The 274,355-nt window shown below is 43.7% G+C and overlaps 7 protein-coding genes, 1 long non-coding RNA gene and 1 other non-coding gene across 14 annotated transcripts; 5 read left to right on the top strand and 4 right to left on the bottom strand.

Moving 5' to 3' along the window:
* Nucleotides 1-50,613: 50,613 nt before the first annotated feature.
* Nucleotides 50,614-71,418, bottom strand: THOC3 (THO complex 3). Its single transcript, XM_004737561.3, has 6 exons — nt 71,068-71,418; nt 70,157-70,313; nt 68,457-68,661; nt 63,780-63,941; nt 63,560-63,660; nt 50,614-51,212 (listed from the first exon to the last, which is right to left on the bottom strand). Exons 1-6 carry the CDS (start codon nt 71,332-71,334, stop codon nt 51,049-51,051), a joined length of 1,056 nt encoding a protein of 351 aa, XP_004737618.1. The 5' UTR covers nt 71,335-71,418; the 3' UTR covers nt 50,614-51,048.
* A 62,812-nt stretch (nt 71,419-134,230) lies between these two features.
* SIMC1 (SUMO interacting motifs containing 1) lies at nt 134,231-203,933 on the top strand. Of its 2 annotated transcripts, XM_045075589.1 has the most exons (11): nt 134,231-134,522; nt 157,066-158,514; nt 161,902-162,134; nt 162,876-162,945; nt 174,159-174,313; nt 182,843-182,995; nt 184,361-184,459; nt 184,854-184,982; nt 195,448-195,604; nt 195,709-195,793; nt 202,638-203,933. In XM_045075589.1, exons 1-11 carry the CDS (start codon nt 134,394-134,396, stop codon nt 202,898-202,900), a joined length of 2,922 nt encoding a protein of 973 aa, XP_044931524.1. In that variant the 5' UTR covers nt 134,231-134,393; the 3' UTR covers nt 202,901-203,933. The 2 variants fall into 2 exon arrangements, with proteins under 2 accessions (XP_044931524.1, XP_044931525.1); XM_045075590.1 differs by lacking the exon at nt 184,361-184,459.
* Nucleotides 203,593-217,826, bottom strand: KIAA1191 (KIAA1191 ortholog). Of its 2 annotated transcripts, XM_004737559.3 has the most exons (9): nt 217,607-217,826; nt 216,451-216,567; nt 216,107-216,193; nt 213,465-213,643; nt 209,869-209,995; nt 207,424-207,548; nt 205,457-205,563; nt 205,123-205,265; nt 203,593-205,016 (listed from the first exon to the last, which is right to left on the bottom strand). In XM_004737559.3, the coding sequence occupies exons 3-9, from the start codon at nt 216,132-216,134 to the stop codon at nt 204,808-204,810; spliced, it is 918 nt and encodes a 305-aa protein (XP_004737616.1). In that variant the 5' UTR covers nt 216,135-216,193; nt 216,451-216,567; nt 217,607-217,826; the 3' UTR covers nt 203,593-204,807. The 2 variants fall into 2 exon arrangements, with proteins under 2 accessions (XP_004737616.1, XP_004737617.1); XM_004737560.3 differs by lacking the exon at nt 216,107-216,193.
* Nucleotides 217,827-220,819: 2,993 nt separating this feature from the next.
* On the top strand, nt 220,820-220,925 carry LOC123390884. The gene has a single exon (XR_006605472.1). It is a non-coding gene; the product is annotated as a U6 spliceosomal RNA (small nuclear RNA).
* Nucleotides 220,926-227,943: 7,018 nt separating this feature from the next.
* On the top strand, nt 227,944-237,060 carry ARL10 (ADP ribosylation factor like GTPase 10). The gene is made up of 4 exons (XM_004737558.3): nt 227,944-228,241; nt 228,912-229,113; nt 232,029-232,204; nt 233,554-237,060. The coding sequence occupies exons 1-4, from the start codon at nt 228,059-228,061 to the stop codon at nt 233,725-233,727; spliced, it is 735 nt and encodes a 244-aa protein (XP_004737615.1). The 5' UTR covers nt 227,944-228,058; the 3' UTR covers nt 233,728-237,060.
* Nucleotides 237,061-238,792: 1,732 nt separating this feature from the next.
* Nucleotides 238,793-243,485, bottom strand: NOP16 (NOP16 nucleolar protein). Of its 2 annotated transcripts, none has more exons than XM_013059567.2 (5): nt 243,233-243,485; nt 243,034-243,142; nt 241,648-241,733; nt 239,787-239,893; nt 238,793-239,225 (listed from the first exon to the last, which is right to left on the bottom strand). In XM_013059567.2, the coding sequence occupies exons 1-5, from the start codon at nt 243,264-243,266 to the stop codon at nt 239,082-239,084; spliced, it is 480 nt and encodes a 159-aa protein (XP_012915021.1). In that variant the 5' UTR covers nt 243,267-243,485; the 3' UTR covers nt 238,793-239,081. The 2 variants fall into 2 exon arrangements, with proteins under 2 accessions (XP_012915021.1, XP_004737613.1); XM_004737556.3 differs by having other exon boundaries at nt 241,648-241,717; nt 243,233-243,475.
* A 63-nt stretch (nt 243,486-243,548) lies between these two features.
* Nucleotides 243,549-244,561, top strand: HIGD2A (HIG1 hypoxia inducible domain family member 2A). The gene is made up of 2 exons (XM_004737557.1): nt 243,549-243,787; nt 244,148-244,561. The coding sequence occupies exons 1-2, from the start codon at nt 243,634-243,636 to the stop codon at nt 244,312-244,314; spliced, it is 321 nt and encodes a 106-aa protein (XP_004737614.1). The 5' UTR covers nt 243,549-243,633; the 3' UTR covers nt 244,315-244,561.
* A 2,171-nt stretch (nt 244,562-246,732) lies between these two features.
* On the bottom strand, nt 246,733-266,550 carry CLTB (clathrin light chain B). Of its 2 annotated transcripts, XM_004737554.3 has the most exons (6): nt 266,140-266,550; nt 260,438-260,484; nt 252,108-252,225; nt 251,750-251,861; nt 250,074-250,127; nt 246,733-247,185 (listed from the first exon to the last, which is right to left on the bottom strand). In XM_004737554.3, exons 1-6 carry the CDS (start codon nt 266,324-266,326, stop codon nt 247,014-247,016), a joined length of 690 nt encoding a protein of 229 aa, XP_004737611.1. In that variant the 5' UTR covers nt 266,327-266,550; the 3' UTR covers nt 246,733-247,013. The 2 variants fall into 2 exon arrangements, with proteins under 2 accessions (XP_004737611.1, XP_004737612.1); XM_004737555.3 differs by lacking the exon at nt 250,074-250,127 and having other exon boundaries at nt 266,140-266,548.
* A 29-nt stretch (nt 266,551-266,579) lies between these two features.
* On the top strand, nt 266,580-272,348 carry LOC106006462. 2 transcript variants are annotated; one of them, XR_001180522.2, is made up of 4 exons: nt 266,580-266,824; nt 267,134-267,588; nt 270,333-270,400; nt 271,327-272,348. It is a non-coding gene; the product is annotated as an uncharacterized LOC106006462 (long non-coding RNA). The 2 variants fall into 2 exon arrangements; XR_001180515.2 differs by having other exon boundaries at nt 266,580-267,588.
* Nucleotides 272,349-274,355: the final 2,007 nt, after the last annotated feature.

Raw genomic sequence — 274,355 nt, 5'->3', positions numbered from 1 at the left:
ATGGGCAAAGGTCTGTCACTGTTCATCTCACCAACACTGAGGGAGTTCCTCATGTCTGCCAGGCCATGCGTGGGAGCTGGGGACATACAGTATTGCTCCTGGACACAGACACATCTCAGGCCTTGTTGAGTCAGCACAAGACCAGAACCCCTTTTCAGCCTTGGCTGTCTCCACCATTGTCTTGCCTTAAGGTGGACTCATTTTTTCTCTACTTGGCTAGGCACCTCCCATTCCTCACACACGGGTCTCCCAGCTTCCACATCTTCCCTCTGTCCATCCTCTCCCCACCACCCAACTCCACCTGGAAGACTCATCAAAACACAAACTTAACCATGTCATGCTCTTAGACAACACCCTTCAGTGGTCTGTAGGGAAGCACCCACCTATAGGATAACATCAAAATCATCAAAATGGCCCTGTATGACATGACCCCAACCTGCTAGATCAGACCTAACCAACTCGGAGCCAAGCCCCCCTACCCTCACACATACCCTGCCATTCCGTGTTTATAGATTCTATCCCCTCTGCCTGAAATGAACAGTACCCTCCTCCCCACCCAGTATACTTGAACTTCTCAAGATCCAGCTAAGATGTCATCTCCTGAGTGAGGCCCACCCTGACACAGCCCCCAGGCCCCCAGGCCCCTTCCCCCAGCAGTTGGTTGCTGTGCTCACAACACAGAGCATCACAGCTCTGTGCCCAGACAGCACTGGGTTTGCTGGTGGGTTCTGTCATCCAGCAGAGTGATCTGGAACAAGCCACTTAACCCCCCTGAGTGTTTGCTCGCAAGTAAAATGGGATAATAATTGTTCTGACCTCCACAGTTGTGAGGAGTAAATGGGGTCACAAACTCACACTCTCAGCACTGTGTGCCAAGCATTCAATGAATGGCACCTTGCAAATTCTACTGTAATTTATGTTGCTGCAGTGTCTCCCTCTGACTTTGGAGCTCTGTAGGTGCTGTCCTGACTGGTGTCCCGATGCCTCCCAGCACCCACTGCAGAGTCTAGCCTGCAGTGGGTCCTCAGGAGCCCCAATGCTGACTCAGGGTCCAAGTGACCAATCTCCATCTCTTCTTGGTGGCCACAGTCACTTCTTTTGCTCTCTGCACCCACTGGACGGTAGGGGGAGGGGAGGCAGCACCTGACTCTCTGCTATGCCCTAACATCACGCATCCTGCCTTTCTCCCAGATCTGCCCATCACTCTGGGCTAGACCCCCAGGGTAGTCTCCTAGACTCTTAGAGTCAGGGGAGCTCTGTGCGCAACAGGACACTGCATTAGTTATCCACCACTGCTTAACAAATTACACCAACTTGGTGCCTTAAAGCAACACATGTTTATTATCTCAGTTTCTCACGGGAGGCCAGGCACGACTGGGCTGGCCCCTCTGCTTCAGAGCCTCTCACCAAGCTGCAGTCAAGGTGCAGGCCAGGGCTGGGGTCTCAACAGACGGTAAGGACCACTTCCAAGGTTATATGATTGTTGCCAAGATTTAAGTCCTGTTGAATTGAGGGCCTCAATCCCTGGCTGGCTATTGGCCAGGGGCTGCCCTTTGTTTGTCACTATATGGGGCCCTCCATTAGAGCAGCCCGCAACAGGGGAGCTTTCTCCATCAAAGCATGCAAGCCAAGTAGGCAGAGAGCTGGTAAGATGGAAACCTCAGTGTTATATAACCTGACTGAGGACGTGACGTTCTACCACCTCTGCCATATTCCATTGGTTAGAAGTCATAGGCCCTGCCAAGCCTATAGGAAGAGGGTTACACAAGGTTGAATAACAGGGCAGGAATCACTGGGGGACATCTTAGAGTCAGCCCTCTCAGAGGCTGAAGCAACTCCCCCCCTTCCCTACAAAGAAGCAGGAGTTGAGCAGGGCTTCCAAAGAGCCAGAACCAAATCTCATCTACCATAGGGTCCCAAGTGATGGAGGAATAGTGTTGGAGCAGAGTAAGGGCCAACAGTGGGCTTCCCCCCCAGGTTTCTGTGAGATTGAGACCATTCTCAGAGCCAGGGGCTGGGCTCTGAGGGCCTTCCACGGCTGGAGATTGGAGAGAAATGGAACATGAGGGATTTGGGCCTCCCTGGAAGTCCATGTATGTTCTTTCAGCACGCCAGGCACTGCCTTCCCAAGACCCAGGTCCCTGGTAAATAATCCAGCCCCAGACACTCAGATCCTTCTCCTCTGTCTGCCTTGCCCCTCCTTTCCACTCAGTGGCACCCCACAGTGCCCTGTTGCCTACTTGGGAAATGCTAGCATCTTCTTACTTTCAGTCCTGAAGGTCTTCTCCTCACAGTCCTAATCCCCTCTTAAATAGCACTTACTGGGTTCCCACAACTTGCTAGGCACTGTACTAGGCACCAAGAACACCAATCACACAGCCCCTTCCACCAGGAACCTGCTAATGGAAGAAACAGGCCAATCAGCCACTATAACACGGGCAGTGATGCAGGTAAACTGGGGTGCTTGGGGAAGGCTCCCTGGAGAAGGCAACGTCTGAAATGAGTCTTAAATGAGAAGTCAACTTGGTGGGAAAGGAGGGCACTCTGAGCAGAGGGCCTGGCACAAGCAAAGGATAAAGGAGACAAAAGTAGTCCAGCACGGTGGTGGGTGTCAGGGAGGGAGAAACAGGGGACGTCTGCAGGAGCGTATTACATTCTTGGTAAAAAGCTGAAAGCCTGAAACATCAACCAGGGTGCCAGAAGATGGAGCTTGTGCTCTCCCTGCATGCCATAGGGAGCCATGGGAGGATCCTAAGCAGAGGTTATGATCAGATGTGTTGATTGAGGAAGATCATTAGGGCTGTGAGGAGGAGGAACTAGTCTCCAGGAAGGAGCTAGTACAATGCCAAGGTTGGAGATGGTGAGGACTGGATTTAAGCAATGGCAAAGGGCCTGGAAGAAGCAGCCAAATGGGTGGGGCAGGGTGGGGTGGGGAAGCTCCACAGAAGGCCAAATTGGCAGGACTTGAGGATTGGATATGTGAGGCACGGAGGAGGAAGGAGTTGAGGCCAAAGTCTGTCTCTACATTGGGAGGCTCCATTCTCCAGGATCTAGAAAGCTGGTGGAGACCAGTTTGGGCGAAGATAATGAGTTTGCTTTGGGGCTTCTGGATTTGAGGCACCTGGAGGTGAGGCAAAGTCTAGTGGCCAGTCTCTGTCTACACCAGAGAAAGAGGAAAACCACAAACTGTACTTTGCATGCCCCCAATGGAGCAATGTCTTGACCATTTTCTTTCTTTACCACAAGCTCAAAAGCAGAGGAAGTCAAGAATCCATCCTGCTATGCAACCCAAGAGTCCCTCTAGTGCCATCTTTGGTAGAGGACACTCTCTGTTTGCATTCCCCACAGTGTGGGAGAGCTCATTACAGTCAGACATGGGCCTTCTTTCTCCTAAACCAAAAGTTGCCAGGAGCCAGGGCTTAATGAAGCTTCCTCCAGCATCCCTTTAATTGACTGCAAAACTCTGCTTCCAGGTCACTCACTTAGCACTCGTAATTAATTGGGGCTTCTTGCCTGATCTAAGAGATATTTCAATACCCCTCACCACCCCCAGACAATGTTTTCTCAGCTGGGATCCTCCAGCTGGAGCCATCTCTACATGACAGCCTCTTCACAGGCTCTGACCCAGGTTTGAATGCAGGTTGCAGCCCCTCCTTCATCTCTGTGTGAGCTGGGTGATCACTTCTCTGCCCCAGGCACAGGGTTAGCACAAGGGAGCCTCAGTGGGTAGGCCCAGACCTGCTGGTGCTACCATTTCTTTGGACTCCAAGTTCTGGCATCCACCCCATTCTGGGGCAGGCCCACTGATCTCCTCAACTCCCTGCTTCTCTCACAATGACCATGATCCTGTCTATATGAGGGTTAAGGTAGCCCATCTTAATATACGTAAGGGGGGAGGGAAGAAAAGGGAAGAAGAGAGAGGAAGCCTCCATTCACTAAGCCCCCGCGCCATGCCATAACAGGGTTGGTGCTCTAAAGGCACCGCCTCTGCTCATCCTGACCAGAATCCGTGAGGTCAGGATTATGCCCATTTTACAGAAGACAACACTGGGGCTCAGAAGTAGAGGCATATGATGGGCATGAGTATAGGCTTTGGTTTTCAGACAACCCTGGTTAGGAATCTTGATTCCTTCTGTCTGGTCTTGACTGTATGAGTCTCTGGATCTTGGTTTCCTTATCTATTTAAAACAAATGAGTATATACTATATGTTATATAGACTGGAATAAAAATAAAAATAAAAGACTATAATAATACCTAATTCCCCCATCATCACCCCTGGGGGCATTAAGGGAACTAAATAAAATAAGTCTGTAGGTATCCTAGCACAGCGCCTGGCACATAACAGTTACTTAAACAATGATAGCCATTGCAACAAAATACTACTATTACTATGGCAAGACTGAAGAAGACAAACAAGAAGAGGATAATAGGAAAGGAAAGAGAAGGACCAAAAAGGATAAGGAGAAGAGTTAATTTCAATAAAAATTGACAATCATCCAGGGGCAGCAGGGTGGCTCAGTCAGTTGAGCATCCAACTCCTGATTTCAGCTCAGGTCATGAGATCAAGCCCCCTGTTGAGCTCCATGCTCAGTAAGGAGTTCACTTGAGATTCTCTCTCTCCCTCTCCTTCTGCCCCACCCCTGCTCTCTCTCTCTCTCTCTCTCTCTCAAATAAGCCTTTTAAGAGATGCAATCTGAGGACTTTGGAGGGGAGGGGGTTGGGGGTTGGGTGAGCCTGGTGGTGGGTATTAAGGAGGGCACATATTGCATGGAGTACTGGATGTGGTGCATTAATAATGAATCTTGTAACACTGAAAAAATAAAATAAAGTTTAAATTTTAAAAAATCTTCAAGTCATTCAAATAGTAAACTGATAACCTGGATTTAAAACAAACTCCCACGTCATTTCACATAATACATAGAAAAGAAGCTGAGAGACAGGAGTCACAGGTGAGAAGCTGGGACAGGAGGGAACAACTGCCTCTTCCAGGAAGCCCTCATCAGCTCAAAAGAGACTTAGCAATGTGTATTAGTTATCTGTTGCTGCATAACAAATTACCCCAAAACTTAGTGGCTCAGAACAATAAACATTTATGTTTCTCTCACAGTTTCTGAGGGTCAAAAATTCTGAGTGGCTTCACTGGGTAGTTTCAGATTGGGGTCTCCCACGAAGTTGCAATTAAGATGTCAGCTAGAGCTGTGGTCTCATCTGAAGGTATTACTGGGGCTGGAAGATCCACCTCCAAGATGGTCCAGTCACACTGTTGGCAAACTGGTGCCAGCTGTGTGGCAGAAGGCTCCCTCTCCAAAGGGTTTCTTAAGTGTCCTCACAAAAAGGCAGCTGGTCTTCTCCCAGAGTGAGTAGTCCAAGAGAGCAAAGAGGAAGATGCACTGTCTTTTATGACCTAGCCTCAAAAGCCACACCACCACTTTTGCAGTATTCTGTTGGTCACACAGACCAGCTCTGATTCCATGCAGGGGTATACCTCACAAGGCATGGACAGTAGGAGGGAAGGTCACTGGAGGCTGGGGGCCATCCAGGAGGCTGCCTGACTTGCAGTGCATACCTCAGCCCACCTTCAGCCCCTAGTCAGCAAATACTCCTTGATTCATCCATCCACTCAGCAAACCTGACCTCATTCCTTTCTGCCTTCAGCAAACTCCTCCCAGGGGACATCCCCATGGCTAAACACTGGGCTAGGTGCTGCCTTGTAAACCTGAACCTGATATGGTCATGGGAGCTCGGAGTCCAGACACACACACTGACATACAACAGAGCATCGTGAGAAAACACTGGTTTTTTTCCAAACAGACCTGGCTACAAGTCTGACTGGTTATGTTGAAGCTATTTCATCTTGGGCACATTATTTTACCCCTCAGGGCCTCCATACAAAGGGATTATAATACTTGCACTGCCCAGCTTTGCACAAATGCATTAAAGCGCCCAGCACATAGCAAATTCTCAGTAAACAATGACTAACACTATTACATTAATATTGCTGCCCCAATAAATGGAGATTGCACTTCCAAACTGGACAGCAGCCCCAACCAGTTTTCCCAGACCCCCCAAGAGAAGGCTGGGCTCTTGGACCCCACGGCTGGCCCCCAGCTCCTGCCTTCCACGTCCTCTCAAAGGCCTGGCTGAGTCCTGCTGTGGCTCTGACAGCCAGAGGGCTCCCTGGCTGCCAGCCCTAATCAGCAGCTCCAGCCGAGACCTCAAATTGATCTGCCATCGTTTAGCTAGGAAGCGAAAGCTCTTCTTGACTCGCGGCCAAAATCCATTTTGAGAGCAAAGTAATCACCTCCGTGGCGGGTGTCTGGAGAATGTGATAGAGATCTAGGACAAAAAGTCTCCATCCTACCACCCAGAACCACTGTGTGTGTCCTCACGAGGCAGCAGGCCCCCCACACCCCATGCTTCACGCGGTCTAATACAGTGAGTGCCTCTCAAACTTCGCAGCAAGTGGGACGTTCTGGGGATTTTTTAGGAATGCCAATGCCTGGCTTGGGCCCCCAGACATTCTGACTCAATCGGTAAGGGCTGTACCCTGGGGATTGGGGTTCTTACAAGCTCTCCAGGGGGACTGGATGGGCGTCAAGATGGATGAACTGGTAATCCAATGCACATAGCATTGGCCTCACCTGCATGCACCTATCTCTGCATCAATCAGATGATTGTTTATTGAGCACCTACGATGTCCCGAGCACTGTTCTAGGAGCTCAAGGTAACAAAGAGAAAGTGGCTGTCCTCATGGAATTGACATCCTAGTCCAAGGAAGCAGACAAGAAACAAAAGAATATGTGAACTACATAATATGTTAGACGAAAATAATTGAGAAGTCACGTGTGGCCAGTCCCCCATTCACCAGCTGATGGCATCTGCCCCGTCTATTGCTGACAGCTTCTGATCCCCAGCCTGGACCACAGCCAGCTCACACAATCACCCCAACCATGGACACACGCTAAGCCCAATACAAGCAGAGTGATGTTTGACCCCGGTGACAGACAAGCCTTAAATCTCAATAGTCCCTGGCCATTTTCTCAGGCCCCCAATTCTCCCATGAAGCCAGCACTTCACGTGCTCTTGCCCACCTCCCTGGCCCTGCCTCAAATCCCAAACTTGGCTTTACTCTGCACAATTTCCCCTACAGAAAAACCACCGGTTTTCTAAGGATCTTTACTACTAGTATGGAGACGCCCAAGAAAACAGATGGGCTAAACAGATGGGAAAGGCCTCTGAGTGCTAAGGACCTTTGGAGGGCATCCCACTTCACCCCCTCATTCTACAGCCAGGCCCAGAGAGGTTAATAAGTAACTCGCCTCCAAGTCACATAGCAGCAAGTTAGCAGTGGAACTAGAATTGGGACCCAGGTCTCTTCTTAATTCAGTGCTCTCTCTGCTACCCCATCCCTCCTCCCTCAGAGAACATAGGGAGCATCACCCAGCTGGGAAAACAGCCCCCAGAATTTCCTCTAGGAACCCACTCTTCCTCTGTTCTTTACGCAGGATTTGGGTGAAATCCGATCCCCTGGCCCCACAATTGGTTGGAGGCTAGACACAAGACCCAGGCAAGACAAGGAGGGGCAGGGAGGCCTACTGAGATGTGACAGGAGCTCTGGTTAACTTACACCTGGAGGGCCAGGAGTGGCCATGGCTGCTGTCATGTTGTCATCTCCTGTGGGCTGAAGATGCCAGGATGGAGGGAAACCTTGAAAGGTAGAGGATAATGGAGGTGTGACACATCCTCTGACCCTCAACCCAGCCATACCTGGAGGAATTCTCACCTGTGACATTTTAGTCTCATGGGTCTAAATCACGTTTTGCTCAAAGCCAGTTTTGTTGGGTTTCTGTCACTTGCAGGACTGACCGTTAAGAGACAGGAATCCCTTTCTGGCTCTCCCTAAAACTCTCTTACCTGCATCAAATCATCCTCTGACCCTGACTGTCTTTTTGCCCTTGGTCCTAATCCATTCTTAGACTCTTACAAATGGGTACCTCTCCTCATGTGGCACTGGCTTCTCCAGCTCCTTCCTTAGTGTGATGGGCAGGACGGTGGCCACCCAAAGATGTCCATATCCTACCCTGGAACCCATGAATGTGTTGTTATCTAAAACAGCAGAGAGGAATTAAGACTGCAATGAAATTAAGGTTGCTAACTTAGCTGACCTTAAAATAGGGAGATCATTCTGGATTTTCCAGGTGGGCTCAATGTAATCACCAGGGTCCTTAAAAGGGCAAGAGGGAGGCAGAAGAGAGAACCCCAGAGATGGTAGCATGAGAAGGACTCAGCCCAACACTGCTGGCTTCAAAGAGGGAGAAAGAGCCCAGAAACCAAAGAAAATAGAAAAGGCCCCAGGAACTGGAAAAGGCAACAAAATAGATTCTCCCCTAGAGCCTTCAGAACGAATGCAGACCCACCCACAGTTTGATGATGGCACAGTGACATTGAGCCCCATCAGATTTCTGATCTTTAGAATTGTAGGAAGCTAAATTTCCATTGTTACTGAGTTTGTAGCAATTTGTTACAGCACCAATAGGAAACTAATACACACATCAAAAAACCCTGAAGTTGGCTTGAGAGTATGGCTGACATTTCATTTCTTCTGAAGCCCTGCTTAAGCATTTACCATATGCCTCACTCTGGGCTGGATGTTAGAAAGAGCAAGACCAATAAGACACCCATCCCTGGCCCTCCAGGCTCCCACAGTTAGCTGAGGCCAGGAACCAGATCTGCAGTCAACTCTGATGAAGAGTGCTAAGTGTGTGGGATGCTATGAGAGCCCACAGTAGAGATACACAGACCTGCTGAAGGTGGGCCGGTATTCAGGGAGCATCTCCTGAAGGAGTCAAAAGCTGAGCTAACAACCAAAAGTGGGGCGAGGCATTCCTGGGAGAGGGAACAGCATGAGCAAAGGCTCAGAGTGGGAGGGAACATGACACATTGTGAGAACTGGAGCATGCAAAGGGTTGGAGGGGGGTGTGGAAGCAGAAGCTGCAGTAGGGGCCAGGCCACATGGAGCCTAGAATGCCAAGACAAGGAATACAGATTTCATGCACGGGTGCTGGGGAGCTGCTGAGAATTTTAAGCTGAAAGAGATATGGACAGGCAACATGAGGGTCAACCAAGGGCTCAGAGGAAAAGAGGAGACTCCAGAAAAAAAGGAAAGCTGTGTGAGCCAGAGCACAGACATGAGAAGGGAGTGGAAGGAAACCATGGAAGGCTAGGGAAGGTTTGGCTTGCCTGTGCCAAGTCAGGGAGGAATGGGGCTGGGAATGATTCTGTGCTCTGGTCTGCACCAGCAGGCAGGTAGCAGAGCCCTTCTCTGGGGTGCCACAGTGGCAGAGCAGGGTAGGGAGATGAGAAAAGGAAGAGTCTGTGGAGCCTGGGTGTCATCCCCATCCTGCCCTGCTCCAGGAGATGTCCAGGAGGCAGCTGCACAGCAGGGAGTCTGAGACGGAGGGAGGGCTTGGGTCCTCCCTGCTGACCTTTAAGGCTCTAAAAGCTGATGACCCAAGGGGCTGATGGGAAAGAAGAAGAAAAGTCTGGGGGGAACTTAACACATTACTCTCTGCATGAGAAAAGGGAAAATGATATGGGAGATGGGTTTATAGTATGGGAACAACAGTATGCATCCTCAAGACTACAAGTCTGAGGATGAACTGGTGGCCTTCTAAGAAACAGGACGGGGGTGAGGATCCAATAGACACCACAGCCCCAGCCCAGCCACCATAGTAGCCAAGAAGCTACTTGAAGAAAGTTGGGGGCTTGGAGGGGCCCTAGGGTAATCCAGCTCCCAGTCTACACCCAAAGGTGCCCATGACACTATCCTTGCTGCCAAAGAGGGGCTTATACCCTGCTGACAGGCTTAGGCCCTGGAGAACCCCCAACCTCAGCCCTCCTCTCATATGATGAAAGGAAGGGATCTTCTGGTCCAGAAGAGGCAGAACCAACCCCAGCCTACCCCCCACGACTCCCACAGTTGTTTTCTTCCCTTGCCCGCCAAGCTCACCATCTTAGGGAGCGCCTAATAACTGGCTGCCAAGTCCCCTGGGGACAGACTAATAAAGCTACCTCCCTGCCTCCCGCCTCCTCTGAGGCCTTGGCTCTGAGTCCCACCCCTCCCCACCTACTCCCACCCCTCGTGTCCTTCTCTGAAGCCTCCCATCCTCCCCACTGAAGCGCTCAGACCTAAGGGTCTCCATCTGGGCCACAAATGGCCAGGCTTTAGATGAGAAAGGGAGCTCTGGGCTCTGGGAGAGGCTGCAAGGGAACTATCTAGGGCAGGAGACCCTGGGGCCAGAAGAAGCCCCTTTCTCTGCCTAATTTTTGAGTATCCTCTGAACATCTGCTGCACGGCTGTGGGAGACAAGCAGCTCAGCCCACCCGCCATGTTTCTGGGGGTGTCGGGCTGCAACTGGGTCTCTGGCCCCCAGCATCAAAGGAGCCCCAGCTCAGAAGAACCAGGATTTGGACGCCAAATGGGCATCATTCCCTCCCTAGTATGTGACCTTGGGACAAGTTTCCTAACTTCCTGGTGCCTTGGTTCCTTTGTAAAATGGGAACAATGATACTGCCTCTCACAGGGAAGAAGAAATTAAATCATATATGTAAAGCCCTTGACACAGGGCCCGGGGCACACAATGTTTGCAGAATGTTTCAAATTGCCCTCCTTGGCAAGGTGAGGTGTCCAATCAGGATGTAGTGTCTGCCCCAGGAAGCTGAGGTTTCTCTGTACAAAGGGTTAGTGGCCATCGTGGGAACTGGATTCCCCTCTCTGGGTTTCCCTGGACTGGTTCTGTCCCTCCAGGTGTTGGTTGGTACTAATTTGTAAAACTCATTTCCTCCTCTTGCTTAACCCTGAGAATCCCTGGAGGGCCCCATCAGGTGGAGTTGATGGCTACCCCATGAAGCATGGAGGCTCAGATGCTTCCATCACAACTCCTTACTCCAAAGAGCAATCAGCACAGTGTGAGGAGGGCACAGAACACTGCCCACCCCACCGAAGGAGTTGACCGTGACCAAACCAGTTCAGTGGCATAGCTCCTCCACTGTCAGAGACTATAGTACTGTCATGCGTGCTGCTGCCTGGGGCCAGATGCCTTTCCCTGACACCTCCAGAAAGGCTTTCCTGACCCTCAGCTCAGGTGCCCCAGGCTTCCCTCAACCCCAATTCATAAGAGACCAAGGGGCGGGTCTGTCTCCACACCCCAGGTTGTGGGGATCCTCTCAGGCTCTGTGAGGAACACCCACGGAGTCTGCTAGCCAGCCATCCCCCCTTTTTCTGGGTACAGGACCCCAATATCACTTTGAGGGATCACCCTTCCTCCACTCTAGGCCCCTGTAGCTCAGCTCCCCTGGCTGCAGGTGTAGTCTTATGAGACGCCCTATCAGTGAGAGGACCACATTCCCCTAGCCACTGGATTGTTAGTGGATGGTCCCAGGTATGACCAAGGAGAGGGCCACATCCTCCTAGACACTGGGTTGGTTCAGGGAAAGTCACATGACCCAGGTGTGACCAAAAAGAGGGTCACATCCTCTTAGCTACTTGACTGGTTCAGGGATGGTCACATAACCTAGGTGTGATGATTGAGAGGACCACATTCTCCTAACCATTGTCTGGCCTGGTGATGGTCTCGTGACCCAAGCCTGACCAGTGAGAACCCTCCCGAGGACTTTAGCTGGAACCACTGGGAAAGAGATACTCTCTCTCTCCTTTGCAATGGCTCTCCGGGCCCTGTGAGGACATGGAACTGCTAGGAGTTATCTTGCCACGTCATGGGGAAAACCCACCTGGGAGGGGAGCTCACAGAGGAAGAGAGCTGAGTGATGGTACCCTGGTTTGTGCCCCTGGACACCAGGCAGTTTTTCTTCCTTCAGATGCCAATGCTGCCCCACAAGCCACAGCAACCCAGCTCATCAGCCCTGAGCTGCAATACAAATGGGTCTGGAGTGTTCTAGCACTCACATTCTGAGGTGAGCGTTAACCACTGGGCTCAAAGTCAGACAGAACTGGTTATGGAGCTCTGTATTCCTGCATGCTTGGTTTTGGGCAGGCCACATCTTCTGTATGAGATTTGGTTACATTCTCTTTGAAATGGAGTGCACACCTGAAGGCAAGCTGGGAGACCCACACTATTTCCTGTGTTAAAATGTGCTACTCCCACTTTCTATCCTGGGAACTCCTACTTAGTCTTCAAAGCCCCACTCATAGTCGCCTCCAAGCAACCTTATTCCTTCCACTGTGCCTCCACAGAGATAACACATATTGGGTGTTTACTATATGCTAGGCATCGTGCTGTTGCATTTAACCTGCATAACAGTCCTAAAAGACAGAAACTAAAATAGCCCCGTTTTTGCATATGAGATATCAGAAACCCGAAGAGATTAATTAATCTGCCCAAAAACAAAGATCATACCCTCCACTCTGGTTTTAGAATTATCCATTTGCTTCATTTTGCTCTCTTGCTGCCTCCAACAAGACTCTGAAGTCTTGAACCTTGTTCATCCCTGCATCCCTATCTACTCACCTGAGAGCTTTTAAGCCAGACCAAAGCATCCATGCACATGCTGGAAACCAAGCCCACAAGTACTACCTCCTCTTCATCTCGCCCCCTTTTACTCCCAACCTGCTTGCCCCCCATCTTACGCCTTGGCATTTGCTGAGTGTCTTCAGGATAGACAAGGAAGACTGAAGTCTAATGCCTCCAGGGGCCCACTGTGCATGCAAGGAAGAAAGCAGGTATAGGGAGACTTCAGTTCATGGGGAACTTGTCCCCTCTGGAGCACCAGCATCTCTCTGGAGATTTGGAAATATCTGCTAGACACATCATTAAGTGATCAAAACAAAGGCAGAACCTATTATAAATGAAAGAGAGTTGAGGGTATACCTATTCATATTTGTTTGTATCTGTATTTTTTTTTAAATGCAAGGATACAGGAGAATCTAATGCAGGGCTTTATCTGTGGTGAGGGGCTAAGAAAAGAGTGGATGACAATAGGTATGGGAGTCAGACTTTTCATTCTATACTGTCTCGTATTGTTTGATTTTGAAATCTAAGAATGTATTATTATCTATTTAAAACAGATAAAAAATTAAATCACAAAAAGGGTAAGTCCCACTCATCTCTAGCTGACTGTTACCATGCAAAGGTGCAGGCCCTGGGTTTCAGGAATTTGTAATTATTCAGAAGTAACCAGACTACAGAAGTCTAATGTGAAACAGTCCCATTTTTAAATGTTGGCAATTACCATATTTCATCATTACTCAGCAGCACATTTTTTCGTATGTTAACAACATTAAGGTTTTGGGGGTTCATCTTACAATCACTGGCATATCAGAGTTTGTCAATGTTTTCCCCTTAATGGTACCTAAAATGGAGGCATACTTTGCAATAAGTCTCAGAAATGATGAGACAATACAGTAATGGTAACATAAATAAATGTTTTTAAACATTTTTCAGCTGAAGAGAACATAGTTGAGAACCTGATAGGTTTCGGGGCTACTGGGCCTGGCCCCCCTTGGCCATCTAGCTTTCTGCTACAGTGTCCCATAGCACACAATGTGGCCAGGTCCTCAGCCATCCTGGGACCTCACTCAGGAGAGGCTGTCAAACATTACCCCAGTGCTGGGGACAGCAAAGTAGATGCTAATAATAGTGTATTGAATGGATGCAAGAGTGGCACATGGAATGATCTAGAAGACAAATTGGAGTTAGAGTTTGCCTCTCAATCCACCTGGACTCAGTCTCAGTCCCTGGACCCAGCAGATGCACCTGAAAATCATGGCTAGTGGGCCATACAGCGTTTCCATGCAGCCACATGTAGACATGTGAGACATATTCTTGAGCTTAGCAACTGCCCCCACAGGGGCTAAGGGATGATGCCCTTCCATCCTCTAGATGGAATAAAAGAGGTCTTCCAAGGTGGACAGGGTGTGGATATCTCTTTTTTTTTGCGGGGGCAGGGGCAGTATCTACTGCTTTGTCTTTTGCTCACAGCATCTCAGTTTTCCTTTGAGACACCTCCTATCCCCAACTTCCCATCAAGAGGAGCAGACCTCATCCTCCCAGTTCTCAAGATGGCCACACAATCCAGGCCTGGTCAGTAAGTGTCAGCCCTGGGATTTACCCTAACTAGTCATCACTGTGGGAGGAGGGGGGAGCAGTGAGGGTGGCCCCCTCTTTCTGCCTGTGTTCCTGAGCGGGCAGGATGTGGGCCTGGAGCTGTTGGGGATGATCTTTAGGGAGTCTGCCTCAGAATGCCTGAAAAGGAAGCCAACACAGAGGAATTCAGGACTTAGAGATGGAAAGACAGGGGTGTGTGTGTGTGTGTGTGTGTGGTGTGTGGGTGTGAAAAGAAACTGAGACCCATCCTGATGAAATTCTTTGAGTCCCTGCAACCAGCCACTCCTGAAGTCAAGTGCATGTTGCCAATTATGTGAACATGTAAATTCCTGTCATTACTTGAATTATCTTGAGTCAAAGTTTTACCACTTATAAATATCCTCAAATAACTACCTGTAAAGTATGCAAGAGCTACCATTTATGGAGTCCTTATTAATCAGCCAGGTAGTAGCTAGGACTTTTTTTTAATCCCTGTCTTCCAGACAAGCGGACTCACAGGTTTTGGGATAGACACTGTGATAGGAATAAAGGCCCTATCACTGCCATGGCAGAAAGCACAGCAGTAGCCAGCCAGCCCTCAGCCATCAGTACCTTCAGCGACTGCCTCAGCAGCAGAAGACCACCTCACCCGAGATGACACCCTGTCTCCAGGGCTTCCAAGGCCTTCTGCCCCAACCCAGAACAACTCTAAAAGATCATACTCACCTTCAGGACTCACTGTAGGGTAGAAGCTGAGGCCTCAATCAGCGGATGTGGCAACCTGACTTCTCTCTCTGCTCAATCCTGTTTCTGTCTCTTCCCCTCCACAAGTGTTGATTCTAAGAATAATTCTTAATAAATACCCCCACGTGCTGAGTTCTGTCACAGTGTCTGCTTTCTGAGAACCCAACCTGTTATATACAGTTGGTACCAAAAGTAGCTCAGGAAAGCAGACACCAGGATGGGAGTTTAGAGCTGAATCACCTGCCAACCAGCTGGCTGAGTGATGAACTAGGAGGGAAGACTAGTGACAGGGGATCCATTAACAGGTGTGATATATTTAAGAAACATGGAGGAATCGGTAACTATGAGGACAATCGAACTGCGTAGCTATCGCTAAACCTCATTGAACCAGAAAAATATAACCAAGAGCCAAGTAAGATTAATCAGTAATTTAAAGTTTAATGGGAAAGCCCTTCTGCTGGAGTTTAGAGAGGCTGTCATCTCCTGCCACGGAAGGGCAGAAAAACATGAAAACTCATCCTAGGCTCAACTCCAGCCAAGACAGTTCTGCCCTGCCAAGGGAGACTGCACTCCCTCCTCACCTGGGACTGCACAGGCCTCTCCATACAGAAGATATGTCCTACACTATGTAAGGCCAGAGCTCCCTCCAGAGGCCTGTGTTGCACATAGGGGCCCAGAGGACATACTGCTTACCAGGATGTCAGGGGGGCAACTGGTGAATGGTCCCAGCATCACTTGGGGGTTCAAGGATGGCTCTTCTCTCTAGGCTGGGGCTGGCAGTAGAAGATGCCATCACACACCAGCTCACTCATTGCGGTGGGGAGGAGAGGGCCTTGAAAACATGGGAGCCACCTGAAGGCAGGAAGATCTAACTTCATGATGAGCAATCAGATGGAGGAACAGTCAGGAGAGCCTGACCTATGGAGGGTCATGGAGTTCGACCATGGCATCCCTAGGAGCAACACAGATGAGCAACCTGTTGAAAACAGGTTGTAGCATGCTCCTGGCTCTGGCTGAGACAGAGTGCCCAATCGGGAGACACCAGGGGATCATGTGCCAGAACTGCCCATGAGTGGGGTCTGGCAGACCCACGAAGTCAGAAAGTGGGTACATCCTGAGTTGAACAGGAGCAGGACTTGGGTTCACCAACAAGCTGTACAGCAGGGAGAAAGACCCATGTCATCCACCATTACTGACCTGGCCTCCCCAGCTCACACAAATGGCCCCACCAGGGAGCCTGGGCCATTAGCTGCAGAGGGGGACAAAACCTTAAATTGGTTTGGGCCATTATGTGGCAGCCTTCCACCCTGAAAATGCCAGGAATAGAGACATGTTCCAGACAGAGCTTGCCCTTCCATGCCCACAGCTTCCAACTCGAGGGCATACGAAAACTTGGATCCACAGGCACTTGATTCCATATAACATCACGTCAGGCCAAACCACCCAACTTATGGCAATAGCCCAGGAGGTAGGAGAGTGGGCTGCCATCGTGCACCCCATTACCCAGAAGCTGCCGGCTGGATGGAGCAGTGTAACAGCCTGCTGAGACAAGCTGAAAAGCCACCTCAGAAACAATACATCATGAGGTTTGGGTATCATCCTCCAAGATGTAGTATCACTTTAAATCAAATACGTTCTATGTCATCGTGTCCCCAGTGGGTGGGAAACACAGGCCTAAGAAACAAGGGGAGGAAGCCGAAGGGGCCTACCTTACCGTTATTCCCAGTGACCTATGTAGTCTCTCCATCCCTCAATTCTGAGTTCTGTGGGCGCCCTGTTCCCAAAGGGAGGTTACTTTTGCCAGTGGACATAGGAAAAGTCCCTTAAACTCTAGGGTACAGGTGCCTCCTTGGCACTTCGGGCTCCTTGTGTCAGGGAACTGGCAAACAAGGAGAGTCGCCATCTTGGTCCGAGCAATTGAACCTGATGATCATCAGAAGGAAGTCACACTTGGGTTGGACAGGGAAGAATATGGTGACATGTAGGTGATCCCCTTGCATGCCTCTTGGTGCTGCCTTGCTCATTTTGATGATAAATTGACAAATGCAGCCACTGGGCCTGAAATGGGCATGGTGACCAGGGACTCAGTCCCCACAGAGATGTCACCTGAGAGTGGCAGGGATCTCTCATGGCTAATGGAGGAGGAAGCTGAAGGACGTTGGTCGCCACCCTGATACCGTAAAAGCTGCAGTGGGGAAGGGTGCTGTAGTTCATTCACTAGCCTTCCTTCTCAAGTTCCCTCCAAGAGCAGCCTCTCCCAGGAGAAGCCCAAGGAGTAGCCTGTGAGGCTCCACCCAGAAGCCCAAGGAGTAGCTGTAAGGATCCACCCACGTGCCCCTGCAGGCACAAAGGACTTACTCCCACTGCTGCTGGGTGTGCTGCTGGCAGATGGTCACCAGCCCCTCATGCTCCATTCCTGGAGTGGCCTATATACAATGACAGATCAACAGAAGGTTCAGAGGTCCAGCCATTTTGCCTCAACTCAGAACAGGCCCAAAGGGCCATCCTATCCTCAGAACTCCGTGCAGGGCCAGCCGAGCTTCTGTGAAGACAGCATCAGAGGTCAGCTATCTCCTCTGCCCAATCCTGTATCTGTCCCCAGTATCAAAGATATTCATCTCAAGATCATTTCCTAGTAACCCCCTACATACTGTGTCGCAGAGACCAGCCAGACCATACATTGCCCTCGAGTGGCAAAGACAAGCTGAGAACCCACTGCTGTCCTCATCCAAAGGTCAGCCATGCTCCTTCCTCTACAGCTTCACTGGCCCCTTTACCGAGAGGTCCCGAAAGTCAGCCCCAGAAGGGGAGACACAGAGCAAGCCTTCTGATGGAATTCCCTGCTCTGGTCCTATTACCTAAGCTGCTCCAGAGGGACTGGTGGCATTGCCCAGTCCCCACTCCTGGGATGGTGATGTCCAGCCTCAGTTTCCCCAACTCTGAAATGGGACCAATAAGGATGCACCTATGCCAGTACACCAGTGCTGGATGACAGGGGTCTGTCTACCTGCCACGAGCTTCACAGCGTGCACCTCTGCAAGGCTCCTGGTGCGCAGACACCTCTGCGGGAACACGACCATTAGTATTCAGGAGCGGCTGAGCTAATTAGCCTCGCTGCTGATGCAACAGGAATTCACAGCCAGCAACTGGCCTGTGAGGGGAGGATGAGGCTGGAACATCTCATTTTGACAAATGGCTTTTGTTTATCCACGACTGGCAAACAAACGCTTCACGACGTGTGGCTAATCACCTAAAAATAACAGCACATATGTTCCCTCTAAGGAGTGTTCCTTGCTAACAAGCGCAGTGGTGGTGGGGTGCTGGGGTGTGGGGGGCACAAGATCTGCTCTCCTTTCCCTGCCCCCACAGCCCCATGAGAGGCCGAAGGCTCTGGACAAGCATCTTTTGACTCCCCATATCCAGCCTGGCACCCAGTCCCATCAGTCCCCCGCTCTTCTGGGGCCCCGGCTCCAGCCCGCAACTGCTGTCCTGGGGTCAGGACTACTTCTTGGCAAGACTGGCACCCCCGTGTCCTCACTGCCCTCCCAGCTCCACGCTGCTCCAGATTTAACTCACAGACCTGGCACAGAACTCCCCTGCTTAGAACCCTCCCTGGCCTCTGGTCCTCAAGGCTGGGCCAACCTCATTTTCCACACCAATTTGGCCTTGCCATTGGCACTCAACCGTCCTGGCACCCTGAGCACACCCCAAAATCTCAAGCCTCAGGCCTTTGCAGGTGGCTGGATTAGGGCTGCTCCCACTACACTTCACCTTGGCACTCTCAGCCAGGCATACCCCTTTCCATGACATCAATATTGGCGACAAACAAGGGTCTTCTCCCAGAAGCCCAGGACCACGTGTCCAACCACATACTGGATGACCCCTCCTGGTTTCAGAGTTGGTATCTTAACATGTCCAGACATAAACGTGCACACTCACACACATGCACATATCTCCTGCCATGATCTCAGTATTTCCAGTTGCTCAGGTCAAAAGCCAGTGAGTCTTCTTTGACTCCTCTCTTTCTCTGCCACCCTGCAGCCAACTTACTAGCAAATGGGATCCCCTCCATCTTCCAAACATGTCTGGCGCCCCCTCAGCACTTCCATACCGGCCCCCATCTCTCACTTCCCATGAGCCCCCCAGCTTCTGACCCTGCCTACTGCATCACAGCGCAGCACCCAAAGGATCCCTTTAAAACTGGTCACATCCTGTCCCTGCTCTGCTCCAAATCCTCCAGCGCCTTCTATCTCAAAGTCAAGCCAAAGTCTTATAGAGAGAGCCCAACACTAGGGTGGCTAAATTTAGCAAATGAAAATACAGGACACCCAGTTAAACATGAATTTCAGAGAAATGCAGTTTTGCATGGTTCCTATTTCTACCAAAAACATTATTTGTTGATGTGAAATTCAAATTTAACTGGGCGTTCTGTATTTGTCCAGCAGCCAAATGCACAGGCCCGCCCCTGCTCCCCCCTACCTGCACGCCCACCACCCTCCCTGTAGTTCTGGTCTCCTGGCTTCTCGCAGGGCCCGGCAAGGTTCTTCCACCTCAGGGACTGTGCGCCGTGTTCCCTCTGCCTACAGTTTCCCCCAAACCTCCATCTGCTCACTCCCTTGCCTCCTCCAGGCTTCTACTCAAGTGACACCCATCACCAATCCCTAGCCTGAGCACTGGATACCAAACAGCAAGAACTGTCCCTGCTCTGCTTTGCCTTTCCCCCCAGCACTGTCACCCCCCACCAGAAAGTCATTCCCTTGAAAGCAGAGGTGTGTCTGTTTTGTTCACAACTGTATCCCCACACTTAGAACACTGCCTTGCATGTAGTAGGTGTCAATAAAATGTTTTTCATTAATGATGTCCCCCCGGTCCCACCCCCAGGCTACGTGGCAACATCTCTAACTGCAGGGACAGCTCCACATCCCCTCCTCTGAAAGGCCCTCCTTGACACACATGTGCCCCCAGGCAGAGGACGTCGCCCCTCACCAGACTCCCAGGGGTTGGGCTGCCCATGGCCACAGTATAACCTAGCCCATCCCAGCTGATATCACCCCCACAGCACCAGAGAACTGTAGGTGTGTGGCCACATTTCCTAAATAAAAAGAAAAAAAAAACGTTTTTAATACAAAAACAACAAGGGCGCCTGGGTTGCTCAGTGGGTTAAAGCCTCTGCCTTCAGCTCAGGTTGTGGTCTCAGGGTCCTGGGATCGAGCCCCGCATCGGGCTCTCTGCTCAGCGGGGAGCTTCCACCTCCTGCTTCCTCCTCTCTCTCTGCCCGCTGCTCTGCCTACCTGTGATCTCTGTCTGTCATATAAATAAATAAAATCTTAAAAACAACAACAATACCACAGTGATGGAGATTAGCAATGTGTTAAGGAGGACCATAAGACAGGAGGTTTGAAATCAGAATGTCTGGACAAAATCCAAGCGGCAGGATCCCTGAAATCAACAGCCCTCCTTACCCAAATTCATGGCCATGGTCTCTCCCTTTACTGGCACCCCCACTCAACTGGGGGACCCGCCAAGGTGGGAATCATGTCCCATTCACCATTTTATTCCCAGCACCAAGTCAACGGCAGCCCAGGAGAAACACTGGGTAAATGTATGAGTGAATGAATGAATGGAGTGAATATTTGAGTGAAGAAATGAACAACTTAGAAAACAGTTCTATTTCTCAGGCTCCCAGTGGAGGCTGGTTTGACTCCCATTGTCCCCAAAGTCACAAGGCATTGCTGTTTAGCATCGCTAATAAACAATCTTGAAAGAGAAGCAAAAAAGGAGATGAGGAATATGGCATCCCTTCCCTCTGGTTCACAGTCGACAAAGCACATCCACGAGCCTCTCACCAGCCCTGAAGGATTGCTGTTACTACCTCCTGGTTCAGAAGAGGAGACAGGCCCAAAGAGATGGAGCAATTTACAGAAGGCCACACCATGAGAGGTGCAACAGGAATTCACAGCCAGCAACTGGCCTGGGGCCCGGCCACCACACAGCGCTGCCTCTCCAACTGGACTGTGGTTACAATGGCCCATCGGGGAAGAGGTAGTATAGCCCCACTGAATTCTTTGTTGGACAGTCCAGGGCAAGAGGAGTCGGACAGCACAGGAGGGCAGACCCTGCCCAAGTTAGAGTCGATTTGCTCCTCCCTTCCCACAAGGGATCTTGGGGACCTGGCCTAGCTCTCCTCCCCCCACATTGGCACTGTTCCCTCTCTTCCTCTTAGCACGGTTCCCTTGCCCACAGCAACTTCTAAGCCATCCCTACACAGGCGCCTGCCCTGAATCATTGCATTTGCCTCAAAACTTTTTGGATATTAATGTCATTCTGCACTAATGAGTCCAGCCCACTTGGTCCCAGCTGGAGCCTCGGATGTCTGCTGATTAATTGGTACAGAGCTCTTGACAGAGAGAGAGAGCACAAGCCACAAGCAGGGGAACTGGAAGGCAGAGGGAGAAGCAGGCTCCCTGCTGAGCAAGCTGCCCAATGCAGGACCCAATCCCAGGACCCGGTGATCATGACCTGAGCCGAAGGCAGACGCTTAACAACTGAGCCATCCAGGGGTCCTGAGAGTAAACACACTTCTACCTGAGTAGCAGTAAGGACTGAATGAGCTAATGAAGATGGGCTGCTTGGCCTGGCAGGACCCAACAGGACCAAACCCTCAATAATGGTAGATACTATCACCACGTCCAGCAACAGTCAACTGGTCAAGCCTGCGGGGCACCACACAGCCTCCGAAAAGGATGCATACATGGCCCAGGGTATGCCTGTGTCAAAATGCCTCTGCACCATACCTCCTTGATGGATTCTTATCTCCAATTTGCAGAAGGGGTGGCCAAGCCTCAGAGAAGGGGCTGGCTTTGTCCTAGGTCACAGAGGAAGTAAACAACCATGCTTGGAATTGAAGGCAAGGAAGACCTGCCTCAGAATGCAGACACTTTCCTCTTTGCTACAATTCCAGCACATCGAATTTAAAAAATTAATTTATTAAAGTCTTGAGCCTGCAGGCATTTCACTGATTTCTGTCCATATGATCATGATGTTCTACTGCCGCAGATAATCACTTTTAAGGCAGATATTAATGCCTGTCCTATGCTTCCCACATGGCTGATGGGCAGATCAAAGGAACTAATGGCTACGTGAAGGCTTTGGGAACAGGAAAGTGCTGGCGTATGTGCGCATTCTGGGACGTGCGTGGCTTGGCTTAACATTAAATAGTCATTCAAATGCTCTGGTTTCTCTTCAGATTGTATAAATATTTCGCCTTTTACATTAAATAGTCATTCATTCATTCATTCATTCATTCAGCATTCCTAAAGCCTAAAGATACAAATTCCAGGCTTAGAAGACAAAGCGGTAAACGGAAGAGGTAATACCCTGCCTTTCTGCAGCTGACATCACCGTGGAGGAGACAGACAGTAGGCAAGCAGAAACAAGCATTACAGAAGAAAATAAAGCAGGATAAGGACACTGGGGAATGAGGCTCTTTTGCCTACAGTATCATGGAAGGTCTCTCTGGTGAGATTTAAACAAAGTAAGGAGGTAAATCATGATTCCAAGGGGAAACTTTCCAGACAAAGGAAACAGCAAGTGCAGTGGCCCTGGGGCTGGAGCAGTCCTTTGGTGTTCGAGAAACAGTAAGGCCAGTGTGGCTGGAGTGAGAGGAAGGTGACAAAGGAAAGGGGTACAGTTGAGACAGCAAATGATGGGGGCCTTGCAGGCCATCATAAGAACTTCAGAATTTATACCTTTCAACTAGAAGAATCTAGCATATCACTTTCTCACTTGTATTATTTGCATGCCCTCTACCTTCCAACAATGTCCCGTTTCTGACTAGATAAAACCAAACTCCTTGGCATGGCATTCAAGGCCTTCCAGAGTCCCAGCCCCTGTATAACTTTCCAGACTCCAATCTCTTTGCTCCCTGCCCCACCCCTCAACCCTCCATCCTTGAACCTCTGTGCCTTTGCCCATGGAGTTCCCCCACCACCCGGCTTCACTCAGGCCAACACTTAAATACTCGGTGAGTACCCACTAGGTGCCGGGCACTATGGAGGTGCTGGGCAAACTATTGGGAACAAAACTGTCTGTCTCTGCTCTTCCGGCATCTAGCAGAGAAGACAAACACTAACGGGAAAATGTGGGGACATGAGTAGGTGATTTCCATGAGCTCTGGAGCCATAGCTACAGCTAATAGGGCAGTTAGCAAGCTCCTCTAGGTTCTACCCAGCATAGAGGTGGTGGTGGCCAGGGAGACCCAATAATGACTAGGAGTCAGCCCAGCAGAGGTGTGAAAAAGAATGACCCACCTCCCAGCACCCCCAGGGAGCCGCACATGGGACGTCTGCAAGAGGAGAGAGGAAAAGGCAGGCCTCACACTACCCTAGGGGCCCACTCAGGACTTTATACTGAGGCCTGTACAGGGTTCAGCTGCCAAGGACACACTCCCTACTTCCCACCTACCATATCCTCTGCTGCCCCAGCTTCCTCGGGGCACCTGAGCCGGCCGGGAATAGAGCTTGGCAAACAGGCAGTGCCTGCCTGGCTCAGTGCTGGGTAAACAGGACTCTGCCCAGCACCTGCGGCCTCCACTCAGCCCGCAGCTGCACAGGGATAAATATTTGCCAACAGCCCCATCTCGCCTAATGAGTGTTTGGGCATCTGCCAGGCAGCCTGGCCCAAGGGAGCCTGGCAAGGAGGGGGCCAGCCCTGCAGGACCCCAGCACCTCACTCCCTCGGGCCCTGCAGTTCAGGACCCAGACCCAGAAGGCTCACAGCCAAGGTATCCCTGAAGGTCTTCACCAGCTTGTCAGTGGGATTTCCAGGGGGCCTGAGGCCTGGAAGCCAAAGAAAGTGAATGACCCTGAGAAGGGCATCCCAAGACCTGGCCACAGAGTAGCAGCCAAGGCCCTCCACCCTTCTTACTCATTCTCTTCCCCCTCCTCTGTCCAAATATAATAAATACATGCTAAGAATATATTACTTCTCTATCAGGTAGCTGGAGAGAGTAACTGTACACTTCCCTTGGTGCCTTTTGGATATTTTTGCCTCACGCATATTAATGGTAGTCAAATTAAAGGCAGTCAAATAAGGAAACAAAATTGTAAAGTAATGCATGTTCAGAATTTTAAAAAATCTAATTGTAAAGAAGAGTTACTACATTGACAGTAAATGTCCCTTGATTCTTTATTCCTACTTTCCAACTGAACTTCACTTTAATTTTGGTAAGATTTCATTTTTGTTTCAACACAAACAGCATCGTGCCACACATCCTGTTCTCCCCTACCAATATGGTATACCCCAGACACCTTTCCACACCCACATGTCCAGGGCCGCCTCATTCTTCTTAGCAGCAGCTGAAATTTATTCCATAGTTTGGGTGTACTGTGATTCATTTAGACAGTACCCCTTTTTTAAAGAGTATTTATTTATGTAGAGATCAAGTGTGTGCTAGTGGGGGAGGGGCAGAAGGAGAGGGAGAGAATCTTAAGCACACTCTGTGCTTAGCACAGACCCTGATGTGGATCTCAATCCCACAACACTGAGATGGAAACCAAGAGTCAGACACTTAATTGAGCCACCCAGGCGCCCATGACAGTTCCCTTTTCTATGGGCATTTGTTTTCAGTTTTTGCTGTTACAATACTGCACTGAGCAAGTCTCTTACTTGCATCTTTGCATATTTGTTGGTGTCTACCTGTAGAATAAATTCCAAATAGAATAAATTTGTTGGTGTTTACCTGTCAACAGACATTGTCAACTTACCCTCCAAAGAGACATGTGCCAGCTCATGAAAGTGTCTGTTTCCCCATCCCCAGGGGTTAGGCAACATTTAGCTCTTTGACAAACTCATGAGAGAGAAATAGATCTCGTTTTTATTTGTGTTTCTTAATAACTAGTGAGGTTGGGCGTCTTTCAGGTGTGCATTTGTTGTATTTCCTGTGAACTGCCTCTTCATATACTTTATACACTTTTTTGTGGGGGTGTTCTGTCTTTGCTTCATTTCAATAATGTTTGAGCACCTACTCTGTAGTGGATATTGTGTTCAATAACCTCTCATGAAACTTAGAATAAATTCTGTCCATACTTGAGTGGGCACTAGAGGCAATGAAGAGTTCCCCTACAGGGTACACCCAAGAGAAAAGACAGTCACCAAGCCTTGAATCTTCCTTACCAGTAAAATAGAAAAATATAGTAATTCTTCTCTGCTAATGAAAAAAAGCACAAAATAGTTTGTATAAGATAGAGTAATTTCAGGTGTGACTGAAAGAAAATCAATCGAAAGTGGCCTAAACAGAAAAAAGGAAATGTATTGGCTCATGTGACTAAAAGCTCAGGTTTCAGGCATGGTTGGATCCCGGTGCTCAAACAATATTGTCAAATATCATCTGTATCTCTATATCTTTCAACTCTGTTTTCCGTGTTAATTCTCAAGCTAGATGTATTAAGATGGCCTTGGAAACCTGAGACATACCCTAGTGGTTCAACAACCCATGAAGAGAGACTATTTTCCAGTAGTTCCAGCAAAAATCCAGGGATTAGTTTTGATTGATCCTGACTGGGTCATATTTCCATCATCAAGCTAATCAATGATGCCTGAGTAGATTACATGGATTAGCCCTGATGAGAGATGAGGATGAATCCCACATGAAGCATATGGCCTGAGTATGATGGGGAAATTCAACAGCCATTACTAACAAGGCAGGCTAAAATTACAGATATCCCTACACCAGATTCTAGCCCTACTTCATCTATGTGCTGTTGGACAAGTCACTGCTCCTCTCTGACTCATCTGTAGGATTCAGAGATCAAACTCAATCACCAACTTTTATATCTGTTATAGTAGCAGCAATTTTTACTTTTCAACTAATAATATATGGACCCCAAAATAGGAGAGATAAGAGCTATGTTTTCTTAGAAACTTTATTTAATCCTATATTAGGGTAGGCCAGGATTTGTTGTAATATCAACCCCCAACACCTCACTGGCTTAACACACAAAGTCTTGCTTCTTATTCATGTAACCATTCCACGAAGTTCAGGAAGCTCTTCGTGGCAGATCCCTAGCTCCCCCAGTCAGTGACCCACTATCCCACTATCTTGGGATTCTGCAGTAATAAAGTCCTCACACCCCTATAGAAGGAAAAAAGAGGATACACCACTTCTGCCCACATCCTGGTGGCCCTCAGCACCCAGTCACATGCCTCCATTCAAATGCAAGGGACTCACGGAAATATAATCTTCCTCTAGCAGTAAAAGACATGAGTTTTGGTATTGCTTGCCACAAACTCTATACCATTGACTTATTATAAGGTCAGTCACTGAGAACAATAAGATTTTTTTTTAGTGGATCAAAAAGAAAAGGAAGTTTTTTTAAAAAAGAGTAGGAAATTAGGTATTACGATGACAGATGCAATCATGTTTCAACCTCAGCAATGACTTTTTAAAGCCCTACTCTCTCTTTTTTTTTTAAAGATTATATTTATTTATTTGAGAGAGAATGAGTGAGAGAGAGCATGAGAGAGGAGAAGGTCAGAGGGAGAAGCAGACTCCCCAAAGAGCTGGGAGCCTGATGCGGGACTTGATCCTGGAAGTCTGGGATCATGACCTGAGCCCAAGGCAGTTGCTCAACCAACTGAGCCACCCAGGCGCCCCCCCCCCACTCTTTTTTAAGTGGTAACTATGAAGATAATCCCTGGTTACAATGAAAAGGAGTTGGACATCGCAGTGGTATTTAAAAATTTGCTTTGTAATTTCAGTATTCTTTTCAATTACAAACAGAAATAAAAGGAGAAACTTTAGGGTCAAGCCTATACATACCTCAGTTAACAGATAACTTAAGAAACTATACTGGTCATCTCCAAGATGTTAATATTAAGCATGCCTCATATCTGAGGCTCTTGCTGCATTTATTACAATGTTTAAACAGTTAAACATATTTAAAATGTGAAGTTCAAGTGTGTTTGCAGAGGCCTCTGCTTTGGAGAGCACAGTGATGGGTGACTTCTGAGGGTTACAATCAGTCTGCTCGGGTGGTGCCCTACTGGGTGTCCTCAGGCAAGACATTTTACTTCACTAGTTGTTGGTTTTTTCATCTGTTGGAGGGATGGCTTAGCAAACTCAATGGACCTGACCAGAGAAATAGAAATTTTAAAAAAACAAAGTACGGGGCGTCCAGGTTGCTCAGTCGGTTAAGTGTCTGCTTTCGGCTCAGGTCGCGAGCCGGGGATCCTGGAATCAAGTCCCACATTGGGCTCCCTGTTCAGCAGGAAGTCTGCTTCCCCCTCTCCCTCTGCCTCTGTCCGTAGCTTGTGCTCTCTCTCTCACTCACTCTCTCTCTCAAATAAGTAAATAAAATCTTAGAAAGGAAGGAAGGAAGGGAGGTAGGAAGGGAGGGAGGAGGGACAAGGTATAGCACTGTAACACACGGACATCTGGGACTCGGTCGGTTGCCTATAATTTAGCAATGCACAAAGAGCATTCAGTTGAAGCATAGGAAATTCCTGTTGTTATTGTTTTTTTAAAGATTTATTTATTTATTTGACAGAGATCACAACTAGGCAGAGAGGCAGGCAGAGAGAGAGGAGGACCAGGCTCTCCGCTAAGCAGAGCCTTCAGCTCAGGTCATGATCCCAGGGTCCTGGGATTGAGCCCCACATCGCATTGGGCTCTCTGCTCAGCAGGGAGCCTGTTCCCCGTCCCCCCACCCTGCCCGGCTCTGCTGGACTCTCTGCCTGCTTGTGATCTCTGTCAAATAAATAAAATAAAATCTTTAAAAAACACACACACACACAAACTGAGATTTTTCACATGAAAAACATATTTCTGGTCTCTCTTTAGAAAAAAATGTCTTGCTGAGCAAACATAGGAGAAAATCTTTATGATCATGGGCTAGGCAAAGATTTCTTAGCTATAACACTAAAACAATGACTCGAATAAAGTTGGTAAATTGGACATCATGAAAAGAATTTCTGCTCTTCAAAAGACACTTAAGAGAATATAAAGACCACATGCTTGGGAGAGTTTGTTTGCAAATCTCGTAACTGCCTTAGAACAATCTCTATCCAGACCATAGAGAGAACCCTCAAGTCTTTAAGGCCACATATTATATGATTCCATTTATATGAAATGTCCGGAAGAGGTGAGTCCATAGAGACAGAAAGTAAATTTGTGGTTGCTTAGGCCAGGGGGAAGGGGGATATTGTGGGTAGCTGTGGGGTGATAACTAAAAGGTATATATAGTTTGAGGTGATGAAAATGTTTTTAAAATTGACTATGAAGATGGTTGCATATTCTTTGGATATACTAAAAATCGCTGAATTGTATACTTTAAATGAGTGAATTTATGGCATACCTTTCTTCCCCCTTTTCCTGGAATGCTCTCCCTCCTGATGGCCATGCGATGGTCCCCTTCATTCAGGTCTTGACCTGAATGACCTTCTCCTCATTCATACTCTCTCTCACTGTCTCTCTCTCTCTCAAATAAATAAATAAAATGTTTTTAAAAAATATTTGTTGAGTAAATGAATCCCAATTTTACAAATAAGGAAATGAAGTCCCACAAAGAGTCAGTGGCAGAGCCAGGATATAGTCCCAAAGCTCATCACTTTGACTTTAAAGGATGTTCTTTTCACCTTTCATTTAGGATCAAATGGAGGAGGCCTCAGAGCACATGCTTTGGAATCAGAAAGACCTCAGGTTAAGTTAGTGCTTCTTTATCATTTTGGATCAGTGATCTTTGAGGATCTGTTGAAAGTTTTAGGCCCTTCACTCTGAAGAAGGGACAGAAGTGCAAATGTAACCACTTTGCAGATGACTGCAAGAAGCTCTTGGATCCTCTGCAGTAGCCTTCCTGAGCTTCCTAGCTTGTGTCTCTGGACAAGTCCCCTCAGCCCTCTGAGCCCCAGTCACCGTACTGAGGTGGGGATGGTGAGGCTGACCTCACGGGGTTGACGGCGGATCCGAGGACATCAGCACGATCATCTGCTGATCAAGTACTGTCCCTGTGCAATGACGCTAACCTACCCAAGCCGCTGTGTGACAAGCAGGGAAGACGGACTGGACTCAAGAGACCTTGTCCCAGCCTGTGAAACTCTGAGGTCCTTATTTTCTATGAGCCTTGGCTGTGCCCACCAGGAAAATGAGATTATTGCTCATTTAACAGACTGGATCAAATGAAATAGTGAAAGCCCTCAGGAAACGCTAAAGTCCTGGAAACATTTCCCAAGATATACCCAGTGAGTGCCACAAATTGTTTTACTGTTTCAATTTCAGCTACAGAAAGCATTCTACAGACCCAGGCCTAAGGAGTTCGAGGATAATTCGGGCAAATCCCATTATGCCAAATCCTCTCACAGTGCCACTTTCCCGTGTAGAAAGCTCCCCTCACCGAGGGATTACAGCCAAGTGGACTCACCTCTGCCTCCCACTGGCCTAGCACTGGCACACTGCAGGCACTCCTTACCAAAAACTTCCATCCACAATCCCAAGAAAAAGGTTTGGAGGAAGGAGGTGTCCACAAGGGAGGTCTTGAGCTGGTTATCAGCCTGCATGTGCGGAGGGGTGGCCGTATATCAGATACCCGAAGACTGCTGTGTGTGGACCGGGATGCCCCAAAAGTGTTAGCCGCTGTAATGTGCTCGTCCAAAGAACCGCGCAGAGCACACGGTGACAATGAGGGGAAACAGGGCCACTGCAGTGCGCTGGCCCCTGATGCCCAACTAGAGGCTGAAGCCCCAGTTAGAAAGTAGGAAGAAGAGCTGGATTCGGGAAAGGCACGCAGTGTCCACTACTCTGCGAACTGCAGAGCTGGCAGACAAGACAGAGGCGCGGAGGTACTTGGTGCCTTTAATCCCAGAGCCTTGCTGGAGATGTATGGTGCTAACTGGCCAGCTTCTGGGTTTCCCCCCACAGATGGCCTACCTTTCTGTTCTTCTGGTCTGCTAACACAGTCATCATCCAGCCCATAGTTTTGATGCTGTCATATCCTCTCCCATTCTCTAGTCATTGTGAGTGAATAGCCCTTAAAGCTTTCTTTGTCACTGCAGAGGCCTATGGTGAGGGAGCTTCATTCTTTCAAGTCAGTGTCTCCACGGGGTAAAGAATGTGTCTGTCAAATGATAGCTGTGCTGTGTTATACTATCCTAAGGGGGTAAACAACATGGTTGTCAGCTCCACTTAAAAAAATAAAAATCCGGGCGCCTGGGTGGCTCAGTGGGTTGGGCTGCTGCCTTCGGCTCAGGTCATGATCTCAGGGTCCTGGGATCGAGTCCCGCATCGGGCTCTCTGCTCGGCGGGGAGCCTGCTTCCTCCTCTCTCTCTCTCTGCCTACTTGTGATCTCTCTCTGTCAAATAAATAAATAAAATCTTAAAAAAAAAAAAAAATCCTTGGGGCGCCTGGGTGGCTCAGTGGGTTAAGCCGCTGCCTTCGGCTCGGGTCATGATCTCAGGGTCCTGGGATCGAGTCCCGCATCGGGCTCTCTGCTTGGCGGGGAGCCTGCTTCCCTTCCTCTCTCTCTCTGCCTGCCTCTCTGTCTACTTGTGATCTCTCTCTGTCAAATAAATAAATAAAAATCTTTAAAAAAATAAAAAAAAATAAAAATCCTATGAAAGGATGTGATTGGCCTGGTTTAGGTCACATGCTCCCCTATGACCCCATCACTGTGGCCAAGGAGAGGGCACAACTGCCTGCCAGACATGGACCCCACCTTGGACAGCAGCAGGTGCTGGGGTGTGTAGACAAAATAACAGGAAACCTCCATCATATCTATAAGGCAGAGTTGTTGCAAGAAAATACCTAAAGTTTCCTTTTTTCCTTTGGCATCCAATTTGTCTTCAGTTCCTTTTTTTTCCCCCCAAGCCATTCCCACCCTCACCCAGCCCTCCAGCTCCAAATCTGCCAAGCTGAAGAGCAGGTCCTAGGAAAACAAAACAAAACAAAACAAAAAACCCACAGGTGAGTTCTAAGCAGGCTCTGGCTCCCCTGTGCATATCTCTCTTGTTTGAAAAAAGTAAATCAAAGCAGAAGGCGCTTGAGTGAGCCACCATGTCCCTGAGACTTGGATTCATCAGTTATCAGGTAGAGTCAGTAACCACCCCTAACTCAGAAAGTCCTTGTGATATGAACTGAACTGACACATGTGAAATGGGCTCAGAACGTACAGTAGCTACTTAGTAAGTGTCCATCTATAGTTTTAAAAGCCCAGTCAAAAGGCAATCTCACTAAAAATAATTGTCCAAGAACATGTAAAACCTCCCCAAGAGCCAAGAAAAGACCACATCACCCTCTTTCCAGGGAGCACCTGTCCCTTGGTATCACCCTCTAGTACCCTCACCTGCAATTCTGCACACCCAGGCTGAGTCCCCTCCACCCCAGTTTCTGAGAGTTCAGATCTGCACATTCCCCTCCCAAACCACCCTCCCCACCCTCCAGTCATCTGTGCTGCCCAGCCCGGCAAGCTGTCTGTCTCTCTAACACCTCACCTTCCTTATTATTTTATTTCCCCACTTTCCTCACTCAGAGAAGGGTGGGAGCAGGAAGAATCACACAAGGCAGGAGACCCTGAGACCAGATGGACGCAGCCCCTGCCCCCTGGTGCCATGCCCCTACCCACAGCTCCCACTAGCTCACCTCTGGCCTTCCAGTGTCCCCTTTGCTCCCCATGTCCTCCCATCACTCCCACACTGAGCAGCCGGTGCTTTCCAGTCCCCACTACTTTCCCCTCCCCCTCTGCCCAAGAAGGCTCACAAAGCCAGGCCAATTTCTAGACCTGCAGGTCCACAGCTCTGGCAAAAAGCCCAATTCTCCTGCCTGGCAGGAGTCGTTAGCTAGAAGATACTCTGAAGTGGGTTGACGGGCAGTGTAGTAGGAAGACCACTCACTGAGATTCCTGACCCTCTGCAAGTTTCAGGCTCACTAGCTCTGTGACCTTGAAATTATGCTCTCTGAGCCCACCTATTTAGCTTCTCCCAATACATACTTCTTTTTTTTTTTTTTTAAGATTTTATTTATTTATTTGACAGAGAGAGATCACAAGTAGGCAGAGAGGCAGGCAGAGAGAGAGGAGGAAGCAGGCTCCCCGCTGAGCAGAGAGCCCGATGTGGGACTTGATCCCAGGACCCTGAGATCATGACCTGAGCCGAAGGCAGCGGCTTAACCCACCGAGCCACCCAGGCGCCCTCCCAATACATACTTCTAAAAATACAATAACACCAACCCTTACTTCATGTGACTCTGTTTCCCCTCCTGGGAACTATGAGGGCAGCACAGTGAGTGGGGATGAGACTTAACCCTTCTTAGACTGTGTGATGTTGGACAAGTCCCTTTGCCTTTCTGTGGCTAGGTGCCTTCATCTGTCAAATGGAATGATCTGACACCCGCCTCACAGGCTTGCTCTGAGAAGCAAGACAATCACAGGAAAATAGGAACGTACTTTGTCAAGCTGTTGGTTGTCACAGAGGAAGGTTTCTTCGAAGATGGATTTTGAAAACAAAATAATGGAATAAAAAGGTAATGAACATTTCTGCTTCCAGCAAGTTGGAATAATGGAACAGATTTAACCTCCCATCTGACAGCAACAACAACAAAACAGTGAAAATATGAAACAACCATTTTCAAGACAGTGGATATAAAGCAACAAAGGATAATGACCCTTGTGGGAGCAAATGAATGAAGTGAGCCCTCCAGTTGCCTTACCTCACTGCCTGGAGGGCGAGTCTAGGCTGTGACTCAGGGAGCAGGGAGACACCGGTTGGCAGATAATTGCACTGAGGAGACAAAGCTGAGAGCTGGGAGACACTTGGGGTCCACAGGATGAAGCACAGATGCCAGAGAGGAGTGAGCCCATGAGGAAAACTCTGGAAGCCCCTGGAGCCTGTGGCAGAGCACTGAGCCATGCATGTGAGTGTGTGAGGAGACCTGCTGAGGCCGGAAAGCACTGGCTCTCTGACAGCGCTAGAGGGACAGCTGTGGGTCCTTGCACAGGCTGGGAACAGTGCCTGCTCCTACCATCCGGTCTGTAAAGCCTCAAGCTTCAGAGTCTGGGTAGAACACTCTCAGTCCTACCTTCATAACGAGGAACGATTAGCCCTTCACTAACATGCACTCTGGTCCTGTGTAGTAATCTTGAAAGATACAAACAATAAACTGTTTTCAAGTAATTAAACTGCTTTCCAAAGTAAAGCTCGAGACTTTTGGTAAAAATATTAAAATAGCCAGCAACCAACAAAGTAAAATTCACAATGTTTGACATCCAATAAAAGATTTATAGGCATGGAAAGAAGCAGGAAAATATGACCCACAATGAGAAAAATCAATCAAAATCAATCTAGAACTGACACAATGTTAGAATAAGCAAATAAGGACATTTAAAAAATTACTATATTTTAATATATATTATATATATTACATTAGTACTTTATAATAGTCAGTATTATGTTAAAATATATATATTTATACTTATGTATTTATATGTAATATAATAAACACAAAATATAACATAATGTATTTGATATAGTATATTTATTTTCTTAATATTCCATATTTTTACAAAGTTAACTAGGGACATGGAAAACATATTTTTTAAATATATTTTTAAAAGGCCCTAATTTTTAAAAATGGAAACTATAATATCTAATGAAAAATACACTGTATGAGATTAAGAGAAAATCAGTCATTACAGAAGCAAATATTAGTGAACTTAAGGATACAGAAATAGAAACTATCCAAAAATAAAACATACAAAGAAAAAATAATATTTTGAAAGATTTTGATTTTAAGTAATCTCTACACCCAACATGAGGCTTGAACTCACAACATCAAGATCTGGAGTCACATGCTTCTCTGATTGAGCCAGCCAGGTACCCCAAAAAACTAATTTTAAATAATGAAATAGTGTCAGTGAACTATGGAACAATTTTAAATTATGATATATACACACGTATATGCATATGTACATATTTATATGTGCAACTGGAATTCCTAAAGAAGACAGGGATGGACAGAAAGCTATTTGAAGAAACAACAACCAAAATATTCTAAATTTGAAGAAAACACACAGATTCAAGAAGCTCAACAAACTCCCAAGAACAAGAAACATCAAGAAAACTATACCAGGACACATCATAATAAAACTGCTCAAAATCAGTAAGTGAGAAAATCTGAATACAGAGAAAAAAAGCACATAACCTATAGGAAACCAAAGATAAGAACAGACTTCTCATCAGAAACAATGCAATCAAGAAGACAGACAATGGACAACATATTTAAAGTACTAAAGGAAAAACTGTAAACCTAGGGATATATCACCGTGTTACTGGGTTGGACTACTCAATATTATTAACGGTCAATTCTCCCCAAATGGATGCATATAGTCAACACAGTCCAAATCAAAATATCAGGAAGATTTTATATAAATTGACAAACTAATTCCAAAATTCATACAGAATTGCAAAGGAGCTAGAATTCTCACACACACATGCACGTACACACACAACTCTGAAAAAGAAAGTTGAAGGGCTAAGACCACCTGATTTCAAAAATTATTGCATTATTCAAGACAGCATGGTATTGGCATCAAAGTAGCCACAAAGATGAGTAGAACAGAAAAGAGTCAAGAAATACACCCACACATACACGGGTTTTTGACAAAGGTGCAAAGGGAATACAATAAAGATAGCCTTCTTGACAAATGATCCTGGAACAACCGGATATTCATATGCAAAAAAAAATTGTCGATCCATACTTGTTATCATCTACAAAAATAACTCATAAATGGATTACACAGAGAAAAACAAATACTATATGATCTTCCTTGTATGTGCAATCTAAAAAAACAAAAACAAAAACAAAAAAACTGAGCCTGGGGGACTCAGTCAGTTGAGCATCTGCCTTCAGCTCAGGTCATGATCCCGAAGTCCTGGGATCGAGCCCCACATCAGGCTCCTTGCTCAGCGGGCAGTCTGTTTCTCCTTCTCCCTCTACCCCTCCCCCGAGTGTGCATGCTCTCTCTCTCCCTCATAATTAAAATCTAAAAAAAATTTAAAATACACAGACACACAAGCTCATAGATACAGAGAAAAGATTGGTAGCGGCCAGAGACAGGGTAGGGTGGACTAAGAGGGCAAATGGAGTCAAAAGATACAAACTTCCAGTTATACGATACCTACGTCATTGGAATGTAACATACAGCATGGTGACCAGAGTTAATAATTTTATATTGCATATGTGAAAGTTGCTAAGAGAGTAAATCTTAAAAGTTTTCAACACACACACAAAAATGTTGTTGTAACTATGGTGAGGGATGTTAACCAGACTTACTGTAGTGAACATGTCATAACACATACGGATATCAAGTCATTATGTTGCACACATGGGGCCAATGTAATCTTGTATGTCAGTTATATCTCAGTTTTTATTTATTTTTTTTTTAAGATTTTATTTATTTATTTGACAGAGAGATCACAAGTAGGAAGAGAGGCAGGCAGAGAGAGAGAGGAGGAAGCAGGCTCCCCGCTGAGCAGAGACCCCCAACGCGGGACTCAATCCCAGAACCCTGAGATCATGAGCCGAAGGCAGCGGCTTAACCCACTGAGCCACCAGGCACCCTATATCTCAGTTTTTTTTTTTAATATTTTATTTATTTATTTGACAGAGAGAGATCACAAGTAGGCAGAGAGGCAGGCAGAGTGAGAGGGAGGAAGCAGGCTCCCCGCCAAGCAGAGAGCCCCATGTGGGACTCGATCCCAGGACCCTGAGACCTTGACCTGAGCTGAAGGCAGAGGCTTAACCCACTGAGCCACCCAGGTGCCCCCCTATATCTCAGTTTTTAAAAAATGGGTCATAGATCTAAAGGTAAAACCCAAAACTACACAGCATCTAGAAGAAAACATAGGAAAAAGTCTTCATGGCCCTGGGTAGCACAGCATATCAAAGAGTTCTTAGATCTAACACCAGAAGCGTGACCATGAAGATCAAATACATAAATTGGACTCCATCAAAATTAAGCACTTCTGTTCTTTGAAAGACTCTTTTAAGAAAATAAAACAAGCTACACACCGGGAGAAAATACTTGTGAAGCATATGTCTGTTATCCAGAATAAATAAAGAACGCTCAAAACTCAGCAGTAAGAAAACAAACAACCCAATCTTTAAAAATATGAGCAAAACATTTGAACAGACCCTTAACGAAAGAAGATATACAGATGGCAAATAAGTACTTGAAGAGATGCTCTACATCATTAGTCATTACAGAAATGCTAATTATAATCACAGTGAGATATTATTACATGTCCATTAGAATGGCTTAAATTAAAAAGACTGACCACAGCAAGTGTTGGTGGAGAGGTGGAAGAACCAGAACTCTCATGCTGGTGAAATTAAACATAAACTGATCATATGATCCAGTCATTCCATTCTTAAGTGTTTACCCAAGAGAAAAGGAAATAAATATCCATACAAAGAGTTATGCACATATATTCATAGCAGCTTTGCTTGTAATAGCCAAAAACTGGAAACAAAGCAAATGACCATCAATAAGTGAATGGATAAACAAAGTGTGCTACATCTATCCAACGGACTACTATTTAGCAACAAAAAGGAATGTTGTTTATACAAAGATCACCATGGCTCAATCTCAAAATACGTATGCTGTTTGAATGAAGCAAAACAAGAGCTACATAATGCTATTTACCTACAACTTTAGAAAATTCAAACTGTTGGGCACCTGGGTGGCTCAGTCAGTTCAATGTCTGACTTCAGCTCGGGTCATGATCCCAGGGTCCTGGGATAGAGTGCAGTATCAGGCTCCCTGGGAGTCTGCTCCTCACTCTTCTGCCCCTCCTCACTGCTGGTGTGCTCATTCTCTTTCTCTCTCTCTGTTTCTCTCTCTCAAATAAATAAAAATCTTAAAAAAAAAAAAAAAAGGGAAGGAAGGAAAGAAAGAGAAGAAAAGTGGGACGCCTGGGTGGCTCAGTCGATTAAGCATCTGCCTTCGGCTAAGGTCATGATCCCACGGTCCTGGGATCAAGCCCCAAATCAAGCTCCCTGCTCAGTGGGAAGCCTGCTCTCCCTTTCCCACTCCCCCTGCTTGTGTTCCCTCTCTCACTGTTTCTCTCTCTGTCAAATAAATAAAATCTTTAAAAAAGAAAAGAAAAGAAAAGGCAAACTAATCTGTAATGCCACAAAGTTGATCAGTGGTTATGTGGTAGAAAGTTGGAGAATAGAGATAAAGAGACATGAGGAACTGTTTGTAGGTGAGGAGTATGTTCACTACTTTAATTGTGGTGATGGGTTTCATGAGAGAATGCATATGCCAAAACTTAGCAAACTATACACTTCAAATATGTGTAGCTTATTGTATGGCAATATGTACATCAAAAAGCTGTAAGAAAAAAAAAGATAATGCATATATAAAGGATTACTGCTACATCCAGTACAATTCACTTCAGGTCTTTTTTAATTTTTATTTTTAAATAATTTTACACTTCCAGAAGAGTTGCAAAGATGATACAGATCGTTTCCAAATATCATTCACCCAGCCCCCTGATGTTAACAACTTACATAAGCATGGTACAGTTATCAAAATGCACACAATTTCACCACTCTGTCTTCCTCTCTGGGGAGCCTGCTGCAGTCCAACAGACCAGTCCTCCCAGTTAGAAGGTCTAGGCCTTGGCCTCCAGCTTTATGCTGCTCTGTAGGCAATCAACACTCCACACATTCCGGACAGCTCACCATGTCCTCCCCCAGCCCCATCTCTCATTAGCTCCAGATCCTACAGCTAACTGTATCCACCATGTCTCCCCAGCTATCTCACAGATGCCTCAAAAGCAGCATGACTAAAAATGAATGCATAATTGTCCCTGCACCCCCTAAAAATCTTGTTCCTACGGTCTTGAACTTAGCAAAGGTATGGTCAAAACCCATCACACATCAGACATCTCAGAGTCTTCTTGGACTCCTCTCTCTCTTAAGGTCCACCAAAGTAAGAGACTAATCAAATTCTGCTAACTCTTTTCCTCCTGTCATACAAACCCCACCCCTTGGGCCCCATCTCAACTGCCACATTTTCACTCAGGCCCTGATGTCAATTCTCTTAGGGCTGTCAGAACAGGCCTTAAACATTCCTGTACTTCGAGTCTCTCCTCCTGACCCTATTGCCTAAGATGATCTTTCTAAACTGCCCAGTGCCCTAAGTTACTTCCTTCTTCCTAAAAACTACAGTGATTCCCAAATACCCACAGGGTAACACCGTGGCTTCAGGTAGGATATTCAAGGTCCTTTTGAAGCAGGCTTCAACATCCTGGCTCAGCCAGTTCACTCCTCGAAGAAGCCGTAATGTTAAATGGAAGTCCTCCCCAACCGAAGCCCACCAGGTATCCCTCACGCTTTTGCCCTGTTGTTCCCTCAGCCTAGAAGGTTTTTTCCTATCTTCCCCACTAGGAAACTCCTACCCAAGGTGCAGCTCTATTTTCACCCTCAGAATGAGCCTTCTCTGAAGTTACAGGAAGAACTGCAAGTCCCCTTTCGTATATAACCAGAACCCATCACACATACTTCAGAGGCAGCTTCCTGTGTCCTCCTCCACAATATGTGAAACCCCACAGAATTTTATTTATCTGATTTCTACTTATCTTGATCCCTAGCACCAGCACAGGACTGGGGACCATACAGACACACTGATGGCCACACAACTGGATAAAGAGATAAGCAGATGTATTATTCATGGATAGGTGGACAGAAAAGGAGACTGACAGAAAGATGAACAGATAACGTATGGCTGGACAGATGGACAGATGAGATCATAAGCACTTCAAGGGCAGAGATTGCTTCTTTTGTGTGTGTGTGTGTGTGTGTGTGTGTTAATTTAATTTTTTTTATAAACATATAATGTATTTTTATCCCCAGGGGTACAGGTCTGTGAATTCCCAGGTTTACACACTTCACAACACTCACCATAGCACATACCCTCCCCACTGTCCATAACCCCACCCCGCTCTCCCGACCCCCCTCCCCCCAGCAACCCTCAGTTTGTTTTGTGAGATTAAGAGTCACTTATGGTTTATCTCCCTCCCAATCCCATCTTGTTTCATTTATTCTTTTCTTACCCCCCAAACCCCCCATGTTGCACAGAGATTGCTTCTTACTCAACTCATCTGCAGTGCCTAGAATAGGGCCAGATGTTCAACTTATGTTGCTGAAGGACGGAGTGAATGATTGAAGCACTAGGTTATTGTGGTAAAGTTTTGGACTAAGAGTCAGAAGATCTGATATCTGTCTGTAGTCTCTAGTTGTCTATGTAAACACAAGCAACTTAACTAAACACCTTCAATCTACTCTTCTGTAAAATGGGTAGACTGGGTTAAATAATTTCCAGGGTCTTTTCCAAACACTCTGTGTTCCCTGACTTGAAGCTGCCCAAATCAAAACCAGGCTATGGGATAGGAGGAGGAGCTTCAGTTAAGCAAACGTGTTTATTTACAACTTGTCCTGATGCAGAGCCGTTCCAGATCCCTGCCAACAATGAAGGAGAAAAGTTAACACACTCCAGATTAGATTCTGTGCAAACTGTCTGGCTCAGAGCCTTGTGGGGGAAACGAAAGACAGGCTGAGTGTAGAGCCTGAGGGGTAATTAACAGGGAAACGTGAACCTCTCTGGGGAGGGGTGTACCCTCCCCGTTGAAAGGAAGGACTGAAGGGCCAGGCCTCACCACGCCTCCCAAGGCCCCCGCTGATGGCCAAATGCACTCTACACAGAAGGATGGTTGTTTGTTCCCACAGCACGTGGCCTGTCCTGCCCGAGTTCACACCTGGACTCCGAACTGTGCCCAGAGCACGGCCATCATTAGTTACAGACAGGCATGTGCCGGGCGCTGTCTACGTGTCCCCTCGTCACTTCTCCCAACAACCCAGGGGGCAAGAGCGATGGTCCTCACTTCGGGGAGAAGGACAACGTGGCCAGTGAGTGGCAGATGGAGAACCTGAACCCGGAGGCCGATGGCTGCCTGTCCGCAGACAGCCGCCCCAGAACTGGCTGGGCAGCCATGCAGAGACTGCAGATTTTGTGCAGCAGCCGATTGGAGTTAACACCTGCTGGAGCTCGACTGACCCTCTACGGGGTGCTTTCACACCGATCCCAGCCTACAGTGTGATCCATTGCTCCCATTGGGGGACACTGAGACTCAGACCGACCAGTGAGTGAGCCAGTCACACAACTTGTAAAAGCTGAACCTGGGATTCCCTCTCTGGGAACCAGAGCCACAGACCAGGGCTCCTAACTGGTGAATTAATCTATTCCCATGTAGTAGCTGTAATGGACATCTGTGAATTTGCCTAAACATCCATTCTACCTGCCTCTGGTAACTACATGTAGATTTCCTTGGGGATTTACACCCACACCCCACCAGCTACCAACTCAGTCCATGTGATGTGGGCAGAACTATATGCCCTATACTTCCCAACCCCATTGGTCCCAATGAATGCATGGGACCAAAGACATCCAATGAGACTAAGTCCCATGACATGAGAGCAAACCATTGAGAAAGTGGCACACTCTTTCTGCTAGGGTTTCTGAACTGGTAAAAGGGAAGCCAGAAGCTGCCAAGAGCCACCTGAGATATCGCAAAGAGACAGCCCACCAGAGGGTAAAGACAACCAGAGAAAAACAGACAAGAGGATGGGGAGACACAATTTTCTAAGGACCTATTCTGAAACCTAGATCCAGCCACACCTTAATATATTCAAGGTACATAAGCCAATGAATCACCTTTCTACTTGAACCAGTTGGAGTCAAGTGTCTCTCACATGCACCTAAGAGGCCCTGAGTCAATACAGCCCTTCATCACACTGAACTATCACTTGGATCCTTGGCTGTTGACCAGTTAGACCCAGGTCACTTGAGGGCAAAAGTTGTCAAGGCCACCACTGGGTCTCAGTGCCTGACTCCAAGCATGCCTGATGAGTATCTGTAGAATGAATAAAAACCCAGCTTGACTTAATGATCCTTTGTGAAGCTGGAAGCACTCGGGCCCAAGAAGACTGACTCCACTGGCCTGGCCCAATCTTCCATCCTCCTCTACCCACCCATCTTTTTAAAGTCAATTCAAAGGCTGTCTCCAATGAAACTGGCCCACAGCCCTTTCCAACTACGAAAGTGCTCTTACCTGCATCAGGTCTTCCATGGAATGTTTCTACCTTATGCAGTAATGAGTGCCCATGACTGACCTCTCCACTCGACTGAGGAGTACTAAGTACAGAGTCTAAAATGGAATCATTTGGGGCACCTGGGTAGCTCAGTGGGTTAAGCCCCTGCCTTCAGCTCAGGTCATGATCCCAGGGTCCTGGGATCGAGCCCCACATCAGGCTCTCTGCTCGGTGGCGAGCCTGCTTTCCTCTCTCTCTCTCTGCCTGCCTCTCTGCTTACTTGTGATCGCTGTCAAAAAAAAATAAATAAAATCTTTTTTTAAAAAATGGAATTATTTATACATCAAGCTGGAACTTGGTACCCTCCAGAGCTCAGAAAATACTTCCCAAATCCAGGGGCTCATCTCATTCCATAAGCATACACCAACCTCTAGTACATGCCAAGCACTGAGAATAGAGGTGAGTACAGCATGAAGGTAAAAATAAAGTCAATAGTAAGAGCTAACATTTACTGAGTTATTTATTACCTTGTGCCAGGCACTAATCTAAGCATTTTGCATGTACTAATTCATTTAACCCTCAGAACACACTAGTGAGTTAGTTACTATTACTATCCCCCATTTTACAAGTGAGGAAAGTAAGGCTCAGATGTCAAAGAATTTGTCCAAGGTCACGAGACAGTAAGTGGCAGAGCCAGGATTTGAACCCAGGTTATTTGATTCCAAATCCCTACTTTTGCTATGCTGTGGGATCATGAGTATTTAGTAGGCTGTTTTGTTGTACGCCTGGCCTTTGCCTTCCTAATGCCTTTATACTTCACTTCTGGAGAGAGCTAAAAGTAGAACTGACCATAACCAATGCTGCTGACAGAAAGACTGGGATTCTGGAGTGAGACACACTGGTCTGAATTTTTAATAGTACCATTCGTTGGCCCAGTGTATCCTGGTGTAAAGTCTCTAAGGCTCATCTTCTTCAGGATTAATAATACTTCATGGGCAGTCTGAGGGTTAAAAGAGCAAATATGTGAATATCACTAAGCACAATCACTAAAAGCAGATTGCTGTCACTGGTATCTTTTATTATTCTTAGAGAATAAAGCAACTCATCAATATACAGGGCTTGGCACAAGGTATATCATCAAATACTACAAATGTGCTTCTAGTTTTGTTTTGTTTTTTTTTTCCCCTCCCTCACCACACTCTATGACCTTGAAAGAGCACCCACACTTCTCTGAAATGATTCAACCAGTGCTGTTCACCAGGCCCCTAGAAAGCCCTGCTTCCAGCCAGCCTTCAAAATGGATTAAGAATTTGGAATTCCCTTTATTTCTCCACCCACAGGATCAAAGGGTGCAGGCAAGGGCTGGGGAGCGGGGGAGGAATGCAAGATGGAAAAGCCAAGTTTTGAGCTGGCAGAAGAACAACTGTGGTTCATGCTAGGCTCTCCTGAGCTGCAGGGCCCAGGCCCCCATGTTCTGCTCTGCCCGTGCCCTTGAGAAATAAACACAGCTGCCAGAAAACAGGACGCTTCAGCTAGGACTAATCCTCAGCCACAAGACAAGCAGGAACTCAGAGGGGCCCTGCGATGAGAACCAAGTGTTTTCCAAAAACATCAGCAAATACACAGAGCAGGAGGGAGAGGAGAGCTCAATGCAAACACATGATTAGGCTTCAGAGCACCAATAAAGGCTGAACACACAGACCAGCGCCAACCTTCTGGACGCCCACCTCCCTCCCTGCGGCCTTGCCTCCACTGCCCTCTAGTGGCCAGACAGGGACACGCCCGCAAATTTAAACCCAGTTCCCAGGGCTGGAAGGATGTAAAGTGGGATCCCAGGGCTTGGAGCCTCTCAGAGAAACCAGATCCCCTCCTCTCCATCCCTCAGCCACTGGTCTCGTTCAGCCTCTCCCTCACCTCTCCCTAGCACCTCTGCGACACCCTGCTCGCTGGTTTTAATAAAAAATAATAAACAGCCTTGTGAATGCTGACTGCAGGCACTGTGCTGAGCCCTTACACACCATTATCTCACTGAATTCTTACAACACCCTTTGGAAGTGGGCAGTGTCCCACCTAGAGATGAGGAAACACACAGAGGCTCACACGAGTTTGAGGTCTTGGCCCAGGCCTTTTGGCTAACTACAAGGGGGAGATCCAGGCCTCAAACCCAGTAGCACCCTGGGCTGGAATCAGGGTAATCAAGTAACATACAGCTTCACCAGCAGTAGCAGCAGGCCCGGGGAATGTTAGAGCTTCAAGTTCTCAGGCTCCCAACCCCCCTGCAGGGAACTAAAACTCTGGAGGTGGGATCTAGCAACATTTGCTTTAACAGGCCCTGCCAGGATGGGGACACGTCTGCATTCCACCATGCTGCTTCAAGGTACTCTCCCTGAATCAAGTCGCCATGCCACCCCAGGAGGTCTCCCTAAAATACAACTCTCAGCTGCCTAAAGCCCTTAAAACCACAATGGCAGGCCTTGAGTCTCTCTTTAGTAGTTATGCCCCTTCACAGTTGACCCCAGTCTGCCTCTCTAGCTCCATTCTTGACACACTTTCCTTAAATACAGAGAAGGAGAGCAGGGTGGACAGCTAACTCTGATCAAGCACCCTCTGCTATGTGCAAGCTCTCCCCTAGCACTGAGCCTGCAGGACGATGCTCACTCCTCACCAGCATTAAAATCGAAGTGCCCAAAACTGGGAACCTAAAGCTCAGAGCAGTGTCAAGAATGCCTTTGTTCATGTAGCCAGCAAGTGACAAGGCCCAGATAAGAGCCTGGACTATCTGACACCATAGACCCAGCACTTCCAAGCCCGACGGAACCAAAATGGTTAGGAAGCTGGGCTGCGGCCCCATGCTGGAGGCTCTGATGTCTCAATGGGTAGAGACTTCCCAAACAGGTTCTGGACTTTATTTAATGGAGCTACCAGGCCAAGGTCCACCTCATTCTACCCAAAAAGCCCTTCATGAGCAAATCCCAGTCTTAACCACCTTCTCTGTGACTCTAGTAATAGGAAGACAGGAGCTTGGAGTGGCCAAAACCCTGATAAGACCCTCCCATGACCAGACCCAGAGCTGATGAGTTAGATCATGACAGACAAAGCACAATAGTCCAAAGGTTAGGTGAACCGTTTCTCCTCGGCACAAGGACTATTAAAGGAAAGCCTATCCCACCATGGTTCCCCACTGCTGCCCAGGCTCCTTGTCAGCCACACGAGGCCAGAATGGTCCACGCCTCCATGCCTTTGCCAATACAGCCCTGCTGCCTCAAACCCTGTCCAATGCTACCCACTCCTCTAGGACCAAACTTGTATACCTTTTACAGGAAGCCTTCCTCCTCCACACTTCCAGGCACTCCTGGGCCACTCCTGTGCCACCATCCACCTTTCTGTAGTCTGAAGAAACCACAGGGCCTAGGGTAGCAGGACCTAGGGCAGCAGTTCTCAACCACGCAGGCTATTAGAGTTCCCTGGGGAGTCTGGTTCGGGGTGTGGCCTGACCATCAAGGGCTTCTAGTGTATAGCCAGGGACCAGAAAAACTGACCTACTGGGCAGGACCTGAGCTTCTGAGTCTCACACAGAGGTTTTGATCCTGCTCCTCCACCAGAGAGCTGTACCATTTGAGCAAGAGAACCAACCCTCCCAAACCTGTTTCATCTGCTGTGAATTGGGGGTTATACCACCCACCCACCTCTCCAGGTCACTGTGAGGGTTCAATGAGGACTTAACCTTCTTAGGCCCCCATGACCCCCCTCCCTTCCCTCCTCTGCTCTCCCCACAGGCCCCACCCTTCACAAAGGCAAGTATTAACAGCCTGGTTGGCATTCTGCCCAAACCACTTTCCCATCAGTCATTTATTTAATAAAAATGTACTGAGCACCTGCTTGATAGTACTTGGCACCATGCTACCGAGGATACAGCAATGAATGTGTCAGAAAAGGTCCCAAGACACTGACAGGTTAGCTGAGGAGACAGTCACAAAGCAAGCAAATGAGTGACTTCTGATGATAAGAAGTACTCTCAATTTAACAAGTGAGAAGAGATTGGGCAATGGGACAAAGCTACCTTAAAGAGGAGGTAAGTTAAGACCTAGACACAGAAGGGAACACAGACTGAAATGACTGGATCTGGGTAAAGTTCAAATGGAAGTTGCTGCAGTGCTTTCAGCAAGGGAGAGGCACGATCTGACTAACTCTTCTACAAAACCACTGTCACACTGAATTATCACCATCTCCACACCAGGCTGTGGGTTCCCAGGGGCAGAGATTGGCTGATCTTCATATCTGCACCTTCAGCACTCAGCCCAGGCCTGCCACAGGGTAGGCGCTAAGTGGCTGGCTGAATGAACCTCCTTGCCCCTCGTGTGTTACTTCCCTTGGTTTAGCAAGCCAAACCTTTCGTCTAGTTTCTACCTATCAGCATCATGGCAGCTTTGCCACAAAGAACCAAAATGTTGATGATGGACAATCTTCGAAGACTCCCAAGGCTTTCTATCTGTGTGGTTGGCAAGCAACATCTAGATTGGACTGAATTTAAACAGCTGGAATTCTGGATCCATGTGCAGGGCTTCAAACAAATGTACTGACCAGGGGACCCCGGGTGAGTTCCCCAACCCTGAGCCTCAACTATCATCTGTAAAGTGGGTCCAAGGTAAGCTAGTCTGACTTTCCCCTTTCTCATACAATACCCAACACTCACAGGAAGCTCAGACATGTAGTCAATCCAACAAAAGACTGCTTTCTATAAACAGGGTAAGAGGGCAGGAACTCTACCATGCGTTGAACAAAGCACTTCGCCACCATCATGGAGATGCAGTCCATCATAAATGTTCAATGTTCAATGTTCAAATGTTCAATAATAAGCACAGGCCTGATCATCTTCAACCTGACCTCCATGGTGCCTATCTCATTTAGGAGAGAAACTTTTCTCCAAGTTAACTTTAATCCCCATTCTGGGTATAGTTGAAGAGCAGGTACAAACGGGCTTGTGCCTAGCCCAGATCTCCTTTGGTCCTCAAGAACATCCTAAGATGTTCTGTCAGATTCCTTGTCCTACCTGCACCATTGCCTGACCTGTATCCTAACAGCCTCAAGAAGGTAAAAGGAAGCAAATCCATGGTGGCCCCAGTAGTCCCCAATGGCATTGCAGCCATGGCAAGTTACACCCAGTGTGCTATGACACTGCTGGTTGGACAGGCATGTTAGCATATTCTGCCTGCTCTGCCAAAGGGAGATCCTGGATGCCTTGAAGTTCATCACCTCGTGGATCCATGTAGCAACAATTTCAAACACGTAAACTCTAGTAAATTTGCAGCTATTGGCTTAATAGTTCTCAGTTTAATATTCCTAACTACCACCAGTCCTTAGCTCTACAAATGAGTATTTAAAAATAACTGATTAACAGGGTGCCTGGGTGGCTCAGTGGGTTAAAGCCTCTGCCTTCGGCTCAGGTCATGATCCCAGGGTCCTGGGATTGAGCCCCGCATCGGGCTCTTTGTTCAGCAGGGAGCCTGCTTCCTCCTCTCTCTCTGCCTGTTTCTCTGCCTACTTGTGATCTCTGCCTGTCAAATAAATAAATAAATAATCTTTTAAAAATAAATAAATAAAAATGACTGTTAAGGGGTGTCTGGGTGGCTCAGTTGGTTAAGCATCCAACTCTTAATCTCAGCTCAGGATTTGATCTCAGGGTTGTGAGTTCAAGATCCACACTGCACTCCACACTGGGTGTGGAGCCTGCTTAAAAAAGGTAACAATAAAAAATAACTGTTAAATGTTCATCTTCTCTAAACCCTACCCCATCCTACTCCCCACCTTTTAATGCACAGAATGTGATGCGCTTGGGAGACAGTGAAGCTTCATAAGGTAAGGAGGTTTATATTGCACACAGATTTGGCATTAACACCTACATAATAGTTACTTCTTCAACATCCATGATGCACCAGGCATTTGACATGTGGCAAGTCATTTAACCCTAACAAGGTTTTCATTACTATAGACATTATAATCAAACTGCAGCTCATGGAAGGGAAGTAACTGGGCCCAAGTCTCCCCGTTAGTGACAACAGAAAAAGGATTTGAATCCAGCTCTATCCAAGTCTGCCCTACTCAGCAGGCCGCACTACTAACCAGCACAGACAGAGATCACTGGAGCCCAAGACCCTCTCTCCTTTTCTCTTCAACCCCACCTCACATTCCACCTGACCACCTTCTCCACAGCCCAGAACTCAGCCGCCCCCTCCACTTTCCCCCAAGCTGCAGTACCTTCTCACATGTCCTCCCCGCCCCTTGGTCACACCCGTCCCCCCATTCAAGACTGGCACTAAGTCCTCCTCCTCTGCCTCCAATCCTTGCCCCGCCTTCTCCCCTCCTTTAGGGGAGCTTTACCCTCCTCCTCTTCTCACTTGTCCCCCTCAAGTGCACAGCTCTGAGGCTCTGCTTATCCACATGCACACAGCTCCATCATGGCCCCGAACAGACTGCAACACAAAGCAGATGCCGTGTTTCTCCTCTGAACCCCCCGCCCCGCCCAAGTGGGACAGGGTGAGCCTCCTCTTCGCTCTCATCATTGCAGAGTCGATGATGGACGGGCCTTGCTCAGCTCTGGCGTTGAGAGCCAAGAAAGCCGACAGAGTGCCGACATGTCTCTGCAGCCAGCCTCTGTTCTCCTGAAAAGCAGCTCCTTCTTAAAAAGAAGGGATGTGCTAAGCATCTCCTGCACGCCAGGTACTGTGCTGGACCCTTTACAGACACAGCACGTCCTTTGAGTCTCCAAAGGACCCAAGGACAGGAGGCTGTATCACCCGCACTTTATGGGAGAGGAAAGTGGGCTCAGGTCCGTCACTGCCGGAGCCAAGACTCAAAGCCCCATTCCGTTTGCCTAGGAAACCAGCCTTCATTTCACTGTACGGCAGGGTCACAGGGAGCGGAGAAGGCAGCACTTACCCACACACAGGTGTTTCTGAGCGTGCAAGGCTCTTCAAGGTGTACAATCTCTACTCCCCTTCTGAAAGACAGGACTTACCTTTTAACCCTGTTCATGGGCTTTTTCCCTTCCAAAGAAGGAAGCCGTTTCGTGGTCCCTTTTATGATTAAAACCCTTAGGGAGTAATATATATCTTTGAAACAGGAATAGGAGGAAGGGTTTATCTACCCCATTCCTGACCATTCTAAAATAAAAGGCCACTGACACATCACACCCCAAGCAGCTCATAATACACACACACACACACACACACACACACACACAGAGTCTTTGTTCTGGACCTCATAGAATTGGCCTCTTCCTGATTCCTTTTTTACATCTAATTGCCTCTCATCAAAACTCCCTGCACTAGCCTCCCAGCCCCCTGTATCAGGATGCTATCCCCACCACAGCTTAGGGCAGGGGGATAATCCTCAAGGTACACACATACACCTTACACAAGCTTTAACATTTTGCAGGTTTCATTCTTCCCTGTATCTCATGCCACAGAGAAACCAGAATCCTAGCACAAAACATACTAAAGCCTTCACTATCTGTTTCTTAGCCTGACTTGTAACTCAAGTCTACACAGCAATGGGTCATTGGTACAGCAAATCCCAAACCTTCTTTACCAACTACAGCCTAGCTCAGAGCAGAAGTCACCACCTTCTTTTGACTTGCTAGTGTCTGGACCAGTAACTGTATAACATGGCTAGACTGATTGAATCCATCAATTGCTGGGTGACTATGAATGGCTCCCTTCTTGCTCTGAATAAGACAACTCACTCAAGCCATAAGGGCATCAGGTCTGGGACAAATTATACATTTCTCCAAGATGGACCCAACTTCTAAGCCTCCCTAGGACTCTGAAATCAGGGCACAGAAATGTTGTCAGCAAGGCCCTGACAGTAAGCAAAAGCTGCCACAAGCTCGAGCTCTTTCCAATAAGGGTTTTTCTGTCACTAAAAGTGAAAGCCAGCTGAAAGCAACAAATCTCCTAGTGAAAAGTTGAGCGGATCATTACCTTACACAACCGCAGAGGGAAAAAATCCACATGGATCAAAGAGGAGGGAACTGATCAAATACTAAGAGCTAGACTAAAACTTGGTGTCTGATTCCAATGCTAAGGAGGATATATAGAAAAAGAGAGCAGCAACTCCAGGGATGACAGATAACCATAAAAACAAAAACAGTGTGCCACGTTTACTCCCAGTGACATGAGCAACACTGAACTTCCGACATAATGAGGTGGCATGCTGGTTTGCAACTAAAAAGACCACCTTCAGGGAAGGATGCAGGCAGAGGCTATTCTGGAGGCTGAAGGAAACACTACTGAGCCTGAAGACTGGACTCAACCAATCACTAATTAACTTGGGCCAAAAGTCAACTTCTCAGAGTCAAGTTTTACTCCTTGGCAAAATGGGAATGGCAAGTGGAGACAGAATGGCCACTGCAAATAGAAGGCATATGGACCTCTAAGCACATCTAGATCTGAATACTGTCAGTTAATGAATAACACTGAGTTGAACTCCCTGAGTAGTAAAATGATGATAACATCCAACTGCAGAAGGCTATTGCAAAAACTGAGTGAAGTGCTCATTATAGTACCAAGCCTAAGGAAGGTCTAATTACTAAAAATTTCTATTAAGACTTTCTGAGTGTTTTTAATACTGCCTAACATGGTATTGAGCACTTTACATGCTTTATGTTGTCACACTTGATTTGTCTACTCTGCAAGATTTGTATAAACATGTTTCTAACATAAATACAACATAGGAAAACTCTTAAAAGGATGCACACAAAAATGCTAATAGTGACTATCTCCTGGGAGGAGAAATAAGGATTTTTTTTTCTTTTCACTTACTTGCTTTTTCCAGAATTTTCAACAAACATCATTATTTCTGTATTTTTAATGTCAAAATACATTAAAATACAATGAAAATCAAGACATTGTTCACAGGTAATCTCCTACCTGAGCAACTTCTTTTGGAAGTAAGAGCTAACAAAGTTCTGCTTTCCCTGAGGAACTGGCATGTGCTCTGCTTTTCATTAAGAATTAACTGACTTCTGGGAACCCTGGATGGCTCAGTGGGTTAAGCCTCTGCCTTCTGCTCAGGTCATGATCTCAGGGTCCTGGGATCGAGCCCCACATCGGGCTCTCTGCTCGGTGGGGAGCCTGCTTCCCCCTCTCTCTCTGCTTGCCTCTCTGCCTACTTGTGATCTCTCTGTCAAATAAATAAATAAAATCTTAAAAAAAAAAAAAAAAAAGAATTAATTGACTTCTCCCTTCTTCACTTTGCCACCAGGGGGCACAGCCAAAATTTTAGTTCAATCAGGTCCTCATTCTTTGCATATTTGTTTTAATTTCCCCAATTTCAACTTTCTATTCTTATCTGTATGTCTTCTCCTGATTTTGGATTTGTTTATATTTTACAATGTTTACCATAAATTTATTGTCCTCAAATCTTTTGTAGATTAAGACAGGGTACACTCAAGCTGAAGAATTTAAGGCTTGCTATTGCACTTCATGCTGGGTCCCTGCATTTCACAGAATTCTTGGTTAGGACATTAAATGATAGAATGTCAACCTTTAATCCAACCTGAAATTTTTTTTAAATGCAAAACTGCAACATTTCCCAATATCTGCAACAATAATAACAAACATACCATAACTTTTAAAGTCGCAGAAGTCCCTTAAAGTCAGCTTTATTAAATGCTCAAATCTCAAAATTATATACATTTCTTTTTACTGTAAAAAATCTCCAACCCCATCACAGCTTCTTCACTTACCCCACCCCCCAAGGTAGGTACTGTCCAAGCAGAAGCAAACCCAAAAAAGTCTACCACACACGCCAAGGGCAGGGAAGACAGGAAGTACCCAGACAGGAAGATATTCTGGTGTTATCGTGCAGAAACCTCCTGTGGAGGGGAAAGAATGGGAAGAGTTCACATAACAAGAACGGAACTGGAACAGGCAGACTGACAAGACTTGTATAATTTATACCAATTTACAAACACTTCATGTGCCCATCAACTCCAAGAGAAGAGACCAAACTAATACACAAAGGAAGGCCTCTGCCAGCGTCTCCTCTCCCTGAAGGCCTCCTATCAGGAGTCATTAGGAAGCCCAAACAGCTTCACAGTTCCTGCTTCCCGACTGCTGTCATATTTGCCATCTTTGTCATCACAGGCAAACGCCAGCAGAGGCCTTTTGGGGTGCCAAGCCACGGTGAAAGTCGGGGACTCACACTGCACTTCCCATAGCTTGTCTCCTATAAAAATCAATATAGAAAAACGAATCAATACGTTAATAAGAAACCACATTCATTATGTGCTTGCCTACATTAGCTCATTTAATCCACTTTTTTTAGGATATTTTATTTATTTGAGAGAGAACGCACAGGAGCGAGGGGTTGGGGGATGGGGATGCGAGGGAAGAGAATAAACATAAAGAGGGAGAGTGAAGCAGACTTTCTGCTGAGCAGGGAGCCCAACATGCAGCTCAATCCCAGGACCCTGACCATGACCTGAGCTGAAAGCAGACACTTAACTGACTGAGCCACACAGGCACCCCTCATTTAATCCACCTACTAACCCTACAGGACAGGTACAATCATTGCCCCAATTTATATAGAACATTGAGGCAGAGAGAGAGCACAAGCCAGTAGGTGGCAGAGCAAGATCTGAATGCAGAGCATATGAGCTAAACCTATTCCATACTCCCTAGGAAAACAGTACCAGCAGTTAGTTATTTGTTGAGTACCCCTTAGGAATCAGATGCATTATACTTTAGAAATAAAGTATAATCACAATGCAGCAAGGCAAGTAATGATTTTAAACCCCATTTTATAAAGGAACAGGTGAACAGTTAAGTCATACTCATAGGAGTCAGCATATGAAGTGAGTCTGTTTCCAAAGCCACAGGTCCTTCTTCTAAATCCCAATGCTTTGCAAACAGATTTTTTTCCTCCAAAAATGTCACTCTTCTTACTTGAAATTAAACATGATTTTTCTGAAGCCATTATTCCTTTAGTCCCACTTTACTTTTATGTTAAGATTCATGTAAAGAATCTTAAGATTAATGTAATAAAACATTAACAATGCAGTGTTATTTTGAAGTTGCAGGATACATTAAATTATATACTTCAAACTGGTCAACTATACAGTAAATTATATTTTAATAAAGCTGTTTAAAATATATGTATAACATGCACACATATGTGTGTGGAGAGAGCGAGAGAAAGAGAGACCCTCTTTGTTAAGTAATCCTACTTCAGGGACAGTTAAACATTTCTCATGATGCTAGTATCTGGCAGTCTAGCTATATGTCTGAGCAAATTTCTATATTACACAAACATAAAGAATACTTTCACAGGCTGCTACCCTCCTTTTACTTCTCTTCTGGCCTTTATGCCATCATTTGTCCGTCACGTGGGATTGGTAAAAATAAAATTTATACAGTTCAAGAAACTCAGAACTGACATGAAGAGGCCTCCTAAAATGTTTCCTAAATAACAATGTGGCTTCATAAAATTCAACATCTTGACAGTTTTATTGGAAAGTTTAATCTCTGAATGATAAATAAGGTGCTATCGGGGGCTGACATGACTACTCCAGATCACTGAAGTTCTAAAAGACTCGGTGCAATATGTATGGTGTGTCTAAAAAGCCAAAATTAAGTGGACTGTTAAAATACATGTTATCAGGGGCGCCTGGGTGGCTCAGTGGGTTAAAGCCTCTACCTTCAGCTCAGGTCATGATCCCAGGGTCCTGGGATCGATCCCCACATCGGGCTCTCTGCTCAGTGGTGATCCTGCTTCCTCCTCTCTCTGCCTGCCTCTCTGCCTACTTGTGATCTCTGTCTGTCAAATAAATAAAATTTAAAAAAAAAAAATGTTATCAGAAATAAAATTAATTCTTACTTTTACATTTAACAGTTAAAAATATGTAAAACACAAAACCTCACTTAACATATGACTTCACCTATACATAGTATAGTGTATGTATACACATACAGATGAATCAATGTCTATATATAAAATATCTATACAGATATATAAATATCTACATATGAAAAAAAGATTGGAAGGAAATATACTAGTATGTTAGGAATTAGCTATCTCCAAATTATGGACCTATGTGTGATTAATTTCTCCTTTTAATGGCCAGCATTTTCCAAGTATTCTATACTGAGCATATATACTATTTTACAAACCAACATACAAAAACATGCTTACTGCATAAAATTCAAACAGCACTAGGGTACAGAGCAGCACTGGGAAACAGCACTATGATGGAAACATTCTACATCTGTGCTATCCAATACAGAAACCATCAGCCACATGTGGCTACTTAAGTCCTTAAAATGCACCTAGGGTAACTTAAAAAACGGTATTTTTCATTGTATCTACTTAATTTCAGTAATAATACTTAAGATTATAATTTTTTTTAAAAGACTTTATTTATTTATTTGACAGAGAGAGATCACAAGTAGGCAGAGAGAGAGAGGAGGAAGTAGGCTCCCTGCTGAGCAGACAGCCCGATGCGGGACTTGATCCCAGGACCCTGAGATCATGACCTGAGCCAAAGGCAGCGGCCCAACCCACTGAGCCACCCAGGCGCCCCTTAAGATTATAATTTAAAGTAAAATTTATCTTCTCCCAATCTTCTAAGTCTGAAATAAATTCTTTCAAAAGTCTTTCTACTAATTTAGCCTTAGTTTCTTTACCTAAGTGGGAACACATCAAGTGCATTGATTGGCTACTTGCTCTGCTCATTCAGTAAAATGCCTTGCCAGTCTTGCATTTCAGCGCATATGGAACTATGTTTTTCTCCTGGCACAATGTAATATGGATGTATCACAACTTATTTAATCAGTCCTTCATAATGAAATTGAGATTATTTCCCTTTTATGTATGAAATAATGCTATAACTATAATTGTGCTTCCCTTTGATAGTCATCTGACTTTTAATTTTTAGCCTAGGTCATAGAAAAGATTAAAAAAATGTTAAAAGTATATGTCTGAACTACTTAGAAAAATTAATACAGCCATATTTGATATATTCCTGAAAGAGTATATGTGAACTAAATCATATTTTAGGGGTACCTGGGTGGCTCCGAGGGTTAAGCAGCCAGCTCTGGATTTCAGCTCAGGTCATGATCTTAGGATCCTGGGATCAAGCCCTGTGGTAGGCTCTGTGCTCAGCTGGTTGTCTGCTTGAGGATTCTCTCTCCTGTCCCTCTGCCCCTGCCCCCATCTGTGCTCTCTCTCTAAAGTAAATAAACAAATCTTAAAAAATAAAAAATAAGGGGTGTCTGGCTAGTTCAGTGGGTTAAGCATCTGCCTTCAGCTCAGGTCATGATCCTGGGGTGCTGGAATCAAGCCCCGCGTCAGGCTCCTTCCTCAGCAGTAAGTCTGCTTCTCCCACTCCCTCTGCTACTCTCCGCCCACCCTCACCCCAGCCCACTTGTGCTCTCTCTCGCTCACACTCTCTAATAAATAAATAAATAAATAAAATCTTTTTTAAAAATAAAAATAAAATAAATCACATTTTATATGTATTAGGTGAGGCAGACAAACTTGTGCCAGGACAACATGGGAAAAACATGCACGTGCATGCGTTGTTAAGAACAAACACTGGAATAACTTTTCTGTACATGGTTTGGTCCTTCACAAAATGTCAGTACCTTGGACTCAGGGAGCAATCCCACTTCACTGGTTTCCCCAAAAGGATGACCCAAAGTGAAGACCATAAGGAATATTTCTCACAGCTTTACTTATAATGGTGCGAAGATGAAAAGCCACCAAAGAGCAGAGCAACTGAAGCACTCACAGGCATAAATAAGTAAAGACCGGCAGTTTGAGAACATCCTGACATATTCAATGGGATTCAGGACTGCATTACAAGCAGCAGCAGAGCTGACATTACGAAGCTGTAACATGCTCAGGTGGAACAGGCACAGCCTAGAGCAGGAGAGGATCCACACATCACACAAACAAAGCAGACGCAAAGGAGCTGCATATCTGAATGGCTGGACAACACTTAGCACAATGTCATCAACAGTGGCATTTTTAAATGGTGGAATTTCAACTTTTTTACTTTGCTCTTTGAAGTCTTCTATATATATAGTTTAAATGCTTTTACTAAAGCATCATGTATTTCCAAAAACAATAAAGCTACAATACAAAACAAATCTGAGGGTAATGACAAGATGGCAGAGTAGGAGGATCCTGAGCTCACCTCCTCCACAGACACACTGAGGCAACAAGTGTATCTACTGCAATTAACTCTGAAAATGATCTGAAGACCAGCAGAAGAGATCTTCCACAGCTGACCATAGAGACATGGCCACACTGAAAGGGTAGAAGGGGTGGAGACATGGCCAGGAACCAAACCCCTGTACAAATAACCACCAACGGGAGAGCCATCACAAACATGGAGGAGTGAAGGGATCAGATCCCACACGGGGCAATCGTGGCTGTAAGGACCTATGCTGGGAAGACAAGTTCCTATCATGTCTGGCTTTGAAAATCAGCAGGGCTTAACTCCAGGAGCTTTAGAATCAGTGCTGCTTAACTCCAGTTGAACTGAAAGGCAAAAGAGCCAGCAGCACACTACTAAGTATCTCAGCCAGAGATGGCACTGAAGCTGCAGCTTAAAAAGCGCCTAGAGTATACATGAAGGAGATTTAATAAGTAATTTTAGGGTGTGTGTGGGAATGGCAAACATGTGCAGATTTCTCCAGGAATAAAAAAGTGTTGATGGGTGCCATTTTTCTTGCCCACCGTGAGCCTTGATAGCTAGATGCTTGCAGAAGCCAATTCTAACACTCTCCTTGTTAGCAACACATGCACCACACCAGCATTCCCCTACCACCCACCCTACCCAGTCCACTGGCCTCCACAGGCACCCCTCCAAGGCAGCTCTTCCCCTGCCATATCCAGCAGGCAGGCCCACATGGGACCAGGACCCCACTAAAGTGACTCCTCACCCAGGGGACAGGGGAGATAACCCTATGCACCAGCTTGCCTATAGTTCCTACAGCTGGCACCCCAAAGAACAAGGCCTGCCCTTGCATGTACCTGCAGCTGTCACACAGGCTAATTACACACAGCAGACTGAGTGCCAGCCCCACCCACCACTAAGCCCATGGCAGCTGCAGCCAGGCCTCTCCACAGTACGGGAAGCAAACCCTGCCCAGTGCGCCTGCAGCAGGCAAAGCAGGTCAGCGCAGCCAACTGGGCTGAAAGCCAGCCCCCATCCCCCACCGTCAGCATGCCCATAGCAATCACAGCTCAACCACAGCAGGAGGGTGCACACAGCTCATAGAGGGGACAGCCCTGGTTCCGGTGACCAGGGCAGATAGCATACAGGGCACCACGGGACCTCTTCTATGTATAGTCACTACTTTCAAGGTCAGATGTAGCTGACCTACCTAACATGCAGAAACAAACACACAGTTAGACAAAATGAGGAGACTGAGGGATATGTCCCAAATGAACAAACAAGACAAAAATCACAGAGAAAGGACTAAACAAAATGGAGGTATGTGATATGACTGATGGGAAGTTCAAAGTAATGCTCCTAAAGATACTCAACTGGACTTGCAACAGTGGATGAACTCCTTGAGAACTTCAACAAAGAGACAGAAAATGTAATACAGTAACTGAAATGAAAAATAACACCAAAGGAAATCAACAGCAGATTGGGTGGTGCAGAAGAACGGATCAGAGATCTTGAGAACAGGGTAATAGAAAATAACTAAGATGAACAGCAAAAAGACAAAAGAATAATAAAAGTGAGAACAGGTGAAGGAACCTCTACAACACCATCAAGCATGATAACATTTGCTTCATAGGAGTCCACGAAGGAGGAGAAAAGAAAGGGGGCAGGAAATGTATTTGAAAAGGTAACAATTGAAAGCTTCCTGAATCTGAGGAAGGAAACACACATCAGATCCAGGAAACAAAAGAAAGCTCCAAACAAGATGAACCCAAAAAGGTTCACACCAAGACACATAATAATTAAAATGGCAAAAATTAAAGATAAAGAGAGAATCTTCAAAGCAGCAAGAGAAAAGTTGTCACATACAAGAGAAAACCCATAAGGCTATAGGCTGATCTCTGCAAAAACTCTGCAGGCCAGAAGGGAGTGGCCATGATACATTCAAAGAGCTGGAAGGAAAGAACCTACAACCAAGAATACTCTCTACCTGGCAAGGCTATTACTCAGAATTGAAGGAGATAAAGAGTTTCTCAAACAAAAGGAAGTTCATCACCACTAACCCAGCCTTACAAGAAATATTTAAGAGAATTCTTTAAGTGAAAAGAAAAGGCCATGATTAGAAGAAAATTATGAGGGACGCCTGGGTGGCTCAGTTGGTTAAGCAGCTGCCTTCGGCTCAGGTCATGATCCCAGCGTCCTGGGATCGAGTCCCACATCGGGCTCCTTGCTCAGCGGGGAGCCTGCTTCTCCCTCTGCCTCTGCCTGCCATTCTGTCTGCCTGTGCTCGCTCTCTCCCCCCCTCTCTCTCTGATAAATAAATAAAATCTTTAAAAAAAAAAAAAAAAAAGAAGAAAATTATGAAAGAAAAAATTTCACTAGTAAAAGCAAACATATGATTAAAGCTAGTGGACTAATCACTTATAAAGCCATTATGAAGGTTAAAACACAAAGCAGCAAAATCAATTACATCTACAAAAATTACTCAAGGGATACACAAAATTAAAAGATATATAATATGATATACACATAAAATGTTGAGGGGTACAAATTCAGTGCTTTTTGGAATGTGTCCAAGCTTAAGCAACTAACAATAAAGAGTGCTACACAAATAGGATGTTATTTATGACTCCATGGTAACCACAAATCAAAAACCTCTAAAAGGTATTTAAAAAATAAAGAGAAAGTAATCCAAACATAACATTAAAGAGAGTCATCAACCACAAGGAAAGAGAGAGCAAGAGAAGAAAGGAACAAAGAAGAACCATAAAACAACAGAAAACAATGAACAAAATGGCAATAAATACATACCTATGAATAATTACTCAAATGTAAATTGACTAAATGGTCCAATCAAGATACAGGGTGACTGGATAACTGAAAAAACAAGACTCAACTATATGCTGCCTACAAGACTCACTTCAGGGGTGCCTGGGTGGCTCAGTGGGTTAAAGCCTCTGCCTTCAGCTCAGGTCATGATCCCAGGGTCCTGGGATCTAGGCCCGCATCGGGCTTTCTGCTCAAAAGGGAGCCTGCTTCCTCCTCCCTCTCTCTCTGCTGCCGTTCTGCCTACTTGTGATCTCTGTCAAGTAAATAAATAAAATCTTTAAAAAAAAAAAAAAAGACTCACTTCAAATCTAAAGACACATGTGGACTGAAAGTGACAGGGCAGTAAAAAATATTCCATGTAGACAGAAGTGAAAAAAAAACTGGGATAGTGATATTTTTATCAGACAAAGGCAGCCCTCTCAGGTCCCCTTCCTCCTCAGGACCTTTGTACTATCACTTTGCTATTGCCCAATAAACTTTGCCTTGCTGCCCACCAAAAAAAAAAAAACAAAAAAAACTATCAGACAAGATACACTTTGCAACAAAGACTATAGCAAGAGACAAAAAGAGGAATTAAATAATGATAAAGGAATCAATCCAATGAAAGGATATAACAATTGTAAGTATCTATGTACCTAACATAGGAGATAGGAGCACCTAAAAACATAGAGTGAATATTAACAAACATAAAAGGAGCAACTGACAGTAATACAATAGTAGGGGACTTTAACACCATGCTCACATCAATGGACAGATCATCCTGACAAAATCAACAAAAAGCACATTAGACCAGATGGACTTTACAGATATATACAGAACATTCCATTCAAAAATAACAGAATATACATAATTTTCAAGCACACATGGAATATGCTCCAGTATGGATCATATACAGTAGGCCATAGAACAAGTTGCAATGAATTTAAGAGGGCTGAAATTTTATCAAGCCATCTTTTTTTTTTTTTTTTTTTTGATAGAAAGAGACAGCAAGAGACAAAATACAAGCAGGGGAAGTCGGAAAGGAAGAAGCAGGATTCCCGCTGAGCAGGGAGCCCAATGTGGGGCTAGATCCCAGGACCCTGGGACCCTGGGACCACGAACTGGGCCAACGGCAGATGCCCATAGACTGAACAACCCAGGAACCCCTATCAAGCATCTTTTCTGACCCACAATGGTATGAAACTAGGAATCAATTACAAGAAAAAAAAAAAATACTGGAAAAAAACACAAACATACAGAAGCTAAACAATATAAACAACCAAAGTGTCAATGAATAAATCAAAGAGGAAATTTTTTAAAAAATGAAGACAAATAGAAATGGAAACACAACAATCCAAAATCTCTGGGATCCAGCAAAAGCAGTTCTAACAGGAAAGTTTATGCCAATACAGGCCTACCTTACAAAACAAGAAAAATCCCAAATAAACAAATTAACCTTACATCTAAAGGAGCTACAAAAAGAACAAAGCCCCAAGTTAGTAGAAGGAAGGAAACAAAAAAGATTAGAGCAGAAATAAATTAAATAGACACTAAAAAAAATTGGAAAAGATCCATGAAACTAAGAGCTGGTTCTCTGAAATCATAAACAAGTTTGATAAACCTTTACTAGACGCATCAAGAAGAGAGAGAACTCAAATAAATGAATTCAGAAATGAAAGAAGAAATAACTGACACCACAAAAATACAAAGGGTTATATGAGAATACTATGAAAAATTATATGCCAACAAATTGGACAACCCAAAGGACTGGATAAATTCCTATAAACATACAATATTCCAAAACTGAATCAAGAAGAAAGAGAAAATTTGAACAGACCAATTACTAGTAATGAAACTAAACTGGTAATCAAAAAACTCCAAAAAAAACAAAACTCCAGGACCAGATGAATTCACAGGTGCATTCTATTAAACACTTAAGGAACAGTTAATACCTATTCTTCTCAAACTATTCCAAAAAATCGGCGAGGAAGAAAAACTTCCAAATTCATTCTATGAGGCCAGCATTACCCTGATACCACAACCAGGTAAAGACACTACCAAAAAAAAAGCAAAAATAAAAACAAAAAGCAAAAAACTGCAGGCCAACATCTCTGATGAATATAGATGCAACAATCCTCAACAAAATATATTAGCAAACCACATTCAACAATACATTAAAAAGATCATACACCATGATCAAGTGGTATTTATTCCAGGATGGTTCAATATTTGCAAATAAATCAATATGATACATCACATCAATAAGAGGAAGGATAAAAACTATATGATCATTTCAATAGACACAGAAAAACCATCTGACAAAAATAAACACCCATTGTTGATAAAAGCTCTCAACAAAATGGATTTAGAGGAAACACACTTCAACATATAAAGACCATATATGAAAAACCCAGATAACAACACACTCAATGGTGAAAAACTGAAAGCTTTTCCCCTAAGATCAGGAACAAGACAAAGATGTCTACTCTCAGGACGCCTGGGTGGCTCAGTTGGTTAAGCAGCTGCCTTCGGCTCAGGTCATGATCCCAGCGTCCTGGGATCGAGTCCCACATCGGGCTCCTTGCTCAGCAGGGAGCCTGCTTCTCCCTCTGCCTCTGCCTGCCACTCTGTCTGCCTGTGCTTGCTCTCGCTTCTCTCTCTATGACAAATAAATAAATAAAATCTTTAAAAAAAAAAAAAAAAAAAGATGTCTACTCTCACCATTTTATTCAACACAGTCTTGGAAGTCCTGGCCACAGCAACCAGACAAGAGAAAAAAAGAAAAGGAACCCAAATTGGTAAGAAAGAAGTAAAACTGTTAGTATTTGCACATGACATGATACTATATATAGAAAACGGTAAGGACTCCACAAAAAGTATTAGAAAAAATGAATTCAATAAAGTTGCAGGCAACAAAATTAATATACAGAAATCCATTGCATTCTATACACTAATAATGATGTAGTAGGAAGAAAATTTAAAAAACAATCCCATTTACAATTGCACCTAAAAGAATAAATACCTGGGAATACATTTAACCACAGAGGGGAAAGACCTATACTCTAAAAACTATCAGACACTGAAGAAAGAAATTGAAGGTAACACAAATAGAAAAATAAACCATGTCCAGGACTGGAAGAATTAATATTGTTATAATGTCCGTATCACCCAACGCAATCCACAGATTCAATGCAGTCCCTATCAAAATACCAGTATTTTTCACAAAACTAGAACAAATAATCCCAAAATTTGTATGGAACCACAAAAGACTCTGAGCAACCAAAGCAATCTTAAGAAAGAACAAAGCTAGAAGTATCACAATCCCAGACTTCAAGATATACTACAAAGCTATAGTATTCAAAACAATGTGGCACTGGCACAAAACCAGATATGCTAGATCAATGGAACAGGATAGAGAGCCCAGAAATAAACCCACACTTAATATGATCATTAATCTACAACAAAGGAGGCAAGAATATGCAATGGAAAAAACAGTCTCTTCAACAAATGGTGCTGAGAAAACAGGACAACTACATTCAAACAAATGAAATTGGACCACTTTCTTACACCATACACAAAAATAAGCTCAAAATGGACTAAAGACTTAAATGTGAGATATGAAACAATAAAAGTCCTAAAAGAAAACACAGGCAGCAATCTCTTGAACATCAGCTTTAGCAATGTATTTATGGATATGTCTCCTCAAGCAAAGAGAAACAAAAGCAAAAATAAGATACTGGGACTACACCAAAATAAAAAGCTTCTGCATAGCAAAGGAAACCATCAACAAAACAAAAAGGCAACCTATTGAATGGGAGAAGATACTTCCAAATAATAAATCCATTAAGAGGTTAATATCCAAAATATATAAACAATTCTATGTTCAACACTAAAAAACAAACAAACAAACAAACAAACAAAATAGGCTGATTAAAAAACGGGGTGCCTGGGTGGCTTAGTCAGTTGAGCATCCAACTCTTAAGATTTCGGCTCAGGTCATGATCACAGGGTCCTGAGATTGAGCCCCATGTCAGGATCCACACTCAGCAGGGAATCTGCTTGAGATTCTTTCCCTCTGCCCCTTCCCCCAGGCCCACTCATGTTCTCTTTCTCCCAAATGGGTGAATCTTAAAAAAAAAAAAAAGTGTGGGGGGAGGGGGACAAAAAACCTAGACAGACATTTTTCCAAAGGAGACACACAGATGACCAACAAACATGAAAAGGTGCTCGCATCAATGATCATCAGGGAAATGCACATACAATGAAATATCACCTCATACCTACCAAAATAGCTAGTATCAAACAGATAATAAAAAACAAACAGTGAGGATGTAAAGAAGAAGGAATCCTCATACACTGCTGGTGGGTATATAAATTGGTGCAGCTACTGCAGAAAACAGTATGGAGCTTTCTCGAGAAATTAAAAATAGAAATGTATGATCCAATAATTCCACTACTGGGTAATTACCCAAAGAAAACAAAATACTAATTCAAAAAGATATGTAAACCCCTATGTTTATTGCAGCATTATTTACAATAGCCACAATATGGGAGCAACCTAAGTATCCATGGATAGACAAATGAATAAAGATCTGAGATATATATACACAATGGAATATTAATCAGTCATAAAAAAAGAATGAGATCTTGCCATTTATGAGAACATGGGGTGGACCTAAGGGTTATTAAGCTAAGTTAAATAAATCAGGAAAGACAAATACAATATGATTTCACTTGTACATGAAATCTAAAAAACAAAACAAGTAAATAAATAAACAGAAACAGATTCATAATTAAAGAAAACTGTTGGGTGCCAGAGGAGAGAAAGCTGGGGTAATGAGTGAAATATTAAGAGGTACAAACTTCCAATTCTAAAATAAATACATCCTGAAGATATAAAGTATAGCAACAGGAATATAGTCAATAATATTATAATGATGTTATATGGTGACAGATGATGACTACCTTTATTGTGATCAATGACTAATGTGTATGTCTGTCAAATCACTGTCATACATGAAACTAATATAATATCATGTCCGTCATACTTTGATAATAAAAAATTATTAATTAAAAATAAGTAAAGCTAAGGAAATTCTTTCATAAAATGAATACTCTCCTCTCATTTTTCTATTTTCAAATTCTACTGGTTGTTTTTAAAGCAAATCACATGTATTTTATTAATTCCTAAGATTATTTTAAGTTAAAATACAGGCAAAATACAGGAAAAAAGTATACCACAACACTAAAAGAGATTGTGTTTAGAGGTGGAACCAAAAGTATCACTTTTTTCTTCCTCCTATTTTCCACATTTTAAAAATTTCATAACAGAAGAATTGACAGTTAATGAAATGCAAAATATTTTCCTAAATTCCTTTTTTTCAGACCTGCTCCTTTCTAAACTCTTTGCTCCCTTATGACCTGACTATAATAGTCCTAATAAACAAAGCTGTCTTAAGAGGAAAATTCATTTATGCTAATGCAAGTGAAGTAGTAATGTGAAGATAAACACACATGACAGGAAAAGTCTTAATGGCCAACAGATGACAGATAGAAGACTCACTATGGTAGTGAGGGTATCAGTTACCTGTCTCTACTTCAGCAATGTCAATAAAATGATCTTCCGAGGCTGACGCCAGCATTTTTCCATCGTGACTAAAACTAAGGGTCCTCACAGGCCAATCCAGCCTGTAACAGAGTGGAGACAGGACATGTTAGAATAACCCAGTAAGTGTAGGGCACAATTTCATCCAAAATAAAGTCAAATTAATTTATCCAACAAGGAAAGTGCCGGCAGAGCTGCTTACCTAGAAAAGCACCGAACACAAACCAACTCATCCACATCCCAGAGGCTGACCAAAGCATCCGCACTTCCTGTGGCAAAGTACTTCCCCATGGGGTCAAACTTGATACAGATGCAGTTGGAAGGATGGGCATTGATAGACTGCACAGGCTTTAGCTCTGGATAGCTAAGAAACAAGACAGACAGCAATTAAACTATGGGAAGAGGACTGTGGTACTAAGACGACAACGGGAGATACTAAAGAAGAAAATCAAAGACAACCAAGTATCAGACTGTAATTCAAACAAACTTTCCTGGACTTTAAAAAAAAAAAAAAATTATGGGGCACCTGGGTGGCTCAGGGCGTTAAGCCTCTGCCTTCGGCTCAGGTCATGGTCTCAGGGTCCTGGGATCGGGCCCCACAATAGGCTCTCTGCTTGGCAGAGAGCCTGCTTCCCCCTCTCTCTCTGCCTGCCTCTCTGCCTACTTGTGATCTCTCTGTCAAGTAAATAAATAAAATCTTTAAAAAAAAATAGATTATTATCAGACCTTTCTGACTGTAAGACTTTATGCCAAAAGAAAATGGGATAATATATTTAAGATATACAAGCAAGAAAATAGGAATCAAGGATTTTTATATCTAGCAAAACTATCAATTACAAAGAGCTCAAATGGTAAACACAATTAAATATCTGTAAGTTTTATAGGTATATAAGTTGTAAGCATGAACTTAAAGAATATTGTCCCGTGAACCTTTCCTGAGGAATCTAAAGAATGAACTTTGACAATCAAAATGACTAGAGACTTATCAGCATGGGACTGGTGATGAGCATTACATATACAGCTTCTTGTAGAAATTATAGATGTAAAAGAAAGGCATAGTACCTAGTAGCTAGTATACTCTGATAATGTAATATTTTTTTTAATTTTTTATTTTTTATAAACATATATTTTTATCCCCAGGGGTACAGGTCTGTGAATCACCAGGTTTACACACTTCACAGCACTCACCAAAGCACATACCCTCCCCAATGTCCATAATCCCACCCCCTTCTCCCAAACCCCCTCCCCCCAGCAACCCTTAGTTTGTTTTGTGAGATTAAGAGTCACTTATGGTTTGTCTCCCTCCCAATCCCATCTTGTTTCATTTATTCTTCTCCTACCCACTTAAGCCCCCATGTTGCATCACCACTTCCTCATATCAGGGTCTGATAATATAATATTAACTGTTTTTTTTAATCGAAGAAAAATTAGGAAAACAATGCAAAAAGCAAAATTTACTATTTTAAGTAATCACAGTGGTGGTGGTAGTGGGAATACTGTTATTCTGAGATACCTCTATGTGTAATATGGAGAAAGGTATTAAGTAACCATGGGATATTCTAATTCTATAATCCCAGTGTCCTTGAGAATCAGAATACTCAAATATTCAGTTTGGAAGGAAAGAGTTATTTGTAATATAGAAAATGTTTTGTAGGATTCTTTTTTTTTTTTAATTTTATTTATTTATTTGACAGAGAGAGAGACCACAAGTAGGCAGAGAGGCAGATTGGGGGCGGGGGTGGGGGAAGCAGGCTCCCTGCTGAGCAGAGAGCCCGACACGGGGCTCGATCCCAAGACCCTGAGACCATGACCTGAGCCGAAGGCAGAGGCTTTAGCCCACTGAGCCATCCAGGTGCCCGCAGTAGGATTCCACTAGTCCTGAATTTTAGTTCAATGTTATCAACATAAACTCACTATTCACATATTTTAATCTTTAAAAATAAACACTTACATGTCCTTGCTCTGTCCACAGGAAAGGTCTAGAAATAATGACCAAACCAGCAATATGGACATCTGTAGTTCCAGTACCTTTTCTCAGAAAAAGAATCCAAGGATTCTTAGAGAATTTTCTGATTAAAGGTCTGAGCCAGGAAACATACAAGATGAACCTGGCATATCCTGTCTTATCAGAGAGCAACAAACTGAAGACTACCTGCATTGTTAAAAAAAAAAAAAAAAAAAAAAAAAAAAGACTCAGGAACAACTTGAAGAGGCTCCCATTAGCTGAAGAAGGGATACTTTGAGTTTCCATACAGATAATTACTCCAATGGACTGAAACACATCTCCCATGCTTAAGTACAAGAGTTTACAGTAAGCCTTTTTTTTTTTTTAATTTTATTTATTTATTTATTTGAGACAGAGAGAGATCACAAGCAGGCAGAGAGAGAGGGGGAAGCAGGCTCCCTGCCCGGCAGAGAGCCCGATGTGGGGCTCGATCCCAGGACCCTGAGATCAAGACCTGAACCGAAGGCAAAGGCTTAACCCACTGAGCCACCCAGGCGCCCCTACAGTAAGTCTTTTTTTTTTTTTTTTAAGATTTTATTTATTTATTTGAGAGAGAGACAGTGAGAAAGAGCATGAGCGAGGGGAAGGTCAGAGGGAGAAGCAGACTCCCCATGGCGCTGGGAGCCTGATGCAGAACTCGATCCCGGGACTCTGGGATCATGACCTGAGCCAAAGGCAGTCGTCCAATCAACTGAGCCACCCAGGCGTCCCTAGTAAGTCTTAAAAATAAAACCTAGCTAATCGTCTTTGGAGGTGATGGAGAACTAATTCATTATCTGATGACAAAGGGAAAGAACCATTTATCCTGCCTTTCCTAAGTGAACTATATTATTAAATAACAAAACAGTAAATGAGAGGAAGTATGTTATATTCCAACAAATAAATAAGCATACAGAATCAGCAAAATCCAGACTAGGAGAATCTCTGCAGGTTAACAGTCTATATTATAAGTAGAAGAGGATGAAGAGCAACTTCATAGTTTAACACATTTAAAAGACATCAAATTTTTTTAAATAGACAAATCTAGAATGTCTAGGAATGCATACTTAGTAGCTAAAACTATGAAGAAATACTATAAAAATCAAAATAGTGTTTCCTTTTGAGGACTAGAACAAAGGACATGGAGGGACTTCCGGGATGCAGCAAATATTTCTTGACCTGGGTGGGGTTACACAGATAATAGTTCATTAAGCTGTATGTTGTTTTAAAGACAGTTTTTTGTTTTGTTTTGTTTATTTATTTATTTATTTATTTATTTGAGAGAGAGAGAGAGAGAGAGGCAGTGAGAGAGAGAATGAGAGGGGAGAAAGTCAGAGGGAGAAGCGGACTCCCCACGGAGCTGGGAGCCTGATGTGGGACTTGATCCCAGGGCTCTGGCATCATGACCTGAGTCGAAGGCAGTTGCTCAACCACCCGAGCCACCCAGGTGTCCCAAGCTGTATGTTGTTTTAAGTGGTTTTCTGTGTATGTGTTTTATTTCCTAACTGAAAGGCTTAAAAAAAAATAATAAGCTATAGAACACCAACTTGAATAAAATTCAAGTTGCTAAGCACAGGTTTCCAGCCTTTTATATAATCTGGTCCCAGATTATATTTCAACTTTATCTTCCCATTTTCAGGCTATCTCTTCAGATACCTTATCTGATACCATTCTCAGCAACTGTGATCTACCAACTACTGTCTATACAGGCCATGTTCATTCACACCTTTGCCCATTGTATGGTTCCCTTCTGCTGATTCTTAAAATTCTACTCAGTTTTCAAGGTCAAGATCAGAAGCTGCCTCTTTCAATCCCCAACTCCCATAGTCAATTTAAGTTTCTATCCCTGGGATTCCAAAGCAAACTCCATGCCTCTCGAAAAGTACCTATTTCACATTGCCTTGCATTGCCCACCCAGACAGCAGAAAGAACAGAGTCAACAGACCTGAATTTCAATTCCAACACTTCATTCATTTACAGAATAAATATTTATGGAGATCCTAACTCTGTGTAGCAAGTATTAAGGTAGGAACAAGGGATTCAACAGGAAACAAGTTACACATGGTCCCTACCTTCATGTCATTTATAGTCTAATGGCAGATATAGATTAATTAAACATTTATTATAGGGGTGCCTGGGTGGCTCAGTCAGTTAAGCATCTGCCTTCGGCTCAGGTCATGATCCTGGGTCCTAGGATCAAGCCCCGCACTTGGCTCCCTGTTTAGTGGAGAGCCTGCTTTTCCCTCTCCCTCTGCTGCTCCCCCTGCTTGTATACTCTGTCAACTAAACAAATAAAATCTTTAAAACAAACAAACATTTAATTATAATACAGAATGAGAAATGCTGCCAACAGGAAGTACATAAAATAAGCTTTTAAGCTAGGGAGGTAGGAAAGTACTGAAGATGGCTGCCCTGGAGAGAAATTTTAAAATATTTAAAGATATTTTTAAATATCTTTTAAAAATTTAAAATATTAAATATTAATTAATTAAAATATTAAATATTTAAAATACTAAATTTTTAATTTTTTATCTATTAATTAATTAATTAATTTTAAAGAAATTTTAAGAAATTTAAGCAGAGACTTTATGGGTATAAATTAACCATAATTCAAGGTGTACCTAGTTCTAGTGCTCACCTGTTGACTAATAATTTAAACTCTCTTGAATCCCAGATCCTCATCTGTCAAATAAGACTCAAATAACAACCCCAGAGAATTTCTGAGGACTCAGTAAATATAAGGTGCCTGGCTCAAAGGTGCTCAACAGAGGTTAGGATTTTTTATTACCATTTGTCTTTTAAGCTCCTTCAGGCCAGGCTTGCATCTAATTCATTCTGTATCCATGCAGCACCCAGCACAAAGACATGACAGTCCCTAAGCTAGAACCCTCTCACCTGAGGATGTTGATACAACCATTGCCATTTGTCAGGAAGAACATGTTGTTGTCATTATTCCAGGAGATTTCATTGACTTCAAACTTGAACTGCTCCTCCGCTTTGGAACGGTGTGTCTTGGCATCAATAAAGGTCACCACATCATCCTTGTTGCCTACAGCAATGGTCTGCCCATCAGGACTCCAGCAGATATTAATGTTCTCCCCTGGAAACCCAGATATAATCAGCAAGATACTGTTTGCCTATAATCCTGCAGTTAACTTTTTTTTAATACTACAAAGACCAGAGTTATCTCCAAACCTCATTCACCAAGGTCCCAGTCAACAGAAGGGAATGACTACTTACTCACCAATTATGAGTCCAACACTTTCGTCTACAAATTGCCCCTTATGCACTCTCATAACTCTCTAAGGAATACTTTATTATCCCCATATTACATATGAAGATATGAAAGATATGAGAGATGAGCCAAAGTGTCAAAGCCATGAAGTAACACACCCAAGTTCGAAACCAGATTTGACTCCAAAGCCCCCTAGTCTTATACCACCATTTCCCAAACTCCAGTCATTCACATGCCACTTTTCCAATTTTTGTCCTATCCATGTTGGCTATATCTTTAAGTATATATATAAATATATATAGCTATATATAAAAATAACAGCTATATTTCTTTATTCAAGACTTTTCTTAAAATTGACTCAAAAATTTTCAGTTAAATAAATTCAGTTTCCATTTATCAATAAATTCTATGGGCTAGATCTTTCTTTCTGGTAGGCATTAAAATACATACACAGCCGGTTTTTAATGTTCATCCACGTGCTATCTAACTCATTTAAGAATCACCAGTTGTCTACTTGGAGAAAGCACTACAAGATTCCACCTCCAGGGACAAGTCTTGTCAACAAAGTCCAGTGGCCCACAGTGAACATGTCAATTAAAAATCTCACCAACTTTATCAATTCTATGATGCATATATTTTCACATTTTATTTTCTACAACATATCTTAAAATGCATTAGGAGGCATCTCGAAATTTTTGGTATATGATGCTTATCTAGAAACTTTATTTTCCTTCCTAACAACGCATAAAATATTGGTGCATGTTATAATCAATGACACGTTAGTCAGTAAAACATAGTAAGTGATCTCAAGGTTTATAGGACAATACCTGGTGAAGAACAGATTCTACAAATGTACTATACAACTTCAGGTCGTCTTCTCCCAGACCACCAAGACTATTCATTCCCAAGATCAGTCATTCTGGCCTATCAGCAGTTTCCTAAATTCTCCATCTATCTACACATGAAGCTCCCTCCTAGAGCTGCACCCCACCCCTCACCCATGCACTGTACCCTGACCACTAAATCCCTATTACCTATTCTAAGAATTTGCTCAAATTCCGCTCAAATGTCCTCACAGGCAAGAGTCAGACTTAAGCATTTCCATTCTAGGTATCCATCTTGTAGACTCTTCAGTGTAAGATGAACCATATCATATCACGTTAGGTTTTTTCGTTAACACATATGTCTCTCTCCCTGCACTAAACCTAGTACAGGTCCTGGGAGCTGGAAATTGTCTTATTCAGCCCAGGATGTCCCACACCTAACACGAGGCCACACACAAAGAAGATACTTGGGAAATGCTTGTTGAATGACTATAAGCTGCTCATCTTCCTACTCTGCCCTCTCTCTCAAGAGTCACCTTTAGTGTTCACAGTGGCAATGCATTTTGTAGTCCTCACATCCCAGATGCGAATGGTTTTGTCTCCAGATGCTGTGACAAAGAGGTCAGGATTACTCGGATGCCAACAAAGCTGGTCCACACTATCCCCATGTCCCCGATAATTGTTTTCTTTAACCTGAAAGAACAGAATCCAAATGCTACTTCACACATAAGTACCTGCCTCCACATGTGACTTCTAAACCTTATTCAAACCAAGGTACCTTGTGGCAAAGAAAAAGCCAGAAAATTTAAAAGAATTTTTAAATCTTTAAACCCCTTCCCCAAAACTCTTCCCAATACCCTCCTCCCTTCCTCTCCAATCACTCTGAATTGTTCTAAGATTTGGATTCCACAGCAATGCTCTAACTCTTTTGCCCTCCCTGGCCTTCCTCCTTCTTTCTGGTTCTCCACATTTACTCCACCAAGGTTCCCAATCTTCTTGCTCACTCTCACAGGAAGCCTCCTTACCACCATAGGGACCCCACCATCACCACAGCCTCTAGCCACTCCTCACCACCACACAACTCCTTCCTACCACTCCCATACACCCCCACCTCACTCGAATCCCATCTACCCTCCTCACCACCAGTCCTCATCCTCTCCTCGCCTCCACTCCCAGCTCATCTTTACACCTCCTTACTGCTATACTCCCTCACATCCCCACCTCCCTCTTACCATCACCATCTTCCTCTCTACCACATTCCTTCCAGATCCCTAATCATTACCCTTGTCACTCCCGCACTCCTCCAGCGTGCTCTACACAACCCTCTTTTCCCCACACCCCTCCCTTCTCCTCGCCTCCATCCCGCATTCTCTCCAACACCTGGCTCTCCACACCTGGCTTTACCACAGACCCTCTCTCTGGCCTGGGCCGGTCCCTGACAGCTTACCAACCGGTCCTTCTCCAGCAGGAATACGCTGGCCGTCTTGTCGAAAGACCCCGAGGCCAAGCGACGCCCATCGCAGCTCCAGGCCACCGAGTGCACCTTGGCGCTATGTGCAGGGAACTCGCGAGTCTTGCTGTGGCCGCGGAACAGCTCCTGCATTCCCAGCACGTAGCGTGTTGGGCCGCTGGTCACTGAACACCATGGAGCCATTGAACCAGGACCGCTCTGACCAAGCGCCGAGGGCCCCATAGCCGCCGCAGCTACCGCCATGGCTAGCTCCCAGGAGGCCGCGTTCCTACCGCCACCTTAGCGCAGTCAGTCCTGCCGCCGCCGCCGCACGCATGCGCCTGGACGAGAGGCTCTTCCTGCACAGCCGCAATGAGGGCCATCCGAGCAGGGACTACAAATCCCGGCATGCAGCGCGCGCGCTTCCTTTTCAAACAGGAATGATTACTATTAAGCGTCCTTCAGTTAGTGATTATGGAGGTTTAAGGGCCTATTTGTACCGTGCTTAATTTTAAAAAGGAAAGCCAACAATATCCTCCCAAACCTCAAATCCCCATTAACAAAAGACCTTTTATTCAAGGGTTGATCCCCACCACTCAGTCTCCTACCTTAGAACAGAAGGTCCTCGACTCTCCGGCTGGAGAAGGACCGGCTGGTGAACTAGAGGTTTGCGGGGGTCTAGAGTGGGGAGGAGAGGGATTGAGAAGGAGTCTTTTTTTTTTTTTTAAGATTTTATTTATTTATCAGAGAGAGGGAGAGAGCGAGCATAGGCAGACAGAATGGCAGACAGAGGCAGAGGGAGAAGCAGGCTCCCTGCTGATCAAGGAGCCCGATGTGGGACTCGATCCCAGGACGCTGGGATCATGACCTGAGCCGAAGGCAGCTGCTCAACCAACTGAGCCACCCAGGTGTCCCGGGAAGGAGTCTTGACATAGCTTTAAATAAACAAATTCTACGGTCTTGAAAGGTATTATTGATGAGGGACAGAAGCAGAAAAAAAATGTTCACCTTTAGGGGCGCCCGGGTGGCTCAGTGGGTTAAGCTGCTGCCTTCGGCTCAGGTCATGATCCCAGGGTCCTGGGATCGAGCCCCACATCGGGCTCTCTGCTCAGCAGGGAGCCTGCTTCCTCCTCTCTCTCTGCCTGACTCTCTGCCTGCTTGTGATCTCTCTCTGTCAAATAAATAAATAAAATCTTAAAAAAAAAAAAAAATGTTCACCTTTAGTCCGGAAGCCTGATGTATAGCCTGCATAGTTCCAGTATGGATGGAATGCATAATGGCTGCTACATTCCCTCCATTCTCTCTCTCTTTTTAAAGGTTTTTACTTATTTGACAGAGAGATAGAGCATAAATAGGCAGGGCAGCAGGCAGGTGGAGAGGGAGAAGCAGGTTCTTCGCTGAGCAGGGAGCCTCAGGTGCAGCTCAATCTCAGGACCCTGGGATTGTGACCTGACCAGAAGGCAGACGCTTAATTGACTGAGCCACTCAGGCACCCCTGGTTACATTCCTAAAAGGTCTCATGACTGCCTGTGTATCTCGCCAATAGTTAATATCAAGCTGAATGATAAGCACCAGAGAAATCTTTCGAAAATAGTTTCATGAGTAGAAATTTTTTCTTTTTTAAATATTTTATTTATGACAGAGAGATCACAAGTAGGCAGAGAGGCAGGCAGAGAGAGAGAAAGGAGGAGGAGGCAGGCTCCCCGCTGAGCAGAGAGCCCGATGTGGGGCTCGATCCCAGGACCCTGAGATCATGACCTGAGCCGAAGGCAGAGGCTCAACCCACTGAGCCACCCAGGTGCCCCCATGAGTAGAAATTTAAAGAAAACATTTCTGATCTAATACTGCCTGCACATCCTGACCCCCTTGAGCAGTAAGCATGCAACCACCAGCTTCATACAGCAAAAGAGCAAATCTTTCTGCTCACAGGACCTACCACCCATGCCACTTAAGTAAATTTACTAACTTGCACCGCAAAACACCTCAGGAATTCTTTCTTTACCATCATGTTCTGTGATCCCACAACACTACATGCACATGATTAGATATGCAAAAACGTAAAAGATACAGAACAAAAAGTAAATGTCCATTTGTGTCTCACACACACACACACACATACACACACACACAGATTATTCCCAACCTTCTCACTCCTACCTTAAACCACAAGTCCTGTGGTTTCTTGCTGAAGAAACCACCGATGAGCTGCCTGCACCAACCAAGGCCCTGGAGAAGGACTGTGGGCTGGGGAAGGGTTTTGGTGGTAAGCAGATAGCTAGAGAAACAAATTTTGGGGGGATGGTCTGGGTGACTCAGTCAATTAAGCATCCAGATCTTGATCTCAGCTCAGGTCTTGATCTTAGGGTCTTGAGTTCAAGCCCCTCACTGGGCTCCACACTGGGTGTGAAGCCGACTTTAAAAAAAAAAATTAAAGGTAATATGAGCACTTGGGTTACAAATGTTAACAATACAAAAGGAAGGGGTAGCTGGGTGGCTCAGTCAGTTAATCAACTGCGTTCAGCTCAGGTCATGATCCCAGGGTCCTGGGATCTCTGCTCAGCAGAGAGCCAGCTTCTGCCTCTCCCTCCGCCTGTCTTTCTCTCTCTCTCTGTCAAATAAATAAATAAAATCTTAAAAAAAAAAAAAGTTTCTGAGCTGAAAGCAGCCAGAGTCTTACCAAAAAAAAAAAAAAAAAAAAGAATAGAGTGAAAGTAAGTTTACCTCCTGTGCCCCAAAATTTACCTTCTGAAAAATATTAACTTTTTTGTGTGGTCTTCCAGAGATAGTTTAAATGTAAATCAGCACCTCTGGGGAGGTGTATATCCTTATAGTTCTGTGTATATCCTTCTTACACCACGAGAAAAAAATGGTAGCCTTCCTTATGTAACTTGTTTTCTAAGGTAAACACACATGACTAATTTATCAGTATATGCAAATGTTTCACTCTTCTTAATGAATGTAGTCTTTTATGATATGCATGTATAATAATTTATTCAACTGATCCCCTTAATGGATATTGAATGAATGAGGATATTTAGTGTCCATGAATTTGCTTTTAGAACAATACTGCAGTAAATATGCCTATACAAACTTCATTGTGCACATACGCACTTTTTATTCAAACAGATATTGCCCAAATATCTATGAAAGCATTCTAACAATCTCCATTCCATCAGCAACATAGGAGAATGTCTTAATATCCTAAATACTAAATGAGGCCACATGTAAAGCATATGTGCTTTAGTAAATGAGGCCTTCTATTTCCCCATTTCCCTTCTCTACCCCACTGCAACCACGAATTGTTATAGACTTCAAAGCTTTTTAGACTCCACGGAATATCAATGAAGCTCACTAAAATCTTAGGGTAGGAGACTATTTGGTGTCTAGTTGTCCCTCCTTAAACTTTTATTTTCAAGTATTGTCTTCATATGCTAGCATTTTTTCCCCCTACAAACACAAAGGATTTCCATCTCTGGGTTCCAGATAAGGAAACTAAAGAACAAAGAGGCAAAATGTCCTGCTCCAGATCACATGGTTGCTATTGGACAGAGCAAATATTTGGTCAGCTGTTAATGACCAAATCTACACTCTGATTCTCAGTACCTGAAATCCCCATGTTATAAACATAATTCTTAGTATTTCTATATAAATTTTGTATTTTTTTTTAAAGATTTTATTCACCCATTTGACAGACAGAAATCACAAGCAGGCAAAGAGGCAGGCAGAGAGAGAAGAGGAAGCAGGCTCCCTGCGGAGCAGAGAGCTCGATCCCAGGACCCTGAGACCATGACCTGAGTCGAGGGCAGAGGCTCAACCCACCAAGCTACCCAGGCGCCCCGAATTTTGTATCTTTGTACATTATGTGTGTTCTCTATTTCACTTTCCCTTGTGTTCTTTTCTGTGTTCTGTAAACACAAATGTTGGAACCTCATTTGTGATAAGTATAACCTGCTGCTCTTCTCTGAGACAGGAGCTAATACAACTGTTTTGAAGTTAGAATAGCATATGTGTGGGGGCTCTTTGATTGAAGCCAGAGAATCTCAAAGGAGAGATAAAATTCAAGGGAACAGGGGCATGGGCCATTTTCTTAAACTTGTATTCAGAAAAAAAATCAAATTTACAGAAAAGATGCAAAGATAATAAGAATGCTGCTAGTCCTACAGCCCGGATTCACCTAATTTTAGCATTTTGTTCCACTCGCTCTCTATAGAGAGAGCATATACATATACATATCTTTGGCCTAAATGTTTGGAAGTAAATGGCATATGTTATTATAGTCTACCCTGAAATTTTCCAGTGAATATTACCTAAGAACAAGGATATTCTGTTTCCTATCCCCAATATGGTTATCAACCTTGGTAACTTGAACAGCAACATACCTTAATCTACTGTCTGTATCTCAATGATTTGGCCAGTAATATCCTTTACAGCATTTCTCCAGTTCAGGATTTAGTCTAGGATCTGATATTGTATTAAGTTAACCTGTCTTCTTAGTCTCTTTGAATCTATAAAAATCCCCCAGGATTTCTGTACTTATGATATTCACATTTTTTTGAAGAATATAGCTGATGGACTATCATTATAGTCCCTTTGCCACCAAAAATTCTCTTTCAGGAACTGATCTTTGCTCAAACTCCAAAGAATATTTTTACATATGTCTTTAGATTTTTGTAGTCACTCAGGGCAGAATCAGGACATAAACAATAAAACTAGAGATGACAGGATATTTAGAGGAACTATTCAGAGGGTGAGGGAGACATACTACAGTGCAGGAAGAGTAGAAAAGAAAGAGGGGGGCTGGAAGTAGAAGTCCTTTGATAGTAGGGGACCTTGGAAAGCTGTTGTCACAAAAGGAAGGATCCTGTCATTCTAAGCAAAGCCTCAGCATGTAGGTATGTATCAGTCAGGGTTCAACCACAGAAGCAAACTAGTGGAAGATACATATTAAGAGACTTATTGCAGGAACTGGCTAACAAGACCATGGGTAAAAAACAAACAGAAAAATAGCAGAAGTAATCTCTCCTTATAAGTAATTACTTTTTTTTTTTTTTAAAGTAGGCTCCACACTGGGAGTTCAACACCAGTCTTGAACTCACAATTCTGAGTTCAAGACCTAAGAGCTGAGATCAAGAGTCAGGGCACTTAACCAACTGAGCCACCCAGGTGTTCCTTCCTCCTTATAAGTAATTACTTTAAGTGAAAGTAGATTAACCTCTCCAATCAAAAGGCAGAGATTGGCAGAATGGATAAAAATATATGAATCGGGGTACCTGGGTGGCTCAGTGGGTAAAGCCTCTGCCTTTGGCTTGGGTCAAGATCCCAGGACCTGAGATTGAGCCCCGAATTGGGCTCTCTGCTCAGCAGGAACCCTGCTTCCTCCTCTCTCTCTCTGCCTGCCTCTCTGTCTACTTGTGATCTCTGTCAAATAAATAAAATCTTTAAAAATATATATATATGAATCAACTATATGCTGTCTATAAGAACTTATTTTAGATATAAAAACATAAATATATTGAAAGGATGGAGAAAGATATTCCATGAAAATAACCACCAAAAGGAAGGAAGTTGGCTTTATTAATATCAAACAAAATGGACTTTAAATAAAAAAAGTTTATGTATTAATAAAAGTTTCAATATAGCTAAAAGACATATCATAAACATTTATGCACCTAATGAGAGACCACCAAAAACATGCAGCCAAAACTGAAATCAATTTTATTAATATCTGTGAAAAATAAAGATATAAATCGAGTAAGAGATCCCTAGACCTAAGCTCCAGAACACACTGACTCGTTTTATCTGTTCTTCCTTTACTAAAACCTTTAGTAAAACTTTACTAAACCATTTGCAAAGATAACTGAGATGGGAATTCTTCCAAAATATTAAAACATCATCCTTCTAGGGGAACAGCACAGACCAGCAGAGGTTAGAGTGGCAACTAGGGCTTCTATTCAAAGCTCACAGTAAATCTAGGGGCTCCACGGGAACATCCTCTGGTTTCTGAGGTCCTGGATTAGGTAAATAAGAAGTTTGGAATTTGTCCATTTCTTCCAGATTGTCCAGTTTGTTAGCATATAATTTTTCATAGTATTCTCTTATAATGGTTTGTCAACAAATGGTGTTGGGAAAACAGGACAGCCACATGCGGAAGAATGAAACTGGACCACTTTCTTACACTATACACAAAAATAAATTCAAAATGGATGAAAGACCTAAATGTGAGACAGGAATTCATCAAAATCCTGGAGAAGAACACAGGCAGCGACCCCTTTGACCTTGGCCATAGCAACTTCTTACCAGACAAGTTACTGGAAGCAAGGGAAAAGAAAGCAAAAATGAACCATAGGAATTTCATCAAGATAAAAAGGTTCTGCCCAGCAAAGGAAAAAATCAACAAAACTAAAAGGCAGCCTATAAAATGGATGAAGATAAACGCAAATGACGTATCTGAAAAAGGATCAGTATCCAAAATCTATAAAGACTTTATCAAACTCAACACCTAAAAAACAAATAACCCAGTTAACAAATGGGTGAAAATATAAACAGATACTTTTCTAAAGAAGACATCCAGATGGCTAACAGACACATGAAAAGCAGCTCAACATCACTCATCATCAAGAAAATACAAATCAAAATCACAATGAGATACAACCTCACACCTGTCAGAATGACGAAAAAGAACAACACAAGAAATGACAGGTGTTGGTAAAGATGCAGAGAAAGGACAACCCTCTTTGCACTGCTGGTGGGAATGCAAACTGGAGCAGAATTCTCTCCGGAGAACAATATGGAGGTTCCTCCAAAAACTAAAAATAGAGCTACCCTACAACCCAGCAATTGCACCACCAGATATTTACCCAAAGTTTACAAAAATAGATTCCAAGAGGTACATGCACCCCAATGTTGATAGTAACATTACCAACAATAACCAAACTATGGAGAGAGCCCAAATGTCCATCGACTGATGAATGGATAAAGAAGATGTGGTATATGGGGTGCCTGGGTGGTTCAGAGGGTTAAGCCTCTACCTTCAGCTCAGGTCATGGTCCTGGGATCAAGCCCCACATTGGGCGCTCTGCTCAGCAGGGGGCCTGCTTCCCCCTCTCTCTCTGCCTGCCTCTCTGCCTGCTTGTGCTCTCTCTCTCTGTGTCAGATAAATAAAATCTTTTTTAAAAAGAAGATGTGGTGTATATATACACAATGGAAAACTATTCAGTGACCAAAAAAAAAAAAAAAAAAAAAAAATCTTTGCCGTTTGCACTGACATGAATGGAGCAAGAATGTAGTTGCTAAATGAGATAAGTCAATCAGAAAAACAAATACCATATGATCTCACTCTGTGGAATTTAAGAAACAAAACAGAGGGTGCCTATGTAGCTCAGTGGGTTAAAGCCTCTGCCTTCAGCTCAGGTCATGATCCAGGGTCCTGGGATGGAGCCCCGCATCTGGCTCTCTGCTCAGGAAGGAGCCTGCTTCCCCCTCTCTCTCTGCCTGCTTCTCTGCCTACTTGTGATTTCTGTCTGTCAAATAAATAAATAAAACCTTAAAAAAAAAAGAAAATAGATGAACATATGGTGGGGGGAAAGAGAAAGAAAACAAACCATAAGAGACTCTTAACAACAAAGAACAGAGAGTTGATGGAGAGATGTGGGTGGGAGATGGACTGGATGGGGGATGAGTATTAAGGAGGCCACTTGTTGTGATGAGCACTGGGTGTTGTGTTTAAGTGATGAACCACTGAATTCTCCTGAAATTATTGTACAGTATATTAACTAACTCAAATTTTAAAAAAATCTCAAAGACAAAACAAGAAATTTGGAATACTCACAGCAGGACAGAGTCCTCAAAAACTTATTTTTCAGTTCCCTTCCCATACAGAATCTTGGTCTCTCAGCCAAGTCTAAAATGCAAAGCAATGATGATCTTCTAACAGCCTCCGAGGAGATGCCAAAAACTTGGCTCTAGCCTCCAGGACCAGAATCCTACCTAACAGCAAACTGCACCTCTACATCTAAGAATCTGTACCCTTCTTAAAGAGACGATAACTGACTGAAATGTCATTGAGAATCACATATTGAAAGCAGTTTTTTCACTTGAATATTTCAAAGAAGGATCAATAGAAAATATTTTTACACATTTAAAAAATGAATAACAGGGAAAGAACACAGAGATCCATGAACTCAATGCAGAAGACTACTGACATATTGCTCATGAATAATAAACAGCCCTCTTGTCTACAGAGAGGATAGTGTGATTCCCAGCTGCTCATTCTCTTAGTGTAAACACGGAGTAAAGAAAAGGGTGGCCTCATATGACCTCACACTCTTTGTGATGTCAATCTCTATAAGAACACGCAAGAGTGGGGACTTCCCACACCAGTGGAAAGAGCCACCCTGCTCTGGACAGCTGATTTGCAGAGACCTTTGAAGTAAGACACCCCAGATCCTGCAACAGAAGGGGCAGGCTCTTCACAAAAGTTAAGTTCAAAGAAGGAGGCATTTGCTTCAGTGGCTTCAGTTCAAGACAAAAGGCGAATGCCAACAAAGTCCTCTGAAAAAAAAACCACATTGATGTTAGTCTTTGTACAGAGCTCAGGCCCTTTTCAAACCAGAACTGGTTTTATGGGTAATGAGGATACTGTCAAGGGCCTGATTCCAGAAGCGAGACTGTGGCTTAGGCATGTGTCTCATGGGCAGAAGGAGAGTCAGAACAGGAACCCCAGGCCCAGACAGAGAACATAGCTGGACATTCCTATGATTACGGAACCTCCTACCTTGATCAAAGCAATTAAGTGTCGCAGCCTCTGAAGTTTTGAAATCTCTAAGCAGAAGCGAGCCAGTCATAGAAAAAGACAGAAAATCTGAGAAAATTATGGAATTTAAAGAGCAGCAACTCCTTCCATGTTCCGGGGAGTCAAAGGTGCCGGGTTCCACATGCTGCGCCAGTCACTGCACTAGGCTCCGTCTCAGGGAATGTGCGTCTGCTACACTTAATCTTAGCCAAAAGGCCAAAAAGTGATTGAATGCATGTCTGCTTAGCCAAAAAGTCCCCCTCCAACCCCTCCTAGGGAGAAAATCTCCCTCAGAAATCGTTCACTCCCTGTAGTGCAATTGTCAAGGAAGCTGCTGGGGACTGATTCATCTCTCTGTCCCAAATGAAAAGGGTTCACAGGTTCCCTCCTACCCACCTCAACCCCAGAGAGAGCACAAACAGCTCATTGTGAGAGCATGAGAGGGAACATGCATATAATGACCTTGGCTACTGAGGCCTGAGCACTATGGATCTCTGGGGTGGGGTGGTAAAGCAGTTTTCCTTATTCTTCGACCCTACTCCCACAAATGATGACAAAGGGGAGGAAGGGAAGGTCTTATCAAGGCTTGGAAGGGAAGAAAAATGTGCTGTATACAAGCTTGCAAGTCTCTTGTGTAGTCTTCAAGTCTTCAGCGGGCTCTCCCAGACTGCAATGGAATTGGATTCAAAGCTGGAGGCACGAGTACTCACTCCAGTCTTGAGTCACTTCTCCCCACTTCCCAAACTCAAAACAGCGATTTTTTGCATTTTTGAAAAATTATTGAATGTCACACAGAGCCGAGGGGGTACATGTTTAGAGTGTTGTTAGAGTAAGATCTGAGATGGTGAGAACAAGACACAGTGAAAGGGTACTTGCTACTTAAGGATCTTTAATGTCTGCAGTGTTAATACATTTTAGAGCAAATGTTCAACTCATAAGGAGACCTCTTTGTTTTATACATACTTTCTGTAAAATATTCCACGTAAGGACAACAGGATGACCTAGATGCCAATGGTGGCCAGTATGAGGGAGAACAGTAGCACAGTGAGTGGGAAACAAGGAAAATGACTGAAGGGAAATCAGAATGAACCAGAAGTGGGAAGAATGAGAATATTCATCATTTCTATCATACCCACCCCACCAGACACAAACACACTCATGCACAACCAGATCAATCCCACCTCTCTGTGGCAACTGACAGCCCTGGAGTCATCCCCACAAGAAATGTGTTTCGGGTTTATCTTTGGGCACAAAGTCAGTGTCTCCATGAATGTTGTCATATCTACGCTCTGAGGAAGGTGATCTTGGGGGGGCCTCAAGCTGTGTTCCATGACAATATCTAGGAATCTTGTATTAGCTTTCTGCCCTAACAAATTACCACAAATTTTGTGGTTTAAAACAACAAAATTATTCCTCACCCTTCTATTCAGATCAAGATGTCAGCAATACTAAAAATAGAAAACCCTAAAGATTCCACCAAAAAATTACTAGACCTGGTAAATGAATTCAGTAATCAAGATGCAGCAGGCTTTGTGTGTGTGTGCGCAAAACCTGACAGACTGATTCTAAAGTTCATGTGAAATGGAAAAATCCTAGAATGGTTAAAACAACTTTGAAAAAAAAAAACAAAATTGGAAAGCTCATATTAACTGATTTCAAGACTTATTACAAAGTTTTGGTAACCCAAACAGTGCGGTGTTGGCATAAAAACAGCAAATAGATCAATGAAGCTGAATATATATGTGTATATACAGTCACACAAACAATGGATTTTTAAAATATAGACTTCATGGGGCGCCTGGGTGGCTCAGTGGGTTAAAGCCTCTGCCTTCAGCTCAGGTCATGATCCCAGGGTCCTGGGATAGAGCCCGGCATTGGGCTCTCTGCTCAGCAGGGAACCTGCTTCCCTTCCTCTCTCTGCCTGCCTTTCTGCCTACTTGTGATCTCTGTCTTTCAAATAAATAAATAAAATCTTTTTTAAAAATAAAATAAAATATAGACTTCATTTATAAGAATGGTTTTAAATTTACAGAAAAATTGAGAAGATAGCACAACGTTCCTATATGCCTCTCAACAATTTCCTCCATTACCAACATCCTATATTAATATGTTATAATTAATGAACCAACATCGACACACCATCATTAACTAAAGTCCATCACTTATTCAAATTCTCTTAGTTTTAACCAGTATCTTTTTCTGTTCTAGGATTCTACCCAGATTACATCTCGTTGTTATGTCTCTCTAGGCTCCTCTTAGCTATGACAGTTTCTCAGATTTCCCTAAATTTTTGATGACCTTGACAGGTTTGGGGATTACTGGACAAGTATTTTGTAGAATGTCCCTCAACTGGGATTTGTCTGATGTTTTCATTAGGCTAGAGTACGTACTTTGAGGAGGAATACTTTAAACATAAAGTGCTTATGTTCTATCAATGTTATATACTGGCAACATGATGTATCTGATGATTAACCCTCCACACCTGGCTGAAATAGGGTCTGTCACTTTTCTCCACTATAAAAGTACTCTTCCCCTCCCCAATTCCCTATACTATACTCTTCAGAAGGAAGTCACTACACACAGCCCACAGCTGGGGAATGGAAAGTTATACTCCACTTACTTAAGTGTGGAATATCTACATAAATTACCTGAAATTCTCTTGCAAGACAGATTTTTCTCTTCTCCCTCATTACTTATCCAATAATTTTATCAGTATAAACTCATGGATATTTATTTTATACATTAGGTTATAATCCAATACTACTTTATTTATATATTGCTCATATTGTTCAAATTGGCTGTTGGGATCTCCTTCAGTTGGCTGCTGTGTTTTTTTGACAGAATCCCATCAATATAGGATTTTCTTTTTTCAGCACTTCCTTCATTTCTGGGGCTTCAAAATGCTCTGGGTCCATTTTATATTATTTCCTGCCCCAGCCTTAAAATCATCCACTTCTCCAAGGATCCCTGGATCTTTTTATCAACAAATGGTATTTAAAAAAAAAACAAGATTTGGGCATTAGGTGTGCATTCATTGCTAATGGAGTGAATATTTGATTTTAAAAAAGATGCAAAAACTGCCCATTCAGTAGAGAAAGCAGCCTTTTCAACAAATGATGCTTAAACAATTTTCTGTATGTGAAGGAGGGAGGGAAGGAAGGAAGGAGCAGAGGGTGGGAGGAAGGAAAGAAAGAGAAAGAGAAGAAAAAAGGAAGGAAGGAATAAAGGAAGGGAGGGGGAGGGAAGGAAGGGAAGGAAAGAGGAAAGAAAAAGGAAGGGAGGAAGGGAGGGAGGGATTGGGTCTATACCTTGTTCCAGGCACAAATTTATTCAAAAGAAAGATCCATAACAGAACAGATTACTGAGTTTGACATCAAAATTCATGCACTGTTCTTTGGAAAACACTATTTAAAGAATGACGAGACAAGCCACATACGGAGGAAAAAATATTTACCTGATAAAGCGTTTATTTGAGTAAAAAAAAAAAAAAAAAAAAAACTTTAATCCAGAATTCATATTTAACTCTAAGAACTCAATTTCTTTTTTTTTAAGATTTTATTTATTTATTTGTCAGACAAAGATCACAAGTAGGCAGAGAGGCAGGCAGAGAGGGAGAGAGGAGGAAGCAGGCTCGCCATCAAGCAGAGAGCCTGATGCAGGGCTCGATCCCAGGACCCTGAGATCATGACCTGAGCTGAAGGCAGAGGCTTTAAACCACTGAGCCACCCAGGTGGCCCAGAACTCAATATCTTAAATGAACAAAAGATTTGCACACACCTTCCCAGAAGGATATATGGATAACAAATGAGCACACAGAAGATGCTTGCCAACATTTGTCATAGGGGAATAACAAATTAAAACTAGACCTATTAGAATGGATAAAATTAAAAAGACTGATAATGCAAAAAATCTGAAAGACTATGGAGAAACTGGTAGAAATATAAGAGGGTAAAAACTCATTGGAAGACATTTTAGCAGTTTCCTAAAACGTTAAGCGAATACAGACCATATGATCCAGCCATTCTACTCCAAAGGTGTTCAATAAAAAGACAAGTATGTGTTCATACAAAGACTTCAGTACAAATGCTTCTTATCTCAGTCCTGAGTACCAGTCAAAAATCTGGAGCCATATAGACACTCGAGAAATTCTAGATAGATAAAGATATCTATCTATATATCGATAGATCTAGATCTAGATAGATAGATAAATTCTAGATAGATAAAGAGACCAGAGGATGGACCAGAAGAGAAGTAGACTGGGGGTGCCTGGGTGGCACAATCAGTTTAGTGTCTGGCTCTTGGTTTCAGCTCAGGTCATGATCTCAGGGTTGTAGAATCAAGCCCTCCATCAGCCTGTACTCTTGGAGGGGAGTCTGCTTGACGATTCTCTCTCTCTCTCTGCCTTTGCCCCTCCCCGACTCACATGTGCTCACACTCTCTCTCGGTCTCTAAAATAAATCTTTTAAAAGAGAGAGAGAGAGTAGTAGTCTGGATGGATACAGGAACAGATGATGGGCAGGAAAATAGAAAGATGAATCAATTTGTAGATAAACAATGGTGAGATAAATGGAGAAATGAATGGACAGAACAAATGTACAAAAGAATGAAGATCAATGGATGGACATGAAGATGGACAGGAAAGGTAGAAACATGGGCAGATGGATGGATGATGAAGAGACATATGCATTAGATGGATGGATGGCCCAATGGACAAAGGGTTCATAAGCACTCCAAGGGAAGACTGTACCTTATTTATCTGTTTTTCCAGTGCACACAAAAGGACAACACATAAGTAGTTAGATAACCAGTACAAATTTTATGAATGAATGAATGAGGTACTGGGTTGTTATGGAAAGAGTTTTGGACTAATATCTGATTTCTATCTCTGTCTGTAGCCTCTAATAGTCTATGTAAACACAAGGAACTTAACTAAACATCTTCAATTTACTCTTCTGTAAAATGGGTAGACTGGGTTAAATAATTTCCAGGGTCTTTTCCAAACACTCTATGTTCCCTGACTTGAAGCTGCCCAAATCAAAACCAGGCTATGGGATAGGAGGAGGAGCTTCAGTTAAGCAAACGTGTTTATTTACAACTTGTCCTGATGCAGAGCTGTTCCAGATCCCTGCCAACGATGAGGGAGAAAAGTTAACACACTCCAGACTAGATTCTGTGCAAACTGTCTGGCTCAGAGCCTTGTGGGGGAAACGAAAGACAGGCTGAGTGTAGAGCCTGAGGGGTAATTAACAGGGAAATGCGAACCTCTCTGGGGAGGGGTATACCCTCCCCCAGTTGAAGGAAGGACTGAAGGGCCAGGCCTCACCACGCCTCCCAAGGCCCCTGCTGATGGCCAAATGCACTCTATGCAGAAAGATGGTTGTTGTTCCCACAGCACGTGGCCTGTCCTGCCGGAGTTCATACCTGGACTCCAAACGTGCTCTGGAGAACTAACTGTGCTCAGAGCACGGCCATCATTAGTTACAGACAGGCATGTGCCGGGCACTGTCTACGTGTCCCCTCGTCACTTCTCCCAACAACCCAGGGGGCAAGAGCGATGGTCCTCACTTCGGGGAGGAGGACAACGTGGCCAGTGAGTGGCAGATGGAGAACCTGAACCCGGAGGCCAATGGTTGCCTGTCCACGGACAGCCGCCCCAGAACTGGCTGGGCAGCCATGCAGAGACTGCAGACTTCGTGCAGCAGCCGATTGGAGTTGACACCAGCTGGAGCTTGCCTGACCCTCTGCGGGGTGCTTTCACACCGATCCCAGCCTACAGTGTGATCCATTGCTCCCATTGTGGAGGTGGGGACACTGAGACTCAGACCAACCAGTGAGTGAGCCAGCCACAGTCACACAACTTGTAAAGGCTGAACTTGGGATTCCTTCTCTGGGAACCAGAGCCACAGGCCAGGGCTCCTAACTGGTGAATTAATCTATTCCCATGTGGTAGCTGGAATGGACATCTGTGAATTTGACTAAACATCCATTCTACCTGCATCTGGGTTATTTCTGAGGAATCACATCCAGCATACTACACCACCTGTCACTTCAGTCCATGTGATTTGGGTGGTAGTGACATGGCCTGGGGCATGGGGGAGGAATGCAAGATGGAACAGGCCAAGTTTTGAGCTGGCAAAAGAACAACTGTGGCCCATGCTAGGCTCTCCTGAGCTGCAGGGCCCAGGCCCCCATGTTCTGCTCTGCCCCTGCCCTTGAGAAATAAACACAGCTGCCAGAAAACAGGATGCTTCAGCTAGGGCTAATCCTCAGCCACAGGACAAGCAGGAACTCGGAGGGGCCCTGCAATGAGAACCAAGTTTTTTCCAAAAACATCAGCAAATACACAGAGCAGGAGGGAGGGGAGAGCACAATGCAAACACAGAGCAGGAATAAAGGCTGAACACACAAACCAGCGCCAACCTTCTGGACGCCCACCTCCTTCCCTGCGGCCTTGCCTCCACTGCCCTCTAGTGGCCAGACAGGGACACGCCCGCGAGTTTAAACCCAGTTCCCAGGACTGGAAGGAGGTTAGCTGGGCTCCAGTAAGGGAGGATCGCCGGGCTTGGAGCCTCCCTCTCAAAGAAACCAGATCCCCTCCTCTCCATTCCTCAGCCCCTCCATCCCTCAGCCACTGGCTTCGTTCAGCCTCTCCCTCACCTCTCCCTAGCACCTCAGTGGCAACCTGCTCGCTTGTTTTAATAAAAATAGTAAACAGCCTCCTGAATGCTCTCACTGCCTTTGGAAGTGGGCAGTGTCTCACCTAGAGAGGAGGAAACACCCAGAGGCTCACATGAGTTAGGAAACTTATCAAATCCCACATGGCTACCTACAGGTGGAAAAGAGAATCAGGGACCACTGATGGGTTGAATTTTTTGAGGAGAAGAGAGAACCTATCTCCTTGCCTTTTCCAGCTTACTGAGGCTGCCTGTACTCCTTGGCAAGTGGCCTCTTCCTGTGTCTTCTGTGTCACTTCAACCCCACCTCACATTCCACCTGACCACCTTCTCCACAGCCCAGAACTCAGCCGCCCCCTCCGCTTTCCCCCAAGCTGCAGCACCTTCTCACATGTCCCCCCCCCAACTTGGTCACACCCCTCCCCCCATTCAAGACTGGCACTAAGTCCTCCTCCTCTGCCTCCAATCCTTGCCCCGCCTTCTCCCCTCCTTTAGAGGAGCTTTACCCTCCTCCTCTTCTCACTTGTCCCGCTCAAGTGCACAGCTCTGAGGCGCTGCTTATCCACATGCACACAGCTCCATCACGGCCCCGAACAGACCGCAACACAAAGCAGATGCCGTGTTTCTCCTCTGAACCCCCCGCCCCGCCCAAGTGGGACAGGGTGAGCCTCCTCTTCGCTCTCATCATTGCAGAGTCGATGATGGACGGGCCTCGCTCAGCTCTGGCGTTGAGAGCCAAGAAAGCCGACAGAGTGCCGACATGTCTCTGCAGCCAGCCTCTGTTCTCCTGAAAAGCAGCTCCTTCTTAAAAAGAAGGGATGTGCTAAGCATCTCCTGCACGCCAGGTACTGTGCTGGACCCTTTACAGACACAGCACATCCTTCTGAGTCTCCAAACGACCCAAGGACAAGGGGCTGTATCACCCGCACTTTATAGGCGAGGAAAGTGGACTCAGGTCCGTCACTGCCGGAGCCAGGACTCAAAGCCCATTCCGTTTGCCTAGGAAACCAGCCTTCATTTCACTGTACGGCAGGGTCACAGGGAGCGGAGAAGGCAGCACTTACCCACACACAGGTGTTTCTGAGCGTGCAAGGCTCTTCAAGGTGTACAATCTCTACTCCCCTTCTGAAAGAGAGGACTTACCTTTTAACCCTGTTCATGGGCTTTTTCCCTTCCAAAGAAGGAAGTCGTTTTGTGGTCCCTTTTGTGATTAAAACCCTTAGGGAGTAATACACATCTTTGAAACAGGAATGGGAGAAGGGTTTATCTACCCCATTCCTGACCATTCTAAAATAAAAGGTCACTGACACATCACACCCCAAGCAGCTCATAATACACACACACACTCCTCTGGTCCCTCCCAAACTGGTGTCTCCTCCTTCTGCTGGTATTCCACGCGGCACTCTGCCGCTGAGGAAAGCTGAGGAAAGCTTACCCATAGAACTTACTGCTTCCTGCTCACTGAATGTAACTGCCTCTCGCCAGGACTCTACCCTTCTGCTCTGGTCTCCCAGTTGCCCTCACCAGGCCCTCCGCCAGGTGTCTCAGCTTCACCCCCACGCAGGTTAGCATGAAGGAAATAATCCACAACGCACAGGCATGTATCTCATACCTCATATTTGTCAGGATGAATGATTCATCCTTTACTGGATCTTAGACTACAGAGATACTTGGGTCTCAGCAGAAGACTAGGAATAACAACAAAAAACAAAACAAAATGAAACAAAACAAAACGCCATCCTTCCTAGCTTACTAGCTAAAGGTTTAGAGAGGAAATGATGGGGTATGCTTAGACTTACCAGCAATAAATAGCCAGATGTGGAGTGCCTGGGTGGCTAAGCTTCTGACTCTTGATTTCAGCTCGGGTTGTGATCTCAGGGTCATGAGACTGAGCCCTTCGCAGACTCCCTACTCTGCAGGAGCATGCTTATGATTCTCTCATTCTCTCTGTCTGTCTCCTCTCCCACGAGCTTTCCCTCTGCCCCTCCCTCTTCCACGCCCCCTAGCCCCCACTCTCTCTCTCTAAGAAGAAAATTAAATAAATAAGTAAATAAATAGCCAGATGTGACTGTGAAGAAATTGGACAACTGACCAAACTGTAGAATTCTGAGTCTGAGTTGCTGTAAATAATTTCTCTGGCAGAGTCTCAAGCTCCAAACTCTTTGTTGGCTGCTCTCTAGGGCTGCATATCAAGCCATCTAGGATTGTGTAGCCAAAAAAAGAGGGTGCTGGACCCTGACCCTGACAGCCACAAGTGCAGGTTTTCTTCACTGATGTGTGTATTAATAATTTTCCTATTGGTATATTTGCTCCTTTAGCAAAAGGTGATGGCTCTCTTCTTGTTTAAGTGAGAAGGGACAAGGTTTGCTACTTTTGCTTATCACACAGCCAGAAAAAGAAAATGAAAGAATCCATATTGATGGGAATTTGCTGTTAATAGATCAAATGATACCCAGACCAAACCCTTGAAACCACCAACAGAATTAAGTCTGCAGAAAGCCACATAGCCCATAGTTAAAGATTATTGGGGGAAAAAACACAGGATGCGTTACTTGAGAGAACAACAATGTAGCTCAAGAAAATAAAAAATTAAATAGACTGCACAGTCTTCAACAGTCACAAGGTGAACAACCTCTGCTTTTGCTGACAAAAACAGCACCACTGCCATCTCACGTTGTTGAGATGTTTTGCCCACCCAGACCGGGAAAAGGAACCCCTCACCACCTGACCACAATCTTGATGAAACCAAATGGACCAGCTCCGGAAAGATGACTCAATCAATCTTGAAGTTTATTCAATCTCTGACCCTTAGAAAAACCCGTGACACCAAGTCTCTTACCCTTGATTTTTGCCCTTAAAAATCCTCACTGGCTAGCTATTGGGGAGTATGGGACTGTTCTGGGTGGGGCCACACGGATACATCAGCCTATCCTTCTGCACTACAAAAGCTCAGGTCCGTTTGTTTTTGTTGTTGTTGTTTAAATTGGCTTCCTGCTCTTCAGCAAGACAAACTCTCCTTTGGTTTGGTTACACCCTTTGCATTTCCCAAAACCAAAGGGATATTTACAGGAATGGAACAATAGCAGCCATCATAATGGTGGATAACTGCAAAAGCAAGACAAACACCTAACAGTTTCATTTCATTGACCTTTCAGGGAAACAGAAGAGTAAGTGCTCCACCTGCATCGGAACAGCAATATCCTGCCAATATAAAATGGTCGGGGGCTAGTTTACAACATTCTTCGGGAGAGGTAGGAAGGAGCTATTCTGCAAAGTCGGTACTCACAGACCAGAAACATGGCTCCAGAGTTCGTTAGCCTAGGCCAACAGTCAACTTCTCAGAGCCGTGGTTTACTCATCTGTAAAATGAGAATGGTCATACTTGCAGAGACAGGTTAACCCACTTCAATAGAAGAATACAGACTTTTGGGGGCACCTGGGTGATTCAGTTGGTTAAGTGTCCAACTCTTGATTCAGCTAAGGTCATGATCTCAGGGTCATGAGATCAAACCCCATGTCGAGCCCCATGTTGAGCCCTGTGTCAGGCTCAGAGTCAAGTTTTATGCTCAGCATGGAGTCTGCTTGAGACTCTTTCCCTCCACCTCAACCCCTCCCCCACCAAAAAACAAATAAATCATTTTTAAAAAGGATGAAGAATATACACTTTTAGACAAACCTGATTCTGAATACTGTCACTTACAATGTAACCTTTAGTTACTTAATTTCCCTAAAGTCATAAAATGGTGGTAACAATTGAGTTTGAGAGAGATAGATCTGTAGGGACAACTGGATGGCAGTTTATATAAAATGCTTATTATGATGAGGGAGCAGGAGGCTGGCTGAAGACAAAGCAAAAGCTGGCACTTTGCATCCCCTCTCCACTTGCTCCCCTCGGTAATGTGTGTGACATTCCTCACGCACCCCTGACTGCCATAGTTAACTTGCAAGGATCACATCCTGCAAGACAGAGACTCCCTTGGTTTACAAATGTCCTAGAGATCTACAAACAAGTTACCTTATCAATAGCACAATTTCCAGAGGCAAATAACTCAGTTCCTTAAGTGCTAAATAAAGTTAAATTTCTTCCCCAAATCTCACTAACAAAGATGCTTGATAGCAGAAATGTGAATGGCTTGCCGAAAGACAACATTAATCAAGCCGCAAGGCCTCCAGTATCCCAGCACCCGGTACCTGGTAGGCCCTCTTTAGCATATGAAAGCTCCGTTAAAACCTCCCTTCCCCTCACCTTCCCCCAACGGCAAGGTACAAAACCTGCCATCTCTTAAAATGCGGGGCCTCAGCTCTTCCTGCCCACAGGTCCTGTTCCCGTGCTTTAATAAACCACCATTTTGCACCAAAGATGTCTCAAGAATTCTTTCTTGGTCATCGGCTCCGGACCTCAGTCCACCGAACCTCACCTAGGTTCTAGAACTTCATCAATTATAGTCCAAGCACATAGGACATGCCCAATAAATGAAAATGGTCTACTAACAGTTACTAGATTTTTGCTTATATTTTGGCTACAGATTGCTTACAATTGTATTGAATACTTCCCACGATTTACCTTGTCATACTTGATTTGTCTACCCCTCAAAAGACAAAAAAAACTAAAACTAATATTTTTTTATATGCAAATATGAGCACAGGAAAAATCCTCAAAGTATATACACCAAGAGGTACTGTTTCTTTCCTTTGGTTTTGGGGTTTTTTTTTTTTTGAGATTTTATTAAATGTTAGAGAGCGCACAAGCAGGCAGAGTGGCAGGCAGAAGCAGAGAGAGAAGCAGGCTCCCCGCTAAACAAGGAGCGGGATGCCAGACTTTATCCCAGGACTCTGGGATCACGACCTGAGGCAGCAGCTTAACTGACTGAGCCACTCAGGCGTCCCCAAGATGTAGTGCTTACCTTAGAGAGTTGTATTTACGGATGATTTTTGTCTTATTTTTGCTTACCTTTCTTTTCAAACTTTTCTACAAACTTCACTTATGCATACCTTGGTTTCTTTTTTATGCCAAAATGCTAAAAAGCAAACGAACCTGCATGAGCCATTTCTTTTGGAAGTAAGAGTTAATAAAAGCTTTGCTTTCTTTTAGGAGCTAGTATGTGTTTTTCTTTTTATTTATTTATTTTAAAGATTTTATTTTTAAGTAATCTCTACACCCAACATGGGGCTCAAACTCACAACCCCAAGATCAAGAGTTGCATGCTCCATCAACCCAGCCAGCCAGGTGCCCTGTATTTTTCTTTTTAATAGTAAGAGTTAGCTAACTGACTTACACACTTTTCACTTTGCCAGGGGAACCCAAAGCCCAATTTTTATTTACCTATTTTTTTCAGAGCCAAATTTTTAGTTCAATCATTCAGTTAGGTCCTCAATGCTTTATTCTTCTCTCCTATTTCTCTGCTTGCCCAAGTCGTGACTTTCTACTCTAACTTACATTTATGTTATCTAGGTTTCATATTTCTAATTTACATTTTACTATGTTCCTCAGTGTTTGTCATAAGCCACCACAAACCCCTTAGAGAAAGAGGCCTGGTATACATACACACACACAGACAACTGACAACTCTCAAGCATCAAATGAAATGTACTTCATTTCACATTTCTTGGGTTCCACAGAGTTCTTGGTTACAACATTAATAACAGAAATATATAGTCATCTTTAAACTCTATTTCCAATATTAAAAAAAAATAATAATGTAGGGCACCTGCATGGCTTAGTTTGTGAAGTGTCTGACTTTGGCCCTAGTCATGATTTTAGGGTCGTGAGATTGAGCCCCGCATGAAGCCCAGTTAAGATTCATTCATTCACAGGGCACCTGGGTGGCTCCGTGGGTTGGGCCGCTGCCTTTGGCTCAGGTCACGATCTCGGGGTCCTGGGATCGAGTCCCACGTCAGGCTCTCTGCTCAGCGGGAAGCCTGCTTCCTCCTCTCTCTCTCTGCCTGCCTCTCTGCCTACTTGTGATCTCTCTCTGTCAAATAAATAAATAAAATCTTTAAAAAAAAAAAAAAGATTCATTCATTCTCTCTCTCTCTCTCTCCCTCTCTCTCAACAGGGTGGGCGGTCGTGTGGGGTAGGGAGGGGAAAAAAAATGAAACAAGATGGGATCGGGAGGGAGACAAACCATAAGAGATTCTTAATCTCACGAAACAAACTGAGGGCTGCTGGGGGGTGGGGAGTAGGGCGAGGGTGGTGGGGTTATGGACATTGAGGAGGGTATGTGCGATGGTGAGTGCTGTGAAATGTGTAAGCTTGATGATTCACAGACCTGTACCCATGGGGCAAATAATACATTATATGTTAATTTTTTTTTTAAAGATTTTATTTATTCCTTTGACAGAGACAGATCAGAAGTAGGCAGAGAGGAAGGCAGAGAGAGGAGGAAGCAGGCTCCCTGCCAAGCAGAGAGCCTGATGCGGGACTCGATCCCAGGACCCTGAGCCACCCAGGCACCCTATATGTTAATTTTTTTAAAAAAAGATTCTCTCTCTCTGCCTCTGCCCTTTCCCTTCCCCTCTCTCTCTCAGTAAATAAATAAATAAATACGAAAAATTTTTTTAAACGCAAAACCACAAAATCTCCTTGTAATGACAAAATTTTAAAAGCCTAAGAATTAGGTCAATTTGGGTGGCTCAGTGGGTTAAGCCTCTGCCTTCAGCTCAGGTCATGATCTCAGGGTCCTGGGATCGAGCCCCGCATCGGGCTCTCTGCTCAGTGGGGAGCCTGCTTCTTCCTCTCTCTCTCTGCTTGCCTCTCTGCCTACTTGTGATTTCTCTCTGTCTAAAAAATAAATAAAATCTTAAAAAAAAAAAAAAAGAATTAGGTCAATATGTGGCATCTGGGTGCCTTAGTCATTAAGCGTCTGCCTCCAGCCCAGGTCATGATCTCAGGGTCCTGGAAAAATCCTCCAAGGATTCCACATCAGGCTCCCTGTTCAGCGGGAAACCTGCTTCTCCCTGTCCCACTCACTTTGCTTGTGTTCCTTCTCTCGCTGTCTCTCTCTCTCTGTCAAATTAAGAAAAAAAAAATCGTTAAAAAAAGGTCAATTTTATTAATGCTTAATTCTCAAAGTTATACATATTATATAGTTTATATTTATATATAACATATTTTATAACATATAAAATTTTGAGAATATCTTTCTTAATTTTAAAAAGACCACACTTAATTCCTTCCCTTCCCTACCCACTCCACTAAATGTTCATACATGCAAGTAGTAACAAGCCCAGCAAATTCACTCCTGAGGAAAGAACTCGGAGGCACTAATAAAACCACTCTCTCAAAACCCTGGAATAGAATTTCGAGAGGTCCTCAGTCAGAACCTAATGCTGCAGCCAAGCAATCATCACGCAGTAACATTATGCCACCATTCTCAAATGAGGGGCCTCTGTCAGTCTGGGGAAACAGGAAGTTGCAATTTCCGACTCCTGGAACAGATATTCAGGCAGCCAATTTTTAAATACTTAAGATCTCTACCAACTCTAAGAGAACGGATCAAATACACAAAGGAAGGCCTCTGCCAGTGCCTCCCCTCCCTACATAAGGGCCTCCTATCAGGAGTCTATTAGGAAGCCCGAATAGCTTCACACTTCCTGTTTCCCAACTGCTGTCATATTTACCATCTTTGTCATCACAGGCAAACGCCAGCAGAGGCCTTTTGGGGTGCCAATACACGCCAAGGTCAGAGACCCAACACTACATTCCTCTATTCCACTACATTTCCTATAGAAATCAATATAGAAAAACCAATAAATAATGTTAATAATAAAAGTGTACAGTGTACATCATTAAGTATTTGCCTACACTAACTGATTTAACTTGCTTAGTAACCCTGTAAGATAGAGACAACATTATTTCATTTTACAGAGAACACTGAGGCACCGAGAGAGCACAAGCCAGTAGGTGACAGAGCAAGACCTGAATGTAGGCCAGTTAAGAGCCCATGCTCTGAACCCCTATTCTCTACTCCCCAGGAAAACGGTAACCACAGCAGCTTATGTCTATGGAGCGCCCTTTATGAATCAGACGAATCCTATTTCATTGAACACCAATGATGACCCAGCAAAACAGCTTTTTTTTTACATTTTTAATTGCAAACAGTAAAATTAGCTTTTTTTCGTGAACAGTTCTATGAGATATTAAACATGCATGCATTTTTATAACCATTGTTAGAGATAGGATGTAGAATAATTCCAACCAAGGAAAATACTCCCTTGTAGGTGACCCTTCATATTCAAACTCCCGACCCTAATTCCTGGTAACCACTGATCTGGTCTCTGCACCTATATTTTTCCCTTGTCCAGAATGTTATACACATAAAATATTATGTAGCCTTTTGAAACAAGGTTTTTTCACTTAACTAACACATCTAAGAGTCATTCATGTGGTTGTGTGCCTCAGTACATGCTGTGTTTCTCTTCATTGTTAATTCCATGGTGTGAATATACTGGTTTGTTTATCCATCCACTGACAGACATTTGGGTGGTTTCCAGTTTTTGATGATTATAAGTTACTCTGCTATAAACACACACACACACACAGATGTTTGTGTAAGCATTTCATTTTTCTAGGATAAATCCCTAGAAGTAAAATTTCTAGGTCACATGATAAATATATGTTTCACTTGTTGAAACAATTGCCAAGCTCTTTTCCAAAATGGCAGCACCGTCTGCATCCTTACAAGAAATGTGAGTGTCCTAGCTACTCAGCATCAGCACTTCATGTTGTATTTTTTAATTTAGCCATTCTAATGAGTATGTAATATTTCGTTGTAGTTTTAATCATTACTAATGATGTTGCACCTTTTCAGTTGCTTATTTGCCACCTTCTTATCCTCTATGGTGAAAAGTCTGTTCAAAGCTTTTGCCCACTTTTTAAATTGGTTTGGTTAAGTTTTATTGGGTTTTGAGAGTTCTTTATGTACTTTAGACGCAAATAATTTTTCTTTTTTTTTTTAATTTTATTTATTTATCAGAGAGAGAGAGGGGGAGAGAGCGAGCACAGGCAGACAGAATGGCAGGCAGAGGCAGAGGGAGAAGCAGGCTCCCCGCTGAGCTAGGAGCCCGATGTGGGACTCGATCCCAGGATGCTGGGATCATGACCTGAGCCAAAGGCAGCTGCTTAACCAACTGAGCCACCCAGGCGTCCCGCAAATAATTTTTCTTATGTGTGTTTGCAAATATTTTTTCCCAATATGGGGCTGGTTTTCTAATCTCTTAAGAGTAATATTTGCAGGGGCGCCTGGGTGGCTAAGTAGGTTAAAGCCTCTGCCTTCAGCTCAGGTCATGATCCCAGGGTCCTGGGATGGAGCCCAGCATCAGGCTCTCTGCTCAGCAGGGAGCCTGCTTCCCCCCACCCCCCGCCACTCTCTGCCTGCCTCTCTGCCTACTTGTGATCTCTGTCTGTCAAATAAATAAATAAAATCATTTTTTTTTAAAGAGTAATATTTGCAAAGCAAAAGTTTTTCATTTTCGGGGCACCTGGGTGGCTCAGTGGGTTGGGCTGCTGCCTTCGGCTCGGGTCATGATCTCAGGGTCCTGGGATCGAGTCTCTCATTGGGCTCTCTGCTCGGCGGGGAGCCTGCTTCCCTCTCTCTCTCTCTCTCTGCCTGCCTCTCCGACTACTTGTGATTTCTCTCTGTCAAATGAATGAATGAAATCTTTAAAAAAAAAAAAAAAAAAAGGTTTTCATTTTCGCTAGGTCCAATATATCAACTCTTACTTTATGGATCAAGCTTGTGTTACCCTATCCAGGAAAAAGATTTTCTGCTATGCTTCTTTCTAAGAGCTTCACAGTTTTATGTCTTGCATTTAGGCTTATCATCCCTTTCGAGTTAATTTTTGTAGGTGACATAGATGTAGGTCAAGACTCACTTTTTCGCATGTGGATAGTCCAGCACCATCGGCTAAAGACTGTCTTTTGTCCATTGGACTGCCATTGCACTTTTGTCAAATATCAGTTGACTGCTTGATTTTATATCATATATATAGTTCATTTGTCTGTATGACTTTCCTTTCATCAATATCATGCTGTGCTGACAACTGTTGCTTTACATGTATCTTAAAACAGGTAGTGAAATCCTCCAATTCTGTTCTTTTTTCAAAACTGTTTTGGCTTTCTAGTTTCTTTCCATATAAATTTTAGAATTAGCTATATCTACAAAGAAGCTATCTTAGTCGTTTCAGGCTGCTTTGACAGAGTATCATAGCCTGGGAGACTTACTAACAACAGAAATATATTCTTCTCAGTTCTGGAGACTAGGAAGTCCAATATCAAGAACCTGTAGATTCACTGTCTGTTGAGAGCTGCTTTCCGTTTCATAGATGGCTGTCTCCTTGCTATGTCCTCACACAGCACAGGGCAGAAGAGGCAAAGGAGCTATCTGGAGTGTCTTTTGTAAGGGCACTAATCCCATTCATGGGGGCTCCACACTAAACAACCTAATCCCTTCCCAAAAGCCCCATTTCCAGATACCATCACACTGAAGATTAAGTTTCAACATATGAATTGTGGGAGAGTTGAGAACATAAATATTTTTCTATAGAAGAAGTTTCTGGGACTTTGGTTGGGATTGCTTTAAATCTTAGGTCAGTTTAGGAAGAACTAACAATATTGAGTGAGTCTTCCAGTCCATGAACATGACGTGTTTCCATATTTATCCAGGCTTCCTTTAATTAGTGTTTGGTAAGGCATTAATTTCAACCTCACTATATAAATAAATAGGTGATTTAACTAAGGTCATACTTTGCAGTGGAGCCAGCATTCTGAAATAAGTCCCATCTGCCTCCAAGGACATAATTCTTTCTACTAATCCGCACTGCCTTGCAAATTGATTGATTTTTACCAATATTTTATTTCTTTGGTTCATTGAAATAATATATGATTTGACCTTCCTTCAGTTGTTTTTTTTATCAGTATCAGGATTATCATTAAAATTAAAGTAGAAAAATGCTCACAGTATGCTATTATGTTAAAAAATGCAGGATATAAAATTATATCTACTATATGATTCCAACTACATCAAAAATACATACACAGGGGCGCCTGGGTGGCTCAGTGGGTTAAGCCGCTGCCTTTGGCTCAGGTCATGATCTCAGGGTCCTGGGATCAAGTCCCGCATCGGGCTCTCTGCTCAGCAGGAGCCTGCTTCCTCCTCTCTCTCTCTCTGCCTGCCTCTCTGCCTACTTGTGATCTCTCTCTGTCAAATAAATAAATAAAATCTTTAAAAAAAAATACATACACAGGAAAAATACATTAAAATATATTAAAATGTTTAATGCTTCTGACACAGGTAGGCCAGGTCCAGGTCCCACAGGACTACCCAGGAAGATACTTGGTTTCACCTAGGATAGACCAAATGCAAGCCAGGAGGAAGTGAAAGCAGAGTTTATTGAATAACATTTGTAAGAGAATATAGCAGACAAAGTGGCTGGGAGCCTAAGAAAGGTGGAAGTGAGTCTCCCTGTCACGTGAGGTTAGGGGTTTATATTCGAAAAGGGTCCAAGGTATGTGTTCCTTCAGGAATCCAGGGTAGGGTCCAATCCAAGGTAATTGTCAGGGGAACATAAATTGCCCAAACTGAAAACAACCCAAGTGTTCTTTATTTTTTTTTTTTAAAGATTTTATTTATTTATTTGACAGAGAGAGATCACAAGTAGGCAGAGAGGCAGGCAGAGAGAGAGAGAGAGGAGGAAGCAGGCTCCCTGCTGAGCAGAGAGCCCGATGCGGGACTCGATCCCAGGACCCTGAGATCATGACCTGAGCCGAAGGCAGCAGCTTAACCCACTGAGCCACCCAGGCGCCCCCAAGTGTTCTTTAATTAGGTGAATGAATAAACTGGTACATTCATCCAATGGACTATTACTCAGCATGTATCAATAGTGTCTAGATAAATCTCAGAAGGTATACTATTTGAAAGCTCATCTCAAAAGGTTATAAACAATATGATTCTATTTATATGATGCATGTGCTAAGACAAACTACTGAAGGATATCAGTTCAGTGGTTGCCAAGTCGGTCCCAGGGGAGGCTATCTCTTTTAAAGAGGTCCATAATGGAGTGTTTCAAGGTATGTGTTAGTTTCCTAGAGCTGACATAAATAACAAAGTGCCACAAAATTGGTTGTCTTAAAGCAACCAAAATTATTCTCTCACAATTCTAGAGGTTAAAAGTCTGAAATCAAGGTATTAGACTGAAGATAGGTATTATCTTCCTTCTGAAACCACTAGAAGAGGACTTCACTTATCTCTTCCAGCTTCTCCTAGCCGCATCCTTACATTCCTTGGGTTGTGAGAGCATAGCTCAAATCCTGTCTTTACATGGCCTTTACCCATGTGTGCTTCTAACTTCGAATGGTATTTTCCTCATTTTTTAAAGGACCTTTTTTAAAGGACTAGTGGTTAGAATGGCTAAAATTAATAGGACAGGGAACAATAAATGTCAACAAGGATATGGAGAAAGGGGAACCCTCTTGCCCTGTTGATGGCAATGCAAGCTTGTACAGCCTCTCTGGAAAAGAGTATGGATGTTCCTCAACAAGTTAAAAATACTGGGGATAAAAATACATTATATGTTTATAAAAAATAAAAAAAATAAAATAAAATAAAATATACAAATAAAAGCAAAAAAAAAAAAAAAAGAAGTTAAAAACACAGCTACTTGGGGCACCTAGGTGGCTTAGTCAGTGAAGGGGCTGCCTTTGGCTCAGGTCATGATCCCAAGGTTCTGGGATTGAGCCCTGCGTTAGGCTCACTACTCAGTGGAGACTCTGCTTCCCTCTCTCCCTCTGCCTGCTTGTGCTCTCTCTCTAGCTCTCTTTCAAATAAATAAATAAAATCTTAAAAAAAAAATACAGCTACTCTATGACCCAGCAACTGCACTAGTGGTTTCTACCCCAGATACAGATGTAGTGAAAAGAAGGGGCACGTGCACCCCAATGTTCATAGCAGCAAGGTCCACAATAGCCAAACTGTGGAAGGAGCTGAGATACCCTTCAGCAGATGAATGGATAAAGATGATGTGGTTCATATAAACAAAATATTACTCAGCCATCAGAAGGTATGAATATCTACCATTTCCACTGATATGGATGGAACTGGAGGATATTATGCTAAGTGAAATAAGTCAATCAGAGAAAGACAATTATCATATGGCTTCACTGATATGTAGAATATAAGGAATAGCACAGAGGAACATAGAGGAAGGGAGAGAAAACTGAACGGGAAGAAATCAGACAGAGAGACAAACCATGAGAGACTCTTGACTCCAGGAAACAAACTGAGGGTTATGGAAGGGAGGAGAGTGAGCAGATGGGGTAACTGGGTGATGGGCATTAAGGAGGGCATGCAGTCTGATGAGCACCATGTGTTATACACAACTAATGATTCATTCAACAGTACCGCAAAAACTAATGATGTCCTATATGCTGGCTAATTGAATTTAAATTATAAAGAAAGAAAGAAAGAAAGAAAGAAAGAAAAAAGAAAGAAAAGACGCTGCAATGCCTTGTTGGTTCAGTTAGTTGGGTGACTGACTCTTGATTTCAGCTCAAGTCACGGTCTCGGTGTTCTGGGATCTAGCCCTGCATCAGGTTCCATGCTCAGTGGGGAGTCTTCTTGAGATTCTCTCTCTCCCTCTGTCCCTCCCTGCCCCTCTCCCCCACACTGTGTGTGTGCTCACACATGCATGTGCTCCCTCACTCTCTCTAAAATAAATAAATCTTAAAAAAAAAAAAAAAGACACTGGGATGCCTGGGTGGCACCGTCAATTGAGCACCCAACTCTTGATTTCAGCTCAGGTTATGATCCCAGAGTCATGGTATCAAGCCTGGTGCTGGGGTCTGCTGGGGTCTGCACTCAGCATGGAGTCTGCTTGTGCTTCTCCCTCTGCTCCCTGCCCTGCACCACCACCCCCCTCAAATAAATAGATAAAATCTTTAAAAGACACCAGTTATATTGGATTAGAGCCAACCCTAATGGCCTCAATTTCACTTGATTACATCTCCAAAGATTCTTCAAATACAGTTACATTCACAAGTACTGGAGGTTAGGACTTCAACATATTAGTGGGGAGTTGGAGGGGAAGGAAGGATTTAATTCAACCCATAAAAAAGTGATAGAACTGGTCTGATTCTGATTACAATGGTGGTTTCAGGAATCTTTTCGTATATTAAAACTTATAGAATTGTACATTATAAAAAGCTACTATAAATTTAAACACAAAACAAAAAAAGGTAAAGTACAGTTAGAGGGATGTCAACTTTCATTTTGCCAAGTAAAAGATATCTGAAATATATATACTGCCATCATTTACTATTCTCATCATTTTGTTGAAGAAAGGATTGATGAATACCAAAAAGCAAAAACAACATAACCTCAAACTAGCATCAATCTGTTCATTACAATAAATTTAGAGTGAAGATCAGTTCATTGCAAACAAGAGAGCATTATTGCTCAAATACATAATATAAAAACTGAAAGAAATGAAGGTAGAAATAGACAGGTGGACTTGTCTAGTTGGAGACTTTGATACTCCACTTTGAATAATAGAACAAATAGATGGGAAGTCAACAGAGAAAGAGAAGACTTGAACGACACTGTAAGATAATATATCTAACAGATTCCGTAGAGAACACTTCATCCAAACCAGAGTACAAAATCTTCTCAAGCGCACATGGTACATTATCCAGGATAAAACATACGTTAGGTCATAAAACAAGTCTCAACAAATTTACAAGGACTGAAATCATACAAAGTATGTTCTCTGACTATAACGGAATAAAATTAGAAGTAACAGGAAAAAACTGGGATTCATAAACATGTGAAAATTAAACGAACTCCTAAGAAAAGAAAATCAATGGGTCAAAGAAGAAGTCACAAGGAAAATTAGAAAATACCTGAGCTGAAGGCAGAGGCTTTAACCCACTGAGCCACCCAGGTGCCCCCCTCTTAAGGTTTTTATTGTCTTCCACATTTGGGGACCACCCTTCACAACTCTGTAATCAGAATTATTACCTAACAAAGTATTTAAAGGACACTGTTATGGAACACGGAGAGGATATTACATTACAATAACAAATGAATGTAAAGTGAAAATTTAACTTGGGAAAATTTTCGGAAGCACATAAAAGCTATAGTCTTTCTTTTTGCCTGCTGAAGGATGCCAAATTTGGCAACTACGTAAGCACAGTATACAATTCATCCGGCCTGCTAGTTTTGAGATTATGTGATTCTTGGCAGATGTTTTAAATTGGGCTGAGGATTGGATTACTTCTATTTTCTGCATACAGTGAGACTTCATTAATATTTTAACTATGGTACTATTTCAGGGTATATCATTTTTTTAAAAGATTTTATTTATTTATTTGACAGAGAAAAATCACAAGTAGAGAGGCAGGCAGAGAGAGAGAGGGAAGCAGGCTCCCTGCTGAGCAGAGAGCCCAATGCGGGACTCTATCCCAGGACCCTGAGATCATGATCTGAGCCGAAGGCAACGGCTTAACCCACTGAGCCACCCAGGCACCCTCAGTTTGGATTAAAATCCAAAAGTTTTAATTCAAACATAAACTAACTGCCTTCTTTATGAAATGAGAATAGGAACAAATCGCTTAGAGAACAGCATGGAGACACTGACCAACTTTCCATCTTCAGCCAAGTCTGTGAATACTGAACACATTTAGAAATCGTTCCTACAAAAAAAAAAAGAAAGAAAGAAAGAAAGAAAGAGGGCGCCTGGGTGGCTCAGTGGGTTGGGCCGCTGCCTTCGGCTCAGGTTATGATCTCAGGGTCCTGGGATCGAGTCCCGCATTGGACTCTCTGCTCAGCGGGGAGCCTGCTTCCTCCTCTCTCTCTCTCTGCCTGCCTCTCTGCCTACTTGTGATCTCTCTCTGTCAAATAAATAAATAAAATCTTTAAAAAAAAAAGAAAGAAAGAAAGAAAGAAAGAAAGAAAGAAAAGAAATGATTCCTACAAGTGAATGGGTAGTGAAATGTGTACATTTGCAGGACCAAGAGATTTTTCTGGATGGGACAGTCTCAAATCATATAAAGATAACTTGTAGGAATAGCTTAAAAGAGTATTGGAGGGCAGAAAAATAGGGCTGGGGTGCCTGGGTGGCTCATTTGGTTAAGCGTCAGCTCAGGTCATGATTTCAGGAGCCCCCCATCTGGCTCCCTGCTCAGCGGGGAGCCGGCTTCTACTCCGACTGTCTGCTGCTCCCCTGGCTTGTGCTCTCTGTCAAATAAATAAATACAATCTTAAAAAAAAAAAAAAAAGAAAAGAAAAATAGGACAATTTCATGATGTTAGAGAAAAGGAATCCAAACTCTACTTACAAGACGTTGAATTTCTGATATCTGTTATGAGAGTTTGTTGAATGAAAGAGGTATTTATAGTGTATTCCTGTTTTTTGGTACGACGCATCCATTAAAATCAGGAAGTAGATCTATGTGTGGTGAAATGAAACAACTTCCAGGATTTATTATATTGTGAAAACAGTGAGGTACAGTATGCCACCCTCTATGTGTGTGTGTGTGTGTGTGTGTAAGTGTGCACATGCATGCACCACACATATGTGACCGTCGAGTAGAAGAATTTCTTGGGAAGTTTGCCAGAAGATTGGTAGCAATGTGGTCTCTGGGAAAAACTGATGAACTGGGTAGCAGGAGAGGAAGGGAGACTACTTTTATGCAATATGTTTCTGTTTTACTTTAATCTAATTTGCCTACTTGAAAAAGCAGACAATTTTGTATCTTTTTTGCTTCGTTAGTACTTGGATGGGAGACTTTGTAGATAATCTAAGGCAAGCCAGTCAGAGTCAATGAAACATTTGCTGGATTTGTTAAACAAGCATGCTTTAATTAATTAATTAATTTTTTACTGGAGTTGCTGAGAGGATAGAATATAAGCCTGAACTTGGTGACAACCATTTTTTCACCGTGGCAAAACTGCTTGATAATGAGATGACTGAGGAGGAAATCAGAGAACAGAGAGATAAAGAGAGCAAGGCTAATTCCTTGAGGGAGAAGCAGACTCCCCGTGGAGCTGGGAGCCCGATGTGGGACTCAATCCCAGGACTCCAGGATCATGACCTGAGCCGAAGGCAGTTGCTTAACCAACTGAGCCACCCAGGCGCCCCTGTCCATGTGACTTTTATATAAGTTCAGAATATTGCTTAAACCTTTCCGAATGTCCTAGACCTTTTTCATTAAATAATACTTTTGTATTTTGAAAAACTTTTAAAGTTTTAAGAATGGTGTCATAATTTGCAAGAATGGGGCAAAGAGCTCTCACCTAGACTCACCAATCAATATTTTGCAAACTATTAACTGCCTCATTGACTCATTACATTTTATTATTATTTTTGTTGAAAAATTTGAGAATGTTACAAATATTATGAACTTTTACCTCTATATATTTCAGTGTGTTTCTCCTAAAAAGAAGAAAATTCTCTTCTATAACTACATTGTAATGATCAAACTCAGGAGAATTAATATTGAACAATATTGTCATCTGGTATAAAATTCATATTCAAACATTGTCTGTTGTTTTAACATCCTTCTTGAAAGTTGGAATATAATTCAAAGACTATAAAATCCTCCCTTTTAAAGTGTATATTCAGAATTTTTACACTATTTACTCTACTTACTATACTGTCTCCCAGAATTTTTTCATCATTCCTAAAAGAAACTCTGTACCTATTAGTAGTCACACCCCATTTCCCTCTCCCTTACCAGCCACTAATCTATTTTCTGTTTCTATGGATTGGTCTATTGTGGACATTTTATCTGAGTGGAATTACATAATATGTGACCTTTCATGTCTGGCTTTTTTCAGTTATGTTTTCAGGGGTCATCCACATTGTAGCATGTGTCAGTACTTTACTCCTTTTTATGACTAAATAATATTCTATTATATTGATATACCACATTTTGTTTATCCATTCCTCAATGACAGACATTGGGTTGATCCCATTCTATTGCTTCTTGAGTCACTTTTGGTAGTTTTTGTCTTTCTAGGAATTTGTCCATCTCCTTTCATCTAGCTCGTCTAATTTGTTGACATAAATAGTATTTTCTTATCATTGACTTTGTTTCTGTAGGGACAGTAGTAATGTCCCCTCTTACATACATGATTTTAGTAATTTGGATTGTCTTTCTCTTTTTTCTTGCACAACCTAGCTTTACTTATCAATTTTGATGGTCTTTGCAAAGAACCAACTTTTAGTTTCCTTGATTTGCTCTATTGCTTCTTATTCTCTGTTTCATTGATCTTTTGCTCTAATTGTTATTTATTTCCTTCTGCTTTCCTTAGGCTTAATTTGCTCTTCTTTTTGTAGTATTTTAAGGTAGAAGGTCGTTGATTTGAGATTTTTCTTATTTTTAAATATACACATTTATAGCCATGTAAATCTTGTAAGCAGGGCCTTAACCGCATCTCATAGATTTTGGTATGTTGTGTTTTTGTTTTCATTTTACATTTACAGAGATCAATTAGGGGGGCGCCTGGGTGGCTCAGTGGGTTAAGCTTCTGCCTTCGGCTCAGGTCATGATCTCAGGGTCCTGGGATCGAGCCCTGCATCGGGCTCTCTGCTCAACAGGGAGCCTGCTTCCCTCTCTCTCTGCCTGCCTCTCTGTCTACTTGTGATCTCCCTCTGTCAAATAAATAAATAAAATCTTTAAAAAAAATGATATACCCTGAGATAGTACCATAGTTAAAATATTAATAAAGTCTCACTGTGTGCAGAAAATAAAAGTAATCCAATCCCCACCGCAATTTAAAACATCTGCCAAGAATCACATAATCTCAAAACTAGCAGGCTGGGTGAATTGTATACTGTGCTTACATAGTTGCCAAATTTGGCATCCTTCAGCAGGCAAAAAGAAAGACTATAGCTTTTATGTGCTTCCGAAAATTTTCCCAAGTTAAATTTTCACTTGTTCACTTTACATTCATTTGTTATTGTAATGTAATATCCTCTCCGTGTTCCATAACAGTGTCCTTTAAATACTTTGTTAGGTAATAATTCTGATTACAGAGTTGTGAAGGGTGGTCCCCAAATGTGGAAGACAATAAAAACCTTAAGAGGGGGGCACCTGGGTGGCTCAGTGGGTTAAAGCCTCTGCCTTCAGCTCAGGTCATGATTCCAGGGTCCTGGGATTGAGCCCCACATCGGGCTCTCTGCTCAGTGGGGAGCCTGCTTCTTCCTCTCTCTCTGCCTCTCTGCCTACTTGTGATCTCTGTCAGGTAAATAAATAAAATCTTTACAAAAACAAACAAACAAACAGGGGCACCTGGGTGGCTCAGTGGGTTAAAGCCTCTGCCTTCAGCTCAGGTCATGATCTCAGGGTCCTGGAATCGAACCCTGCATCAGGCTCTCTGCTCAGCAGGGAGCCTGCTTCCCTTCCTCTCTCTCCCTGCCTCTCTGCCTACTTGTGATCTCTCTCTCTCTGTCAAATAAATAAGTAAAATATTAAAAAAAAAAAAAAAACCTTAAGAGGAAGACCAGTCATCATGATATACCATGCTGACAATTTAGAAGAGTACACTCTGCTGAAGAATATAAATCATGCTAAGAAATTTTTAGAAATCAGCATTAAAACAAAAACAAGTGACTTCAGTTATTAATTTAGAAATGGACATGTTTTGAATTATATGAAAGTTATAGATCTATGTCCCCCTCATAAAAAAGAACTGGCTTTGAAATTCCTTCAAAATTTTCATCTCTGGTCTGGGTCTTAATAGCTGTGAAACACCTGGCAAGCAACTTAACCTCCCAGAGACTCAGTTTTCTCATTGGGAAATGGGGATGACATGGAGCTCTCCTGACGATTAAATGAGAGAATTCACATAAAGTGCTTTCTGAAGTGATTGTTACAGAATAAATAATCAAGAAAGGCTCACAGTAACAGTAGTGTAGTAGTTTTCTTGTGGCTTATTTCAAAATATTAGCTGGATTATTATCACTCCCTGGGACCTGATATAGCTGCCTTATCTAGGAGCTATAACCACCAATTTCAATAATAATAATCAGAATAGCGGTTGCCTATTGAGAGAAGAGGGTTGAGGACTGATTATAATAAAGCATGAAGGAACTTCCTGGGGCAACAGAAATCTATATCTTTATTGGGGTATTGGTTGTCAAATTTCATTGAATTATACCCTTAAGATTAACACATTTCACTGCATGTAAATTTTCAATTTAGTTTTTAAAAATTAGCATCTTAAGCTAATGACTGCCCTATTGGAACAAAAAGGTACCACTTCTTAGTGTTTAGTGGGTAAGAGACAGAAATTTTTGAGGCCATGCAAACAGGGAAAACTGGCTTTTCTACCTGGCCTAAGACTACCAAGTCCCACAGATGGGAGAGTGTAGAAAACAAATAAAGAAAATTAGAAGCAATGTAGTAGCTTCACACTTCACGCTCCACACCATCTTCCCTATATCTAAGTTTATGGCAGAGGGAGAAGGCAATGAAGTGCCAATTGAAATCTGAGGGACCCAAGAATAAGACAGGTACCACCTCCTGTCTGGCATTTGAGAGTAGTACTCACAGATGTCCACAGATGTACCAGTGGACAGGGGCATACAGTAAAAAGGACAGGATGCTACATCTGGGCAAGGAGTCAGGGAGACTGCTTCAGTCTCTAGAGGCTCCCAGACTGGTCAAGGCAGAGATGACAACAACAACAGTAACAGTACACTTGAAGGCTTCTATGTTCCAACTACCTTCCTAAGTGCTTTATATGTATTATCTCAGTTAATCCTCTCAAAAATCCGGTGTAAGTAGACACTATTATTATTACCTCTTTACTGATCAAGAAAGCAAGGTCAGGATGGCAAAGAAGTTTGATCAAGGATTTATAGCTAATAAGTGGTGGAAATTGGCTACCTGGATGCAGATCCCTCTATCTTCCAACTTTTCTTTTCAAAAATTATTTTTGCTATTCTAAATCATTTAGAATCAGGTTATCATTCTATAAAAAAAGACTGCCAGGATTAGGGTTGCATTGATTCTATAAATCTATTTGGAGAGAATTGGCATCGTAATAGTATTGAATTTTTGAATTCATGAATATAGTGTATTTCTCCATTTATTTTTATCTTCTTTAATATCTCTGTGATTTTACACTGTTCAAAATTTTCAGTGTACAGTTCTAGCATATATTTTGTTAAAATTTATCCCTTAGTATTTCATATCTATTGATGTTACTATACATGATTTTTTTACTTTTTCAATTTCAATCATTTATTGCCTCTATATAAAAATACAATTAAATGTTCTTTATATTGAGATATAATTCACATCCCATAAAATTTTTTATATTGAGATATAATTCACATACCATAAAATTTGTCCTTTTAAAGAATATAGCTCAATGGTTTTAGTATATTCACTAGGTTGTACAATCATCACCACTATCGAATTCCAAAACATCTTCATCACCCCAAAGAGAAACTCCACCCATTAGCAGTTGCTCCCCATTTCTCTCTCTCCCAGACCCTGGCAACCACTAATCTGTTTCTATTTCTATGGATTTATCTGTAGAATTAATTTTTATGTATTGACCTTATATCATTTATTTTTATAAAATAGATTTTTTACATACCTGTTCACATTGTCTGAGGGACTGACTATACAGACAGTAGCCAGACCATATGTGACAACAGAACTGTGACCCACCACCCTAGGCAGCAACCGCTCTAGGAAGCCAAATTGCAACCTCTGAAGCAATCAACCCAGTATGGTCAGAACTTGATCAGTGACTTCTAGGGTCCCTATTTTTTGACACAGCTTCCAACTCAAGATCAAGCAAAAAAGCACAAACATGCTCCCCAAACCATCACATAAGACACCACTTCTAGTTAACCCGTGTCTAGCCTCCCTATGATAATAGCCTCTAATCAGTGCAGACCTGAAGCTTTTCATTTTATCTACAGGCTCTCCCTCCCTCCTACCTGATCTGAGTCTCTGTCACAGGCAAGTGTTAGCGACTATCTGCAATATAACAAACTCTGAATAAACAGCCTATGTTCACTTGGGTGGTCTTCATTTGTGAATAAAGACAATTTACTTCTTTCTTTCCAAACTGTGGCCCTTTTATTTCCTTGCCTCATCTTACTACTCTGGATAGGAACTCAAGTATAATGCTTAACAAAAGTGGTGAAAGCAAACACCCCTAGCTTGTTCCTCATCTTAAAATATTACAACATTTTTAACAAAATTAAACTGCTATAGTGTTTAGACTTCTTTGGATATATTTAAAAGTATGGGATAATAGTTTTGTTTTTAAAAATCAATACATGCATTATGTTAATAAATCTTTTTTAACTATTTAAACTTATGATGAAAAAGTTTAAATGTCAACTAAAAATTGGGCAAGGAGTTACTTAGATGTTTGAGATTTTTTATAGGGCAATGAGCAAAGTTTGAAGCAGGATCCAGTAAAGGCTATCACTGAATCTGGGGAAGAGATACTGTCCAAGTTGGTCAGCAGAGACTGACCAAGAGGATTGAGGTAAACTGGGACCAGCAAGTAGCTATCTGCCATTTTACAGAATGAGGATGCAGAGTCAGAAATTAAAGAGGTATTAAAAATAAATAAAATTACACTTTATGCACACCTGAGATTGTGACTGAAATTTAAATTCACATTATGATTATAATAATTATTATGACAATTAGAGAGCATGGAGCCTTCTAAGACAGATGCTGTGTTTTGAGAACCTCCTGCTGCTGGCAAAAATTACAAAATAAGAAAAAAATCGTTCCTTATTTGGCACAATTCCTACTCTCCCTGGGCATTACCTTACTAACAAGAACTGAAAAATCCTATTTACAATGCTAATACCTGGCCTTGGGGAAGGCCCACAGTTACCCATCTGGCCTATTTACAATTTCAACTTCCCAAACAAAAAGCTGCCCAAGTGTCAGCTGCAGTTCCCAGTAACCAAAATGCAAGGGTCCCCCAAAGAGAAGAGCAACCCCTGCAGGCTGGCATCAACTTAGATGGGAGTCATGTCTGCTGAGAAGTCGCAGAGGTGCAGCTGGAGAAACAGGGACAAGGCAGGAAAAGTGCCCAGTCTTCATCTTTCCCCAGGAAAACATATGTTACCAAAACAAGCCACATTCTGCACACTTGGAGTACCAGGTAGAGTTCCTCAGTTCCCAGGGAGCTGGAGTAGAGTTTTGGAACAAAATCCAAGAACCTTCAGATTCCCCCAGGGGATCCAGATCCTGGGACTGCTCAAGTATGGAACTGGGTCAGAGAGGTTGCTGTTCAGTTTTAACCACTGACTCTTTCAGCATCTTAGTCCTTTCCCTGGTAGGAGGCATCCCAGACTGCATTTCCAACCCTGATGAAAAGGAGGATTAAAAGTAGGGAGATGGTTAGCTATACTCCCCCTAATGAACTTTGCATTGGCTCCTGATCAGGCTGAGTGGTCTGCAAACAACTGGGGGTTCCTTATTGACAACAGAAAAGGCACTAGAATTTGTCAGGACAAGAGCAGATGGGCATTTAGTGAACTAGTAATACAAGCACTAACAAGAAAACTCAGTTAAATAAACAAATAGTGTGGTACAGACAATTTCAGCAAGATCAAAGACTATAACATCAATATGTAAGAATCAATGCTTTTTCTACTTAGTAACAATGAACGATCTGAAAATGAAACAAAGAAAATAATTCCAGGGACACCTGGGTAGCCTAGTCCATTAAGCATCTGCCTTCAGCTTGGGTCATGATCCCAGGGTCCTGGTATCAAGTCCCACATCAGGCTCCTTGCTCAGCAGGGAGCCTGATTCTCTCTCTGCCTGCCATTCCCCCTGCTTGTGTTCTCTCTCGCTCGCTCTGTCTCTCTGACAAATATATAAAAATAAATTAAATCTTTAAAAACTAAAAAAAAAAAAATAATTTCATTTACAATAGTATAAGAAGATAAAACACTTAGGGAATAAATTTAGCAAAAGAAAATAAGACTTATACACTAAAATCTACAAAATATTGCTAAGAGAAATTAAAGAAGATTTAAATAAATGGAGAGACATTCCATGTTCATGGATTGGAAGACCCAATCTTCCTAAAATGGCAATTCTCCCTCAAATTGATCTATAGATTTGATATAATCCTATCAGAATCTCAGCTGCCATTATTGCAGAAGCTGACGAGATGATCCTAAAATTCATATAAAAATTCAAAAAACCTGGCAGAGTCAAAACAATTTTGCAAAAGAACATAGTTGAAGGGTTTACAATTCCCAATTTCAAAATGAATTATAAATCTATGGAAATTGAGACAGTGTACTGTCATAAAGATAAACATATAGATAAGTGGAACAGAGTTGAGAGTCCAAAAATAAACTCTTCTATTTATGCTCAGTTGAGCATTTTCAACAAAGCTGCCAGAACAATTCAACAGGGGAAAACCTTTATTTTCAACAAATAAGGCTGGGATACTTGAATATTCACATGCAAAAAGATGAATTTATGTCCTTTTGTCACACCATTCACAAAAAATAACTCAAAATGAAGTATAGTTCTAAATGTAAGAGCTGAAACTACAAGATTTATAGAAGAAAACACAGGAGAAAACCCCTATGACCTTGGACCAACAATAAGCATGACCCATAAAAGAAAAATTTGATAGATTCCACCAACATTACAACTTTTTTTTTTTTTTTTTTTGCTTAAGAAGATACTACTTAAAACAGAAAATAACGAATGTTGGTGAGGGTGTAGAGAAATTAGAATCCTTGTACACTGTTGGTGGGAATGTAAAATGATACAGCCACTATGAAAAACAATGCAGGGTTTCCTTGAAAAATTAAAAATAGTATTATTATATGATCTAGCAATTCCACTTCTTTTTTTTTTTTTTTTTTTTTTTTTTTTTTTTTTTTTTTTTTTTTTTTTTTTTTTTTTTTTTTTTTTTTTTTTTTTTTTTTTTTTTTTAAAGATTTTATTTATTTATTTGACAGAGAGAAATCACAAGTAGATGGAGAGGCAGGCAGAGAGAGAGAGAGAGGGAAGCAGGCTCCCTGCTGAGCAGAGAGCCCGATGCGGGACTCGATCCCAGGACCCTGAGATCATGACCTGAGCTGAAGGCAGCAGCTTAACCCACTGAGCCACCCAGGCGCCCTGCAATTCCACTTCTGACTATAGACAAAAGAATTAAAGCAGGTCTCAAAGAGATATTTATATACCCATGTTCACAGCACTGTTATTCACATCAGCTAAGTCATAGAAGCAACCCAGTATCCATCAGTGGGTGAATGAAGAAGCAAAATGTGATATATATATATATATATATATATATATATATATATATACACATACACACACACATACATACACACACCCAATGGAATATTATTCAACCTTTAAGAGGAAGAAAATTCTGACACATGCTATAACATAGATGAATCCTAAGGACATTTGCTAAGTGGAAAAAGGCAGTCATGAGAAGACAAATACTGTATGGTTTCACTTAAATGAGATACTTAGTCAAAATCATAGAAATGGAAAGTAGAATGGCGGTTGTTGAGAGCTAGGGGAAAAGGGCAATGGAGCATTATTGTTTAATTGGTTATAGAATTGCAGTTTTAGGGGTGCCTGGGTGGCTCAGTGGGTTAAAGCCTCTGCCTTCAGCTCAGGTCATGGGATCGAGCCCCGCATCGGGCTCTCTGCTCAGCAGGGAGCCTGCTTCCTCCTCTCTCTCTGCCTGCCTCTCTGCCTACTTGTAATCTCTGTCTGTCAAATAAATAAATAAAATCTTTTTTTTTTAATAAATAAATAAAATCTTTTTTTTTTATAAATAAATAAAATCTTAAAAAAAAAAGAATTGCAGTTTTATGGGATAAAAAGAGTTCTGGAGATGGATGGTGGCAATGGTTGCATAACATTATGAACATATTTAATATCACTGAACTTTTCATTTATACTTTAAAATGGTTAAGGTAAATTTTATGTTATGCATGTTTTACCACAATAAAAAAAAAAAGAAAAGAAAAAAGGCACTAGACTAGAGAATTATATCTGCAATCCTTCCAAATTTTCAAGGAACAGTTAGTCCACACTTGTTTATCAAAAGGCCAACATGTGTTGGGCCCTGTGCCAGGCACCGTACTAGTTTCAGTGCTCTCATGGCACTTATAATCAAAAGGAGTGAGGCCAATATTAATCAAAGGGTATTGTTTCAGGGCGCCTGGGTGGCTTAGTGGGTTAAAGCCTCTGCCTTCGGCTCAGGTCATGATCGCAGGGTCCTAGGATCCAGCCTCGAATCCAGCTCTCTGCTCAGCAGGGAGCCTGCTTCCTCCTCTCTGCCTGCCTCTCCGCCTACTTGTAATCTCTGTCTGTCAAATAAATAAATAAAATCTTTTTTAAAAAAGGAGGGTATTGTCTCTAGACTCAATTATTAATTAGGCAATGCTCGAGAGAAAAGGGCCCCAATTCTCCAGGAGAATATGAAAAAGAACTTGATGTAGCCTGGAAGTATGGGAAGGAGGAGTCCTTCCCTGACCCAGGGATACTTGTGCTGAGATCCACCATCAAGGAAAGCATTTCAGAAAGACCCCTACAAAAGCTATGACACATCAGAAAGGCTGAAAGTTCAGTATGGCTGAATTTCAACAAGTAGGAAATGGGCATAATTAGGCTAAAGATATATATTGTGATAAAAGGATGCAGAGACAGGCAGGTCATACTAAGAACTTGAGGCTTCGTTAAGTATCCATCGATTGATGAATGGATAAAGAAGATATGGAATTACATACACACACACACACACAGTAGAATATTATTTGCTCATAAAAAAGAATGAAGTCTTGCCATTTGCAACCAAATGGATGGAGCTACAGAGTATTATGCTAAGCAAAATAAGTCAGAGAAAGACAAATACCATATGATTTCACTCATATGTGGAATTTAAGAAACAAAACAAATGAATAAAGGAGAAAAAGAGAGAGGCAAGCTGAGAAACAGACTCTAAAGTCTAGAGAACAAACTGATGGTTACCAGACAGGAGGGGTGGGGGATGGGTAAAATAGGTGTCAGGATTAAGGAGTGCACTTGCTGTAATGAACACCAGGAGATGTACAGAAGTGCTGAATCACTGTATCATACACCCAAAACTAATATAACACTATATGTTAAATAACTGGAATTTATTTATTTATTTTTTAAAGATTTTATTTATTTATTTGACAGAGAGAGAGATCACAAGTAGGCAGAGAAGCAGGCAGAGAGAGAGGAGGAAGCAGGCTCCCCACTGAGCAGAGAGCCAGATGTGGGGCTTGATCCAAGGACCCTGGGATCATGACCCAAGCCAAAGGCAGAGGCTTTAACCTACTGAGCCACCCAGGCACCCCAAATAACTGGAATTTAAATACAAAGTTAAAGGGGCACCTGGGTGGCTCAGTCGGTTAAGCGACTGCCTTCGGATCAGGTCATGATCCCAGAGTCCCAGGATCGAGTCCCGCATTAGGCTCCCTGCTCAGAAGGGAAGCTTCTTCTCCCTCTGATCATCTCCCCTCTCCTGCTCTCTCTCTCACTCTCTCTCTCAAATAAACAAAATCTTTAAAATAAATAAATAAATACTTGAATAAAAAATAATTTGAGGGCTTCGTTCAAAGATGGATAGGAGAACATTAAAAGACTTTTAAGCAGAAAGGAAACATGACCAGATCTGTGTCATAATTTTAAAAATACTGAAAATCTCTCAGACAATAATGTGGAAAACAGACGATAGAGACCGCCTTACCATACATGTAAAGAAATGGGTTTGGAAGCTACTGCAATGGTCCTAGCAAGAAAGAATGACTTGGATGGCAGAGATTTACAAGACATTCAGAAGCTAAAAATCAACAGTCTTGGTAATTTATTAGGTAAGTATGAATAGGAAGAGGGAAGTACCTAGATGGTCAAAAGCAACTGGACAGATGGTTATGGTGCTCTTCACTGAAATAGAAAACACAAAAAGAAAACCCAGTTTTGAGAGGAAAAATAGTTGGTTCTTAGAGTACAGAGATTTGCTTTGGGGATAATCAAAAACAATGACAAGCAAACAGTTAGATATATAGGTGAACAGTCCTGGGGAGAGGTCTGGGCTGGATGAAGAAATTGGGGGTCAACTGCATATTTACTGAGAGGCTGAGTGAAACCCTTGGGGAAAGAGAAGATTAAAAAGAGAAGACAGCCTAGGACTGGATTTTAAGGAGCACAATGTTTCACATTAGCTAGCAGAAGAGGAAAAGCCTGCAAATGATTCTAGGAAGGTAGGTAGGAGACTTTGGAAATCAAAGGGAAGAGTGCTCCAGAGAGGGAGAGATCAACAGCGTCCAATGCCGCTGAGAAGTCAGAGTTTTTTAGACTTAACAAATGAAGGTTATATGAGTTATCTATTGCTGTGTAACAATACTGTAAACTTCAGCAGCTTACAACAACAAATGTTTATTAACTCACACTATTCCTGAAAGCCAGGAAGCCAGGAGCTGCTCAGCTGGATGGTTTTGGCTCAGAGTTTCTCACAAGGCTGCGTCAACATGTCAGGCAGGATTGCAGTCATCTGAGGGGTTAATTGTGCTATAGGATCCTCTCCCAGGACAGAGCTGGCTTCCCCAGAGCAAACAATCCAAGGGAGAGAGGTTGAAGCTACAATGTGACTCAGCCTTGGAAGTCGCACACCATCACTTCCAGAATATTTAATGCCCTGGAAGCAAGTACAATCCACACTTAAGGATTAGACTCTACCTTGTAAAGGAGGAATATTAAAGAATTTGTGGCCATATTTTAAAACGACCACAGATGACGGGTCATCTAAGTGAGCACTTTATCTGCAGAGTATTGAGGGACAGACTGGAGTGGGTTGAGAAGTCAATGTGAGGCTGGGAAATGGAGGCTGCTAATGTAAATGACTTTCTCTGAAAACTTATGAAGGAGAAAAGAAATGGGATGGGAGCTAGAGGAGAGAGTGAGTGGAATGAAAAGAAAGTTCAGGTTGTGGTTGTTTTCATAAGTTTTTTTTTAAAGGTTTTTATTTATTTATTTGACAGAGATCACAAGCAGTGAGAGAGGCAGGCAGAGAAAGAGGGAGAGGGAAGCAGGCTCCCCGCTGAGCAGAGAGCCCAATGTGGGACTGATCTGAGCCGAAGGCAGCGGCTTAACCCACTGAGCCACCCAGGCACCCCAGGTTGTGGTTGTTTTTAAGGTGGGACAGACTTATTCATGAGCATGGGAAGGACAGAGATGGGAAGGAGTAGCGGAATACATGGGTAAGGGAAAAATCATGTGAGATTGTAAGCTTTAGGGACAATGGGAGGGAACTGCGAGTAGAGCACCCCTGTAGAGCCCAGCCTTAGATGCGATGAGAAACAGCACATCTAGTGCCACAAGAGGGCAGAAGAAGAGGATGGATGTGGTTGTGGGCACTACTGGAGTGTGGCTTGAGGAGGATGAGGGAGTTCCCATCTAATGGTTTTACTTTTCTTCATGTGAAAAATAGCAAGGTTTCTGACAGTATGAAGGAAGCTGGAATAGTCAGAAGTTTAAGGCAAGTAGTAAATGTGACATAAATAATTGCAGAGAGTAGAAAATCAAACCAATTAGATGCAGAATCATGCAGAGGGTTGAGGGCTGATATGATGATGATAATCATATTAGTCTGCGGAAATTATAAGGAAATCTCTCAAAAGGGAAAGCAAATGGTATCAGATTAAAAGAAAAAAATGATGGGGCATTTGTCTGGCTCAGTCCGGAAAGCATACAACTCTTGATCTCAGCATCATGAGTTCAAACTCCATGTTGGGCATGGAGCCTACTATTAAAAAAAATAATAAATAAATAACAAATAAACAGACAAATAAATAAATAGATAAAATTTGTTTAAAAGGAAAAAAAATCGCGGCACCTGGGTGGCTCAGTGGGTTAAAGCCTCTGCCTTTGGTTCGGGTCATGATCCCAGGATCCTGGGATCGAGCCCTGCTTTGGGCTCTCTGCTCAGCAGGGGACCTGCTTCCTCCTCTCTCTCTCTCTGCCTGCCTCTCTGCCTGCTTGTGATCTCTGTCTGTCAAATAAATAAAATCTTTAAAAAAAAAAAAAAGGAAAAAAAATCATAACCTCAAATTTCCAGAGGAAGAAAAACTGAAACAAAAATTGATCAAAAGGTTGAGGACAACTTGGGAGTTTCTCAGACTCAGAGGCAGGGGATATGTGGAAATAGGAATGAGACATGGGCAGCTGAGGAGGATTACCTTCTTACCTTTGTCAAGCAACTGGCAGTATGAGAAGTGAGTGTCCCTATAAGCAGCTCAGCCAAAGAGTCAAGGCATTGCCATGGCCATGGCAATAAGGTGGTTGTCCCCAGTTCCAGTTCTAGATATTAAAGAATATTCCCCCACAGAGCAGCAAGTCCAAATTCTTCCCTGTAATTAATGGCAACAAGATGTGATAAATGGATGCAGCACTCACGTGTAGGCTAATAGGGAACTTCAAAAATTAAGATGAGCACCCAACCAAGAATGACAAAACATTTGAGGAATATTTTAATATCAAAAATGAGAAGCACCACACCCCACAAAAGAAAGAAGTAACACCTTAGGAAATAGAATAGGCCAAACAGAACATGACTCTCCTATGAGCCAGCGGGGAAGAAACTGGCTCAGGGTGTCTTATACCTGAACTCCAGCTTCAAAATCCACAAGTCAAGAATTTGCCTCTTTTGTATTCTGGTTCTATTAAGACAATCTCCCTTAAGGCAAAGGATGACTCAGAGTCTAGTCATCTGAATAGAGAGTTACATACTGGATAAAAACACATGGGTTTAAATATCAAAATATTTTCCCAGCACACCAAACAAAAGATTATGTTATGTGTGTTACAATGTTAATGTAACAAACAGTGGAATCTGAGATGGAAAGCACTAAAAGGAACAAACAGTGATATTTCATATCAGTAAAAGAACAATTAACAAAGAAGTACTGAATTTTTTACATATCTCACATCAGAGCTTTTAAGTAAATAGACCAAAATCTAATATAAATGCCAGACTTCTGAGTTAAGAGGATGAATTTTCTCCCTTAATACCTAATGAAATGAGCAATAAATGGTACACACACACATGTTGTCAACATTAGCCAAACTGGACTGGTGGTCAAGAAAATAACCAGAAGGATCTGGAGCAAATGGAGAGGTCCAACTTTACTTAGCTCCCGGTAGCATTACTGGTGAATTAATAAGATCTTGAAAATTCTTGCTAATAGTGAACCTGGAGTGATCCAACTCAGATAAGAAGAGTTATCTTTTGGGGGTGCCTTGGTGGCTCAGTGGGTTAAAGCCTCTGCCTTCGGCCCAGGTCATGATCCCGGGGTCCTGGGATCAAGCCCCACATCAGGCTCTCTGCTCAGCAGGGAGACTGTTTCCTACCCTCTCTCTCTCTCTCTGCCTGCCTCTCTGCCTACTTGTGATCTCTATCTGTCAAATAAATAAATAAATAATCTTTAAAAAAAAAAAAAGAATCATTATCTTTTACCTCTTCTTTAAAAAAAAAAAATTATTTATTTATTTATTTATTTGAGAGCTAAAGCATGCTCACGTGAGCAGAGGGAGGGGCAGAGGGAAAGGGAGAAGCAGGCTTCCTGCCCAGGGAGTCCAATGTAGGGCTCTATCTGAGGAGTGTGGGATCATAACCTGAGCAGGTGCCTAACCAACTGAGCCACCTAAGTGCCCCTCTTTTACCTCTTCTAAGAAAGTAGAGCCTATGGCTCCTAGAGAAGAATGGGGGAGGTAAACAGAGGTACTGACTCTCAAAAGGGAAAATTTCAGAAAACCCACTGAATTGGGAGAATATCCCAAAGAAGAAATAGACAATAAACATTCAAAAAGCCCAGTAGGGCTTTTTTCCTCTAGGAACATATCTATATTAAAAAATTAGATTTACTTTCCTACACAACAAGAGAGAAAGTACTCCAGAGGAACTGTAGATGCCTCAGCAAGAGGACCTTGGAAGTGGCATCTCACAGTATTGGGACTTGTGCTGGATTATTCCCAGAAAAGAAAAAAGTAGGGACCAGTTATGGATTGAAGGTTGTCAAAAAGTTGGGGCAATTTAGTAACTGGATAAATGAATAATTTTTTTTAAGGTTTTGTTTATTCATTTGACAGAGATCACAAGTAGACAGACAGAGGCAGGCAGAGAGAGAGGGGGAAGCAGGCTCCCCGCCAAGCAGGGAGCCTGATGTGGGACTCAATCCCAGTATCCTGAGATCATGACCTGAGCCAAAGGCAGAGGCTTTAACCCACTGAGCCACCCAGGTGTCCCTAAATGAATAATTTTTATCTAGGAATTAGGAGGATTAAAACAAGGCTAAAGTTGTCACTAGTAAAGGAGCTGCTGTGACTTAGTTTAGTCGGAAGTGGGGGATGTTCTATTGTTTTTATGGTTGCAAAGCGGTCATTTTCTGTCTTGTTCTAGAAACAGTCACTGAGTGGTCTTGTGTACAGTTTATTTATAGCCTAAGAAGTATTTTTTTTAATAGATTTTATTTATTTGACAGAGAGAGATCACAAGTAGGCAGAGAGAAAGGGGGAAGCAGGCTCCCTGCTTAGGAAAGAGCCCGATGCAGGGCTCGATCCCAGGATCTGGGATCATGACCTGAGCTGAAGGCAGAGGCTTTAACCCACTGAGCCACCCAGGTGCCCCATGGTTGTTTTTTTTTTTTTTTTTTTAAGATTTTATTTATTTATTTGAGAGAGAGAGAGAGAGCATGTGAGAGACAGAGCATGAATGGGGACAGGGTGAAACAGAGGGAGAGGGAGAAGAAAACCCCCCACTGAGCAGGGAACCTGGAACAGGGCTCCATCCCAGGACCCCAGGATCATGATCTGAACCAAAGGCAGACGCTTAACCAACTAAGCCACCCAGGGTCCCTTAGTATTGTTTATGTTAATTTAGGAACACCATGGCCTGGCCGCTAGCTGCTTTACACTTTTGCAAGATAATCAACCTCCTTAATAGTAAGGTAAATACAAACTAGCAACAAATATCTTTTGTCATACATCAGTTTGACAAAAATAAAAAAGTATTAACACCCAGTGCTATGGGAAATGTAAGGAAATACGTTTTCTCATACATTATATAGCATGAACTGTTACAGCTTTCATTATCATTATTATTATTACGAAGAATTTCAAACATATGTAAAAGAAGACGACGGTATAATGAATTCCATTATATCAGCTTCAATCCACTTCTCTCCCTCCAGTACTTTTCTGAACCAATTTACTTCATCCATAAATATTTCAGTATGTATCTCTACCAATATCACATTTAAAAAAAAAACCCACCATTCCTTAATTTAATGAAGTAACTAGTCAGTGCCCAAATTTCTAATTGTCTTATAAATACACCTCTTAATTTTATAGTTTACCTGAAGCAAGGTCTAGACAAGATCCACGTGCAGCTTTTAAAAGTAATATGGCATTATACATTAAAAAACAAGAAATACAGGGGTTCCTGGGTGGCTCAGGCAGTTAAGTGTCCGACTCTAGATTTCAGCTCAGGACATAATCTCTGTGTCAGGAGATCAAGCCCCTTAGGGTCGGGAGATCAAGCCCCTCAGGGTCGGGAGATCAAGCCCCATGTTGGGCTCCAGTACTGGGTGTGGGGCTTGCTTAAGATTCTCTCTCTCCTTTTCCTCTGCCCTTCCTCCCACCCCATTCCTTCTTTAAATAAATAAATAAATAAATAAATAAATAAAATGTATATATGTATATACACATCCCCCCCCATCTAGTGATCCCACTACTAACAATCTAAGAACAAGTCTATGAGAATATTTATTGTGGCATTGTTTATAATAACACAAAAACTTGAGAACAACTTAAAAGTCTGTCAGCAGAGGGATTCTCTATTGATAAATAATGTGTATGTCTACAATATGGGTAACTAGGTTGCTGTTAAAAAATCGACTTGGATCTGTGGCAACTGACCCAGCAGTCTGCCCTGACGAATTAAAGATGAAAAGATATAAGTTAAAAATACATACAGTTTATGATCTCGCTTTTGTAAAAGCGAATGACAACTCACAACTTTTTATATGTATTTTATATATTTATTTATATGTGTACACATGTATCTGTATATCTTTTCTACTAGGCTTACATGGTTATGGAGAAAAATGAGTGAGCTCACATACCTGCACAAACACTGGGCACACGATGGTGGACAAGGGGAAGTGCACGAAAGCAAAGAGAAACAAGAATAAAAAGAGATTTGTAAAACGGGAAAACATTTATGGTATATGTTAAAAGAAATGCCATGTTAACATAACATAACATCGTTGCAAATACGTAAAACTGAATATGCTGGTAGAAGTAACAAAGATAAAAGAAAACTTAATTTTGGTAGGGTTTTTTAAAAAAGCTTTTATTTATTTATTTGGCAGAGAAAGACACAACGAGAGAGGGAATACAAGCAGGGGGAGTGGGAGAAGGAGAAGCAGACTTCCTGGAGAGCTGGGAGCCCTATCTGGGGCTTGATCCCAGGACCCTGGGATCATGACCCCAGCCAAAGGCAGCTGCTTAACAACTGAGCCACCCGGGTGCCCCTAAATGGTAGATTTTTATCTAGGATTTTTTTTTCAAAAGAAAAAATATTAACATTACATGTATGTGCATATTTATATTCATAATAATTACATAAATGCATATTAGAACAAAAAATGAGAGCAAACCAATTTTCGTCTATTTATTGTCTGTCAAAATACTAATGCAGAAAATGTCTGTTTGGATAATTATGTTGTACAAAGTGGTATTGATGTAATTTTGGAATGTTGGTGAGGTCCAGAGCTGATGGCCAAGAAAGAATCCTTGAGACGTCCTTGGTGAAGAAAAAGGGGGGGGGGTTGATTTCAATTAAAGCACCAGGACAGAACCCGTGGGCAGAAAGAGCTGTTCCATGGTGGTTGTGGGGGAATGGCTGATTATATATTTGGGAGCTGTGGGAGGTAAGGAAAAAAGGGAGGTGTTCAAAAGAACTTTCAAATGCTAAAGAAGATTTACAGGATGCTGGAGGCCTTGCTATTGTCAAACTAAGGTTGTTTTTCCTTTCAGTAAGGCACTAACATTAGGATATGTGGGGAGCTTTCTGGAGGAATGCTATACTCTTCCAATTACAAGTCCTTGTTAATAGGTTGCAGGTCATAAAGAAACTTTTGTTTACTTTCTCTTCTGCCTCTGTTTCCAACAACACTCCTAGAAGGGACGGTGATGTTAGGGCTCCAGGAAATTGAGTTATGGGTCTCTGGAAGCTAGGCTATTGATCAGAATGCTTTTTCCTGGTAAATCACGAAGACACTGGTAAACAGATGGAGGCTCATGTCTTGCAGGACAGTGATCTCTATCAGTTACCTATTTGTTTTTTCCTTCCCTTAGTTTTAGGGCAGCGAGGAGTACCTGAGGGGTGTCCTACAGATTCCACCTGGGAGTGGAGGGGGTGGGGAGGCCGCACGGTGTCAGCCTGTGCTTTGCCCTCAGCTCGCCTTCCACTCCCTCATCAGTGTGACTCACTTTGTTTCTTTAACTTTGCAGATACGGAGACAGACCTCATACTTGGTCAAAGTTGCCCAAGCAATCCTGGGATGCCTAGTGTAATGCAGTGTCACCTAATAAACCTAGTAAAACTAAGGCTGGCTTCGTGGTCATTAATGCAATTTGGACTGAATGGGTGTCCTAATCCAATTATCACTCCAATCAGAAAGGTAAATTTCTTCACTCTCTTTTCTAGGACACTAACTACTAATGAACAAGTTGTTAGGTACAAAGACAACATTTATGCAATTCATCCTTCCCCAAATCATTTCCTATGTTATTCTAATTTAATGGATTGCTTTGTTGCACAGGTTCTTTGTGAATTCAGCTCAGCAGGAGGCCACCAGTCTTGTAGGTAGGCTGACTCAAGTCTCCCACTACTTCCTTCCATTCAATTTAAATTCATGAATTATCAGAATGCCAAATGTTCTTTCAAACAGTATGCACCACTCAGATAATTGTAAACAGAAAGGTAAAGCCAGCACCAAAATTGCATGGCCATACAAGGATTCAAAAATGTGCTTATAATTATGTTTTAATACTATTATTCACTTGGAAATTACTTTTTTTTTTCTTTTTCCCTTCGCAGAATTTGCAGACTCCCAGGAGGTCCAGGCACCAAATAGGGGAGGAGATTTAGGATTTTAAGAAGCTTGTGATGAAAGCAGCTAAGACGATAACATCACCAATTAGCCTTTTAGTTCAATTCTAATTTAGAGCAGATTAGCCTTCCAATCAGAAGCTCCTATTTAGTTTCTTTCTTTCCCCCATTCCCCAAATTGGATGAATCCCCCATCAAACAACGCTATTTTGAAAATTTTGACAAGGAATTTGGCTTTCTTTTTTTTTTTTTAAGGTATTATTTATTTATTTGACAGACAGAGATTACAAGTAGACAGAGATGCAGACAGAGAGAGGAAGGGAAACAGGCTCCCCGCTGAGCAGAGACCCTGATGTGGATGTGGGGCTCCATCTCAGGACCCTGGGACCACGACCCGAGAAGAAGGCAGAGGCTTCAACCCACTGAGCCACCCAGGTGCCCCAGGAATTTGGCTTTCAATGAGCAATTCTACTTCTGGAATCTAACTTAAAGAGATATTTGATTCAGAACACAAAGATGCAAGTACAAGAAGTTTGAAACTATAGTATGATATTGTAAACATTCTAGCTGTTCATTATTAGGGAACTAGTTGAATACATTACCCAAGCAATGTAATATTCCCTTGCTCAATAATATCTTACCTATTCACACAAATTCTACTGATAGCTATTTAAAAAGATGAACAGTCTAGGAAAAAAATAGTGAATGTGTATGAACAATTTCAAGGAAAAAACTACATTCAGTGCACATTTGAAAAGTGGAGGCCAAGAAAAACAAGGCTGTACCCACCTCCAGTCTAGCCCTGACATAAGTACAGCCATCTTGGCAAAGCAAAAGCTGGCACCTTGAACCCCCTCTCCACCCGCTCCCCTCCCCTCGGTAGTATGTGTGACATTCCTCAGCCACACCTGGCTGCTCTAAAAGAAAAACAAATAGTTAATTTGCAGAGATCACAATCCTGCAAGACAGGAGTCTCCCTCAGTTTACAAATGTCCTAGTGATTTACAACAAAGAAGCTATCTTCTCAATAGCCCAATTTCAAGAGACAAATAACTCAGTTCCTTAAGCCCTAATGTCGCCCTCCCCACCATAAAACTTAAGGAGGCTGAGGCAGAAGGAAATGTAAATAAAGTTAAATTTCTTCTAAACCTAAATCTCACTAGCAAGGACACTTGATGGGAGAAATGTGAAACTTTATCTCTAAACCTCCAAGATAGTGTCAGCAATCATTCCCAAGCATATGACCCACTGATACACATCTAAAGGGTCTCACGAAAAGATTTTTATTACTGATAATGAATAACCTTTTCCCCAGACAATAGCTAGCTTCTCAAGGTCCTGGAGACCTCGCTTCCAAAATTCCTTAGAGACTTACATCATCCATAACCCCCTTTTGTCCTCACCCACCGCTGAGTCTACCCCTACTCTGCCTTTTAAAAACCCTGACTGTAATCTGGCTCGGGGTCCAAGTCGCTACTAGGCTGTGCTGGGTATACTTGGGCCCAAGCTTAAGCTTGTCAAATAAACCCTCAAGTGATTGCATTGGTGCTTGGCTCCTTGGTGGTCTCTCAGACACGAAAACTCAGGCATAACAAAAAATATCTCAACTTGATAATAATAAATGCAAATCAGAGCAAAAAAACAATTTTAATTCATTTGATTGGCAACAACCAGAACGTTTGATAACTAATGCTTGTGGAATTTTAGGAAACAAGCACTCTCAAACACTTGTCATAATGTTATTTGGTGCAACCTTTCTGGATGATGATTTGGCAATTTCTACCCACACGTAAAACACATACACCCTTTAACCCACTCCCCAGTGCTTAAGATTTTCTCTGTGGATATGTTGGCAAGCCTTGTTAAGGTAAGTACAGAGATGTTCTTGCAACATTACTGGTAATAGTAAAATCAAAACTGCATAATAAACAAACAAGCAAAACCCTGGAAACAATAAAAATATCTACTACAAGGAATTGGTTAAATAAATTTTGGTGTATCCTAAAAATGACTTTTTTAAAATGCAGGTATTAAAAAAGATCTATTTACCTTACAGTTAAGAAATGATCCCCAAAATAGATCAAATGAAAAAAGCAAAGTAAAAAACTCTATATAATAATGTGATTTTGTGTGTGTGTGTGTGTGTGTTAAAACACACAAAAAAGAAAAAGAAATACAGATATGTAAGTAATTTTGTATATTTTGAAGGATTTGCAAGAAACTGAGAAAAGCATTTGGCCTTGGGAAGACTGAACTAGAAAAGGGAGGGTGGCTTTCAACTTGCACTTTTTATTTTGTAACTTTCTGTAGCATGAATTTGCTAATCTCATAGATATGTTTCTTTTAATTTTACAAACTGTTCAATGTAGGATATCAGGGTTGAGAGAATGTGATACACTTTTTTGTTTGCTTCTTTGTGCTTTTCTATTAAATAAGAAGAAACATGTCATACTATTTAAAAAAACTATTACTATGAGCCAATAAAATGGATACTATTGTAGATTATATTCACTGACACAGCAAACTGTAAGGAAATATTTTTTGAAACTAAGAAAGCCAATTCCAATACAATATACATAGTATGATCCTGTTTCTGTAAAATTGCATGCACCTGTGAGTAATCACCATTCAGAGATGTCTAGAAAGATGTTATGCAAGTGGGTGATGCAGTTACACATTTTGTTTTATAAGCATTCTAAATTGTTTTAAATTTCACAAAATGAGGATGTATCATCTTTGAACAGAGAGGATAAAGCAAAATTTTTATGAAGATTTTGACATTTACTTGGTATCTCAGCAAATTAGAAACAGGAATGTAAACGGAAAGGATAAGAAAATTATTTAAGTTATGTACAATGAGAGGTTGCCTACTAAAGCAGTCCAGTGGAAAAGCTAGGAGTGACCCAAAACTGGGAGATTATACCTGGAATCCAGCAGGAAGGACAGAGTGTTCTCTAAGGCACAGGAGAAATCTGAGCTGGCTAGCTGTAGCGTAAACAAAAGAGGTCCACAGGCACTGACCCTGCAACATAATGAAAAAAAGAAAAATGAAAGAAAATCACAACTTTGGAAAAAGGTACATCCATCAAAAAAAAAAAAAAATCCCCAATAAGGCAGAAAGCCCTACTGCTCAGAACATTTTTACTACAAATGATGGTTCCAAATCTCCACGATAAAGCAGACATGCACTTTGGATAAAGCTAAAAATATATGTCATTTTTTCTAAGTACTTCTGAATGCAAGCAAATACATAGAAAAGCTCTAGAGAAGGAAACACAGAACCAACGAAGAGGGGGAACTGGGATCAGGATGGAGGTGGTGGTCAAAGGTTTTAACATTATCCATAATGTTTCAGTTTTTTGATAAAAGGAAAATATTCACATATTTTTATTGTAGTAAAATATACATTAAAATTTACTACTCTAAGCAGTTTTTCTTTCTTTCTTTCTTTCTTTTTTAAGTAGGCTTCAGGCTCAGCATGGAGCCCAATATGGGACTTGAACTCACAACCCTGAGATCAAGACCTGAACTGAGATTCTGAGTCAGATGCTTAACTGATTGAGGTACCCATGTGGCCCTTAAACCATTTTTAAGTGTAATATACAATGGCATTAGGATATAGTTACAATATCTTGCAACCATCACCACTATCCATTTCCAGAACTTTTTCACCTTCCCAACAGAAACTCTGCGCCTATTAAATAGCACCCATTCTCCCTTCCCATACCCCCAATAATTTTATTCTATTTTCTCTTTCCATGAATTTGTCTATTCCAGTTAGCTCATATAAGTAGAATCACACAATAATTGTCCTTTTGTGACAGGCATGTTTCATTCAGCGTGATGTCCTCAAGTCTCCTCCATATAGTAGCATGTGTCATAACTTCCATTAAGGCTGAATAGAATTGTTTATTCCTTCAACTGCTGATGGACACAGGTTATTTCCACCTCTTGGCTATTATGAATAATGTTGCAATGAAGATATGTGGAAAAGTATCTGTCTCCCTGCTTTTAAAGCTTTGGGGTAAATATCCAGGAGTGGAACTGTTGGATCTTATGATAATTCTATGTCTAACTTTTTGAGGAGCTGCCAAACTGTATGCCATAGCAGCTGCATCATTTTATATTCCTACCACCAATGAGCAAGGGTTCCAATTTCTCCACATCCTCGCCAAAACTTGTTTTCCGTATTTTTAAAATAATAGCCATCGTAATGGGTGTGAAATGGTTTTGACTTCCATTTTCACAAATTTTTTTCATATTCAAGTTTTTAAATAAAAGAAAGTAAGGGATTGAGATTTGTTTTCTGCACTCACAAACTAGGGCTGCTACGCTCTCTAAGAAAGAGGGTACACCTGTCTTGCTCAGTTTTATTCCCAGCCCCTAACAAGGTGCCTGGCACCCAGTGGGCACTCAGGACTACAAGTTTCTCCTGCCACCCAAAACTGGAGTGCTCCTGTGAAACCTTTTGTAAACTGAAGTGGCATAAAGCAAAGAAGCAATTATCATTAATTTATATGGAATTTTTTGAGTGTTCCCAGACCCAAAAAATAACCTCTCTTAGGCTGTTCTATTACCATAGGACACATCTTGGTACAAGTTAACAGAATAAATTGAGAGAAAACACAAATGCTCAAAGATATAGTTCGAAGCTGCAGTGGCTGGATGCTGGGATGCTGAGTGTGGCTGCCGGGGACAGAGCTCGGCAGGGTGACTCTTGGGTAGATAAATGACTGCACTAGCCTCTCAGTATACATGGGATTGATGCATGAGTGAAGAGGAATAAGTCTATGAAGAAGTATCACCTTGAAACCCACACGGAATACTATTCAGCCATAAAAAAGAAAGAAATCCTACCATTTGCAGTAACATGGATGGACCCTGAGAGAATTATGCTAGGTAAAATAATTCAGAGAAAGACAAGTACTCTATGATCTCACTTATATGTGGCATCTAAAACATTAAACTTACAGAAACAAAGAGGCGAGTGGTGGTTGCTAGGTTTGGTGGCGGGGGTGGAAATGGGGAGCTATTAATCAATTGGAACAAAATTTCAGTTTTAAGATGAGTAAGTTCTGGACATTTAATGTACAGCACGTTGATAATGTTAGTAATACTCTCTTGTACTCGGAAGTTGCTATGACAGTAGAGCTTTAATGTTCTCACCATAACAACAACAATGATAATTATGCAAGGTAAAGGATGTGTTAACTAACCTTATTATGGCAAACATTTCATAATATATGTATATATCAAAATATTACATTATACATCTTTTTTAAAAAGATTTTATTTATTTGAGAGACAGAGAGAGCGCGAGAGCATAAGCAGTGGGGAGGGGCAGAGGCAGAGGGAGAAGCAGACTCCCTGCTGAGCAGGGATCCTGATGCAGGGTTCCTTCCCAGCACTCTGAGGTCTTGACCTGAGCCCAAGGCAGACGCTTAACCGACTGAGCCACCCAGGCACCCCAAAATATCACATCTTAAACGTATACAACGTTATATGTCAATATCTCAATAAATATATGTCTGTATCTCAATAAATCTGGAAAAATAAAATAAGACAAATCACCCAGAAAAAAAGAAGAGGAAAATACACACACATACTAGTTTTTGAAAAAGACGCCATCCTTTTGGAAGCCTTGGGTAAACAGAATATTTCAAGACAGATCCAGGATGACCAAATAACACTACTCATTAAGAAAAGCAGCTTCAGAGCTTCCATCTGTGTTGTCAGATAAGGTCAGGGTACTTTTCAAGTATACTCTTATTACACAACCAGGGACTCTGTGTTTCCTGAATTTCAGGCAGGATGGCTGATGAGAAAGATATATATAATCTGAACACTGTTGTACCCCTAAAGTCCTATCACTTTTTTTTTTTTTAAGAGAGAGAGAATGTGCGCTCAAACTGGGGAGGGAGGGGCAAAGGGAGGGAGAGAGAATCTTAAGCAAGCCTCATGCTCAGCACAGAGCCTGATACAGGCTTGATATCATGCCCCTAACCTGAGCCAAAATCAAGAATTGGAGGCATTAGCTGACTGAGTGACCCAAGTGCCCCAGTCCTATCTCTGTTGTTATGCTTGAAAGTTACTAATATTAATCACTTATCATAAATTCTGCAACAGAAATAGAATTTAAATTTTTTTCCAATTAGTTCAAATATCCATGGAAGAATATTACTTATGGCAGATGGCAACCACCCATTACTTCTGCCTAGCTGAAGAAGATAGGGCCATTCAATTTGTTCCTCCCATTCCCTTCCCACAATTTGAAAGTGCAGCAAACTATCTCTTCCCGTTCCCCAAGCTGAGAACTTGTCTGAAAGTTGCTGAACCACTGACTTGAATGAGCCCCTGCTGTTGGGTGTGAAGGAAGAGAGAAAAGAGCTAGTTGATGCTGAGATAGGGTCATCAAGCATGTAAATTCTCCATCTGTGAGTCGACTAGAGAGCGCAGAAGATCACTGAGGCTTAAGGCTCTTGCTGGCACTCCCCAAGAAGCCCTTCCAGACAAGGACCCCCCCAAAACAAAAGGCTATATATTAGATTACCCCTGGCAGGGACCGGAGGGGATGTCTGGGAGAAAGAAGTTGATACCGACTTCTATGTTGGGAAGTGCGCAAGGTAGGCTCCAGAGAGCAACTGTGCCCAGTCCAAGTAAGAACTGCTGGCATATGGACTCCTGACACACTGAGAGAACTGCTACTGAAGTAGCAACAACCAGCAGAGAGAGAACAAACAACTCTGGACAGTCTTGCAGAGAACACTCTCTCTCCTCCTCCTCATCCCTGCCTGAGAGAAAACAAGAGCCACGGAGGAAGAAGGAGCTATTACCACTCCCTCCACTAATCCACTTATAACCACAATTCCAGTCCACTGGCACCAGGAGAATGGGAAGAGCTATGAATTAAATATGAGATTAAAGATTTTAAATGGGCCTGACTAAGACATAATACTTAGAATGAGACTGCATTGGTTACTGAAAGTGATTTCATAGATAAAGGACCAAAGTAGGATATTCTTTTTTTTTTTTTTAAGATTTTATTTATTTATTTATTTATTAGAGAGACCACAGGGGAGGGACAGAAGGGGAGGGAGAGGGACAAGCAGATGCTGAGTTGAGTGCAGAGCCCCACGTGGGGCTAGAGCCCATGACCCGGAGATCATGACCCAAGTCAAACTCAAGAGTTGGGGGGCGCCTGGGTGGCTCAGTGGGTTAGACTCTGCCTTCAGCTCAGGACGTGATTCCAAGGTTCTGAGATCAAGCCCCACATCGGGCTCTCTGCTCAGCAGGGAGCCTGCTTCCTTCTCTCTCTCTCTCTGCCTGTTTCTCTGCCTACTTGTGATCTCTGTCTGTCAAATAAATAAATAAATAAAATCTTTTAAAAAATTTAAAAAAATCAAGAGTTGGGCACTTAACCCACTGAGCCACCCAGGTGCCCCCAGAGTAGGATATTCTTAGGGGAATTCACTGTCAGAGAGCAAGAGGATTTCTGGGGACAGTGGTAATGGTTATTGGAGAAACAATAAAATCGTTCATATTTATATCTCACAAGTTAAGATATTTCAAAGCGGTTATTGTCATATTTTATTAGTTTACTAGTTTATTATCAGTTTACTAGTTTATTGTTTGTCTCCCTTATAAACTATAATCACCATAAATCAGAGACCATGTCTACCTTGTTCACCACTGTATCCCTTGAGTACACCATATGTGCTCGACAAATTGTTAAATGAAGATTCCTTATCTTTTAAAGCTAGAAACTGAAATGTCTCTAGAATAAACCGTGTGATGTCTTGCATTTACTTTAAAATAATTCAGGAAGGTGGGGATGAGAGAGTGGGTGAGAATATAAGTGGAATAAGATTGTACATTCTTGAAGCTGGATGATGGACACAGAGGGTTCACTATAATCTTCTCTCTCCTTTTTTAAAAAAAAAATATTTCATTTATTTATTTGACACAGAGAGAGAGAGAGGGAACACAAGCAGGAGGAGCAACAGAGGGAGAGGGAGAAGCAAGCTCCCCTCTGTGCAGGGAGCCTGACGTGGCACTTGATCCCAGAATCCTGGATCACGACCTGAGCCAAAGGCAGACACTTAACCAAAACAGCCACCCAGATACCCCTTCTCTCACCATTTTAGAAAAAGTTTTTAAATTGTGGGAAAATCACAACTCACGTTCTTAATTTTAGATTTTTTTCTCAACATAATACAAAAACATACAAATTTACATAAAAGTTAAAATAAACATCTATATAACTACCATGAAGATTTGACAATGTTAACATTTTATTATATTTGCTTTATCCATATTTAACCATCTACACATTCACCTATCTTATTTTAGATGCATTTCAAAGTAACTTGCAGACATCAGTATACTTCATCCCTTCACTATAGCATATATATCGTAGAGTTCAAAATTTTTTCCATGTCTCTTTTTTTTCAAGTAAAATTTACTTACAGTGAAATAATATATTTACTATGTATAAATATAACACATAACTTACAAATATATATATATATATATTATCTTTCTTTTTAAAAGAAAGATATGCCACCATATGCCACCCCCAATGTGATGGTTTTTGGAGATGGGATCTTTGAGAGATAATTAAGGTTAGATTAGAGATGGAGATGGGGCCCTCATGCTGGGTTTAGTGGCTTTATAAAGAAGAGATTTCTCTCCCTCCCCCTTTCTCTCTCCCTTCTTCCCTCCCTCCCCTCTTTTTCCCTCTCTTTCTCCCTGTATGCACCCACTGGGGAAAGACCATGTGAGGATATAACAAGAAATCTGCAATCCAAAGAGAGAGGAACCAAACCAGCCAGCACCTTGATCTTGGACTTCCCAGTCTCCAGAACTGTGAGAAAATAAGCTCCTCTTGTTCAGTTAACCCAGACCATGTCATTTTGTTATGGCAGCCTAAGCCAACTAAGACTTACAGCTAGACATAGTGTTATTAGGAACCCACTAAAGGCGGTTTGATTACATACTTTCTTAAAGATCATTTTGGCTGGGTCGCCTGGGTGGCTCAGTGGATAAAGCCTCTGCTTTTGGCTCCGGTCATGATCCCAGGGTCCTGCGATGGAGCCCTGTATCGGGCTCTCTGCTCGGCAGGGAGCCTGCTTCTCGCCCCCCTCTGCCTGCCTCTCTGCCTACTTATGATCTCTCTCTGTCAAATAAATAAATAAATAAAATCTTTTTTAAAAAATCACTTTGGCTGGGGCGCCTGGGTGGCTCAGTTGGTTGGACGACTGCCTTCAGTTCAGGTCTTGATCCTGGAGTCCTGGGATCAAGTCCCGCATCAGGCTTCCAGCTCCATGGGGAGTCTGCTTCTCCCTCTGACCTTCTCTTCGCTCATGCTCTCTCTCACTGTCTCTCTCTCAAATAAATAAATAAAATCTTTTAAAAAAATCACTTTGGCTGAATGTGGAAAAAGGAATGAAAGAGAGCAAGAATAGATTCAGGAAAACAAGATACGAGGCTGCTATAGTAGACTGGGCCAGAGTTGATCTCTTAGTTTGCCGAAAGTCCTAAGAGTAGAGGCCAAAAGAAGTGAAGGGGTGCAAAAAATATTTAGGAGATAAAAAGAGACAGGACTTGTTGGTGAGAAAGAAGTAGAAGTCAAGCATAATGCTCAGATTTCTCACTTGAGCATTTGCAGGCTGGTGGTACCATCATGCAATGAGATGGGGAACAAAGAAGAAGAAGCAGGTTTTTTTGAGGGGACAGGGGTTTGGTTGTCAACTTGAGTTGCCTGTGAGATTTGATACACATTTGGATATATACATCTAGAGCTTTGAGAACAGGCCTGAGATAAACCTAGGGAGTCATCGGCATGAAAATTATCATTTAAAGCCCCAAGAATAGCTGACATTGCGTAGGGCAAGGTGTGTGCGGGTGGCCTATGTCAGACCTCTGAGGAACATCAAGATTTAAGGAGTGAGTAGTAGAGCAGGAGTCATCTAAGGAGACTAAAAAGAAGTGGTAAGAGAGATGCAGAGTCACAGAAGCCTTGTGAAGACAGTGTTTCAAGAAAAAGGGAGTTAAGGGTACCTGGGTGGCTCAGTCGGTAAAGTGTCTGCCTTCTGCTCAGATCATGATCCCGGAGTCCAAGGATCGAGGATGTGTCTGGCTTCGGGCTCTGCAGGGAGTAGTCTTCTCCCTCTGACCCTCTCCCCTCTCATACTCTCTCTCACTCTCTTTCTTTCTAATAAATAAAACTTTGAAGAAGAAAAAAGAAACAGGGAGTTAAATAAACCAAATGTCTAATGGCATTTGGTGAAGACAATTTAATGAAGCCCTTCACAAAAGGGATGATTTCAGTCATTTGACCAGAACTTGAAATCCATTGGCCGTGGACTCCTCACCCACCAAAGCTGTGATTTTCAGTGCATGGTCCCCAGAACAGCAGCATCAGTGTTACCTGGGAAATTTCAGAAACACAAATTCAGAGCCTCATACCTCCTACCCCAGATTTAGAAACGCTGGAGTGAGGCCTAGCAATTGGTGTTTGAGCAAGTCTCCTTCGTGATTGTGATGCTCTCTAAAGTTTGAGAATCACTGCCCTAGACACTGCTTAGGTAGCACATGACAAGCAATCCTTGGAGAGCCAAACCCTCTTCAGGTAAATACAATTTCCCATTGGATCTGTCAACACATATTATCAAGTTGCTGGTGCATAAGCCACAGGATTTTTGTCAATACCCCACATTTCTTGTAACACAGATCCTATCTTGATTTTAATTTTGGTAACCTACAACTAGCCAACTACCTACCACTTCACCCTCTATGGGGTATATCCTTCTTTTTATCTTTATAGCTTTGCTCATTCTTAACACCTTATTATTCCAGATGTGTGCCACCTCATGGCTTCCCTTTGTGCCTTTTTTCAAGTTTCTGACCCTGCTACCAACTGTACAAGTGTCTAGATCTCACAGCGTAAATTCCTGAGTGACAGAGATTGTTGGTGAAACTGCCAATTGGTACAACTTAGGAGTAATTTGGCATCATTTATCCAAACAGCAGAAACATCACCTTTGACCCACTAATTCTAATTCCACTCTAGGAATTTATCCTACAGACCAACTGCACATGTGTATAAGGAAGTGGGGCCTCTGTGCCCCACCTGGCCACAAGCCAGGCCATCTACCCTCAGTCAGTCAGTCCGGAGGCCAAGTCCCACCCCTGGGACGCGGGCTCAGTCAGAGGCCTGTTCACACCTCACTTCACACTTGGGTCGGTTGGAAACAGGTGGGGAAGCCCTCGCAGCCTTAGCGTCACGCAGGCATACCCGCAACACTGGCCCAAGCTGGCTGCGACTTGATTTTCTCTCTCTCTTTTTTTACTCCCCGGGAAGGGAGGGCGAGTGCCCCCGCCGAGACCGGCGCCCGCCTCCCTTACCCGGCCGCCAGCCGCCTGTCGCGGGGGTTGGGGACGGAGTGGGGGCAGGCTCAGGAGGGGCGGGGCCGGCCGGCGGGGGCGGGGCTCGGAGCGGGAAGGGGCGGGGCCGGCGGGGTGATGGCTCCTGTTGTCGCCGCCGCCGCCGCTGCCGCTGCCGCTGCCGCCGCCGCCGCTGCCGCCGCCGCCTCAGCAGCGGGAGCCGAAGTCGCCGACGCTGCCGCCGCCACCCCGGTCGCCAGCGGCCCGCGAGCTGCCTCGGCTAGGGCCCGTAGCCATGGAGGACTTCATCGTGATCTCGGACGACAGCGGCTCCGAGAGTTCCGGGGGGGCCCGCTCGGGCAGGGCACGGAGGCTCCGCCGGGCCCTGTCCCGGACCCCCGGCGCCCTGCCCCGCCGGACTGTGGTGAGTGAGCGAGCCGCCGCTCGCCAAGCCCCACCGCGGCGGGGGTGCCGCCTCCCAACCCCGACTTGGCCCGTTGTCCCCTGCGCCCCCGCCTCCCGCCCCTTGGTGCCTCACAGCTGCAGCCGCTTCCCGCCTCCCCGCCCGCCGGCCTCTCCCGCCCGGAGCAGCGCGGCGGGCCAGGGCCGCGGCCGCCGGGCCTCCCGGGCTCCCCGCTCCAGCCGCAGCGGGCCGGGGCTGGCGACGGCGGCCGAGCACATGGACGGCGTCTGGCGTACCTGCGGCTGAGGGTGCGGGAACCCGCTGCAAGAGGCGGCCTCAGGCCGGGCCGCGGGCTCCCCCGGACACAGGGTTGGGGGCGGGGAGCTGAGGGGACGCGGTCCTGGGGGCTGTCCCGGATCTCGAGGCAGGGCCGCGGGAGCGTGTAATTGTTGGGCCTGTTGTGAGTACAGATGTGTGCAGGGAGGTAACAGGAGCCTGGGCTGGGAGAGAGGGAAGCGCGGGCCTGAGCCTGAGCCAGATGGTGGCCGGGCTCCAGGGCCTGGCAGCCGAGCGAGGGGCCCGATTTTGGAGCTGTGCAAGAGGGCGATTTATTTCGCTTAGCAAACATTTACCAACCTCTAAAGGAATAGGGAGGGAAATACCTTGCACTGTTTCACCTCGAGCCCCTTAGTCTTTGTCCTTCTTCCTGAGACGATGAATGAAATATCTATGGTCCCTGCCTTTCTCGAATCCTCCACAGATATTTACTGAATCCCTAATGTGGGCTCCATGTGCTAGGCGCCGGGGATACAAAGGAGAACACAACATCCGTGGTCCCTCTCATGGAAGGTGATAGATTCAACAAGTGACTATTGAGTCTTCAAGGGATGGGAGGTGGACAGGCTTTCTCTCTATCAGAAGACTCTAAACCTCAGATTTAAGCGGTCTTCCCAGCCTCCTATGGCCACACCCCAGAAATAAAAGAATTCTGACGCTGCTGTTATTTGTACAGATCTGTAACCAAGACTTTAAGGAAGACATCTTTCTTCGTATGCAAATACTCCTTCAAGCCAAATCTCCTAGCTTCTCCTCCAATCCCAACTAGTTTGCAGTCTGTAAGTCTCCACTGCGAGCCCCTTCTGTGTCTCAGGTATAATGCTATTCGCACTAGGTGGTCATTACAAAATGGAGGGCATGCAAAACCAATTATCTTAGAGTCCTGTGTAGCCATGGCTGAAGCATGAAGGATTTCTCAGTAAATCTCAGGTAAGAATTTAGATGAGATGGACAGACAAGATTTTCAAAGTAGAAGTGAGGGGGGCACCTGGGTGGCTCAGTGGGTTAAGCCGCTGCCTTCGGCTCAGGTCATGATCCCAGGGTCCTGGGATCGAGTCCCGCATCGGGCTCTCTGCTTAGCAGGGAGCCTGCTTCCTCCTCTCTCTCTGCCTGCCTCTCCGTCTACTTGTGATTTCTGCCTGTCAAATAAATAAATAAAATCTTAAAAAAAAAAAAAAAAAAGTAGAAGTGAGCCCACTTGGTAAGTTAATGGCGGTGTGTAGGACATAATAGAGCCACAGTAAATGTTTGTTGGATGAAAGAATGGTTGAAGGAAGAGAAGAGAGAGAACATGTTTGATTAAGTGAGAGCAAGTACAAGGGTTGGAGCAGGCTTGACGTAAAAGGGATGCTGCATTCATTTTGGACCTCAGAGGAGGGGACTCTGGAACTCTCGAGGAAGGTCAGGACTGGAGAGATTTTGTAATCATCCAGATAGAAAAGAGCACTGAGGGCTGAATTGTGACTGAGATCAGCAAGGAAGAGACTAAAGGGAGAAAAAACGGTGGAGGGAAAAAATACTACAGAATAACTTGTAACTGCCTTTCCTCCTAGTTCTTCCTCTTTCCTATTGCTCCTTCTCTCTATCCCCCTTTACACTTTGTCAGTCTACCAGCTCCTTTTCTTCCCAGGTACTGTCCAGCTTCCCTCATCATGGCCCATCTCCCTTCAAGTGCATAGATGTCATCCTTATCCCATTCTGTGGTGTCTCTTGTGGCCCTTCATACACACATACACGGGTACACTCTCAAACTGCTCCCCTCCCCTGTAACTACCCAACCAAGCATTTTGACCTTGAGCCTTTTGAATAGTACCCACTATAAATCTTGCTTCTCCATATTTTTACTCCAATTTTCTTAAAAACACCAGGCTCGTTCTCATTTTACTGTTCTTGCAAATTAAATAGAGCAGTGGGATAGTCATGTAAGCAATCAGAGGCATTAAGAGACTTGCAAGGTTAAAGCCTAAAGCTCCTTTTTCTAACTTTCCCTGAAGGCCTTCAGGTCAGATAGACCTCTTCTTCTTCTTTTTAAAGATTTTATTTATTTATTTGACAGACAGCGAGAAAGAGAATAAATATAAGCAGGGGGAGTGGGAGAGGGAGGAGCAGGTTTCCCTGGGATCATGACCTGAGCTGAAGGCAGACCCTTAACGACTGAGCCACCCAGGTGCCCCCAGAGAGACCTCTTCAAATCAAGATCTTCCATATAGCAGCTGGGAGAACTTCGACAATTTCTGTCACCTCTCTCAGCTTTTGCATTTGAGAATGTTGATACCTGGCAGGACCATTAGAAGGTTTTCAATGAGGCAATACAAGGAAAATGCCTAGTTATCAGTGGTAGCTTTTGCTACACTTTGTGTTATTTCTCAATGAAGCCTGACCTTCTCAAGCTTGGCAGGCAATGAAATAAACAAGTTTTATTTATCTTTTTTACAAATATTGACTGAGAAAACAACTTGCTTGAACTCAGGAAATCAGAAAATCATCTCCAGTACTGTAGTTAACATTTCTGAACCCATGGTTCTAAACCTGGGCTCTAGTCTTCATTAAGTTTATGAAGTGTGTCTGTGTTTTCCATAATACTTAATTGCTTTTTGTTTCCCATCTAAAAACCAGAACATAGGTAATTTTTGTTGACCTAATTATGAAAAGTTTAGGAATGTATGTAGAAGAAAATTAAAATTGCCATTATTCTCACCATCCAAAGATCACCAGGGTTGACATTTTGAAGTCTGTCTGTCCAAACTTACCTGTAAATGCCTGTGTACATTCATACATAATGCCATGTGTCTTCCCCATACATTGTTTTTGCAAAAATGAAATTTTGCTCTACATGTGGGGTTTTCTTTTAAGATTTTATTTACAAAGTTTTACAGAGAAGGAGAGAGCAGGGGAAGGGGAAGAGGGAGAGGGAGAGCATTGCAAGCAGACTCCACTTTGAACGAGAAGCCCAACACAGGGCTCCATCTCAGGACCCTGAGACCATGACCTGAGCCAAAACCAAGAGATGGATGCTTATCCAACTGAGCGACCCTGGTGCCCCTACATGTGGGGTTGTTCAGCTTGCCCTTTTTTTTTTTCCTAAGATTTTTTTTTTTTTTTAAATTTGACAGAGAGAGATCACAAGTAGGCAGAGAGGCAGGCAGAGAGAGAGAGGAGGAAGCAGGCTCCCTGCTGAGCAGAGAGCCCGATGCGGGACTCAATCCCAGGACCTGAGATCATGACCTGAGCTGAAGGCAGCGGCTTAACCCACTGAGCCACCCAGGCGCCCCAGCTTGCCTTTTAATATACTTTTTATCTCTTGCTGCACCAATACATATGTGCCTCCCCAATATTTTTTTTTAACATGGAGGAACTTTTTTATGAAGATTTATTTATTTGAGAGAGAAAGAGAACATGAGCAGGGGGAGGAGCAGAGGGGCGAGTAGTCTCCCTGCTGAGCAGGGAGCCCAACAGGGGCTTGATCCCAGGACCCTGAGATCATGACCTGAGCCATCCAGGTGCCCCTCCTCTGAAATATTGTTAATGTATTTCATTGTACAGATTTATAATCATATTTATAACCTCCTATTAAAGGATATCATGCTAAAAAAAAAAAAGGATATCATGCTGACATTCTAAATTTTCTGTGTCCTAACACAGTATAAAGTCCCTCATAAGTAATCTTTGTACCCTTGTTCATTTGCTTGTTTAGGATAAGTTCCTCTTAGAAGTGAAAGTGTGAAGTCAAGAGGTATGCCCCCTTTGAGAGCTTTTGATACACATTGCCAAATTTCCTACAGAAATTATGCACCAATTATATTCTCACCATACCCTTTTCTCTACTATCTAGTCACCCCAGATATTGTCAATTTTGGGGGTAAATATTTACTGAACATTTATTATATGCCAGGCACTTGTAGGTGCTAAGAATACAGATGTGAATAAAACCAAGTCCCTGGCTTTGTGGAGGTTCTATTTTAGTGAGGGGAAGTCAAACAATAAATAATCACATAAATGTAATTTCAGACAATATGCAAAGCATTAGAAAGGAAAATAGGCATTTTTGTTCTTTTAATTGTTTTAATTGTTCATTTTTGTTCTTGCTGATATGATAGCCAAATTCTTTGAGCTGTTATGGTTTTAATTTTTTTCTTTGGATGTAAGTCATTCTTTCAGTAAATACTTATTGAGCACATGCTCTGACCCCGGGGACCAGAGGTAAACAAGATAACAAGGGACCTACATTCTAGTGGGGAAATATAAATAATAAACAACTGTTAAATAGTGAACAATGTAATAGTAACTTGGGTGGGGTTGGGAACGTTTTGATGTGTTTTCAAAGAAGACCTCTCTCTGAAGAGTTAATATTTGATCTGAGAACAAAATGACAGAACAGATTTGTTATGGGAAGTTCTAAGGGAATAAGGTAGCAGGAAAGGGTGCAGCTAAAGCAAAGACTTGGAAGTAGAAATGACATGACCAGTTATAGGAATCAAAAGACCAGTGGGGCTTGAATGGTTGCACAACAGAGTCCTAAGAGATGAGAAATAGGTGGACTAGGTCATTTGGGGTCATGTAGACCATAATAAGGAGTTCAGATTTTATCCTTATATAATAAGAAATCTTTGAAGGGTTTCAAGGCACTGGAATGACATGATCTGATTCATATTTTTAAAAGGTGACTTTAGCTACTGTGAGAAGATAGGACTCTAAGGCAAGGTGATCATAAAATGTAGTATTCAAATGGGAATCATTTTGAAAATGAAGCGGGTGCTGACTGGAGGGAAGGTCAAGCAACAGGTAAAAACTGGAACTTCCCCAAACAAACCAGAAGTATAATCATGTTCCTGTAAGAGGACCAAGGTGGAATCAGTGAAATCATTTTTAGAGGTTGCTGTAATAGTCCATACCAAAAATAATTGTAGCTTGGAATAGAGTGGGCTGGGTTACTGGAAGTATTTAGTAGATATTTAGGAAGTAAAATCAAGTCCTGAGAACTTGGATGGAGATAGTGAAAGAAAGGGAGGAATCAAGAATGATACCCTGGTTTTGACCTGAACCACTGGATGCATGTTGTTGTCATTAACAGAAATGAAGGAAGACTTGAGGAGGAACAGGATTGGAAGAAAGATTCAAGAGTTCTGGTTTGAAAGTGTTAAAAGTTAAGATGCTTATGGAATAGCCAGCTGGAGATGCAAGGTATATTGTTTGTACTGAGTTTGGAGACCAGGGGAGAAGTTCTGACGTGGGACACAATTTGGTGTCATTGGCACATAGACTGTAATAAAATCATTGATCTGAGTGAGATCACCTAGGCTAAGAATCTACAAGAGGAAGAACATCTGGACCCAGTGGTAGGACACACCACAGTGTCTGCCTCAGGTAAAGGCAAGGGAAGGAGGAGCAGCTAGTGGGGTTGGAGATCAGAGTGTGTGCTCTGCACATAGTAGAGCTGCAAAGCTCTATCGCCAGCAGACATGTTGGAGATATAGATATATATATATATTGATATATATATATATATATTGATATATATATATATATATGCATACACATACATACACACATGGCGGTGGAGATGGTGTGTGCGTGTGAAAATTACCTGCTCTCTTTTTGGGGTGTTATTTGTACATTTTCCTTACATATTAAAGACTTTTTATGGGTTAACTTGGGTCCTCCAAAAAGATAATGTTGAAGTTCTAACCACCACTACAGAAATGTAACCTTATTTGGAAATGGGGTAGTTGTAGATGTTATAATTCAAGATGAGATCATACAGTGTAGGGTGGGCCCTTAATCCAATATGACTGCTGCCCTTATGAGAAGACATGAAGACAGGGGAAGAACACCATGTGACGGTGAAAACAAAGATGGGAGTTGCAACTGCAAATGAAGGGATGCCAAGGATTGCTGGTGGCACCGGAAAGGCTTGGAACAGATTCTCCCCTAGCAACTTCGAGGGAGTGTGGTATTGCATACAGCTTGATTTTTACTTTTAAGCCTCCAGAACTGTGAGAGGAAAAATTTCTGTTTTAAGCTAGTTTGCAGTAATTTGTGCTAGGAAAATAATACAGCTCCCTGTGTCATACACATTGCTTCCCCCCGCCCGACTTTTGACTTCTTTTTGGTTCTTCACAGAAGTTATATATTTTTTAAGGCTTTATTTATTCATCAGGGAGAGAGAGCACAAGCAGGGAGAGTGGTAGGCAGAGGGAGAAGCAGGCTCCCTGCTGAGCAAGGAGCCCAATACGCGACTAGATCCGAGGACCCTGGGATCATGACCTGAGCAAAAGGCAGATGCTTAACCAACAGAGCCACACCTAGGCATCCCTTTATAGAAGTTTTAAGTTCTTATGTAGTCAGTCTTATCACTTTTTTCCTTCAAAAGGCTTTTTTCTTAAGATTATAAAGGTATTTTTACATTTAATTAATTTATTTATTATTATTATTTTTTAAAGATTTTATTTATTTATTTGTCAGAGAGAGAGCGAGTGAGAGCGAGCACAGGCAGACAGAGTGGAAGGCAGAGTCAGAGGGAGAAGCAGGCTCCCCGCGGAGCAAGGAGCCCGATGTGGGACTCGGTCCCAGGACGCTGGGATCATGACCTGAGCCGAAGGCAGCTGCTTAACCAACTGAGCCACCCAGGCGTCCCTACATTTAATTTATTAATCCACCTAGAATTAGTTTCAAAAAAGAGAGAGAACAGTAATCTAATAGTTTTCTTTTCAAATGGTTAGCTATTTGTCCCAACATTGTTTATTGGATTTTTTACTCTGTCTACTCAGTGGTTCGAAATATTACCTTTATCAAATGGTAAATTTTTATATATTTTATATCTATTTTTGGACCTTCTCTTCTGGCCTTGGTACATGCTACTTTATTTTTAAAATATTATTTATTTATTTATTTATTTGGCAGAGGGAGAGGAATATAAGCAGGGGGAGTGTTAGAGGGAGAAGCAGGCTTCCTGCTGAGCAGAGAGCCCAATGTGGGGCTCCATGTGAGGCTCCATCCCAGGATCCTGGGATCATGACCTGAGCTGAAGACAGACATTTAACAACTGAGCCACCCAGGTGCCCCAGTGCTACTTTAATAATAAGCAGAAGAGGGGCTTAGAAAACCTGGCTAGCTCAGTGAACAGAGCACATGACTCTTGATCTCAGGGTTAATAGTAATAATAATAATAATAATAATAAATAGAAAAAACTCTTCATTGTTCTTTTTAGAATTTTTTTGACTAGTTTTTATATATTTACTCTGTCAGATAACTTTAAAGTCCTTTTGTCAACTTCCAAACAATTTCTACTTCTAAAATTGGGATTACACTAAATTGAGAAATCCATAGTTTGTGGTGTTTTACTTAATGAAGTTTTACACTTTTATGTATATATTTGTGCATCTTTTATGGGTTTTGTTTTTGTCTGTTTGTTTTATGTTTAGAGAGATCTTTGTTGTCTTGAGATTACTTTCCTTTTATTTCCTTTTTATTGTTCCTTTACCATCTCATTCTTAACATTTAGGTCTTTAATTCATCTGAAATGTTTTAGATGGTGTGAAGTATACTCACCATTTTCCACCTACTGTATTACCATATTTCTAAGATAGCACCAAATCTAAGATTTGCTGTCAACTTAAGATAAACAGCTTTTCAGGAAAAAAGAAACTAACACATGAAATGTGAGAGCAACTCTTAGATGTACCCTGATTCTAGATGTATGGGGGAAACATTCTAGATGTTAGAGTTTATAATATATGGTATTAATCAATTGTCTGAGAATAATTTCTCAAATAATTATCTTTTCTCCACTTATTTGAAACACATATTTTAAAAAGATTTATTTAGGGGCTCCTGGATGGCTTAGTTGTTAAATGCCTGCCTTCGGCTCCAGTCATGGTAACAGCATCCAGGGGTCGAGCCCCTAATCAGGCTCCCTCCTCAACAGGAAGCCTGCTTCTCCCTCTCCCACTCCTCGTTCTTGTGTTCCCTCTCTTGCTGTCTCTCTCTGTCAAGTAAATAAATAAAATCTTTTTTATAAATGATTTATTTATTTATTTTAGAGAGAGCGAGCATGTGAGCGAGCAGGGGGTGGAATAAGTGGGGTGGGGTAGAAGGATAGAGAGAATCCTGAAGCCGACTCCCTGCTGAGCCTGCAACCCAACTCAGGGTTTGACCTAAGCCAAAACCAACTCAGGGCTCAACCAACTGCGCTACCCAGGCAACCCCTGAAACATATTTTTAACACCAAATTATTTTACACACTTGTGTCTGTTTCTTGGGGGGTTTTTTGTGTGTGTGTAAGTTTTATTGATTTGTCTATTCTCAGTGACAGAATTCTAATGTTTTATTTTTGTAGTTTGATAATATTTTTTGTTATCTAATAGAGCAATTACTTCTCCTTATTTTTTTTACCCAAAATTTCTTGGTGATTTTGCCCATTTAGTCCTCCAAAAGAATTTTACAATCAGTTTGTCAAGGATTACATTAGATCAGGGTTTCTTTGGGTCAGATAATTCTTTTCTGTGGGAGGCTGTCCTGTGCACTGTGGAATGTTTAGTAGGATCTTTGGTCTCTGCCCACTAGATGCCAGCCAGCAGCGGCCCTTCCCTCCCCTCACTTGTGACAACCAAAAATGTCTCCAGACACTGCTGAATGTCTCCTGGAGGGCAAAATTGCCACTGGTTCAGAACCACTACATTAGATTCAGAAGTTAACTAGGAAAGAACTAATATCCTTTTAATACTGTCTTCCTAATTAGAAACATGATTTAACTTTTATTTTATGGGGTTTACTTTTTGGCAATCAGTAAAACTTTCTTTGAATCCTGTGCCTTTCTTTTCCTGGAGCTAATGTTTTGATTCTGAATGACTGGTTGCCTCTTAGGGTTGAACATGTTAATCACGGTGAGCCTCACATAGTAAGAATAGCTGGCATTTATGCCAGGCAGCATGTTAATTAAGTACTTTGCATGGATTATCTCATGTAATCTTCACTGCAGCCCCATAAGGTTGATAGTGTTGTTACCCCTATTTGATAGATGAAGAATCTGAGGCAGGCGACCAGGTGCTAACTGGTAGAGATGGTTTACCACGGCTACTCTCAATCTTAAAAATCCTGGAGTGAGCTTGCAAACCTCTTACCAGGTTTCCAAAGGTACATCCTCTGGAGATGCTAGAAATAAATGGATAGTTGAAAAAAGGGAATTACAAAATATAATTCTATTCTTTAAATGTGTCATTTAAGAATAGACCCATTGGGGTTTGTTTGTTTGTTTGTTTGTTTTAATTTTATTTATTTGACACACAGAGAAAGATCATAAGTAGGCAGAGAGGCAGGCAGAGAGAGAGGGGGAGCAGGCTCCATGCTGAGCAGAGAGCCCAACACAGGACTGGATCCTAGGACCCTGAGATCATGACCTAAGCCAAAGGCAGAGGTTTAATCCACTGAGCCACCCAGGCACCCACCATTGGGGTTTTTTAATCCAAAATTGTTTTTTAAAACTCTATCATCTACTTGAAAATATTTTTTTAAATTGTCATCTTTTTCTCAGTCTCTTCCCCCTAAATAATAAGTTCACTGTTGGACACATCCATATCCCCAGCAAGTAGCTTAATGCCTTGAACAGAGTAGGTGCTCAGTAACTGTTCAAGGAGAAATAGAATTCTTTTTTTTTTTTTTAAGATTTTATTTATTTATTTGACAGACAGAGATTACAAGTAGGCAGAGAGGCAGGCAGAGAGAGAGAGGAGGAAGCAGGCTCCCTGCTGAGCAGAGAGCCCGATGCGGGACTCAATCCCAGGACCCCGAGATCATGACCTGAGCCAAAGGCAGCAGCTCAACCCACTGAGCCACCCAGGCGCCCAGAAACAGAATTCTTATTACTGGTTTTCTGAGGAATCTTTTTCTCCTGGTAAGTTTTGTTACAGTTATATCAAAATAACCTTCTGTAATGGGAAAGCCAAAGGATAAATATGGAACCTATCCCAGGCTAATTTTTTCCCCAGACTAATAAAGATTTTTTGAACAAAAAAAATGTATATGTCTAGAGTAAAAGGCAAAGTTCACCTACATTTTGAATTTAAAACATCAAATGCCAAACTAATTCAAATCCTAAATCAGGGTCAGGTCCCACACAAGCCTGAAGATCACTTCCCCCATTCTCCATTAACAGCTTTATTAAGATATAATGCCATACCTTACATAAATATCACCCATAAAATTCCCTGAGTTGTTTAAGCCTTACCACTGTCTAATTTTAGAACATTTTCCTTACTCCAGAAAGAAACCCTATATTCGCCAAGGTTCTCTTTGTTTTTGTTTGTTTTAAGGTACTCAATCATATCATTTGAAAAATAAAATTTCCCCATTTTAAATTATAAAAGGTATTTTTAAAATTTTAAATATATGTAAAAAAATTTCAGGGTATCAGAAAAAAAACTCCCCCATCCACTGTTACTCCAGAGATAACTGTTTTTGTGTATTGTTCCAGAAAATTTCTCTCTGTGTACACAAAAATACATAAATGTCTTTTTTTCCTAATAACGTTACACTAATTTTTTTATGTCTAAATATATTTTAGGCATTAAAAAATACATAGGTTTTAGTACATTGGAGCACCTGGTAAGTTAAGCATCTAACTTCGGCTTAGGTCATGATCTCAGGGTCCTACGATAGAGCCCCCTGTTGGGCTCCCTGCTGAGCAGGGAGTCTACTTGTCCCTCTCCTTCTGCCCTTCCCGCCGTTCGTGCTCTCTCCCTCTCAAATAAATAAAATCTTTACAAAGTGGGGGGTGCTCCTGGGTTTCTCAGTTGGTTAAGTGGCTGCCTTAGGCGCACGTCATGATCTCAGGTTCCTGGGATCCAGCCCATATGAGGATCCCTGCTCAGGAGGAAGTCCGTTTATCCCTCTCTCTCTCTGCCCCTCCGCCCTGCTCGCACTTACTTCTGTCTCTCTCAAATAAACAATTAAAATCTTCAAAAATATAAAGTAAAAGGGACACCTGCGTGGCTCAGTTATTAAACATCTGCTTTTGACTCAGGTCATGATCCCAGGGTCCTGGGATTGAGTCCTGCTTTGGGCTCCCTGCTCAGCAGGAGCCTGCAGCTCCCCCTGCTTGTGCTCTCTCTCTTTCTCTGACAAATAAATAAAATCTTCAATAAATAAATAAATAAATTTTAAAAATATTAGTATCTCACTCAGACTACTGCCCATTTTGCTTACAGTGGTATTCCTAGTGTTTAATATGATACTTGACACATAGTATTCATTTAATAAATATTTTATGAGCTTCCTGTTATCTAATATTCTAAAAAATACCATAATTTATGGGACCAGCCTCTTACTGATTTTAATTTTTTTGCTATTATAGACTATGATGTGATAAGCTCTCTACATGTTTGTAGGACAAGTTCCTTACAGCAGAATTTTGGAGTTAAAGAGTAGTATGTATTTATAATTTTAATGTATACCATTTTTGTGGATATCGTGTCATTCTTTGTGGGATTCTTTTTTTTTTTTTTTAAGATTCTTATTTATTTATTTATTTGACAGAGAGAGAGAGAGAGAGATCGCAAGTAGGCAGAGAGGCAGGCAGAGAGAGAGAGGAAGGGAGCCACCCAGGCGCCCCACTTTGTGGGATTCTAATATCAGAACCCACAACTATGTTTGCAGAACTCCCACCTTTAGAGATATAGTCTGTTTCTTTCTAAAGAAGCTGAAATGCCAGATACATTCTCATGCTTCAGCCTCAGACACCAGTCAGACATACTTACTCCAAATTTTAAATTAGAGATTGGTGATGAGAAGAAGCAGAGTCAGTGCACTCCATTTTGGGTAGGTGGCATCAGCAATGACATATAGCAGTTATAAAGGTTCTGGTGGCAGGGTACAACACTGTGCTGCTGGCCATACAAGCCGGGGTGTTTATGCCCAGTGACCGTGATAATGGGGTATTCAGTTGTGCAGCATGGTTCAGAGTACCAGATTTTGGCTATGTAGATTCCAAGCTTAATTTTTAGGCTCTTGTCTGGATTCTAAGTTCTACCCATTATCCTCTAATAAGTTCCTTTTGTGGTTAAATTAGAGGGTGATTTGTTTTGTTTTATGCTTGCAACCAAAATCACTGATTGATATATAGCCATCAAATTACACTTCCAAAAGTTTATAACGTATATTCTTATACAAACTGTATATGAAAATACCTATTTTCTTATACTGTGGCCAACCTCGATATTATCAAACTAATTAGATTTGTGCCAAATCTAATAGTCTAACATTTTAATCATCTAGAATTACGCGGAAAGAAAAAACTCTTCCCAATCAAGAGATTGTTCTCTTAATCCTCATACTGATTTCCAGTTGTTCAAGATATGTTGAAGCCAATCTAGTTGTGTTCAAGGGAGGAGGCAAGCCCAGGGTCCCTTCCACTAATCTGCCATCTAAACTCCTCCCACTCTTAATTGATTTTTAGATATTGAACTAGTCTTATGTACTTAGGAAAGACACATGACTTATAGGGAAACAATAGTAAGATATTCTAATAACTTCTCACTAGCAATCCAGGAGAAAATGGAACATCTTTAAAATAAATAAAGAGGGATGCCTAGGCAGCTCAGTCAGTTAAGCATCTGCCTTTAACTGAGGTCATGATTCAGGGGTCCTGGGATTGATTCCCACATCAGTCTCCCTGCTCAGAGGGGAGCCTGCTTCTCCCTCTCTCTCTGCTGCTCACTCTGCTTATTCTCTGTCTGTCAAATAAATAAATAAAAATCTTTAAAAATAAAAAGACAAATTTTAAAAAATACATGAAACAGAAGAAAATGAAAACACAACAGTACAAAACCTTTGGGATGCAGTAAAGGCAGTCATAAGAGGGAAGTATATATATAGAAGCAAGAAAAGTCACCAGCACATAGCCTAACCTTACACCTAAAGGACCTGGGAAAGAAACAGCAAATAAAGCTTAAAACCAGAAGAAGAAGGGAAGTAATAAAGATTAGAGCAGAAATAAATAATATCGAAACCCAAAACAAACAAAAACCACAGTAGAACAGATCAACGAAACTAGCTCTGGAAGAACCAGAGCAGTGCCAGCACTCACTACGCAACTTGCTTACAACAAGCCCCACCCACACACACACTCCAGTGGAACCACCACTTCCAGTCAAGCTTGGCTCACTCCCAGCACAGTGGGCTCCCTCCCCAGGAAGACTGGGCCAAACCCCTCTTTACAGTGTGTCTCCCAACTCAGAAGTTTTGCAGAGCCTCAGTTTTGGTGCCAGTGGTGACAGGTCTTATCTCACAAACAGACCAGAGCACACCTAGCTAAAATGAGCCATATTCAGGCCACGGACAAAACACTGCCCACTACAGGCAAAGAGAGCCCCTGCAGATGACTGGCCTGAAGGATAAAGTGGCCAGGATAAAACAGCAGAGCATATACAGCGCATGGTAAAGACAATCCCAGAAGGCCCAGGCCCTGGAGAACAGAGGACCACTACATGGCAGGACACTACAGCACCTCTTCTTCTTAAGGCCATTATCTTCAGGAGACATAGGTCCTTACAGGAGTTATAACTGCCTTACCTAATACACAGACACAGGCACAGAGACTTAGATAAAACGAGAAGACATTCATCCCAAATGAAAGAACAGAACAAGGACAAGGCCATTGCCAAAGTTCTAAGTGAAACAGATAAAATCAACATGCCTGATAGAGAATTTAAAGTAATGATCATAACGATACTCACTGGACTTGAGATTGGAAGACATGACTGAGACCCTTAACACAGAGATAAGGAATAATATAGCAGAGATAAAAGGCTCAATAAATTAAATGAGAAACATTCTTCATAGAATAAGCAATAGGTTGGAAAAAGCAGAGGAAAGAATTAATTACCTAGAAGATAGAGTGATGGAAAGTAATCAAGCTGAACAAAAGAGAGGAAAAAAAGAATTATGCAAAATGAGAACAGACTTAGGGAACTCAGTGACTTCATCAAACATAATAACATATTATAGCAGTCCCTGAAGAAGAGAGATGGAAAAGGGACAGAAAATTTTTTGAAGAAATAATAGCTGAAGAAATAGCTTTCCTAATCTGAGAAGGGAAACAGATATCCAGATCCAGGAGGCATAGAGAACACCCAACAGGATCAACAAAAGCAGATCCAAAGCAAGACATATTGTAATTAAATTGGCAAAATAAAGTGATAAAAAACTTTAAAATCAGCGAGACAAAAGAAGACAGTAACTTACAAGGGAAAAATCCATAAGGTTAGTAGGGGATTTTTTAGCAGAAACTTTCCAAACCAGAAAGGTGTGGCATGATAATATTCAAAGTGCTGAATGGGAAAAATGTGTGGTCAAGAATACTCTACCCAGAAAGACTATCAATCAGAATAGAAGGAGAGACCAATCATTTCCCAGACAAATAAAAACTAAAGGAATTCATGACCACTAAGCCAGCCCTGCAAGAAATATTAAAGGAGACTCTGAGTAGAAAGGAAGGACCAAAAATGACAGTGTAAAGGTAGGAAACACAAAAGCAGTAAAAATGAACATTTCTGTAAAAAAATCACATAACTCACCCAACATAGGAGCACCCAGATACATAGAACAGTAAGTAACAGAGGTAAAGGAACTAATCAATAATAATACAATAATAGTAGGGTACTTTAATACCCCACTTAGATCATTAGGCAGATCATCTAGACAGAAAATCAACAAGGAAATAATGACTTTGAATGACATACTGGAACAGATGGATTTAACAGGTATATTCAGAACATTCCATCCTAAAAACAGCAGAATACACATTCTTTTCAAGTGCACACAGAACATTCTCCAGAATAGATCACATATTAGCCCACAAAACAAACCTCAGCAAATTCAAAAAGATTGAAGTTATACCATGCATCTTTTCTCACCACAACACTATGAAACTAGGAGTCATCCACAAGAAAAAAATCTGGAAAGACCACAAATACATGGAGGCTAAACAACATGCTGCTAAACAATGAATGGGTTAACCTGGAAATCAAAGGAGAAATTAAAAATTACATGGAAACAAGTGAAAGTGAAAACACAGTGGTCCAAAACCTCTGGGACGTTGCAAAAGTGTCTCTAAGAGGGAATTAGCAATACATGACTACATCAAGAAGCAAGGAAAAAATGAAATAAATAACCCAACTTTATACTATGGCAGCTAGAAAAAGAAGAACAAACAAAATCCAAAACCAGCAGAAGGAAGAAAACAATAAAGGTTAGAGCAGAAATAAGTGATGCAGAAACTAAAACAAAACAAAACACAACCAGTAGAACAGATCAGTGAAATTAGGAGCTGGTTCTTTGAAAAAAATCAATAAAATTGATAGAACTCTAGTGCCAGCTTATAAAGAAGAGAAGAAAAATCACTCAAACAAAATCGTAAATTAGAAGTAACACTGCAGAAATAAAATTACAGGAGAATATTATGAAAAACTATACGCCAACAAATTAGACAACCTAGAAGAAATGGATAAATTCCTAGAAACCTGTAACCTATATGCAAAACCCAAAACTGAAGCAGAAATAAATAGAAAACTTGAACAGACTTGATAACCAGCAAAGAAGTTGAATCAATAAACGAAAAACTCCTAAAAAAAAAAAAAACCCCCCCCACACACACACACAAGTTCAGGACCAGGTGGCTTCATTTCAGATGCCAATTGTGAGTAGTTGGGCCCTCGTTCCCACCATTCTGTCCAACTTGGCTATAAATTGGGGGTTCCCATGACTCTTTTTCTTAGTTTTGATAATAGCAGCTCACAGAACTCCGGGAAACACTTTACTTACTATTACCACTTTATTATAAAGGATGCAAATGAACAGCCAGATGAAGAGGGACATAGGGCAAGGTCCAGAAGGGTGCTAAGTGCAGGAGCTTCTGTCCCCCCTGGAGTTTGGGGTACACCTCCCTACTGGTACATAGATGCATCCACCAACCTGGAAGCTCTCAAAACTGTTGTTTCGGATTTTTATGAATAATCCATGACATGCATCATTGATTAAAATCATTAGCTGTTGGTGATTACCTCAGTCTCCACCTCCTCTCCCCTTCTCAGAGATTGAAGGAGTGGGCCTGAAAATTCTAACCCTTTAAAAACATGGTTAATTCCTGTAACAACTAGCCCCAATCCTGAAGCTACAGAGGAGCTTTCAGTCATCAGTCATTAGCAAACTGAGGTATGGTTGAAAGGGGCTTATGAATAACAAAAGACCCTCCTCTTTTATTCAGCAAATTATGTTTACTGGAGTTCTGCTTGGAGCCAAGGATGAAGACCAAGACAGTAGTCCCCTCTTAATCTGTGGTTTCAATTTCCAAGGTTTCAGTGACCCAGTCAACTGCCATTTCTAAGCAGATGACCCCCTTCTGACATATCATTAGAAGGATGATAGTAACCTACCACTACCATCACAATGCCTATGTCTGTCACTCATCTCACTTCATCTTCATACAAGCATTTTATCCTGTCACACCATCACAAGAAGGATGAGTATAATACAAGAAGATATTTTGAGAGAAAAACCACATTCACATAACTTTTATTACAGCATATTGTTACAATTTTTTTCATTTTATTGTTATGATTGTTGATCTCTTACTTTACCTAATTTATAAATTAAATTTTATCTTAGGTATGTATGTATAGAAAAAACAGTATGTATAGGTTTCAGTACCATCTGTGGTCTTAAACATTCACTGGGGGTCTTGGAATGTATCCCCAGCAGTCCAGTATCACAGAATTATATTGTATGTTACTCTCTTTTGTTTTTCTTTTGGCCTCAATATTAAGCTTATAAAGTTAATCAATGTTATTGCATGTGACTTTAATTATCTTCTTCTCTACATAGTATTCCCAAATCAGGCTACCAAGAACGTTCTAGTTTGTGGCTTATTTTACAACTTCATGGTGCTTTTAATAAACAGAAATTCCTAATTTTAATGTTGCCATTTATTCTTTTATGGTTTCTACTTTGTATTTTAAGAAATTCTTCCTTACACAAAGATTATAAAGATATTCTCTCGGGTTTTTTTCTAAAAAATTTTTAGTTTTTTTTTTTTATTTTAAGTCTTCAATAACTCTGAAACTGATTTATGATTTTGGCATGAAGTCAAGATCTTATTTCACTTTCTCCCCAAATGCATAACCAGTACCATTAATGGAAGGTTCCATCTTTTCCTCCTAATCTTTAATACCACCTCTGACATAAATCAAATTTTCTTATATGTATAGCTCTATTTGTGAACTTGCTATCCTATGCCATTTATCTGTTTGACTGTCTAGTGCCAGTACCACACTGTCTTCTTCAGAAATGTCTTAGCTATTCTTGGTCTTTTGTTTTTCCATTCAAATTTTGAGTTAATTTCTCAAGTTCCTTAATAAAACCTGTTTGGACTTTGAAATTGTATTGAATTCATATATCAGTTTGGAGAGAATTGGAATATTTATGACACGGAGTCTTCTAATTCATGAACAATGGTATATACTTTTATTTAGGCCTACTTTAGTGTTCTTCAGTACATTTCTGTAATACTTTTTCACACAGGTCTTACACATTTCTTGTTAAATTTATTCTCAAGTACTGTGTGTGTCAGGATAAGCTAGGTTATACTGTGGCTTAAAACAAGGTTTATTTTCATTTACATTACCACATGTCCTTTACATGTTGGTTAGAGGAAGAAGTATGTCTGCATATCATAGTCATGTGGGGACACAGGCTGACAGAGCTGCCACTATCTTAAACATGGGCATGAGACATATCAGAGGAAAAAGAAGGCTTTGCAGTATTTGCATCCAGAAATTAAAGGGCCGAGCCCAAAAGTAATACATGTTACTTCTACTCATAATTTATTGGGCAGAATTAATCACATAACCCCACCTAATCATAGGATTCAGGAAGTACAGTCTACCATGTACCATTAAGGAAATAACTGGAAATGTTTGGCAACCCACAAAAATAACTGCCACATGTAGTGTGTGTGTGTGTGTGTGTGTGTGTGTGTACCCATGTACATGCATGCGTGTGTACACATAGATGTATATACATACACACCCATACGTAGTGTACATATTGGGGCACCTGGGTGGCTCAGTGGGTTAAGCAACTGACTCTTGATTTTGTCTCAGGTGGTCTCAGGGTTGTGAGATCAAGTTCTGGGTAGGCTCCATGCTCAGCATGGAGTCTGCTTAAGACTCTCTGTCCCTCTGCCCCTCCCTCCCACTCTCTCTCTCTCTCTCTCTCTCAAACAAATAAATCTTTTAAAAAGAAGCAAACATATGGAATGCCTGGATGGGTCAGTCAGTTTAAGTGTCTGTCTTCGACTCAGATTGTGATCTCAGAGTTCTGGGATCAAGTCTCACATTGGACTCCCTGCTCGGAGGAGAGCCTCTGCCTGCTGCTCCCCCTGTTGGACTCATTAACTCTCTCTCTCTAGCAAATGAATAAATAAATAAGAATTTTTAAAAAAACACATGTATGCATGTATATAAAGATTTCTTATTGTTGCTGTGTGGATTGCCTAGAATTTTGCTCTAGAGGGTGCAATTCATATAGAATATAGGAATGATTTCCCCTGAAGTTGTGTGATGTGGGAGTTATGCAACATGGTGGTACTGTTGTTGAATTGTAAAAAATTGTAATTTTTATATCCAAAAGTCATGATAAATGTTCTTATTCTGATACTTCTCTATAGATTATTTGAGTTTCCCATATAAATAATCATATTCATGAAGGACATTTTTAGTCTTTATAATCTTTCTACTTTTTATATCTTTTCTTATTTTCCTGCATTGTATGTATAGCCTTGGCGCAGTACTAAATAGAGTTAGTAGGGGCGCCCGGGTGGCTCAGTGGGTTAAGTCTCTGCCTTTGGCTCAGGTCATGATCCCAGGGTCCTGGGATCGAGCCGCGCATCAGGCTCTCTGCTCAGCAGGGAGTCTGCTTCCTCCTCTCTCTCTGCCTGCCTCTCTGCCTGCTTGTGATCTCTCTCTGCCAGATAAATAAATAAAATCGTAAATAAATAAATAGAGTTAGTGACAGTAGGCACCTTTGTTGTGCTCCTAAAGGGAATATTTTCAGTGTTTCAGTATAATGTTTACTGTGTGTGATTTGTAAGTAAATTTTAATAGTTAAGGATGCTTTCTTCTGTTTCTATTTCGAGATTTTTTTTTTTCTTTAGAGAGGGAAGGAGAGGGAGAATCTTAAGCAGGTTCCACGCCTAGTGCAGAGCCTAGCGCACAGCTCTAACTCAGGACCAAGATCACAACCTGAGCCAAAATCAGGAGTTGTATTCTTAACTGACTGAGCCACCCAAGTGCCCCAAGAATTTATTTTTTCTTTATAAAATTGGAGTTTGAATTTGTTATCAAATGCTTTTTGGCCTCTTCACATGATAATTTGATTTTCTTCTTTATGTGGCTAGCTATATTAATTTTTTTAATGCTAAACTAGGTATGGTTCCTAGGTAGACTCATGTTGGGGTTTTGCTGGACCAAGTTTATAGTATTTTGTTTAAGATTTTTATGTCCGTGTGCAGAAGTGATATTGACTTATATTTCCTCCTTGTACTTTCAGATTTTGGATCAAGTTTATGCTAAGTCATAATATGAGTTGGAGGTATCCCTTCGTTTTTTTAATTCTTTTAAATAGCTTATGTAAAGTAGAATCATTTTTTCTTTGAGTTTTTAGCAGACCTCTCCTTTTAAAATCACCTTGGTCTGGAATTTTTTGAAGGAAAAAATTTCAACTACTGATTTCATTTCTTTGGTTAAAGGGCTATTTTGATTTTTCATTTCATTGGTTAAAGGGCTATTTTGATTTTTTCTTTCTTCTTAAGTCAACTTGAAAAATAACTTTCCCCTATGAAAAATTTCAAACATGAAAAATAAAGCAACCTGTATAATGATCACCCACATACTCATCATCCAGTTTTCTGAGTCAGTTTTGGTAAGCTTTATTTTTTCAGGGATTTATCTATTTCATCCAAGATCCGAAGCTTTTTTGCAGAATTGTTCATAACATCTTCTCATCTTTTTTCTTTTTATCTTAAAAACGTATGTAATTTTGTCCCTTTTTCATTCTTAATATTGGTTATTTGTGCCTTTGTTGTCTTAATTTTCTTACCATGTTTGCTAATTTTGGTAATTTTAATAATCTTTTAAAAGAACAAACCTGTGACATTGTTGCACTTCTCTTCTGTGTTCTCTGTTTCATTCATTTCTGCACTATTATTATTTCTTCTTTTCTGCTTTCTTTGGGCTTATTCTGTCCTTTTTCTGCTCTCTAAATATATGTGGTTAGAACATTAATTTACTTCCATTTTCCTTCTCTAATTAAATGTCTAAGTGTAAATTTTTTCTATACAGTTATTTTGCTGCATGTAACATTTTAATACCTAGTATTTTTGTTACTGTTCAGTTCTAAAATTTTTCTAATTTCTATGATTTCTTTTTGACCTATATGTTATTTGGTCATACTTCTTAATTTGCAATATGGAGTTTGTCCTAGTTACTTTTTTGTATTGCTTCCTAACTTAATAGTATTTTGATCTGAGTGATAATCTTTTGATATTGATTAAGATGTACTTTGACTCCTGGTATCTGGTAAATTTTATAAATGTTTTATGTAATTATGAATATCTGAGTCCTGTAGATGAAGCTTGTTAAAGGTGTTCAGATCTTCTGTATCCATAATAATTTTTTTATTTGCATGATCTACCAGTCAAGAAAGACATGTAAAAATTTCTCACAGTGACTATGGATATTCCTTTTTCTCCTTGTACCTGTATTTTTTTTTGTTTTATGAAGATTATGTTATTAGGCATGCAGTTTTAAAGATTGATTGATTGATTGATTGATTGATTTGACAGAGAGAGGGTGAGCATGAGCAGTAGGAGTAACAGGCAGAGGGGGAGTGAGAAGCAGGTTTCCTGCTGAACAGAGAGCCCTACACAGGACCCTGGGGTTATGACCTGAGCAGAAGGCAGACACTTAACCAAGTGAGTCACCCAGGCACCCCTAGGCTTACATTTTGAAATTATTATATCTTGATGAACTAAGTCTTATTGTACAGTGGCCTCTTTATCTCTAGTAATGCTGTTTTCATTGAAATCTAATTTGTCTGATACTGGCTTTCTTTTGGTTGTTTTTTTTCTTGTTTTATCTCCTCCCATGTTTTTACATTTATATATCAATTCTAACTTTTATTTGGTTGGTAATCAGAGTATCTAGTTAGCCCTTCTGATCAGAAATGGAGTTCTTTTTTTTTTAAATCCTGGAATCAATTTGCTAATACTTTATGGAGGATATTTACATTCATATTTGTCAATGAGACTGATCAGTAATTAGGGTGATATTATTTGTCATCCACACTGAGACAATTTTGAGAATGAAAGGGAGTATAATATTTTTCCAGGCTTATGGCATAGAGATTGATTATAGTACTGTTGGCTGGCATCATCAGGATTTATGAACTGCCTAATCATTTTGGCAAGGAATGGAGGTAAAGATAGGAGGTTTTCCAGTAACTAACCTAGTTAGGATTCAGACTTAACCCTGTTGGTTTTGCAACAGTTATTGTGTTATTCTATATATCTGACTGATTATATGTTAAATGAAATTGTACAGAGAAAGAAGGATACAGACCTGAATTTGAATGTCTGTCTTTGTGACTTAATTATATAATCCTTAGGTAATGACCTAACCCCTCTGAACTCCATTTTCCCGATCTGTGTAATGGAGATTATAATGCCTACCTGGTAGGAATATTATGAAAATTAAAGATACATGAAAACACTCAATATGTTCTTAGTACATAGTAGATTCTCTTATGTTAGCTTACCTCCTTCTTTAGTCCCTGTTACAAATTATCCTGTGTGTTCGGTTTTCGAAACAAAGGTTGCTTTTTCCCTTGTGACTTATGGTTGAAATCTTCCCAACTTCTCCTCTGTTTACTTTGGATCAGAGAAAATTTCCCACTATGCCCTCAATTACATGCATGTGGCACTTGGATAATTTAGGAAGGTATAGAAATTGACAGCAGAATTTCAACCAAAGGAAATAAATTAATGCTTATGTTATATAAAATGTATAAATTATCAATGAATTGAAAAGGTAAAATATGGTTATCCTTAAAAGCTCAGATGTAAATCTTCTTAGATAAAGCAAAGCATACTTGACCTCTTATATTCTCACAATCCTTTAACAGGACTTCATTGACTTAACTAGAGAAACCAGACCAAGGGCAAAGGATCGCAATGGACTCTGTGTGATTGACCTGACAAGAACTGAGGAAGAAAACAGACCTATCGCCACTCTTGACTTGACTCTAGAACCTGTTGCTGCTTCCCAGAAAGAGCCAGCCAGTCTTCAGACATGTGCCAGCCTCTCCAGCAAAGAGGTGACAGAAGGGCGGGTAGACAGAAGCTCTTGGCCTACAGCACGGAGAATCATTAACAGCGATCCTGTGGATTTGGACCTTTTGGAAGAAACCGCATTTGAATGTCCACAACCCCCTACATCCATCAGTGGGGACTCTGTTTATCCAGCAGAGCCAAATTGTAGCTCAACATCATTCAAAGGTGACCTTGGCTTCTTGGCAAGCCTACAGCTATCTTCAGATATTTGCTCCCTCTCCCCAACAAGCAATCAGAGAGCACCCTTGCCATGCCCACAGCAAGATGTGCCTTGCCCACCTCAAGCCTTGCCATGCCCACTGCGAATCTTGCCATGCCCACTGCGAGCCTCACCATGTCCACCACGAGCCTCCTCATGCCCACCACGAGCTTTGTCATGCACATCACAAACCGTGCAGTGCCAAGTACAAGCTTTGACTCACCTGCCTCAAGAAGTTCCATGCCCTTCTCGAGATATGCCATGCCTTCAGCAGAATGTGCCAAGCCCACCTCCAGACTCATCGTGGCAACCTCAGCACTCACCTGACCCACCTCAAGACTCACTGTGCCCACCTCAAGACTCTCAGGGCCTACCTCAAGATGTACCAGGCCCACCGCAAAACATATCTTATCCACAAAATGTGGCACATTTACAAAATGTGCCACAGTCACAAAATGTGCCACAGTCATCATTTGATGTGCCACAGTCACCAAGACACATACCACAGTCACCAGAAGATGTGCCACAGTCACTAGCAGATGTGCCACAGTCACCAGAAGATGTGCCACAGTCACCAGAAAGTGTGCCGCATTCCCCTGGAGAAGTCCCAGACTTCCCAGGAGATACAGTCCATTCACCTGGAGACATGCCATGCTTGCCAGGAGACATGCCACACTCACTTGGAGACTTGCCTCACTTACCACGAGACAGGTCTTACTCTCTCCAAAATGATATACGGAACCATGACGCTCCTATGGAAGTCTCAGCTCCATCCTCACCAAGGTTCTCTCCCAGCCCACAGTCTCCACAGTCTGAAACTTCCTTACAGAAAGTTCCTTGGCTCCCCATCACAGAAACTCCAGCCAGAAAAGAGAGATCACTGTCAGAGCCTGCTAATGCCGGATCTGCCCAGGTACAAGCACAAACACCACAAGGTGGGTTATACAACAGACCATGCCTGCATAGACTGAAGTACTTCTTACGACCTCCAGTGCATCACCTCTTCTTCCAGACACTAATACCAGATAAAGACGCAAGAGAGGTGAGCTAACATATCTTCCCCAAGAAATTAGGTGTCCTCTGTATAGGCCTCGCATGAAGTCACTATGCTGTAAGGAGTCCATGCATGAGAGAACAGGCCCAGGATAAATTTGAAATTTTTATCTTTTTTCTTGTGGAATCATCTAGTGTAGAGTCAGACCTGGGTTCAAGTTTCAGTTAGCAATTGGCACTGTAGAAGTCACTATACCTTCCTGAGCCCAAGCTTTCCTAAATGTAAAATGGAGATAAGAACACACATCACAGGATTATTAAATGACATAACATATATAAAGTGCCTATTAGAGTGTCTGGCTCCTTCTAGGCCTTCATCAATTACTTCTCTTCAATTCCTCTGCCTTCCCCTTCTTGATGCCCTTTTTACCACTCCCATATCACAGAGATAGTGATACTCTGGATACTTCAGTGCCTCCAAAATCATTACTTCCTGATTTGGAGGAGGAAATTCAATTTTAAGATTTTAATGGGAATGCTACTTCCCATTGGTCTTTATTTAGTTATGAGAACTAAACCAGATGCTTGTCTTAGCAGAGGGAAGGGAAAAAAATTGTGCCTGAGTCCTACAATATGAAGCTATTTTTTCATTATTCATAACCTTATTATCAACATTAAGAAGACTGGCTTGAGGTAGGACAGGAATTCAAAAGGTGCGTTCTTGGAGCAATCAGCAATCCAGCATAGTATGTATCAGGCATTCACGTTGATTTGGTTTTGAAGAGTGAATTTTTTTCTCTCATTTTTATTGTTGTTACATCTTCTGATATGTTTTAGGTCTTCTTCTGAATGACTCTCCCCAGCCACTAGCTCATTCTCTTTTTTCCTGTGGGTGTGCCTGGTGTATATCAGGCCATTATAAAGAGCATTTGGGGGACTTGAGAGAGGTAGTGTTTCCCTAGTCAAGGCTGTAGTGCTTTTTAGGTGCTGCACAACTAGAGAAGCCACCAGTAGATGTAATGGGGATACCACATTCCCTTTCTATGTAAACATAGCTTAGGTAAAAAGATGGCAGTTAGGCCAAACAAAAGGGATTTTTTTGTCTCCGTTTCTTACTTTAAAGAACCTTGGCCATCTGATTACATTCACCTGTAAATCTTTTCTGTCCCATGTTTTCTTTTGGGCTTTTTTTTTTTAAAAGATTTTATTTATTTATTTGACAGAGAGAAATCACAAGTAGATGGAGAGGCAGGCAGAGAGAGAGAGAGAGGGAAGCAGGCTCCCTGCCGAGCAGAGAGCCCGATGCCCGATGCGGGACTCGATCCCAGGACCCTGAGATCATGACCCGAGCCGAAGGCAGCGGCCTAACCCACTGAGTCACCCAGGCGCCCTCTTTTGGGCTTTTAATAAGTACTTCTTCACTAGGTCATTTTCGCCCAGAACTTCTTAGCCAGTCCCCATGCTGCCACATACCATTAATTGCCTCTGAGTCTTCTGAGTCTTGGTTTAGCTCTAAAATAAGTCATAATGACCATATCATAAAGTTGTTTGACTTAAAAGTAAACACATAAAGCACAGGGTCACCTGGGTGGCTCAGTCATCAAGCGTTTGCCTTTGGCTCAGGTCATAATCCGGGGGTCCTGGGATCAATCCTGAATTGGGGTCCCTGCTCCTCCGGAAGCCTGCTTCTCCCTCTCCCCTCCCCCTGCTTGTATTCTCTCTTTTGCTGTCTCTCTCTGTCAAGTAAATGAAGTCTTTAAAAAAAAAAAAACAGAAACAAAACCAAAACCACATAAAGCACAAAGTCAGTCGCCTTTCAAGGCCTAAAGAAATGTTTTATAAGTATTCATTCCCCTTAAGTATATGGGCATCAAAAGATTTTGTAAACTTTATCTATTTGTAGATGTCCCCATTTGTAGGCAAGAAATGAAAAAGTTCAAATATAGGTAAAGTGCCTCACAAGTAAAATAGTCACCAAAGTAAGATTTTTTTGTTTTTCTCTTCTCTGGTTCTTAATTTTCATTACCTGCCAGATACAGTATTGGTCTTTGGTCAGTGAGATCAGGGTTACCTTCAGGAGATTTGAGACATAAGGAAAGCTCAGTGGACTTCTGCAGATTTTCTGAATGGACAGGTCTAGCCATCACTGTTTTACTGTTATACATAAGCTATCAAATCTTTAGTTGATGTTTTAAATTTAATACTTACTCTCAGATTTTTTAAAAAAATGCTTATTTAATATAAAACATTTTATTTTATTTTATTTTTTTAAAAATATTTTATTTATTTATTTGACAGACAGAGATCACAGGTAGGCAGAGAAGCAGGCAGAGAGAGGAAGGGAAGCAGGCTCCCTGCCGAGCAGAGAGCCTGATGCAGGACTCGATCCCAGGACCCTGGGACCTTAACCCGAGCTGAAGGCAGAGGCCTTAACCCACTGAGCCATCCTTAACCCAACGCCCCTAATATAAAACATTTTAAAACATAAATAATTACTTACTGTGCTATCAGTCAGCATTTATTATTGTTAATAATTTTGGTGTATTTCCTGCTAAGTTGCCTTTTTATACATAAGCATTTTAAATTTCTTAATAATGGGGGTTTTTAACAAAATTATAGTTATTGTTATTAGATCTGGGGTTATATCACCCCATATGTGAAATCAGGTTCTGCCATTTGCTACATGCCAAATGGTTACTCTCTAAATCTGTTTCCTTATCTATAAAATAGGAATAATAATAGTATGTATTTATTAGGTTGTTGTGAGAATTTAAGTGAGGATAAGTCAAATGTTCAAAAATTATTCTTATTATTGTTATTATATTCCAATATCAAAAAACTTTTAAACTTTTTCCCTCTGATTATGAAATTAATAGGTATCTATTATGGAAAAATGCAAAAGGGCATATAAAGGAAAGTCATCCATTATTCCACCCACCACCCAGAAAATAGAAAACCACTTTTCACATATTCTTTCCCAATCTTTTTAGATACTTACTTTTAGGGGGTGGAAGGGAAGTAACTTTTGCTGTTTGGGATTCTTTTTTAACAATAAAACATATTTAAAACATCTTTCTTCACTCTTTATTTCAGTATCTGATATAGTATCATAACTACCCCTAACTATCTTCTCACCCTCACTCCAAAATCAACTTAGGCTAGCTCTTGACTCTTTTGTACTTTCTTTGCTATGCTATATTTTAGCACAGATGCAATCATATTATATGTACAACTTCAAATTCTTATTTTTTAACTTAATATTAAGTATTTTCCCATGTCCTTAAAAGTTTTTTAGATAAGGCTTTTCAGTCTTTTTCTTTTTAAATTATGAATATTTCAAATGCATGGAAAATTTTGCTGTCTTCAACCTGTTTCAGAACCTTTTGTTTTTATGTCTGTAGAAACCTATCCTAATTTCTTCTTTTTATCTCTACAGAGTAAGGGTCAAAAATTAGAACCCATTCCTCATCGAAGACTAAGAATGGTAACAAACACCATTGAAGAAAATTTTCCCCTGGGGACTGTGCAGTTTTTGATGGACTTTGTGTCACCCCAGCATTACCCACCCAGAGAAATTGTGGCTCACATCATCCAGAAAATCCTGCTCAGTGGCTCCGAAACCGTGGATGTCCTAAAGGAGGCCTATATGCTTCTCATGAAAATTCAACAGTATGAACCTTAGATGTTGGTGACTCTCCTAGGGAACCTGGACTCAGGGCACAGCTTTCTCTTGCCTAAGCTTGACTCAGCTAACCATTCAAGAGTGTGACGTAGTATGTCAGTGTTATTTGGGTTGCAAGTGACAGGAAACCCAATCCAAACTAGCTTTAACATCTGATAACAGAGAATTTGATTATTCATGTTACTAGAAACCTAGGAATAAGATTTAATTCAGTTCAAAATTGTTACCAGGATCCATTTTTCAGTCCTGCTTTGCTCTTCTTTTCAGGATCTACTTAGTAGTCTTTTCAGCTTCCAGCTTTTATGGGACAGAGAGTCCACTTCCTTTATAATCACACAAGATTTCTGAAGTTGAGTCTTACGGGCTTTAATTGCCATAACATAGGACATGAGCTCTTTTTTAAACCAATCACTGTGAACTGAAGGATAGAATATCATGATTGGCTAAATATGCTTCATAGGCTTCATCATAGGATCCTAGTAGATAAAACTAATGGGCTAGAGTAATAAAGTATTGATTTCTTCAAGGCAAAATTGGGTTACTAGTGCCTTCCAAAAGAGAAGTGGATAGTGAAAGTTGCACTACCCTCAGGTGACATGGTATCATGTCAAAGGATGGGCAAGAGTAGTGAGAATAAAAGGAGGTTTCTTGTTTCTGTCATCTTCCACATCCCATCCCCTCTTCCACTGAACTCTCCAGAATTCTAATTGGTGTCATTTGACTTTCAGGCTACATCCAGCTAATGCCAAGACAGTGGAGTGGGACTGGAAGCTGCTCACTTACGTCATGGAGGAAGAGGTAACATAACAATTATGAGGGTGTGCAAGTCTTAATTAGAAACAGAAGTGATGGCAAATCTAGTAGTAAAGTCTTTGACCTTATTCCCTCCTTGTACTCCCATACCCACCAAAAAATCCCTGTTAAAATGGTATATGCTGTCTTCTAATTCAAAATTAAGTACATTCACTTATCCCTCCCCTTCTTAAGATTCCATTTAAAAGAATAGTAAAGGAATAGATAAAGATAAGATATAAATCCATGTCAATGAAGATAAGGGGAAGGGCAACAGATCTGAATGAAAACTAAAAGAACTAAAGGAAATGTAAGATTGTTACTGGTGAAGCTAGACAGAGAAAGCCACAGGCTATAATACATGCAGCCAAGGAGTGAGAAAATCTACCCTTTAGAGCAGAGAGTTTTCAACTCAGAAACACAATATATATAAGAGGGTTGAATTCAGAGATAGGCCATAACTTTGTTAAAAATTTGTAGATAGAACTGACAACCTCTCCATTCTTGAGTACAGAAATTTCAGTCATCAGGCTACCTAATTTCAGGGGGAAAGTCAGAGGGTTTATTGTCTAAAAACATTGAATGAACTATCTGTCATAAACAAAGGCACCTAGTATAGAGTTGGTATTCCAGAAAAACTCTTCCGCATTCTGATTTCTAGGGATCCTTAAACTTAATTGCCAGCTTTCTATCTGCTCACCCAAAGCACTTGGATGGAACAAATTACTTTCAACTTAGAATTCTAAACTCAACCAAACTATTATTCAAGTGTGAGTGTAACATAAAGACATGTAGGAACTTGAAAAAATACCCCCTCACCCCATTTCTTTGGTTACCTAAAGGTATGCATCAAAAGAATGAGAATGGAGGAGTAATAAAGAGGGAGGCACAGGATCCAGGGAACACGAGATTTCTCCAAGAGAATAATAGAATTCCTAAAATTATGTTGAATAGTAGACCTAGAGAGCATTCACTCCGGATTGGAACAAAATAATTTAGGACTTTAAGAATTATCTGGGAAACATCACCAAGATGATAGACAAAGGAGCTCCAGGCTATTGTTCTCCAATGGAAATGCCAAATTAAGAAAAATATATGGACCAGTATACTTCTGTGAAAACTTTGGAGATAATTGAGAATCTCTAGTACCCAAGAAAATGCATAATTAAGAAAGGACTCAATGAAAGGAGTAGGAAATCAGGGTTATTTTGTGTGTCCATGCCCCTCCTCTACCTACCGTAGCATGGTGCAACTGGTAGGAAACCTCACACATCTCAGCTCCTCCCTCAGGGTGGAAACAAAAGAGTCGACTTTGAGTCCAGTGCCTTGGCTTGTTAGGGAGCTGCCCAACAGATAGTTTTTGTCTCACATGACTCAAATCACTAATGGGAATAGTGGTATAATTTGAAAGCTGCTGAAAAGAGAGGTGAGCACTGCCACATGTTAGAGCTTCAGGAATTTTGTAGTTCCACAGGCAGTACCAGGGGAGCAGGAGGCTGCATTCCTGAGAAGAAACAAAGGCAAGTCATTTAGGAAATTAAGACAGATAAAAGCACAGATACAAGCCCAGAGAAAACATATCCCCAGGAAAGTTCTAAGAAAATCCAGGACCTTTATTCAGGCTAATTGGTGAAGATCTCACCCTGCATGAACTCAGTGAATAGACTGAGAAGGGTGTTTGTTTTTTCCAAATGCTTAAACCTCAACTAAAGATTATAAGGCATATGAAGAAACTGGAAATTATGTCCCAGTCAGAGGAACAGAATAAAACTCTAGAAACCAACCATAAAGTAACACAGATCTCTCAACTTCCTAACAAAGAATGTTTTTAAACTATCTCAAAAATGCACAAGGAGGGGCGCCAGGGTAGCTCAGTCAGTTAAGTGTTCAACTCTTGATTTTGGCTCAGGTTGTCATGGGATCAAGCCCTGCAACAGGCTCTGTGCTCAGCACAGAGTTGGCTTGGGATTCTTCCTCTCCCTCTGCTCTTGCACATCCCTCCTTCTCATGCATGCACACGTGTGCACACACTCACTCTCTAAAATAAATAAATAAATAAATCTTGGGACGCCTGGGTGGCTCAGTTGGTTAAGCAGCTGCCTTCGGCTCAGGTCATGAACCCAGCATCCTGGGATTGAGTCCCACATGGGGTTCCTTGCTCAGCAGGGAGCCTGCTTCTCCCTCTACCTCTGCCTGCCATTCTGTCTGCCTGTGCTCGCTCTCTTTCCCTCTCTCTCTCTGACAAATAAATAAAATCTTAAAAATAAATAAATAAATAAATAAATCTTCTTAAAAAATGCACAAGGAGCTAAAAGAGAACAGGGATAGACAACTAACTGAAGCATGAAAATGATGCACGAACAAAATGAGAATATTAAAAAACTATTAGAAAGAATCAAACATTCTGGAGCTGGAAAGTATAATAACTGAACTGAAAAATTCACTAGAGGGATTCAACAGCAGACTTGACAGGTAGAAGAAAACAGTCAATGAATTTGAAGGAAGGTTATTTGAAATCATTGAGACAGAGGAACAAAAAGAAAACAAAATGAAGAATATTGAAGAGAGCCTAAGGGACTATGGGATATCATTAAGTGGACCATATATGCATTATGGGAGTCTGAAGAGAAGAGAGAAAGGAGCAGAGAGCTTATTTGAAAAAAATAGTGACCCTGAACTTCCCAAATCTGAGGAAAGAAATAGACATACAATTTCATGAAGCTCAATTCCAATGAGGTTAAACTAAAGACTCATACCAAGACATGATACAGTCAAAGTGTCAAAAGTTAAAGACAGACTCTTGAAAACAGCAAGAGAAAAGTGACTTACCATATACATGAGAGGTTGCATAAGATTTTCAGAAAATTCTCAGCAGAACCTTGGAAGCAGAAGGCAATAGAATGATATATTCAAAGTGCTGAAGGAAAAAAAAAAGCTATTAGCCAAAAATACTATATCCAGCAAAGCTATCCTTCAAAAATGAGGGAGAGCAGGAGAGAAGCAACACATCCCATCAGGATCTCAATAAGATAATCAGCAGATTTCTCATCAGAAGTTTTAGAAGCCAGAAGGTAGTAAGCTGATATAGTCAAAGTGCTAAAGAATAAAACTCAACCAAGATTGCTTTATTCAACAAAATTATTTTTCAAAAATGAGACAGAAATAAAGACATCCCCAGATAAACAAAAGCTGAGGGAGTTCATTTCCACCAGCCATGCCCAGCAAGAAAGCCTAAAGGGAATCCTGCAGAGTAAAACAGAACACTGATAGTAACTTGAAGCCATACGAAGAAATAAAGATGTCAGTGAAGGTAAATATATGGGCAATTATAAAAACTACTATTATTATAACAACATTTTATAACATTTGGTTTTGTATATGGTTAAGTGACTAATTCAAGTTTCATAATTATTAGTCTAAAAGCTAGTATTATTAAAACTTTGAAACTCCACATTTTGCTTTCTACATAATTTAAGATAATCATTTAAAAGAATTACTAATTTGTTTGTATGAGGGTATAGTTGTGTGACATCAACAACCAAATGGGTGACAGACCTATAAAGGAACAGTTTTTATGTTATTGAAGTTAAACTTGTATGAATTCAAATTAGAGCATCAGAATATTAAAGTCAGTCATGATGGTAACCACAAAGACAATAGCTATAGAAATACACAAAAGAAAATGACAAAAGAATTTAAAACTTTCACTATAAAAATATCAACTAAGACAAAAGACAATGATATAGGATATAAGGAACAAAAAAGCTATAAGGCATTTAGAAAACAGCACAATGACAGAAGTGCATCCTTCCTTATCAGTAATTGCTGTAAATGTAAATGAATTAAACTCTCCAGTCAAAAGACATAGATTAGCAGAATAGATAAAAACACATGATCCAACTACATGCTATCTGCAAGAAACTCACTTTACATCAAAAGACACAAGTAGGTTGAAAGTGAAAGAATGGGAAAAGATATTTCATGAAAACAGTAACCAAAACTGTACTAATATGAGACAAAATAAACTTTAAATCAGAAAATGTTGCAATACACAAAGGAGTACATTATATATTAATTAAAAGATTCAATACAGCTGTAAGATACAACAATCATAAATATTTATGTACCTAATAATAAGCAGTCAAGATATGAAGCAAAGACAGAATTGAAGGGGAAAATATAGAGAGTTCTATATTAATAATTGGAGACTTCAATACCCCACTCACATTAATGAATAGAATAACCAGAATAGAAGATAGGTAAGGAAAGAGAAAAAATTAAATAAACTTTGCAATAAACCAACCAGGTCTAACAGTTATATGCAGAATATTCTACCAATAACAGCATGCTCCTTCTTCTTAGTGCACGTGGGACATGTTCCAGGATAAACCATGTGTTAGGCCACTAATTAAGTCCCAGTAGATTTTTGTTTTGTTTTGTTTTAAGATTTTATTTATTTATTTGACAGATAGAGATCACAAGTAGGCAGAGAGGCAGGCAGAGAGAGAGGAGAGAGGAGGAAGCAGGCTCCCTGCTGAGTAGAGAGCCCGATGCGGGGCTTGATTCCAGGACCCTGGGATCATGACCTGAGCCAAAGGCAGAGGCTTTAACCCACTGAACCACCCAGGTGCCCCCCCAGTAGATTTTTAAAGATAGATATCATATAAAGTATCTTCATTTTATGAAACCAGCAATCACCCTAATAATTAAAGCCAGATAGACACTAGAAGAAAACTGCAGTCCAATATCCCTATGAACATGGATGCAAAATGTTAGTAAACCAAATTGAACACCATGTTGTATGGATTATACATCATAATCAAGTGGGATTTATCTGAAAATACAAGGATGGTTCAGTCTACAAAAATCAATCAGTGAAATACACTACATTAACAGAATTATAGACAAAACCACATGGTCACCTCAGTTGAGGCAAAAGATGCATTTGATAGAATTCTACACATTTCCTCATAAAAACTCTCAACAAACTAGGAATAGAGGGAAACTATCTCATAAAAGTACTATATGGCCCACAGCAAACATCATATTCAGTGTTGAAATATTGAAGCTCTTCCTCCAAGATTAGGAATAAGGTAAGGATACCTACTTTTGTCTCTTCTATCCAACATAGTATTGAAAGTTCTAACCAAAGCAGTTAGGCAAGGAAGGGAAATAAAAGACATCCCAATTGAAAAGCAAGAAGCAGAATTATCTCTATTCATAGACAACATGATCTTATATGAAGAAAGCCCTAAAGATTCGACACGGAAAAATTGTTAGAGCCAATAAACAAATTCGGCAAAGTTGCAGGATACAAAATCAAGACACAAAAAAGCAATTGCATTTCTGTATACTAGCAATCTGAAAAAGAAGTTAAGAAAACAGTTCTATTAACTAAATTATCAAGAACAGTAGAATACGTTCTTAGGGGTGAACCTAACCAAAGAGACAAATAATTTGTACACTGATAACTATAAAACTTTACTGAAAGAAAATAAAGAAGACATAAATAAATGATAAGATATCTCATGCTCATAGACTGAAAGAATTAATATTGTTAAGATGTCAGTAGTACCCAAAGTAATCCACAGAATCAGCACAGTCCCTATCAAAATCCCAACAGCACTTTTTGCAGAAATAGAAAAATTTATCCTAAATTCATATGGAATTTCAGAAGACCCTGAGTAACCAAAACAACCTTGAAAAAGGAGAACAAAATGGGACTATTCATACTTGTTGATTTTAAATATAAAGCTACAGTCATCAAAACAGTATAGTACTCATAAAGCCAGACATACAGACACATGGAATAAAATGGAGAATCCCCCTCCAAAAAATTTTGTGAGTATGGCCAAGTGACACTTATCAAAGGTGCCAAGACAATTCAATGGAGAACAGATAGTCTCAACAAATGGTTTTGGGGAAACTGGATAGCCATATGCAAAAGAAGGAAGTTGGATTCTTCTCTAATACCATATACAAAAATTAACTCTAAATGGAATGAAGATCTCTGACATCAGACCAAAAATGATAAAACTGTTAGGAAAATATAGTGGAAACCTTCATGACAATGGATTTGGCTTTGTTTTCTCTGGTATGACACCAAAGACATGAGCAAATAAAAAGACAAATGGAGTTATATCAAAGTTTAAAACTTCTGTGCATCAGAGAACACAGGAGTGAAAAGGCAGTCTATGGAATGGGAGAAAACGAAAGTCACATATCTGGGGGTGCCTGGGTGGCACAGTTGGTTAAGCATCTGCCTTCAGCTCAGGTCATGATCTCAGGGTTCTGGGATCGAGCCCCACATCAGGCTCCTTGCTCGGCAGGGAACCTACTTCTCCCTCTCCCTCTGCCTGCTGCTGCTGCCCCTGCTTGTGCTAGCACGCTCTCTCTCTCAAATAAATATTTTTTAAAAAGTCACATCTGATATTAATATCCAGAATATCCAAAGAACTCCTATAACTCAACAACATTTAAATATTTCACTACAAAACTGACAGAATTAAAGAAAAAATTGAGCAGCAAACTAACCTGATTTTAAAATGGGCAAAGGACTAGAATAGACATTTTTCCAAAGATGATATCCAAATAGCCAATAAGCATGTGAAAGGATGCTCAACATCACTAATCACAGAGAAATGCAAATCAAAATTACGATGAGATATCATTTCACACTCAACAGTGTGTTGGGCCCCATGTTGGGCTCTGCGCTGGTCATGGAGCCTACTTAAAGCAAACATTTTTAATGAAAATAAATAGTGGCAAGGATGTAGAGAAATTAGATCCCTTGCCTGCTGTGGGTAGGATTATAAAATAATATAGCCCCTGTGGAAGATTATATAGTGTTTCTTCAAAAAATTAAAACAATTACCATATGATCCATTAATCCCACTTCATATATTCCCACAGGGGTATATATGTAAAAGGATTGAAAGAAGGGTCTTGAAGAGATATTTGCACACCCATGTTTATAGCAGCATTATTCACAATAGCCAAGAAGTGGAAGTAACTGAAGTGTCCATCAACAGATGACTAGGTAAACAAAATGTGGTATATACAGATAAGATGAAACATTAATTTTGCTTTAAACAGGAAGGAAATCCTCCCATATGCTACAACATGGATGGTAGCATATTGAAGACAAAATACTAAGTGAAATAAGCCAGTTACGAAAATACAGTATATAATTTGATGTACCTGAACTGTCTATAGTAGTTATATTAATATAAAAAAGAAATGGGAGCACCTGGGTGGCTCACTTGGTTGGGTGTCCAACAGCTGATTTCACCTCATGTCTTGAACTCTGGATTGTGGATTCAGGCCCTGTGTTGGGCCCCATGTTGGGCTCTTCGCTGGTCGTGGAGCCTACTTAAATTAAAAAAAAATTTTTTTTAAGCAAATAGAATTTGGATTACCATGGTCTAGGGGAAGGGGGAAATTGGGTGTTATTTTTCAATGTGTGTAGAGTTTCATCTTGCAAGATAGAAAAGTTCTGGAGATCTGTTGCACAATTATGTGAATATGCTTCACAGTACTAAACCATACACTTAAAAATGGTTATAATAGTAAACTTTGTTACATGTTTTTTACCACAAATTTACAAAGAAAACAGGAAATAGGGGCGCCTGGGTGGCTCAGTGGGTTAAGCCGCTGCCTTCGGCTCAGGTCATGATCTCAGGGTCCTGGGATCGAGTCCCACATCGGGCTCTCTGCTCAGCAGGGAGCCTGCTTCCCGCTCTCTCTCTCTCTCTCTCTGCCAGTCTCTCTACCTACCTGTGACCTCTCTCTGTCAAATAAATAAATAAAATCTTTAAAAAAAAAGAAAAGAAAACAGGAAATAACAAATGTTTCCAAGACAGTAGAGATATAGGAAGTCTCATAAATTGCTGGTGGGAATGTAAATGGTACAGCCGCTTCAGAAAACAGTTTGGCAGTTTTTTAAAAAAAATCAAACAAGCTTTTCATATGACCTAGCTCTTCCACTTCCAGATACTGACCCCCCAGCTGAAAATATATGTCTAATAAAGGCTAACATGTGAATGTTCATAGCAGCATTATTCATGATAACCGAAAAGTGGAAACTGGCCAAATGTCCATCAACAATTGAATGGGTAAGCAAAATGTGCTATATTTGTACATGGGAATACTATTCAGTAATTTTAAAAAACGAGCTCTTGATAACATGCTTATGACATGGACAGACCTCAAAATAAATATTAAACTAAGTAAAAGGAAGCCACGTATACAAGTCACATACTGTATAATTCTGCATATATGAAATGTCCAGAAGGGCAAAACAGTAGAGCCCAAAGTAGAGAAGTGTTTTTACTTGGGGCTAGAGGTGGGAATGGGAATTAACTGTAAATAGGCATGAGAGATCTCATTTCAATAATGAAGATGTTCTTTTTTAACATTATTCATGAATGAGCACTCATGAGTATGGGGAAAGGCAGAGGGAGAGAATTTTCAAGGAGACTGCACACTGAGCATGGAGCCCATCATGGGACTCAATCTCATGACCCATGAGATCATGACCTAAGCTGAAACCAAGAATTGGACACTTAACCAACTGAGTCACCCAGGTACCCCATGAGGATGTTCTAAAAATTGATGCTCGTAGCTGCCAAACTCAATAAACTTACAACAAATCATTGAATTGTATTTTTAAAATGGGTAAATTTTTGAGGTTTAATAATAAAGTTTTAAAAATGAAAAAAATTGGAAAAGACAGGTATTCTCAAGATTCAACACCATTCTTGAGGAGTTGAAAGAACCAAAGTGTTCACTGTAGGCAGTGTACAGAGAATAAAGAAAAGAAACTTTGGGAAAAACAAAAAGCTTCAGAAGAAAGGAATGATTTTCTTAATATACTATTATATGGATTTCCATCATCAGTCCATGGAAGACTGCTAGTCCCCACATAAAGAGCCTTGTAACCCAGATGTTTCTCTCTCTCAAAAGCATAGCCACCAGTCTCTCTCCTGTGCCATAGTAAATAATTTTAACGTAGTATTCATACTGTAAATACTATTTATTTATAATATTTAGAATCAATTTATATACAAGGCATAAAGGAATTTTATTAGCCTTGACAGAAAACAAAAGCATAGAAGATAAAGATTAGGGGATGAAAAGGGATAGGATCTCTGAGAATAGTAGGATTGCTATAACATCTTTATCTCAATCCCAAGTGGGGAGTCAAGAGATACTATCTATAGATGTTGGAACATAAATTGAGATAGTTATTTTAGGAAGAGCAGGAAAATGGCACAGTAAGTTAAATCCTTATCTAGCACAGCAGAAGCCAATAGGTAACGTCTAAAGTTAATAAATCAAGAAATAGTGATCAGAGCACCTTTTTTTTTCTTTTTCTATTTGACATTGTCCCTTTTTAAATTAACATATAATGTATTATTTATTTCAGGGGAACAGATCTATGAATCATGTCTTAACACAATTCACAGCACTAACCATAGCACATACCCTCCCCAATGTCCATCACCCCACCACCCCATCCCTTCCATCCCTCTCCACTCCAGCAACCCTCAATTTGTTTCCTGAGACCAAGAGTCTCTTATGGTTTATCTACCTCTCTGGTTTCATCTTGTTTCATTTTTCCTTCCCTTCCCTGTCTTGTTTCTTAAATTCCTCAAATCAGTGAGATAATATGATAATTGTCGCCCTCTGATTGACTTATTTCACTTAGCATAATACCCTCTAGTTCCCTCCGCCTTGTTGCAAATAGGAAGGTTTTGGGTTTTTGGTGGCTACATAGTATTCCATTGTGTGTATGTGTGTGTGTATATATGTATATGTAAATATATACATACCACCTCTTCTTTATCCATTCATCTGTTGATGGACATCTAGGTTCTTTCCACAGTTTGGCTACAGTGGTCATTGCTGCTATAAACATTTGGGTGCACGTGCCCCTTTGGATCACTACATTTGTATCTTTAGGGTAAATACCCAGTAGTGCGATTGCTGGTCATTGGGTAGCTCTATTTTCAACTTTTTGAGGAACATCCATGCTGTTTTCCAGAGTGGCTGCACCAGCTTGCATTCCCACCAACAGTGTAGAAGGTCTTTTTAGAGATGATTAGGTTAACTTTCAGAAGAAAGAGTTTAAAATTTCCCTCTAAGGTACTGCAGGGGGCAAGCAGTAGTGGAGAGTGCGGGGTGTTAGTGGAAGACTTCCATCATAAATCTAGCACAAGTACTTGATTTTTTAAAACATCATTTGCACCAATTAATAAAGATAAGAGAAAAATACACACATTTGGAAGACAAGGTTATCCATCCCCACCTCCTCTTTAAAAAGGAAAAAATTATTTGTGCCTACCATGTTTATTCTTCTTCCTGCTGACTAAACCATACCCTAGTCCCTGAGTATATATTCTCAGAGTATATGCTTACCCCGTAGTGTTTGAAAAGCTTAAGAGTCCAGCAATGGTTCAGGGCCTCGTTCTTTGAATTTTCAAAGCCTGAGCTCCTGGACCTGGGTCCCAGCACTTGTCTCCCAGTAAAGGGAAACCAGCAAATGGTGTTATGTCTGCCTGGTGTGTCACAGGTCCTTACAGTGATTTTGGTATGGTTATGGTTATCACCACGTAAATCACAGAGACACTGAGACTAAGAAGGACAAGTTGAATAAGGTGTGGATCTGAGTTTAAAAACGTCAAGCAAAAATAAATACGTAAGGTCTGTGTGCCATCAAAGCCCACATTCTTACCTACATCAGTTGGGCTTTCTCAGTTAGGATCATTTCACTGTAACAGAAAACCCAACTTAGACTTGCTAGAACAATGAAGATATGCATCAGCTCACATTACTAGAAGTTTAGCAGTGGTATGGATATCTTGACTGCTCAATCAGCAGCCCAGCAGGGTCATTTAGGAACCAGTTTTTGTCTTTCTGTTCTGATAGCCACAGTTTGGGGTTTATCCTGAGACTGATAGTCAAGTTCAGTGAGAGACTGACTTCTCATGGCTATATGTCTCTTAAAATTAGGAAGCCTATAGTCCTGAGGCTCCAGGCTCCAAGACTGCCCTATTTTCCCTTTTTTCTAATGACGTAGACTGCCTGCTCTCAGGAACTTCTTTTAGGTACAAACTTGTTGCCGCATGGCCTTCCCTTGGTCTGCATATTTATGAGAGCCCAATACTCACTGTCATCAGGAAATTGAGGGAAATACTTCTCTTTTTTTGCCCCCACAGGGACAGAATCTGCCTGGGCGAGTCCTTTTTCTACGTTATGTGGTACAGACCCTGGAGGATGACTTCCAGCAGATCCTGAGGAGGCAGCGACAGCACCTGCAGCAGTCCATTGCAAGCACTGTGCTGTCCTGCGACAAGCAGCCCCACAATGTCAGGTAACCAGGGTCTGAGCCCGGGGCTGACGAGAGGTTGGGAGCATAGGTGGGCAGCGACTCAAGCCTCGAGAACATTGTGGGGATGAGGCTAGAGTCACTTGATAGTATAACAGTGATAGCTATTAAAACTATAGATGATCTGGGGCACCTGGGTGGCTCAATCATTAAGAGTTTGCCTTCAGCTCAGGTCATGATCCCAGCGTCCTGGGATCGAGCCCCACTTCGGGCTCCCTGCTCAGCAGGAAGTCTGCTTTCCTTCTCCTAGCCCCCCTGCTTGTGTTCCCTTTCTCTCTGTGTATCTCTCTCTGTCAAATACATAAATAAAATCTTTTTAAAAACCACAAAACTATAGATGATCCTACAGGGTGCCTGGGCAGCTTGGTCATTAAGCAAGCAGCTGCCTTTGGCTCAGGTCATGATCCTGGGGTCCTGGGATCGAGTTCCGCATTGGGCTCTGCTCGGCCTGCTTCTCCCTCTCCCTGTCCCCCTACTTCTGTTCCCTCTCTCATTGTATGTGTCTGTCTCTCTGTGAAATAAATAAATAAATATCTTTTCAAAACAAAACTATAGGTGATACTAAAAGAAAAACCTCTCTGTACCAGCTCTGTGCTAGGCACTTCAGCCTTCGTGGTTTTTCTCAAGATCATCAGATGTTCTTTGGTGTATTTCAGAATTGTCCAGACAGCCTCAGGAGACCCAAGGGGAGATCTTAACTATGCAAAACTTTTCACAGCTTTCATAAACCTCGATTTATTTTCATATTCCTGAGTAACTCAAAATAACTTACTTGTCACTACTAGTTTCTAAAAAGTAATATATGATAATAGGTCATGTGGCTAACAATCCAGGACAAAATGGTAGCTAGGAAGCATGTGTTCTTTTTTGTAGAATCAGGGCAAGAGAGAGCTTCTGGAAGCTTCAGAGCAGGGAGACACCATATCGGTGGGAGAAATTGTGATTTCTGGGGTGGTGATCTCAGGCTGGAATTTTCCTCTGCGAATTACAACTCTTGCTTTTTTTGGAAATGGTTTTCACCAGACTAAAGTACCAGCATCCTTTGAAACTCTTCCATTCATGTTTATGTTCCCATATGTTCTTGCATGTTTGTTAAAAATAGTATTCTGTGGGCCAATGTAGGATATTAACTGTTATAACTACTTCAGTAGAAAAGGAGGAACCTTCATATTGTTTTGAGCATCATCCAGCTTCCCTGCTTAGTTTGCATGGCTGTCTTCATTTTCCGAGACATGGCATTTTATGTAGCTTAAATGTTAATGACTGTAGGATAGAAAACCAGTAAGTAGAGAATCTACAAAAAGCACAGAATAGCATAGTTGTGTTGTTTTTTTTTTTTAACTTACTTATTTATCAGAGAGAGAGGGAGAGAGAGTGAGCACAGGCAGACAGAATGGCAGGCAGAGGCAGAGGGAGAAGCAGGCTCCCTGTGGAGCAAGGAGCCCGATGTGGTACTCGATCCCAGGACGCCGGGATCATGACCTGAGCCGAAGGCAGCTGCTTAACCAACTGAGCCACTCAGGAGTCCCGCATAGTTGTGTTTTGAATGGAAAAACGACAGTTTAATTAATGAGAGCAACTCTAGCAACCATTCTGCTCTGTGAGCATAGGCACTGGACTGAGTGGAAGACGAGGGACAGACCTACTTGACCCAGTCATGTCAGTTGCTTTCGTTTCTACTTTGCACTATGCAGAGTGTGATCTCGGGTTTAAGGTTTAAAGGTAGGCATTTGTGGCTTCATAGTCAAGCCATATCCTCTATTTTGCTTTTTATCAACAAGAATAATCATCTGTTCAGATGAAGGAAAAACTTGTTGTTTTTGATTCACTAAGAGATGGATATTAGATTGAGGTTGTGGTTACACAGATGTATACATCTATTTATCAAGCTTATCAGGTAAAAACCTGTATGCAATTTATTGTACATAAACCTTAAAGATGAGTTTTTGTTAATTGGAATATAGCTGATACATGTTGTATTAGATTTAGGTGTACAGCGTACTGATTGGACACAACTGTATGTTGTGCTTTGCTCACCACAGTGTGGCCACCATGTGTCACCACACTACATTGCTATAATATCACTGATTACATTCCCTATGCTGTACCTTTCAGCCATGTGACTCATTCATTCCATAACTGGTAGCCCGTGCGCCCTAACCCCCTCCGCCCGCTTTCCTCATCCTCCCACCCCTTGTGCTCTGGCAACCACCAATTTGTTTTCTGTATTTATGAGTCTGTTTCTGTTTTTTTCTTTTGTTTAGACTCCACAAATAAGTGAAATCAAATGATATCTGTATTTCTGTGACTTACTTCATCTAGCATAATACCCTCTTGGTCCATCCATGTTCTCACAAATGGCGAGATCTCATTCTTTCTCCTTTATCCATTCTGTTGGTGGACACTTGAGTTACTGCCATGTCTTAGCTACTATAAATAATGCTACATAGAACATAGGTGCTGTTCTGAACAAAAGATTCACATCAGCCATGTTTCCTTCTCAAAAAGGAAAGAAAACTCTATTATTAATATTATTATTATTATTATTATTATTAATTATTATAGAAGCCTAGTAGAAACAGAAAAGGAAATGGACCTATGCATAGATGAAGGTAATAATATACAAAACATGAGAATAAGGCAAAGTCACATCAAATCAGGTACTTAACAACATCCAGCCTCAGCAGCTGGGGAAGCCCCGTGGACAGCCAGGCTGAAGTCCCGACTGAGAAGCCTGGGCAGAGCATCCTCCCCTCGGGCGAGACTTCTAACTGACCATTCCCATAAGGGCCATATTTATAGGGTAAATGACAGGGTTTGAAGTTAAATATTTGTTTGCCTACATGCAGTTTGGAGCAAGCTGCATTTCCATGTTACCGTATTTCTATATTTTCAAGGAACCTGGGCTCTGTGTGTCTGCCTCCCCTCCAGGATTCCATTCCAGGAAGTCAGCCCAGCATAGAGTAGGAGGGCATGTGAGACATGAATTGTAGCCCTTGGTGTCCAGAACAGAAGGGCCAGTTCTGACCCAGAGGCCAGAAAATGTATTTCAAACAACCAGGCTTCCAAGGCTATTCACATAGCATAAGCTCACAAACAACATTCCTTAGCCTGCCTGTGTACATGCATGTCCATATGGTCGGTTTTGTGGGAGAAATCACAAAAACATCTATCCATACGGAACAGGTGTATGTATCTTTTTGAATTCATGTTTTCATTTTCTTTAAATACCCAGTAGTGGGATTACTAGATGATAATGGTATGTCTGTTTTTAAATTTTGAGGAACCTCCATTCTGTCTCCCCAGTGGTTGTACCAATTTACATTCCCAGCAGTGCATGAGGATTCCTTTTTCTCCACAACCTCGCGAGCATTTGTTATTTCTTGTCTCAAAGATAGTAGTTTTTAAAAAGAGGGAGAGATAGCAATTCAGTCCCTGTAGTACCCGTTCATATGGGGCTTTCTTTTCTTTTCTTAACTGTGCATACAGAGTAAACTAGTTCTATAAGATTTAAGAAATACACTAGTTCCCAAGTCCCTTCACCTGCATTTTCCTTTCCCACAAGGGTAATCACTTTACTTGTTTAAGTGATTTTTTGGATATTTACCTCTGTATGACTAAATAACGTGCTTGTGTTGCTAATTCTTGATTTTCCATTATTAGCTATTATTTGTTGACTTTCTACGTGAAGGATAAGAAGTTAGCTCATTTTCCTCCCTACCTCCTCCCTGACACACACATTTCCCAGCCCCCATACTAATTGATTTATATCATAATTTTCTTCAGATCAATATTCAGTGTTTCTATTACTGGACTATGTGTGCTAGTCAGAGTTGAGCCAAGTACTAAACTATGATTACTTTTCCTTTCATTTATACCTTTGTGTTTCCTTAGAGTTAATAATTGCCTTACTTTTAGTTCCCCTGTATTCTTTGTGCATATTGGAAGTCAACCCTAAATTCTCTGTTTGGTCTAAATCTCCCCTAAAGATGTTCATTTGCACTGGGTAGTCATCTTCTTCCTAAAGACCTCCTTCAGGGGGCACCTGGGTGGCTCAGTGGGTTAAGCCTTTGCCTTCGGCTCAGGTCATGATCTCAGGGTTCTGGGATCGAGCCCTGCATCGGGCTCTCTGCTCAGCAGGGAGCCTGCTTCCCTCTCTCTCTCTGCCTGCCTGCCTGCCTGCCTTCTGCCTACTTGTGATCTCTATCTGTCAAATAAATTAAAAAAAAAAAAAAAAAGACCTCCTTCAGTCTGGATTGGTTGTCCTCTTTGCCATTTTTTATCATAAATGTGAGAATTTCCTTTACTTCTTTCCAAAGTTGCATCTTTTGTGTGTGTTTGTCCTATATCTTCTCTTTCTTGGTTTACTCCATCATTTTGATGGATCAGTCTCCAGTAGCTTCCTTTTTTTTTTTTTTTTAAGATTTTATTTATTTATTTGACAGAGTTCACAAGTAGGCAGAGAGGCAGGCAGAGAGAGAAAGGGGGAAGCATGCTCCCTGCTGAGCAGAGAGCCCAATGCGGGGCTTGATCCCAGGACCCTGAGATCATGACCTGAGCTGAGGACAGAGGCTTAACCCCTTGAGCCACCCAGGCACCCCAGTCTCCAGTAGCTTCTTAGAAATGGATGTAGGAAGTAAAATTTTTGAGATCTTATATGTCTGAAAATATTTATATTCTCATATGTTGATTGATGACTGTATAGATATTTAGGATGGAAATAGCTTTTCTACAGAACAGTGAAGGAAATCTTTGATTTTCTTCTAGCTTCCACAATTGCTGTTAAGAAGTCGTAAGTTACTTTGATTACTCGTTTTTTGTATATGCCCTAATTTTTAACTCTGAAAATTTTTAGAATCTTTTTGCCCAGTATGCTTGTTGTAGGTCTGTAATTCATCCATTGTTCTGGGCATTCAGTCTAGAAACATCCTTTATTCCTGAAAATAGAGTTTTTATTTCCATTGTTGTCTTTTTAATTTCCAAGGGCTTTTTTTTACTTTGTCTCTAAATGTTCCTTTTTTTTTTTAATATTTTATTATTTATCAGAGAGAGAGAGGGGAGAGAGCGAGCACAGGCAGACAGAATGGCAGGCAGAGGCAGAGGGAGAAGCAGGCTCCCCGCCAAGCAAGGAGCCTGATGTGGGACTCGATCCCAGGACACTGGGATCATGACCTGAGCCGAAGGCAACTGCTTAACCAACTGAGCCACCCAGGCGTCCCTAAATGTTCCTTTTTAAAATTAATTAATAGTATTCTGTTCTTTCTTCTTTCATGGATCCATATGTTCTCATATCTTCAATGATACTAATGATGCCTTTTGTTTTTGTTTATTTTCTCCCAAGTTGCTTTTTCAGGGGGAGAGGAGAGTTGGCGTTGGTTATTTTGGTCTTTATCTCTCATAGTAGAACATTTCCATACATGTCTGATATGGATAGACCTTGGTAGTCTATCCGAGTTTAAGGGTGACAGACTCAACCGCTGATGAAAGCTCCAAGAACATGGGAGGACTTGTCATTTCTGTACTTCCCTGTAGGTGGAACTGACTGCCCGTTTTTTAGAAAATACCTTTGGTGTCTAGGTCTTTCCTCTTGGGCTGGATGGGTTTTTCAGAGAAGACTTCCAATCTCCTACAGAAAGGGTAAAGACTGGGATGCCAGGTTTTTGGAAGACAAGTGTGGGGAAATAGCAAGGGTCTCTGTGTTCAGCATGTGTGTGTTTACTTCGTGCTGCTCTTTTGCTTTGGTGCCCTTGCCTCCCAGCTGTGCCTGGTGTCCTAGTCCAAAGACCCTCTGTTTTATTGCTCCACAGTGTTAACCTGTAGTGTAGAGTCTAAAATGTTCTTAAAGAGCATACAAACCATCCATGCTTATTTTCCCTTATATCCTTTCATTCTCCTTCAAAGAAGCTTTGCACTGCCATTTGCACAGCTTTTTGAAGATTCTTTTTTTCTTTCCTTTTTTTTTTTTTTTTTTTTTTTTTTTTTTGGTAAATAGGACTAAATAGAATAAATAGAATTGCTCTTCTCTATTGCTGGTTTAGGCTTCAGCTTTCTCAATTCTGCTAAGTCAGTTAAAATCCATCCCTTTTCTAAAGTCATACACTTAGATTCTAAGAATCATCCTTAGGGATGCTTGGGTGGCTCAGTCGGTTAAACATCTGCCTTCGGCTCAGGTCATGATCCCAGGATCCTGGCATCAAGCCCCACATGAAACCCCTCATCAGGCTCCCTGCTAAGCGGGGAGTCTGCTTCTCCCTCTCTCTCTTCCCCTGGTTGTATTCCCTCTCTTGCTGTCTCTCACTGGGTGTTGTGTAAGACTGATGAATCACAGACCTGTACCCCTGAAACAAATAATACATTATATGTTAATTTAAAAAATAAAAATGGGGCGCCTGGGTGGCTCAGTGGGTTAAGCCGCTGCCTTCGGCTCAGGTCATGATCTCAGGGTCCTGGGATCGAGTCCCACATCGGGCTCTCTGCTCAGCAGGGAGCCTGTTTCCCTCTCTCTCTCTCTGCCTGCCTCTCCATCTACTTGTGATTTCTCTCTGTCAAATAAATAAATAAAATCTTTAAAAAAAAAAAAAATAAATAAAATAAAATAAAATAAAAAATAAAAATGATCCTTAAAGGGGAAGCTGGGTAGCAAGGTCGGTTAAGCATCTGATTCTTGATTTTCAACTAGGTCATGATTTCAGGGTTGTGAGATTGAGCCTCACATCAGGCTCTGTGCTGGGCGTGGAGCCCACTTAAGATTCTTTCTCTCGTTCTCCTTCTGCCCCCATCCCATTTCTCTCCCTCTCTTAAAAAAAAAAAAAAATCATGGGTTAAAGCCTCTGCCTTCGGCTCAGGTCATGATTCCAGGATCCTGGGATCAAGCCCCACATCAGGCCCTCTGCTGATTTGGGAGCCTGCTTCCTCCTCTCTCTCTGCCTGCCTCTCTGCCTACTTGTGATCTCTGTCTCTCAAATAAATTAAAAAAAGATCATCCTTAAAACATGACATACTGCCTTACCTAGTTAATTGGTCACTCCTGGTTTTATAATCAGCATCTCTTAAGCCACCCCCCAAATTAGAGGCTGGGACCTTGACAATTACCTGCATCTAACCACACATCCATCCCCCATCACCTACTTTTGCACCTTCCTGCATCCAAAGTGATCAGCATTCTGTATGTTCTTCATTTCCTTTCCACTTTTGTGTAGTTTTATTATATCTAAATGCCTGTAAAGTATATGTTTATATTTTAGTTCCTTCCTACTGTATATTACAGGATATCATGCTATACATAATCTGTTGGGACTTTTATTTTTTACTTTATATTATGGAGTATTAAGGTTTGTCCATACTGTTATTTATCACTGTAGCATACTCATTTTCAGTACTATGTAATATTCTATTGTGATTATACTTCATTTCCCTTCCATCTTCTAAAATTTCACTGTTTTTGTCTCTCTTCCTTTTCTCCTCTTCCTTGCGGATTTTTGAAAGAATTATTGACTCTAGCATCAGTGGGATTTTAGGAAGGAACAAAAGTAGAAGTATGTATTAAATCCACCATTTTTACCTGGGTCACCTAAATGATCTTCAAAAGTAATTTTGAGGGACGCCTGGGTGGCTCAGTTGGTTAAGCAGCTGCCTTCGGCTCAGGTCGTGATCCCAGCGTCCTGGGATCGAGTCCCGCATCGGGCTCCTTGCTCCGTGGGGAGCCTGCTTCTCCCTCTGACTCTGCCTTCCACTCTGTCTGCCTGTGCTCGCGCGCTCTCTCTCTCTCTTACAAATAAATAAATAAAATATTTTTAAAAAAAAGATCACTTAAAAAAAAAAAAGTAATTTTGACTATATGAGATGTTTTTACCTTACTAACTTTTAGAGCCTTCACTCTGCATAAAGTATGACTCCATTGCACATACTGTAAACTTCTATTATTAGCATTAGTAGATGACATGTAATCATAAAAAGCCAGCAAGGATCTCTGTGGTCATCCAGTCTAACTTTCTGTCTGCTTAATGCATGTTCCTAATCAGGAAGCCACGGATAGTACTCTTTGACCCTAGAGGTACCTTTCAGTAATAACTCAGAAAAATGTTGATATTTCTTTAGCTTTTGTAACCTTACTACCACTAAATGTGGGGTTTCCATTAGACTGTTTAAATATTGAAAATCACCTCAGAACCCTTTTTGTTGCCTTTGGGGAAATCTAGGGGCCTCGGAGCCCAGGTTAAGGCTGTGGTTTTGAGCATCATACAATAAGACAGAAGTTTAAGGGGTGCCTGGGTGGCTCAGTCATTAAGGGTCTGCCCTTGGCTCAGGTCGTGATCCCAGAGCTCTAGGAAGGATCAAGCCCCACATTGGACTCCCTGCTTGGCGGGACCCTGCTTCCCCCTCTCCCTCTGTCCCCTCTTGTGTTCCCTCTCTCTCTGTCTCTCTCTGTCAAATAAATAAATAAATATATATATATATATTTTTAAAAGGACAGAAGTTTAAACTTTTTTTTTTTTTATCTTTTTTCTGTTGCAGGGATGTCATCAAGTGGCTGGTCAAAGTAGTAACTGAAGACGGATTAACTCAGCCCACAAATGGGAATCAAACCTCTTCAGGAACAGGAGTCTTAAAGGACAGCAGTAGCCATCCTTCTCCCCAGCCCAACCTGACAAAGAACACCAATCAGCTGTAAGGGGCAGGCACAGGTTTTCTTTCCCAGGGCTGTTGGAATTTATTACTTTAGAGAACAGCAGCTTTTCTTAAGTTTCCACAAAATTAACAAGCTCTTGTAACATAGGCTGATTCTTACTAAAGACTATCTTAGTTTGGCTACAGGCTCAATTCTAATGCCAAAGTTAAACAAGCAGATGCTTTCCCTCTCAGATGAATAAGACTTAACTAAATGAACGTAAGTTTACAAAGTTAAAGTGAAACCAAAAAAAAGGGGGTGGTCCATGAGACAGTACCAGCTCACAGCTCCTCATCACTTCAGCTGACCACTGATAGAAAAGGAGGAGTCATGGATAGTGGGTGTTCTAGCAGCCTCTAGTCCTCAAGGACCTTCAGGTCTCTCCTGCAGTCCTAGGAGAAGAATAGCAGTTTAACCTGCAGATTCTAACAGATTATAACAGCAATGGCTCAGACCAGGGAAGGTCCCATCACTTTAGACCACACTGAAAAGAGATTCCTAGCATTTCTTTTGGGGGTTGAGAGTGGTTTTGGCATTTTTTGAGACATGCCAGGATTGTAGGATTCAGACCTGTCCTTGCACAAGTAACCTACTGTGCCACGTCGGTCATATTGTTAAAAGCCAGTCACACTTGGCACTTCAAATACAGCATTTGTGCCTAAATGCACAACACTATTTTATAATCTAGTTGCACCAAAATGATTTTCATATAAGGTCCATGGGTTTTAACTAAGAGAAAATCTCATATGTGAAAGGAGAATGTTCAGAACAATAAAGCATCTGCTTGACAGAGTGGGGGAGGCCCTAAAGTTGGGTTATCCTAGAACCCCAGTATACAGACCCAAGAGAGAGACAGACACTGTTCCTTCAATGGGAGAAAAATCTTTATTATAATCTAAATTATTTTATTATAATATAAATTAATATTTTTATTTATTGTAAGTAAATATTACTAGAAAAAATAAGGCCCTCTATAAGTCAATTTATCATGATGTTAACAACAATAGACACTACCATTTACTATTAATGAGTGCATATCTGCCAGTATCTCACATAGCGCTCACAACTTTATGGAATAGGTGGTATTATTCTCCCTTTTTTAGAGAGGAGAAGACTTGGGCTCAGAGCAGTTTAGTAATTTGTCAAAAGCTGACCAGCTTGTCATTGCAGAGCCAGAATCTGATGCCAAAGCCCCTGGGCCACCTATCGTATTACTGACTGCAGTTTTTCTGAAAACAGAGCCCTTTCTTTTGTCACAGATAATAATGCATGTTTAAAAAGGCTGACTTCAGGCCAGGCCCACCTTTCTGAGGGGTAGCCTAGATTCTTTCTGCTACATCAGCCTGGCTTTCTCCCATATTTAGGTCTGATGAGAGAGAGGGCCACAGTCCACCAGTTGAAGCTCTGAGACTGAACTTAGTAAAAGATAATTGTAAAGGAACCAGTGACAGGAAAACCATATGGTAAATATGTATTTTCTTCTGTATCAAAGAAATTTGAATAACTAATAGTCATTCTGGACCAGTTTTTTCATCTGGAAAATAGAAAAGTTATAGACTAGATGATCCTTAAAGTTCTCTAGGTCCTTAAGATCAGATGTTTCTGTTTTTGAATTTAAAAGTAGCTTGCTTTTCCAGCTCAACCACAGGTTCTGAGAGGTTCAGATAGTATGATCTGACAAGAGGGATTCAGGTAGGTGAAAATGCTAAATAAAAGCACGCTGATGGCTTGAGTAGTTCTTTGTGACCTAGTTTGTGCTTCACAAGATCATTTAGTACAGGGGTGGGGACCTCCCAGCTGGCCAGGTGGCTCCTGCCAGATTCTCCCACTCACTTGTGTTTTGTGTTCTGGACACAGGATTGTGTGTCAGCTGCAGAGGATGCTGTCCATAGCTGTAGAGGTGGACAGGACCCCCACGTGCAGCTCCAATAAAATTGCCGAGATGATGTTTGGGTTTGTGCTGGACATTCCTGAAAGGAGTCAGAGGTGAGTCTTAGTTTTGTTTCTGTTTTGGGAACAGAACAGTTCTGGGAACAGAAATTCTTTCCTTCTTTCTTTCTTTCTTTCTTTCTTTCTTTCTTTCTTTCTTTCTTTTTAAGATTTACTTACTTATTCTAGAGAGAGAGTGAGCAGGGTGGTGGGTAGGGGCAGAGGGAGAGGGAGTTTCAGACTCTGCCTTAAGCGCAGAGCCCAACTGAAGGATTGATGCCACGATCCCGAGATCACAACCTAAGCTGAAACCAAGAGTCAGATGCCAACTGACTGCACCACTCAGGTGCCCCTGGGAACAGAATTTCAAAAGAAAATTCCAAACAGTAGTTAAATTGGGGAAAAAAAGAGGTGGAGAGATAGTTTCTGTCTCTTTAAGCTTTTGAAAAAAAGAGGTTCTCAACAAATTACTGGCAACCAAGCAAGGCATAATTTCTTGAAACAGGCTAGATACCATAACTGGAGCCTACAATTTCTTACTTTATTCATTTGACTAAAAACTTTATCATCCCGTAAGTTTCATCTATTTCTTGATCCACAACTACAGAGCCTGATATAAATGTTCATTAAAGTCTTGATGGGTGAATGAAATAGGCATGTCCCATATTAGGGGAAGAAGTGGTGAGCCAAGAAAGAAAGCAGATGGAGCTTAAGAAGAAGGAACCCATTTCTCTACCAGTGAATTAGTAAAGTATTCCCTTAGGAGATAAAGAAACAGAGTTCTAACCAATGATTCCTTCTTTTAACCAGTAATTTTAGAATCTAGAGAGGAAAATAAATGAATATGAATTCATGAATAGTTGCTAGCACAGGAATAACTATAAGAAAGCCACTGTACAATAGTGATCCTCAGGGAAGTTATCACCGTCAGCTCTATGTTAGACTTCTCACGCCCATCCCCTAAACTCGCAGTTGGCAGCCAAGACTATTAAGACTATTACATAGTTCAGGTTCCTCTAGTAGAAGAAAATGTCAAATTATGTAGTACCGTAATAGAGATTTAATGAAAATACCCCCACTAAGATTAAGAAAAACATTTATTGGGTCTCTGCTGTGTGGCTGTCATTGTCACATTAACTCTCATATTTTCATGGAACTATGATGCTATTCCTATTGAACAAATGAGAAAAATACTCAAAGTTGTGATACAATTAATCCAAGTTTGCATAGCTAATTAGATTCATAATCCAAATTTAAAGCCAGGACTTTTTAATCCCAAATTCAGTGTTCAAAGAAGAAATATGCTATAGCAGTCAGACCAAAAGAAGTGTACATAAATGTCATGCTTGCTCTGTCACTTTGTCATGAATATTTCATTTGGGTCCAAATCCCATACCGTTCATTCAAACCCAGATTCTTAGGAAAGACAGGAAATCTAAGGAATGGGTAACTATAGACACATTTAGACTTAACATTGACAAAAATAATTTAAATAAAGCCTGACCTTATTTTAAAACTCAGAGAGGGTAGGGTGCCTGGGTGGCTCTGTCGGTTAAGCCTCTGCCTTGGCTCAGGTCATGGTCTCGGGATCCTGGGATCGAGCCCTGTGTTGGGCTCTCTGCTCAGCAGGGAGCCTGCTTCCCTTCCTCTCTCTCTCTGCCTGCCTCTCTGCCTATTTGTGATCTCTGTCAAATAAATAAATAAAATCTTTTTTTTTTTTTTTTTTTTTTTTTTTTTTTTTTTTTTTTTTTTTTTTTAAAGATTTTATTTATTTATTTGACAGAGAGAAATCACAAGCAGGCAGAGAGGCAGGCAGAGAGAGAGAGAAGGAAGCAGGCTCCCGGCTGAGCAGAGAGCCCGATGCGGGGCTCGATCCCAGGACCCTGGGATCATGACCTGAGCCGAAGGCAGCGGCTTAACCCACTGAGCCACCCAGGCGCCCCCTAAATAAAATCTTTTAAAAATGAATAAATAAATAGAAAACTCAGGACAAATTGGCAAGCACCCAAATTATACTAGAATATACTTTATATACCCTTTGCCTTGGTTTATTTAAAATTTTATTAAGTTTAGGTAAATGTACGTACAATTAAATCATATAACTAATTTACATAAGTATTCCATGGATTTTGACAAATGCATAACCCATGTGACCTATCATTTTCCAGTGGTTTATTGATAGTACATGGAAGCGCTGAAGCCTTGCCAAGTTCACTTATTATATCTTCTAGGAATTTTTTTGTGGGTTTCCTGGGATTTTCTACATACACAATCATACTGTCTGCAAATAAAAACTGTTTAACATCTTCCTTTCCAATCTATATGCCTTTTGTGTTTTTTTCCTGCCTTATTATATGGACAAGTGATCCAATAGAATGTTGAAGAAGTGGTAAGAGCAGACATCCTTGCCTTATTCCTGCTCTTAGGGGGGAAACATTCAGTCTTTGACCAGTAAGTATAATGTTAGCTGTTGACATTTCAGAGGGGTCCTCTGTCGGATTGAGGAAGCTTCCTTCTGTTTCTAGTTTACTGAGTGGAGTGTTTTTATGAAGAATAGGTATTGAAATTTGTGTAATACATTATTTTCTGCACCTATTGAGGTAATCATAATTTTTCTTCTTTATTCCATTGATGTGATTAATTACACTGATTAATTTCCTAAATTTTACTTTCCTGGAATAAAGAAATTATACTTCATTGTGATATGTTATCCTTTTTGTGTATTGACAGATTCCATTTACTAATATTTTGTTAAGAACTTTTATATCTGTGTTTATAGAGATATCTATTATGTCCTTTTCTTTTTTTTTTCTTTTTTTTTAAAGATTTTATTTATTTATTTGACAGACAGAGATCACAAGTAGGCTGAGAGGCAGGCAGAGAGAGAGAGAGAGGCGGAAGCAGGCTCCCCCCAAGCAGAGAGCCTGATATGGGGCTCGATCCCAGGACCCTGGGATCATGACCTGAGCCGAAGGCAGAGGCTTTAACCCACTGAGCCACCCAGGCACCCCTATTATGTCCTTTTCTTATAATGCTCAACTTCATCCATCTTTAAAGAAATATAAACTAAAACTATAGTGAGATGCCATTTCTCACCTATCCAAATAGTTTAAGAATTTTGAAGAACAATAAATACATTCCATCAGAGAGGTTTTAAGAAAGCAGATACACATTGCTGATAGGAATGCAAAATGGTACAAACCTATCAGGAAAATTAAATGTACATTTACCTCTTGACCCAGCAATCTCATTTCTAGGAATTTGCCCTGAAGACACCCTTCTAACAGTATGAGAATACAATATGTAGGATATTCACTACAGCATTATTTGTAATTGTAAAATACTAGAAACTACCCAAATGCCCATCCATAGGGCAGTTGAATATCTATAGTACATCTGCACAATGGAGTATTGCACAGCTGTAGAAAAAAAATGTTTTTTAATAGGAGCAAAATTTCTGAGCTGATTCCAAAACATATTGTTAAGTCAAAAAAGCAAAATACAAAAGAATATGTATAGTCAATACGAGTATCTTTTTGTATGAAAGGAGAATTTAAACATGTACCTAATTATGATCAGCTGTGAGAAAAGAAACAAAGTTTAGATAAATGGCAGACTATTCAAATTGCCTACATACAGGGGTTACGTGGGAATGGGCTGGAAAGGAAAAAAGGTACTGGGCCAAAGTGGTGATGGTGCTAATGATGGCATAATACTTCCAAGTGTACTTCTTTGTATAATTATAACTTTTAGAATTTGGGAACCATGTAAGTGTTTATAGTCTCAAAAAAGGAAAATAAATCAACAAGGGAGTTGAAAGATCTATCAAGGGAGGGCCTAACATTTACTACAGATGCAAAATTAACCTGTGCTTTAATAAATAACATAACTGGGGTAAGGGAAGGGGTATGAGGGAGAACAAGCCCAAGTAACTTTTTTTTTCAGTTTTTATTTTTAAATAATTATGGATTCACAGGAAGCTGCAAAAACTAATTCAGGGAAACCCTATGTACCTTCACCCTGTTTTCTCCCAGTGATTCCATCATACATTACTATGGTACAGTATCACCAACAGGAAATTAACATTGGTAGAATCCATAGAACATATACCGATTTCACCCATTTTATATGCACTCATCTGTGTGCAGTGTGATCGCACGTGTAGATGCATGTAACTACCAGCACAATCCAGATATACAGAACTGTTCCATCACCACAGGGAACCTTTTCCTTTTATGGCCACATCATCCATCTTCCGCAATTCCTGGCAACCACTAACCTGTCCAACTAACTTAAAACACAGTATTTGGACTAAGTATTCTCAGGCTAAAGAGAAAATGAACTGTAAATAAATACTGAACTCTAGTTAGTGGATTTCTTTTTCACAGAGGTATGAATTCAAAAACTACCTTATGTGTATTCTAGGATTAAACAAATATATTGTGGATAATGAGAACCAGGTTTCTTACTGTCAGAGAAGAGAATTACGCATATGAAAAGGGGGAAGGATAGAAGGAACCCTGTGGTGCTGGATTAGAATTGGAGATACCAACATGAACTTGGGGTTTCTAATAAATATAGGTAAATAAAGGAATTTATGTATTCATACGTCTTGTTCCTACTACTACCCATTGAGAGAGTACAGAAATAATTACACCTTGTAAGGTCACCTTGTACCCAGAATTTGTTTCTAAATACCACTTTACACTAAAAGGAACCAGAGTTCCCTTGAAGAAAAGGATATTTGCCCAGGTGAGGTAGGGAAAAGTACAAGATGAACCCGGAACATCTCATGCTAAGAAAGTAAGGAAATGTTCAAAGAATGTTCAGAACATGTCAAGTTAAAGGGCTTCTGCTGACCAAATCTGGGATAATTTGAGTGTCAAAATAAATATTGACAATAAAAGACTGTAAACTATTAAATAAAATAAGAAACTACGGTTCTAATACAAGTAGGAAGGAAGAGAAGGGACGCTCTTCCTTATAGTTGAAAGCCAACTAATAAATGTAAGAAGAAATCATGAGTTCAGAAAAAATGTCATTTGATAACCATCATGATAGTTCATTCAGGTGTGAATGGATATTAAAATGGTGCAAGTTCGTGGAGTACCAAGGTATTTTCATAATGAGTATTGAGATACTCATTAATTATAATAGGAACAGTATTGTTCCTATTATTCCCTAATATTGAGATACTCATTAATTATAATAGGAACAGTAATTAATTTATGGTGAAGGCACTACCTTCGTCACTAAGTGTTCAAAGTTAACACCAACAATGTGACAAGTTGGCATCACATGCCTTTTAATATGATGCACTGAGAAAAACAAAATATAGTTCTTGCAGTACCCTTCCCCCAAAACGTATAACCTCAGTCTAATTGTGGAGTAATATCAGACAAATCCCAAATGAGAAATACTGTATGAAAACACCGAACTGCACTTTTTAAAAATGTCACCGTCATGAAAGACAAAGTAAAATTGAAGAACTGTCCCAGATCAAAGGATTTTTACAAAAGCGGACAACTGAATGCAATGTGTAATCTGCGATTTTCTTTTGCTATAAATAGTATCATGCGGACAATGAAAACAATCTGCTTAAAATCTGTGGATAATAAAATAGTAGTGAATTGTAGTAAAGTTAATTTCCTGATTTTTGATCATTGTATCTGGTTATCTAAGAGAATGTCCTTGTTTTTCAGAATTATACACTGACGTATTTAAGGGTGAATGGGCATCATGTCTACAACTTACTCTCAGGTAGTTCAGAGAAAACAGCTAAAAGACAAAGAGGATAGAGAAGATGTGATAAGCATTTGGTGAAAAGTATGAAGGGGCAGAGGGAGAAGCAGTCTTCGCACTGAGCAAGGAGGCTGATGCAGGACTTGATCCCGAGATCCTGGAATCATGACCTGAGCCAAAGGCGTACGCTTACCCAGCTGAGCCATCCAGGCATCCCTCTTTATTTATTTTAAAGATGTTCCATCTCCTCCTGGCTTGCTAATGAGAAGTTATTAGAATATCTTGCTGTTGTTTCCCCATATGTCATGCGTCTTTTTTCTCTGGCTGCTCTATTTTTGATTTTCAACAATTTGATTATGATACCTACATGTAGTTTCTTTACATTTATTCTGGTTGGGATTTATTGAGTTTCTTAAATCTGTGACTTGATATTTTTCACCAAATTGTGAAACATTTTTGCCATGGTTTTTTTGCCCCAAACTCTTACCTTATTCCAGGGATTCAAGTACATGTATGTTGGGTTGCTTGACACTGTTCCACAGATCACTAAGGTTCTGATGATTTCTATTGTTGTTTTGCTTTGTTTTGTCTTGATTTTTTTCTCTCTTTCAGTTTGAATAGACTTCGGGATTCCTGACCTTTTATTTCACAGTGCCTAATTTGCTGTTAAGCCTATCCAGTGGTCTTTTTTTTTTTTTTCCCCCATGTCAGATATTGTATTTTTCGGATCTGGAGTTTCCAGTTGGTTCATTTTTATAATTTCTGTTTCTTTCTGCTGATAGTCCTCATTTGGTCACTCATTATATACGTCTTGGTCTGTTGGTTGGTTGGTTAATCTTAAACATATTTATAATAGCTGTTTTTTTTTTTTTAAGATTTTATTTATTTGAGAGAGAGATCACAAGTAGGCACAGAGAGAGAGGGGAGGAAGCAGGCTCCCCGCAGAGCAGAGAGCCCGATGCGGGGCTCGATCCCAGGATCCTGGGATCATGACCCGAGCCAAAGGCAGAGGCTTTAACCCACTGAGCCACCCAGGCGCCCCTATAATAGCTGTTCTAAAGGCCTTGTCTACTAATTCCAGCATCTCTGGATATTGTTTGTTTGTTTCTCTGGACATTTTCCTCCTGGTTATGGGTCATATTTTCCTGCTTTTTCCCTCTACTTATTTTTTTTTTAAAGTCAGACATTATAAATACTTTGTTGTTGAGGGTCTGAAATTTGCTGCCTGTTCTTTTAGAGTGTTGAGTTTTATTCTGGCAGGCGATCAGTTTGTTGGCAGATTAGTTTTCTCCTGTTGAGGCTTGTTTCTAGGATTTGTAAGGGTGCTTCTAAAGCAGCCCTTATTAAAGGGCTTGAGTCTTGAGGCCTAGTCCTTTTGGGGCCTCAACTGGAGGCCCGAGGTGTTCAGTGGCTCACTAAAACCCCAGTGTCTCTTCGCACTGGAAGATCTCCAGAATCTCCTCTCGGCTCCCAGCCTTCCAGTTGCTGTTCTCTCTCAGGTTTTTGAGCTTCCTCCTGCACGTGTGCCAAGGGCCCCTTTATACACTCTTCTCTAGCTCCTCCTCCACTAATTCCAGCCTCAGCTGTCTTGACCATCAGTCTCTTTTTGCTCTGCCCAGCAAGCCCACTGCTTTGTGTTTGGGATCCACACTTTCCTCCACCTTAGAAAGTACCCCCCTTAAGAAATCTGGGATAAATGTGGGGTTTGCCACTTTTGTTTCCCTTTTAAGAACAACAGTACTTTAAAGCTGCTGGTCCAATGCCTGAAAATGATTATTGCATATATTTCTCCAGTTTTATAATTGTTTATGACCCGAGGGTAAATCCAATGCCAAGTATTCTGTAAATCTGGATGTTGGCCTTCCTCTGTATCTTGTTTTTTTTTTTTTAAGATTTTATTTATTTATTTGACAGAGATAGATCACAAGTAGGCAGAGAGGCAGGCAGAGAGAGAGAGAGGAGGAAGCAGGCTCCCTGCTGAGCAGAGAGCCCGATGCGGGACTCGATCCCAGGACCCTGAGATCATGACCCGAGCCAAAGGCAGAGGCTTTAACCCACTGAGCCACCCAGGCGCCCCTGTATCTTGTTTTTGAAACTCAAATTTGAATTGCTATGGATTTTCGAAGTCCATTTCCTACTATGGCCAATGCACTAAAATTAGTTTTTTGTCCTTTGTATATCTCTGAGTTTGCCACCTGTGGATTATAAAACTAAGACAAACGGGGTGCCTGGGTGGCTCAGTGGGTTAAAGCCTCTGCCTTTGCTTGGGTCATGATCCCAGGGACCTGGGATCGAGCCCCGCATTGGGCTCTCTGCTCAGCAAGGAGCTTGCTTCCTCCTCTCTCTGCCTGCCTCTCAGCCTACTTGTGATCTCTATCTCTCAAATAAATAAATAAACTCTTAAAAAAAAAACAAAAACCAAAAACTAAGACAAACACAGACACCGGAAATAAAATTAGAAGAGAAAATACAGTTTGAAATAAAAGGTTATTGAATAGAAAAACTGTCCTGTGAGAGAAATAGGCCAAATCAGAATAGAAATTTGACTTTTTTAAAAAAGATTTTCTTTATTTATTTGACAGAGATCACAAGTAGGCAGAGAGGCAGGCGGGGGAGGGGGGAAGCAGGCTCCCCGCTGAGCAGCAAGCCTGATGTGGGGCTTTATCCCAGAACCCTGGGATCATGACCTGAGCCAAAGGCAGAGACTTGAACCCACTGAGCCACCCAGGTGCCCCGAAATTTGACTTTTTTTTTTTTTTAAGATTTCATTTATTGGGTGCCTGGGTGGCTCAGTGGGTTAAGCCGCTGCCTTCGGCTCAGGTCATGATCTCAGAGTCCTGGGATCGAGTCCCGCATCGGGCTCTCTGCTCAGCAGGGAGCCTGCTTCCTCCTCTCTCTCTCTCTGCCTGCCTCTCTGCCTACTTGTGATCTCTCTCTGTCAAATAAATAAATAAAATCTTTAAAAAAAAAAAAAAGATTTCATTTATTTATTTGAGAGAGAGAGAGCAAGAGCACACAAGTAGGGGGAGAGGCAGAGGGAGAGACTCTCAAGCAGACTGCTCATTGGTCATGGAGCCCAATGTGGGCCTCGATCCCACAACCCACAAGATCATGACCTGAACCAAAACCAAGAGCTGGATGCTTAACCAACTGAGGCACCCATATACCCCTAGAAATTGAAATTTAAAAAGAATTTGGGGAATATCTTGAAAATCTCAGTCTGGGTCTTGATCTTGTGGTTGTGAGTTCAAGCCCTGTGTTGGGCTCCACAGTGGGTGTGGAGCCTACTTATAAAAGAAGAAGAAGAAAATTTGTCAGAGAAAGTATACAGTGGTTTTTGCATCATTAAATAAAATGGATTTTCACAAAATTTTAGACTTTTCAAAACTTTTGAATAGTAAGAGGGAAAGGTTAAAAATACTCATTTTGCTTTATAAACTTTGCTTTTCTACAAATAATATATGTGCTTGGTACAAAAGCAAAGGGAAAGAGAGAAAAGAGAAATGAATAGATACTTTACGATTTATCATTTTTGTAAATGGCAGTGGCACAAAGAATCCCTTATTTTTCCAGAGGTTGCAAAACTACAAAGGGGCAAGATGTTACAGGAGAAAAACCTCTTGGATCAGGGCTAGCTCTGTTCCTCATCGCTGCACCTCCTTATGTACTTACAAGCTGTCTGCTCCTGGAACTACTGCTATGACCAGTAGACCTGACAAGGACTGACAAACAGACCTGTAAGCTTACACCTTCGGGCAGTCCAGAGATACACGATTTCTAACATTCCTTTGGAAGCTAACATTGCTGTTAGAACAATGAGCTTGAGAGCCACCTGGGTGGCTCAGTCAGTTAGGCAACTGACTCTGGATCTCAGCTCAGGTGTTGATCTTGGGGTCAGGGTTCAAGCTCCGTGCCAGGCATGGATCCTACTTTAAGAAAAAAAATAATTAAAAGACCCTAGAACAATGAGCTTGATTAACCTTCCTGAAGCACAGCTGCAGTTTTGTAGCTCTTCCTTTCTGAGGTTCAAAATATACTGAATATACTTCAGCCCACCACTTGCTGGTCAAGTCCTGCACTGGGTAAAGTGACAAATTCAAGGGCAAGAGTTCCCTCTGGGACTCTCAAGTCCTAGACTTGAAATTTAAGAAGGTGCAGTGCCCACAGCTGTGTATTTTTTTCACTTACTTCTTTTTGTCCAGGCTTTTCCCCCTCTGGTGAAATGCCTCCTGCCTTGAGCCTTTTCTCTTCCCACTACACCACCATCCCGTGCCTCTTCCTCCCTTAGAAGGCCCCTTCTGGTCCCCCGACCAAATGTACTCTCTCCTGTGCGTCTCTCTGGAACACCACAGGCAGCCCACATGCCCGGGCCTGCACTTTATTTCAGTTAACACTGCATACCTTTTGCCTCTGGTCAACAGTCAGATTTTTGAGAGAAATGCCCTCTTCTACTTATCTTCATATTCTTTGCTGTGCCAAACATTTAGAAATATTTATTCCCAGTATTAATTCTCTGCTAATATGAAGTTAATCTTTTTAGTGTGTCCTAAACTTTTCTTTTCCAAATATCAAGGACCCTTCCCTCTTTCTGGCAGTTGTTAATTCAAGAACAAACCCACCTCTGTCCTGTTCACAAGGTTTGTGAATTTGTAGGTCTCTATCATATTCCTTCTTAGCTGTCTGGTGTAGGGCAAAGGTTAGAGCTTTCAGAGGGAACTGTGGTGTGTATTCCTTGAAGTGGCAGCGGTGGTGGTTAACCCTCTTTCTCTTCCCCACTCAGGGAGATGTTCTTTACTACCATGGAAAGCCACCTTCTGCGCTGCAAAGTGTTAGAAATCATATTCCTCCACAGCTGCGAGACGCCCACCCGCCTGCCCTTGTCTCTGGCCCAGGCCCTCTACTTTCTGAACAATTCCACATCACTGCTCAAGTGTCAGGTACGAGCTTCCCTGCCTCGGGCAGGCCTAGAACACCTTCCCCATCACCCTTGAGCATGTAACTGAAGAAGGCACCCCCACCAAATGCTTTCGCTTCTCTGCAGTCGGATAAAACCCAGTGGCAGACATGGGATGAGCTGGTTGAGCACCTGCAGTTCCTGCTGTCCAGTTATCAGCACGTGTTAAGAGGTAAGCAGCCAAGATTGTAGGGGAGTCTCACAATGGCCCCTGTCATGAATTGAAGTTACACAGGAGATTCTAATTTGTTAGCCTAAGGAAAGCATCGTTCCTTGGTTATAACTATAGGAGCAAGGAATGACTTCTTTGGAATCATTGCTATAAAACAGAAGAAATCACGTACTTTTTTTGTGGCAGATAATATGTTGGTCTTTGCAATTATTAGGCTGTACCAGCAAGCAGCAGCCATCATACCAGAAGTACTTTGTGATGACCTGATTAGACCTAGCATTTTACCCTGGCCCGTCACTGCGAAGTCATTGTTGGGTCATTTGCTCAGTGACTGTGGACATTATAAACATCGGTCAGTAGGATACAAACCCAGAGCCAATCAGTGGGAGGGAAAAAGCATACACCTCGCGGAAGTTGTAAGATGCTCTACAGATTGTGAAAGTGGCTTTGCTCCAGTCCCAGGCAGAGCCAGTGATCAAGGGGGATCCAAGAGGGTTAGACTAATTAACACTCAGGAAGCAAATATTGACCAGGATAATAATGGAATAGCTGCTTCAAATGAGAATGATTTTATTAGCCAAAGATTAATAAGACCCTTGTTCCCAATTACTGATGTAATTATTTCCAAAAGGAAAAATAGTGACTTTTTTTTAACAGATACTTTTTATTTACTTGAGAGCACACATGAGCAGGTGGAAGGAGAGAGAGAATCTCCAGCAGACTCCCCGCTAAGCACAGAGCCCAAGCTGGGGCTCGATCCCATGAGTCAGGGCTGAAACCAAGTTAGGTGCTTAACCAACTGAGCCACCCACATGCCCGAAAAGATAGTAACTTTTTAGGGGAGAAAACACATTCCTCTCAATCCGATGTCCTGAGAAGGACGTGTCATTACTTAAGCAGTGTTCTTGCCAAAAATCCATGACCTGAATCTAATCACAAAGAAGCATCAGATAAATTCGCACAGGAGACACCTTCTAGAAAGTAATTGGTTTGTGCTCTTCAAAAATGTCAGTGTCTTAAAAACAAAGACAGACCAAGAAACTGTTCCAAATTAGAAAGAAACTAAAGCTCATTAATACTAAATGCAAAACATGATCCTGGATGGGCTCCTGAACCAGGGAAAAGAAGCTATGAAGTATGTTATTGGGATGACTGATGAAATTTAAATAGATTAAATAATATTATATTAATATTAAATTTCCTATTCTTGATAACAAACCTGGCTATGAAAATAATTGTCCTCAGTCTTAGGAAATCCAGAGTGAAGTACTGAGAGGTAGAAGGGCACAATGTTCAACTTCTTCTTAAACAGTGAGGAGGGTCAGTATGTATTTATATGTAACTATGTGTAAATTTATGTATTTCTATATAATCCACATTATATATATATATATATTTTTAATTTATTATTTGACAGACAGAGATCACAAGTAGGCAGAGAGGCAGGCAGAGAGAGAGAGAGGAGGAAGCAGGCTCCCCACCAAGCAGAGAGCCCAACGCAGGGATTGATCCCAGGATCCTGGGATCATGACCGGAGCTGAAGGCAGAGGCTTTAACCCACTGAGCCACCCAGGCGCCCCCACATTTTATATTTACTTGCCATCATCATGTTGAGGTTGATTTTAGCTCAGTAATGGTACTGGAGAAGGTACAATGGCCCTTATACCCTTTTGGGCCTAAAACTGAGGAAGCTGTTGCAGAGAAATAAAAGAATACAGCACCGAATTTAAGACAGAAGGTCTGGGTTTGAATTCCAACTCCACCACTTACTCTGCTAACTTTATATCTCTAAACCTCATTTTCTTCTGTGGAGTGGGGATGGTAATATAGAACTTTTCAAGACTGATTGTTAATGGATGTGAGAAAAAATAGTGAGCACTCAGTCAGTGTTAGTGAAATCTCAGACTGCCTATTTGCCCAGCCTGGAGTAAGCTACGAGATCTTTACATTTCAGGCTCTTGTAACTAAAACTTAAAAGTGCATTTTCAGAGCACTTGGGTGGCTCAGTTGGTTAAGTGACTACCTTCGGCTCAGGTCATGATCCCAGAGTTCCAGGATCAAGTCCCACATTGGGCTCCCAGCTCCATGGGGAGTCTGCTTCTCCTTCTCATGCTCTCTCTCACTCTCTCTCTCCCTCAAATAAATTTTTTTTAAGTGCATTTTCAAGGCCATGACCTTTGTGGTTGTGTTGTTTGTGCATTTTTTAGCACCCTCAAAGAAAGGTACACGGACTTCTCAGAGCAAAGCCCCAGAGGCAAATTCCATGTTGTACTTAGCCTCATCAAGGTTTACATAATTGTTCTTTTGGAAATCAAACAGAAAGGTTAATATTCAAGCAGCTTGGTTTCACTGAAAGTTCACCTTTAACACTCCTGTTTTACTTCTGTTTTGCTTCCCAGGGAATACAGATGGTCCTTGGGCAATAGTAATTTAACATGGACATGGGACCCACTTTCATTTCAGAATATTTTTATGCTTCTAACAAGGGAGAGGAAAGCCGTAGACCAGTGCACATTGACCAAGAATAAATAGGTGTGTTCCAATGCTATTTTAGCCTTACCATCCTCTCCACTTTCTTTGGAGACCAAAAGTTAAGAAGGAGAAAAAATATTTGGAGCCAATAGTTTGGAAACACTGTCCTCCAAAGAAGACAGCTAAATGGTACTCTGAAAATATCAGTATCCCTGTCAATAGGCTTTTTACTGTGAGGGCTCTTTAGTCATCCCTGCCCTCTGCAAGTGGTCTAAGGACATCGTTGAAGGCATTTTGGGTCAGCCTGAGTTGTCCAACTCCGCAGGAAGGAGAAGAAGGGAAGAGGCTGGGCAGCCCAAGCTTGTCCTTTGTTTAGGGGAACATCTTAGCATGGGGGAAGAGAAGAAAGGCTAGGGAAATTCACACACCCTGGCATATGTAATTCAGTAACCTGGTGAAGGTATCATCCCCTTTTCATAGATGGGGAAACAAAAGGCTGAGGGAAAAGTATGTGCAGAGCCAGGATTCAAACCTAGGTCTGTTGCCAAAGTCTGTGTGCAGTGAAAACACAGTGGAAGGAATTACTGTTCTATGAAATCACTGGATGATATTAGAAGGTGAGAGTCTAAGGAATTTCCAACTCCCTGTTTTCTAAACTCTCTGTATATGGTTAAACTACTTTTGCATGGGGAAAACTATATCCCATACTTTGTAAATATTTCCAAAGAAGGCAGAGCAGCCCCGTGGAGCCATAGATGCTAGGCTGCCAGGTAAGCTCACATTCTCTGGCTGAGAGTAGCAGTCCCACCGCACCTCAGTTCCATAGCCATGCAGCTCAAGTGTGAGCCTCAGCGAAATTGCAAATTGCTTTATGCCATCAGTTTTCCTGGTATTTGTGAAATTTTTTTTTTTAAAGATTTTATTTATTTATTTGACAGAGAGAAATCACAAGTAGTCAGAGAGGCAGGCAGAGAGAGAGAGAGAGGAGGAAGTGGGCTCCCTGCTGAGCAGAGAGCCCCATGCGGGACTTGATCCCAGGACCCCGAGATCACGACCCGAGCCGAAGGCAGCGGCTTAACCCACTGAGCCACCCAGGTGCCCCGGTATTTGTGAATTATTAATGTCTCTTATTTTGAAACTATGAATGCTAGGAATTTTAACATACAGTATTTAAAGGAAGAAAAACATCTGCTTTTCCTGTATTCCACTTGGCTAGACAACTTGGGCAGGATGGCCTACAGAAGTCAGACCTCAGTTCATTTTGAGGAGAGACACACACAGCCTTTCTACAAGGAGCCCTATCCAGAGAGAAGAAAAAAAGCAGATGCAGGCAAGATCAGGTCAAGTCATATTCATCAAGGAAACAGATACAAAATACCTTCTGGGTGCCTGGCTCATTGGGAAAACTTCAGTGAATAAGACCAACACGCCACTGCCCTCACAGAGCTCACTATGAAGAGATTGACCCTAAACAAATAATCACATAAGTAACATATAATCACAGTTAAAATAAATGCTCTGAAGGAAAGGAGAAGTGCACAAAAAAGTGCACCTAATCTATTTTCGGAGGGACCTGCTCTGAAGAAGAAAGGCCTCTCTGAAGAAGTGATACTTCAGCTGAGCTAAGAAGTGCTGGTGGGGCGCCTGGGTGGCTCAGTCAGTTAAGCACTGCCTTCAGCTCAGGTCATGATCTCGGGGTCCCAGGATGGAGTTCCACACGGACTTCCTGCTGAGTGGGGCATCTGCTTCTCCCTCTGCCTCTGCCCCTCCCCTGCCCCCTCCACCCCCCCTTGCCCCCTCCACCCCCACTCATGCTCTCTCTCTCAAATAAATATATAAAATCTTTAAAACAAACAAACTGGGGTGACTGGGTGGCTCAGCGGGTTAAAGCCTCTGTCTTCAGCTCAGGTCGTGATCCCAGGGTTCTGGGATGGAACCCCGTGTTAGGCTCTCTGCTACACCGTGAGCCTGCTTCCTCCTCTCTCTCTGCCTGCCTCTCTGCCTACTTGTGATCTCTCTGTCAAATAAATAAATAAATTTTTTTTAAAAATTAAAAACAAAAAAACAGTACTGGTGTTAGCCAGACACATAGGGCAGAGTTTTCAAAAAAAACTAAAAATGGCATGTTTAAGGGCCCTGAGGCTAGAAGTTATTTAGTGAGTCTAAGGAACATAGAACAAGCTAGTAGTAAGATTGGAATGTAGAGAGCAAGGAGAAAATAGCAAGATGAAACTAGAATAGTAGTAGGGCCTTCTGGGCCATGTTAAGAAATGCCAACTCAATTCCAAGAGTGAAGAGAAGCCATCAAAGTGGTTTTGCGGGACGCCTGGGTGGCTCAGTTGGTTAAGCAGCTGCCTTCGGCTCAGGTCATGATCCCAGCGTCCTGGGATCGAGTCCCACATCGGGCTCCTTGCTCCGCAGGGAGCCTGCTTCTCCCTCTGACTCTTCCTTCCACTCTGTCTACCTGTGCTCGCTCTCACTCACTCTCTCTCTGACAAATAAATAAATAAAATCTTTAAAAAAAAAAAAAAGTGGTTTTGCATAAGGTTGCTCTGCCCTCAAGCTGAGTAGTTTGGTAGACCAGAGATGTGTGGGGGTGGGGCGTGGATAATGTTGGTGAGGGTGTGGGTTGTGTGCAGTAGGGAACGCAGTGAATGGGACAGAAGCACTTTGAAGATCAGTTTCTCAGGCCTTGGGTGACTGAGTGTGAAACGTGTCTCCAAGGTTCTACCATTGCAGACACGGACATAAATGAAGAAGGATCTACAGAGAAGATAAGCAAAGATAAAGAAGATACAGATCTACAGAGAAGTGGGGTGTGGCTGTTGTGGAGATTCCTATAGTGATGATGATGATGATGATAAAATAGTAATAGTTACCTCTAGGGGGCGCCTGGGTGGCTCAGTCAGTTGAACTTCTGACTCCCGTTTCTGCCCATGTCCTGAGCTCAGATCTGTGAGCTCATGCACCTCGCTGGGCTCTACACTCAGCATGGAGTCTGCTTGAGAGTCTGTCTCTTCCTCTCCCTCTGCCCCTCTCCCTCTCCCCTGCTAAAAATAAAATAAATAAATAAATAGCCTAATTTTAAAATGGTAATAATAATAGTTATCCATGGTAACCTGATCCAGGAACCTAACAGTAATACTATGAGCCAGAACATCTTGTATAAAGCATTGTGCTAAACCCTTTACATAAATCACTTCACACAGTTTACCAACAGCCTCTGATGTTAAGACCTCTCATGCCTACCGAAGCATTAAATCCAAGGCCTTGCCAACTGGAGCAGAATGGCTGAAGTCCACTTTCCCTTCTTCCTCCCCTCCTTTTTTATTTGTTATGGACTCGGCACTTTTTAGAATTTAATGTGTTTAATCCGTATTTGTCGTTATTTTTTATGATCATGCCCCAAACATAGCCAACCATGATCGTGCTGGCTTCTTTATCCTTTTGACGTATTCCCGTGTGTGTGTGTGTGTGTGTGTGTGTGTGTGTGTGTGTTTGCTTTCCTCCCACCTTGTTTTTAAGCATTCCTACTTTCTTATAAAAGATGTTCCAGGTCCACCTTATAATTTCCTTTTCGTGGTCCTAGAATCACCCTTTTCTCCCAAAAAATTCTGGTTTCTCTTAGTAGGGAGTGAGGAAGAGCATTTTAGAAATCAAGATCTGGGTGCTAAGTATGCTGATTACTACTGGGGTTCCTGCTTCTAGGCCCTCTGACAACAGAGCTAGTAAATTACATAATTTTTAAAGAACTAGGTGTTCATAACAATACCTCAATTTCCACTCCCTCAGAATTCTTCCTCTCCTCCTATTCCATAACTGAATCACTCTTCTCCCACAGCAAGAACCCCTATTTTAAACATGGATATATTTACTTGGTCTCTCATACAACATACACATATTGTAGTAATTCTGTTTGAAACAATTTTGTGTATGTTTTATGAGAGACCAACACTACAGTAAACTAAAAAGCTAATTCAATATTTCTTTGCAATTCTTCTTATACTCAGAATCAGTCTCCCAGAAGATATTAAAAACTCACATGGGTCTTTTTCAAGTGGTTATATTAAATTGAAGTATAGTTGTATTGTTTAATCTAGGTTCATTGCTTAAGTCGAAAAAGGGAAAAAACTAAGAGTTTTAATTTGTACAATTTTAATGTGTAAAACTTGAGGACCAGAGAGAACCAAGAACAGAAACCTTTTAAGAAATTGAGTGACCACAGATATTCAAATGGCCTTTGACTTATACTCCAGTAACTACCAGTTAAGTCTTTGCCTAGACCCTACCTGCTAAAATTGGAGTTCATCGTAAGTCGTAAAGGAATAAAAAGCAGTTCAGAAGATTCCACTGACTTTTTCCCCTCTTGCAGAGCACTTGCGGAGTTCAGTGATTGATCGGAAAGACTTAATCATCAAAAGGATTAAGCCCAAGCCCCAACAAGGGGATGACATCACAGCGGTGGATGTGGAGAGGCAGATCGAGGCCTTCCGTGGCCGCCTGACCCAGATGCTGGGGGAGCCGCTGGCACCCCAACTCCAAGACAAGGTGCACTTGTTGAAGCTCCTGCTCTTCTATGCCGCCGACTTGAACCCTGACACAGAGCCTCCTCCAAAGAACTGGAGCAACCCCTGAGGTCCTTCGAAGCACTGAACACCAAGAATACCTCCTGAACTCTAGCTCCAGCTACCTGGAAGTTCTAGAAGTATCTGAAGTAGTTAAAAATCTTACAGGACCAAACCTGTCTTATTTATCTGTAGGTTATAATGACTTTCTAACTCTTTAGTAAATATCTTTTTTTGATATTCTATCCTAGCCCATTCTCAGATATGGCTTAAATATACAAGGTGTATATATTTTTTCATAAATTATTTATCTATACTTTTTTTGAAACAGGTAATACTATATGCACTATATGTTTAACATTTCCTTTCAATATGTGAAAAAAGAATTCCTCTGCTGAACAAATTCGGACATCAGAGTATGTCATTTGAGGTACAGACAACCTGTTTCAGAAGAGAAAGAGAGACTCATTTCTCCCTGATGAAACACAAACATCTTCTATTAGAGCTGTTATATTGCCTATGAATTTGACTTTGTGGCCAGTCTATTAAGATCTAATGTAATGGGGGTGGGGGGTAGAAACAAAAGGACTGAGTGTATTACAAATAATTTGATGTTAAAAGGATACAATAAAAAGGCAATGGTTTTTCAAAATACCAAGTTTACCGTGCTTAGGTTCTATGGCTGTGAGTAGGCAGAACGTAAGAACAACTCTTAAACTAAAAAAAAAAAAAAAAAAAAAAAAACTATCCACATTTGAGAAAGCAGTTTAAGAAGTTTGTTTATTGTCAAAACAAATAAGAGATACAAGCATAACAGAAGACACAAATAAATTAATTATTTTGATCATTTTAGACTCCAGGGCTTCTCTATGGAAAGGTCAGCTCAGCTCCTTATGTACACATGATAGTATCCAAAAAAAACACAACAGTGGGAATTTGAGACCGCATTTAAGACAATGACTGAACACATACATGGTGAAGAGAAATAAAGTGGCGTTCTTAGTTCCTTCCCTCAGTAACTTACATATTTATAAAAGTATGCAGCTCTTTATTGGGGGCAATGATTTCATACAGAAAAATTTTAAATTCTTGCACTTCCCAGGGGGAAAAAAAAAAGTTTTATGCCTGACCTGAACAAGAAAATCAAAATAGGATGACGCTAGTTTCACGTGAACCTCAAGACTACCATCTAAATGTAGGTGCCGCCTTGTGCATACTTGAAAAAAGTTTAACATCTATTTATCTATACCAAACCAGTAGACTGAATTTTCTCCCTTAGGAAGTCTTCAATCAAATTGGAGATAAATTATTTTCATTTTAAAAGTGCAAAACAGAATATGCAAAACTAGTGTTTATTCTGTGAAACAGAAAAACGAAGCATCCCTCCCAATAGCACTGGCCAGAAGTGCTCTTGTAAGAAGTGGCTACAGGTGAGGTGACCCGGAAGGCTACCAAACACAAGAATGCTCCAGTTCCGGCCCAGGAAGTGGGGGGTCCCTGCCAAGTCTGGCCACCAAACAGATCTCAGGTCCCCCAGCTGACAAGACTGGAGCACACGGAAGTGCACAGTCATGAGGGTCAAAGTCTCAGCTAGTTCGGGCACAGCTTTACTCCATGACTAGGCCACGCACATGTTTACAGTGGTAAAGAAGTCGAGAAACCTAAGTTCCGGAACAACACAAACGTTATTTACCTAGTAAGCAATGATCAAAGTTCTTGTCTAAGGTAAATGATAACAAAAATGGTCATGAGATCCCCCATACATCACTTAAACCATATAACATGGTTTCTTCCACACAAGGATAAGCTTTGCACTAACATTTCTCAAAAACCAAGTATACCTCCAGCTCTAGCATTGGTTTAAGAGGTTTTAAAAGAAAAAAAAAAAAAAAAACCCTTTCCTATGTCAAAGCCAAGGTAAAAGGGGAGTTGGGTACAAGATACCCTCTATCCAGAGTTTCTGGAATACAAAGAGCTCTAGAAGCCAGTGGGTGTGAGCACATTTAAGTCACGGGGTTTGAGGTTATGGGTCCGTGCCTGTGGTTTCTTCCCTTCCATCACTGGGATGTCCATCTTTGGTGGCTTGAAGGTTGCTGGATCTTCGGCCATTCGGGTGGCCTGGACACGGATCAGTTCCATTGGAGAAGGCTTCTGGGCTCCTCTGTAAGCCTGGGTGGCAAAACCTCCTACAGAAGTAAACCAAAAAGCAAATTATTTCAAATTAGTAGGCAACCCCCAATGGACATGGTAAAATGCCATCCACATGGGTGTTTTTGGAAGGAGCTGCATTACCTGAATCAGACTTCTGGAGGGATCTCGGTCCAAAGAGGCTCCATTTATCTGCCATGTTTTTGTCCTTGTCCCCACCTGCAGAATCCATGGTGCCAGGATTTGGGCCAGGTAAGGCTGTGGAAGGACCAGAATTGAACCAGCCTCTGGAAGACAAAGAATAAGGCATACCATTATATCCTCTTCCTATGCCTCTAGAAGCATCTCATGCTGAGAGACGGAGAACTCCACTCCCCCTATTCCCCCGAAACCACTAGGCTTAAAGTCCACTTTCGTATGCAGCATTAGCTTTTCTAGAAGCACACTGCAGCTCGGGAGGCTCATGAGAAGGGCTCACCTGGACTTCTGTTTAGGGGAAGGGTGGGGGCTGCTGCTTGGGGTGGACTGAGCTGAGGCGGACTGCTTCTCTTCTCTCGTTATCTCTCCACTCTGTAGCTTTAGTTTCTGTCCAGATGGGTAAGAAGAGAAATTCTTTTAAAATGAAAGCAAATATAAAATAGCTCCTTTGGGTGTAAATAACATGGTTCACACTTCACTTCAACTTCAGGCAAAAGGAACCATGTTAGTACGTAGAATAATTTTGGATTATAGAACAGATATTCCTTGATTTTGCCATACTAGACAAAATTTCATCTTTAAGAAAATCTATTCATTCTACAACATATCTCAAACAGCTCTGTGCTAAATATCACACTAGAGCTTTTACTTTTGGAGAAGTAATTTTTCCATACTTGCCCAGTAAATGGAAGAACAAGAACTCAAGCTGGAGACATTGCAGGCCTTTTAAGTAGGGCCTTGAACTCTTAGGCTGCTTCTTCTACCAGGTACAAGCACTGACCTTCCCAGTGTCTTAAAGCCAAGAAGACTCAGGCATGCTATTCCTCTCCAGCTAAATGCTTTCTCTGTGGCGCCTGTCCCCTTCTCTCTCTCTTCCCTCCCACAGCCAGTGACTCTGGGTTCCCTGGGCATTGTAAACATGCCTCTGACATACAGACTAGCTGTCTAGAAAGAGAGAGACAAGTCAACCTCTCAGTTCTTCTAGATCAAGCCCCTGCCCCCACTGTCTCTGTGCTCCATGTCTAGTAAGTCCAAGCTATATTTCAAACAAATGAACATGTCTAAATGTTCTCAAACATGCACCATATCAATTTACATGAGATGGCATTTCAGCCATCCTCATGTTCTACTCGTGTGGCCAAGATGCAGAAAATGAGCCAAAGTCAGAACTGCCCAACTAAGGAATTCTGACTCACACCTCGCCTGGGAAGTTCTCAAAGACTGAGAGTACCCCTCTCCAGAAGTTTCTGTCGTCTGAGAGATTGAGCTGGTCACCAACCCAACCTTGATCCCCTGCGGCAGTGGTTTCTAAACTTAGAATGCAAAGAATCATCTGAGATGTTCACTGTGAAATGCAAACAGTCCACAATGTCTTCTATCCTTGGCCATGGGCCACCAGATCCGTATTATTGCAGAGCCTTCTATATGTTGTGTATTGGGAGCCCCTTCAGGATCCAGACTCTCAGACAACTTTGGAATATGGGGGGAAAAACACCAGGAAATAGGGAAACAGGAGACCTGAGTTCTAGTACTATGACTGGTTAAATATATGACATTGGATTGGTCTCTGCATTTATAAGATATAAACAATAGTATCTACCTCCAGGATCAATACAAAGATTAAGTGTATGCAAGTACCTCACAGATCACTATGAAGTACCAACTGGCATTCTGCGACAGAAAATGCCTTGAAACTACGTCATCCGTCGACTGTTTGGTTGTTATTGACCTTACCAAAAATCATTCTTCACTCGTTTACAATTTTAGAAATGAAAAGGCAGAAACATTTCCATTCTACATCTGATTTTAATTTTGTAAAAAGGAAACACAGAGCATGATCTTCCTTTCCCGCTAAAGTGTGACCTCTGTTAACATTACCTGGTTCTCCTTTCTCCCTCAAAGTTGGTCACTCTGGTACACCAAGTACCCGCTTTGTGGGCCCTAATGTGCTCACACACAGCATACCTATAAGCTCCAAGTCTCAGCTGCTCCTCCTAACCATAAGGAAACAAAGCAGATCCCCCCACTTTATAGACAGGTAAGCAGAAACCACAGACTAAGAGCCCTGGAGCTTTCAAACAGAAAGCACCCCCACATGGGACTAAACCAGAGCTGAAATGCTCACCTAATGCTTTCCACTGCTCTCCACATCCCCCAGCTAAGCAAGCCAGTAACATCTAAGCCACAGCCGCACCTCAAGCTATGAACAGGGAGGGCTTTTTTAAAGTTCCTAAGAAACAAGCTTACGTGGAGCGCTTCTGCCACTCGAAGGTACTTGGTCTCCTCGGTGGTAAGGCCCTTGTGGGGTGTGTAGCCAGCATCGCTCAGCCCTGCCTGCTGCTCAAAACGCTGAATGCTCTCCTGGGTCTGTTCTGGGAACAGAGGAGATGATGGTCATACCCATCCCCCCTCCCACCACAAACTGGGCGAGTTCAACACAGACAGCCACTCTTCTCCCCAGAAGCAAGAGACCAACCACACTGACCACCTGAGGAAGAGGGGTTCCCCAGACAAGCATCACAGCAGTAATGCTGAACCTTGTACAAAAGTTCTCTAATGAGAAGGAAGCCCTCCCTTACACCATGCTAAGAACAGATTACTCCTGAAGGGAGTGTCAGGTAACCTCCAGGGAAACACTCCTCACCCTCCTTTACTTGTGCACTGACATTTTCTTCGTACTGAGAAACTCAGCATGGAGAAGGCAGCTGACATTCCGGAAAGTCCAAGTTCTCCAAGTGCAAAGCTTCCTCAGCTTCAACTCACCACCCACACATAGACTTCCACCAAAGAGAAACGTGCCACATTTTGGCTGCGTGGCACCAACATGCCAAGGAGATCCAAACCACAGAGAACATGCCTTGGACTGGCCAATGTTTCTCATGTATGAGTTCTGCCATCCCAGCACCTGGCGTAACAGACAGGCCGAACTCAGTGTTAGCTCAGTCTGGCCTGACAGCTCACCAGTAAGTCAGTGAGCCTGTGGAATGGCAGACAGCTGCATTTTTGCTTCCACGGCACCCACACTACGTAATCCACCCCTTCACACAGGAATGTGGCGGCTGTGGACCCAAAGCCTAGATGCTAGATGTCCTTTATGACTTAGTCATTCCCCTCCGAAGGAACTCTTTTATGATCATTAGAAATCGAAGCAAAGGGAAAAAAATGCATCAAGATGTTTTCCAGTCTTACCAGGTAGCCACCTGAAGATGCAAAAAGCAGGAAAGGATTTAATGAGTACCAGGATTTTAAATTCAAGTTATTTTTTTGTTTTTAATTTAAGACCAGAGCAACAAAGTTCATGGAAATACTAGTTAAGAAAAATAGGATGGGGGACGCCTGGGTGGCTCAGTTGGTTAAGCAGCTGCCTTCGGCTCGGGTCATGATCCCAGCGTCCTGGGATCGAGTCCCACATCGGGCTCCTTGCTCTGCAGGGAGCCTGCTTCTCCCTCTGATTCTGCCTTCCACCCTGTCTGCCTGTGCTTGCTCTCGCTCTCTCTCTGACAAATAAATAAATAAAATCTTTAAAAAAAAAAAAAGAAAGAAAAATAGGATGGTATGTCTACTCTACCTGTGACCATATAAAAATACATTTAAAAGTGGAAGCAACGAGACCAGGCAAGTGTCTGAGTGACACAGCACACTGGGCTGCCAGCACATTCCGTACAGTGAGGGACAGTGTTTTCAATGACCAAGTGACCCTGTACTAAGAGAGCGTAGGCTGAGCTCTCGAGCCCTGCCACAGTATGTCCTCAAGCTGGCAACACACAGGGAGTTATCTGCCGAGTCCAGTGGTCCTTTACGTTGGAAAAAACAAGAGTCTGAGTAAGAGTCTGGACTCTTAGTTCTTCAGTGAATTCTCCAGGACTGCCCGAGACAAGCAGATGCCCTCCTGGAGCGGATGAACAAGAGCTTCTGACCTGGAAACTGAGCCAACCAAAGCACCTCTATGTGCCACGTGAGCTACTGCAGACAGGCAGGGCTGCGCATCTGATAGATGGTAACTTCCCACAGCTTCCAGAAGCGCCCTCCAGAACTGACAAGTTCCCTTAATTTGTTACAAGGTTTTAAAAGAGAGGAAGAAAAAAAAAAAAAAGGGAAGAAAAAGAAAAGCAAGCTCTCTTATTCCTGGTCTCATTAGAACCGCAAACCACACATTCTTAAGGCGAAAGACGCTTGAGGCACCAAACTTGCCTCAGGTCCAGAAAGAGAAACAACTTGGAGCCTTTCAATTAAACAAAAAAAAAAAAAGAAGAAGAAAAAGAAGTAGTAGTAGTGCAGGCAGGGCAGGTGGGAGATGCTATGGTGTGTCTCCTTCTCCAGGACGGACTGGGAGTCATGGCAGTGGCTCACAGCCACCAAGCACCAGATTCCTTACTTCATGGAGAGGGAAACAGCCTCAAGAGTTAAGTCATTTGCCCAATGCCACACTGACACATACGGGAAAGTAAGACCATCACCGACAGAGCAACGAGAGGGAACCTAAATTAACCGAGATGATTCATATAGGGCCAATCTTCCACCTAAATGCATCTCCAGCACCGGTGTGTCAGCGACCACGCTGACAAGCGCCAGGCTGTCAGGCCAAGTCATGCAAAGGTGCAGACGCTGCGCCATCCCCCAGAGCCAGCTTGCAGGAAGCCCCAACTCCTCCCACCCCCATGGCCCTCTATTCTGAGGATGCAAAGTGCTTACTTGTGATCAGAGAGTTCATGATGACATGAGTCGCTTTAGCCTTCACCACAGGGGCCTTGTCCGCACCGTCAGTGGCCGATGACAGGGTCACGGCAGGGGAAGAGACACTGGCCTCCCCTTCCTCCACCTGTTCAAGAGAGGTAAGGAGGCACTTAAGCTGGGCAGGGGAGTCACACAACCAGATTTACTCCTTTGGGGAAGAAGTACTGAACTAGGGTGCCTGGGTGGCTCAGTGGGTTAAGCCCCTGCCTTCAGCTCGGGTCATGATCCCAGGGTCCTGGGATGGAGTCCCGCATGGGGCTCTCTGCTCAGCGGGGAGCCTGCTTCCCCTGCCTCTCTACCTGCTTGTGATCTCTCTCTCTGTCAAATAAGTAAATAAAATCTTAAAAAAAAAAAAAGTACTGAACTACCTTTCATCTGATACATAAAGAAATAGCTGAAGGGGGGTTGGCTGTCTCCAACTAATTACATAGGTATTATCTTTAGTGACAACACACAAAGACATTATAAGCACAGTGTGAATCTATAAACATGGGAAAGCCAGAATTTGAAACTCTTGAGGTCTACTACCTTCCCAGCCCCTGTCTGTCCAATATCCTATACTACTGTGTCCCTAAGAATGCAAAAGAAACTCTTATTACTAAGCCCTGACCATGTACCAGGCACTGTGCTGGCTTTTGCTTCATCACTACATTTACTAAGTGGTTCTCGAACTTTGCTGAGCATCAAAATCCCACAGGAGGACTTGTTAAACAGACTGCTGGCCACAGCCCAGAGCTGATTCGGTGCGAGGGGAGGATGCAGCTCAAGAATTCATGTTTCTAACAAATTCCCAGGTGATGCTAATGCTACTGGTGCCCAAGACCAAAAGGTTCAATAGTCTTTTAACACAAACCAAAATAATGATCATGATCATGATCATCATCATCATCTAAGTAGCTCCCAGTCTTTCACATGAAAGAACTGAGACATAGCACCTTCTGTCATCTAAACACTGGACACTAGGCTCAGGAGTAGCAGGGGGAAAAAACTGTGTTTATTCCGTTCTCTGCTTCTCCAAAGGAATTGAGGAAAAAGATGGTCCAAAAGGAAGACAGCAGAATAAAGTCCTGAAATGCTGCAACCCTGTTACAAAATAGGATTTACATCTTTTAGCTGTAACCCTACTTGAATAAAAGGGATCTCTGCTTCCTTACTTGCAGCGTGGTTGTGTTTGGGAATGGAGCATCAGGACTAAAAGAATGCATGTAATGAGGGGCACCTGGGTGGCTCAGTGGGTTAAAGCCTCTGCCTTCGGCTCAGGTCATGATCCCAGGGTCCTGGGATCGAGCCCCGCATCGGGCTCTCTGCTCAGTGCAGAGCCTGCTTCTCTCTCTCTCTCTGCCTGCCTCTCTGCCTACTTGTGATCTCTGTCTGTCAAATAAATAAATAAATAAAATATTTAAAAAAAAAAAAAAAAAAAGAATGCATGTAATGAGTCAAGCCAAGCTTTCCTCTGAGAGAGCAGCTGTTCCAAACTGTCAACGGTTCCAGCTAGGGCACGAGAGAAAACTGGAAGCCCATCCCTTGCCCAGTGGAATAAGCAGCAGCCTTTACCATGAAATGCGTGTGCTCCGCCAAAGCACTCTAAGAAGCCAAGCTTGGGGCGCCTGGGTGACTGAGTCGCTTAAGCATCTGACTCTTGGTTTTGGCTCAGGTCATGGTCTCAGGATCACGAGATCAAGTCCAGCTCCATCAGCATTGAGTCTGCCTGAAACACACTCTCCCTCTGCCCCTCCCCCCACTCATGCCTCTCTCTCTAAAATAAATAAAATCTTTAGGGAAAAAAAAGGAAGAAGCCATGCTTGTTTTCTGCCCTTGTCCCTTGAGTCTGCTGCTCTGGCCTCGCAGCCAGGCTGCCAGGCCCCTTCTCCCCAGCACTACCTGGACTTTCAACACTGAATGGTTTCTCTTCAACAAATGACTGGGTCAGATTTCCGTAGATAACTGATCTAGAAAACTTCCCCCAGAGCTGTAGGGGACGCTTTCGTAGAAAGAAGCTCCCTATTTTGAGAGCTTCCTGGGCAAGGGAAGGGGGCCTCATTGGAAAGGAAGGATTAAATACAGCTCTACCAAGTGAAAGTTTAGTAAGGAGCCAGGAGTCACACTACCCAGTATATCAAGCCTTCTAATCTTCTTCTATGTAATCCCCACAACACGTCCATGCCATAAAGTATTCTCAGCTCTCAGATGAGAAACACTGTGACTCAGGGGCAAAGCTGTGTCCCCCAGGTCATTGCTAGTACACAGTCCCTTAGGGGATTCACACCCAAGTCTGCTTGAGCAGCTGGTTACTGTGTACTTCCTGCCATGCCCTAAGCTGTCACGGGGCTCAAAGTTCAGTGAAACTAGCTGCAGGTTAAATGGCCTCATGGAACTTGGCGGGCCTAGTTTATTCAGGCATGCCTGGTGGCTGGAGAGTCAGAGGTGAGGGAGACACACAGCCCCTGCAGTCAGGAAGCAAGTCTGCCACAAGCATGTGAGAACCTATGAGGCCAAACTGCACAAAAGCGCTGGAGAGCAGATCAAGGTGCAGTTAGGGTGTATGTGTGGGTGTGTATGTGTGGGTGTGGGTGTGTGTGTGGTGGGCCTTAGGAAAAATGCAGCCTTTTTTTTTAAGATTTTATTTATTTAGTTATTTATTTGAGAGAGAGAGAGAGAGACAGAGAGCGACCATAAGCAGGAAAGCAGAATGCAGAGGGAGAAGCAGATACCCCACTGAGCAGGGAGCTCCATGTGGGGCCTGATCCCAGGACCCTGGGATCATGACCTGACTCAAAGGCAGACTCTTAACCAACTGAGCCACCCAGTTACCCGAAAGAAGAAGCTTTTACGGAAGATGGCAGTGGAAAGAGGCATCTATCTGAGGCAGGAGGAACAGCATGAGGAATAGCACAGCATGTGTTCAGAAAAGAGCCAATTTTCCCCCCGTCACCCAATGAAGATTTTTTTAGAAACCCACTTTATGCCAGGTCCTCTGTTAGGTACTGCCGATGGGAGTACAAAATGGGCCATGGCCCTGACCTCAAAAAGCTAATGGGAGGTGATAAAGTAATGTAGGGATTACAACAAGGGTCTGCGGTATAGGGAAGAGCTCAAAGGGAAAGGTAGTAGTCTTATCGGGAGGATGGAAGAAAACCCTCACAGAAAAGACGTCTGAGCTGAGACTTAAAGGATACCACTTATCAGGCAGCTGGAGTGAGAAGAGGGGTAAAAGAACAGGATTGGGACTATAAACATGCCAGGCAACGAGCAGTGTGACACCAGACTTAGAGGCGTAAGATACTCAGTAAGTGCAAGAAATCTTAAATAATTTGCGTGGTTGGATCACCCGGCAGAGGGATGACACAGAAGAGTCTCAGGTAGCAGACATGACCATTCTCATTTGAATTCACAAGAAAAAAAAAAGCCCACCAACTCCAGCTGAGGCACTGAACACATACAAGAATTGGTGACCGCCCAATTCTGTGAGGGCCAGAGCCACTGAAGGCTTCTGGAGCAGAGGAAGGAAAACAAAGAGGTCAGGCTTGCCAGAAGCAGTCAGTGGCGTCAGGTACCTTGGCGAGGTGCTGATACTTGCGCTCTGGAATCACTGGCTTCCAGGGGATGCTGCCCATGTCCGATGGAGGAGGAGTCATGGGTGTAGGGTCCTCAAGGGCATCATCATAGCTGAATGCCCGGCGGTACATCCCGATGGGCAGGGACATCTTGCCTAGAGGCCCACTAGGCCCAAGAGCTAAGAACAGAGATACCTGTCAGGACAGGTTCAGCAGTTGAACACGCTAATATCTTTAAATTCATCTCTAGGCAGGAAAGCTCTGAAACACTTATTCTTGGACAGAGCCATAGCTCATTCTGGAATAGCTAATCCACTCAAGGAAAAGTAACAGTACTAAGTCCTTTCTTTATGAAGGACACCTTGAATTCTCCACTTTACCCCATTCAAAAGCCCTAATCCATTTTTATGGAGTAGAATAACAAAGTTCAATTTAAATTTACTTGAGCAAACTCATACAACTTCAAAGTACAGTTTGGAATCAAAATCTAAACCTATCTGACTTCAAAGCTTATGTTCTTTATGCCACAGAAGCCACCCCACACAATGCCAAGGTTCTCAATTCACGCAGGACTAAAGATATGAAGTTGTTGATCCCATTTTATAGATAAGGAAACTTAGCTCCAGCGGTATAAAGTGATTTGCCAAAGCTCATACAGAAAGTAGCCAGCGGGGGCTCAACTGCAAATCTTCTGCCTTCCCTATCTAACTCTACCAAAACAAAACAAAACACAAAACAAAAACCCAAAAACAAAAGTGCTATTACAAGAAATATTTAAAACAATTTGCTGTCCAGTGTCACCTCTAGTTTCAAGTATTCTGTATGATTTAAACACAGAGCCAATTTCCGTCACTGAAATTGTTGGCAACCACTCTCACTGAACGCTGGCAGGCGCTCCTGCCATTCCAGTTCACTGGAAAGGACTGGCGGAATGTCCCGCAGTGACGCAGGCACCCCACTTCAAGGGCACTCTCAGTTCTGCCAGGCCAGGGAGCAAAGTTCATTTTGCTTGCCCGCTAATCCTTTTATAGCAGAACATCAGTCCAGATCCTGCCTTCAGCATGTTTTCCTGCTTAAAATTATACCATAACTCTCTAAGGCATCAACTTCAATGGCAGTAAGTCCCAAACCCACAAAGACACTTCATTTAAACAGCAAGGGGAACAAGCAGCTATTATTTTTATTACTATTAATAATAATTACTAACAAATCCATAGAAATAAAGAACTGGTGGTTGCCAAGGACTGGCACGGGACAGATAAGGAGTCATTGCTAATGGGCACAGGCTTTTCTTTTTGGAGTGATACAATGTTCTGGAATTAGATGGTAGTGATGGTTGTACAACCATAGGAATATACTATATTATACTATAGTATAGTATAGTAGTATAGTATATACTATACTATACAACCATGGGAATATACTAAACATCACAAAATTGTTCACTTTAAATGGGAATTTTATATGACATTTGTATTCTCTCAATTAAAACAAAGGCATCAGCAAAGAATGATTACCAAATACCTCTCCTTGCTGGCCAGCCACAGCCCTCGTCTTACCTGATCCTCAGTAAGTAGTTATTCTTCCCATTTTCCAGCTCAGGAAACTAAGCATAGGTTTTAAGTGACACCCGGCATAACAGATCTAAGCCAGTGCTCACATTCTACAGGCAATACTCCGCACTCCCCACACTACAACGCTTTAACCTTCTGAGCATAACTCTATGGCCCAGGGGGTTACAGGGAGTTTATGGTAACCACAGCAACAGTGAAAGACAAACTAAAACACAAACGGATGATGTCAGAGACGAGAGATGGATACACATCAGGAGACATGGGGGAAATGCCCCTATTAATCCACTTAATTTGGAAGCAATTTTGAAATATCCTAAAGCCTCCTCCCAGCAGCCATCTGACAGCCCTCCTAAAAATAATAAAGCCAGCTAAAATTCAGTAGGTAATATACTCCTACAGACAGAGACAAAAAAAATTGAGCAGTAAATATATATTCATCATTAAATTTTAACTCAATTTCCACGTATGTAATGCTTATCTTCAGAGCAACCTTGAGAGAGAGGCACTATCTTTACTGAGAATCAGAATTTGAGTGATGCAGATTTCATTAAAAATCACTGGCCCTTCCCACTAAAACAGTCCTGGGAGGGATCAATGACTTCAGTAACGCAGAAAGTATTGCCCTACACAGACCCAGGATTCATTAAACGTTACCGTGAGCATTTTCCTAATTCCCCAAGTTTAATCTGCCTTTCGATCAGGCTGGAGACGTTTTGCCCAGACCTCTGTTCTGCCTACCCCCAATCCCCTCCAAAAAGGGGAATACGTACGTATTACAAGAACTACACAACTTATTCTGTATTCTTATTTGATATCTGTAGGAAAGTGACAAATCTGGCATAACTTTAAGTATGAAATGACTGTTCTCTTTCAGTTTAGGGTTTGGGTTCATACACTGCCTGGGTGGTTAATAAAATAATGTTTAAATGATGCCAATCTATTAGATTTAAATACTTGCCTGGTGGCAGAAAGTAACCACTAATACACGGTTGAGGAAAAAAAGTGGTTTCTATTTAGCTTAAAACATTAAGGGCAAAGTAAGACTTTATCAAAAAGAATTAAGTTTACCAGGCACTTCTGGTTGTCTCGAAGCCATTGAAAGACTGGGATCCAGATGCTTTTTCTATATAGAATTCGGAGCTGAGTCCCTGCCACCTAATAAAAATAACAAAGGGCATTTTCTTACAGTGAACACCAAAGAATAGCTCCAGTGCTGTTCTTTTGACAGGCACACAGAGTTTTATGGCTTGTTTACACCGCTGAAGCACACATAAAAGAGCCAATGGGTGACAAACGTGCCAAAGGAGATTAAGAAAATTTTTTTAAGGAGAAAATCAAAGGTCTCACCTGTGGCTGATATTAACACCTGTGATATGACAAAGACACTATAAGTGGTAGAAAGGTCACCTTACCAGAGTGAAATGATGTGATGATTGATTATGATGACAAACAGGTATTAACGAGGAACATTGTCCAGCTGCTGCACATTAGTAAAGCTGTTCAGGAAGAGTCCATCCATTTCAGAGGTTCTAAGAGTGACAAACAACTAGCATTGGTATAGCCCTTCAGAGTCTGCCAAACACCTTCCTGACCTTCATGTATTCCCCACAACCTTGCAAGAGTGATAATACACATCATTTTTAAGTAAGTTAGGACTTACTTAACCAACTGTAAGATGCTATTTACCATAATGGGTAAATCCATCCTTTGTTGCTAACACTAATACTCCTAGGGGTTTTAGACAACACTTATCTTGTGTTTTAACCCTGCCACAACTCTGCAAGGCACGTATTATGTATCCCCTAAAATTTTAAAAGAAGGAAACTAAAAATCAAGAGATGTGATTATGTGATTTATCCAAGGTCACAGATAAGTAGCCGATCTGCAAGGCTTCACCCCCATTTTTAGGGGTATTAAAATAAAGCCCTGAAAAAGCCAAGTTATTTGCTTTTCAGCTTGCAACACTGTCCCCTCCACCTGATTAAGTTCAGGGGACAAACTAGTTAGTTCTTCATTAAAGAGCATCGTAGAAACCAAAGTTCAGCCATCCTCCGGGTCCAGGAAGCATTCCGACCCACATACATCCTTTCCACTTCCCTTTCCCTTTCCCTGTTCCCACTCCCCCGCAGAGCTCACGCGACTCCACGGAATACGGAACAGAGCCACCAGGATTTGAAAGGCCAGGTCTGACCCAACCCCACTCCCACCCGGCGAGACTAAGGAAAAGATTAAGGCCCGGCCCTGGCACAAGCTGAAGGTCCTCCGAGGGCAGGGCAAGGCGGAGGCATAGGGGTGAGGGCGAAGAGGTCCCGGCCTAGGTCAATCTGAGGAAGCCGGGTACAGGGGATGCAGGGGGACCCGCAGAGAGAAGTCCCACTGGGAGACCCCAGAAGGCGGGACAGGAGAGGCAAGGGGAAGTCGGGCCGAGGTCTGCGTCTGGGGAAGAAAGAAAGGAGAGGGACCGAGAGGCCCCGGGTCGGCTCCTTGGTGAAGGATCCAGAGACGCGCCCCTTCGGATGCTCGAAGGACAGAGCCCCAAGGAGGTCCAGGCCCCGTCCGTCTGATTACCTGTTCTTCCGCCGCCGCGAGGCTGCCTGCGGCCCGAGCTCTGGCACTAAAGAGGCTCTGAGGACCCACGTCTCACGAGACGCTGCGGCGCAGTATGGACCCAAGCCATGGTGTGAGCAGCGTTATGCCGGTGGCAACACCGAAGGCCCCAGGTACCAACAAGGGAACACAGGCCGCCGGGCCAGCCGGCAGCTTTTCCGTAAAGCTTTCCGAGGTCTCTTCACATCACGCGAGACTTGGCCCAAGAGGCCCTCAGGGCATGCTGGGAGCTGTAGTCCAAGGTCGGGAAGGCTCCGCGACTTCATTTGCAGGGTGAGTTGGGGGACTAGTTCCGAGTGTAGAACCAGCCAACTCCCTGACGAAAAGCCACCCTTTTCCACCATCCTCTGCCTTGGTCCGCGACAGGCTGAGGAAGATGGAGATGGCACTGCAAAGTGACACCCTCAAACCCGTTTCGCGGAGGTGAATTTGGGGCCCAGAGAGATGAGACCTCACGTGACCGAGAAGAGGTAAAGTGAGCAGGCACCCCCTTCCAGAAACAGCTGGGTTAGGCAGGGTTCATACTAACAGCACAACCGAGGAGCGCCTGCTCTCCTTTCGGTGACGTGGTCCTAATATCATTTCCCTTTTACACTAAGAAAAGTGACACTTGGAGAGATGACATATCAAATGTCACATCCCGAAGGAAGAAATCTTTTTCCCCCCTAATGTGTTTACAAATATGACAAAACAACAAGGTTGAGGAAGTAAAAGAAGATGAAAAAAGAAATCTATCCCCTTTTCTTTTTGCTTGTTTGTTTTTTTCAAAGATTTTATTTATTTGACAGAGAGATCATAAGTAGGCAGAGAGGGAGGCAGAGAGAGAGAGGGGGAAGCAGGCTCCCCTCTTAGCAGAGAGCCCGATGCGGGACTGGATCCCAGGACCCTGAGACCGTGATCTGAGCTGAAGGCAGAGGCTTAACCCACTGAGCCACCCAGGCTCCCCTATCCCCGTTTCTACCCCACGTCCAAAGCTTGTCGTCAGGGCTCATCTCAGGGGGCCTCTGAGGACTGAAGGTGGATCTCTCGTTTGGACTCTGCCTGGGACCTTTGCTGGGCCTACTGGAAGGCCCCACAAGCTTTGCTCCTGCAACTTTAAACTTTGAGTGCCATTACCAAACAACAGTGCTTGAGCGCACCATGAATCCAAGTCTTTTATGATTCTAGAATTAGTTTATGAAAAGCACAATTACACTGCAGTGTGACTTTTATTTATTTATTTATTTATTTATTTATTTATTTATTTATTTGCAGTGTGATTTTTTGTGTGTGTGTTAAGTGTTACTTTGGGAAAACAAAGTGTTACTTTGGGCATGGCACAGTGAGTTAAGCAGCCAAGTCTGGATTTGGATTGAGGTCGCGTTCTCAGGGTTGTGGATGGAACCTCCTATCTGTGCTGAGCGCAGAGTACGCTTGTCATTCTCCCTCTGTTCCTCCCACCCCCCTCGCTCACTCTCTCTCAAATAAATAAGTAAATAAAATCTTTTTTTAGAAAACAAAACCAAAAACCCCCCAAAATAAATAAATAAATAAAATGTTTTAAAAAATTAAAAATGTTACTTTTGTTAATCTGGAACTTTTAAAATATGCTATATTTTTTTACATTCTGCAGAAGTAAAGCTGTCCCCTTGCACTCCTCCATCAAGAGGATAGGCTACAAGTAACATTTCAGTCAAGGGGGAGAAACAGGACTTTGCACTCTTATATAAATGATAAGCATCAGCTTGGGATTTTTTTTTTTTTAAGATTTTATTTAATTATTTGACAGAGAGAGATCACAAGCAGGCAGAGAGGCAGGCAGAGAGAGATGAAGGGAAGCGGGCCCCCTGCTGAGCAGAGAGCCCCATGCGGGACTCAATCCCAGGACCCCGGGATCATGACCCGAGCCGAAGGCAGTGGCTTAACCCACTGAGCCACCCAGGCGCCCCTGGGATTTTTTTTTTTTTTAAGGATTTTATTTATTTATTTATTTATTTATTTATTTATTTAACAGAGAGAGATCCACACTGGATCTGCCAATGCATCTGTTTTTTTTTTTTTTTTTTTAAGATTTTATTTATTTGAAAGAGAGGGAACACAAGCAGGGGGAGTGGCCTCCTGCTGAGCAGGGAACCTGATTCGAGGCTGGATCCCAGGACCCTGGGACCATAACCAGAGAGCCAAAGGCAAACGCTCAGCGACTGAGCCACCCAGGCGCCCCGTGCCAAAGCATCTTACATACCTGTTTCATGGGGGAGGAGGCAGGTAGCAGGACTGAACCTGCCTGCCTGCCTTTCTCTGGACATCTGCCCTCCCTGGCCAGTCCAAGCCCTCAGAAAGGCCCACGCCTTAGACAGACTTGCCAACACTCTCAATGACCCATCAGCAGACAGGAACTTGTTTACTGAGAAAGAAGCAAGTGGGGCATTTGCATTTCTGGGGTTTCTAGACGGGGAGCTAGCTCCATCTGGAAGCCTGCCCTGCATATCATCACAGATGAGGCATTCCCATTGCCCACTCAGCAGCAGAGAAAACTAACACTCTCAAGGGGGACCTTGGCAAAGATACCTCAGCCAGGAAACGGCAGAGGTGAAATTCAAGCCCAGGGCTGAACACCCTGCTGATAGCTTGGCTGCCCGGTGTCCTTGGCCTCAGTTTCTCCACTTTTAATATCCCCGGGACAGGAGGGTTGAAGGCACCACCCACAGAGAAAAAAATTAGAAGTCACATCTCCCTCTAGTGGTGAGGGGGAGAGATTTCACTGAAGAGATTAATTAAAGGAAGTTATGTCAACTGTCAAGAAGGTCCTTAGAGGGCGCCTGGGTGGCTCAGTGGGTTAAGCTGCTGCCTTTGGCTCAGGTCATGATCTCAGGGTCCTGGGATCGAGTCCCACATCGGGCTCTCTGCTCAGCAGGGAGCCTGCTTCCTCCTCTCTCTCTGCCTGCCTCTCTGCCAGCTTGTGATCTCTGTCTGTCAAATAAATAAATAAAATCTTTAAAAAAAAAAAAAAAAGAAGGTCCTTAGAGAACAACTTCCCCAGCCTGGTATTATCACAGGTGGCACAACTAAGGTACAGAGGATAGAAGAACCAGGTCAATGTCACACAGTTAGCAGTTAATTAAATAGAAAAAGTGTTCTTGTGTCTTACTTAACGTCAGGCATGATGCTCAGAGCATGAGATCCACCGGGGAGGATATGCTCGCTTTGGCAGCACATATATTAAAATTGGAATGATACAGAAGAGATGAGCATGGCCCTGCACAAGGGATACACTGGGAAAGAAGACACTGCCCCTGCCTGTTATGAGCTGAATTGTGTCCTCCCAAAAGTCACATGTTGAAGTCTCAATGCCTGGTAACTCAGAACAGAACAGTATTTAGGGATAAAGTCTTTAAAGGGTAATTAAATTCAAATAAATCTGGGGGGCACCTGGGTGGCTCAGTCAGTTAAATGTCTGCCTTCAGCTCAGGTCATGATCCCAGGGTCCTGGGATCAAGCCCTGCATCAGGCTCCCTGCTCAGTGGGAGCCTGCTTCTCCCTCTCCCACTCCCCCTGCTTGTGTTCCCTTTCTCACTGTCTCTCTTTCCGTCAGATAAATAAAATCTGAAAATATGTATATAAAAAGTTGCTCAGCCTCACTCCAAAGGCGAAAAATCCAATAAACAAAGAAATTTGAGTTCATTTCTGTCAGATTTACAAAAGATTTTAAGTTTGATGATACTATATGTTGGCAAGAATATGGGGAAATACAGACTCAGTAGCTTCTTAAAATGGATTACAAATTAGGACAACCGTTCCGAAGAGCAAATTGGCAATCTTAACTTTGAAGATGCACAACAGAATGACAGCAATTCCACTCCTCAGGATACACTTTATTTTATTTAAAGACTTTTAGAAAAGATTTTACTTATTTATTAGAGAGACAGAGAGAACAAGTAGGGGAGGGGAAGAAGGAGGGGAGAACCAGACTCCCTGCTGAGCAGGGAGGCCAATACAGGGCTCGATCCCAGGACCCGGAGATCATGAGACAAAGGCAGATGCTTAACCAACTGAGCCACCCAGGCCTCCCTTCCCAGAAAATACTTTGGGAAAAGTTCTCACAAATATGCTCAAGGAGACGCCTATAACAACCTTCACTGCATCACTGCTCCTGAGAGCAAAAATATGGTCAGCCCAAACATTTCAATGACAAAAAAATAAAAAAGTAAACTGTGATATAGTCATGCAAGGGAATACTACATAACGTTAGAAACGAATGAACTAGATCTCCAGGTATCAACACGGTCAGTCTCAAAAACATTATGTTGTGTTAAACAAAGATAATAGTATGTTACCAGCAGAGGCCACTTTTTTTTTTTAAGATTTTATTTATGTATTTATTTACTTATTTATTTTGCAAGATTGAGAGCACGCAAGCTTGAGTGCTGGGTGGGGAGCACAGGGAGAGGGAGAGAATCTCAAGCAGACTCCACACTGAACACGGAGTATGGAGACCCACGTGGGGCCAATCCCACGATCCTGAGATCATGACCTGAGCTGAAATCAGGAGCCAGCCGCTCAAGTGACTGAGCCACCCAGGCACCCCTGCAGAGCTCACTTTAGGCAACAGGTTTGAGCAGTGGAAACATAAACAAGGCAAAAGGGCCCACAGTGACCACCAAGCTGAAACAGGCTCATCAAGCGACCCACCTCAAAATAACCATAGGCCCTAACTGACCAATTACAACCAGGCGCAGTTCCAGAGGTTACAAAAAAAGAGAAAATTCCATACAGTCCCTTACTTCTTAACCCCATCCTATAACTATAGCCCCACATGACCGCCTCTTGGCAGACAGTCTCTCCTTTGCTGTCCTGCCTTCTGCTCCCTTGTGGTATATTCAACTTTTCTCTCTTTGGTTCTGCCTTGGGTGTATTCTTTCACCGCCTGTGCCGGCCCCCATTCAATCAGAATATGCCACATTACCATTTACGTATATTATTAAGCCAAAAAACATTTTGATATGTATTAATAAAATAAAAGCATAAAAACATAATGGGAATGATACACATCAACTTGGAGATCACGATTATCTCTGAAGATAGGAATAGCATCTCATTTATGCTTGAAATTTTTTTAATAAAAAGTACAGCAAAAGGTTAATTCTCAAGTTTCGGTCAATACATGGGTATCTGAACATGTTTGTTTGACACATTTAATAATTTTAAAAACATTAAGAGCCGATTTTTAAAAAATTTATTACTTATTTGACAGACAGAGATCACAAGTAGGCAGAGAGGCAGGCAGAGAGAGAAGGAGGGAAGCAGGCTCACCGCTGAGCAGAGAGCCCAATGCGGGGCTTGATCCCAGGACTCTGGGATCATGACCTGAGCTGAAGGCAGAGGCTTTAACTCACTGAGCCACCCAGGTACCCCCATTAAGAGCTGATTAATTAAAATGATGAACAACTCAAGAGCTCATCTATGTGAAAATGAAACATCCTAAAATCCAACCGAGGACCCATGTGAGAGACTTCAAAGCCAATCCCTTGAGTTTTCCTTCTTTTTCAGAAGAAGAGTTTGATATAATGAGTGGACCTAGATTCCAGGGTCTGTATAGGGGGATACAACATATTAAGAGCATGGTTTTCAAGACACACAGACATATGTGTGTCATAGCTGCCTCATTTATTCATTAAATGGTCTTGGAGAAACCATCCCCTCTCTCAAGTTGGTTTTCTCTTTTATAAGATGGGGATAAGCTGACCAGAAGGCAGATAGCACAAACCAGCCCCAGATCCAGGGATACCTGAGAATCAAAGGGAAGCTGGCAGATCAGAGAGAGCAGCCCCGTGGCCATCAGCAAAAGGTTGGGCTTGGGTGTGGACAATGGCAACCCAGAGCCAAAGACAGAGCTCCAAGAAGGGAATCAGGCCCTGTTGGTTCTCGGACGGATAGACCCTTACTTCTTTCCTGCCTTGCAGTGGGCAGACCTTGGCCAGTCCTGTCATCGTTACCAAGGGCTGAAAAGGCAGTGGCTGGGTGGGGAAGTCAGTAACAAACTCCAGTGCAGTGAACTGGCCGGCACCTCAGCAGCCTCTCCCACCACTCCTCTTCCCTCTCCTACCAATCCTCTTCCCTCTCCCTGTACCCTAAGCACTAAGTTATGGCAATGGGCGTTAGTAAGAGATTTACCTGGGCCGTGAGGAACAAGGACTTTCTCCAGAGATGCAGGCGTCTGCTCAGCGCAGTACGAATTAGGGGTGCGGACTGTACCCCAGAGAGTCTCCTTCCCAACTCACCAGCAATACACTACACTTGGGCTATGCCACCTCCCCCAGGCACTTAGTCCTGGCCCCAAGGAAAGGAGCTCACAGGGGCAGATAAGAGATGTCTGAGGGGCACACACCCAATGAGAGAAAAGATGCCATACAGGACTACCTTATCCAAACACACCAGAGTTAATGGACTTGGCAGGACAACGAATGAAAATAAGCATTTAAAATATCACTCTAAAAAAGAAGAGAGAGGATTTTGGAAAGATGAAGGGGGAGACAAGAAATCATAAGGAACCAACTACAGAACCAGACACTAAAAATGTTATAGATGAAATAAAGCCCTGAAAGCCTGGGGTGAATAGCAGAGTGTGTATAGCCAAGGACCAAATAAACAAGTGGAAGACCAGGTTCAGAAAATTCCCTAAAAGGCATGACAAAGGTATAAATAACTGAAAAGCAAAAGGTTAAGCCAGTGTTCTGTGAAGCTGGCTATCCCTGAATAGCATGGCACATGATCTAACCAGGGGACACCGTGGTCAGGGACCCACTCCTGCACCTCTCACTGTAAAGCAGTTCCCCTCGTTGGATGCTATGTTGTTTGTGACTGCACCCCGTGGATGGGGCATACTTGATTCCCCAGATAGTGATGAGAAAAGAAGGAAGGAAGGAAGGGGGGAGGGAGGGAGGCAGGCAGGAAGGAAGGAAGGAAGGAATTACAAAAGGGTTGAACACAAATATACCCTGGACTTTAGGAATGACAGTACCCATGGAAGCAAATGGCACCAGGATTCCAGCTCTGCTTTCTGACTTTGCCTTTCCTGCTCTATCTCAGCCTCTTTGACCTCAAGCCTTCTTCTTTAAATGCGGGGAAAATGGTTACCTATAGCTGGTAAGTTTTACTTCTTAATCCACCCAAGACAGATGGATCTCAAGATGCTGGGTACCACATTTAAGAATCCCATGGAACAGTCTCCTTGGTTCAGCTTGATCTAATTATTACTGACTAATTATTCATGCCAAGTGTCATATAAACATAGCAGGTTTTCAGGATGCCTGGGTAGCTTAGTTGGTTGGGCCACTGCCTTCAGCTCAGGTCATGATCCCAGCATCCTGGGATCGAGTCCCGCATCGGGCTCCTTGCTTGGCAGAGAGCCTGCTTCTCTCTCTGCCTCTGTCAGCTTGTGCACTTGTGCGTGCTCTCTCTCTCTCTGATAAATAAATAAAAATCTTTTAAAAAGCCAAAATCATGGCAGGTTTTCAGTTAATTCAATCATTAGGAAAACTATTCTCAGAAGATGAAGACAGACAAATGTTTGCACAGCAGTACATTTTATACCAGAACAAAGCCTAATGTACAGTTGATGTCTAGTTGGTTAAATGTCAGTTCCCTGCTGCCCTTCTTGCTCCTGTCATCAGAGACTTGTAGTACTTATCCTGGTGGAGGTGGGAAGCCACTGAGGAATTTTAACCTGAAAATGACATTGCCAGGTTTTCTTTTGTAAAGATGGCTGTGTAGCAATATGGAAGTTGGACTGTATAAGTAAAGTTGGCAATAGTTATCTTCACAGTTTAATCTTTTTATTTTTTTAAAAGATTTTATTTATTTACTTGACAGAGAGAGACACAACGAGAGAGGGAACACAAGCAAGGGGAGTGGGAGAGGGAGAAGCAGGCTTCCTGCCAAACCCAATGTGGGGCTTAATCCCAGGACCCTGGGATCATGACCTGAGCTCAAGACAGAAGCTTAACGACTGAGCTACACAGGCACCCCATTTAATCTTTTTTTTTTAAAGATATATTTATTTATTTGACAGAGAGAAACCATAAGAAGGGGGAGCAGCAGGCAGAGGGAGAGGGAGAGCACATGGAGCTCGAGCCCAGGACCCTGGGATCATGACCTGAGCTGAAGGCAGATGCTTAACCAACTGAGCCATTCAGGCGCCTCTATAATTTAATCTTTAATTGTAGAATATCCAGATCGGGTCATGACTGAAGAGGAATTAGCATCACCCAGAGATGGATATATTGACAGATGGGACTTTGTCTTCTCTTTTTTCAGAAGGTAAAGAGTGACTATTTTTCTAATGGATATTGCATCATGGAATGGGGAAACACAAAGTTAAAAATGGATATAAGAGTAAAACTGGATGCAAAGGAGTCGACTGTGCTGGCCACATGCCTGTTTAATCACAGCTCCATTCCTCACCCTTCACCTGCTCTGCTCTGCATGACAGGGGGCTAAGTCCTGACAATTCCATTTCCAGAGTTTCCTTGCCAAATGGTCCAGTTAGTTTCAGCTAATGGCAGCCAATGCCAGGCAAAAGGAGATTGAAAGGGATTGGTTAGAGAGGAGGGAAAAGATTCAAGAAAAGAATGTGTCATAGAAGCCAAGGGAGGAGAACATGCAATTGATTCAATTCTCCAAATGTGTTAAGTGTGAACTCTGGGCCTCATTCTTTTTTTTTTTTTTTTTTTTTTAAAGATTTTATTTATTTATTTGACAGAGAGAGATCACAAGTAGACAGAGAGGCAGGCAGAGAGAGAGAGGGAAGCAGGCTCCCCGCTGAGCAGAGAGCCCGATGCGGGCCTCGATCCCAGGACCCCGAGATCATGACCTGAGCCGAAGGCAGCGGCTTAACCCACTGAGCCACCCAGGCGCCCTCTGGGCCTCATTCTTATACTGAACACATCAGACCCCCAAGAAGACAAAGGCCTGGTCTGTCATCTTCAAGTGGAAGGACAGACATCTTCAGGCAGAGACTGTGACCACCCAGGGTGACTGCTGAATTCCAGGAATTCCAGCTGAGAGACAAGGGGATGATCACCCACTGTGTGTCAAGAGGCAGGAAAGGTAAGGTAATTCCAAATTAGACCTCCAGGAGCCTTTAGCGCTCAAGGGATTAAGGTTCTCTCTTTTGAAACAACATAAAACTTACCAAGACTAAATCCAAGACTAAATCCCTTAATTTTTTTTTTTTTTAAATTTTCCGACCACAAAGTTTCGGATATTCACTAGTGCTAATTTTTCTCCTTGGGAACCTCGCACTCTTGTCTCACCAGGAAGGTGATCCCTCAAGGAATGAGCTGGCACCCTGGCCAGGTTTTGAATGGCATCTCTGCTAAGATTTAACAGTGTTAAATATTACAAGGTCAAGCAAAATAAGAACTAAGATGTTACCAACGGATTTAACAGGGTAGCATTTGTTAGAGACCGGGTGAGAGCAGTTTCCCTGGGTGGGTTGGGTGAAGAATAGGAAATGAACATTATCCGAAGTAGCACTGCAATGAAAAGGAAAGGTAGTACCAGTGAGGGAGGACAGTTTCCTGAAACAAAAGAGATCTGAGCATTATCCGCAAATGACCAGAAAAGAACCCAGAGTCCCTCCTGGTCATCAAGATGGTTTGGGTTTGCTTACAATAAAAACACCTATCCATTCTGTAGTCCCTCATCTAGCCCTCCTTTGAAGGACCCCAGACTGTTTCTCCTGCTACACCTGGAAACCTTGGCAGCCACTGAAGTCAAGTAGGCAATGAGATCTAAACACTGACCCCTAATCCTACCTGCTTCATTAGCATGCCCAGGATCCCAAGAGAGCAGAACTCCTGGGGTCTGAGAAGCAGCCCAGAGAGGGTAGAGTCCTAAAAGTCAGGGACCCGGGTTCCAGTTCCGTCTCTGCCACTCCATAACCTGACACCCTATAGCCGTGTGACTTGCCTCAACTTGATCCCCGAAGTCTTGAGATGCCCAGGAAACATCGCTTGGGGTTTGAGTGCCGGTTACACCAATGCACTACGGTGCGAACTGGGCCTCCGCTTTCCATTCTAGGAAACACCGTTTTACGGAGTAACCGAGAACATTGGTCAGCTAACCACTAGGTATACAGCAAGTGCTCGGGAGGTGCCAACATCACCGACTCCCGTCCTGCCCAGGTACATCCTTTAGCTCTCCGCGGCACGTAGCAGTGGGAGTGGGACGTGCCAGCGCTCGGGTCAGCGCCCCCCACTCCAACAGCCCTGGCGCGAGCCGCCAGTCGCGACCGCAGTGGTGCATTGTGGGGCTTGTAGTGTGGGGCTGGGGTTGGGTGGGTGGGCGCGGCCGCCGCAGTCGCAGCGGGGCCATCTTCGGCGGGCCGGCTGGTTCGGCCTGTGCAGCCCGCACCCGTGCCCCTCGCCCTGTCCGATGGCTCCGCGGCCGCTGAGCCCCTTGGTGCTGGCGCTGGGCGGCGCCGCGGCCGTGCTGGGCTCCGTACTCTTCATCCTCTGGAAGGCCTACTTCAGGCGCGGACGCGAGCGGCGCTGGGACCGGGGCGAGGCCTGGTGGGGCGCGGAGACTGCCCGCCTCCCTGAGTGGGACGAGTGGGACGTGAGTGCCGGGCGAGGGTCTGGGCCTCCGCGTGTGCGGCTGAGGGGTGTGATGCCCGGCGAGGGCAGAAGCGCCTAGGTCGGGGCTCGGCGCCTCAGACCCTGGCGAAAGGGCGCGCAGTGGTAGCCGGGCCGTCGTGAGTCCCACAACCTAGTGATGGGTGGGCACTTCGGAGGGTGTGCGGCACCGCCCTGCGCGGCCTCGGGACCCGGGCCTCCTCGTGGGCGCCGGAGCCCCGAGGGCGCGGCCCCGGAGCTCAGTCGAGCCCGCGCCCGGTCCAGCCCGCGCTCGCCCGGCGCCTGCGCAGTGCGCACAGCCCGCGGCCCAGGGCATGTCGGGAGAGGCTGCCTCCCCCTTCCCCGGCGTGGGGCGGGGATGCGAGTTTATCCCCTTCTGTGTCCCCGGAGAGCCTGGGACGTAGGGACTCTCAGTCTGAGGAGGCTGAGGTTTCGCGAGGGGAAGAAATTTCACCGAGGTCACTCGGGAGAAGCCAGAAGAACGGGGTTTGGGATTCAGGACTCCGAAGGCAGCGCTGGTCCCACTGCACCCGGCCTTGCCTTCCTGCCAGTTGACCGGTGGAGGGCGGGGATGGGTGCTTTGGTGTCTTAGGTCTTCCATTGGGAAGGGTCCGGCAGGAGGGTGCCGGCCGCAACCTGACCTGTGCCCACAGCCTGAAGACGAGGAGGACGAAGAGCCAGCGCTGGAGGAGTTGGAGCAGCGTGAGGTGCTGGTGCTGGGGCTGGACGGCTCGGGGAAGAGCACGTTCCTACGGGTGCTGTCCGGAAAGCCACCGCTGGAAGGCCACATCCCCACCTGGGGCTTCAACTCTGTGAGGCTGCCCACCAAGGACTTCGAGGTGGACCTGTTAGAGAGTGAGCAGACCCCCCACACACACACACGCCGTCTCCCCCATCACCTCAGTTGGACCCAAGCCGGGTCTTTGCTTGGGTGTGTCTCCAGCATGTATATCTCACAGGACACATCCATGTATGATATTCTTTCCCTGCCTCTCTGGGGCACAGGATACAGTCCACGCTCTGTATTCTGACCATGATGGGCCATTCATGATTGGGCAATTCCAGCCTGGTCACTGCCTGTCCCTCACCCCAACTGAAGCTCACATGCCTAACACTGAGATTCCAAAAGCTAAAGTTTCCAAACATCTGCCAGGCATTACTTAATAAAACCCTCCCAACAACTCCACAAAAAACTGGAAACAGTTATTACCCTTGTTACATGCATGAGGAAAGGGAGGCCCAGCAAGTTAAATAAAATCCTGGCTCACCCAGCTTGCCAGATGGATAATGCAGACTCTGGCTGGAGGCTCTGGGTTTTCAGCAGCATGCTGCTACATTGCTTGTTTCTGAAAGGTACTTGCTGTTTTCTTTCTTCTGTCTGTGCTTGCAGTCTTCCCTCAGTCTGGAAAGCCTTTCTTCCCTTCAAAAACTGCTATACCTCTTTTCAGGATTTAGATCAGAGGCACATGGGTGGTTCGGTTCACAGAGCATTGACTTGATCTCACGGTCATGAGTTCAAGGTCTGCATTGGATGTGGAGCCTACTAAAAAATAAAACAATAAAGAATCTTCAAAAAAAAAAAAAGATTTAGATCAAACATGATATCCTTATGAAGCCTTATCTGATTCCCAGGCTAGGTTAAGGGCTCTTCCTCTGAGCTGGCATTTGCCGCATACCAGCCTGTGTCCCTGACGAGGCTTCTGGGGCACAGATGAGTCTGATCCAGCTTTGGTCCCGAGCGCCCAGCCTCAAGCAAGTAACTGGGAGAGCTTGTTGAGTGAGTGATCAGAAAGGGTCTGGGCCGCCCCTGTCCTCAGTGTTAGGCTTCTTGGGATTCTAGGAGAGGTTGGCAGAGGGGCTATTCAGAAGACAGCAGTACTTGGCCACCTGTGTCCAGCTGCAGACTGGGTGTGAGAGAGTAGTGGACTTCCTGCCAACCAAAGGGCTCAGACCATAAAGACTAGGTGGGTTTAGTTAAGCAGCAGCTTGTGGGATCAGACTCTGAGGGCCTGGCTATATCTTTCCTCCCTGCTTGTGGTAAACGTTGATATTCACCTGGAATATGGTCCTTTAAACAAGGTTTTACTGGTCTCCCTTTCTTGTGTCAGGGATGCAGAAGGGTCAAGTGGTATTCTGCACTTGACTCCCACTCTGGCAGAGATAGTACCCCCCAAACCTAGGAGAAGGGGGTTGGTGTTTTCATGTTACCCAAGAGTCTAAGGTTCAATAGAGTCACTCCTGGATTCTAACCCAGATCTCCCATTCAAGCCTTGGAACTCTCCCTTCCCATGACACTTACTTGGCTATAGTCTACAGTGCCTGGCCTGGAGGCCACCCAAGCATGAGCCCTTTGTTGATCTTTGATGACTCTTCCCTTCCTCGCCCCCCACTTCCTATATCCTATCCATTTGATTAGCTAGTTCTTTCAGCTTTATTTTCCAATAGACTTTGCATCTCTCCACTTCTCCCCACTTCCACCACTGCCTGCTTGGTCCAAGCCACCATCATCTCAGTACTATAATTGCCTCCTTGCGGGTCTTCCTGCTTTCACTTTGTCCCCTACTGTCAACCAGCAGTATATTTCAGAAACCCATGTCACTGTTGCATAAAACCTTTAAGGGGTTCCCCCACAGTTTCACTGTAGCCTGACAGCCCTCATGTGGTCAAGCCCTGGCCAGCTTTGTTAGCTGTGGCTTCTTCCCCTCTCCCTCTGGCACTGCCTTGGCCACCCTGGCTGCCTTCTGTTTCAGACACATTGAGCTTGCTCTTCACTCTGCTTGTAATGCTTTCCTCTGCCTCTTCCCTTAGCTAGCTCCTTCTCGTTATCCCAGACTCCGCTCACATGCTGCCTCCTCAGGGAGACCTTCCCAGACTGCCCAATCCAAAGCCACCCCAAGCCATTTTCACTTTTTCTTTTTTATTTCCTTTCTGAAATGTGCTTATGTGCTATTGCTGTGTCTGTCTTGGTTACAGAGGGAGCTCCTTGAGAGCAGGGCCCTGTCTGCCTTGCTCACCTCTGTATCCCCAGCACCCAGATCAGTGCTTGGCACCTAGTAAGCACTCAGTAAATATTTGTTGAGTGCCTGCTATGTGCCAGGCATTGTGCTGAGGGCTTTGGGGGGATCCAGATGTAAATAGCTCTAACTCTCAAAGAGCACAGAGTCCTCAAGTGTTAGAAGTATATCCAGAAACTCTAGGATGCAATGTGGCTAATGGGGACTGTGCAGAGGGAAAAGAAGGCAACCCAGGTTGGGGGTACTATGTGGGCAGCCATGTGGTGGTAGGACTGAGTATGCTGTTTTCAAGGAAAGAAAATGGGGTGACCAGACTGAACATGAAACACTGAATGGGGAATGGTTATGTATAGGCTGGGCATGGAGTCTTGGCTTCTGACCACGCCATTACTGTCTGGGAGAGAAAGCTAGGAACTGGCAGAAAGCAGCTCAGGAAAAAGAACCAGAGAGTACAATTTAATGGGCACCTTGTATGCTAGTCTGTGAAAGGCGCATTGCGTGTGGTACCTTTGGGTTTTCCTGCAACCTGTTAGTAGGTAAGTTCAGTGAGGAGAACGCTGCTACTCGAAGGTAGTGAGTTGCCTAGGAAGCCCCAGCTATTAGAGCCAGAGCTAAACCAGACTGGCTCCAGAACCTGTGGTCTTCCTTGCCCCTGGTTGGTGGAGCCTTGGGAAGCTGTAAATGGGGTGGTATGGGGCTATATATAGAGAGCTGGGGCCCAGGGAGGCTCTGAGCTGGCCCCTGGCCTCTCCTCAGTCGGCGGCAGCCAGAACCTACGCTTCTACTGGAAAGAGTTTGTGAATGAAGTAGACGTGCTGGTGTTCATGGTGGACTCAGCTGACCGGTTGCGGCTGCCCTGGGCCCGGCAGGAACTGCACAAGCTGCTGGACAAGGACCCTGACCTACCTGTCGTCGTGGTGGCCAACAAGCAGGTGAGGATAATGGGAGGGAAGCTGGCTTAGACCAGTTGGGCTTGATCCACTGATCCCTGGGCAGGGGCAGGGAGCACAGGAGAGAGATTCAGGCCCAGGCCTGTGATCTGGAGCACTCGGGTGAGATACTGTCCCCAACTCTTCTACCTCTGCTTTTTCCTCATCCCTGATCCTCATTCTCTGTCTGCCTTCCTCCTCGCCTCCCTGTCACCCACTATCCTGAAGAAATGAGAAAAATACTAAGCATCCACTATATATAAGGTATGGTTTTGAATGACATTTCACATTATGCTTCTAATTGATCCTACAGGATCCATTTTACAGATTGGAAATCTGAAGCTCAGAGAGGTTCTGTAATCTCCCCAAGGTTATACACCTTGAAAATAGTGGAATTGCAATGTCTAACTCCAAAACTTGTGCCTTTTCCACTCTGCCATGTCCTTGTGACTTCCAGCTCTAGATCAAAGACCTAAGCTAGGAAGTGATAAGTGGAACATATTCCAATAACAATAACAAATAACATTTATAAGTGTGCTTACAGTGTGCCAGGCTAAGCACCTGACCGTCATGACTTCGCTTAAATCCTATAAAACCCCATGATAGGCCTTATTATTATCCTCAGTGCCCAAAGTTAAAACTGGTATGTGGCAAAACCAGGATCTTCCTCAAAGATTCTGCTCTTAACCATGCTCTACTTTTCTTGGGCCTTTGGCCCAGCCACCCTCAGCATCACAGACTGAAGGTGCCACTCTCAATACATGCCAGGTAAAACTTAGCAACAGTACAGAGTTCTGTCGTTTTTTTTTGTGGCCTGGCCCACGTTCCTGAGAGCTGTGGCATTTGTTTCCAACCTGACTTGGAAAGAAGCTATACATCTTTGATCCCAGTTTCTCCTGCCTATCAGGATATCCTTGACAAGCACTTACAAGCATGTAACCATATGTCCTGGTCTGCCTGGGATGGCCCTCATTTATGGCTGTTGTTCTGGTATAATTATTAATAGTGTCCACTTTAAGTCTCAGAAGTACCCTAGTTTGGATGATGAATTACATCATCATTCTACTTATAAACTATAATTATGAGGATAACTCCAAGTGCCTCTCAGCAATGCCTGGCTTATAGGAAGAGCTATTTCTCACCGCAGTGGCTAATGGTAGTATGAAAAGAGGTTGGTACGAAGGAAAGTCGGAGATGAGAGAATTTAGACCAAGAGGCCCAGAGGCCACTTCTGGGAACTTAGGCCCCAGTGTTTCCCAGGATAGCCAAAGAACAGTTTTTCTCATGGATGACAGTGTGGGTGCTGGGAAACTGTGAGCTCTGTTCCAACCGGCTTCTCCGTCTCATCCCAGGACCTGAGTGAGTCCATGAGTATGGTGGAGCTACAGCAGGAGCTGGGCCTGCGGGCTATCGATAGCCAGCGGGAGGTGTTCCTCTTGGCAGCCAGCATCGCCCCTGCAGGACCCGGCTTTGAAAACCCTGGCACCGTGCATATCTGGAGACTGCTCTTGGAGCTTCTCTCCTAGGCCGGCTATCACCAGCTTGCCACCCAACCCTGAAGACCCTAGTCCTGCCACTCCTCCTGTCTACTGCCAGTGTGGGCCTGAGGCAGGAGCCATGTAGCAGGACTGCCCTTCTCTCCACCCACCCTCCAGAGCAGGGCCTGGGCAAGGCCAGGAACCGCACAGAAGCCTTCCAACGGTGAGGTGGCCATGAGGCTGAAGTGGGGAGGCGGCTGAGGCAGATAGTGGAAGAACATAGTGTCTGGCTCACTCCAGGCTGGAAGTGGATCAGGCTTTCACCGCTGAAGGCACCTCCTTCTCTGATGCGTACAGTAAGGTGCTCAGTGGGCTTGGTTCTCCTCTCTGCAGGTCCCAGTGACTGAGAATCGGGACAGTGTCAGAAGTACTCCCAGTCTAAAACCGTTCCCTCCTGGTAACCTCATGCCCATCACGCAGGCAGGTTCTGGGCAGCACACAGTGAGCCTTGGCTCTAGGGCCCACAATGTCCTGCAGCCCCAGCTCCGCCGGACTGGCTTGAGGCCTTGTGCTATCTCTGCCTCTCTGGCCCTGTGACCATCAATTTTAAAGAGATGGCTTCCTTGGTTTTTACTCACTTGGAGATAGATTTTCCAGCCATGAAGATAAGAAGAGCTGGGATGAACCTGGAGACAAGGAGTTCTCTGAAACCTTCCTGCTTCTGTAAGCTAAGGCCTGCCTGCCAGACTACAACATCAAGTGGTGTTCAGCCCTGAGCAGAGACACGGAGGGCTTTCCTCCCCCTCATCTGGGGACAGAAACTGCTGCTCTGTGCCAGTGCCTGTGTTTACAGAAGTCTGGGGAAGGAGCCTGTGTCCCTGGGGAGAAGACCGTCACCTGAAGCTCGGTGTTGGCCTCAGAACTGCATTCTAATTATTTATTTATTTATACAAGGAACAGACCAAAGTCTCAGGTTCTGTTTCTAGGTGCTGTTATCAAAGCCCCAGATGACTGCCACGGAAAAATTTGTGTCTTTGAGGAAAACAGCTGGAATTGTGAGACGTGTGATAACCTGCACTTGTCAGTGGAAACAAAGCTCTAGCTTTCCCCCAACATTTACAGCTATAATCGGCATCCCCCTTTACGGTGACCCACATGAACTTAAAACTCTGCCACTTGGCCCAGTATGTCAGAAGGACACAACCCCCTCCCGTGTAGCTGGTAGTCACAAGCTACAGAAAGGATATTTCAATCATGTAAATCCAAGTAAACAAAAATGGGAATTAGCAGATCAGCCAACAGGATACCTGAGGCTTTGGGTACCTCAGTCTTTCTGGACCTGCTGATTCCCTAGCCAAAAGTTGGACAGAATTTCTATTCTCTCCAGTGCACACTCACAGTTTATTTATATGCTGACACTTTAGTGGAGGCCAAGGACGGAGACTTTTGTCTGCGCTGAGTAATCAGTAGCCACAGATGGGATTTTTTTTTTTAGCAGAGATAGCCAACTCAGTTTGCTTTTTAATTGAGAATAGAGATGATGTGCCTTCATTTCACTTGACATTGACTCAGCGTGCCTCAGTTCCATGCTGTGGCCTACACAAGAGGCAGCACAGGGAGGAAGGTGGGATGGACGCTCTAGAAGTCCAGAAGTGTGACGAGTTACAGTGGCCTGCTATGCTCTTGGGCTGTGGGTGTATGACAGAATCACTGTCCTTTGAAATTCTAATTAACTTTCTGCAGAAAAAAGATTTGTCTGCTTTTATCTTAAATATTTAAGGAATGACTTGACTTTTAGAGTACCCTTTGAACTTTTGCCGACAGCTTTTCATTTTGACATTTAAAGAATGTGAAACTTTATGTCTTTGTTCTATAAACTTCACCTTGTTCTCCAGTGCTTGACATTTACCTCTGGAACCAGCATCGTTGTAGGGGACCCTTTTCTAATTAAGATCTCTCTTTGGTCTAATGAGTATCGTTATGTAATACAGTTTTCAAAGTCTGCAGTGAGGGGAGTGAACTTGAATAGGTATATCCACGAGTGACCTCTGAAGACCACTCCCAGAACACAAACCACTGAGGGGGCCTGAAGGTCCAGAGTACCACCCTGATGCTTGTGCAGAAAATAGATGTTCTCTTGACCCGTGGGTGTGCCTCATCACATTTGTGGCTGACTGTTACACTCCTCTGGTGGGACTGCTGGCCTGTCGTCCAGGCAGAGTGTCAACACTGCTCAACCGCTCTGGTTTCTGCCAGGACTGGGCAAAGTGGAGAACGGGCCTCTCATGAATAGCCGAGTGCCTGGCCTGTGCTGCTCTTACCCAGTTGCTCCTGAATGTGACTTTCTGATTCACCAGCCCAGATCACCTGCTCCTGGAAACCAGCCATTATCTGTGGAGTTCATCTCAAAGTGAGTTTTCTGAGCTAGCCTGGGTGACACTGCTCCCCCAAGACTGCCCCAACACTGTAGCTCCCAGCCTGCTTGAACATGGGATATGGGTCAAATGTCAGCCCCTCTCCTTTTCTAAGGAAGGCAACTGGAAGGCAGGCTCTGGATCTGACTGAGCAGGTGGGCATTCCACATCAAAAGGAAGCTTCTGCTTTTGCCTGCCTGTTGAGCCGATGCCTGATCATTCACCCTGGCACCAACGGCTTCTGATCTTAAGAATTAATGCAATGTGGCTTCTGATTTTCCATCCTCTCACCTGCTGCCAACCCTCTGAGAGGCTGACTTGGCCCAAAGCTTGGTCATGTGAATGGTCTAAGCAAGAAGGCTCCAAGACCACCACCTTGACTGGCTGCTTATTCACAGGAGCCTCTTCTGGTACCTCTTGCCCTGACACACTGGTATCCAGCCGTAAGGACGGGGGTCGATGGTGAAATCAGCCTGTCACAGCGCTCCCCTCCCTCCACAGAGGTGCTGATGAAAATCTGAGGACTCTTGCCTGTCTGTGTGGATGAAACGCTAGATTGCAAAACCTGTCTATGGAAAACATTTTGTTCTTAAGCTTGCTTAATAGCAACTGCCAGCACTTTGAACTAGCTGCTGAAACTCACCTGTGGTATTCATCCTGGTGCACCTGCCCACATCTCAGGCCTGGAATAGTCTGAGCATCTTCCTGTCACATTTGTTGGCTCACACATCTTCAGTCGTTTCTAGTAGCTGTGCAAAGAAAACCAGCTTTTCCTCATTTGCTGCCTCTGCGAGGTGGGCCCACGAGGTACATAAAGAGAATTCCCATCAAAGATCTGGAAGTGAAGAGGCCTTGCTGTCACACCCCAAGCCCTGTGAACCCAGACCCACAGGGTTGCCAAGGACAAATTGCATTAAGGGAGACCCAATGGCTGTTTGAGACACACAATAAATGCCAAAAATTCAAATATGGTTTCACTTGAATTCTGATTTTGAGGAGTATATCCTGGGTGCTCATAGTTCCAATGAGGGGCAGGTATGGGGGATGGTCCCAGAAGTTTCAGTAACACGATCATTTGTATCTGTACCTGGCGGCCATTTCTTGGGAGTTCTAGCTGATGGGGCCAGAAGTCAGAATGGAGCGTTCCCCCTGCACCTGCCTTGGGCTCAGCTCCGGATGCCCAGGGAAGATTCATGCACTCAAGCGCAGTCGGCCAGGGGATGTCAAGCTGATTAAAAAGCAGTTGTAACTGGTATGTATTGCTACAGGAAGGCTGGGGCATAGGGAAGACGGGACACTTAACATAGCATAAGGATGGGGGATAGTGGCAGAAAAGGCTTTCCAAAACTGGCACCTGAATTGGGTAAACAAACAAAGGGACAGCTGTCAAAGGCCTGAATTTGGAATACCATGGAGGATGTTATAAGGCCAAATAAAAGCCCTCATGAGTGGGATGCCTGGCTCGCTCAGTCTGTAGGTACAGCATGTAATTCTTTATCTCAAGGTCATGAGTTCAAGCCCCAAATTGGGCATGGAACATACTTGAAATACAGAATCCCCTACCTGGAGACTAGATTCCAAAGCCTGTGTGCACACTGCTACAAGGGCCAGTTCACTGCTGGGGGCTAAGCCAGCATAGGAGGGCTTTCTGGGGCCCCGTTTCCAGCCTGCCCTGATAGCATGGGACAGATAGGCTGCCTTCAGGGGCTCATGGAGAGGATATAGCAGGTGAAAACCCAGGCTTAGCGCTTGTACTGACTTGACTTCAGACCTTACGCTGGCCTCTCAAGCCTGTTTCCTTACCTGTAAAATGGTGAAGCCAGACACCCTGCAGGACTTTATGTGAATTGATCTGCATAAAAACACCAACAAATCTTTTTAAAGAGGAATAAGGAGAACCAGATTTGAGGTGCCCTTCTAGGCGAAACATTAGGAATGAGAGGGTTTTTTTTTTTTTGTAAAGGTTTTATTTATTTGACACAGAGAGATCACAAGTAGGCAGAGGCAGGCAGAGAGAGAGGAGGAAGCAGGCTCCCTGCTGAGCAGAGAGCCTGATGCAGGGCTCGATCCCAAAACCCTGGGACCATGACCTGAGCCAAAGGCAGAGGCCCAACCCACTGAGCCACCCAGACACCCCAATGAGAGGGGTTTTGTACTACAATAGCTCAAGATAAAGTATCAAAAGCAGAAAATGCCCAGTGCCCACCCCACAGTGCCTGTGATCCTGTTGTGTGTCATCACCTCACATAGCCAAATTAGGCAGGCCTACCCCAGAGAAGGGCCACACAGTGTATACCCAGTACCTGGCGGACAGATGCTATTCAGCAGTCCACCAGTCTCAGTGGACTTGGGGGCCTCAGGTTCCTTTCAGAGCAAGCAATCTCAAGACGAGTAGTGAAGGCCAGTCATAAGAAGGCAGCAATCCAGCTACTTCCCCTCTGGCCCTTGAGCCAATCTACTGAGACATACCTCCTAAGCAGCCCAAGGTTAGCAGCAGGCTTATGTAGAAGGCTTAATCCTGTGCAGGAAACCAAGAAGAGCAATGCAACCGGAACAGAGGACAAGAGGAGGGAGGCCACACCTAAGAGGGGAGGACGACTGTGGCACATTAAGGGCTGGATGGCCTCTCTGCCCTGCCGAGTGGATTTTCACAGGGACAGTCCCAGAGCTTGGTTGGGAAGGGAACACACAACCACCAGAAAAGTAAAATAGTCTTTTTATTATATACAGGCTATACGTAAACCACCCACCCACTCTGAAAACAGTAGGTTCTGGCTTTTCTCAGGGCACTCAGAAGCTTCTTGGAGACCATTCCTTCCCTTCAGAAAGGGGAGCATGAGTGTGTGCATGCATGTGCATGTGTATGTAACCTGATTCCATGAGGTTTGACCAGCCTCATCTAGCCACATGCCCCTCCTTGCCTTAAACCCTGGCTTTGAGCTTCTCTGGTCCAGGAGGAGACCTCAGCCTAGGGCAGGCATAAGCCAATCATTCAACCTCCATCTTGTTCTTCTGCAAAGAATCAATGAAGGTTTGCCACTCCGCTGGGTAAAAACGCTTATAGACGTTGATCTTATTCCGAATCTGTTTCGGGGTATCTTGGTAGTAATTCTTCTCATCCCGGGCCATAGCCTAAGAAGGGAGAAGCCACTTGAGGAGGGCTGGACAGGCAAAGTTTCAAATCCTAGTACTGCTTGAGCTGGGCTGGGCAAGCCACTTAGTGTCCCTGAAGTCCACGTTCCTCACCTCAAAAACCATGGTGTATGTGGGGAAATGGATGCAAATGCCCTTGGGAACAAGGCAGGCTGCGGCCAGATATGAATGGCTAATGCTCCATCCATAGCTCACTGATCCCATCTGGGCACCAGAATCCAGTGCAGCCAGATCTTCCAATTTTTAAGAGAAGTCAAAAATAGTACCTTTAATTCAAAAACTCTCATAATTAAAATGGCACCTAGTTCAAGTTCTTTAAAAATACCATGCAAATAAAACTACATGTCTGAGTGGAATAAACCACAGGCCAATCAGTCAGTTCTGGCTACAAGCATCTGTCCATGAGATCAATTTCCTAAAGTCTCTCTTTCCTTCGTTTGCACTCAGTCTCAGGCAAGAGATAAGATCAGACCCCAAATGGTCCAGGGCACCTTCCTAACAGACCTAAGTGGTTCTTCCTGCCAGGCCTGAACCACTCACCTTATAGTCCTCCCCATGATTCTCCACCATGTAGCGCACATAGTCAATGAGGTCTCGAGACAGCGTGTTTCCTTTCTTTTCTGGAAGGCTGGCTTCTGCCTCCAGGTCTAGGGTGAGAGAAACCAGGACACAGAAAATGACGTTTTGCCTCCCGTACTTTTTAAGTTGCCCAATCACCCTTTCACCCATCCCAAACCAAGGCCATCAGATGGGCTTTGCCTCTCCAGCCCCAAATTCAGTGCTCTTCAGCCCCTGGGATTCCAGGCCCTGCCTATGACACAATCATCTATCACTATGGCAACTACCTAAAAGGTAAGTCATCTCTCTTGGGTCTCAGCTGGGTAAAGGGCAGGGACCAAATTAATAATCTCTACTTAGTACTGGGTCCTGGGTACAAAGGTGAAGACACATTGCATACCACAAGTTGTGCCTTCACTGTTAAAATAGCTAGGCAGGAGCATCCGGGTGGCTTAATCAGTTAGACATCCGACTCTTGGTTTCAGCTCAGGTCATGATCTTATGGGTCGTGAGACTGAGCCCCATGTGGGAATCCATGCTGACCATGGAGTCTGCTTGTCCTTTTCCCTCTACTTCTCTCTCCACTCTCACTCTCTCCCTTACTCCCTGGAATAAATAAAATCTTTAAAACTAACTAATTAGGGCGCCTGGGTGGCTCAGTGGGTTAAGCCACTGCCTTTGGCCCGGGTCATGATCCCAGGGCCCTGGGATTGAGTCCCGCATCGGGCTCTCTGCTCAGCAGGGAGCCTGCTTCCCTCTCTCTCTCTGCCTGCCTCTCCGTCTACTTGTGATCGCTCTCTGTCAAATAAATAAAATCTTTAAAAAAAATAAAAAAATAAAATTAAATTAAATTAACTAATTAAATTAAATAGGTAGGCAAATACTCCCCATTTCTCAAGTAGGAGAAAAACAGCTCAGGGAAACAAGGTGGTCAAATGTTATCCAGGGGTTAAGTGCTTATAGTCAAAATTATCTTTGACTTGGTTGCCAGAGGCAGGGGTGGGAGGGAGGCAGGGAAATGGGGAGTTGTTTAATGTGTAGAGTTCCATTTCTGAAGATGAAAAAATTCTGAAGATCTAATGTATGACAACATAAACATACTTAACACTACTGAGCTATATAATTAAAAATGATTAAGATGGTAAACTTGATAAGTTTTCTACCACAATTTAAAAAAATTCTTTAAAGAATGAGAAGTAAAAAAATAAAATAAAAAGAAGTAAAAAGTTTAGAAATTTGACAGAAAATACACCTAATTTTATTCATGCAATCCTTTGCAGTAATTCTTACGAGAATTCTTATGAGAATCACTGATAGGAACTCAAGAAATTCTCTATCAAATGCCTGGCCATTTAAAACCCTTTTAAGGAGAACCGTTAACATCTTGGACAGGTAAGAGGAAGATGAGTGGAGAATTTCAGAGTATTCCTGCTTCCCTGTAGAATTTACTCTGTTTTAATATTCAGTCTCTATAGCATTAATAAATATGAAACTGATTTGTAACTGAAAAGACTAAATAAGATGGTGGAATCTATAAAAATCTGTTCATCCTTAAATTCATGACAAGCTGAACATATGTCTGAGACACTGGTTTCTTTTCTATCCTCTTGGGCACCTGGCTGCATCCTCCCTGAACATTTCTGACCTCACTTCACATGTTTGAGTTTATTAAGTAGACTAAAAATATCCAGTCAGAGACAGTCTTAACTTTGTGAGCCCTGGACCAGCTCCCTTCTTCCCTCCGAATCTCAGTTTTTCCATCTGTAAAATGAAGACATCTGAGGGCCCTTTCTGGCCCTGACTGTGCGGAAAGGTGAACTAGAGGAATGTGGACAGCACCCACCGTTTAGCACATAGGGCTTCCGCACAAGCTCCTTAGGCCTCTCCTCTATGTCTACCTCCATGGCCTTCACCTGCAGAGAACACAGCCTGTGAGACCAGTAGACAAAGGAAGAATCTTAGAGAGGGAAAATTCTAGAGGCTCCTGCCCATCCCAACACAACTGATTATCCATAAGAATCCCGACACATACTCAGGCAGGAACAGATGACGGAGACAACCAGTGCCCTGGAGGCCTTATGGTTTCTAAAAGGGACTCAAGGAAGCAAGTCATCTTTCTGTGCCTATCTAAAAAATGGGCATAATGCTACCTCACCTCATGTGTGCTAATCAAATGAAACAATGCCCTTGAAAGCTCTTTATAATTTACAATGAAAAGATAGCAGATATCTTCTCTATGAAGAGAAGCAATTTGACAGTGCTTGGCTATAGCTTCACATTTGATCAAGAAACAGTACTGCCATTTTCCTCTGGCATGAAGGGATAAGAAGAAATTTATCTACAAGCAATGGCACAGGGTGCCTAGCTGGTTCAGTCCGTTAAGCATCTGCCTTCAGCTTATGTCATGATCTCAGGGTCCCGGGATAGAGCCCCATGTCAGGATCCCTATGCAGCAGGGAGTCTGCCTCTTCCTCTGCCCTTCCCGTGCTCCACTCTCAGCTTGCTAATAAATAAATAAAATCTTTAAAAAGTATTCAAATAAATAAATAAATAAATAACAATGGGACAAATCCAATCAGCAAGTCCATTCATTAGGTTAACTATTGAGCACTAGTCACATTCTAACCACCACTGGACAAGACACAAGGTCCTTGTCCCCAAGAAGATTATGTTGAGGGAAAGAGGCACATGCAATAAACAAATACATATATAAAACACCATCAAGTATTTACAAGTGCTACGAGTTAAAGCTGGGAATAAATTACTGGGTAAAAGAGTTCTATTTTTTTTAAGTGTGGTGCAGAAAAAGACTTATTTGGGAGAAACTAAGGAAGCCTCAGACCAAGGATATTAGATGACTGGGGGAAGGTGTAAGAGTAAGTAAAAATCCCAAACTCTGGGGAGTCCTTAGTAGGAGAGTGAAGGGCAGAAAAAGATAAATCCTGAGACATACCATTGGGATCCCAAGGGACCCAAACAAGCTCATTTCGGAGGGATAAAGAAAATGAGTGGAGAAGAAAAGAGGGGAGCTCCAACCCAGGTCCAATGTGTGCTGGGAAATAGGAGGAGGTAGTAAAGAGTTCTTCAACCACAGTCAGTGCAAGCTGCCGGAGCTGGCAAACCCAGGAAAGGCGTAGTAAGCGTGGCAATGCACAGGAAGAAGTTCTTAAACTCAGCTAAGTATGGAAGCAAACAGGGATGAAGGGCGAGGACCCTGCCACGTCAGTACCTTTCTCTTACGGAGGGGAACCGCCTTGTTGGGGTCCATAGCCAACCCCATCTCGGCCAGGTTCTGCCGCACGGATTTGGCGTGGTCCCAGGCATGTCGGATGTGGGAGCTACAGGCAAAGAGAGAGAGATCGCGGAACCGTCATCTCGCCGGCCGTCCTAGCCGAGGTCCCCTGCCTTCCAAACCCCGGTCCCCTCACCATTCGATCCGTGGCGCTGCTTTCCGTCGAGCATTCCGGTTCAGCCGCTTCCGGTTAACATTGTAACCGAACTTCTGTCTCCTGGTCTTCCCCTTGGCTTTGGGCATTTCCTTGACCACCGAACCGACAACTAGAACTGGATGCCTCTCACACGCAGCGCCTCGTGTCTCCGACTACTTCCTGTGGATGCTCGCAAGGGTTTGCGGGCTTCTTCGGGAAATGTAGTCCATCCTATAGAGACCTCATGCATCTTACTATAATGACTACGACTCCCAGAATGCAACGAGCGGTTGGCGTCTGCGTACAAGCTCAGCAAAGCCCTTTCGCCCCTCCCCCTCAATGACTTCATCAGAAGGCGGAGCTTAGCGTTCGCATTTTTTCCCAAAGCAGCTTCCCGAGACATGGCGGCTCCTGGTCCTGTGACTCCGGGGCCACCCTTTGAACCAGCACAGCCGCCAGTCATTGAGGGCTTTAGCCCCAGTATCTACCGCACTCAAGAAAGCTTCAAGGAAAAATTTATTCGCAAGACCCGCGAGAACCCAATGGTACCCATAGGTAAGCAGGTGTCATAGGAACTGTAGACGGAGAGGATAGTGATGTCTGAGGGAATGAATTAGGTGAGGACCGGGAGTGCCAAGGGGGAAGGGAGTGAGAGCGGACCACAGTTGTGGCGCCGAGGCCGGGGGGGTGAGAGGTGATCCTGATTGGAGCAGGAGTTGGGCGGGATTGGGGCCCTGAGATAGGGCGAGCGCTGTAACTGGGAGGACCCTTCCTCCGCCAGACCCTCCCACTAGGCCCCCTCTGCCTCCGCCGTTACTCAAGAGCTCTGGACTCCGAGTACTGGAGGCCCACGGCGGGGAGGGGCCTCCAGGGCCGGAACGTGCTACTCCCCCACTTACTTTGTCCCCTCCTCAGGCTGCCTGGGCACGGCGGCCGCCCTCACCTACGGCCTCTACTGCTTCCACCGGGGTCAGAGCCGGCGCTCTCAGCTCATGATGCGCACTCGGATCGCTGCCCAGGGCTTCACGGTCGCAGCCATCTTGCTGGGTCTGGCTGCATCTGCTATGAGGTCTCGATCCTGAGTCCGAGACCTGGCCTTGAACGTTACACGGAGATCATTCCCGGCCCCAGGAGCAACCACCGGCCCCGCTACCTGACTTATTCCTTCGTCTCCCCTGACAAGGCCCCTATCAGCGGGCGAGGAAGTGGCCAATTGTGTAACTGACAGGTGTTTTTTCGGGAATCTCGGATTCGTTTGTTTGGGTGTTGCATACTTGTATTTGTGCCTCACTCTCTTCACTTCCTACTTAATAAACTGATCCACTTGTAGTTTGGTGAATTCATTCTCAATCTAGCACCCCCAGGGTTTTTGGTCTTTGGTTTTAGGAGATTGTCTAAAGACTATAGGGGCCCTTAGAAATCTTGCAGTCTAATGATTACCAAACTTTTCTGGTAACAATCACCTGGGGGAACTTGTTAAAGTCCGATATTCGGTAGAGTGATGCTATTTGAAAAAAACAACAACAACAACTGATCTTTCCAACAATCTTCAGACCTTCAACTGGAAACCCTTCCTTCAGTTGAGGCTGGCCATGGCCCTGCCCCAGGCAGGGAGGTTCTGCCCTCCACTTTGCTTCTGCTCCTCACCCCACTCCCACCTCCTGAGAGCATCTAGACTCCACTGATGTAGACTACCCCCACTTGGTTCTTGATGCATCTTAAAGAACAGGAAACTGAGCCTCAGAGAAGGCAGCATGGTGGAGTGGTAAGAGTGTAGTCACAAAGCTTGCCATTGTTCCGTGTATCTAGTGTTTTAGGATTAAGGAAGAAAAGGGGCTGGAGACCTTGAGTGAACTCTACAAGAGGCAACTTGTGAGTTTCTCATTCATGCAAAGTCTCAAGTATTCTTGGACTGTGGTCAGATCTAAAGTCTGATTCGGTGGGACCCAGTTTCCTTCCATGTATGACTCCATTCAGTTTCAACACCAGCTGCAAGCTGCCAGAAAGGAAAGAGGAAGTAAGGAAGACACACTTTGGGGGCCCCCTAACACCCTCTAGCTTTCTAAGTGGAGAAGTGTATGAGTAGGGGCCCACTAAGTTTCTTGTTCTCATCATGGTCTCTCAGTTGCAAGGCAGAGATTATAAATGTGAAGCAGTACATTTTGGTGATGGATTCAAGAATTAGATAGGAAGGGGTGAGGACTATGGCACCTCTAAAGAGGAAGGCCATTATTTTTAGCTGTTGGTGCTATTGTGTTCCCCTAAAAAAGATATGTTGAAGTCCTAACCCAGTATCTCAGAATGTGATCTTATTTGGAAATAGGGTCTTTACAGTGATAATTAAGTTAGAATGAGGTCATTAAGGTAGGCCTTAATCCATTCTGGCTGGCTTCCTTATAAAAAGGGGAAATTTAGGGGCACCTGGGTGGCTTAGTGGGTTTAAGCCTCTACCTTTGGCTCAGGTCATGATCCCAGGGTCCTGGGATCGAGCCTGCATCGGGCTCTCTGCTCGGCGGGGAGCCTGCTTCCCTCTCTCTCTCTCTTGCCTGCCTCTCTGCCTACTTGTGGTCTCTGTCTGTCAAATAAGTAAAAATCTTTTTAAAAAATAAATAAATAAAAAGAGGAAATTTAGACACAAAGATAGACTGCATAGATGATATGAAGATCAACTCGGGATTGTAGTGATGCACAAGTCGAAGAATGCCTGAGGCTGCCAGAAGCTTGGAGAGAAGCCTGTACAACAGATCCTTCCCTAGTGCCTTCAGATGGAATGTGGCCCTGCTGACACTTTGATTTTGGACTTCAGACCTCTAGAACAGTGAGACAATAAATTTCTGTTGTTCTGTGCCAGACACTGCGGTACTTTGCTATGGCATCTCTAATAAAATAAAGTTGGCGATTACTCAAATTTTTTTAAACATTGTACAGGTCACAGTGGCTTAAACACAGCCTGTTTGCAACCTCTGCTGAAGAAGGTATGATCACTGAGTATTTATCCCAGATCTACAAGGCAGGGGACACTATCTGAAGGAGGGAAAGCATTGAGTCTTCCACATCCAGAGGGTACTGGCCAGACCCAAGGAAAGGAGTCTGGCAGCAGCGACCTTCACCAGCCTCAACCCGGGCTTAGAGGGAGCCACCACAGGGAACCTCTGGTCTTGCCTCTTTGCTCCCACTTAAACCTTCTTACTCTCTGGGAGCCTTGGTATCCATGGCTATGTGATGACGACAACAGAGTCCCTACCTCACAGGCTTATTCAAAGATCAGAAAGGATTAAGATTGCAAAAGCATTCCACTAGAGGTTGTCTTTCTTCCTGGAGAGGGAGGCAGCAGACATACACAAGTTGGGACACCTACTTCCAGGTGGGATGGTTTCCAGGGGGCTAGCTTCACCTTCTCTCAAGGCCATGAAGCTGGGAAAATTCTAAGCACAAACAGCCCTGACACCAGTTATGGCTTCCAGAGAAATAAGAATGATAATAAATAAGTGTAAAAAGAGTTAACAACACACCCTTTAAGCCAAGAAAAAAAAAATACATCAGGAGGGACAGTCACAATTTTGTGGACTGAGAGGAGGTGTGAGGGGCTGGGCCACAGGGCCAGGAGGGAATGGGGTGAGAGTGGGGAGGGCTCCCCTTCCCAGCCCCAGGAGATGGGGAGGAACAGATAGGCTGTGTGTAGCAGCTGCTGGAGGCGCTGTCCCCCAACCCTGGCCGAAGCAGCTGCTCCTCCTGTGCCCAGGCCCAGCCCATGCTTTGTGGCCATGCTTGTGACAGGCACCTAGCGGGACAGTGGTGTCTGCTTCAGGGACATGAGCACCGAGCGCAGGCGGGACACATCTTTGCATTGCTTGCTGCTCTTGGGGTTGAAGTCACAGAGCTGAGCCACCTTCTCCCACTCTGTGCCCGGCGTCTCCTCCTTGGATTCCTTCACGAAAGCCTCCTCAGATGCCCTGCAGGTAGAGACAGGACAGAAGTTTCATTGCTGTCTGCCTTTCTCCTGAATCAGTTATGTTCTGCTCCTACTGAGGAAGGCTGCTTTGCCTGGCCTACTCTGAGGTAGTCTATCCAGAGTTCTTAGCCCTGTGCCCTGTGACCTCAGGCCCCCAGGACAGCCTTGGCATCAGAGGAAGCCTACTCTGGTCCTGCCTCAGGGCCTTTGTACTAGCTGTCACTTCTCCCTGGAATGCTTTCTGCCAGACCTGCTCATAGCTTGTCACTTCTTTTCATTCAGGTCTGAGTGCACGACTCACCTCAGAATGATCTTCCCTTGCCAGCCTCCCCTACCCCTGCCCAGCGTAGCACTCTGTTCATTACCTCTCCAGCCAGAGTTCCCAACCTGGGAATCCCAACACCTAAAGACCCTTGGAGAAACTAATGCAGTACCTCAGCTATTTTAAACATTTCCAGAAACTTAGCAGAGGTAGGACATTAACTAACCACCTTACTAACTGAAGTACCTGATTCAGCATTGCCTCGGTGTTCTGTGGACCCTGTAAGTGTTCTCTGGAAAAGGGTTGTGGTCAAATACACATGGAAATTTCAGTTAAAGAGGATCTTTAAAGCAAAACTTCCAAAGCCTCTACTGTGCCAGGGTGCACCCCGAACCTCCCAGGCAGACTGTAAGATGCAGACAGAATCCACCACACTCCAAGTTTATTTGACTATAGCGCTCTTTTTAGCCCAGAATGACTTATCTCTCTGGAGCCACAGCCTGGGGAATGCTCCATGGAAGTATCTGCTTTTGGTTGGAATCAGGTTAGGCTGAAAACTGGGGGTTTGTTCATCAGTAGTTCTGGTGGACAGTTATAGAAGCCACTGATTAAGGAACAATGGAGAAATAGAATGTAGAGTGCAAACCCAAATGCGGGACTCATTAAGAGGAAAACAATTAAAATATCTTCCATGAAGAGGGCTGGTTCTGCATCCTCTGGCCAGCAAGAGTCCCTGGAAAGCCCCTTTCTCCTTACGGCTCCTTCTGTGTATCAAGCAGGATCAGCTCTGCCACATGCCAGGCAGGGAGCTCTACCAGTGATCTCCACTGATCCACTGATCCACTGATCTCCTTGGTTGTGCCCTGGGGTGGGGTGGGGGGGGGGGTGGCCTGACCTCTGCCTAGTGATCTTCCTTTCCCTCTGAGTCCTCATTTCCTAACCTGTAGAGAGAAGAGCAGAGCCTCCGCCTTGGTGATCCGTCTCACCAGCTTGAGAATCTCACAAAGTGGCAATGTGTGTGCAGGCTTGGAAAGAGTAAAGCACTGTGTGGAGCTGGATGACCGGTGGGATGAAGGGTGCTGTCTTAGGAGCTGTCCCTGCTAGATCAGCAGGAGACTGTCCTCTAAACTGCCTGTATAGTGTGTGGTACATGGACCAGTGGTATTGGCCTCACCATGGAGCTCATTGGAAATGTAGACTCAAGGCCTCGCCTCAGCCCTACTGAATCCCAATCTCCTTTGAATAAGGTCCCCTTGTGATTTTAGGGCACAGAAAAGTCTGGGAAGCACTGGTCCAGGCTCTTCCCCTCTACAGGACCCCCTGGGTGCTACTTCCCCAAGTGCAGCAAGAGTACTGAAACCGCCCCCCCCCCCATATAGCGTATTCCCCAGCACCGATATTCTGGTCACCCTGACTCTTCTGTCGGAAGCCTCCCGTAGATCTTCACTGACTTCAGGATTGAGCCCTGGCTGGCAGACCTGGGCCAACAGGCATTTTGCATCTAGCCCCAAGCTGACCTGTCCTCAGTTCCCAGCCATCCCCATAGCCCCACGCCCCACTCACAGAGGCTGCCCCTGCCCTCTTCCCACCATCACCACTAAGCTCATCACACTGTAAGGTCCAGCTGAAGGGCCTGCCTCTCTGAAGCCTGCCCTGGCTCCCCCCGCAGACGGTGGCTCCCAGGCCTTGGTGTGCCCTTCCACACGGCCCTTAGGACAACGCTGTCCTGACCATGAGCAACTTATGGGGACAGGCCATGTCTTATTCCTGTTCCAGCAGAGACTGGCATTGGGCAAGTCCCACTAAGTACAGGACAGAAGGAAGGAACACAAGACTGTTTCTCTGATGGGCCCTGTGCCCTGCAAGAGAAATGCCAGCCTAGACAGCATCAGAGGCCTGCTAAGGGTGACCCCAGAGTGGTATTTAGTATTTGGGACACCAAATACTTGGCATGTGCACCCGTGGCAGGAACCACTTATTCATCCCTGCTTTTCTTTCCCCTTCACCATCCCAACATACCCTCAGGCTGTCAACCACCCATCAACAGGGACCCCATCTTCCATTTCAGATCCAGATTAGGCATAGTCCTGACTCGTCCGCAAAACAGGAATATGAGAGAAGGGCCCACAGTGGTCTAGGCAGGGTCTGGTCACCAAACTTGGCCTGAGGCTTTGAGAAGGAGCAGTGCATTGGGGGTAGGAGTAGAATATGGGGAGGATATTTGGGGGAACATCTCTTCTTTATGCCTCTGGCACTCGACGTTTTGTTCAATAGAAGATTCCTTTACCCCACTTCCCAACCCTAAGAGGAATCTCAGAAGGACAGAGCTGGGCTGTTCGCCATTTGCCCCTCCCACCTGAGATAGCCAGTGCATTCTTTTTCTTTGCTCTGCTTTGATGCAGCAAAGCTGACTGCAGGAGGAATAGATCCTCAATAAACACTTGCCGCAGCGACAGAGGTGAAGGTGGGCGCCTGTACTACCTCCTGCTCTGATCTTTGCCCCATCCCCACCCCACTCCCCGCCTGGCCACACTCATTTATAGCCCACAAGCAGGACACTCAAAGCATACACAGGGGCCCCTGCCCTCTCCCACTCCCCCTGACAGAGGAGCAAAGAAGACACGTACACATAGCCGATGATATCAGCATCTGGCTGCTGGTAGAATGCTTTGTCAGCGATCCTTGAGGGGAAAGGGTTAGGTGGGGGAAGACAGATGGCAGACAGACAGGCAGAGGGTTAAAGAGAAAGGGAGACAGCATTAGTATTTCCAGTTGGAGAGTGTTAGGAAGCATAGTCCTGTGAGTCTCAGCAGTCATCCACGACCCAGAAAGGAGAGCAGGAATCCTGGGCCAGCTTGAGCACCTTTTCTAAAACTGCCCTGATCATGTTACTTCTCCTGTTCACAAGCCTTCCAAGGCTCCAACCCCCGTCTGTCCAACACCATTATTGGAGGCCCTCCCCATGGGGCTCCTCATTCCTGCCTTCTCTCCTACCACTCCCCGGTGCCCAAGACAATAGCCTTTCACACTATGCTGTTCCCTGGTCTAGAACACCCTTGTCCAAGCCTGCCCTAATGAACTTCCAGTCATCCTGCAAAGCTCAGGTCCTAGACACAGAGGTCCCTCCCCCACCCATACCCCCTGCTTCCACAGCCTTCCTGTAGAAAGTCCTACTGGTGAGTTCATGTGCACATGTGTGCTTCTCTCCTCTGAGCTCTTCAAGGATACAGACTACATCCTTCCCCAGTGCCCAATCCAGAGCCTGGCCCACAGCAGCTTCCCAGGGCCAGCCTTGCCTTCCTAAGCCAGCCACTACCCCAAAGGACACAGTTCCAAGGGCAGAGCTGCTGGCCAGGGTCTCAGAAGTGGTCTGAGACCATTTCCCTGAAATTGCTCTCTGGTGGGCATCCACTGTCTTTGCCTGCCCAGCATCCAGCCCCTTCCTCCCAGGAAGGGCAACCTCATTGCCTTTGGAAGGATCAGGCTGGCCCCACTTCAGTCCCTGTGGTTTGGGTGAGACTGACCTCATGCACAACCCAGGAAATGGGACCATTGTCCAGGCAGGATCCATCAGAGAGTCCCTCACCTGGTATAGTCTCAGGGACAGGCACAGGACCCATACCAAACCAGTGAGGATCAGGTCAATGATTCCAGTGAGCCATTGGGAGCAAGATGCTATTTTCACAGAGGTTGCCAAAAGAGTATAGCAGAAGCCTGGAGCTGATGGTGGCCATCTGCCCCCCCCCCCAGCCCCCTGTCCCATTCCAGATAAGAGAGGAAAGCGGTGTCGGGAGACAGTAAAAGTGAGTGCCAGTTGACTTCGTCTGAGCCCCCAAGTCTAGTCCTGCAGTCCCACCTCTGGCCTTTTCGGTCATACAGGCCACCAACTTCCTTTTATTCTTTAGCCTCTCTGGGTTGAAGTGTTGCCACTTCTACAAGCAGTAAAATCCTGTCCCCAGGTTAGTTCTTCACTCCCGGCCAGGCCTGTGCTTTCTGTGACACTAACTGTGGTGCCCTGGGCAGTCTGGCTCCCATGCCAGGGTCCCAGGACCTCTTCTGCTCACCACAGAACTTGCTTCTCTGTGTCATGCTGAGATGACAGCTCAACAGTGTCCCGCCTCTGGAGGGCTCTGAACTCCACAGGCAACTGAGGAAGCAACCCTGAGGGGTTCAGCTTCTCTTGCCTCTATGTTCTTGCCCCCAAATCACCCATCCACAAGACAGTCCCCATCCCATAACTTCTGTCACTGTCCACATGGCCTCATTCTTCATAGTCCCCTCATGTCCCCACAGCGCCTCTCACCGGTTATTGATCTTGTTCTTCTCAACCTGTTCACTCTGACGCTGATTCCACTCCTCCAGGTCCTTCTTGGCTTTCTCCCGCCACTCCTGTTCTGTCACCTTGGAGGCAGCATCTGTGACCCCAAAAGGAGAGTAAGTGGCAGCTTTCCAGTAGGAATGTGAGGGCACAGCTGTCCTGGCTAGTCCTCCCCTCGGCCCCTGCCAGGCAGCCTCAGGGCCCATGCTCACCCAACCCACATTAAGGCAGTGCGAGCAGGGGGTCAAGGGGGTGACTCTGTACCCTAAGGCTGCCCCAGTCCCACATGTGCCAAACAGCCAATACAGCTGGGAGCCGCTCCCAGCCTCAGGCCTGCTCTTACCCAGCTCCTGCAGCCGTTTCCTCTGTTCCTCTCTCCACTTGCGGATGCTCTCGGGTTCCTGAGTCAGTCTGTCAGCCTGGGCAATCGCCGCATAGCCATCTGCTGGACCGTTGGCCTCCTAGGGCACAAACACACAGCAGTGTGCACAGCCTGTGCCTGGCCCTCTTGCCACTGCTGCCTGAGCACCAGATACCCCCACGTGTGCCTGCCTCAGCCGGCTCCAACAGCCTCCCACCTGCTGCCTCCTGGGACCGTACCCTGCCTTTATAACTGCTGTGCCCTTTGCCAACAATGCTCCCCCAAGGGGGACCTGGGCAAGTGACGGGGCCTCTGTGTGCCTCACCTTCCTGGTCAGGAAGCGGGCTTGGTAAGAGCAGCCACCTCTTCACGCTGATAGAAGAAGGCAAGGAATTTAAATATCTAAAGAACCTTGTACACTTCTTGGCACACAGTGAGTCCCCTGTGTTACTGTTCTTAAAGTCTCTGTTGCTGTCTTATTAACCCGCTAACACTTACACAATCTGAAATGACCTCACTTTATGTTTGCTTGTCCACTGTCTACCTTCATGACAGCAGGGTCCTTGTCTAGCCTGCTCATCGCCATGTCCCCTTTGCCCAGCCTGGCACACAGAAGACACTCAGTGAACATCTGCTATGTGAGTGAGCAGCCCTGGGACAGGCAGGATGGCCGTGGCTGAGACCGCAGGCAGATGGTCTGGTTTCACATCCCACCTCCACAGCTCACTAGGTGCCCGTATACCAGGGACAAGTTGCTCCACCTTGCTGAGCCTCAGCCTTCTCATCCCCAAATGAAAATAATAATAAAACCACCTCTAAGAGCTGTTCTCAGAGTTCCACAGGACTGTCTTTGTAGGACATCTAGAAGCGGGCCCAGTGTGGAGTGATGGCTCCGTGAGTGGTAGCTAGAATTATTATTATTATTCATTCTCATCTTCTAGGGGAGGAAACTGAGGCCAGGAGTGATGGCGTGATGTCGTGGCCGGTGTCGTGGCCGGTGTTCAGGCCTCTGATTCCCAGGCCGGGGTTCTTTTTTTTTTTAAGATTTTTTTTTTTTTTTTTGACAGAGAGAGATCACAAGTAGGCAGAGAGGCAGGCAGAGAGAGAGAGAGGAGGAAGCAGGCTCCCTGCTGAGCAGAGAGCCCGATGCAGGACTCGATCCCAGGACCCTGAGATTATGACCTGAGCCGAAGGCAGCGGCTTAACCCACTGAGCCACCCAGGCGCCCCCCAGGCCGGGGTTCTGCCCACTTCCTTCAGCAGCCCTGCCAGAGCTAGGCACTCCCAAGAGCTGGGGACTAAGAGCTCAACCCAGCAAGGCTGTGACTCCCCTCTGGTCTTGCAAAGCCACGGACCCTTTCCAGTCTAGCCTCATCTCCTGCCACCCCAGTCTAGCCTCATCTCCTGCCACCCCACGCTCCCGACACTCCGCCCCTACACATTCCAGTCTGCACACACCCCACACACTCCTGCGGGCCCCAAGCCTCTGGCTCCTCCTGCTTTAGCTGCAAGTGTTGCCCTCCCCTCCCTTTTGCAGCTGATGAAATCTTCTATCGTCTAGAGTTGCCAGCTCTAGGATATCCACCCCCCTCGGCAGATCTCACACCCCTTCTTCTCTGTGCTTCTGTTACAGACTTCATGTTCTGCTCGAGTCTCCCGGCTGGACCAGGAGCTCCTGGGGGGCAGAGCAGGTCCTCATTTATAGCCTCTGAACCCCTGCCCCATCCTTTCACCACTCCTTGTGCTCCTCCTTCAATCCCTCATCAAAACTATCAGCAACAGAGACCGAGGGCTGGCTCGGTGGGTTAAGCATCTGCCTTTGGCTCAGGTCAGCATCTTGGGGTCCTAGGATAGAGCCCCGCACCAGGCTCCCTGCTGAAGGGGGAGTCTGCTTCTCCCTCTCCCTCTCACTTTGCCTCCTCCCCCCAACTTGTGCTCTCTCACAAATGAATAAAAAAAAAAAAATCTTAAAAAAAAAAAGTCAGGAACATTGGTATTTAATATCCTCTCCCCACAAGACAGTGTCTGGTGCCGCCCCCCACCCAGGGATGCTCCCCACTGTCTTTGGCACACACCAGTGCTCAGTAAGCAGTGGCTTCATAGATGCATACCCCTGGAGCCAGATGTGCTGGGTCAATGCCTGTCCAATGGGGTGTGGGCAGCCCAGTGAAGGAGCACACAGCGGGAATGGGAGGACTGCTGTCTCCAGCTGTCTCTGGGCAGAGGGAAGGATAGGCCCAGGGCAGGGCGGGTAGCCTGGCACTCCCTGGGGTCAGGCCTACCCCTGGGTGGGACAGTTGGAGCACCACCCTATTCTTTCTGGCACAGCACTACACTTCAATTCAGACAGTCTCTCACCACACCCAAGGGGCCCTTCCAGGGCTCTAATCTGGAGAACACAAGTTGGTCACTGACAATGAGTGTGCCCCACCCTGCCCCCTTCCGGGAACAACCCTGTCCTGAGGCCAGGCGCGGGGTGGTGGGGGGGGATGTAATCCTATAGGATGTCCCATCTGCAGACAACTGCAATTACCTCTGTGTATATGTGTTTATTAAGGGGCTGTGTTTCATGTTCTTCATGGCACTTCTGGCTATCTGAAATGACGTGTTTACATGTTTACTCTCTGTCTCCACCGACCTCCCACCCCAGCCACAAGTGAGTGAGCCCCATAAGGACTGAGACCACCTGTCTCTGTATAGTATCTAGAACAGGGAAGGCCTGGCTGTAGGAGGATCTCTAGAACATTTCGTGAATGAATTAGCATCTGCTCAGGCTTGGGCCATGGATGAACAAGACCACCTGTCCCCCAGGAGTCTGGCAGGAGGAGTGTCTCACAAGCGAGGGCCATGGCAAGAGTACATGCTATAAAACAAGCCAGGTAAAGAGCAGGCACAAGGTCATTCTAGTCTGGGGCAGAGTAGGGCGGGAAGAGACAGGGAAAGACCATTTCAGATTAGACTGAAATGGTAAGGCGGGGTGGGGGGGGCAGTGCCTTTGGGAAACTCTTGAGTACAGTGATGTTTCCAGGTGTGGGAGGGAAAGGGGTGGGGGATGTGGGCTGGAGAAGGGTCTCTTCTCCAGAAGGGTGGGAGTTTGGTCACACTGGTGTCCTTCAGGCCCACCATCCCTATAAAGCCTACCCTAAAATTAAGATGCCCAGGTTATAGTGCTTTAAAGCTTGCAGAGAAATCACAATTAAACAGTTCTCTTTGATCTTTACAGCTCTGCATGATGGGTTTTATCATCAGTGTTTTATAGGTCGAGAAAGTCTAGCTCCAGAGTCCCAAGGTCACTGGGCTGGGAACTGGCAGAGCTGAGACTCCAACTGAATTCCCGGATGGGAAACATACTGGCCACATAGCAGCAGGGACCAAAGTCACTTCTGTGTCATATGATTTGTGACACACTCTCTGTCTCTCTGATAAGTCTATTTCCCCAAGATCGGAGAGGGTGCCTGCTCCTCCAAGTGTCCCCTGCCACATCTCCCATGTCTCACACCCACACACTACCACCCCTCAGCTCACTGAGAAGCATGTCCAGGAACTTAGAAGAAGCTTCCCTGGGCATCATAGCACTTTTCCCAGCAGCCAGTGGAGGACAGCAGGGCAGGGCCTTTAATCCCCTTTCGACAAGTGAGAAATCAACTCAGAACAATCTAAGAGTAGTCCTTCTGGTTGGGAAGAGCCAGAAACTGAAGCCCAGGCCTTCTAGTTCACTCCAAATTCTTCTGCCACAGCCCACCACAGCACCCCAGCCTGGGTGCGGGGGCAGCCTCAAGGAGCCACTTGGACCCCCATGGGTGCTTCTCCTGGGCCCTGGAGCAGCACATCCAAGGGCACCACGTATCCCTGAGCACTGCTCAGTGTAGTTTCAAGCACACGGTGCCCAGAGGCAGCCATGCCCAAGGCCCACGGTGTGAAGCTTGGCCAAGCTAGATGGGCCTCCCCTATCTGTGCATCAGCAGCAGGGCCCACTAACAGGCTCCGCATGGTAGCTGTGCCCAGCGCTGCCGGTAGGGGTGAGGGGTACTCCCCTCGCATCACATGAGCTGTGATGCTTTGGCCTCTCTGGGATCCCCCAGCACTCCACTGGCCCCAGGCCAGGCCCAAAGAGAGTGCCTGTGACCCTCTGTACCTTTGCACGTTCTTTCCTACCAGCCAAGACCACCCATGTGCCCCTGGGCAGCCTGGAAACCCACTTCCAGGAGCCCCTCCCGGTGGCACTCACTGAGTGAGTGAGTGCGGCACCTGGAGCAGGATCCCGGTTCAAGTCGCAGCTCTTCCCCGCTGCAGAACGAGTGAGCTATGAAAGCTCCCTGGGCATCCTCCTCTTGGTCTGTGAAATGGGGGTAAAAACGGAACCTCCATCACGGGGGTGCTGGGAGGATGAAAAGAGTTCATCTGCGGAGAGCTCCTGGGTGATGCCTGACACATTGTGAAGAACTCAAACGCCTAGCACCTGATACCACCCCTGTATCTGAGCCGTTACCATCCTGCACTACCATCAGTTCCTTCCAGGGCTCTGTCCTCTGTCAGAAGCCAGCTCTTTGAGGACAGTGGGGGATTTGCCTACATCCACCGCCCCGAACACAGTGGGTGGCACTCACGTCTTGGGAGCTGACGAAATGAAGGGGCCAGCGGCTGTCTGCAAAGCCCACGGCACACAGCATCAGAGGCCCTGGGCTTTAGGTCCCCTCCTGCCACTCAGTGGATATGTGACCTCTGAGAAGTCCTTTCCCCAGGCTCCTTGTGTCTCATCGCCTATTAAATGGGAGTGAGAAGTGGGGTCCGCTGTAAGCTGCGGAGGACACGCACCGCGGCGGGTCCGCGGGGCTGTGCCGCTCACGGTTTGCCCAGGAGACTCCGCGCACGCCAGGCTAGGAAGAACACAGCCACACAGCCGTGTGGGCGGCGCCGAGCCCTGAGAAGCTGTTTGCTGGCTCCACTTCTTTGGCCCCGCTGGACTCATTTTCCTGCTCCAAACCCCTGCCAGTGAGCACTGGGATCCGAGGGCCACAGCAGGGCTCCTCTTGAATCACTCAGTGCCCCCGAGAGGAAAGCGGGTCAGCTACAGGCTGGCAGCCCAGGCGGGCTCCCCAGGGACTGCAGGAATGCTCTGAGCACTGTGCCCCCTCTCCCCTCAGCCCCCAAGCTCGACAGGGAAGGGGGCAGGGACCAAAAGGCTACAGTCAGGCCAGGCTTATCTTGATCCAATTCCCTGGCACTCCCCCTCCTGGGGGACCCCTCTGCTGGACATGACCCTGAGAGCCTCTGTGGGGCAGGCTGGAGGCTCCAGAGACAGCCAGAAGGATGAGGCATCTTTGGGATTTTCCAGCTAAAGCTAAGCTGCGCTCTTGATTCCCCTAAGTAGCTCAGAGGAGGAGGATGGCAATGCATGGGGGGGAGAGAAAGTTTGTGCAGGGAGAGGGAGGCCTGCAGGGGCTTTCTATCCCTGTCCCTGGCAGTGCCAGATGGGACTGGAATAGGTGTAGGCAGACTTACCCTTACAACTCGAGGACCAGGTTTATAGCTGAACCCCCTTGTGGCCCAGAGGTTGCCAGGATAGAATAAGAAATGTAGCAAGAGAGCTCTGCCCAGGACCCCTGAAAGTGCTGGGCATGTCCACTCAAGGCTTCCCCCTACCCACCTCCGGCAGCACAAACCAGATCCGAGTCTACGGTCAATCCTACAAAAGTCTGCGGGGGCTTTCTACGAAAGATCCAGCCGCTGTGGCAGGCCAGTTCCAGCACAAGGGGTGGGACAGAGGGCACCACATCAGGGGCAGGAGATCTAAGAGAACTTGAGCTTGGCCACTAAGTGACTCACCTCATTCTTGACCCCTCCCCTGCCTGTAAGGATTCTAGGATGGCATGGAGTGGAATGATTTGCAAATAATCACACATGGGTTATGAGTAGCAGTGAGAACAAGAGTTCCCACTGACGCTGAAAGGAGGCATGGGGTTCCCTGTATCTACCAAATACAAAGTGAGGCTGGCAGGGGATGGTCAGGGTCAAAGAAGCCTCAAGATCCTTAGCTACAGAAAGGGGAAACTAGGTTGATCACAGTGTTCTAGATATTTCTGCAGTTCTAAGTGTATCTCCACTTTAGGATATAGACCTTCTGGGTCAAGTGAAGTCCTTCTGAGTGTGCCCAGGATAGGGGCTGTCCGGGTTTCCATGATCTACCGGATTGTAGAGGAGTAAACACAGCTCACTGGGTGTTCTCAGGCCTAAGGAGACACAAAGCCCCCGAAGTCTTGGACACTGACTTTTCTAGCTTGCTGATAGTTGAGTAATTTTCCAGAAATGGGACTTGGCTAGGTTCCCCATGTAAGGTACGAGCCTAGCCCTCCTACATAAGAAAGTATTGTTTATTCCCCACTGAGGACTTGGGAGGCCAGCTCCTCAATGGGGTGGGGCTCGGGAGATCCTGAAGCTGCAGCCCCAGGCGTCAAGGGTCTTTGGCCCAGCCCAGTGGGAAGTAAGCCTCAACTAGCGAAGACTTTATGTTGCCCAAGCATGGGGGAGCGGGAGACTGTTCCGTCTGCGGGATACTGGGGATGCCATCTGTGGTCCAAGGTCTCCCAGTGTAAAGACTCTTAAATCCATTTGTGTAGGAATGTGGGGAAGGGGGAGGTGGGTACAGATAGAAGTAATTTTAACTAGAAACAGCCTTACTAGGAGGTGTGTGTGTGTTGGGGGGGGTAGTATAAGATCATTATGAGGAACTTTATTTATTTATTTTTAATATTTTATTTACTTATTTGACAGACAGAGATCACAAGTAGGCAGAGAGGCAGGCAGAGAGAGAGAGAGAGAGAGAAGGAAGCAGGCTCCCTGCTGAGCAGTGAGCCCGATACGGGGCTCGATCCCAAGGGCCCTGTGATCCTGACCTGAGCCGAGGGCAGAGGCTTTAACCCACTGAGCCACCCAGGCACCCCTCATTATGAGGAATTTTAAGACAATCCCGTGAAAGTGAAAGCCTTTTCCTTTTCTTATCTCACCCCTCCCCACCTCAACGTGGGGGCTAACCACTCTTAACCATTGTTAACAGCTGGGGCACATCCTTTCAGAGATTTTGTGCAAATATATTTCTAAAATAAAAAACTGGCCCAATAAAAAAATAAAAATGGGATGCCTGGGTGGCTCAGTTGGTTAAGCCACAGCCTTCGGCTCAAGTCATGATCCCAGAACGAGTCCCACATCGGGCTCCTTGCTCAGCGGGGAGCCTGCTTCTCTCTCTGCCTCTGCCTGCCACTCTGCCTGCTTGTGCTCTCTCTCTCTCTCTCTTTCTCTGACAAATAAATAAATAAATCTTTAAAAAAATAAAAATAAAAAACTGGGGGCGCCTGAGTGGCTCAGTGTGTTGGGCCTCTGCCTTGGAGCCTGCCTCCCCCCTTCTCTCTCTGCCTGCCTCTCTGCCTACTTGTAATGTCAGTCTGTCAAATAAATAAATAAAATCTTTAAAAAAAACCAAAACTGTGTAAGTTATTCTGCAAGATACTTTTCCACTTGTTATATCGTGGGCATCTTTTCATATCAATACAGAAAGCTCTGATTGCTCTTTTGAATGGCAGTGCGGTTTTCCAATTTACCTGCCCAGGCCCTTGACGCTGGATACTTAAGTCATTGCAGTTTGTCTGTTTTTTGTTGTTGTTGTTGTTGTTTTACCTTTTTATTTGAATACTGTAACATACAATGTTACATTAATTGTATGTAGTACATAGTGACTCAACTCCTGTGTATGTCATTCTATGCTCACCACATTGTCTGCTATTGTAAATAATCCCACAAAAATCTGGGAGTCTTTGGCTAATTCTTTCCCTAGGGAAGATTCCAAGTGGAATCTCTGGATCAAAGACCTGCCCACTTAAAATGCTCAGACATGGCCACTCAGTCCTGCTTCCCACCAGTGGCATGCAAGCGTGCCAGGGCCCAGTGTGCACTGTGCCACTCTGGGCCACTTTATCTCTCCCTGCGAGACATCACCATGGGCAACCTATGGCCACATGCCATCAATCCCAGTCTATAGTGGTACTTATTCTTTGTGCCTTTCCCCTACATAACAGGAAAGAGAGGAAGGAAGGAAGGAAGGAAGGAAAAGAAAGAGAAAAAGGGAGAGAGAAGGAAGGAAGGAAGGAAGAAGAGAGAGAAAGAAGAGAAAAGAAAAGAAAACATGTCAAAACCCTTGCCGATGCTCCCATTCTAATGCAGAACAGAATAACCAGAGCCCTAATACTACCGGTGATGGGGCCATAAGTTACCGAGGCCCAGCTGTCAGTCCCTACGCTGCTACAACAGAATCTTGCTTACCTGAAACACGTCTCCATTGACCGTGGTCCCCAAGTCCTCAGAACCAGCTGGAAAGAGAACAAAGAAATGGCATTACTCATTGCGCAGCTTAAAGCAAACACAGACGGTCCTACATTAGTGCCCTGAGCCAACCTCCGTCTATGTCCAGGCGTGCCATAACACCCGCTCCCCATGTAGACATACTGGATACATAAATAAGCTGGAATCAAGCCATGACTGTTGACAAAGCCTTCTCACAGCCGTTGTCACATCTGATTTTCACCACTACTCTGTGATGAAGTTATCTACCCATTTTACAGATACTGGAATTGAGGCCTGAGAGGCTAGATGATTGTCAATAGCCACCCAGCCAGTAACAGCCCCTCACCTACCTGAAAGTGATTTACGCTTGGCCATGGCTAGGAATGGCCTGACTGTGTGTGGGGCCTGGGCCCAGTGAGCCGGCAGAGGGCTGTCGGCTCAGGGCGGTATCTGCGTGCACAATGGAGAGGGGCCTAGCAGGCCGCTGCCTGTCCCTGCCATGCCTCGAGCAATTGCTCCTCCTGGGAGAGCAGGAACGGCAGCCCCCACCAGGCAGCACCTGGCCTATTTTTCCTCCCTCTGCTCCTCCCAAAAGGATTTTCTTTTGCCCTCAACAATAACTCTTCCCGGTCCCTTTCCCTGATAGCTGATTAGTCACAAATTCCTGTGGCTTTTGCTACAACGGTGACCTTCCAATTTGCCCTCTGCTCTCTGTCCAGTCTGCCTACCCTGCTAGTGGCAGATACCTAGAAGGCCAGACCTGGGTCCTTGCTCCTCACCACAGCCCTTCCCAGACGCGTACCCAGCGCCCGCTACTCAGTAAGAGCTCGGAAACGTATGTGTTAAATAAACATGAATAAATACATCACTCACAGGCCTCCCTGACACCAACTTCACCCTCTCCCAGCCCTCTTTCAAACCAACCAGTAGCACTGATATTTTGTAAAGCATATAGTTACCTATGACACTACAGCAAGCCAGAAAGAAACCCACTTCCCACGGACCACAGTGGCCTTTAGGGTCGGCTCCTGCCTTGGGGACCAGCAGGTTCTTTCCCTCGGCCTGGAAGGCCTTCCTACCCACACCATGCGGGTTGTTCCCTCACTCCCTTCTGCCTCTGCTCAAACCTTATCTCAGCAGAGGCCTCCCCGGACCCTCTCGGACACCTGCCGCTCCGCGACCCTCCCTCCCCCCCCTGCAGTATTTCTTTATAGTACTTACCACTGGCTGGTATGCTTATTTGTGTAGGGGCTTACTATCTATCCTCCCCACATGAATGGCCCCTCGTGAGGGTCAGGGACTTGGTTTCACTCAGTGCTAGTGCCCAGCGTCGGAAACAGTGCCTGGCATATAGCTGGGCTCAATAAATACTTGTTGAGCGAGTACATCAAACCTCAGACTATAGCATGTGAGAACCTCTACCCTTTGGCCCTGCCCATTTTCCTGCCTCGCTTCCCACAAGTCCCTCTCACCAGCTATCCTGGGGATGGGTTGGGGGGGTGCAGTCGGTTGGGCATCCAACTCTTGGTTTCAGCTGGGGTCATGATCTTGGGGTCGTGAGATTGAGCACATCAAGCCCAGCATCCTGCTCTGTGCTCAGGGCAGAGTCTGCTTGAGACTCTCTCTCCCTCTGCCACTCCCTGCTAAGCGTGCATGTTCTCTCTCTTCAGTAAATAAATAAATTGTAAAAACAAAACAAAACTAAACTAATCTGGGGGGTGCCTAGGTGGCTCAGTTGGTTAAGTGTCTGCCTTCGGCTCAGGTCATGATCCCAGCATCCTAAGCTCGAGTCCCACATCGGGCTCCTCACTCAGCAGGGAGTCAGCTTCTCCCTCTGCCTGCCGCTCCCCCTGCTTGTGGTCTCTAGCTCTCTCTCTCTGTCAAATACATAAATTCAAAAAACTTTTTAGCAACAACAACAATAACCTATTCTGGTTTCCTTCTTCCCCACACACACCAGTCTGCTCCCCATGCCTTTTGTTCTCCTTCTCTCTCAACACAATGCTCTTTTGGAGTCAGTTATTGTTCAAGATTCAGTTCACAAGTCACCTCCTCTGGGAAGACCTCCATTACTTCCCCTGCTTCTCTAGGCCCTGAAGAAAGGCCTCACCTCTGGGATATCCCACAATAAGGCACAGCATTTCCCCACCCTCTTAGGCAATTATCTGTGAACTCCCAAGGGTCATACACTCCCTATCAAGCCCGGTTCTATATCCTATTCAGTTCCTAAGGGCTCCTGAGCAGAACGGGTGAGCAGGGCATGCTGGCTAAATGGACAATGAACAGCTCTTTGGGAGTCTACTGTGACCTGGAAAGCCTTCCTAAGGCCTCTCAGAAACTGTGATGCTTCCCAGCAAAGAGCCACAGGAAGTGACATGAACTTCCAACAGATGGACAAGCATCCCTTTTCCAGCCAGATAGGGCTGTGAGCAGGAGTTACACTGATTTCAGCCTGGGGACTGAAGGGAGGGATCCTTAATCTAACGGAAATAATCCCCGGCTGACAGAAATTTTCAAACAGTGATTGATTCTAACCAACTATGTCTCCTGTCATCCCTGCTCACTCAGCTGGGGTGACTCCTGCACGGGTGGCCTGGTCCCTGAGTCAGGGGGCGAAGGGGGGCACCATGGAATTTTAGTGGCAACATCTGCAAAGGGGCTTCTTCTCTTGGGGCACCTCCTCAGGGCCTGAAATTATCAGTGTCCATTCACCATGATGTGCCAGGTGGGACGCCTGGCCTTCTTGAAGTGCAAGCTGCCCGACCCCACCCCATTTTGACCGGACCAGTCTTGGGCCCCTGGTCCACAGTCTCGGTGCCTCCCCTGGTCTTCAGAAAGTCTCTCTGCCTCGGTTTCTCAGTCCTGTGGACATTCCTCTGGAGATGAAATCTCAGCCGCTTTGAGAATCCACACCTACCCACACATAGAATCGAGTATCTGTTCTCACAATGCTTTCTGATTATTGCACATTTACAATCACATGTCCACAGTCAGAGGCCTGCAGAACAGGACCGCGGCAGATACGAGTGCCACGGATAACGCTGTGGGCGTTGCTTCCCTCGGATTCCTGACCCCTTTTGGCAACAAGGGCAGACAGGGTCCAGAACATTCCTGGGAGCTTACTTAGGCCCAGCAGGGGAAACAGGCTTGCCAGGAACTGACTGGGCAAGTCAGAGGCAGAGCCAGGCTGGGGCTCAGAAATCTGGGTGTGAAAATGTAAACCTGCTAGGCCCTCCCCAAGGCTGATGAATGGAAACAAAGTGTCCATTGCTTTGACTGGCCCCAGATGCAGCCCCAGAGGAGAGACTCAATACGGATCCGGCTCAGATCTAGACCAGACACCTCTTCCCCACACCCCGGGGTAGCAGGGAGCCCCATAGGGGGGCACTTGGCATGGGAGCATCGTCTAGGAGAACAGACTCAGACATGTTGATGGGCGGCAGCTCTGGAAGCCAGCTTCTCCCAGCTCCCAGCAGGCCTAGGCACTGTTTCTCCACCCCATCTGAGCTTCTGACATTCACCACTGGTCAGGGAAGATTACTTGCTCAGCACCATAGAGGCCTAGGTAGGTCAGATCAATTCCATCCTGTCTGGCCACCTACTGAGCCACCATCTTGTAATACCTCCCTGACCCAGAACTTTGGCAGCTTCAGCAGGTATAGGTCTGGAAGACCTTCAGAAGGCCATGTCTCTGCTTCTCCCCTGGCCCTCTGTGGTCTGGGGCCAATTCTGCCACAGAGGGAAACTCCCATCTAGACTGTCACCCCCTGGAACCCCACTGACCTGGGAGAGGCCACAATCTGCTTAAACTTCCAGATGCCTCTGGCTGCGTTCAGCCTAAGCTCTACCTGCCCCTCTCTGTCAAGGGCTTCTGGTATCAGTTCTTCTCAGTGGGGCCTCCTCGAGGCCAAGCTAGACCAAGAAAACTGGTGGTTTCACAGAGGCAGTGTGGACTAGTGAATAATGAATAGAGGCAGGCGTTTCCTCCGAATTCCCTGGGATGTGTGCAAATCTTGCTGAGGGTCCAGGAGCTGCTGCCACAGAAGCCCTCCACTTCTGGCTTGCTTGGGTAGCAAAAGCCACCCCCCCTGCCCATCACCTCCTAGCGTGACTGCTATAGCGTTTGGAAGAGTGTGGGGCCCTGAGTTGGGAAGGCTAGGCTCAAGTCCCAGATCTGTCACTCATGGCTGTGTGACTTTGAGTAAGACACTCAGGTTTTCTGGGCCTCCAATTTCTTAGATGTTACAAAAAGCTTGTTACATTTCTTTTCTTTTTTAAAGATTTTATTTATGTATTTGACACAGAGAGAAAGAGAGAGCAGAAGCAGGGGAGCAGCAAGCAGAGGGAGAGGGAGAAGCAGGCTCCCTTCTGAGCGGTGAACCCAACATGGGGCTTGATCCCAGGACTCTGGGATCATGACCTGAGCCAAACGCAGAAGCCTAACTGACTGAGCCACCCAGGCGCCCACACTTGTTACATTTCTTATATCAACGGATATAAAGATATATCAAACTCCTCAAGCCACAGAAACTGTCGTATTCATTTCTGTACCCCCAGGGGTCCTGGCACACAGTAGGCACTCAATAAAGGTTGAATAAATACAAATATGACTATAAGGAACCTAACTTATAAACGTTTTTTTTTTTAATGTAAGCTATCACTCATTCCAACAGGCCCATAAACACCCACCAAAACAACAACATTAACAAGAAGCACAGGCTGTTTTGGTTGCACCCATGAAGGTATCTACTCTTTAACTAAATATTTTAAGAAACTGTCTTTTCAAGCCAGAACAAGAACAGGAAAATCCTTGATAAACATGCTATCACAGGGAGCAGGCCCTGAGCCGGGATCTAAAGCTAACCACAGTAGCCCTGCACCACCTTTAGACAACCATTAATGGACAGTTAGAAACCCCAGGAGGGCAGGACCACATCTAACTGAAGCCCTTGCCCCGCCCCCCACCTTGGTCTCTAACCCAGAGCCAGGCATATGGAAGACAGAGTGGTCAAGAGGAGACTGAGTTTCTGGTCTGACAGAAACAGGTTAAATCCTCACTGCCCACTTACTAGTTGCTTCAGTAGTGTACCCTTTGAGCCTCGGTTTTGCCTTCTCTGAAATGGGTTTAATAACGCATATGAAGTGACTAAATGTAAATAAAGTGCTTAGTCCAGCAGGATGCAGGTGGTCTCCCAAAGAAGGTTTGTGAGTTCTTGGAGCACCCAGTGTCCTGTCCCCTGCTTTGCCAGCTGTAGGAAAGAGCTAAAACTGAGGGGCTGGGAGGTCTGTGGCTCTGCCCATACCCAAAGGGCTTAGGTGGGGACCTGGGATGACCAGACCAAGGGGCGGCTGGGGAGGGACTCTGAGAGCCGGACCGTGTTGGATTTCAGAGCCAGGGCAGCGGTGGAGCTGGCCCTGGGTTGAAATATCATGACAAATTCCTGTGCGCAGAGCAACGGGGTTCACGGCCCCAGGAAGGGCCTCAGATGAAGCTCTCCAAGAAGATTCCTCCCCATTTCCACCAGGTCCCTCTCAAACACACGCAGCCTCAGGCCTGCACCTGACCGGCCACACCAGGCCCTTTTCACTCGGCCGCGGGGCCCTGAGGCCGGGTCTGCGCCGCCAGGTACCCGGGTGCGAGCCCCAGGCCCTTCAGTTCCCAGGCCCGTGCACTGACTCACCCCCACTCGCGGGTCCCGGCTGCGCGAGGCCCCCATGGCTGCCGGCAGGTGCCCCGAAGCCCTCGTCATTCTCTATGCCCGCGATCTCACTCTCCTGCTGGGCCAGGAAGGCAGCCGCCGGGTCCTCCTCGGCCGCCTCGGGGGCCCCGCTCTCCGACGACGAGAAGAAGCCAAAGTCATCAGCCATTTTCCCCGCGTCTCTACTGAAGCGTCCTCCTGGCGCTCGGCTCTGCCCGGCGCGTGCCCCGCGCTGCGCCCGGCGGCCGCGACACTGTCACCCGAGCCGCCCGGGGAGCCGGCCTCGGCTGGGACGGGCTCGGCGCGGCGGCCCCACACTTCCTCTCCGCCACCGGGCCCGGCTCGCCTGTCACTGCAGCTGCAGGCGGGAGGAGCCGGGACGGGAATGCGGTGATGTCACCGGCCAAGGGAGGGGGCCCGCAGCGCGGCCGGAGGTCGCCTCGCAGCGGCCACAGGAGGGCGGCAGCAGGACGGCGGCGCAGCCCGGGGGACCCGGAGGCCGGGGCAGCTCTTTGCCAGGACACCAGGATGAGACACAGCGCCCGCTGCGTCTAGGGGCAAGCTGGCCGGGGCGAGGTGGCCGGGACACGAACAGCTCAGCCAGCCAGAGTTTGTATGAGCCGGCTGGGCCCCTACTGAGAGGCTGGGCGCCTTAAAAGTCCCTTCGGTATGAACTGGCCTGAGAAAGACCAAATTTATTCACTGCGGGCAGGCGACCCCGGCCTGGGGAGCACCGAGGGGGGTGAGGCGCTGCCTGGATTTCGCTCCTGAGTCATTCTACAAGTTTCTTTGCCTAAGCTGGGCAAATGTTATGAATCCTATTATTGTGAGCCTCCCCTCTATAGGAGGTGGAGAAGGAGGCTTAGAGAGGTGATGCTGTGTCCTATGACCTCTTGCCTCCTTCCTGCAAATCTAGGGCTGTCCCCTCTGGGCCTTGTTGCTAACGTACATTTCTTATGCATTTTTCTGCACTTAGGGTGGCTTCAGCTCAGACTGCCAGTTTGGATGACCTGACTGGGCCTCTATCTTAGAGGCTGCGTCCCTTAAATATCCCTAAAGTATGAAACTGCTGGAGAAGGGCACACCTAGTTTGTCTAGGAGCCTGCCACTCTTCCACTTAGCAGCCCTCAGAACAGTCTCTGCCTCCTCCCCGCCAGCTCCACGGCAACAAAATGGAGTAGTAAGGCCAGCCTTGGTCAAGGAGAGATTACAGTCTGTGGGACCAATAGATGGCAAATGGCCCATCACAGCATCCTGGGTGAGGTGCTCTGACATGTCAACATTAAACATTTAAACACATTAAAAAACTCTTCCTGGGAAACCCAGAGAACCACCATCAGATTTGGACTTGGGGATTTTTCTCTTTGTGATTTCGAGACTTGAAGGTCAGCTATGAACTAGAAGAGAGAAGGAAAAGATGTGCCCTAAACTGTGAGTAGTGGTTTTCCTAATGGGGTTGGGGTGGAGGGAATTTCTGTTTGGCTCAGTAATGCTTTGATGTAGGTCTCAATCTTACAAAAATAGAGTTGTTTATGAGGAGTGTAAAAAAGAAAAACACTTAAGGCCCTGCACAACCCCGTCCAAGCATACTACTCCATGATCATCACACATCTCTCTCCAGCTGCAAGCCCAGGGGCTGGAGAGACCTAGAAAGTTTGCTAGTTTAACAAACCGGCCCTAAATATCAACTCCAGGTTTTGTGGAGACAGAAGGACTGTGAACACTGTGCCCATAGTGACCTCCATAGGCTGTTCTTACCTGATTCCTGGAGACTTCAGTCAGTAACTTGGGCAATCCACGAGCAAATCCACCGTAGATGCTCTTTCCTCTTCCTCCTTCCTTTTCCGGGCCAACTAATTTAGCCATCAGCAGCATTGAACTCCATGCTTGAGTTATGCAAGTTACTGGTCCAAATTATTCTACAGCTGTGCTTTTGCTGTTGTACATTACCCCAATTTTCTGCATTAATATATTAAAAGTCATTATTAAAGCTATATTTTGGACCATATAGCATTTCTATGGGCTGGAGATACCCAGCACCTTGACACCTCCAACTTTGTAGACCTCTAAAGACAATCCTAGTTTTTTAATTCTCCATTTAATTGTGAAACTTAGTGATGGTCAAAAGACATCAATAAATAAAGTTGAGTAAAACATATGGGACAAGCTCACAAAATCTGAGTTTCAATTTATGTAGTCTGAAGTGGAGAAGTTTTTGTTTGTTTGTTTGTTTGTTTTATAGATTTTTATTTATTTATTTATTTGACAGACAGAGATCACAAGTAGGCAGAGAGGCAGGCAGAGATAGAGAAAGGAGGAAGCAGGCTCTCTGCGGAGCAGAGAGCCCGATGCGGGGCTCCATCCCAGGACCCTGGGATCATGACCTGAGCCGAAGGCAGAGGCTTTAAACCCACTGAGCCACCCAGGCTCCCCTGAAGTGGAGAAGTTTTTTAAAACTTTTTTTTTTTTTTACATTTTATTGGGGTGCCTAGGTGGCTTCGTGGGGTAAGCCTCTGCCTCAGCTCAGGTCATGATCTCAGGGTCCTGGGATCAAGTCCCACGTGGGGCTCTCTGCTCAGCAGGGCAGCCTGCTTCTCCCCATCCCTCCTGCCTATCTGCCTACTTGTGACTTCTGTCAAATAAATAAATAAAATTTTATTTTAAAAGATTTTATTTATTTATTTGGCAGTGAGAGACACAGTGAGAGAGGGAACACAAGCAGAGGGAGTGGGAGAGGGAGAAGCAGGCTTCCTGCCAAGCAGGGAGCCTGATGTGGGGCTTGATCCCAGGACTCTGGGATCATGACCTTAGCGGAAGGTAGATGCTTAACGACTGAGCCACCCAGGCATCCCTAAAACTTTTTTAAGGGAAAATTTCAAGTATACATAAGAGTAGATTGAGAGTCATATACTCTGCTGACTAAGCCAGCCAGGCACTACTATTTTAAGTTTTTGAAGAACTGCCATACTGGTTTCCATAGGGACTGTACCATTTTACATTCCCATTAATAATTTCTTTCTTGTTTTGTTTTGAATTGGTTGATTTTACTTTCAAGGGTTGGGTTTTTTTTTCTCTCACTTTTTTCCAACTTTTTATTTTGACATAATTTCAGACCTACAGAAAATTGCAAATAATCCCCATCTGCCTCTCATCCAGATTCCCCAAATAATAACATTTTACCACACTGGCTTTATCCTTTTTTCTTCTCTCACCTTTTCTATTTTCCTCATGCTGTTGGACAGTGAATTGCAGGCGTGATGCCCCTTTATTCCTATTTCACAGTTTTCCTAGAAATAAGGACATTCACTTACATAATCACTATACAATGATCGAAATCTAGATATTAATATCAATGCAAAACCATTATCTAATCAACATAACTTAGATTTCACCAAATGCCCCAACAATAGAGGAAGAGAAAATCCCAGATTACGCCTTGTATTGCTATCTACTTGCTCTCTTTTAATCTTTTAATCAGTTCCTCTCTGGGTCTTTCATGACCAGTGATGTCTCAAAGATTACTAGCCAGTTACTTTGTCCTTCAGCTTGAGTTGTCTTATGTTCCTAATGGTTAGATTCAGGCTAAACATTTTTGGCATGATTAGCCCTGAATTATAGATGCAGGCTAAACATTTTTGGCATGATGCTGACGTCTAGTTACTGATGATGTTAACATTGAGCATTTGATTAAGGTGGCGTCTGTCAGGTTTCTACACGGCTAACTCACTATTTTTCCTTGTATAATTCGCAAATATCCTGTGCTATCTACTTGCTCTCTTTTAATCACAGGTGCATTAAGACTATATAAATTTTATGTCACTCCTCCGACTCTCACCTATTCATTCCTTAGCGCATCTATTGTTTTTTGTTTTTTCCCATGATTCAGGGATCACAGTGATAGTTGCCAAATGGTAATTTTCCAGCATAGTCATTCCATATACAATTATTAATTGGCTCTCTACTACAAGGAGAACATTTATTTGTTTCAGTCTCCATGGGTTCACAGACTTTTTTAATTATCCCCGGGGCTGCGATACTTTGCTATCATGATTTCTTTTACTGTTTAAATTGTCAAGATTGGGGCAGTGGGAGCCCCTTCAAGCTGACTCCTACGTTTTTATGTCCTCATCATCTTGGAATGCTTTCTTACTTTCTGGCACCATAAAATGTTCCAGGTTTAAGAACAAGCCATTTCTACAAGGACTCCTGGTGGAAAATGAAGGAACCAAGCTCTGGGTGCCAGGTGGGATCATTGTTACAGTTGCAATTTCTTCTCTTCCTCTTCCATCTTCATCTTTACCTTCTTTTTTACACACCCATAGAACTATGATAACATCACAAACTTTCTTCCCCAAATCCCTCAGTCTCAGCTGAGGAATACTCAGGAATACCAGCCAATACTGCTGGCCAGTATTCAGATTTACCCAGTTGTCCCGTAAATATCTTCCTATTGTGAGTTTGCTCAGTCAGGACCCAGAGAAGGTGAACACATTGCAAATAAGTATATCCACATGTACAAATGTGGGGATGGTAGCAAAGTTAATGCAACAAGGAAATTTTAATTGTAATAACATAACATAATTAATGCCGGTGTGCCCATCCCCTAGCCTCAATAGTTACCAATATCTAGCCAAACTTATTTCACTGCCCTGTGCTTTAATTCTTTCAAAGAAAATCTCACGTGTTCTATCAAGTCATCTGTGAGTACTTCTCCAAAAGAGAAGGACTTCTTTTTCTCTCTGGCAATATAACCACAATATAATGATTACAGATCAAAAACCGTCACCAATACCCCTACCACCAAACATCCAGTCCATATTCAGGTTTTCGTGCTCCACATTGCATTTATTTATGCTTCTTAAAGCTATCAGAAAAATCAATTTTATGAGGTAAGATTTATAATCAATACAGTGCACCGTGTTAAGTGTACAATTCCCGTTTTGACAGGTATATATACTTGTGTTATTACCTGCACACTCCAGATATGAAACACATCCATTGCCCTGAAAATTTCTCTTGTGCCCCTTCTCAGTCAACTCCCCCTGCTAAACACAACCTCTAGCTCCAGGTGACGAGTGTTTCTGTTACCACAGATCACTTCCTGTATGTTCATCCATGTTGTAGCGTGTGTCAACATTTCTTTCTTTCTTTCTTTCTTTCTTTTTTTAGAGAGAGAGCGAGATAGAGCGAGAGCACGCACAAATAGGGGAAAAGGCAGAGGGAGAGAGAGAAGCAGTATCCCTGCTGAAGAGGGAGCCCGACATGGGGCTCGATCCCAGGACCCTGGGATAATGACCCGTGCCGAAGGCAGACACTTAACCAACCGACTGAGCCACCCAGTTGCCCCGCGTGTATCAACATTTCACTGCTATGTGGAACTCTGTAGTATGAATATAACCTAAATTGTGTATCTTTTCAGCTGTTGATCGACATTAGAATTGTTTCCAAGTTTTTGCTATGATGCCTAAAGCAGTTTTGAAAGTTCATGTACAATCTTTGTGTGGACAGATTTTCAATTTTCTCACATAAAAATCTAGGAATGGAATTGCTGGCTGCGTGAAAGTGTATGTTTGACTTTATGAGGAACAGCCAAACTGTTTTCCAAAGTGGTTGTACCATTTTACATTATTGGATTGTTTTCTTATTGGTGAGTTATGAAGTTGAATGGGTGGACATTATATAGAAAAAAAAAAAAGAATCTTAATTCTTATCTCACACCACACATATACATTATCTTGAAATGGATCATAGACCCAATTTAAAAGCTAAAACTATAAAACTGTAGCTGCATCTCACAAAGGTTGATGTATTGTATTTTAATTTTAATTTAGTGAAAATAAGTTTTAATTTCCCTCACGAGTTTTCCATTGAGTTAGTCATTGAGAAGTGTGTTATTTAATTTACGAAGATTTGGGAGTTTTACAGTGAATATATTTTACATGATTTCAGTAATTTGAAATATTATGAGGCTTGTTTTATGACCCAGCATAGAATCTATCATATGCTTTTGGAAAAAAAAAAAAAAACATGTATTCTACAGTTTTGGGCAGCGTCTTATATTACTTAAGTCAAGTTAGTGGGTCATATTGTTTGTCTTCTATATCCCTACTGATTTACATTATAGTTGTTTTATTGATTCCTGACACAGAAGTATTCATGTGGGGTTTTTTTTAAGTTTTTTTTTTTTTTTTTTTTTTTTTTAAGTAATCTCTGCTACACCCAACATGGGGCTTGAACTCAGGACCTTGAGATGGAGAGTCACAGGCTCCTCTGACTGACTGAGCCAGCCAGGCGCCCCCAAGAGAGAAGCATTCAAATCTCCAACTGTAATTGTGGATTTGTCTTTTCCTCCTTTCAGCTCTCTCTCTCTCTCTCTCTCTCTCTTTTTTTTTAAAGACTTTATTTATTTATTTGACAGACAGAGATTACAAATAGGCAGAGAGGCAGTCAGAGAGAGGAGGAAGCAGGCTCCCTGCTGAGCAGAGAGCCGGATGTGGGGCTCGATCCCAGGACCCTGGGATTATGACCTGAGCCGAAGGCTCAGCTTTAACCCGCTGAGCCACCCAGGCGCCCCAATTCTCTCTCTCTTTTTAAAAAGATTTTATTTATTTATTTGACAGAGATCACAAGTACGCAGAGAGGCAGGCGGGGGCGGGGGAAGCAAGCTCCCCACCGAGCAGGGAGCCCGATGCGGGGCTCAATCCCAGGACCCTGAGATCATGACCTGATCTGAAGGCGGAGGCTTTAACCCACTGAGCCATTCAGGAGCCCCTTCCTCCTTTCAGTTCTATTAATTTTTGCTTCTTAGTATTTTGAGACTCTGTTATTATGTACATATACATTTTGGACTGTAAGATCTCCTGATGAATTTAACTCTTTATCATGATGATAAGATATTTTTTTTAATCCTTGGTAATACTCTTTATTCCCAAATCTCTTTGGTCTGATATTAATATAGCCATTTCAGCTTTTTTACAATTACTGTTTGCAGGGTATCTTTCCCCATGCATTAAATGTGTATTTATATTTTAAGTGATTTTTCCCTCTCTGGTGTGCTGAAGCCACCCCAATGGTGTTTTGGTGCTCTGCTCTAGATCTGGTTCAGTTTTTCTAACTTTATCCTCTCCCCTCCTGGGAAGCAGATTGTGGACTCTGAGGTATGATCTTGAATACTATCATTGTAAGTGGAATCATGTAGTGATGTAAGTGGAATAATGAGTATCTTCTTTTTTTAAGATTTTATTTATTTATTTGACAGAGAGAGACAGAGATCTCAAGTAGGCAGAGAGGCAGGTAGAGAGAGGGGGAAGCAGGCTCCCCACTGAGCAGAGAGCCAGATGTGGGGCTTGATCCCAGGACACTTGAATCATGACCTGAGCTGAGGCAGAGGCTTTAACCCACTGAGCCACCCAGGTGCCCCATGAAGTATCTTCTTATGACTGGCTTATTTCATTTAGCATAGTGCCCTAAAGATTCATCCATATTGTATATACGTTGGAATTTCCTCCCTTTTTAAAGCTGCATAGTATTCCATTGTGTGTAGATACCATATATGTATTTGCTTATCCATTTATCTGTTGATAGGTACTTGAGTTGTTTCCACTTCTTGGCTACTGTGAATAATGTTGCTATGCGTATAGGTGTGCAAATATCACTTCAAGACTCTTCTTTCAATTCTTTTGAGTATATACCCAGAAGTGGAATTTCTGTGTCATCTGCAGTTCTATAGCAGTGATACCATTTTACGTTCCCATCGGCAGTGTGCAAAGGTTTCAGTTTCTCCATGTCCTTGACAGTGTGTTTTGTTTTATTTATATAGTAGCCCTCATAATGGGTGTGAAAGGGCATCTCATTGTGCTTTGATTTGCCTTTCTCTAATGTTTAGTATCTTATGTGCTTATGAGCTATTTGTATATCTTCTTTGGAGAAATGTCTGTTCAAGTTCTTCACTCGTTTTTGAACTGGGTTTTTTAACCTTTTGCTGTTGCATTTTAGTAATTCTTTCTGTATTCTGGATATTAATCCCTTGTCAGATATATGATTTGCAAATATTTTCTCCCATTCTGTGGGTTTCCCTTTTACTCTGTTGACAGTATCTTTTGACGCACAAAAAATTTTTTAAAAGATTTTATTTATTCATTTGACAGAGATCACAAGTAGGCAGAGAGGCAGGCAGAGAGAGAGGGGGAAGGAGGCCC

This window comes from Mustela putorius, unplaced genomic scaffold (assembly GCF_011764305.1).
Source record: "Mustela putorius furo isolate JIRA1106 unplaced genomic scaffold, ASM1176430v1.1 tig00000145_pilon_pilon_pilon, whole genome shotgun sequence".
In the NCBI taxonomy this organism is placed as follows: domain Eukaryota; kingdom Metazoa; phylum Chordata; class Mammalia; order Carnivora; family Mustelidae; genus Mustela; species Mustela putorius.
Note: the sequence above shows the minus strand (reverse complement) of the source record. Positions and strands in the feature narration are given on the sequence as shown.

Excerpts from the sequence above, each read along its gene's own strand:
- THOC3 (XM_004737561.3), bottom strand. The coding sequence starts at position 71,334 with ATGGCGGTAGCTGCGGCGGCTATGGGGCCCTCGGCGCTTGGTCAGAGC. Across the intron at positions 70,314-71,067 it reads TGCTGGAGAAGGACCGGTTG|GTTAAAGAAAACAATTATCG; the intron begins GTAAGCTGTCAG and ends CTGTTCTTTCAG. Across the intron at positions 51,213-63,559 it reads CATTGCTGAAGTAGAGACAG|GAGACAAGCTATGGGAAGTG; the intron begins GTAACTGATACC and ends TGATTTTTATAG.
- SIMC1 (XM_045075589.1), top strand. The coding sequence starts at position 134,394 with ATGGAGGACTTCATCGTGATCTCGGACGACAGCGGCTCCGAGAGTTCC. Across the intron at positions 162,135-162,875 it reads CTTCTCATGAAAATTCAACA|GCTACATCCAGCTAATGCCA; the intron begins GTATGAACCTTA and ends TTTGACTTTCAG. Across the intron at positions 195,605-195,708 it reads CATCACTGCTCAAGTGTCAG|TCGGATAAAACCCAGTGGCA; the intron begins GTACGAGCTTCC and ends GCTTCTCTGCAG.
- KIAA1191 (XM_004737559.3), bottom strand. The coding sequence starts at position 216,134 with ATGGCTTCGAGACAACCAGAAGTGCCTG. Across the intron at positions 207,549-209,868 it reads CATGAACTCTCTGATCACAA|AACAGACCCAGGAGAGCATT; the intron begins GTAAGCACTTTG and ends CTCTGTTCCCAG. Across the intron at positions 205,017-205,122 it reads CCTCCAGAAGTCTGATTCAG|GAGGTTTTGCCACCCAGGCT; the intron begins GTAATGCAGCTC and ends TTACTTCTGTAG.
- ARL10 (XM_004737558.3), top strand. The coding sequence starts at position 228,059 with ATGGCTCCGCGGCCGCTGAGCCCCTTGGTGCTGGCGCTGGGCGGCGCC. Across the intron at positions 228,242-228,911 it reads CTGAGTGGGACGAGTGGGAC|CCTGAAGACGAGGAGGACGA; the intron begins GTGAGTGCCGGG and ends CTGTGCCCACAG. Across the intron at positions 229,114-232,028 it reads CGAGGTGGACCTGTTAGAGA|TCGGCGGCAGCCAGAACCTA; the intron begins GTGAGCAGACCC and ends GCCTCTCCTCAG.
- NOP16 (XM_004737556.3), bottom strand. The coding sequence starts at position 243,339 with ATGCCCAAAGCCAAGGGGAAGACCAGGAGACAGAAGTTCGGTTACAAT. Across the intron at positions 239,894-241,647 it reads GAAGCCCTATGTGCTAAACG|ACCTGGAGGCAGAAGCCAGC; the intron begins GTGGGTGCTGTC and ends CTCTCACCCTAG. Across the intron at positions 239,226-239,786 it reads ATCATGGGGAGGACTATAAG|GCTATGGCCCGGGATGAGAA; the intron begins GTGAGTGGTTCA and ends CTCCCTTCTTAG.
- HIGD2A (XM_004737557.1), top strand. The coding sequence starts at position 243,634 with ATGGCGGCTCCTGGTCCTGTGACTCCGGGGCCACCCTTTGAACCAGCA. Across the intron at positions 243,788-244,147 it reads GAACCCAATGGTACCCATAG|GCTGCCTGGGCACGGCGGCC; the intron begins GTAAGCAGGTGT and ends TCCCCTCCTCAG.
- CLTB (XM_004737554.3), bottom strand. The coding sequence starts at position 266,326 with ATGGCTGATGACTTTGGCTTCTTCTCGTCGTCGGAGAGCGGGGCCCCC. Across the intron at positions 251,862-252,107 it reads GAAACGGCTGCAGGAGCTGG|ATGCTGCCTCCAAGGTGACA; the intron begins GTAAGAGCAGGC and ends TTGGGGTCACAG. Across the intron at positions 247,186-250,073 it reads GCTGATATCATCGGCTATGT|GGCATCTGAGGAGGCTTTCG; the intron begins GTACGTGTCTTC and ends CTCTACCTGCAG.